The following is a 288,358-nucleotide window of genomic DNA, read 5'->3' on the forward strand; positions in this document are numbered from 1 at the left end:
TACAACTGTATATCATTAGGAAACACGGGGTGATGTATAACCACAGCACATCTGTTTCCTCTTCATCCCAGTCCCCTTCCCTGACAAGATCCTCCTGGATATGCTTTTAGCTTTAATTCCCTTCAAAGTATCTGAGAGTTGAAATAACAAGGCATAAACTTTTCTAATTGCATTACATTATAAGAAATGTTATAAGTAACCAAGCATGGGCAATAAAAATGTAGCCTTATTTTGAAAGCGTTAAAGAGGATTCTTTTCCTGTAATATCCATCAAATGCATCTGGCTTTATCTAAGCAGTTTTAAGCAGAATTGCCTCCAAATGTGCCATAAGAGTACATGAGCAGTAACAACAGAATAAATTTTCTGTACCTCAGAGAATTGTGTGCATACAGCTAAACTATCACAGCAGGGGAGAGGGCAACAAAACAACCTTACTGCCCCCAGATATTGCTGCTAACTCTGCTGAGCAGGTGCCTCTCTTCCCATCTCCTGTACACCCAGCTTTGACAAGACCTGCCTCTGGGCTGTGCTCTGCCCCTGAGAGCCAAACCATAAGCTCAGTACAAGGGAAGAGGGAAAATCTGTCTTTGGAAGAAAGGAATCTCAGTTCCTTTAGAAAAGATGTAAGGCTGCATTGTGTTATTTTAATTGTGATGACTGTTAAGGGAAGAGTGGGTGTGTGTAACCAGGAGAATGATGGAGATGGGTCCTCTAAGGAGCCCAGAGCCAGCAGATTAATTATATTGTGCACCCTCCGGGAATCAGCTTTCTATTGCAGTTTATCCATTGTTTAATCTATTTCCCTGTGTCCCAGCAGAGTCATGGCTGTGGCACATAACTCCCTCTATACACAGCTAGAGAATATTTCTTATGACCTCTGCAATTCCAGGATTAGTATTTTGGGGTGAGCATTATGGAGATTTGGCAATAAGAGTACACCAGATTTTTTTTTTCAAGTGCCACCTTACATTCTGATGCTTAGACCTAATCAAGCTTTTCCAGTGACTACAGCATCAAAATGCCAGGTTTCCAACAGGAATTTGGAAGCTCAATTAGTGCCTCAATTCCCAGTACCACTGTGCTTTACACTATTTGCTTCAAGTTGCTGCATTTCCTGTCTGAAAAAATCAGTGCATTTTTAAGAATGATTTCTCATTCTGCTGTATTGATGTTCTACCAAGAGCTAGCCCAAGCAAAAACAGGCTTTCAAGAAATGGAAACTATTTATCCAATGACATTTCAGGCAGTCCATAGAAGCACTAAACACTGTAGAATTAACAGTGCAAATGGCAGTTGAGCATTTCTAAAATAATCCCCTCATCTGTAGTACATGCTCTTTGCCAACATTTTAGGAACAGGCTTCTTGATGCCATCTCTAGGTACTAAAGGTCTTCAACCTCTCCTTTTCCTCCAATTAATTCTACATCTTTTAAGGAAGAATTGTAATGAGTATATCCCTTGCAGCACAATCCTAAATGGAGCAGGGAGTCACACAAAAACCCCTTGCAGGTATTTGTCCCTAGTCTTTGATGAGATGACTTGCCATTGACATACTGTGTTTTTTCATGGATTTTGCACATTGTCAGGTTGCATCACACTGTCGCTGCCCGTGACAAAATAAAGCCTGGAAAGTGTGTGACAGGGGTTGAAAATACATTAATATTTGATCTGGTTTTTAAAGCAAAATTCACTTGGCTTTTCATGATTTTCTTTAACAGCTAGCCAGGTTACATCTGTGACTTGACAATTCTCTATCCAGTCTGTTGGTCCTTTATGTCTGTGGTTTGTTCTGTATATCTCATTAATTCTGCAATAATGACGTTACCTTGGTTCAATTCCTCTCATGAGCTTTTTATTTTTCTAGCAGAGAAAAAAAATCCTGTCTTATCTGGATCAGTTCTCGTATATTTAAAATGAATTAATGTTCTGACACCAAATAGCTCTTAAAGAGAAGTCTGATGTAATCCACATCATGGTATTAATTCAGCAGAAATTAAATGCACTATGTCCTGTCTAACGATGGGAAAAGATATTGAAAAGGGAGCTCAGCTCCTGCCTTAAGAAACTGTTGCTTGCATATAAAAAATCTTTCTGTCTTTCAGCTAGAGTAGATCATAAATCATCTAGCATAACAACCTGTCTCCTTTATAGGATAAAATGAAGTTATTTATAACTTTTCTGGGGTATTTTGATCTCAGAGTGATGATTTTCACCTGCCTGGTGGCAGAATCCAAGGTCCTGTCTCTGGGGATGCCAATCCCATATTGCAGATGCATATGCATCTACATCCATGCTTGACAGTGCTTAAAAATGTAATAAATGCAATGGTAATCTTTTCCATTTTACATATGTGACTTGAGTCTATTCTCAAATAGTTACTGCTAATTCTCCCTCTTGGGTATAATCCTCAGATTCCACAGAAACTGGTAAACATCTTCAGATGTTTGAAGTTGTCCAGCTAGTGAACAAAAATAATTATCTTTTTTGACATCCCATGTCCTTACTGCTGCATCCTGACATATTGAACAGTCTGTTTACAGTGTCAGCAAAATAAGGGCTTTAAAGAACTTCAGTTTCTAACTTGTAGGCCTTGCGTTTGGGTTTTATTTTCATACAGGATAGTTTAATAGGCTGTTGCTCTCAATGCAGGTATTAATTAATATCTGTTCCTTTTTCTGTCTGAAAGTAATCTTTCCCCCATTTCTCTCACAAAAAGCTGTATTGCTGATATTCTTCTGAATTGAAATATTTTCCAACTGTCACACAAAGTGTGATGATATTTGATGAGTTTATTTTAACAAGATTCTTTGTTTCCCTGAGAAAGTTCACCATTCACAAATTTTAAATAATAATTGTTTTCCAGAGCAACTTTATACTCATTTCTATATAGCTGCCTATCCCTGTAAGAATGCATAATCTTGACTGAGAATTCTTACAATGCATGAAAGTAATGAAACAAGAAGAACTATGTCAAGAACAGAAATAAGCCCATCTAACAGATACAAGTTTATATTTGAATACTGCACATTTCTGGTTAAAAGGTGAGTAAATTGCACTTCTCCTACATAAAAGGCCCATTCCAAGGCCCCTTACTACTATTTAAAATGCTCAGGTTCTTCCTTTTTTTCCTACATGAGTACTGGAAAAGAATCAGGCAGAAATCCAGTTCTGACTTGTACTAGTAGATTTGTATGTTGACTCATTGGAAGGAACTCTGATCTAGATAAAAGTTGCTATTGATGCTTTCTTTTATCCACAAGGTTTTATAAAACAAAGATAACAGACATTTTGGGGGAAAAAACTCCCCACTTCTAAGAGCATATTTTGAATAGTCAATTCAAATTATTTTAAAATTATTCTTAATAGTCTCTGTACAAGGGAACTGGAAAATAAGGGTGAACATATTTGAGATGCTCATGCAGGAGTGTACAGAAATACATTTAAAGTACTTTATTTCTATTTTCATTTCCAGAGGAGCACAAGGTATGGAAGAATGTGTTCATCCCCCAGATCTTTTATACAAGCAGAGGTAAAATTATCTTCCATAAATCTTGAAAAACATATTCTGCTGAAAGGAAGAAATCTTGGGTTGGAGTCCCTGTGGTAGCCAGACTTCAGAAGAAATGTGAGAAAGGTTATGGGCACATTTGTGTGCAATGATTGTGTCACAGAGCAGTGTAAGGTTTTTCTGTGTTAGCACTGGCAGTGCATGACAAGAACTGTCTCTGCTTACTTTTGTAGCTAAATTCACTCTCAGCAACTGGTTGCACAGTCTGTCCAGCTGGATTCTGTTAAAAATAATAATAATCTCTACCTCAGCCTAGGCTGATTCATCTGCTGCTGAGAAAAGGCTGGGCAGTAAAAGGGAACAGTGGCTGCTTATGAGTTAGTGGTTCAGGTTACCCACTGAATTCTCAGTTTTTAACCAAGTGATGAGTCTAATTCTGAAAAGTGATTCAGGCTCAGGTTTTTTACCTTTTCTTGGGGAACCACTGTGCCAGAGTTCAAACCTGGCATTTGCTTGCATTTATTGCTTTTGCTGAGCTAAATTCTTGTTGTCTTGTGTGCCTTTATCACACCAGGATGCACTTTAGATTCGATCAGGAACTGTGGCTATAGCCTGCTTATGACTCATTCAGCACCTAAGTAACCACTTAATGTCTAAATTGAGACAATAAGCACAGACCTCTGAATCAAAATCATTCCAATGTTAAAAACCTGCCCTCCTGAGAAGACACAAAGTACCTAAAATAGGTGGTAAATAGGTAATAAAAGCTGGGTGGTTTTGTGTGCTCTATGATTATGAGTTCCTCTGAGGAGCACTCAAGATTGCTGTCAACTGTGATCCAAGCAGCTGGAATAATGTGTTCCTAACAGAGCTTCTCATCACAGTGAGTTTCAGTGTGAGGGTTATGGTTACACCTAGGGCTTTGCTTCAGAAAACCTCAAAGAGATCCAGAGACTGTGAAGTTACAAAAGGCATGGCAAAGGGAACACAGGACTGCCACAATATGGCTCACAACTTTCCAGCTTCACCCCAAGAGGCTTTTACTGCCCCATCTAGGATAAGGATTATGCCTGCAGTTAGGGTTCAGAAATCCACAAAGCCCAAAGTTCCAGGGACTCTGGAGCTACCAAAGGCATGCCAAGGGGAGTACAGGACTGCCACAACATGGCTCACTCCACATCTTTCTGCTTGGCATCAGCCTGGGTACAAGGCTGCTTTTAACTGCTCTGCCTAGAGTTAGGATTACACCTAGGGCTAGGGTTCAGAAATCCACAAAGTCCAGAGCTCCAAGCACACTGCAGCTACAAAAGGCATGCCAAGGGGAACAAATGACTGCCACAACATGGCTCCCTCCACAACTTTCTGTTTGCACCAGCCTGACCCAAAGCTGCTTTTACTGTATCATCTAGGGTTAGGGCTCTGCCTAGGGTTAAAAAACCATAAAGTGCAGAGCTCCAAGCACTCAGCAGTTTTAAAGGGCATGCCAAGGGGAATACAGCACTGCCACAACGTGGCTCCCACCACACCTTTCCTCTCTGAACCTGCTTTTAATCCCCATGAGGCTTCTAGTGCTCCGCCTAGGGTCGGGTTACTCCTAGATTTAGGGTTATGCATAGGCTTAGGGTTCAGAAATCCACAAAGCCCAGAGCTCCAAGAACACTGCAGCTGCAAAATACTTGCCAAGGGGAGCACAGGACTGCCACAACATGGCTCACTCCACACCTTTCTGCTCTGAACCCGCCTCATCCCCATGAGGCTTTTAGTTCTCTGCCTAGAGTTAGTGTTACGCCTAGGGTTAGGGATCAGAAAAGCACAAACCCAGTGCTACAAGCACAGTGGAACTGCAAATGTCATGCCACAATATGGCACTCACCACATCTTTCTGCCTGGCACCACCCATGAGGCTTTTAATCCTACAACTAGTGTCAGGGTTACCTTTAGGGTTAGGGTTACCTAGTGTTAGGGTTACCTTTAGGGTTAGGGTTACACCTAGTGTTAGGGTTACACCTTGGTTTAGGGTTCAGAAAACCACAAAGCCCAGAGGTCCAGAGACTGCCATGTTTCATTTTCAGTTTTAAACAAAGGTACCTAGACAGCAGAAACCAGCAGTGTATCAGCACACTTTGGGTGCTGTGAACTCTTGCCTTTGTTCCTCCAAGATGATGTACTGAGGTATCCTGAATACTGTGTTTAAAAGCAAACTAAAAGGAAATTGCTTTCAAAAATGTCAGCCCTTTAGATCAGGCTGAACTGAGCACTGTGGAACCTCCTCACTATGAATGCACTAAACACTGTCCATAATTATGATATTACCATTTACCATAATAAATTTTTAAGATTTTGTTCACAATACAAGGGACTCAAAATGATTTTGCATGAGTGACATTTATTTTGTCGTGAGCTTCCATGAAGATATTTGCCATAACAATCATGTTCTCAGAAAACAATCAGTGTATTTTACCTCTTTCTACTGAGTTTTTCTACTCACCTGTGGCAACAGCACAGTTTTGAGCCTTCAGATTGACATCAGGGACTTTGGCCATTGGAACATAGAGAGGCTGCATTTAAATTGTGGATTTTGGAACTCTTCCAAATGCCTGGATCCAGTTACCCAGCTAAGATGTAGCCTCCTGTTGGATGTGGCTTTGTGTCTGTTTTGTGAATACAGCCAAGGCACAAATGGACACAAATGTGATGCCACTGACCCTCCTGGGGTCCTTAAGCTTTTTAAATGTAGAAGCCATCTCCATAGTCCATTCTAAGTTATAGTTTTAGAGAACACTCCTATGGAGTTGTATCCCTGCAGTCCTTTGTTGGAAGTTGTAAAAAGACCTGCAAAGACATCTCCAGAGTGCTGCCTTCTGGACAGGCAAAGGTGGGGGTTTAAACAATTATTTCCTAGGTAGGGCTTTCTCTTTTAAGAGTAATAGAGCTCTAAGAACTTGCCAAATTAAATACTGTAAAAATCTCTCTGAATGAGACACAGAAGTGTGGATTATGAATTTAATAGTTCAAACCAGGATGCTAATTTGATAAAAATCATAGCAAGATTCCCAGTTTGCAGCATTTTGCAAACCAAGGTCTGAAATTTGTGTCAATCACAGAGGATGAAAGAGAAATAGGAATTAAAGATTGTATAAGTGTTTTGCAAGTGCATGGGAATTAATTTAAAATGAGCTCAGCACAAAAGACTTATCAAATGTCTTACTGTACAACTGCAAAGAACTTTTGAAGACTTAAAAGGTCTCTTTAAAACCTGCAAAAAACACCATGGCTCCCTCAGCCACTCCACCTAAGACTTGTGCTCCAGACCCTTCCCCAGCTCCACTGCCCTTCTCTGAGCACACTCCAGCCCCTCAGTGTCTTTCTTGTCATGAGAACACAGGATCTGAGGAGTGGCCTCACCAGTGCCGAGCACAGGGGGACAATCCCTGCCCTGCTTCTGCTGGCCACATTATTGCTGACACAGGTCAGGATGCCCTAGGCACTCTTGGCCACCTGGGCACACATCTGGGCTGTGTTCAACCACTGTCTCCTCTCTGATGGCACAGGACAGAAAGGGTTGGTCAGGCAACATACTCTGTATGAATGTATAATGAAGAATTCTGTCTCAGAAGAAGCTGTGCTTCACAATGCTCACTATGTTTCCTTTCATGAGGGTGTCCTACCATATGTGGGTAAGAGAACATTTTTAGCCATTGAAGTTTAAAATGTTGGCTAACATTCAGATTATATTTAATTTTCATTGACAGAATTTCCAAAACAAATTCTAAATTTCATTTAAGACTAATTGTGAGCGTGTGGCAAGGCACCCTTTGAAAACATTTTGTACTGTCAAAACAAAACTCTGACATTGTGGGATTACACATATCTGTAGCAGATCTGGCACAGGCAGTGGCAATAAAGTGCTTGCTTTTCCTTGCTGCCATTCTGGAGGGTGACAGCCATGAAAAGTCAGTCTACATTTATTTCTTAGTCCTTCACAGAAAATGCCATTAAAACATCAGCTTTGGAGGAGGGAGGTGATGCAGACCTTGTGCAAAGCACTGTTAGGAAGACTCTTACATGAATTACAGAAGTGGCAACTTCTAACTGCTGTTGGCAAGCTATTGATGTTAATTGGTACAAGATAATACATTGAGCCAGTGCCACAAAGCATAACTGAAGTGTGCTGGGAACCACAGCTTAGGAGATAGAACACATTAACTGTACCAGCAATACTTTTCACCAGTGAGGGGTGAAAGGGTGGATTGTGCTTGATAATAAAATATTGTAAGAAAAGATCAGTCTCAAGTTGGACTCTTGCAGTTGGATGGACTCTTGCCAACTTTGGCCACTCTCTGCCTCTAGCTCATTTCCCCCACTTTAAATAAGGAATAATTAGACAAGAAAAAATATCACTGAAACAAGGTTAAGACTTAGGTCATTTTCAGTCACTCTCAGTGACAACGGTGGGAACAGGTTCATCAAGTACAATTTTCTGTGCTCAGTTTGGGTGAAATGTGTTTATCTAGGTCCCTCTGAATGACAGAAAGAGAAACACTGAGTATCCAGCTACTGCCCAACACAAGGTTCAGTGCAGAACAGTGTGTGAGCATGTAATTAAAGATTTATAGCAGCTCATATGTAGAAGGGGCCATAAGGACACTTTAGAAACTTCTGAAGTGTTCAGATTTGCAACTTGCACATTTTTAATAGAGCTTCTTTTTTTCAAGTCATCTTGAATTTCAGCACAGTAGCAGAGAAAGCAAATGAGCAAATGCTGCTCCTGACAAGATTGTCCATCTGTCATGGTTTTTCCATGTAATAGTGTCAGGAAATGTCAGCTGTCACTTGCAAGTGAACGTGTGCATGTTCAGCTGCCTAAATTTATCACAGCGGGTGACAGACCTAGAGAAACTCATCCAGGGCTTTGTTTCTAACAGCTGCCACAGCTTTGGATGCAGCATCTATCCCCTGTGTGACTGGCCCACAGCACCATAAATTACACAGCGTGACTGGGCAGCAGCTAAACTCCAGCCAGCTCCACTGCATGATGCAGCTCTCCTCAGCCAGCTGGGCACAGCTTGCACCAGGCAGTTTCTCAGCACACTTTGCTGATCTTGGCAGGATTTCCTGTCAGGTATTTTCTTAGACTTCCCCATAAAAGCTTTCCTCAGATGAGGTGTGTCACCTTATCTGTGTGTTCTCATGTAGATTATCATGCTAACCCTAAATTTCCAAGTTAAAGGGATGATTTTGAAGTGCTGCTAGCAGTGTAGCCAGAGAAGGGAACACTGCAGGACAAGCTGAGCATAAATAGCCAGTATACTTATGTTCAGTCTGAGCGCCCTGTGGTCCCAGATACACTACCTGGAGGAGAAGCAAAGGATAGAATTAGCTTTTAGAACGTGCTCTTCATGCCAGGATTTATATTTGAGTTAGCATCTGTTTTTTCTTATTTCAGCTGAACATAGGTCCTTTAGGGCATATGCATCCAGATGAAATGCAAAGTATGACATTTTGATGCTTGACAAAGAATATCCTGCAAATTTAGGAGCATTTGATAAGCTTTTACATTCTATTTTACATTTCTGGAATTTTCTCTCTATTTTTTGACTTGCACTCTTTATTTTATCCACTCCTCTTAATTTAGAAAGGAAGATCTTGAAGGAAGTTCTTTGTAACAGGTGGCAGCAATGACTGACCTTATCTTTCATAAGATTTCATATACTGACTTTGCTCTAACAGAAGACAAAATACAAATATTCACTAGCTTTTACTGCCTTAATGAACCTTCCAATAAGCCCATTCTGTGCAGAGAGAATTTGAGAGAAAACAAGAGCAAAATAGTAAAAAAAAATTTAGGGAAAAGGAAAGAAGACAAGAAATTATTAAAATTGGTAAAAGATTTTTAAATTATCCCTGAACTTGTTATGAAATATTTATTTAAAATATTTTATATATAATATATATATAACAAAATATAATTTTAAAATATTATTTCCTGAAAGTGTCTGTTCTCTCTTTTTTGTCATTTCCCATTTTGTGGCTTCCTGCATGTTTGTACAAGGTTCTGCAAAGATAATCTCATGAGACTGAGCTCCAAGCAGGTTCCCAAATTTATTTCCATAACAAAACTACCCAAAGCCCCACCCTGACACATTTCTCTCTGAACTGGGGTTACGTCCTTAATGTAAGATCCTGAATAATGACTGATGCATGTTTGTGTCAAACTCTGCAATCTTTCTCAGCTGAGGTCCTGGCTTTCTTTTCCACTGTCCAAAACCACACCAATATGCATCTTACCTCTGTTGGATAACAAGAGATGAACTATGACCTTCTCTCTTTCCTGGCTCCAGGTTATTAAAATTCTCTTAAATTAATTTCAAGCAATCTCTTCTCCAGCCACCATTTCCTATATGCTCAAGAGTATATTGTCCCACTACAGCCCATAAACTGCAGTTTAATGCATCCTTATGCCTTTTTACCAAGGACACACAGCTGTTTCTCTGTTCCTTTCCCTCCTTCCCCAAGGAAACAAAAGCCTGAATATTTCAGTTTCTCATTTCATGTAAGGTCATACCTACAGACTCTCTTCTAGAACGCTTACTGTTGGGGAAAATATAAAAACTGAAAACTCTGACCACAAACGGTGCAAGCACAAAGTCATTACAGTTTTTCTGTATTTATTACTTTTTCTCACTTTCCTACACTGTTCTCACACTGTTGATATGATTGTTTCATATTGTTGGCATGTTTATTGCAGCTGAATCTCTCTATGTTGCATTTGCAACACCAATTTGCATTAATTGTCTTGAAGAAAGATGTCCAATACTCTAAACAGAGACAGCTAACTGGAAAAGATACATTCAATTTCATGTGTATATATTCATCTGAGAGAATTCACCATCCTTCAAGCGATGGTACAGAAAACTATGGGTTTTTTTGTAAAAACATCTGGCAATCAGAAGGGCACTTGCTGTGAATTTCAGGCAGCAAACCCCTTCTGTTGGTCTGTGCATGGATGGATTGACTTCAAGAGCCACCACATACCTCAGTACAAAGCCAGAAACTTTGCAACAGTGCTGAGAGCCCAAGCCTGCTCTCTGAGATGGCATTTCTCCAACTTACATCAGTAACAAGGCAATTAGGAACCAGACAAATTTATTTATATGGGTTAGTAAAGACTTGTTATGTGTGATAACTTTCCCACAGGAACAGCTTTTGAGATAGCTGCCAAATGAAAATTGAATGCTATGATATTGTGTTTATTTATGCATCTGTTATCACTGCTCTTATTTACATGATCCTGGTAATTTTTTCTGTGTTTTGCAGTGCAGACACATTTTTATTGCATGTTTGAAGCATTAAGTTCATATTGACAGAGATAAATATTAAAAAAGCCATCTGTTCAGTCCCTTTGAACAGAATATGTGTGTTCACACGTTTCTCACAGGAGATTAGAGTTCACAGAACTTCAGAAGCTCTGCATGTTCTTCTGGTCTCATTTCAGATACCAGTTTCATGTCATTCCATTCTGATTACTGTCCATGTCTGCATCCATATTCCACCTCCAGGTGGTGCCAGGAAGGTGAATGGAAGTGAGATATCAAAGCCACCCTGTCAATACTGCAAGTTGCTCATGATGAAAACTTCAAAACTCTTGGATAGGTGTTATGTCAAAAGAACACAGCAGAAATTAATCTGACAAGGGTGATAGTGGCAGCTGAGAGACATTCTAAGTCAGACACATGGATGCATCCATGCTGCTCTTTGGTTCCACTGTTCAGAATAAACTCCACTGAAGGGATAGAGATCCACAGTTTATACAGTGTAGTAAGAAAAGGCTGAGGAAGGATACAATTCCTCTGTTAAACTGCTTCAGTGGGGCAGATATTATGGGAAGATGAAACATTTATGCAAAAATAGGAAAGCTGGCATAAGACCAAATGCACAGATGCCCAGTTCTAAAGTCTATTCAGCCTTTAGAAAGGGTCAAAACAAACAGTTTGGAGATCGAGTTATACCACATTATGAGAGAAGCTGAAATAATAGGTTTTCTAAGGAAAGCAGAAAATGGAAACTATTAGGCTGTTGAGTCATTACAGAATGATATTTTCAGATGGTTCTGGCACTGGTAATTGATTTTCTTTGTCTCTACAGCACTATCTGTCATTTTATGTTCTAAATGGTTTCCCACAGTTTAGTGGGAAAATTTTATGACTCAATTAAGGATGGCTTGTTTTAGACAGAATAAATTATCAGTAGTATTGCATTGCACTGGTTAAAAAAAATCTGAAACAACACATTCTTTTGGCTCCAACATAGAAGAGAAAAAATGTTGCAGTCTATCCAATTTTCAAATATGTATGGTTTTTTTACTGGTTTTGAGCAAAAAGACATATAATTTAAACATACATTATTTCAACAAGTAGCTATAAGATTTGCTGTTTAGATTAAGATAAACTGGAAATGCAAAGACTGAAAAGGTTTCATAAAGTTTGCCTCCTCTGTTTCATTATGAAAAATCCCAAAACTTAATTCATGGACAAAACTTTGGTTGCTAAAGTGCAGTGTGCATCAGATTACTGATTCTTACAAAGATTTTTTTCCCATACACAACATCCTTTTGATTTGGGAATTTTCCAATTTTTCAGCATGAAGGCATTTGTGACATTTATTTTATTTCATTTTAAAGTTGTAAATGCTCCTTGTGCAGGGTTAGCTCCAGCAGAATTCAGGTGTGAAGCCACTGTCCAGTACCTTTTTCACACACAGAAAGGGACAGAGCTGCATGGTGGGAAAATTCTGGTGTGGCTGAAGACACTTCAGGTGCCCAGTCAGGGCTGGGAGCAGTCAGCTTTGGATTTGTTAGTGAGGGCAATGAGAAGATTCCTGTAGAATGAAACAGGTGGATTTGAGCTGGATTTACACAGCATTTGCATTTTGGGGGGCTATTGAGAACAAGGCATGCTAGATATGCTAGTCATCTGCAAGAGAGATCCCTCTAAAATGCAAACTGAATTACAGTTAAGCAGTGATAAGTGGGATAATTCCTCCAAAAGCACACCCCTGATGTGCAATAGAACACACATGCAGACCTGCATGCAGTCACCTATTGCTGTCATTTGTAGGAACTGGAAAATGTCTAGTTTTCTTTTCAAATTTAGAAAAGAGTTGGTATTCCTTTTCTCTTTGTCACATATTCTGCAAGTTACCCATATTCTGGATGTCCATATGGTGCCAGAGGTGTGGAGGTTTGTGAGCAGCAGCACATGTTTCTGTGCCTTGGGGTGAGCACCAAGCATACAGCAGAGCACCTGGCATGACCTGCTCTTTCACAGTGGCAGGATGCTGCCAAAGAGGTGACATTGCCAGCCAGGCATGAAGTGACAGGAAAAGAGGCCAGTGTGTGCCTCTGGCAGACACAGTAGCTACATCTCATGGAAGAAAAAGGAGAAATACAGACCTAGGAACATTTTTTACTTGCTTCTGGCATGACCTCATTCAAGGGTATTTATTAATTTAATGGTATTTATTTATCAGAAAAGGAATCACAGGGGAAGTGTGAAAAGCTCCAGTTCAACACTGAAGTTGAACCCTGTGCTGCCAAGGAAGGTGACAACTACCACAGCAAGTGTGAAGAGAAGGTGCTTGAAGAGTGCACTTTTCATGGAGGAGTGGTTTGAGATTCTGCTTTTGTTTTAAACATTGCTCCATGCGATGTAAATGGAAACAAATCATTCGAGGATGAATCCAGGAATGCAAGGACAGCCCCAGCTTGGATGAAGGCTCCTCCAGGTGAATTTGTTCAGGTGAGAACAGCTATCATGTCCTGTTAGGGACAAGGGACTCCCCTGTGAGTGTGTCCACTGCAGTGAGCAGTGATGAGGGCTGACTGGCTCAGTGATGCTAACCAGCCTGTGACAGTGCAGCTGCTGCAAAAAGTACCTCAGGGTCTGTACCCTCTGCTCATGCAATCTGTGCAGGGACTGCAATCTTCTGGGACACCAGCCAGTGTGAGCCACTCACTGCTAGACAGGCACCACCCTGGATGGGTGCAGAAACACAGCTTGAGAAACATCCTATCAAACACAAGTTTGGAAACCTCCTGGTTTTGGTGGACATGGACCAAAAGCCTCAGATTCATGCATCAGGCTATTGCAGTCTAAGCCCTACCAAGCCTTTCTTTGGATGGAAATTTTCTTAAAGCATATTCAGATGTGGTAGCAGTGACTTCAACACAGGCTTGGAGGGACAAAGTGCTTCTGGAGGAGAATATGGTTACAGGAGACATGATCTCACCCAGCTCTGCTGGCCACCACCACTTTTAATTAGCAGCTGGAGTCACACCAAATCATCAAGAGTACATCTGACTAATTTATAGAAAGCTTAATAGAAATGTATGACTGAAACCATGTAATTTGGTTAAGTGCCCATTTTAGCTGTACTGCCAATGCAAATACTGTGAGGAAAGCTAAATGCAGAGTGACAGGAAAAGAAAATGTAATCTCTTGCTAATCAGATGGAATTTAGCAATCTATGGTAGTTTTTTTACAAGCTTTTATTTCTCAACTACTTAACTGGAGCAGTACTCTTTCACTTTTTATTAGAAACTGGAGACATTCTTCTGACAGTCCTCTTGAGAAGACCAAGAGAAAGCAGCTATTATTCATGATAAATAGAAATCTTGGAAATCTTATCCTTGATGGATATTCAGGCTGCTAATGAAGTCAGTAGAACTTTGAGGTGGAATTGTAACACCTCTTTCCTTGGTAGTCCAATATAATCAGGGGTGAAGTAATGGAGAAATCAGAACCAACAGTGAAATTTTGTAATGCTTATGGCACCCTGTACTCAGATTTCACACAAATAAAAGGTGGCTTGCTTTCTGATCCAGTGGGGAAAACACTCTGGGTGCAATAGGCTACAAATGAGGAACAAACAATGTAAGCATTGGAAGTCTGTATTAAATCTACTGACTTTCATGAATGTTCAGAGCTGTCTGCCAGTTTTCTCCATTAGTTCTGAGGCTGTATATACAGGTATTTATAAAATTGAAGTGCATGTCACAAAATAACCCATAGAAACATATACTGTGAAACTTTGGGAATGAGAAAAAATGCATCAACCTAGTTTATTTTTCCACATGGAAAAAAAATCTGATTCTTAAATCAACACCCGAGTGACATGAAAACTGGGAAAGGCAAAGTTAGTTCCTTCATTTTTCTGTGCAGTTGCTTTAGTTGCTTTCGGCTTGGAATTGCACCTAAACATACCAAGGTTTCTTTGATAAGTGACATTTTTTAGGACTTTGTGTCCAAATCAAAATGATAAAACTCAGTATACATATATACACATACACACACACACACAAACACACACACACATAAAAGCACAAGATTGTGAAATAGAAAAATGTAGAATAATTTTATTTTCCATTTTTTACCTTCTCAGGTTGCTGCCATGCCAGTGGATTCCAGGGGAAGACTCATAATAATTATGTGTGCAGAAATCCTGAATCAAATTGCATCAAGTGTGTGTATGCTCTCCATCAGCTCTGGTGTGATTCATACTCAGGAAAGGGTAGAATTAGGTTACAAATAGAAGAAAAATGGCACTGGAGAAGAACAGTCCTCCAGTTTTCAGAAAGAATAATGTGTTTCTTTCACTTTGCAGAAAGAGGTGGATCCAGAGCTTTGCTTTCTTTCTGACCTCTTGTGGCTCAAGATCTGATGACCCTAATATTCAACTTCACTTCCACCCCACTGGAGACTCTGGATGGCCAAATGGACAGGCTCTTTATGCTCACTGCCCATAAATAAATCTCTAGACAATATTTTCTGTGTTGAGAGTTATGTTCAAGTGGGTTAACTCGTTCTATGTGCCAAAATTTTATTTCCACTGAGACTGTTATTTCAGTGTCACTAACAGACACAGCTACTCTGACTGCCTTTGATGCTTAAAAATAACCAAATTAAAAACAACTCTTGGCTTGAGTTTGATTAATTAACCCTTTGGAAATTCATAACCTTGCTTGTTTTCCCTGGCATCCCCTCAGCAGCACAGAGTTTGACTGCGTAACCTCACAGGGCCAAAGCTCTGTGTACAAGTGATATTATTCTCCTTAGACTCAAATAAACAGTGGGGTTACAGTCAGACCCCTCAAGGAGAAAAAAAACCAGATCATTATGTTCTGTCATCTTGACTAGGTCACAGGTCAGGGATGAGGACTTACAGGACTCTTTAATTTCTTCTGCTGCTCAGGACAATGATTGTTCACATCATTGCTCTCCTCTGCCTTGATTATTTTGTTTCTCTATAGCAAAGATGTAATGATCATGCAAACTTGAGCAAGTTTTACAGATAATAGGGGTTGAGGAGCCTCTTAATAATTTTTAATAAAAATCTGGCATCAATAAAGTATGAAGAGCCTTTTTGGTAGAGGGACCTATTTTCCTAGCATCCTATTAAATGACTTCCTGAAAAGCTTGAAATTCGCTGCTTGTTAGCACAAGTAACTTTGGCTGGTCCCTCACACTCTGTCTGGATCAGCAAAAAAATCTTTAAATTCTCCTGCAATAATTTTGTTCTCCAGTGCAAAACAGCCTGCCATTTGTTTTAAGCTGAAAGCATTTTTCCATCTAGTATTAAAAGATTATGAAAATCAGCAAACAAAAATATTTACTGCATGGCGACAACCTCTTACCCACAGTCCCTGTGGGAATCACAGATAGTGATGGTAATGGATAATCTGTGAGTTCCAGGCTGCTTGAAGAGTTTTCATCTGAGTGCCATTGCTGCAAGAGCAAACCTCTACCAGGCATCACAGGTGAAGTATTCAACACCAGGGCTGCATTTACAAATGGAAATTTCAGCCCTCTTAATTAGCCTGATAGGCCTCAAAATGCCAATCAGTACCCAGGAGGCTTTTCAAGCCTCAAGGCAAAGAGATGACAGACCTGAGAAGAATGTTTTCTTTGTCGAGTTAGCCAAAGGACTCTGAAAGGTTTTTTAGACAAAGTGTCAGCAGTGTTACAGCTATTGCACACTAATACCCTTCAGTCCAGGTACACTAATGAAGTGCATGTATTCCAGGCATTGATTAACTCATTTACTTACTAGAGGTTTCAAGATATCATCTGGAAAATAACTGCAAGGGCTTTAGCAAAACCATTACTGTTGATAACTTGGGGGAGAAAAAAAACAAAACCAAACAAAAAACCAAAAAAACTAAAAAAAAAAAAAAAAAACTAAAAAAAACCAAAAAACCCCCCCAAAAAAAAACTTGAGAAAAAAAGATTTCGGGGTTTTGTTTTTTTTTTTTGTTTTTTGTTTTTTTTTGCTAATTAGGATATAAACAACCTGATGTGCTTTATAGTGTCAGCTAAGTTATCTATCTTGTAAAACTAGTTGCAAGGGTTTGAGCTCCCTTTATAACATAGTCCAGAATCAAAGGTAATTATGTGCACAAAGTTCTAGAATTATGTACATAAAGTTCTAGTATATCATAAGTTACTTCAGGGGTTTCAAACATGTTTCATACCTGCAGGACTGCTTTGTGGCATTTGGAAATGTGTATGGAAATATCCAAGTAAAGAGTACCAAGAGGGCACCAGTTATGAAGCTGGGTAACTCTACTGGCCTCATTTTCTACATTTTTGTGTCTGAAATAATGTTGATCTGCATTTCAAGGGAATGGAAAGTCTGCTGGAAGTGATTATTAAACAAACAACAAAAAATCTATATAGGTTTCACTGCAGAGAAAACTCCTATGGAGCTATGAAAATTTTCCACATCTCTCCTTAGACATGTCCAAAATTAACAGATCAAATTTCAGGATTGACTACAGCTATAAGCTGATGGCAGACACAAAAGTATGTGGAAAATAAAACTGATTCCAATCTCTCCAAATGATAGTTAAACAGCTTTATGTTAAATTACTCGAAAAATACAACAGCAATTATTCTTACAGTATAAGCACATTTAGGTATGGTTAATATTCAGCAAGGATTATAATGAAATTCTGTCTACTCCATTAGGAGTTGCACTTTTTTTGCTTGCTCTCAGAAAGGGTGTTGAGTTGCAGCCTGTGATTAGTCCCAAGGCTACACCCCGATGCTGAATAAAATGCTGCCATCTTTTGGCTGCACTCGACAGGGACAGGTAGAAAAATTGCTACAAGATTTTACCTTCAGAAAGCAAAAAAACATTGCTACTTCTGCAGTAGCTGCTCCCAAGAGGATTTTTATTGCCCATACTCCATTATCCTTGCCCTCTGTCATGGACTGTAGCTCCATGGGTGCTGAACAAAAAGTGGCTCTTTTTCCAGACAATGAAAAAACCCAAACAAACAACCAAAAAGAAAATCCATCAACAAAAACAACTAACAAGTGTTGGGGGAATAGATTCACAGGAGAACTTACCAAATGGCAGAAAACCTTAGGATACAAGGAAAAATGCAAGGCCATGCTTCCTCTCCTTACATTCTAGGATTTAACATTTATTTATTTTATGTTAAGTAAGCTTTCTACTGTACATTACATCACTTCTGTCTCTCAGATATCTGCAGCATGATACAGAAAAAATATGCTTGCAGAACACAATAATCCATAAATCCAGGGGACGTTTAAGCAGTACCATTCAAATATTTATTATGCTAGAGAGTGAACAGAAAAAGAAATGTAACTGTTCACATTTTGTTAAAATGTAATTGCCAGTTGTACAGCAAGCAGAAGTGTACACCTGCCCAGCACATAAATATTTCTCAATCCTCCTAATACTGCCAAGGGACTCCCTCTGTCAGAAAAACTTAAGCCTATGCTTTGCAAGGATCATTGATCATTAGTTTAAGGATTATTCCTGCATGCATATACCTGTATTTGAGGCTTTTGTAGTATTTGGTTTGCTGGTGGTTGGGTTGAATGCATGAGGCTTTGGAAAATTGTCACTCTTGTGCCTCCTGCAAGTATTTAGGGATCTTATAAGATAAGCTGATATATTTTGAGACAAGCTCAAAATAACACTTAGCTAGAAAATCTACTCATTTTAAATATACATAGCTGAGATTTATAAAAGTATTATTCCACAGGTATATATCTGCCTTATTCATATTTTTATCAAATATAGCCTAATCTTGATGATAAAGGCTAAAGTCTACCTTTCCTAGCACTGGATCTGTAAGAAACCTGGCTGAGAGATTTTCTTCTTTCAAGCCCCAGACCCCATTCCCACTTTTCTCCCCTACCACAGCTCAGTTTCTAAGATAACCACAAATAGGAGATAAACTCCATTCTGGGAGAATGAATCTAAATCAAACCCCACAGAAATCCATTCTCTTACATGCTCAAAGTCCAAACACACCAACATTTTACTGCTCTGCTGCACTCAAGTCACATAATTGAAATGAATGGCAGAAGCTGTGGTGGTTGGCACAGCAGTAATACCTGCCTCTGGCGCAGTCCTATTCTCTCAAGTCTCAATGGCCTGGCAGGAGTTGAGTGCCATCACTGGCAGAAATCAAGACAGTGATATAAGCAGAGCTGACTTTCAGAAACCTCAGAGTACCAGACCAGGTGCTTGAGTACCCATTAATATTTGCAGTCTGGGTCATTACTCTGGATTAGGAGAGTGTAAAGATTTTGAAATCAAAACCAGTGAAAGACTTCAAGTCAGAATTACAATTTATTAGGAAAAAAGAGAGAAAAAAAATACCTGCAATAGTACAAAAGAAAAACCACTGACAGAGTCAGAATACAACCTGACACTACCGCTAGTTAAGGTGGTGGTAGCAGTCTGGATGAAACAGTCTTCTCAAAGCAGTGATCCTGGTAGCTCTTGTCCTCTGGAAACCAGTGGGCAAGGACTACTTCAGTATTCCAAATCTCTGTTTTTATTTAAGTAGGAAAGGCTAAGCTCCTCCCCCTGGGTGGAGCATCTCCCAATGGATGATGTAATTTTATCAGTCACACAGTGGGACTCAATGGCCCATTAACAAAAGATATCTACCTGGAGGAAGGGTGGGTCATTGGAAAGATAAAGAACATTGCCCCACTTGGTTTAACAGATGGCCCATTAGCAGAGGATATCTCCCACAGAGATAAGAATCACTGCCACACATGGTTTCAGCAGATGATGATAGAATACATTCCTTTGGGCATATCTTTACATTGTAACCTACTGACAGAGAAGAATTTTTTCTGAGGACACATCCTGGAACATCAGAGCAATCCTGAAATCCTTGTAGCAGATCCCAGTGCAAGGGATATGCGTCCTGGCCTTCCTCTGGGCCCCTGAGGAGACAAGGAAGGAAACATTGGGCAGTGCACACAGTGTTTGCCACACAGGTATTCCTTAACCAGCTACTTCTATTGTGGACTTGCTGGTTATTGTTAAAGTTATGACACAGACTTGGCAGACATTTGACAGAGATGTCTTTTCTTGTTTTCAGAAAGTAGCAATGCTAACTATGGAACTTGACAAGTATTCAGCAAATTGGTTTTTGCAGAATGTGAATGTTGATTTCATTCAATTATGTTTTTGGCCAGGATTGTCATAAAGCTTCCAAAGTATTCTCTTAGGGATTTGTAATCACTAATGCCAAGAAAAACCAGCTGTCATCTTGCTAAAAAATCTACTGATTTTCGTAAGAAACCTTGGTTTTACGTAACATGGCTGCTCCTGTTGGCAGCGTGTACTACATCTGCTGCAAAACCTTGTTTTACAACAATTTCTAGAGGGAAATAAAAAGCAAATAAACACTTTACTAATCATGCCTGCTTAAAACATGTTTCTGAGTGTGTAACACTGAAATACCTGTAACATGGTTATAAGTTTTTTTCTGTAAATTAAGCACAAATTCTGTCTTGAATACATCTGAGACATAGACGTGAACTGTGTGGGCAAATGCTGATAGACAATTTATGTCAAAAGATTAACTTGATGCAAAAATATATTTTTAGTGAAGAATGAAAGCTAGTATTAATTTTATAGGTATTTAATGAAGATGAAGGGGACTGTAGATTTCTAATTTTGGAATCAGAGAAACAGCAGCTCTCTAAATTTCTCACAGGACAAAATGCATACTTAGCATTGACCAATTAAAAGTGACTTAATATAATAAAAATAAGGAGGCCATTAGTTTCACTGCTCATCATGTCTTCACAGATCAGCTGCAAAGCTACCACCTACAACAACTGCACAAACAAGTGATTCAGAAATATGACAAACATTGCTTTTTCTGAGTGGTTGAAAATGTCACAGAATTGATAATTTTGTAGGTTATAATCTGATACTTTTTTTCTGGGAGAAACACTCTGAGAATGAAATCATCTTTGTTCACCATTTGCACCAGCTTTATATCTTTACCACTAAACCTTCAAAGAAAAAAAACCTCTCATTTTATTAAGCTAAACTTAAATTTTATCCTGCAAATTGAAAGTCAAGATTTAGTCCCACTCCATCATGATCGGCTTATAAAATTTGAAATTTTACCTGAAAAGTAAAGAAAAGAAAGGTGGTGTTAAAGCAATCAAAAGATATATGAGAGTTGCATTTTCAAATTCCACTTATAATTTTGACAAGAATGAAATCTGGGTCCAGCTAGATCAAATTTTTCTAGCAGAGAAACATTTTGCTGCAGGGAATTGTAAGCAAGGGAGGAAGATTTCCATAAGGAGTTCCTTTTTTTTTTTTTCCCCATAATGATAGATTGGAGTGCTAAGTGCATGAAATGGAAGTGATCAGAATAATGACAATTGTGGAGCTGAACATATATTTTTTTTTAATTCTCTGAGATATCAGGTCATAAGAAGTTCAGTTTGTGTTGCACTGGAAATCTTGTTACTATGCTCTGACAGACTGTGCTTTGCTTTAAAGAGCATGGAAATAATTTTCATCCTCCAGAAAACAGAATGTGATGATGGAAAAACTACTTCTCCAGGACCAATTGCTAAGAAAGAGACAAGAATGGGACAGTACTTCAGAAAAATTGATTCTGCTCCTGACTTATGTAGAAAAATTTACTAGCTTTTTGAGTCCCTAGCTAGATTTCTAAATAATAATGAAATTCTCAGAATGATGCAAAATGTGTCTTTTTATGTGTGTATAAATCAAATGAGTATATTCACTGTTGGGCTTGTTGCACATTGCTCCATTTTTAAAATTAAATTAATTTGACATCTGAGGCTTCCAGGTTTACATAATTTGGTGTTGTCTTTACTTAGCTTAAAAAAAATAAAAAAGGCATAGTATACACAATCAGTAATTTTGAAGCTCTTTTCCTGAACTTTTCATGTCAATTTTAACTGGTGTCATGCTTGAAGCATCTTTAAACAAAAGCTTTTATAAATGAACTTTTTGAATGTCAGAGAAATAAATTAAGCTGGACAGTAGAGATTTAGGTAACAAAAAAATAAAAAAGCCCAACAATAAGCATCTCCTCTTACTAAGGAAATAATGCTAAAATAATATGGTAGTCATCAAGAACACAAGGATCAAAAGGGCAAAAGTTGTACCTCTCTCTACACCAAAAGAAAAATAAAAGTCCTGAACATGGACATGACCCTTTATATCACCCAGAACACAAGCAATAACAGCTGTTGATAAATTCTAAGGGACAGATCCCAAACTCTTTGTGCCCTTTATCCCACCATCTCCATTACCACTCAGTCACTGACACACCTCAGCCCATTTCTCAGCCAATCTTTGCTTGCCCTGTGGCTCCTGGGTATCCAGATACCCAGGGAGGTGTGGATGGTGCAATTCAGGACAAGCAGCTGACTTTTATGCTCAGTTCTCCTCCCAAACCAAGGTTCAGGAGAAGTCAGAAATTGTGAGCAGAGATCTTGTGTAAGAGTTTGTTGTTCTGTAGCTTAGACAAAGCCAGAGCATTCTACACATGTGAGAAAACCTACTGAAATGGAAGGGGGCAGCTGTCTGCTATAATATGTACCTTATTAGAGTTGAGAAATAACAGAAAATACTTTAAATGCCTAGCACAGGTACCTTCAGCAGTGAAAACATGGCATCAGGTATTTCAGGGTTGTATAGAACCAGCTTGGCCCAGATGGTTAGTGCCCAAATTTTTTGCTCTCACAAAAAGCTGATACCAAGAATGCCCAGGAACTAGAGCAAGTACCCACAGGGTACAACTGAGTTTCCCACTCTAATATAAAAATCATTTTCCAGTTACCAGATAACCTCCATACTGTGAAACAAATTGAAGTCTCTTGCCAGTCTTTCAATACATGTAATTTCATCCTCCTCTGTGACGACTGCATCCTTTTCTGCACTCTAGTCTATTCTTCTGTGAATCTAATTCTGATCTTGGTGGGATCTACACATGCTTCCTTCCTTTTACTGAAAACAGTCTGTTAGTTGAAGGAAGCAAGTCTCACATCCAGTATGAAATGTATCTACTGTTAAAAATTCATCTTTGATTCAACAGCTAAGCAGTTGCTAAGAAAACTGAGACTGTGGCAAGAGCATGTTCAGAAATACAAAACAGCTCAGAGCCGTACCTTCTCCCTGTGGCAGATCTGATATTTGTGTGCATTGCTAACTTGGACTGACAAATTACTCAGTATTTTCCTTTACCATTCCTGGTCTTATAAGTAGGGAGATAACAGATTTCAGCTGAACTGGAGATAATGCTAGAAATCAAACTGCCTCAGCCACCTACCAAATTATTGACAAGCTCTGACTTGTCAATTGTCTCAAGCACTGGTGGAGGGCAGGATGGCCAGACAGAGCAAAGCTGGAGAAAAGTAGCACTTTGTCTTCCCCATCTCAAACAGTGGTTTCTGAATAAGAATCAGGAAACTCACAAGTTTTGCTCCCTTTCTATTGTTCAGGAGAAAGCCTTTCCTCAAAGAAAAATCAGATCAGAAAATGGTTTGGGGTGAAGAGCTCTGGATTGGTGTCTTAGGCTTCTGCAGCCCCTTGGGCTTTGGTGAGATGCATGCAAAATTTCTCAAGGTGCAAGAGGGGCTGACAAAAGAATTTGGGAAGCAGACATGGTTGATGAAAAGAGCTGTTAGGTTCTGTTAGTATGACTGTAAAGAAGCAGATGTAGCAGAGGCTGTTAAGGAGGCTGTACACTGTTCAGCATTAATTCCTGAGTACACAGTGAACAGATGTGCTTGCAAGAGTTAAATATGCAACAGCAAGTATCACAAATATTCCTCTCTGTTTCTGTCCTTGCATGCTCACTCAGACACACACCTGGAGGTGTGGTGTCCCAGCAGGGCAGTGCAAAGGGGAAGGCTTAAATAATCAGGCCTTTAAAAAGTCTATTTTGTCAGAGGGAGTCTTGATGGTTTTCATTCTTTATTATTTGGCATACTGCAAAATAACATCCTTCTTGTCTCTGAGCCACCTTTACTGTGACCAGGCAACAAAGGAAACAGAAGGTGCCTCTGGGCCAGGCTGTGGCCCACCTGTTTTCCAGTGTGAGTACTGGGAATAATGGAGCTGACAGGATGAGGAAGAGAGAGAAGTGCCTGTAATCTGTTTTTGAGGGGTATGTGCTGGCAATAAGGCAGGATGGAGAACACCTGTGGGGGACTTCTGCTAGAGAAAGGCTCTCCCAGCCAAAAGCAAACGTGCAGAGTGCAAACATGTACAGTGCCAGACCTGTCTTCTATAGTCCTTTAATCTTTATTCCTCTCCTCTTTTATTTTCAATCAGCATCTGCACTGAATATCCGTCTTCTGAGGACCAATGTCAGCAATGTATGCTGTGCCCTCTCTTGGCTTCCATGGGGAAGCACAAGAGCCAGCAGTGGTTTGGAGGACCAAGCTTGTGCTACACACCAGGCTGTGAAGCTTTCCCATCCCTGGTCTGGCTCTGTCAGCCCTGTTCTTTCTGGGTGAGAGCAGGTCAGAGGAACACATGATCTCCAGAGGGAACATCAATGTAAGCTTGCTTCCATCTTCCATAAAAGTAAGCTACTTTGGATAAAGCCCTAATAGCAAACAGAAGCTTCTCCATAGCTCCCATTCCGTCTTTCTGAACAAGTTCCTTTGCTGCCTCAGTTTCCCCTTTATTGCAGCAAAGGAAGATGTTCCTCATACACCCCCATTACACTCATGATGAAGTGAGGCACACATCTGGTACCTGGAGTCTCTTGCCTTCTGGGGTGTTCTAACTGTGTCTGGATTTCTGAGAGCTTTCCTGTGGCCTTTTGCTGATGGAAGAAGACTCTGGGCATGAGTCATGAATGGAAAGGCACAGAATCTTCTTTGGCAACTTCAAAATAATCTCTACTAAGCATTTATTCATAGAGTCAGAGAATTGTTAAGATTGGAAAAGACCTCTAAGTTCATCAAATCCAACTGCCAATGCAGTACTGCTACATCCACCACCAAATTATGTTCCCAGGTGCCACATCCACACATCTTTTGAACGCTCCCAGGGATGGTAATCCCATCAGTTCCCTGAGCAGCCTATTCCAATGCCTTTCACCTTTTCAGAGAAGGAATTTTTCCTAACATCCAATCCCCAGGCACAACTTGAGACCGTTTTCTCTTGTCCTGTTGTTAGTTACCTGGGAGAAGAGGCCAACCCTCCTTTGGTTATAGAGTGATCAGGTCACCCCTGAGCCTCCTCTCCAGGCTGAACACCCCCAGCTCCCTCAGCCACTCCTCATGGGACCTGTGCTCCAGACCCTTCTCCAGTTTTGTTGCACTTCTCTGGATGCACTCCAGCACCTCAATATCCTTCCTGTAGTGAGGGTCCCAAAACTGAACACAGAACTCGGGGTGTGGCCTCGCCAGTGCTGAGTACAGGGGGACAATCCCTGCCCTGCTCCTGCTGGCCACACTAATTCTGGTCCCAGACAGGATGTCACTGGATTTCTTGGCTGGGAACACTGCCAACTCATGTTCATCTGCTGTTGACCAGGAAGTTGACAAAACAAAGTTACAGAAAGAATGGTCTACATTTACTATAGCCCTCAGTTAGAAAGCTACCATAAATAACCATTCAATAATGGTAAATAGATAGATTGTAAATTAGATAATGGTAATTAGATAATGGCAAATTAGATAATAGTAAATAACCAAAGCTACCATAAAGATAAAGATAAACATTCTAGTCCTACCCAGGTATGGTGTGGTACCTGGACTTTGGGAGAACTTTCAGCCACACAAAGAGTGAGAGCAATGGAATTGGTTAGAGAAAAAAGAGGGAACATGAGCACAACTATTGCTCACACTGTGGAGTCAGGGAGCAGCTGGGATCTGTTGTCTGGATCCAAATGCAAAATGCTTCTCTGACTCACAAATTAGATGCCTCTTTAGAATCTTTAGGTATATAAAATACAAACTCATTTGGATTTAGAAGTTCAGATGAAGTCTTAACATGAGAAAGCAGCTTACGTAAGCATTTCAGAGTCTCACAGAAGCCTAGGAAAAATTATCCCCCAGAAAAGGACATGAACTGAAAGAACTGGTTCACTGAATGGTCACATTGCTCTTGCTGGGATAGTCAAAAGGCAGGTAAGGCAAATTTTCTAAACAGAATTTCTAGCACCTTTTATTAGGCCAGATAATATATTTGGAAAAATAAATAAGCCTTATGCATACAACTTCTAGCCTCTATTACAAATAATATAATTTATTAGAATACTTTTGGGAGACCCACACTACTCTGGCTTATGTCTTAGAAAAGAGTTGGACGGATTTTCAAGGATATCTCAAAATACATTAGATACCAGGTAACTGGTAAAAGTTGTTTTTATGTGAAGAAATTTGGCTTTGACTCACAAATTCTCTCTTAGTTTATACAAAATTAAAATTATCTTCTTCCACACTGTTCTGAATGCATTTCAAAATCTTTTAATAGTGGTTTTAATATGATGTAACATGTTCTTATCTTAATTCCAAAACAGGAATGACTGCATTTTTATACATAATCCTAAATTTTAGTAGCTGCTTTCAGTCTTGCCTCCTGTGATTTCTGCAAAATAAGGAGATTATGAGCAATTTCAATCTTGGACTCACATCTAGTGTCCTCTCTCCAAATTCACAAATTGTGGAGTCTGTGCCATCCAAAACATCTAAATATGCAATCCAGACCAATGCATTTGTCATCTGCCATTCTTTATATGCAATCAATGAGTTGGTTTCCTAGGAGTAGGTTGTGGAGTACTGTGATAAATCTCAGGATACTTTGATTTTGTTTTATTGTTAAAGGCGACCACAGTAAAGATTTTCAATATTATTAGTGCTTGCAGCTGTGGACAGGCAGAAAATAAATTTCCCTCCTTTTCCCTATTTTTCTCCTTATTTTGTTACTGTCATGCAAAACAAAATTATTCCAATGTTATCACAGCAGCCACTTGGCAAGACCATGGAACGGATCCCCACTCTTTAGTACCTTGGGTATGCACAGCATGTCACTGAGCCCAGGAACTGCCCTACATCACATATTGAGACAGTGGAACTTTGATGGCTGATGTCTTTTTAGTAAAAGTAAGAGAAGAGTCAGGAAATTTCATTTTTTCTTTTTGGAACACCAGAACAGAGATTATTCCTACTGACAAACTGGACTAGCTGGGTCTTTCTCAAAGAGCTAAATTAGAGAGATTATAATTGAGGATGCTAAAAGCAATTCTCACAGGAACATAAGAAAGCAACTTAAAGAACTCTTACACTCTTTCAAATAACTAATATTTGGACACAATCTCAACTTCCTACATGTCATATGGATGTGGGTGAACACAACAGCAGGTTGTGTTCAAGCTCCCCACTTGATTCATTTGCTGTCCCTTCTTCTGCATGATATCTGAAAGCAAGAGATAAGCAGGAAATTCATGCAAAATGCTGCAATTTTCTATATTTTTTTTTAATTAAACCAAAGCAGGAATTAAAATCCAATGTTCCTACTTAATTTCAGAGTTACAACCCAGAGCATGGCAGTTCTTCACTGACACATCCTGGCATTTAGTAATGCTGCCAAACTGCTCTGAACTTGTTAAATAAAAGGAGATTCAATGGGTGTAAACTGCCTGGTGATTGTTTTGTACTGACAAGGTTGGGCATTTTTTGCTGTTGCAACCCACTTTTTGAATTCTTCCAAGTTCATAGCAGGTAAGTGAATTTCAAATCACTTTTAAAAAGTAGGTTTAGTAAGCAGTTTCATCCAACTTTGCACCAGGTAATGAAGTTCAATTTAACACTATATATTTTCACACTGTTGAAATTATTGAAGTATGTGCAACTAGTGACTGTGGTTGGTTTTGTAACTAGATGCCATAATGGAGAATTTCAGAGGTAAATAATTTACAAGTGACATTTTCAAAGATGAACAGGCTTAATTTAAATTTCAGTTAGGCGTCTCTAAAGGAGGTACACTCCTCCTCTCTCTGTGAATGTGACACAATATTTTGAGTTTGGGTTTTTTTTGTTTTGTTTGTTTGTTTGTTTGTTTTATTCTGGAAGTTCTTAGTTTACACTAGAATTCTAATTAGCTAAATTGTGATACAGTGTGTTTTCTGGAAATGATGATATTAAATATTTTCCTGATTTATTTCTTCAGAAAATTCTTATTTTATTTGATGAAATAGTTTTACTTAGACTGAATTTTGGAACAAAATATTAATATACCATATGAGATCCGCTTAGGCTTCCACTGGGGAAAAAATTATGAATAAACTTCACAGCATCTTTATTTTGCTGGACTGTTTTTCTATAGAAACAGCTTGGTCTGTCTTGAAGCCAGAGATGGTGAAAAAGCTGCAAGTATGATCAGATAAGAGGTTAAATCCAGGTGAGCTAATGACGGTGATGGTCATTTTACAGCTTTAACTGTGATCTACAAATTTAAGAGACTCATTAGAAATTCAGAAAGAACTAGAGCTCAGAGATGTTCAACAAAGCATACACTAGGATGTTTTTTTCTCAGTGGTTTTTTCCAGCAATTCATTCCCCATGGGCGCTTTTCTTCCTCTGTAAAAAGACCAGAACAGTAAGTCTCAAAGACCAGTACAGTACTAGGCAGTAGTAGTGACAGAAAGACACAGTAGTAGATAGTTTTCTGAGCCATATGCTATTTCTGCAAAACACAGACATATTTCTGAAACATTGGTTCCAGCACACAGCAACCACAGCGCTTGTTGAGTCTGTAAATGTTTAAAACGGAAAGATTTCTGGGGAACACCGACAAAGCAGATGACTGATAAATTACACACGAGCCATGTCCGGTTTTGGTTCTGTCAAGTCAAACCCGCCACATTTTGACACTGCACTCCTGACCGCTGCCGAGCAGCTGTTTGTACCCGCTGGCTTAACAAAACCCGAAAAAGTGTTTCCCATCAGAAAGTGCGGAAAGAGCGCCCAGCCCGACGTGCGGCACCACCAGGGATGGTCTGGGGGAGCACCCGGGGGCAGGAGGGGCAGCCGGGCTGGGTGGGGATGGAGGGGAAACGGGTGGGAATCGCGGGCTGTTGGGTGCGGATGGAGGAGAGCTGAGTGGGGATGGAGGGGAGCTGGGCGGGGATGGAGGGGCTCTGGACGGGGATGGAGGGGCGCTGGGTGGGGATGGAGGGGAGCTGAGGTGGAGATGGAGGGGAGCTGAGGTGGAGGGGAGCTGGATGGGGATGGAGGGGAGCTAAGTGGGGGTGGAGAGGCTCTGGACGGGGATGGAGGGGAACTGGGTGGGGATGGAGGGGCGCTGAGGTGGAAGGGAGTTGGGTGAGGATGGATGGGGAGCTGGGTGGGGATCGCTGAGCGCTGGGTGCGGATCGCGGGGCTCCGGGTGGGGATTACGGGGTGCTGGGTGCGGATCGCTGGGTGCGGATCGCGGGGCTCCGGATGCCGCCGTGCCGGGATAGCGGGGATAGCGGGGATAGCGGGGATAGAGGGGATAGAGGGGATAGCGGGGATAGCGGGGATAGCGGGGATAGCGGGGATAGAGGGGATAGAGGGGATAGCGGGGATAGCGGGGATAGCGGGGTGCTGGGTGCTGGGTGCGGGGTGCTGGGTGCGGATCGCGGGGCTCCGGGTGCCGCCGTGCAGAGTCCCCGGCCGCGGCCCCGCCCCGGCGCGGGCGGAGCTTGCAGGGCTGCGGGACGAGACGCGCCTCGTTCCTCTTCTTTAATTCATTAGAAACATCTGTTCGCTATCCCCCGCCCTCTGGAGGCTGGGTGTCCTCGCAGCCCACCGGAGAAGGGAAGGAGAGGATGCGGGCGGGCAGGGTGAGCCCGGTTCCATCCCGTGCGGTGTGAGCGCCCCAAGCGCGATCAGCTCCCGGCCACCGCCCGGGTTTGACGGAGACCTGGGTGCTGTTTTCCCTTTGGGTCCCTGTGGATGAAAGATACAGGTGGGTTTTCCCTCCAGCGTTCTGCGGCACCTTCCCGTCCCAAAGATGTGTAAAAAAGTTTGTGGAAGAAGAATCCTGAGCGGAGTTTGGCTGGAGAGGCTTTTGCTCGGCGGGCGCTCAGGAGGTGATTTCGGTCCCCGCTGCCGCCGCCGTCCCGGCTCGGGCTCTGAGATGCTGCTGATGGCTTCAACCAGGCTCAGGAATGGTCTGTCTCATCTGCTCTTAGCACAGACATTTCTGTGCATAAACTTCCCTTTTGCACGTAAGAGAGGTTGCCTTAAATTTAAATATACTAAATGAAAGTAGCTTTTTTTTTTTTTTTCTTTTTTTTTTTTTTTTTCAGAAGTAGGGGTTTGCCACATTTAGATTTTCCCCTTGAGTAAACAGCCCGGCGTTCAAACGTGTGAACTTCAGTGAACTTCATCACATGTGTTCTGTGCTTGTACATTGTTCTCGTTTCCATGTCTGTCTGTCATGAACTGCTGAAATAGTCTGTGATGTGTACACAAGTGATTCTTCCACAGACTGGAGGTTTTGGGAGGTGGGAGATACCCCAATTTCTGAGCCGTAGAATCTCCTCTCAGTCTTCTAGTGGTTCTAAAAACTTCTCTCTGGATCTCTTGAAATTTTGCAGTGTGGCTTGGAGCATGGGAAAAATAGTCCAGAACAGATGGGAATTCTGACTTCAGTGTTGTGAAGTCCCATGAAGATCCCCATCTTTCAGCTGTGTTTTAAAAGAATTATTTTAGCTGATACCTCTGGTTTTGGATGTTTTCTGTTAAAAACAATTCAGTTTCTCATGTGGAAGATTAGGTTAAATGTATGTCAACTTAAAAACACACTATTCTTGTCATAATTCTGTCAGCAGGTCAAAAAAGTGACTCTTCCTTCATAAAATTTAATCTGGGATTGTCTTTGAAATGTTACGTAAGAGGGTTGGTTTTCATGGTTTGTTTGTTGTTTTTTAATTTAACTTTTCATTAGAAATACAAGTTCTTAAATGAAGGAGAACCACTATTTTGAAATTGATTTTTATATGAACTGAACGAGAAGTTGACTTAGGTTGTGTGGATATGTAAATATAAGAGGATTTTTTATAACTCCTTTATATCCCAAATGAATAAAGTAGATATGATGGAAAAGGGTAAGTTTTTTTAGTAATATGAAGTTTGATCTTTTTATTTTATACATTTTCTTCAGATTTGAAATATTTCAAGTGAATTAAGCATCATCTTTGGCATGTTGCACAATGTTGCAAGAGAAGATGGTAAAGAATCTCCCAGCTGGAAATGTGTTCAATAAATTATTTGGGAGCAAAGTGAGAAAGGAAATAAACCAGCTTCACTGATCAAACTAATGTATGGTGTCAAGTGTGAAAAGAAGCCTCTCACTATTAAAGCCTCTGCTCCCAGAAGCTGATCTAACATCTTCTGAAACCTTATTTTTTTCCAACTACTTCAGAGAACATACAAACAGTGATGGGTGTCTGTTTTGCTGTATCTTTAGACTTTTACTGTCAGAACCAGTTAACAGATGCAGTATTTAATAGCTGGTGACGTTAAACAAACTTTTGGCCCCTTTCACCTGGCCATATGTTTTGTATCACTTTGGTTATGTTTTCCATTCCTTGTCAACTCTGACTAATTCAAGGGGACAAACTGGATGCTCATTTATTTCTCTTGGATGGAATCATAGGTGTTATTGTTTTGTTTCTTTTTAACATTTTTTGAGAAGCAGAATTGGCAATCCTGCAACATCCTGAGTTTGCTAGAAGTTGGGAGGGTTCTTCTAGCTCATGGAGCCCTGGGGAATGTCACCTCTAAGACAGGGTTAATAGAGTTTCAGAGTAACCTCTGTAAAACCAAGCTATCTCTCTGGAGGAAAAAGAATGGAAAACCAAGTGAACCTTTTGAGCACAAAAGCTCATTTACATTTTTTTTCCAACAATAATATGTATTATTCAGTTAAATGCTAACATTAGGTAAACTTGGACCCATTCTTCAAGAGATTTGTATGAGATTTGAGAAGCTTTTTTGAGATCTGAATTTAGCTTTTACCTCATCCATTAGTTAAAAAAACTTAGTACTTTGTACATGAGCTCCTAAAAAGAGATTTACTTCTACATAGCCCAGGTCATCAGATATCTTCCTCTGCAGACCTCTGTCTCTTAATTTCACCCAAAACATTTTGAAGCTCATCTTTGTGTATCATGTTTGTCATCTTTTGATATTGAGTAGCTGCATGGCTTGACCTTCACAGTGTGGGTACTAATGTTTTAAACTGTGCCTTACACTGAGCTTTCAGGACCTGCTTGTCTTGCCCATGCATTAAGGTATCAACACACCAGGGCAGAACTTGCCCAGCTAAAACTGTGTGAGTGGTGGCCCCTGGAGAAATAACCTGGGCACTGGGCACTGTGCACACCTGCTGCCACACTGCTGAATTTTAATCAGCTGAGTCCCATCCAGGGAGTAAATGTCCTTTTATAAGCACTATAAATATGAACTCTTGATATGTTGTTAAGAATGCAGGATATCAGTATAATAGACCTATGGTATATTATTTATATTTTTAATCATAAGATAATTTGTGTTGGAACAGACATTTAGAGGTCATCTAGTCCAACCCCCCTGCAATAAGCAAGGATATCTTCAATTCAGTCTTGTTGTTCAGAGCCCTGTCCAGCCTCACCTTGAACACTTACAGGGATGAGCATCAAACACCTCTCTGGGCAACCTGTTCCAGTGTTTCACCACCCTTGTTGTAAAAAACTTCATTTTTGATCCTAAATTAGCCCTCCTTTAGTTTAAAACCTACAGGCTCTGCAAAGAAATTTCTCCCCATTTTTAAGTCCCCTCTAAGTACTGAAAGATTGCAACAAGGTCTCTCCAGAGCTTTCTCTTCTCCAGGCTGAACAACCCCAACTGTCTCAGCATGTTCTCATAGAAGAAATGCTCAGAAGAATATTTTTAAGGTTTGGTTTTTGTTCCACTAAATTTTAACACTGTTGTTTCAAAACTATTACAAGTAAATGTAGAATATATTGATGGTTAGAACCAGCTAGTTTCCTTCTACAACCTGCAACCAGAATTGAGTAGGAGATTTTTTTTTTTTTTAATTGTAGGAAGAGGACTTAAAGTTCTTTCTCTTAGATATGCTACCTGGGATCCTTTGCAACATAAATTGCCATGTACCTCCTAAAGGAGGAAGAAAAAAATCAGAAAGCATCAGTGTTTCAGATTCTCCATGACTAAAAGTAGAAGGTCTGTGAAGTGTACATAATTTATCCACCAGAAAAAAAAAACCTTTAGACAGTCTGTATATGTTAAACTTTAAAAACACTTCAACATTTAGCACATTGAGTTTGTGAATGCAGATAAATAGAAAGACAAAATACTTATTCTAAATGCTTACCATGACACAAAGATATAAAAGAAAAAAGCAACTCTGAATCTTCAGTAAACTGAACTCTCAATTTTCCAGTTGTTAAATACATATTTTTCTACAAGACAATTTCCAGAAAACAACAGTTAGGAGTAATATAGAAGAAGCACTACTTTGACATGTGCAATCATTGTCAAGAATACGTGACACATAAAAGAGAAGCTTTCATATTTTTTTTAGTCCAGCAAGCTATGGGTATCATGCATTTTGCACTGAAGAGTGGAAGTTCATATATATATATATATAATCTCCATTTTAATGGAAAATTCTGAGCAGAATTTGCCTGAAATCACAGAGAAGGTAGTCTACATAGTTATGAATCCACATTAAACACTATTGTTTCACAAAGTACACAAACAGTGTATTCACTGCAAATGGGTAAAATTTATGCCTGTGATAGGAGAGATGTGAGGCTTTGGGTGTCTGGCTGCTTTATAAATAATAAAGGAAGACATCTGTTCACTGGTAAATGTGGGAGGAGAGATATTGTTACCACAGATCTGCAAACCTTTGGGTGCACATGAGAGCTGAAGGGATTTCTTTCTGGGTAAAGAAATACCTTCTCCTATATTGGTCACCATTTTTATTAAGGTCAAGCCAAGAATGAAACTTCACTTGGTATAGATTGACTTAATGTGGAGGAAGACAGAGTTCTTCCTCTGGGAAGCTGATGGAAAAGATGTTTAGCCATGCATGTTCTCATGAGAGGAACTTTGCTAGGAAAGTGCAAATGATCTTGTCCATGCTAAACTGTGAGCTAGGGAAAAATTGCTTAAAACATACAAGGAAATGTAAACAAATGCATGTTTCTGTTAAAAATCAGAGTGAAAACTGAGAAGAATGGGAGATACTGGTTACAGTTCAGAACAGGAGGAATTGTTTGTAAATTATGTCCCTATTTTTTGGTCTTTGTGTGGAAAGAGTTGTTTGGTTTTAACCATTTGTTTTATCTGTATTTTCAGAAAGACACCCATTGTCAGAGGAAAGGAGGGTAGCTGCCATTGATAGGGCTGACTATTTGCTCTGAAAGAGGAGACCATGCTGAAGCATCTTTTTAAGATACCTTCCATCCTGGGCATTAAAAAAGATCATCTAATGTTATCCTAGGTTTAAACAAGAAAGATGAATTTGAGGTGATTGTTCATTTGGTTCTGCTGCCCTGGAGTTACTGCAGAGCAGAACCCTGGAAGGACACAGTGCAGAAAAATAGTCTTGTGCTGCAATAGTGTTTCACACCTGCATAACCATCTGAGAGATGTCCATCTGAGCAAAGATCACAAGGCTCCTGATATGTTTAATCTGTGATGGAATGACATCTGGGAATCTGCTGGCAACTACTTCAGCAAAGGGCACCCAGCATCTCTGCCCTCACTGATCCATGACAAAGTCCAAAATGAACCACACTTGGACGTACAACCTGAGCCTTGGTGCACCTGCAGACCTTATGGAGCCAAGGGCTGGACTCTCACGAAGTGGGCACACCATAGTGGCTGTTTTCCTTGGATTAATCTTGTTTTTTGGTTTCTTGAATAACTTGATTGTCCTCATCCTCTTCTGCAAGTTCAAAACCCTCCGTAACCCAGTCAACATGCTTCTCCTGAACATCAGCATCAGTGACATGCTAGTGTGCATCTCGGGCACCACCCTCAGCTTTGCATCCAACATCCGTGGAAAATGGATTGGAGGGGACCATGCTTGCAGCTGGTATGGCTTTGTCAATTCCTGCTTTGGTAAGAGCTCAGAGATGATTCTTAGCTGTTCTTTGTAACACTGGTGCATGAAGCAATGTGATTTGGGAGCTAAATGCTCTTCTGTGGTGAACAGGAGGATACTTTTATTGCCTTGTTATGGTCAAGCACAAGTGAACTACATAGTTTAAAACATTTTGAAAAAAGACTTTAATAAAAAGAGTAGCATTGATCTAATAAATATTTCCTAACATATCTCATTCTTAAAAATTACTTATTTCTTAAGAGCTAAAAATGGATTCTAAAAAAAGGCAAGCCATTGGAGAGAGTTTGATTAACTGTATGAACATATATAATACTTCCCTCTTTTTCAACAAAATATATGCCATTGCTGAACTACAGGTCCCTCAGTGCAGTTCCTGTCATGAACAAAGCCTCCTGAGAGGCTTTAAAATTTTAAATTATGTCTCAATCTATAATATGAATTCCTTATGTCCCAGGTAGTGAGTTCTTATCATTAGATGATTTTGCTTCTGCAAAGCTAAATCTTTATTTTAGAATTGCATGCTTGCAGCTTCAGTAGAAAATTAAGTTGCAAGAATAGATTTATCAGAAGTGATGGTAAAAGCATTCAGTTTTCTTCTCCTCTCCAGACAAAATTTTTTTGCGACCATCATTTGCACTACTAGATATAAGTGTTGTAACTGTTTTGGTTTTTTTTAATTATTAAAAGAAGATTAAGGACAGTGAACTGTCAGAGGGCATCCTTCATCCCTCCAAGGATGAGGCCTGTTGCATTACCAAGGAGAGACCCTTTCTTCATGCATTCCTACATTCATAAAGAGATCCATGAAGCATGAACTGGCCTGTGAGTGCATGTCTAAATGTGATCTTTATCTGACCCAGAGCAGGGGACTTGGCACAGCTCCCTCTTCTCTTCATCCTTGCTTTGGTGCCTCCAGGCCATGAGGACAGGACAAACACATTCCTGGCTCTTCTTCCACCCTGGGCTGCAGCACATCTTGTGCAGCTCCTTTGACCCAAGAAGTGCTCCCACAGCACATTTTGATGTAAAATCAGGTGGTGGATTCAAACACATGTTCTCTGAATTATAAACTCTTTGCTACTTCCAGTGGTGTGGTACCTGTCCCTTCCTCAAATGTGTGCTCCAGTCAAGACCATTAACTCAGCAGCTTCCTCTGGGAAACTGCTGCTTTGCAGTGAAGTGAAGTCTCAGGAATTAGTAATGCTGTGTAATATAAGAGCACTTACTTTGGCCACCCAAAAATTGACTCTATGGTCAACAGTACCTTGGTTTATTTTGGTAGGTTGTTTTCACAGACTGTGGCTTTAAACCTGCAAATGAGTAAGTTTCTCCCAGGGTGTTCTGTTTGTGGAACAATTCTTCAAAGTCAGATCTTTATGAATTGGATGCATGGCAGGAGTGGAGATTTCTGTGCTATTGTGATACTTGTTTTCATGTGATAATTTCTGCTATAATTCTTAAAATAGATTAGATCAAGGAACACACAAGCAAACAAAGCAGTAAAACCCAGAATGCCAAAGGTGACCTCAGCTCCTCTGAGTGATGTTGGTGCTGTCAGTGGGGTGTCCTGGGAAGCTGAGGCAGCCTAAATGCAGGTAGTTACTAAACTGTGCATAGTTCACATTAAAGTCTTGCAGCATTCACATTTTTCTTTCATTAGTGTGTGAAAAGGACATAATGAAGAAGTTTGTTTGCAGAGTTCTAATTTAAAAATGTCTAATTTATGTATTTTTGCAAACAAATTTTATCTGCTGATAAATATCATTATTCGTCCTTTAGCTGTTCCTAAAGAAATCTTCTACATTTATTAACTAAAAAATCAGCTTTCCCTCCAAAATCATGTCTGATTTTGGCCCATCCAAGGTAAGAGAAAGGGCCCTAATCATCAATATCCAGAAGAGAGATGTGTAATAGAAAAAGTAATTAAGATGATCTGAAGTTCATCAGCATGGTTGGCAAGAATAAATGCTTCAATATTCTTATCTGTTTGGGTTGTTGGTTTTTTTTTGTTTGTTTTTTTTGTCATGGGATAGATGATCCTACTGGGATAAACAACAGTATAGGAATATATTGTTAATGATGTCAAGTGTTTATGATGTTAAGTGTTTAGGGATGTTTTTGGGGTAATTACGGTGGTGCTGGGCTGCTGGTTGGACTAGATGATCTGGAAGATCTCTTACACCCTTGATGATTCTGTGATGCTCTAAGTCCACTGGCCCCACTAGAACTGCACTTTCTTGTACTGAATGAAGGTATGTACCTCTTTTTTATTTTTTCCTAATTGCAATATTTTTCAAAATCATGAAGAAACTTTAAGTGGGAAATTAATCTTCATGATTTGGCGATTATTTCATGATGTGTAAGACACACCTAAACCAAATCCAAACTGTTAAAATATTTATAAATACAGTTCATTCTTACAAATCTTCAAAAAGACTGTGTTTTAAAGTTCATTTTTCCCCTTCCCACTTGTTTTATGACACAGTGAAAGCCTCCTTTGTGTTTTAAACCAAATGGAGAGTGAAGGTGTTATCCTTCAAGTCTGTGTCTTGGATGAATCTTGAGGGAATGAAAGTAGGAAGTTGAGATTTTGATTTCTTTTCATATGTAAATGCAAGGTGAGAGATGACTCTTTTTTGTTTTCTTTTTTTTTTTCCCTGTAAACCATCTTACTTTGTTAAAATCTCATGCCTGGGATGTGATCTGGAAAGCAAATCTGATTCCCCAGCCAGCAGTATTGACAGTGCAATGTATGTTGATGTCACTTAGTGGGAAATCAAGTAAGCTATTTACCAAACAATCCATTGCCTACCCCAGGCACTGAAAAACCACCAAAGAATGAGCACCAGGGGACTGCCATGGGCACAGTGGAGAAAAATCATGGGCAAAGTGTCATTTTTTGGTTTAATGACTTGCTGCTATCCCTGTATCTGCTTTGTGACTTCAAACTATACATGGAAAGCACAAAGCTTGGAAGCTAATGGGAAATGCAGATGTTGATCAATAAGCATGTAATGGGGATTTTAAGGAGAAAAATTAATTATTGTGAGATCTGCTATGGAAGCTGTTAATGAGCTGTTGGGTCTTGATCTGGGGAAGCACCAGGAATAGAGCTAGAGTAGAAACAGCATGACCTGTTCCCAGAGCAAATGATTTTACCCTGGTGCTTGTCCTTGATTGCAGCCCTGTTAAGTAGGTCACTGCAGTGGAAACTGCACACGTCACTGAGTTGGAGAAATGGATGGATTTTTAAAATTTGCTGCCATTACCCACCATTCATCATGGTTTGACAGGCTCGTGGTTATACATTTAAGCAAACATGGAAAATGACAGGGACAGGATCTATTTTCACAGCTGAACTCTCAGTAAACTTTGATAATAATCATGAAATTATTAAGCATTAGATTTTAATTTAGGAAAAATATTTTTAAGGCACTCCCATAGAGACCACATACACAGGAAGTGATATGCCGTCCAAATATTAAGTTTGTCTTACAGTTTTGACCATGTCACATGTAATCTCTGCACAGTGCCTTATTAAACATTTCAAATCTCTGGACAGATGAAAACTTTCAGAAAAAAATTTGTCTTTTCCCGAGATACTTGCACTAATGTAAACTTCCCAAACATGTAGAACAGGCAGAATTTGAGCTGAGATGATTTCTGGAGTTCATTCTTAGAATCACTACTCTGTGCCATGTCATATCAGGATAAAATAGTAAATAAATTGATACATATGAGAAAGACAAAGCTGTCTCTGGTTCCAGAAATCCAACACTAGATTCTAATGCTGGAAAAGTTCCAAGGCACATTAATAGCAGAGACATTTTTGTGCTTGTTGAACTTTTAGCTCTTGTTTTCTGGTGTCTGCTGGTTGCTTTCTCTTTCTTAATCTTCATGGTGGTTAAAATATTTGGCAGCTTGCCTGAGTTGTTTCTAATATTTCATTGTAAAAAATGAATTCTGAATAGTGTTGTGTATAAAAACCTCACTATTCTAGAGGAGCCAGAGATGCCTATGCCATATGAAAGCTGTGTGATTCCATGTCTGTCTTCCCACACAGCCTCCTGTCAGCCCAGGGTGCAGAGGGCTTCAGTCCCATTTGAACTGAAGTAAGGCATGTAGATGTGTCCTGATGTCCATTGATAACTCAAGGTCATACCTAAAGAGGACTTTAATCTTTATAGAAACCCTGTTCTCAACTCTCTGGGTAGACAATCTCAGTCATATGAAGCAGTTATTGATTTATTCCCTTGCAAACTGCCAAGGAACGCAATGAATGAGAAATGGAGCTGCTCATGATTTTGCTTTAAAGTTCAGCTGCCTTGTGACCTTAAACAAATTATGTTCTTCTTAGTATTTTACCTTGACTTTATATGCTGTGTCTTAGACTCACTAAGCATTAAACTAAGGTACTCACATTTAGAGTATAGACTTCCAACATACTCTCTGTTTATGGGATGCAGTTGAGATCTCAGATGTAATAAATGACTCTTCTGTGAAAAGGTGTTTTTTCCACAGAAAAGAATCTCACTTGGCTTGATCCTGCAAGAACTCATCTGATGTTTTATGAGCTTTGATGCAGCAACTACTCATCTCCCAGTGCAAAACCACCCTTAGCAGCTGTTAATGCAAAAATCTGTTTTGTCTGTTCACAAGGTCTGTTTCTGTGGATGTGCAAGTGACTACAGATTTCTGCCAATGTTTGATGCTTTCCAATGGGGCAGCAATGCCTGCAGCACAGTCTCATACTTTTGATTCTGTGTTATGGCCACACATTGCAGAATGTTGGAGACCATGCAAAGAAATAACAAAAAACATCAGTTCACACAGACACCTCAAATAGGAGTTTAAAGGCAAAGACCATATTGGATTTCCTGCAGAATTATCCTGATGCTGAATTGAGTCTGAAAGGTCTTGGCTATAAACCCTGCTGGAGATGATGAAACAGCATCTCTGTCAGAGTTCAAGTTTAATCATTGACATTTCCAGGCCCTTTTCCCTAATCCTGGGCCATGGCATTAACCCAGACAATGCTATGCCTGATGTTGGCTTTCTTTTAATTTAGGAAAAGGCAAAAGCCAGCTCTGTTGATAGTCAGGTCACATATGTGTGAAAAAATATGTCATTAAAATGGAGCCGGCTTTTTGGTCCCTCAGTGTATATAATGAAATAAAATAGAGCCCAGAAAATAAGCAATATTCAATAAAAAACTCCCACATTACAGAGCAATGGACTTTGCTTGTGAACGGCTATTAAATAATATTATTTTTAATTATATGTTCAATCATCTCTAGGAATTGTTAAGACCATCCACATGCTGACACATCTAAACAGAATTTGGTATTTTTTGGGAAACTTAGGTTTCCTTTAGCCCCCAGAGAGAGGATATGATCTTTGTCTGTTCAGATCTAAGTTACCATGTGACAGTTTCTTAACTCATAAGATTAATTTTCTACGTTTTTTTCTTATTAGGAAGCATTTAAGCAGTCTTCCAGTACAGTAAGCAAATGAAACTTACAGACTTTCCAGTGATAAAAAGGATACAGAACTATTGGCATAGTTCCATATAATGACAATAATAGGTGATAACTATAAAGTCTTTTTTCCCCCTCAGCTGTGACAAATACTGAATACTTAAAAGTTATCATTAGGGTTTGTATTCTCTTTCCTTTTGCTTGGGGCTTTTTATGTTAGTGTTTCTGCTATGTTTCTAATTTTAAAAGTGTATTAAGTGAGAAAATAATTTTGTTAAATTAGTCTGCTGACACTAAAAAAGAAAAATAAGTTTCTTTGAAAGCTGAAACTGTTCTGCTTACATCTGTGATTTTCTACATATCAACACTAGCTGAGAAATTGCCTCTGAAACTATAGATTCAGAAATGTCAATGAACTACAGCCCTTACTGATTTGCAGACCACTTAATTGCTTCTGCTGATTTCTCAGCTAACATGATTCACTTCTTAAATAATCCAAATGCCTCCTAATACTGGAAGAATTGTGAATTTGGTTTTATTATGGATTGTTTGGGTTTTTTTAAAACTAACTCAAAATTGCCTCTGTCTGCTGTAGACTTGATACAGGCAGGAGGAACATTTGGAATCTGCAGACAGCAAATGCAAGGGAGCACCACTGTGAGCAGGCATTGTGACATCCCCCATCCCATTTCTGTGGGATGTCCCTGAGCTCTCCCTCCTGAGCAGCATGGCACCTGGCTGTCCCTCCCCCTCCCTGCTGTGCTGGCCCAGGCAGGATCAGGGGTGCAATCAGGGGATCTCCCCATGCAAGGGGGAAACCTCAGGTGCCTGCTGCTTGACTCCCCAGGCATCTTTGACATCCCCAGGCATGGTCTGGATGGTAATGCCTCTAATCCAGGTCACCTGGGTGCCATCTCTTCTACCAGTGTGCCAGACTTCACCTGCTTCAGCTGAAGGTTTCTTGTGCCAGCTATCAGCACCAAGCTCTGGGCTGCTTCAGCCAACAAGTCTAACCATCATGTTGTAAAATTATGTTACTTATCCTGTTTGTAGTTTCTTAAGCCTGTTTCACAGACAATGCCAATATAAATACAGTCCCATCCTATGGCCAGATACAAACTTCTGCTGTTCCTTAAGAAATTATAGCAGCCACAAAGCAGAAGGCTAATGACTGACTGGGCTAAGCTGGCAATCTTTACATCTATTTCACAGTGTTTTATTAGAGACAGACATTTGCTACCTGCTAATTTTCTAGTGTTGTTTTTCAGTTATATCTTCTATTGTTTCTTTCCTCCACTCCTATTGTTTCTATTGGTTTCACTAATGCTATTAAGAGCAGAAATAGTAGATAACTATAGCAAGAAGGAATCAAAGTCAACAGGCTTCAGATAAATCAAAAGAAGGAAGTTTCTTTCTGTTGAATTATTTTTGTAGAGATTTGTAACAGTAGAAATTTGTTCAAGACCAAGTGACTATCAGAAAACAAGGTATCCAAAAGAAGACTTGATTGTAAAAAATTTTCATGATGAATAGATCATCTTTACAAATCAACAGCAATGTAAAACTTTTCTTGGATTAGGACTTTGGTAATTTCTAAAATTCAAAACCACAAATTAATTTACATATATGACATTTTACTGCTTAATATCTAAGTGTTGTCTGAGTCTAGTGCAGACCTCTGAGTACTGGAAGAGCACATTAACATCTGGCAAGATTTGCTTTCAGCTGAGAAATGGTATGAATTTTACAAAACCATAGATAATCCTGTTTAAAATGACTTTAGGACATGCAGGGGTTAGATTTAATCCTTTTGTGCATGTGCACACTGAAGCATTATTGTTTGCCAGATTTACAGTTTGGGGGTTAGTTGTGTTCTGTGTTTGGGCTGTTAGAGAAGTTAGAGGGAACCTCTTTAGACTGTTTGATCACCCTAATGAAATGAGGCAAGCTGTTTGGGTGCTGCAGCCCAAGGCAGAGCAGGGTGAGCTCTGCTCTTCCCTTCACTGCTGGGAGCAGAGCCAGCATGGGAGGCATGGGAGGCTGATGGCCATCCCTGTGGCTAATCTGTCTGCCTCTGTGTGAGTTCAGCACTCTTAGAAACAGTTCTAGGGTAGGAGTTCATATGGTAGTGATGACAAGTTCCAAATTCTTCCTCTCAGCAAAAGACTGGTGTATGTACATGGCATTTGTGTGTATATTATCTGTATGTTCTGTACACTTGAATATGGTGGACCAAGGAACTCTTCTCCATACAATTCTTTGTAACAAATCAAAGCAGTTTGCTCCAATTTATCCAAAATTCTGAATTTTGCTCTGTTTTTAAATGGCTCAATTTTCAGAGAAAAAATGTATGGCAGTGCAAGAGGGCCAAGGTCCAGAAGTGGCTGCATGGGTATGTTGAGGATTGCTTTTTAAATTGAAAATGTATTTCTATTTAATATCCTTGAGAGAGGCAAAGATCACATCATAGGAGTAGGATGAAGTGCTGCCAGATAAATATGCCAGTCAGGATTTAAATAGACTTTTTCTAATGGGTAGAAAGCAGGTTATGAGGCAAGACAAAGCCTGAAGCTTAATATACTTTGAGATAAGAGCAGGAGACATATCCCCATCTGGTTTGCTTCTTGGAAGTTTTTCCCTATTTTTCAGTGTACCAAGGCATGCTTAACAAGGATTTTGAGAATGAGTAGGAGTTTTACAAGTAAATATCTTTTCTAGGGTTATGGGCACTCAGACCTTTGGAAAAGAAATACTGGTATCAGATACAAGCAAGTGTTAGTCTCTTACTGTGATGTTTTTTCTTATTTCAAAAAGTTATGCCTTGCAAAATGTTGTTTGTATAGATATCAAATATATACCATTTAAAATATTTTGCCTAGCTGTTCTTCTAGAATACTAAACTTAAAGCTGGGATAATTTTCAGCATCCAATTATGTTTTTCCACTACACAGCCTGTGATTTGTAGCATAGGGACATCTATCTTCCCTGAAGCAGTACTTTTGAATCTAATGGGTCTTCCTGTATTTATCTCTCATCACACTTGCTCTCAGGAAACCTGCCAAATTTTGGTATGCACAGTATAATATATCAACCAATTCCATTTATTAACTATGTACTATGCAAAGAGAATGACTTTCTTCAGTAGTCTGAGTCTGCAACCTGATGATTCAGTTTGAAAATTTACTTACTGTAAAAAATACTAAATAATCTTTCCCTGTCCACCTTTTCTCTTTCTTTTCTCTGTTTGCCTTTTCCAAGAAGTCTTGATGTTTGCTTTTCTAAATGTTACTGAGCATTGCTGCTTAGTGGAAGTGGTTTGTGTAAAGTTCTCTATCATAACTCTCTTTGCAGAGCAGTAAGTCAGAAACAGTTGCTGTGTATTTAAAGCCATGTCTGTTTTCCTACACATATGGCAGTTTACATCAGTGTTGCACCTCATCTGCTCAATGGCTCTGCTTCATGTGGTTGTGCTGCAGTTTTTGTTGATTTTGAGTTATTCTGTGTACTATGATCAGAAAAATTGTCATTTTCCCCCCATCTTTTCCAGATCATTTATTAATGTCATGAATAGCCCAGGGCCTAGCACAAATCCAAGGGGAAATTTGCTGTCTGCAGTTTCCACTAAGAAAACTAATTTCCCCCCTATTTTTTATTACTTACCTCTATTTAATTATTTATTCACATCAAGATTTCTGTTATTGCATGGATGCTTACTATCCTTAAAAGCCCTAGGGCTAGTCAAAGTTGTCTGAAAATCCAAGTAGGTTTTATCCAAGCAGGCATCACCCCTGTCTGCATGGTGATGTCAAGGACCTCTGATGGATTAAGTAAGGTATGGCTTCCCTCCAGGATAGCCCCAGTATACCATATTTTCTACTACTATATTTTCACTACTATATTTTCTAGTGCAATTTCCAGCCATCTATCCAGTGTTGCAGATTAGACATATTGATTGGATGAAAATGTACTGTAAAGGATTTCTGTCTGCACTGGTTATATTTAATTTTTTAATGGATGTAGCAAAAGATCTCCTCTTTGAGGTCACAGTGATCTTGGATAGAGACAGGAGCAGCCTTCTCTGCTTCATCTTATCTCCACACCATGAGAGATTGTGGGATTCTAAAACTGCACAAGAAGCTCCTGGTTCAAAGGCAGTGTAAAGCCTGGTCATCATATTTTGAGACTGCATTCATAGTATCAGATATGACTATTTATTGACCAATTAATATCTAATTAGAATAAAAACCAGTTTGACTACTAGACATTATGAAAAACTTCATGCAGAAGAGTTAGCATTTGTAGTGTGTTCCACCCCTAGGAATGGCAACTGCCAAAGAAACCCCTCAGATTATAGAAAATCTCTAGAAATATACTTTTATTATTAAAAATGAGGAGCTGGATTCGGTGAAAAAGGAGGAGCTCACTGGAAGGACGTTGGCTGTGTGCTCTGGTGGATGATTGGCTCATTGGTAGCAGATGCCAACACTGTCATTTCACCTCTCAGCTTCTTTGGTGCCATGCCCCACACATAGAAACAACCTGAGACTGCATCCTCAGCATGAAGGAGGGTGCTGGGGATGCCCCCACGATTCAAAAGGAGCAGTCCTGAAGGAGATGGGGAGCCTGCAGGATGGTGTGGGCATGGGGATACAGCAGTGAACCTGCCTGCCCTGAGAGCATCCTCCTGCAGAGCCAGCACTGCACATCCATCTCTGCTTTGCTCACACGAGCCCCTAAGATTTCTCCCGAGATGTTGCTGTACAGGAGCTCCATCTAGTGCTGACATTTCTTATTTTGACTCCCTAAGGCAGCAGAATAAATGTACTGATATGGAGGCAGCCAAGGCAGGAAGCTGAATTTGCCAGGGCCAGCCTGCTTTGCAGAATGCAAGGGGGTCCTGCATAACATAGGAAAAGTGAGACAGGATGTTCAGGAATGTTCTTGCAGTATGCTGATATATTGAGATGCAAAAGGGAATTCTTTGTGCTGTTTATGCCACTGGGAGTTTGCTGTTTGGATGAATAGGCATATTAATAGCACTGGAGAAAAATATAGCAGCACTCAGTGATGCACACTGTCATCAGATACAGCTAGGAATTAAGACCACCTTTAAAGCACAAAATAAACTCCTTTAAAAATTCAGCCAAGGAGGGAGAAAGAAAGAAAAATTACCTGATATATTTCTTTCCTACTAAAAGCAATACATGCTGTCTGTATTGAAGATATCACCAAACACAAGGGAAAGGGTTTGTTGTACAAAAGATAAAACACAGAAATGACCCTTGAGAAAAGAGCTAGAAAGATTTATTGAACAGGACCAGTAATGCTTGTTGTCATATTTCTCCCAGCAGGGTTGGATCCAACAGTGATTTCTCAGTGATTTCTTTCAAGTGCAAAGTTAAACTGTTACTCCCATTAGAGTTAAGCAGGAAGATAATTCTTTGGAGAAGGGAATGATTGCCTGTTCTAATGGACTCATGATTCCAAGTCATCTTAACAAAAGAGAACAGATAATTACAGGCATTAGATTAATGGCAATTGGTGGATTTATTTCTATTCAAAGTGAGTGGTTGATATCTGAGGTAGCCTGTATTTGGAAAATGGTTATAACTGCTAATGTTCAACAAATGATTGTGGGAAATATTTTCTCAATTTCAAGTAAGTAGAAATGCTTTTAATGCATTAAAAATCAAAAGGAAATTGTGCTCTGAGCACTAATATGTGGGAGCAACTAGAATAAAACTCACCAAATTTGATTTTTTGACCATTTATTCTATGTTTATAATATAAATATTTAATAGATATATCCAAATAAAGCCGGTAGTGTTTTGGAAGCACACCCCATTCTCAGCCACTTCTGTCAGTTTTTGAAGCATCCACCACTCCTCTCCAGTTCATATCCTTTATATTAGCCCTGAACTAATCAGTTGTTATATTCACATTGTGGTTTTGCTATCTCAGAAAAAGCTCTGTGATTTCTTTACTCTCTGAACTTCAGACAAGTCAGGTTAGTACTGACAGTCCACCAAGACTAGGCCTTACTTTGAGCCCATTCATCTTCACTCTTCTAGGTTCAGCTTTCTTTTTAACTCTGGAAAGGTTTGGGTTCTTCTGCCAAAATCTGCTGGCAGTTGGATGTGGGCTCATAAATTTTTTTTTTTTTTTTTTTTTTTTTTTTTTTTTTTGAGGACAGAAAAAGAAAAGGTGGACAAAATTCTGGAGGTTTAGTGAAGAAGGAACAGTAACCATATATGGCTGCCACTCTCCAGACCCTTTGAATCCCTTCTGAATATTAATTTGTATTTCTCATCTCAAAAAATGAAAAAAAAAACCAACCAAATGCCAACCCCCCAAAACAAAAACCGAAACCTTTGATAATAATATTTTGTGAAATCCCATATTCACAATCTCTCATGTTTCGTTCTCAGATTTGCTCATTTTATGGTACCTTCCCACTACCCCCATGGGCAATGAAAGTTGCTATTTTTCTTAACTGTGTTCTATCAATTTAACTGAATGTGCTGCATTCCAGGCTGCCTATCCCAGATTTCACAGACCAATTAACATTCTCACTGCCACTTTTCAGCAATTCAAGTATCATGAAAAAAGAGATGTAACTTGCAGAACCTCACTGGAGACTGTATATGACATAAATTTTTCCCTAGCAATGAAATGTCTATTATGACACTCAGAGCTAGAAGGTAAAATGGAGTTTTAATTTCTATTTAAACAATTAACAAGTTTTGTTCTTTTTTCCCTCTGTGATGCTGTGATTTAGGAGTTTTTAATATTTTACTAAAGTGCATATGTGTCCTGGTTTAGGGCAAATATCGGAGGAGACTTCCAAAGGGGTCCCTCCATAAAGCAAATTCATGCTCCCCCCAACCAGTTCGGGAGACATAAATCTCCTTTGAGAAAAGTGGAAAAGACTGTTTAATTAACATGCAAAGTATTCACAAGCATGAGAAAATGAATAATATTGGATAATACATGATGGAACTTCTCATTGTTCTGAAGAGATGGCAAATTCAGAGTTCTTTTGTAGTTCAGAGTTCTTTTTGTGGGTGTGCTCGGCTCTCTCTCAGTCTCTCCAGGGGTGCCCCCAGACCATAATCCTGGTGCTTCCAGACCAAACAATGGCTGAGCAGTTCCAAAAAAACCTTCTGGCCTCAGCTAAGGAGAGAAAGCACAGCAGAAACAGCAAAGGAAAACTCCCTGTCCATCTGCAGAGTGGAGAATTCTGAGAGCACTGCTTATCTCTATGTTTTGAATGCAGCCGTGAAAAAAATCCCACCACTCACTTTTCCTTCTCTCCCCACTTCATTCTCAGATCTAGTTTTAAAGGTGCAGAACTTACTACTGATCTAAACAGATGAATAGGAATACAATTCTGCATCCTAAAGTCACCCCTAGACAATATGCAATGAGAAAACCAGGTCAAATCAGTGAGTCAACTTTTGAAAGTTTCTGCTTTTATCATTTATCATCACTCCTCACCTGTAAAGAAATTTCTGATGGCAGCAACTACTGGAGTGAGTACCACTGTATTCTTGTGGAAGAAATACATTGGTTTTAATGGAAGTAGTGCCCAATAGTTTTACTTATCAGTATTAATAAATGTTATGTATTAACAGGTAAATTTAAAAAAATTAAAACAAAGGTGATGATAGAATGCATTGCTCTTAGAAAGTCTCTAATGCTGTGGCAGTTGTTAGGTAAGATACTTTGGCCCAGAGCAGCACAATTGCTCCTGAAGAATAAGCAACCATTAGACAAAGGCTGTTTCTCTTTTTTTTTTTTTTTTTTTTTTTTTTTTTTAACTCTTGCTGCTTCTAAACCTCTCTTGCAAATACTAGAACTGCAAATTGTAGTTCAGCCATGGTTTCTGGCAGATATGTTTGCAAAAATACTCCTAAGGAGATACAGACGTACAAATATGTTGGAAATGTCATAACTTTCAAGTTGCTTAATTTGTTTATGTTTCATTTTCATGTGTGGAGTGTTTTATTTCTGTAGAGAACTATCAGGAATGCTCTCATTTATATTCAGGAAAGTTATTCCCCTTGAAAACAGTATTAAGTCACTGATGAAACTAGTTTTCTGCAACTCAATAGCATATTTATGTAATGCCATTCAGTAGCATAAGTTTTACATAAATCCAAAACTTAAAATCTGAGGTATTAGGAGGCTTCATTTGAAGAGAGCTGTTTCTTACTGCTGTTCTTCTATGTTTATTGGGCAAGCACAATGAAAGGCACTGCATCCAGAAGAAACAGCAGAAGAGCACCTCAGCACAGGGTTCTCAAAGATTCCCAACTTGGGGTGTACCTCCACCTTACCTCCTCCATCTTATTGTGCCACAGAGCTTTTTAGGTGCATTAACATGCAAAGTGTTCACAAACATAAGAAAATGAATAATACTAAACAATGGAATCTCTCGTTGTTGTGAGGAGATGGCAAATTCAGAGAGAGTCCTTTTGTAGGTGCAGCTTTTGGTGGATCCCCGCCTGCCAGCAGCTGGATCACATTCCTCCTGCACTTCCAGCTGCATGATGTTCTTCCCAGGTGTCCTGGCTGTGGAGGGAGGGTGAAGCTCAGCACTGTTTGGATGTGCTTGTTATTCCATAACACGCACATCATTGCTGTAGGCATGGTTTTGAGGGAAAGAAAAGGTGAGTGTGCCCCTGGAAGGGTGTCATTTTGCCTCACTCTTCACTGGGGGGGATTGCTGGTATCAGCCCTGTGGACCCTGTCCTCTGTCACCACTGCCTGTTCTTTCCATTTCCTCCAAGATATGGCTTGGAGACACATTCTGAAAAAGTGGCAGCCTTGCCTCCAAGACATTGGGCTGGAAAGCAGCACTGGTGCAGGAAGCATCTGTGGGGAACAGAGGGATGGAGGAGAGCCTGGCCCCAGCTAAGGAGCAGGGTGGAACCAGGTGGATTAGGATGGAACAGTTCAAAGTGGTCATGCCACGTGGAATTGAACCAGTGGAGCATGGAGATCTGGAAAAAAACAGACATCAAGCACAGACTATCCAGCTTTTGGAGGATTTGTCCATCATGATTTTCATCATCTCAGGCTTGGGAATAGGAGTGCTGACTGCAGGAAGTGCCCACATCTTTTCTTCATCTGGAGAAACCATGTGGTGCTGGCATTGGAATAGTCACCACCCTGACTTTGTCCTGGAGGCCACACAGAACTAAGCTGAGGTGATGAACAACTCCTAGTGTGTAAAGCACCTTTTCTTTTTGTATGCTTTTTTATTAATATTGCTGCTATTTCTGTGCTTTCTTATCCCATTGCTGTTTGCTTTCAGTAAATTATTATCTTAATCTATAGTCTCTGCCTTTGTTCCTTTCTTGCCAGAAGGGTGGGGGAAGAGGATTGGTTTATTTAGAGATTGATTTTTGGCTGCTGTTAAATCACCACACCAGGATATTATGTGGGAGCTGACCCAGGAGTGGGTATTACATGCACATGGATATATGAGTGGAGTCTTGTGAATGCTTGAAGCATCATTGTTTTCTCTTAATTCAGCAGCACATTTAAACAGCAGTGGTGGGATTTGCTGTTGGTTAATCTCTACCACTGGCAGGCCTCTCTGGAGTAATCAGAGGGGTCCTGTAGGTGCCATGTGGGAACTTGGTATCACTTCCTATCCCCTTGACTTCCCATCTGTGATTTTGTACATGGCTGGCTGATGGGTGCTCAGCTTGCACCACCCTGCCATGGGGCTCAGCAGCACAGCAGCCACCCTGGTTCCATGCCTTGCACCAGGCTCCCAGCTGCATTCTGCCCTGTCTCTGTCTCAGCAGCTGGGTTTGGGCTGGATGTGGGCTGCAGTGGTACTGGGACCTGTGTGGACTTGCTGTGGGGCTACTTATCTCAGTACAGATGATGCAGAAAGGAAAGGTGGTGTAAAGGCCTGAAGACAGCACAGCAGAAGAGTGAGAACAGCTTGTGCAGGTAACAGAGAATTCCGTTTCCAGCAGTAAAAGGTATTGACTCAGCCAAGCCCGAAGGATTGTGTGCTAGCAATAACAGTGTGAAAACTCATGGGTGGAGGATCCTGCACCCACTGAGAGGAGCATGACCTCAAGGAAATGCCAACAGGGAGCAGCAATCTCACCTCAGACATCCACAGTTTGTACTGGCAGGATTTGTAAGCAATGAAGGATTTAATGGCAGGGGACCCCTGAAGTGTATAAAAGCTCTATCCAAAACCCAATTTGTTGTCAGGGAGATACATGTAAGCAGTGGTTTTATGAACTGATAGCTGGAGTCTCCTGTTCTCTTTGTTGCATAAAAGGAATTCTAGACAAGATCTCTTAAGCACAGACCCTGTGAGGGAATGAAAACTATGAGACAATGCCTGTGAGTGGGTAAAATCAATCTTCATGGAGGTTGGGTGTGAGAAATCTATCGGATTTTTGCAAGCCCTTGGATTTCCTTTTTCTCCTAATTTCTTGCTGAAGAAGATGCTATTGCACCCCTCCATTCTCAGTCTGCCTAAGGTTACCTGTGCTTTCATTGCCCCTGATCCTTGATAACTTTAACACAGTGCAGGATATCCCTTTCAACATGCAGTCAGGACTGCTCCAGGAAGCCCAGGTCTCTAACCATGATGTAGTGTAATGACCTTCAGATTCAGAATTTGCTCAGATGGAGCAAATCTCCATTTAAGAGGGCAAATATGTCTAAGTTAGTAGTCAAAATGTTGATCCAGTGTAGGCTGGGTTCCTGGGATTCTCAGTTTTTCATAGCCTCCAGACCATGGGTGAGCTGCATCCCCTTTCCAATTACTACATCAGTGAGCAGCATAACCCATCAAAAACTAATAAGAAAATGTAATGCTTTTACCTAGAACCCATGGGAACAAAGTGTAATGATTTGCTGTGCCTTTCACAGCATACTCTGTGCTGTGCTGCCAGGGAAAAATGTACAGATCCTTAAATAAAAGTAAATAATAGATAATGTCTCAGATGATAGCCCTATAAATAGATGTCTGCCCTGGTTTATGACTTGAAATTTAATTTCTTGCACTGTACTCACTGCACCTAATTGCTGTGTAGCAAGGCTTATGCTCCACACCCAGCTAGTCTCAAAGTCACTTATTTCCATGGTTAACTTTTGAATAATTATCTATTCCTGTAATGCAATATGCAGTGGAATTTTTGACATTTTTCAGTACTGTTCAGTGAGAATCTCATTTTTGTTCCTATATGTGCATAAAATGTTGGGGGAGCAAATTACATTTCTCACTGTGATTGACTCCTGTGGAGTTATTTGCCTAGGTACCAGCTTGAGGCTCTAAATATTTGTTGGAAGCAAATTCCATTTAGATTTGCAATTTGTGAACCTAATTTCGTTGCAGTTTTAGAAAAAATTACTCATTTGAAATTAATATACACAGTATATACAGCCATAAATGTCACTACTCACTACAAATGAAACATTGGCATAAAGAATTATAATTATTTTCTTCTTTTTATAGCTTACATTAATTTTTTTAATTTGTTTTTTTGCTTATTAAGCCCATGGAGATTGCGCTCAAGTCTTTCTTCAGAGACAATCTGAAAGTATTTAATTGCTTTTTGTTTTTAAGCCGAGATTCTCACTAATTCCTCTGACTGCAACAGTTAGTGCATGAAATAGAATACCAGATAACAGCAGGATTTCTAACAAAGGTCACAACAGTTAAATGCACCTGGCTTTAAGAGAACTCTGCATGCAAAGCTAGGGAGCATAAGGAAAATGAGGAGGCTTTATTCTACTTTAGCCAAAACAGATTACAAGAAGGGTCTGAGGAAGGGCTGAGGAGACTACAAGCCTGTTATTCTAAAATTAGTCCCTGGAAAAATTATGGAGAGGATCACACTAGGTGCTATAGAAAAGCATGTAAAGGACAAGGCAATCATCAGTTTTTTGCTGGCAGCTCATTCACTGCAAGCTGACAGATCATGTACATCTGATCCTCATATTTTATTTCCAGCTGTGTCAAATTAAATACTGAACATAAAACCTGGTTTTGCTTTTTTTATGAAATTATGTTGTTTCAGTCCAACAAATTATTATCCGTTATAATTGATGAAAGGACAGTGGTGTATTTCTAGGATTCAATTATTTAACTAATAAAAGACTGAGAATAAAAAACCTGTTTGGGGTTTTTTGTTAGTTAAAATGCTGAGGATATTCTAAGCAATCAGGGACATTGGAACCTCTCTGCCCTAACATTGGACCAAGGTTACTCTTGGTGTGGTTTGTTTTTGACCAGTCTTGGCTTCTGTGTTAAGGTGAAAGCCATTCATCAGCAAGGTTGGATGGAGCTGCAGTGTTAGGGCACATCTTGTGACTTTATGTTCACTGCCCAGTACCACACAAAGTGGGTTACAGTGCCTTCTGTTGCTCCTGTTTCTTCCTCACCTGGGTAATAGGTGTTTTAATTACAGCCAATTCAATCAAATGTATCTCACTGTTGCAAAAAGCTACTTATTAATTTTTTATTTTGATTTTGGCTTTAAATTTATATTTTTGTCTTTCAAAGCATCAGTACTCTTTCAAAGTAAGTGTAATTTTTCTGAAAAGGGAGCTGGGCTTACTAAGTTTGAACCATATAAAGAATGTTGAATTCTTTAATCTCTTATAAACTACCCCTTTGGTGTACTCCTCATTTCCCCTTGTCTTGAAAGTATTAGAAGCCAATGCATAGTGTTATTAATTGTAGTGCTATTAAAAAGTTCAAACCTTGAAGTCTTACTGTGCCAAATTAAAAAAAAAAAAAAAAAAAAAGGCATGTTTTTCTGAACTTTTGTGGTCTGGCATTCCATAAATTACAATTCTTGTCCTCCAGAGAAAAGTGTAGTTTGTGTCATGTCCGAGGAGCTAAATAATAATAAGGTGAGTAAAGATGAATTGGCTCCTGCCAAGATGTGCAATTAAGCATTGTGAATTTTCTTCTGTATAGAGAAGAAAATTATTTTTTATAATTTAAAGGCAACTTTTATGCTTTTGTTTGATTGCTAGTATTTGATTTATTATTGACTGGTATCACCATGGTCCTAATTTAGTATCTGAACATTAATTCTATGCTGGTGTCAGACAGAACTTTTCTGTGTCTGAAAACAAGTAATCCTGCATTCATGGTCAGTTGTCTTCAGAGCCATGCCATGAAGCATCCATCATAAATACCAGTGTGAGAAAAGCCAAGCATCTTCCTTAGGCAATAGGTGAAGAGGAAGTGTGAATGTGTGCCAGAAATCATGACAATACAAGCCAGAAGAAGCTGCTGGGCAGTAGCACAGCCTCAGGGATGAGCAGGCAGAGCTGGCAGCCAGGCTGGACCTGAGAGCCCAGCAGTGAAAGCAGCAATCCAGGAAGCAGGGTCCTGAGCTAGGGAAATCTGAACATCCAATCTGGGTTTTCTAGGCAGCCCCACACAAGCAGGAATGTAGGATATCCTCAACAAAAGTACAGCTCATTTGCCATCTCATTGAAGCAGGGAAAATACATTCTCAATTGCCATCAGAGGTACAGCCAGAACAACAGATCCTTGCCATAGAGCACCCAGCTGGGAAGGGAGGGGTTTCTTGTTCCAGAGACAGTTTTCTGTTAGTCCATGATTGTTTGATCTACAGTACGGAAATATATCTGCAACACCTGACAGAGGTCTAAGTTTCAAATATAAAATCTGGATTTTTGCCTTAGGTACCTACATGAACTAAATGTTTTTGATGGAGAGGAGCTCTTTAGTGAAGCAGATAAAATCATGGAAAGTGGCAATGCTAAGAAAGTGAAGATAATTAAGTGTGGGCTGGGAGCATGAAGAGAGCAGTAGATTCTTTGCTCTTGAGTCCAAGGGCCTTCAAGAGCCATGCTATGTAGGAAATTAGATTAGGTGAGAGATGATGAGAATGTGTCCCCTGTCTCTAAAATAGCCTAGCCTTAAAGCAAGTTTGTAAGTCAGCTGAATTTAGTGGAGCTATTACAGCTGTAAATGTATCTCCTCTTTAGGGCTGACTTCCCATTATTTATGGAAATTAATTTATGAAAATAATTTAGTAGACCCTCATGACAAGAAAGACATTTTCTTTTTCAAAAGGTGCCTTCTCCTCACTTATCTTTCTTTTCCTCTGAGAAATAAGGCATCCTATTGCAGCAAGCAGTGCTTGCATTTCCTAGGGGTCCTTTGCTGTACCCAGCCCTGCACAAAGTAACTGCAAATTCCTGTCAGGATGACAGAAATAGCTGTGCCTGCATCCAGTTAACTCAGAAATGAGTCACTGAACTGTAAGAAAAAGTGGAGCAAAATGCTGTGCCTGAGGAGAATATCCCACTGTGCCCTGTGTGGGTCTGTGTGTGGGTTGTTGTGCCCAGATAAAGGATAGAGTAAGGCTATTCCCAAGGGAAATCTCTGACTCACCTCTATTCTGTGCTTGGGAAGGAGCTACAGGAGCAGCTGACAGGTAAATGGGGAAAATGGATTACAGCTATGGATTCCCCTGAAGAACAGCTTCTGGGAGTAGGTACCATCAAAATCAGAGAATTTTGGCAGGCTATATATCTCAGCGCTACTGTATAGCTGATCTTCGTTAATAGCAAAGATCAAGAAAAAACTCGAGGAAAGAGCTGGACTGACATTGATCTATTCAGGTTTTTCATCCTAAGGAGCAAAAGAAGGGGACTGGAAAACATTGGAAAACATGGTTTTAAATCTCTTCAAACAAGTTCCTTCTGTCATAAATCCTGGAAGTGGTATCCAGTGTTGTGCCACCAAGAATTGCAAGGAGAACAAAACCATAGGAAATAACAAAAATCTCCATCAAGTTGTGACTAAGAGCCTGCCATGGAAAACTGTAAAGTTTTGTTGAGGGGGTTGAGCCCCAAACCATGAAAAAGAGAATGGAAATACTCTACAATCTAAATTTTTAAGCCTTCCTCTGCAAGATATAATGGGTTTATGACATCTAGGGCTTAATACTAACCTAAATTACTTTTATAAACCTGATTGTGTAATATATGTGTGAATAAAGCTGCAAGTTGCCATATCCCAGTCGTGTTGTGGTTGTTTGTTTTTTCTGTATGAGTGATCAGACCTCAAGGTTCATCTAGCTGATGGAGAGAGCAAATCAAGCAAAAGCTTCTTTAACTTTGGGGTCCCGAGTCTTAAATATATGGGTTTTGGGTTTTTTAGGTTTTTTAAATTTTTTTTTTCTCCCTGTAAAAGTCAATGCACTATTTGAAAATGCTTATGGATTAAAAAAATTGGATAGTTCTTACCAAGGTAATCTTTCAGCCTTTTATTCATTTTATTCATTTATTCAGATAGAAAATTGACTTTACCCAAGTAATACTAAAACAGATAAATCTGAAAGCCTGACTAGAAGATGAGTATCTGTCAAGTATAAAACTCTTCCCATGTAAGGTAAATCTGAGTTAAACAAAATTCTACATGATGGACAGAGCAAGCAAGACCGGTGAGGATTAACACACAGAGAACAATAGAAATCATTTTCATGACTGCTTCAAATATATAATAACCAAAAATACCATCTGCTTTCTTGGGATTTGGAATGGATACATGCAAAGGAATGGAAATAAGCATTTCTACTGCTTGGTTCATTGCAGGCATCGTGTCCCTGATCTCTCTGGCTGTGCTGTCCTACGAGCGCTACAGCACTCTCACCCTGTGCCACAAGCGCAGCGATGATTTCCGCAAGGCTCTGCTGGCAGTCACTGGCTCTTGGATTTATTCCCTACTCTGGACTGTGCCACCTCTGCTCGGATGGAGCAGTTATGGGGTAGAAGGTGCAGGCACAAGCTGCTCAGTGCGCTGGTCCTCGGAGTCGGCTGAGTCCACATCCTACATCATCTGTCTCTTCATCTTCTGCTTGGTTGTGCCCGTGACGGTCATGATGTACTGCTACGGGCGCCTGCTGTACGCCGTCAAACGGGTAAGCAGCTCCCGCTCTCCCAGAGCACATGGCACTACAGGGACAGAGCATGGGTGGGTACAAACAACTGACCAATGAAGGGTCCTTGGGGGAGGAGTGGAGGGCAGGGTCTTATGGGGTTACAGCCAACGAGGGGAGCAGGGGGAGGAGAAAGGGTCACATGGACCAATGGGACATCAAGTAACAGGGGATTTCCAAAGGGGTGGAACAACTAGGGATTGGCCCAGGGTAAGACTGACAAGGAAAGTGCTGGAAAAAGGGGTGGGGTTACAATGGTGGACAAGGAAGGTGCTGGAAGAAGGGGCAGGGTTACAGTGATGGACAAGGAAGATGCTGGAAGAAGGGGCAGGGTTACAATGATGGACAAGGGGCAAGGAATGCCACATAAGGTAGTTTCAGGGGTGGGTACAACTTGGGGACAGACCAACTAGGGAAAGCATAGCAGAACGTAGGAACAAACCATTATAACAATAAACTGAATAAAATAAAATAAAATAAAATAAAATAAAATAAAATAAAATAAAATAAAATAAAATAAAATAAGCATGTTCTGCAACATGCACACTACTCTGAGGTGTGTTCTGTATTTCTCTTTTATCAAATTTGGAAGTACTGATGGTAGAGAAAGCCAAAATGAAATTGAAAAGACTGCAGAAATCCTCAAGGAAGGAGCATGAGGTCTTCACCAATCTTTTTAATTCTCTTGAAGCTCCAGTCAAAACAAAGGTATAACATTGTACAGATACTGATTTTGTGGTTGGTTATACTGTGGAAAACAGTATATGGGAAGACCAGCATATCTGAGTGAAGTTTGCATTTGTGATGAAGTAAAAATACGTGTTTACCTGTTTATGAATTAGACTTCCATGCAAATACTTCTTCCTGCTTTTGGAGTATAACATTTAGTAATTTCTGCTTCTTAATCCCTGGAATCTTTACTGTAATGTAAAATTCTACAGTGGTTTATTGAGTTATCCCAAGGATCAGCTTCTTTTTGTAATTCTAGGCCATATTTAAATTTTCCTTCTAACTACAACCACCATTACCATTACTACTACTCCTCCTCCTCCTACTACAGCGATATTTTCTCTCAGTGGTTTAAGGTGCATTGCAGATATTCCAAAATGGAACAAAAGATCCTGAAGAGGGTGTGGTATTGTGAAGTTTGAATACTCTTGGGACAGTAAAATTTAATGATGAATAATGACAGAGGAATTAATGTATAGGTGTTCTCTAAAAAGCGATTTTCTAAAATGTTCAGATGAATTAATTGTGTTAAAAGGGGAAAAGAGCAATAAATCCCTGAATTGAGGCTCCTCTACAGAATTGAAGTGAATATAGTTTGCTTTGATTAGTCATAAGGAATTAAGTTTGATTGTTTTACCCAATTTGTCAAAACTTTGAGATCACTTACAGCCCAAAGGAGAAATCTTCTCCTCTTTGAGTATTGAGTGGGCCAGTAAAATCCCTTTGATGAATCACACATTAGTACCTTCTTACAAGTTGAGCAATATCAATATGGAAAAAAAATTCCTGTGATTATAAACATTCAAAGTATCAATCCATATCTGATCTCTGGACAGCAATTTCTTTTGCCATCACCTCAAAGTAAGAAGCAAGATCTTGGAATAAGTGGTACAAAAACATGCAGAAGAAACGTGTCTTGAAATTTTGGCTTCTCTTTCCTTCAACCCTCACTGGCCTTGCTGACAACAGTCATCATCTACAATATATAAATATCTGTATGGATGAAGCTTCTGTAGCACATACTTTAGTGCTAAATGTAGACTCGTGTTATTCTATCCACCTTTTTTTAAAAATTGAGTTATATCAAAGGCATTCATAATCTCACTGATCTGTCTGATGGATCTCAAGAAGTTGTGGCAAACATACTGAGAGAACACAGTGTTGTAGAAATGATATGTGCATTCTGTAGCCATTTTGTATTTGGTCATGAAGACTAGGTAGACTGTATTGAAGATTAGGTTGATTGATTTAAACTGTCTAGACAAAACAAACAAACAAAAAAAAAAAGGATATAAGGAAGAGCGTTTTCCACAATCCACTCTCTTCCATTCTTCTCATGCCTTCCAGAGTGATCCACAAGCCTGTGGGGTGCTGAGGTTAGAGGTTCCTAAGAAATTTTGTAAATGGTGAAAGTGAAAGAAAATTGAACCCAATGTTGTGTAGCCTGTTGGAGGGACAGGCCTTAGGGAATTAATACTTGTTAAATGCAAAGGAACTTCAGTGAGGATTAGATAGTTGTTATGACTAGGGTTCCTAAAAGCTGCCTGGGTATTTGTGAAGTTTTGAATAGCTAAACCCTAAATTTCTACACAAAATGTCTAATGCTTTTCTGGTATTTGTGAAAAATTTTCTTGTTAATTTATATTCACCAAAGAGAATCTCAACCAGAAAACTCACCAGTCTTCAGCTTTCTGTGATGTACCAGGAACTATTTTCACCACCATAATCCTAAAACCTTGCATTTCATAAATTTTTGTGACATATAGATACATTTCTAATGAACGTATTGTGACAGTCAATGAAGTGCAGGCTTCTTTGCCTTTGGTCTGAGGTCCTTTGACTGCTCTGTAATAAATGGGATAGTTAATGAAATGCTAAAGTTTAAAGTCCTTCTGTGACCCTCTGTGTATGTATTTGAAGTAATACGGGAGCATGGCAAACATAGTAAGTGCATTATCCCAAATTCAGCTCCTGGCTACATCTTCTGACTTCATTTTGTAATTTTGCCATAATAAAATAATTTTTTTTAATGTTAGAACATTATTGCAATAATGGTATTGCACCCTGAAATCAAGAGTGCAGAGTTTTGCCATTATTAATAATGCGGTGTAAACTCATTGAGGTGGAAGAAATATCTTAAGATATTTGGGATGGCTAATGCAAGAATTGGCACAGTGCCTTCATTTTTTCTTTGTGCAGACAGTGATTATAGGTCTGCCTTTCTCTTTTTCTTCTCTAAATTTAGTCAGATGCTGTGGCATTCTGTCACTTGAAGCATTAATAGATCCCACAAAGTCATCTGCAATCTTTGTAATGGTGGAAAAGATTTCATTAATACAGGTTTTATGAAGGACCATCTTTTCAAGGAATTAGAAGTCAATAACATCCTTATATAAATGATGTTAATAGCAAATGCCATTAAACAGCATTAAAACACAACTCCATCCCTATCTCAGAGCTCTTGCCATTTATCACACTTGAAGACCCTTAGGAATTACATTTTCCTATAAAGTTAAGGAGTTTTTTCCAGGATAACTTTATCTGGATGGTTGAGTCTGATCAAAGGAGCAAAGTTTTCTCCCTCACAAAAGTTATTCACATGTATTTTATTCAAGCACATTCTACAGCACAAGGGAAGGAAATTGAGGATGGTTTATTTTTTCTTGTACAATCACTTTTTTCCCCCTAGTTTTTGGCTTATGATGCTTCTCTGTGACTCTACTCTTTCATTCCCTCTGGAAAAAATGTTCTTTGTGAAGTCAGTGTCAGTTGTTTATACTTTGAAAAGTGGGCTCCCAAATGTGGAATTACAGAGATTAGCATTGTGATCACTGTAGCACAAAAGACACAACGTGATTAAAATGCTCCACTGGGGGACCCAGAGAACTCATGTGAACCAGCCTAATGAAAATGAGCAAAACTTTTAAAAAGAGATCTCTTCAGCCTGCATTATCTCCTAGTTACATGTAAAAATTCTTCCCAAGGACAAGAAGAGTCCCAGAAGGATTTTTCAAGAAAAGTTTTCAGTTTGTTTTTATAAAAGACTCTCATCTCCTCTTCAGTCTTCTTTCACTAAAAGCAGAGCACAAAGACTTAAACATGCAATTCTTATTCTGTGTGTTGAAGTGGGCAAAGGGCCAAGGTTTTATGGGGTTCTGGAGTAGATGGACTTTCAATGTGACCTGATAATCCTATAATGTGATGGCTTTTGTTTTGTTGTTGGGTTTTTTTGTTTTGTTTTGGTTTATTTTTTCTGTCATTATTCCAGTTCTACTTTGATATTGTCTTTGAAAAACAAAAAAGAAAGAAGGAAAAAAATATTTAGGGAAAATTTAAAGACTATATGAAGCAGAAGTTGGCCTTGCCAGTATGTCTTGTCTTCCATCCTGATGATTGTTTAATTCCTCAAAAACTTATAGTTTTTAACTAGTGACGAAAATGTCAGTCCAGGTAGTGGAATTACCCAACTACTTTCTTTTACAGTAATTTTTTTTTTATTCTTTTGAAAAGTACCACGTGGTTTCTGACTTCCAAATATCATAGAAGAACCTGATAACCTTTTTTTATCCCCTCTCCTGACTTTTGTGAGTCTTATCATCCTGTTGGGGAACTGGAAAAGTCAAATTTACACAGTAGGGAGCTGTCTGTTCCTCTTTTTTACTCCTCTTCCAAAGTACCTGATTTAGTGGAGGAAAAGTGCTTCCATCTCTTATGTAAGAAGTAATGTCATGGAGGGAAATAAATTATCACTTGTTTATAAACCCAAAGAAATTGGTTTTTAAATGTGTATGATGAGATTTTGGCTTAAGGTTATTTTTGAAAGATTTGGATATAAACAACAGTGGTGGTTTTGAAATCTCCTGTGCCCACACAGGAAGTCTGAGAGAAAGGAAAGAAGAGAGGTAAATTTTTATAATTTCTGATTCCTTAATCTTGTTTTATGTCTTTACTATTTGGAACACTTAAACAATATGTGTAAAAGCATTTATTATATCATTATTCATTGAAATAGTCAGGAAAGGAAACAAAGTAGAAGGACCATGCTTGTGAATGTGTCCAGTTTTCTATCTCTTTTGGAAATGATCACTTGGAGGAAGACAACATATTAGGGCAGAATGCTTGGTGAATTAAACTGAAAAAATCTTCACATAATACAAAGAGTAGGATGAGAAAGTAATTATTGTTCCATCATTCTGTCATGTGCTTCATGTGCCTATTTATAAACTTGATTTTCTGAAACTTCATCTTTGATGGCATTGAAGTTATGATTTATGTTGAGAAAACTGATAAAGCAATTATGCACTGCTAAATCTTAACTTCTTAGAACCCTGAATAAAACCAGATTTGCAGCCATAGAAGCAAAATTCAAATTTTTTTTCTGATTGTTTAATTAAAAAAATAATTCAGGTGAAGATGATGTAGGCCTGGTTGTATAGTTTCTGTAGATCATCCCTTTCAAATGTCATTAAGTGCACTCAGGATTTTACTTAATTTCAAGTATGTTTGACCCTTGCTGGGGTCAAAGCCTAAGCCTAAACAGCCAGCTATACTCATTAGACAGCCATATCTTGTTATTTTTTACCATATATTTATAAATTTTATTTCTTTCCTTTGGATCTTCATATGCCCTTTCCCTCCTAGTTGCTGGTGGCATAGAAGAAAAATGATAAATATTTTTGCCTTTAATTTTTAAACCTTGCCATAAACATGCAATAATTACATCTCATTCAAATAAAAAAAAAAGAGATTTAGTTTGCACATGAATTAATATATGTTTCCCTTCACATCATCATGGGGAAAATGGAACTTATTAAAATAGAATTCTCAGGTTGAGAGCATTGTAATAAATTTACAAAATGTAATGAAAAATGTCAGCTGTTTTATCAACTGCTGTAAAGTAATACAGCCTATCATTAAAAAAAAATTTAAATTGTATTTCCAAATTTTCTGTACAGCATTTAACAAGCACCTAACAGTAAATATTCAACATCTGATTACAGGGCAGTTGTTTGACCTTTGCCAAATTATTCATTCTTCAAGCCAGTCTACAGCCGGAACTCAAAGCTGGCAGCAGACCATTTTTTGGATTCTGTGATAACAGGAATATTTTGTGATAACAGATACATTTAAAAAATTGTTTGATTCTATGGTATTTGCCATAAGAATGGGCTTTAGAGAGCTATTTGCATTCCTGTGTAACACTGTATTTTTTTCAGAATTTCTAGATTATATCTCCAGTAGAAATCTGGCTACTTTTTGTTGTTTCAAAGTAGAGGAGCACTGAAAGACATTAGACTGCATATACTATGTATCTGTGATCACTGATCAGTTCTTTGAAGTTCCGATTATTTTCAAGTCTTGGCTTCTAAAAATGATCAAAATTATTAGAATTCTGTAGATGAGGTGATATCTGGGATTAAAAAGCCATGTAATACTTGGGGGAAAAAAGACAAAAAGTTTTATCTCCCTATTTCCTAGTAAGTTATTAAATTCTGTTGAATGTGTAATGTATTTAGATTCAAGATTGCAATCTGTAAATGGTATTACATGCACAAGAAATCCTTTCCTATCAACTGTTTCTGTTTAAAAATTTTCTGATAATTTCTGTAGCCACTCTCATATTCACTGCCCATGAGTCCCATTGCTTCTTTTCTCCATTATCCTCACACCATTCTTTACAGAGATAGATCTCCTTCTTCCTTTCTTCAGTGATTTCCACACATTTTTCCTTTGATGGTTTGAGGATACTGTAAATACACACTGATTTTTCAAGGCTTTGCAAAGCTGATAGTACTACTCCTATTGTACTGAAGGAAAGCACACGGTTTTGAGAAATTATCTGTGAGAATTTGAGGCACTTTAAGAATCTATCTAGCCTATTTTTTTTTCTCTATGTTCCCTCTGTATTCAGTAGAGAAAGAAAATCACATCAAGGAGATTATTCTCAAAACCAGCAACTTTTTTTCAGCTGCTGAAACATAATCTGTGTAGCATTAAAAGAACCAAATTATATTGCAAAAACCAAGGAAATAGTTTTTGACCTTGAAAAGAGGATATGATGTATCAATAAATTTTTTTAACGATACCTGTTTTCAATTATTTTCAGGAAAATGCTATAATAGTTAAATTATTATGCCATTATGTCATTGTTATTTAATGAGAGGTCATAATATAAAGTACATACATAACATAATTTTTCAAGCAAAATCTATAGCATTCTGACACTAATTTCTGACATTCATATTTTTATAAACAGCAATTTTCAGATGTCAGTATTTCAGACACTTCTATCCTTACATTTTTGTTCAAGAATATCTCAGTGAAGCAAGTACTGATTATTCCTGTTAGCTGATTTTTTTTCATTTAATTTTAATGGAAAACCTGTTTGAATAAAAAATTGCTTTTATTAGCTAGGAGGGAGATTTACTAGCATGCTTAGTTTTTAAAGGGGTTACTTAGTCTTGTACTCTTTCAGAACTGTTAGGGTTTTTCCAGGAGTTGAAGTGATTATTAGGTAGCTATCATGAAAACACTGTAAGTATAGTATTGATTTGGGGGGCTTTCTGCTTTCAACTGCAAAAATATTTCAGATTTGTGCACTACATTTATACCAGTTTTTATTAAGGGATTCTGTCTCAAGGGAATAAATACCGTGTTTTCTGTAACAGTGGAGAAAAATGTCAAATCCTGAGAAATAAAGGAGAAAGCTCACATTTTTTGATTCATGTATAGCTGCAAGGCTTATAAGTTCACTATCTCAGCTTTTAGGAGAGTAAAGGTATGGTGAATCAATGCTACATAAAATACCTTTAAAATCTTTTAAGGGCATCAGCAGCTGTGCTTGCACAGACACATCTAGCTCATGAGTGGCAGCTATACTCACTCAGGGTTGTTCTCAGTATTTCTGATTAAAAAATGTCAACCAAATATTAATGCACGTCATCAGATTCATCTTTGAGGTCTGATCATGCTGGAAGGGAAACAGACATGAGAAAAGATTATGATCTTCTTTCCTCTGTGCTTGCAGAAGTATAAATCATTAGTTAATTGTCTGTGTTTTGCAGAGAAGCAGTGATAAAACTTTAGTGTAAATCAGGCACTGTACAAATTCATTGTAAATCAAATTAATGGCTGGTCAGAAAATAGGAATTCATTTGGTTTACCATTTTTCATACTTTAGATAAGCTAGGGAGAAAATAAGTCTGTCATAATCCTTAATAACAAGCTAATAGAAATTTAAGACCTGATCCATTAATCTCTGGATGCATTATGTCCATAACAAATAGCCTGTGGTTTCATGTGGCTTTCAGTTTACAGCAAATGGTGTACATCAATACCAAGCCCTCATAACACCTCAGTTCAGGCTATGATTAAAGGTTTTTCCTGATAGGAAAAAGCATGAGATTTATATTAATTTTTTTTTTCTCACTACTTAAACCGGAAAAGTTGAATATACAGAAGGGTGTTTCATATTGTAAAACATGCAGAGTTTCGTACTTTCATTTCAGCATGCAAGAAGTTAGCTACACTTACTTACTCTTCTGTAGTTTAACTCCACTTCAGAGACTAACTTGTGACTCAGGCAAACTCCCTGGCTGAAGACTTGGAGGAAAATTAATTGTCCTTCATGTAGCAGCAATGTGGCATTGTCCCCAGAGAAACACATCTGAAGGTCTGTCTGCAAAGGGATGCTGCTGTGCAATGAAGAGGAGAAATGTGCAATGCCCAAAGGTTTCCTCCCCTGGAATGGCCAAAGGCTTCCTCCCCCATGACCACCATGAATTTGATTGCACATTAAGTGTGCCATTGTGTGAGGCCAGTCCCCAGCATGGCAGCCCAGGAGGGAAGTCAAAGCAGAGGGCCTTGGTTCACAGCATTTCAACCCTAATGTATATAGCAAAGCCTTCAGTCACAGTCACAGAATGATGGAAGAGTTTGGGTTGGAAGAGACACTAAACATCACATAGTTCCAACACCCTTGCCATGGGCAGGAGCAGGCTGCTCAATGCCCCATCCAGTGTGTCCTTGAATGGTTCCAGGACACAGCTTCTCTGGACAACCTGTTCCAATGTCTCTCCACTATCACAGTAGAGATTTTTTTCCTAATATCCAATCTAAACCTTCCCTCTTTCAGTTTGGAGTCATTACCCTTGTTCTATCACTACATGCCCATGTAAAAAGTCCCTCTCAAGCTTTCTTGAAGGTAGGTCACCCTTAGTTACTGGAAGATGCTATAAGATCTCCTGCAAGCCAAAATGTACTTCTGCTCTTTCCTAGTGGAGCAGAGTGAGTTAACTAGGATGTTTGCTTTGAATTTTCATCCTTATTTCATCTCACCATTAGTCCCCTGTTGCAGCTCCAAGGTTTGGCCAGGGGCATTTGTAATAGCTATTACTGTTCATTGGTTCTGTGATTTAGCCCCCTTTCCACTGCTGAAAATCCCAAAGCTGCCTGAGGCAGTGTATGTCGGCAGTAACTGAAGGAAATAATTTTACCTGAGAACTTGATCATACAGTGGAGAACAATGGTGAAATATCCACATGCTACAGAGGTATGAAAGGGATGCAAAATGATAATGTGCTTATGGCAATCAAAAGCATATAAATCAAAAGCATATAAAAAATTAAAGATGTAAATTCTAGAATAAACTTTGTTTCAAAGTTTCTAATCCAGTGTCTCATTAGTTCATAATGCTACCCACTAGGTAGAATTTTTTTGCCATCTCAGTTGAATCTTGCACATCTGCATGAGTACCTCTGTATGAACACAGATTGAAGGTTTATGGCCAGAGGAATGCAACTGAGTTGTCAAGCTTGTATTATCCTAATAATATAAATGTATTAAACTGTGTAAATTAATGATAATAATCTTTCATTATCAATACTTTTTCACCACAGATTAAATAAGTCAAAACTTAGATTCCCTGGATAGTTGTCACTAAAGCTATTTCATCCAAAAGCTAAAGGCGAGAAAACTCTATAAGGTTTGCCTTACCATCTCCAGTGTTTTCTGATCCTATATCTTGAGTTTAACCTGACTAAAAGTAAGGTGGTCTAACCTATCTGTAATGGATATTACTTTTTCTCAATGATACTTGTTTGGCAATATTTTTATCACTTAACTTTATCCTATATTTTTATGATGAGTCTTATACCCTACTAAAGAGCTAGACTGAAGCATGTATGCTTTCTTTATGAAACCAGCATTTATTTTCAGTGGAGCTAAACCCAGATGTGATATGAATATAACATTAAATGAGAGTCAGTACAACATTTTGCAAGTGATGCAAGTTTATATTGTCTTTAGCCTTGTACCATCTTGAAACTTAACATTTATCTGGAGTGTGCAGGTCAGTCTTTTAAATCACACACACTGTAGAACAAATTTTTTTTGCATGTGTTTGTGTGGACTCTGCATGCAGAAGTATGCATGCAGATAAGTCTGCATATGCAATATTAACATGTTTCTACATGGTCAGGAACCTTCCTTGACCTTGAAACAAATCTACAAGCTGCCTATGTTCATACTACACAGAGTTTGGCTTTGAGCATCACCTGAGCCTTACATGTCCCTTGAAGATGCTAGTTCATATATTCTTTATTTTCCAAAACCAAAGTGCCTAAAACGAGATAAGGGCTGAGTTCCTGCTCAGCAGAGCTGTGTGTTCCTCTGGTGTGGAGCTGAAAACTGATATGCTACAGCCTGATCTGCAGAGCAGAGGTGTGTGTGAGTGCAAGCCTGTGGCACAAGCTGAGGTCAGTGTAGAAAGGATGGGGCCAAACCTGATGCAGCCTTTTCCACGCCATCCACTGGAAGTTGTCACTGATATTTTTGGGCACCTTTTCAGAGAGTTATGAGTCAAAACTGTGGGGGATCCAAGCATGCTGACAGTTGAGCAGGATGGATGATCAGGGACAAGAGCTTTATCTCACTTTGTGAAGTAGTTTTATGCAGTAGGATGGACATAGTAATTAATGCTTTTAAAAATCTGCACCTATTCCATGTCGTCCTTTTCCAAGGAGGTTTAGTGTTAATTCGTGTGTATATGCAGGTGTTATGAAAACTGGAATTTTTTTTTTTTTAAAGGCAGCTTGTTGTGTGAAAAAGTGCTTTGTGTGCCTATGAATGCCTAAGATTTTTGCTTTCTTTCTTGACTTCAGACAAATGTGGGTACTACTTTAAATAGATCTGGCTGAGATATAGACTTTCTGGGTTTTTTCCAATTAGAGATTTTTGATGGAGATTTTTTTTTAAATAAAGGGGACACACACAACACAAATCTTGACCTCACTATTTTTCACAGATCAGCAATGCATCAGTATTTTATTTTTACATAATCCTCCTCTGAAACATTTAGATGTTAAAAATAAAACAATATTCTCTTGACCCTGAAACCACTCAGGGCCTTGTACAGCAGTGCTTAGCCAAAGTGCAATGGAACCAAAGATCCTGGAAATCCTTGCAGCCTAAAATGGCTTAAAATGCCTGTGAGACTCAATGTCCTGAATAAAATAGCTCTGTGAGGTAACAAGGCACTAAAGGCTGGGTATTTTTTGGTTTCTGTCAGGCATATTGTCAAGAAGTCCAGGGACACCTGGATACCACCAGAAATGTCTCAAATTTGCATGTTCCTACAGGATGTTTCCATTTTTGTGATAAAGTTTCCCGGTGCAAAAATGTTGTGCTAGGAATTATTTTGACTTTAGCTGATCTGTAAATTGCCAAGGAAACACTTCTGTTGCAGTGCAGCTGTCTTATAGAATGTCAAGAGTATTTCTGTGTTTAAAGCTTTTCCCACCTTCTCCATCTTCTCCACCTTGCTCAGTATGCATATGTGGTATGATAATAAACATGCAGCTCTTGCATGCACATAATAGTTCATTTCCCCTGGGGTTTAACAGGGGTAAAGGTGCAAATACTGGTGTTCAGCTCACTTTGCCTCATCATTACAGCAAAGAAGTATCGAGAAGTCACATTAATTTTGATGTTCTAAGAATGTGTTCTCTCATGTTCATGCAGTATCTGAATTATCACAGGTTTTGTTGTGAGGTTTATAGGACTATATTTGCCTTTTCCCCCCCCCCCCCCATTTGTTATTAAAATAAACAGCCAGGATATTTTATAGAATTATTCCCCTTGGTTAAATTGTTGCTGCTTTGCAGACTACTTGTCTCCATCTTGTGGAAATTAGCTTGTGTTGTCTGTAGTAGATTGAAGTAGGGGTCATACTTCAATTGACAATTATCTTTTGTCTTACTATACATACTCATTCCATTGGGTCTGACAGCAAAGTGAGGGCCACTGTCACAAGTGATAAATTATAGCAGAAATAGGGCCAATAATATTTTAAACACAAATTTATATTTCAGGCAGCATTGGATTAATTTAAGTCAATAATAATTGATGGCCAATGCTCTAAGTTCCTTTAGTTACTAGCCTTAGTAACTAGATAGAATAGTAGAATATAACCTTAGAGCACAGCAACTTGGGGCAGTCAGCTGTGTGACTAATAATTGTTTGTTTGTAATGTGTGACGGGAATAATTGGGAAAATCAGGTTGGAGCAGAAGGAAGGGAGCAGTCTGTGGTAAAGGCCACTGCCTTGGCCACAGCAGGGAGATTGTGCAGTTTGTTGGGACCAAGTGGCTGCTCCTGTGCAGGTCTGGGAAAACAGCCTGCACCCTGATGGAGAACAGCTACCAGTAGAGTGAAACCCATCCCTGTGAACTGTGTAGAGCAGAGGTTTCTGAGGCTTTTAAAAATTAAATACTTACATATAGCTTTTCAAAACTTCTGCTCCTGCTGGAAGAAAAGAGGTACAGTTCAGGCACTTTCCAGTTTGCCCTGACACTTGCTTTTTGGGAACTTTCTTCATTGAAGGAGCTCTTGTCCAAAACTTCCTAGAAGAAATGATACCCATATAACATTATGTAGGCAGTTTTGCATTTCTTCTTATTAGCAGAAGTTGCATTTGAATTTCACTTTATTAGTAATGTAGTAGTTAGATGAGCCCTTCAGCTTCTTAATTATAAAGATCTTCATACTAAAAAGCTCAGGAATCCTTATGCAGTAAATCAATGTCCCTGTGCACAGGTAAAGGATAGGAAAGAAAAAGATAAGATCTTAATTAGCCAATGTTTCTTTCAGAGAAATATGCATAAGGTGTTTTACTCTAATTCTCAAGTTATTTTAAATCTGTTGATTCTCAAACTTTTCTATTTTATACAGTTTTCATTGTAAGTTAACTACCGTCCCCTTTTGTGGTCTTAATTTGTTCTTCCCTTGTTATTTCAAGGTATAAAACTAACAAGAGTGAACATTCACTCTTAATTTATAATGTTTAGGGTCCTGAGACTTCTCTTCCCTGTTCATTAAACATTTTTTCCCTATGATTCTTCTTTTAAAATGTCTACACCATATGCATCTTAAAACAACAAACAATGGTCTTTGGCTTGAGGTGGAGTCACCTGGGCTTACAATGAATGGGTGATTATTTGACTTTTAGTACAACTGACATCTGCTAAGCAGCCAAATTAATCACAGATGATCGTGTGCTGGAGCTGCCTTAGGTTATATTCCAGACCTTCTCCTGTACTTGAGAGTGGCAATCTGAATTTAAATGGCAGATCTATCGACTAAACAGCTTCTAATAAAAAGCTTCTAATAAAAAACATGTAAGATGTTTTCTAAGGTGATCTCAGCAATATTTGTTTTGTTTCTGGTCACTTACATGGCAGAAGAGGCACAACATTTCAGAAGACTGCAATGTTAATTTTATCTGGTAATATAACACTTCACTTGAAATTGCCCCAAATACGGCAAGATAGATTTCCATTTACCTGAGATCTTGCTACTTATATCTGGCCTATTAAAGATTAAATATAAACAAAGTTTGAATAAAACTGACCTACACAGAAATTAAAAAGGAAGAAATTAATAAATCAACCAGACAAACAAAAATCGAGCGAACACTCCCTAAAGAATGGAACTTTCCCTGCCTGGAGCACATGGAAGTATACATCTTTTTTTTAATTCCCATTGGCAGTCCCATTAAGATTACTTAAAAATTTGGTTATATGTCTGTAAAATATTGCATACAAGCTACTGCCTTGCACAGAAAATAGAATGAATATTGCCACTAGTTCCTGATTGCATCTATGCCTGCTTAAATGCTAGTAGTACTCTGTTCTGCTCTGATGCCCTCAACATGGAGCTGGGCATTTAAAAATACCTGTCTCTGGGAAAGTTCATTTAACAAGTTCACCTTGAATATTGCTTTCTTCTTTCTCTATTGTTATGGCTTGCAAGAGCTCAATAAAATTCCTTAAAGGCCTTACCTGATACTTTTTTTTCTCTCACTCCCTGAGCAGCTTCAGGATATGAGGTCAGTTTAAATGTCAAGTTGAAAGAACTGACTTTCACATTGCTCCAACCTGGCCTTTCTGCATCAGTCTTTAATCTTTCTGAAGAAAATTTGTAACTGTGGTTGGTAGCCTGGCCTTGGCCTTTTGTTAATTGTGTGGTACTCCTGGGAGAATTTTCTTTCTATATGTTTTCTTTCAGTGTTCAGCAGTGTAAATGCTCTTCTGCCCTGCTTATGCTTCTGTGCTCCACGATGGTCAAGGCTCAGTAGGTGCTTAGTCATGTCAGCCTGGAACACTTTGAATTTTCTCAATATATAATTAAATGGATTTGCTTTTGTCTCCATTGCTTGACAAGTAAGTTCAGAATGTTAATTCAGTCTAAATGTCAAGTTAAAAGAAATACAATTCCAGCCTGCTGAATCGTCTTGTTAACTCATTCTTCTTTTTTACTTTGACCTTTCCTTAGGGAGGTACAGGTACTACTCCATTAGTTTCAGCCTTTCCAGAAGAATGGTGGAATTTTATATGACTACACCATCTCTGAGGTCATTAAATTCACGCTGGACATGTTTTATACTGGCTCTAACTATATCTATCCATACTTACTGATTGCTCTGTGAAGAATTCTTCTGCCCCAAAACTCAAAAGTGTTGCTCACAAGTGAGCTGAACTTGCAAAATATCTATATTTAATAAATACTGACTTGAAGAGGGTTGGACTTGTTAGTGAACCATTGCTAGAATAGTTTATATCTGGACCCTAATTATCCTAGATGTATTGACCCTACTGAAATTCGAATTAGAAGGAATTCTAGAGCTAGAGAATTGTTAAAAATATCTGTGTTGATTTTTCCTGGCTGTAATTGTAAAAAAAAAAAAAAAAAAAAAAAAAAAAAAAAAAAAAAATCCAGAACAAAATTAGGTCTTAAAAAACTGGTTTTTCCTTGCAAATTAAAGGATATGTTATACAATTTGAAGTAGTATTAATTTGCAGATTGAGGGAGTGAAATACAGATTTGACTGCTTGCCAAGTGCAAAATGTCCATCCTTAGTGTGTGACATCCTCAGTAGTTACATCCCCCTTTAGCAGACTGACAGTAAATATCCATGGAGATCATTGACTGGGAAGTGAGTGCAGTTCATTGGGAAAGCCAGGAGCAATGGCCAACAACAATTGTCTGAAGCAGGAAAGCTGAGTAACTTTGTCTGCAATGTCACAGATCAAGGGTGAGGTGGGCAATACCAGGTGATAACAGCACCTGAGGTGCAGCTATATGTGCAAAGTAACTATCACACATCATATATATTCATACATGTATGATAAAGGGATTTTGGTTATCACCCTTCAAACACATGGCAGAGTTAGTTTGAATAATTTCATGAAAAATTCCATTTTCTATTCAGAAAAATCAAACAAGGTGTTAGAAATTGTAGGAAAGGAATTGAAAGAAATATCCCCAATATTGTTATACCACTGTGTAAACTTAAATATTGTAAGGAGTACTGGTCATCCATTTGAATAGAATACAAGAAAAACAGAAAAGGTGCAAAAAAGGATAACAAGTGCTATCAGAGCTATAGAAGTACTGTTCAAGGAGAGATTAAAAGTGGTAGAAATATCCTTAGAAACCAACATTCAAATATTAAAATCTTTCAAGTATGTACTACATTTCAGACACTCAAGGTGAAATCTCAGATTCCAAGATTAATATAATATGAACAATATAATATGATCCCAGCTGGAAAGCATCCTGGCCCATCCTAGAGTACCACAGAGAGCCCTGTGTGTGTAGATAGTGTTTCAGAAGCAGAACATGAATTCTGAATTTCCAACTCCATAAGCAAGAGTTGACCTTATCACACAAATTCCTTCCTTCCACTTCTCTTCCTCTTTTCCTTTCCTTTGCTGATCCTTCCCAGCTCCCCCTTCCCATCCTCTCCTGACCTTTTCTCTCCTTCTCATTCCTGTTAGTCTCATTCAACAAGAAGCTTGCTAATAATAATTATTTTCATCTAAATTAAAGCACATGTTAAGGTAATGATGTTTGCTTACTGAACCAATCTAATGGAACCTCTATATTAGATTACTCTTAGATTGCTCCTGAAAAAGACCTGCAGCTGTATGAACTGATGTCTTCTAGGACACAGTCAGTAGTCTCATTGGCAGACCAGTTTGCCATCTGTTCAACTGCCACTTTTTCAGGATTCTAATCACCACCAAAAAAAAAAAAAAAAAAAAAAAAAAAAGGAAAAACAAAATATACTAAAGAATAGCCATCATAACATTCTTTTATTGCACCTTTGTCAGTCCCCCTGGAATATGTGAGAATGCATGGCAAGTAGCTCAAACGAACCATTACAGAGTGATAATGATTTTTCTGCTAGGATACAAAATTTGGAATCTATATTGAATGTTTTCAGTTGTCATCAGTACTGTATTACTGATTGTGCTCCCCTAAACCCAGAAATCTGTGCTACCCGAAGAAATTATTTATAAAAACACTATCTTTTGTACAGCAGCAGAGTTACAACAATTGTGTTTGCTATACTTCTCCCCTTCAACAAATGAGAAACTAATTTCAGGGAAAACCAATATTATTTAGAAGTAAAGTTCCAAACCCAGCTATCTTGTATCCCAGTCATCTTCTAAGAGGTTATTTTGGTCTTTTTCTTACTGAGATTGTGGCTTTACTACAGTAACACCCTTTCACAGGCTCAGAACTGTCAGGATTCAAAAGAATTAGTAGCAAAGCCAGTATAACCTGATGGACTCTTGGTGTTTTTCACTGTTTTCTCCAAAGTATGCCTATCAGGAAGATGTGTCTTACTTTATGCATGATTACAGTTCACATATAAAAATGAAATGGAGCTTGCCAACTAACCAAGTTTTGCAAAGTTGCACATTTTATTTTTAATGTGTAATCTATTTCTCTTCGCTATCAAGTATAATTCAGCATCAGTATACTTCACAATTGTGTGTCAGCACTATCTTTATTGTGCTCTTTCAGCAGAGAAATGACAAGGATTTATCTGAGTCTGGTGAAGTTAACACAGCTCATCACTTTCACAAATGCCTGGCTTTCTCCTAGAATTGCCAGTAGGATGCCAGCTGGACTCTGAGTGCTGTAAACCTGCCACTTCTTCCCTGAGTGATGATGGTGACTGTAAAAATCACTGACCTGCCTTTAAGCAAGCTTGGTGAACTCATTTCAGTGGAGACCATTGGTAGCCTGTTGCAAAGTCAGCAGGAAATACTCAGTAGATCCCCACTTCACAGAATGCTCTGTGCTGTGGGCAATTTTAACACTTACTCAGCATTAATAGGTTTAGTGGTGGCCTACTAATCCTTAGTAGAATTCTTGAGAGAAAAATCTTCTTTTCTATCCATCAGTCTGTCCATTTACTGCAGAAATGTCAGACAAGGAGTTTTGCTTCCCAATGATCCTCTACCAAACAGCAGGTAGAAAAGTTTCTTTTTTTTTCCTCCCACTACTCTAAATAGGCTTTTAAGTCTTTGTAGTTGAATATTCTGTATCAGAACTGCACAATGAGAAATCACACAAGATGAATAAACACAGGCTAGGAATCTGCACAGTCTAAAGGATCTAATTTGAATAGTGAATCCCACACAGTGTGTGGGTTTGGGAACATTATATCTTTGCAAACAGAGTAGATATTATTGTGGGATAGGTGAGCAGAGGTGTGGAACGCCTGAACTTGGTTGTGCTCCGTCTGCTTGGCTTTGCTAAACCAAGATATGCACATTTTGAGAACAGACATGTGAACAGTTTTCAAATGTTAAAACACTGCTAGCAAAGAGAAGCAGTTGTGCCTCATTGTGCTTGGGTACCCTTACACTGATGGAAAGACACAAAAAACATTTTCTAGAAATAAAGGTCTAGATCAGAGGCTACGGAAAGGTTTGTAAGGATATAAGTGTTGAAATCATGGAGAAGGTTGTTCAGGGGTATGAAATATCTTTCTATTAGACAGTGACTCTCAAGCTGACTGAGGAGAATTTGTCCTGCATTTAGTGCATACAGGGGAAGGGGGAATGAAGGACAACACCAAATCCCTTGAGAATCCTTCCAACCCTCTGGCTGTAAGATTTTAAATGCATTAAAATTCATGGAATTCCTAATATTTATTTGCAAAGATAGTAAAACCACTTCATCACAGTAAGAGGGAATGTACAGTACTGGAGTAGTTTATGGCAACATGAAAATGAAATGGTAGGAAAGGAGAGAAATTCAGTCCTTTGTCTCCACCAGCTGCTATTTATTTTAATGTGTATCTGACAAAATAATATAAACTTTCAGAATGCCAAATTTGTGAATATGTAACAACAGCTATAACCCGAAACTTTGCTGACACTGTCACATTTGGCAATTGTTTTCACTTAGAGAATGTTTTATGGCATATTTATTATACTGTGGGGTGCATATATCTGTTTCTGTTGCATTAGAAAACACATACATCCTTTTATTTTCAAATATTATGTCCAACTTCAGAAGATAGACCAGTGAAATAAATTGGCTTAATCTGGAGTCGAACAGTCATGTATGCTGGTAAAAGTATAATTCAAAGGTATTTTACTAAAAAAGCCCCATACGTACATCTGGTTTTTTATACTCCTTTGCTCTATGTTCTGATGATGATGACTATGCAGAGAAGACATCTAGATGGCTCCACTTTAGGCCATAATTTGGTGTAAAGCTGAAATAAAGAAAAAAAAATGGCATTTATATCCTTCCCTCAGCCATATGTGTCTAGAACTTGCAAGTTTTCAAGCATCGTTGCTTCCACAGACCCACAGTCTTTCATCAGAAAGGATACAGGGGGTAGAAATTGGAAGACTCTCAACAAGCTCATCCATTTGAGTTGTAAGCATTTGGAAAATTTGAATGTTTTGAGCTACACAAGAAAGCATCTTATTTTTGTTAGTTCTGTTCAAAATGCTGACAAGGAATAGTATTTAAAACACAGTTGTCCATCTTATCTGTATTATGTAGGAGTCATAGTGTGTTTTTATATGTCATACTGCATATCACAAAACTATGGTCAGAACATATAAATGTTGGATCTTGCATGTCTCAGAGATCTGTGCATGGATAATTTCTGATCAATTCTTGTAGACTGTGACTTGTTTCTCTAGTCCATTCCTTTCCATGTTGTATTTCTGCCCACCAGCTGCCTTATGCTATATCTAACACCATCAAAGCCTTTCCCATCATTTACACATTTTTTTCTTCTATCACTTTTGGGTATGACATGCCTTAAATATCCTGTAAAAGGTTCCTAAAATGGAGTTTATGGATCTCTGCAAATCATTTCATATCGCATTTTTGAAGACATGATGATTCTGAGTGCTGCAGGCTTGGAGGAGGCACTCCCACACACAATTTCCTACATCTTGTTTCCATGTGAAGCATGGAAATCCATGTGAAAGTCTGGCTGCCCACAGTGAACAGGATGCCCCCCTCTTTAGAGAACATTTCTGGCAGAGTGTGTTCATTCTGACAGAGAGGCTGAACCAGCCCAGTGCCTTCCCTTTCTTGGTGGAGCCTGATGCAAGGAGGAATGAGGCTTTGAGGGGATCCTCAAGGAACCATTGGAGGGGTAGACAGAGTAGATGACCCCACACTGAAGCTGTGATGGTTCTCCCAAAAGTGCCAGTGGGAAAGGCAGCATCACAAAAGGCACAGCCTGTAGCACCAGGCTAAAAAAGCTCTGTGGACAAATCACTAGGAAGGACCACATATACACTAGAAAATGGATGTACTTACTCCATATATAATTATTTATTCTTTCCTTACCTATTCCCTGATCATTTTCTTACATTCATTTATGTTGTCTTCACCTTGTAATGTGAAATTTTGGTCTAATGCTATGAATACAACAACTCCAATAGAACTTTCTTAAAAATTTGTTTTGTGGGGGCAGGAATGAAACTTCTAGGAAAAAAAAGTATTTTTGGTGGTTTTGGCTTGGCTTCTATTAACTCTACTTATTCTAGGTAGATATAGAAATCACCCAAAGTACCTCATGCTCTGGTTATTTCCAGTAGCCACTGATTTTATATAATTTGTAAAGGACTGTCTGTAATCCCCAAGCTACAAAAAAGGACCTTCCTTTTCTGTGTGAGAAGAGAAATAAATGTTTATTTATTTATTTAATGCCAGGCTAGGTACAACTTCCTTTGCTTACCCTAACTTCTTCAGGTGCAACACACTCCTGAGTTCACCTCTCCCAAGGGAAGAAGGTGTGTACACCTGAGCTTCAGTCTTATTGATTAAATTCAATTTGCCTAACTTAGCTGTTTCTATGTCCTGTTTGTCATTCTGTGTTGAAAAAAATGGTAATATGTTGTAGAGTGGGATTTAAAATCAGGAGGGTATCAAGGGTCCTGCTGAGAGGAGAATTAGAGACTTACAGACTTCCCAGGGTTGAAATGGTTTTGTGTTGTTTTTTTCTGAATGCACCTGTGCAATGGCAAGTGCATAAGAATTTGAGGGAAAGCATCTGGAGGAGAACATTTTCAGGCTATTTTTGGCATAATTCCTGTATTTTTAAAGATGCCAATTAGATGAGAGCTTTGAAAACACTTTGTATTTATATTTTTTGTTGGGTCCATAGGATTTGACAAGCAGATCCAAATGCATCCATTAGACTTATTTAAATATAAATATCTACATGTCAAAGGCATACCCATATGTTCTTAATGATCCCTTGCTTTATGTCAGAGAAATTTTCAGGAAAGTGGGAGGGGATCCCTCAGTAAAGTGTGAAAAATCAGCCCTCTCCCCAGGAGAAAGGGTAATTGTGATTAGGTACTGAAAGACTGCTGATGTCTGAGAGATTTTATCATCTGATTTCACTGTGAGGAGTGCAGCTAACAATCCAGAGGAAAGCAAAGCTTGAGTTCTCACCCACATGTGCTAGCCTGGTGAAGAGTAGCATTAAATGTGAGTGGGAGCTTACATACCTGCAAAAATGGACCTAGGGGAATAGCCAAGCTCCATTTTCACAGAAAACATTACCCTGACACTTTATTTTTTTTAATTCACGCCCCAGATTCAGAGAAAGTATTGATATTTAGAGTAGAAAAGATTGTGGTTCATGTATTCATGAGGTAAGGAGGGTGGTGAGTAATACTTGCATCATAACTTGCATTTTCCTGACTTTCTTCTCCAAACTTTGATGGCTCTGGTGTAAAAATTTTTACATAATTATGGAAATACATAAGTGTGTGTGTATAAAATGTGTGTATATATATTTGTATGACATATAATGTGTGGTATGTATAAGTTCTTGCATAAATATAAATATATGTATATACATATTTCAAAATGTTATTTTTTGTCATTGATTGAAAACACTTTTCCTTTAGGAACAGGAAAGTATGCAGTCCATTTTCTATGTAGATGGTAGCTATTGTTGTTTAGCATAAAGTATTTTAGAAAGAAACCTGGAAAGAAATTTTACACCTGTCAGCTCATCTGTTGTTGAAGAGTTCAACTTTATTAGTGATATTGCATATACACATTCTACATTTTGATGGAATGTCTGGAAGAAAAAATACAGAAACCAAGAAGGAATTAAGGTCTGACATTTTGCCTTCCTGCTTCAGAAATTCTTCAATGCAAAGTACATCAAAGTCAGCTTTAATTTTTTTTTATTTTTCCTTTCCTTTATTGTCAGCTGGTCTGTTCAGTCATTCAAAGCCATCACAGAAGTTTTTAAAACAACAACAAAAATCCTAACCCAAACCAGAAGCTGTTTATTAAATTATTGGTTGAAAATATAATTTGTTGGCAAGTTTTTAAGGAAGAGGAATGTTAAACTGAATTAGTGCCTTGATTTTCTTAAAGCAATCTCAACACCTTCCACCCTTGTAGTAGTGAGTTGTGTTCAGAGCAGCAACACATGTAGTAATATTATAATACAGGTTCACATCTTCCTTGTGTTAAAGACTCCCAAGGCTGAATGCAGCACTCCAGGTGGGTTCTCCAGAGGGCAGAGTAGAGGAAAATCACCTCCCTCATCCTGCTGTCCAGTTGTCCTTGATGCAGCCCAGATGCATTTGGGCCATCTGGGCAGAGAGTGCACATTGCTGGTTCACCTTCAGCATTTCATCACTGGGAACTCTGACTTCCTTTCCTGCAGGAATGGCCTCAATGACTTTTCCAAGTCTGCAGTAATTTTTGGGATTTCCTCAGCCCACGTGCAGCACCTGGCACTTGGATTTGTTGAATTTCTAAAACTTAGTGTTTGGACAATGCTGTCAGTCACATGGTGCAATTATTGGAGCTGCCCTGTGCAAGGACAGGAGTTGGACTTTGATGGTCCTTGTAAGAGCATCTAATGGACTTCTCTATCTAAAACCAAACAACTGTGAATGCAACCCAAATTATAGCAGGAATATACACCTTAAATCTTCTCATGCACACTGGTTCTAGAAAATACACAGCAATTAAAGAAGGTCAGGATAAAACATGAATTATCAATTACAAGAGTGACACCATGAGCTCCTTGTTTAATTTATGGGAATATGTTCACTGTGTTAGTCAAATTGCTGCTAAAAGCCCTTTAGCAGTGGGAAAAAAAAAATTTAAAAAACCCTGCATCTAAGAGGATTATAGTGCTCCTTAAGTCCACAATAGAACTTGGCAGATTTTAGCATCAATAGCAGTTATGCTTTAAGGGCAATGTACAAAGCCATGAATTTTGTATTTAAAGCATCTCTTCACCTTGAGGCATTAGGGCAGCTAATTCCCATTTCAATAACAAAAATTTACAATAAAACCAGTCTTCAGATAAAATATCCTTCCTGTGGACTTAAAATCCTACATTTCACAGTGACATAAAATAATTAGCTATATGGCCCCTTGTGTGGTTTTATGGCTTCTGCCTTCTGTATTTGTTGCTATTAACTCATTATGTGGCCCCAGCTGAGCAAAATGCTCACGTGCATGCTTGAATTTCAGTTTGCTCACTGAGTATGTAAGTGTAAATGCTTTGTAGAGTCAAGGCCCATTGAATTCTAAGATGACCCAAAACAGATGTTTCTGTTCACTCTCCATTTCCACAGGACAATACATCTCTTCAGTGTTCACTCATTTTGAACTTAGCCACCCAACTGCTAACAAAGGAAGCATTTATTTTTAAGCCAGTGAATCCTCTTTTCCCAGGATTGCCTATTTTAAACAACAAAGTATTTAATCCCCCTTATTATTAATCTGTACAGTACTGGTTCTGGGGTAGCGCACACTGAGAAATAGATTACTTGTAGAGTATATTTCCTACAGCTATTTAGAGCTTTACATGCTTTGGAGGTGTGGTTGTTTGTTTTTTCTCCTTTTTTCCTTGTTTTGCCTGAGGACAGAATCCACAGAGAAGGGAGAAGAGAAAGCTCATCACAACTGACATTTCAGTAACTGCTTAGTTTGCAAGGTTTAGTAGAGGTTTATTCATACCAATAAATGGGGGCCATATCTGATTTTCTTTCTTTTAGAAATGTGACAGAGAGGACTGTCTTACTTGGCTGGCTCATGATGGAAGAATGATCTTTTTCCAGCTTTTTCATCTACTGCAGCTTTTGCATAGAAAGTCTAGATGCCTTCTGTTCATTTCAAGAAGAGGTAGTAGACTAAATGTTCAAAGACTGGCAGACTTCCCTCAGATAATTATGAATATTTTACTTGTGTCTGGTTTTGGTAGTACTGTCAAACGCTTGATCATGTCAAAACAAGCAGTTATAGCTGATACTCAAAAATGCTGGTGGCAACAAACACTGCTGCTCATAAATAGCCATGTCTTCACTGTGCAGTTCTGAAGTAGTGAAGTAAACATGGTTGTGTGAGTGTTAGACACAAATACAGATCCAGGAATAAAGCATTAACTGTGACAAAAAAAGCACTTTGTGCCCTGTTTCTATATTGCTTGTTTAGAGCAAGCTACATAAAGGATGTTTACAGCATCCCCTATTTAGGTGCACAGGGTATAATGATACTATTTTCCATCTTAATAAATAGCTGGAGAAGCTTTTGTAACAAAACTCACAAACAGGACCCCTGATTTCTAAGGTTCTATGATGTACATGTCCCTTGCTTGAAGTGGCTCTGGATGGTGCATAGTCTTTCCATCTAGTGGTTAGATGGATGGGATACCATGTATTCTTCATAACTTTTCAAGATGTTCACAGCTTAAAATGGGGACAGGTAAAATATGAAGGAAGTACTTTATGAGAAAAAGCACATGGGGTAATTAAGTAAGGAGGAGAGAGTAGGGTAAATGTGAAAAATAAAACACAAGGAAATTCAAAGCTGTCAGGTTAGATCTTCATTATTGAAGCTTCTCCTTCTTAATAGCTAACTTAGGCCCAGCTCCCTTTCCTTACATATATAACAAAACCCAGTTTGTCCATGGTGATGGAATATGATAGACTGAGTGCACATGTGCCTCTGATACTGTGGGCCTTACAGTTGCCTTACAATTCCTGTGCACAAACACCCTTCAGGTGTTTCCTGGCACTTCTGCCTTCTTATCAGTAGATGAAGTGCCTCCAGTATTCCCTTGGTCCTATAAGTCATGCCCAGATAAATCCAGAGAGATCTGAGCCAGGGGCTGCAGTAGGTCAAACTTTTGGCTCCGGAGCACAGGAAGGGGCAGGCTGTCCCCTTGGGCAAGGTGCTGCTCAGGGTTCTTCTCCAAATGAAGCTGTTTGATGGCTAAAAAAACATATTTAAAGCAGTAAATCCCTGCCCAGAGGCAGGTAACTGCTGTCTTCTTTTGTCTGGGCTGGAAAGCTCCAGTGCTCGGCCTGACAGAATCCCATGCACTCAGCTGTGGTTGCCATCTGGCTGCTCCCTCCAGGAACAGGCTGACTGAACCAGGTGACTTGGACAGGGATGAGGTCTGGATTGACAACCACAAGGCCTAAATTGGGTAACCAGAACCCTGTTACCTTAAAATCATTTTCTATGACCAACTGTCCTATCATTATCTCCCCTACCATTGTACAACAGTGTTCATGTGTTTGGAAGATTTACCTGTCTGCTGCAAGGACAGACCCACTCTCTTTCCTCTTTAGGGAAAGGACAGACTTGTTCTCCTTAGAGGAAGTCAAGCTTCCTCTAGGTCATACCTTTTCTCTGGGTCCTTGTGCCCACACATTGGCCTGCATCCAGTTTAAAGGCTTTTTTCTCTCCTTGCAGAGTACCTGTCACAGCAGATATTTTGAATCCTTTTCTTGAATCTCCAACCTAACAATCTCCACAGTTACAGCAAAAGCTATCTGTATGTCTTTTTACTAATCCCTCCATACCCATATTGTAAGGTCCCCCCTTGTCTTTGGTTTACAACCTCTCCAGATTCTCACCAGTGCTGTTGAAATTTTCTATGCTCTGCTAAGAGCTCCCCAGTTTCATCTTTTCCAAACAATGGAATAGCAATGCACCCATCACTTGGTGAGTGATGTATCTGCTGTCTTGTCAGCTGTGGCTGCAGATTTTGAGGCAAACTGTTCAATGTGTCACTTGGGCTCCTTCTGAGGACACTTGTACCATGCCAGCCTCCTCACTGAGCACCACCCTGGCTTCTCCCACACTCTGGCCTGTCACATCTAAGGTACATGCTCAGCATGCTGCCCTACTGATCCAAGCAATGGCATTTTTGTGTCAGATTGACTGGAAATAAGTGTTGGGTATATGTGAGATGCACATGGCTGCAGTGCAAATCCAGACCAGAGCTAATTGTGCCACTGTTATGCTCAGTGCTGGAGATTAGACAAGCTTGCCTGTCACTGTCTCCAGCTGAGCTCCGAAAAACCAAAACATTTCTGCTACTTCCCAAGATGAAAGTAGGGGAGAAACACAGTTTCCTCATTAAAAACCCCTCAACAACCAATTCTCTAGCCTTCTTTTCATTAAATATAGTGGCTTCTCAACCTCTATATTGCTAAATTTGGCAGGAGATGATCATTGTTCCAGAGAAAACAGTTGAGTTTATAGCAAAGTTTTTTTTAGTCATCCTACATGAATACAATCTCATCTCAATGGGCCAGTATTTCTTGTGCCATTTTAAAATGTGGTTTAGATCTTCTAAGTGCTTTAAATTTATATTATATATAGCCTGTATGTTCACATTTAGACAGAGATTTACAAGCTCAGCTATTCTACAATATTATTTGAATCTAATTTTTCTCATCACTATCTGATGCTCTTCTGCCAGCTGGATATCCAGGGAAGCATTTCCATCTGACTACTGAAAATACAGTGTAGCAATTGCATTAAATTCTCCAGTAGTTTTAAAATAACAAATAGAATTATTTTAATGTTAAAATGTCTACTGCTTTTTCACCTGCAGAAGTGTAATCCTTCTGTAGGTTACATGAACCTGACTTATATTTTGCTGGAGGCCTTCCAGTACCTATAAACAGACAATTTTTAAAGGTAGGCTGCAAAACTGCAAAAGGCAATGAAACCAAGAGTGTAAGGACAAATGTGGTACATGATTTCAAAACTTCCCTTCCTATGGAAATGACCTAAAGATGTGAAAGTGGAAGGATACATGCCAAAATCACATCCACAGCCACTCTACTGTTAGACATATTTCCTTTCTTCATTTATGGTCTCTGTTGTGTCTGTGCAGATTATTGCAAATTCTTCAAGACTGGTATCTGAACACAGAACAAAAATGTGTTGCCTGATCCTTCTGTATTTGCTGAAGATCTTCAGCTGTGGATGCCATGGCTAACAAAGCTTTGCATTCCTTGGTTAATATTTAATTTGTAGCACAGCTGCAGCTCACATTGGATCCTGGATTCATCAGTCAGACAAATTTCTCATTAATCATGAAAAATTTAGTACAAATAAGCAATATTTGGATTTGACAATTATCTATTATTAATCCTTTTTTCAAGCTAAAGTAATTATAAAATAAACAGGTTGCAACCTTAGTAAAAAAATAGTCCCAAGTCTTCTCAGAAAGGATAGACTTTATTTTGTTATTGCCTTTTTGCAGAAAATCATTAAAAACAGTCAGGAAAAATATTTACTAGTTTTGAGCAGACAAAGTTATTGTGTATTTCATTGGCAGGAACGTTTCCACTAAAACTCCAGATAGAACCAAGCACTTTAGAAGCCTAGATTTATAATGAACTAAAAGAAACTGAAGCCTAGATTTATAATGAACTAAAAGAAACTGTAACCATATTACTTTGCCTTCACATGTACCTTATGCAGTCACTATATATGTGTCTGTGTGTTTAACTCACAATCCAATGCATAAACACAGACATTGTGCAGGAAGACCCACACTACAAAGAAGTAGAAAAAGCTCTATTTCCTTGGCATGTGCAAGGTATGTGTCAGGCAACAGCAAATGACATTTGGCTGGGGTGGTTGGTGACTTGCACCTTTAACTGTGTTCTATTCATTTACCTGCATCAGTTTAAACCTACTGATTTAAAACTTTTTTATTATTATTATTATTTGATTAAGTAAAGTTTGGATTTGTTCCATTACACAGGGCTGATTTTTTGCTTATTTATGTTTGTAGTTTTACATGGGCTTAATTCCCCTAGGTGCATTCAAGAGGCAAAAAGACCTTGAAGTGGACATAAATTAGATTTGGCTGGGTACAAGGCTCAATCAATATGGTTTAAACATTTGAATAGTTCCTGAAGTCCTGCTGGCACATCTGGGTTTGCTAAACACATGCTGGGGTAAAGCTGAGGAATCAAGTATAACCTCAGGAGACCAGTGTCTCCATCCAGTCAGTGGAGACAGTCTCCAAAATTAACCTCCTTTCAGTCTTTGTTTTTAATTTTTAGGAAATGAGCTTGTTCCTCACTGTTACCACCAATGCACTTAGCAGCCCAAACACAGGAAGAGCATTCTGTAGCTGTCTACAGAAAAATGTATTCACACCAAGGCTTAAAAATAAAAGTTGGCTGTTATTTTAATGTTAAAGCTTTATTTTAGAGCTCTAGACTCCCTAAGGGCATGATGCTTCAATCCAGTACAGGTTAAAGGTGAATAAATTTTGAAGCACAGATTATAAATACTTCCACAGCAGATTTGCCCACACACTGTAACTACTGGCAAATTCATGGTAACAAGACAGACTCTTGTACCATGACTTTGAAACTGCTCATTTACATCTGCTTTTCCTGTATAGCCAATTCTACTCCATTTCCCCAAAAGCCAATGAACCACAATGAATCAGTGTTCAGCACATTTCTTTAAGAGTACAAAAACCTATTTCTTATCATTATCAGAAGTGAAGCCTTTTTACCAAAATGGTTAAGTACCTGGAAGAAATAGTCTAGGAGGAGTGAATCCTACCACTTAAAACTTCACCAAGTGATTCTGCAAGGCTTCTCTGGTGTCCCACTCCAAGTATGACCATGGCCAACACTATGCCAGGCCAGCTGAGACTTTATCTAGTGTTGAAAAGATCCAAGGACAGAGATACTAAGCACAGTCCCAGTGTTGGTCTGCTATTTCCACTCCCTTAACAGAAAATACTCCTGGTTGTTCAGACATGCTATGTATAAAGCTTCTTCATCTCAAGCAAGTTCTGTGTACCAGCATAATTTGAATAAAAACATGTATATTTACACAAGATTCTATACCTTAAAAGCAACTCCACATGACCCAACAGCTGTTAAGGACTAGATGCTTTGTCACCTTTTTACCTTTGCTCCAGCCTCCACTGGGGCTCTGGTTTATGCTGGCATGTAGTGTGGTCTCTGCAGAGCTTCCCCTAGTGCCTAATGGAGATAGTGAAAGTCTTTTCATTGCATTCAGTCACTTTTGGGTTTGCATTTGCTTTGCTTCTGGAACTACAATGTTGACTGTTACTGCTGATCCCAGGTTGTTCATGCAGTCAACCCAACAGTTCCACTTGTTAAATTTTATTTCTTTTTAAACCTTTCCCTAGGTTGGAAAAATCCACAAGAATGCTGCCCGCAAAAGGGAGTACCACGTCCTGTTCATGGTGATCACCACAGTTATCTGTTACCTGCTGTGCTGGATCCCATATGGGATTATAGCACTACTTGCAACTTTTGGCAAGCCAGGTGTTGTGACTCCAGTCACAAGCATCATACCTTCCATCCTAGCAAAAAGCAGCACTGTTTGCAATCCCATTATCTACATACTTATGAACAAGCAGGTAAGACATACATTGTTTTTGAATTTTATTTTCTTCAGGGCCCATCAGACATTCTTGACCATTGTGACTACCAGTCTTACAGATGTATCTTTAAGGAAAACTTGGAGTCTTGGAGCTATTGGAGTCTTGGGATGGAAGTGGTTACAAAGAAAAGAATACTGCTAGATAAGAATGGAAAAATGTTTGCTTACTGAAATTGCTTGTGTTCTTCTGGGGGCATACTGGGTATTGACTTGTATCCTTCAGAGTTGTTGCCAAAGGTGTTTACAAGAAAAATACTCAAACATCTGGTGAGGTTGAGGAGTTTGGGAGGGAAATGGACAAGGAGACAAAGGAATTTCATGACCTTGAAAACAAAATACAACCATTTATAAATACCACTTTCATGATAGACCCCCTTGAAACCAAATATCATTGCAGTTGTTGTTTTTGTGGATATCTACATTCTTACTGTTAAATTCACAGTTCAGCTACATGCCAAAATAGATAATTAATTTTGTCTCATGAGCACCAAAGTGTATTCTAAAAATACTTATATCAGTTCAGGTCCCTCATTCCTGAAAATGCCATTTTCAGTACTCACAAGTGGGCCTCCTAATGTTTCTGTGTTGACAATTCTTACTCTGAAGTTTGATAATGGCAGGTCTGGAAGTTTTAAAAGTGTTTTGCAGTAGGCAATCTGAAAAATATGCATAGTTTATGAAAACATTATTTTATTAGATTATGTGTTAGAGGTTGTTCTCAGTTTTCTTTCTTCATTGTGTCCATTACATTATTACTAAGCAAAGAAACGCCCTTTATCCTTTCTTGCTCAGTGTATTCTGGAGCCCACTCTCAGTATTTATCAACAGCAGCATTATATTATTATGGAGCTGAGACAAGGGAAGAGTTCAATGTAACAGCCAAATATATTCAAGATTTGCCACAGCCTGAGATCATTCTTGACCTGCTTCATCTAACCTAAATTTCTTAAGCAACAAAATAATCTGCTCTTGGAATTTGAGGGAAAAGTCTCAAGCAAGCTGTGAAACCTTCCTGAAATCAGAAGGAAAAGGTTCTATTGCCTTCCCCAAGACCAGGGTTTCATTGCCAAAGTATATTTTGAGCTGACATTGAAGCAAACACAACATCCCATTTGAAAAGTATTAATCCTGAAGAAAAACAGTAACTTTTCTCCCTTACCTTTTATGATTCTTATGAACACTTCTCAACAGCAGCATCTGTCTTACTTCTTTATTCTCTGAACACTTTGACTGAGGTCCTTGACTGAGAGATAATCTGATTGTGCTGTGATAAATGAACCAGGTAATATAATATTGATAGCAGATACATTTTGGCATTGTCTTTACACGTGGAGATGTGATGAGCCACCCTGAAGGGGAGGAGTTTGGTCAGATTTGAGATAAATACTTTTTGTTGATCAAACCAAAATGATAGCTAATGTGCAGCATTAACCTGCAGCTCTCCTCTGCTGTGCCACTGTGTATTGACAGTGAAAATAATTTGGCTTAACTGACTCTGAGAAATGTGCTTCACTCAAAAAGGTGAAACCCATCCCTTTGTTCCTCCTCCTTTCAGAGCAGAAACAATAGTAACACCCCCATTCAATGCCTCACTGGTGTTCTTGGCACCTCTGTAGCTGTTCTCACACTTTCTTGTAAATTTAACACCTCACAGAAAAGAAGTTGTTAATCTTCCTGGCACTCAGTTTTCCTGGTCTTCATGCCTAGCTGGGCATTGTCACGGAAGGCTGGTGCCTCCCAACACAGAAGTTATCACAGTTCTCTGCAGATGTGAGGTACCACAGCAGGGTATTTACTCCTGCACTTTATAAATACACAGAACATGCAGGATAATTTTTAGCTCTCTATATATGAGTCTTTGATCTGGGAAATGCCCTGAAGATTGGAAAACGGTGCTGGTTGACTGCAGCTGTGGTATTAGCTTCCAGCTGTCATAAATCTGTGCAGAGTATTGTGGAACCATCAGCCTCTGAGTCAGCTTTAAAACTCATCCTACAGAGCACATCCTTAAATTAACTCTCAAGCAGTCTCTGAGTCACTTTCATGGTTCTGGAAATCTAGAGAAAGAGATTTGTCTTTGGCACTGCCCACTGCACTTACCTGAGGTGGTAAATCACTGAGGAAAATAGTGAATTTCTTTCCAGCTGCAGGAAGTCCCTCTGATGGGATGGAATGAGGTGTGCTGCTGTCCTTCCTCCTGTGCTGTCCTCCAGGAGGAGAGAGATGGACTGTTTAAGCTGGACTGTTACTGGACTCATAACACACCAGGCAGACATCAAGATTCGCTGACAAAGCTAAAGCACTAAACTGCCTGAGACCAAGTGATGCTGAGGAGACAGTAGAGGAGATTCCATTTTCCCTGTTCTGTCTTTATGGAAGGCTCTTGGCAATATGACTTTGTGCCATACATGACTGGTGTGTGCCAGGGGCAGCTTCCCCAAAGGTCAGGTCCCAAAAAGGCAGCACACAGCCAAGTAGCTGGGCAAGGTCAGTGTGCTTACCCTTTTAGTGCATCGATCCTTTATAATTATATAGCTATAGTTGTTGTGTAGATTCTGGTTCATCTTCTCCAGCCTCTCTCAGTGTCTTTTATTCCCATCACAACCAGAACCAATTGTTTGAAAGCTACTGATCAGATTACAAGTCACAATCTTTGCTGAAGCAAAATAGCCCTGCTCCCCTGCAGCTCATGAGCTTTACACTAATTTCTTCCACACTTTTTGTTGCTCAGGTAGTGCACCTAAGTCTCCCTGGGCTACTGAAACTCAGGCTAGCACATCTAATACTCTATTGCATATTACAATTGGAGAAAATTCCACCCAAACCATGTGATCAGTAATGTGCTATTTCTGGTGTCAGAAAGTGCCTCTGAGCAAAATAAAGAGAGAGAGTGTGAGGAAAAGGATGTATTAAATGTGAATATAAGTCCTTGATTAGTGATTCGATTTCTAGTGTCTGTCTTCTTATATTAAAATCATAGCAGTTTTAAAAAATAGGTGACCCTATTCCCTATTCCCCAAGGATCTTGAGAAGTGATGCTCAAAAGAATATACACACTTACTTGAAAGTCACTGCTACTATGACCTTTCCAAATTTATCATGTAATGGAGCATGATGGGAAAGAGAAAAATTAAGGAGAAAGAATGATAAAACTAGTACAAAGTACAAAGAGTTTTTTTTTTCCTGAAGAGATTTGAAAAATAATGATAATGATGTGCTTAGAGAGTGTTCCTCAATGGGACCTGGGCTCAGCATCACACATCAGACACCTCCCAGGCTTTCTCTCAGCTGTGGCTCTGACAGTCCCCAGGAAGCAATTCCACCTCCTCTTACCTGGTGAGTGGCTTGCTGCTCAGGCCAGCCCCCTCTTCCTTTGTGGAACTTCTCAGCTGCCAGATGAATAACAAAGAGTCTTTCTGCCCATAATAATAATCTATTTGTTTTCTGTATACACAGTCTTCTAGCAACCCTTTCCCATCCTTCTTGATCTTACATTTTTCACTGATCAGGGAGAAATGCATATGAGTTTTGGGAAAGAGAGATACACATGATAGTGATAATAAAAAACCAAAAGAAACATTTCTCCACTGGCTGTTATCACAGCTGTATTTTCAGTCATTTTTCATGAGGTATTTTGCAGTTTTCAGTATTTCCAACAAAAGATAATGGTTCATTTTTAAAGATGGAGGAATATGTGCAGAAGTTAAAAGTCTTTTATAAGTTGTTCATTTACACATTTGGAAAGCTAAGATATTTTAGCTGTGTGAAAACACAAAACTACAGATCCATAAAGACAGTATGCAATACAGGGACAATTGTGCCAAACCTCATTTTATACATAAATTGGGACACATCTATTAAGTCCTGAAAATAGTTGTTGTTGGCTTAGTTCAAAACTTTGAGAGGTCTATGGACTTACCATAAGATTTATTATCTTGTTTTATAATTTTTCATTAAAATTCACATAGATTCCAATACTTGTGATCTGCTTTGTTTTTTCTTCGCTGGTAGCTAAGCTGTCTTTAAGTAATTAATAGTCCAAAGAGAATGACACACCCAAGCTTTTCAGTTGAAAATAGGTCAAGTCAAAATGATCTCTTACTGCAGAATACTCTACTGTAGTACAGCTCAGAAATGTTATGACTTTATTTCTTTGCCAACATGTAGTGTTATGACTTTTTAAAGCAGAGGGGCAAAGAGAAGAAAGGTCTCAAGGGCACCTTTGCTGCTGTCATAAGGTATAATTGCATTTCACACAGTAAGTTTAAAATTACTTTAGGAATTTATCTTGCAGCTCATGTCAAAAGACCAGGTAAATAACTTGATCATTTAACTAGGGTCCCAAGCAACCCCAGCCAGACTTCATGCTGTCCCATTCTATATCCTTTGATACATCTTGTCTATGTTGACATTTCTGCCTGTCCTGGATTGGCTTCAATATCACAGAAGGGTTTAGAACTTTCTTGTTTTAAACCCAGGGCAAAACTAGGGAGCAGGAAGCTAGACCACCTCTCATGCAAGCAAAATACTGAATAAAATTGAAAACTAATGCACATGAATGAAGAGAAATACAGGATAGGCACATGTTTTAAACTATATAATGATTTTCGATTATAGCTAGGGAATGCATTAATGGAAATGAAATCCAGTTAAAAGATCCTTTTTTTTTCCCAAAGGTTTAACTGCTCAGTGTAATTAATCACCCTTAGGCATGATGCAAGTTAGCATTTTGTTATATTTGGAGCAGCCAAATTTCAAAACAGAAGTATAGCTGTGCCTCAGTTTAAGAGGTCATGTCCACTCTAGTGCATCTTCATTGTGATAATCTTAGAGAAGAGGGAACATTGCCTCACCTGCTTCCTGACAACCTTGTGGACCATGCTGGTCAATAGAATGGGTCAGAGTCACACTTTCCCTAGTGGACACAGGGAAATAAATCAGCATAAACTGCAGTGATTGAATGACAGGAGACTCACATTTCTGCCTGTTTGAGGAAAGCAAGGAAATAGCTGCAGGGGAAGACTTGACCTCTACAATTATTGTCACTGCCCAAAAGGCAATAAAACAACAAACTGTTTAAGGATTCAGATACACTGTAGGGTTACAAATCTCAAATTTTCTCCAGTGTGGGAGCTTCAGTCACATAGTTTGCCCATGCCTATCACACTCAGCCTAAAGTTGTCCTGGTAGTTTAAGAACTTAATTTACAATCAGCTGTTTTTCATACACTTCCACCTGTAACATTAAACCTGCAGGATAGATTGATAAATAAATGGAAATTTTCAGTATTCAGAGCTACTGTAGAGCAAGAAATGTGGTATGTTCACAGCTAAAAAAAAAAAAAAAAAGTGTTAAGATTTTTGTAAACAAGGTCCCTTGGTAGCCTTGTTGCTCTTGCAAGTAGATGTCATAGGAAGCTCAGCCAAAGTGGTGTTTCTTTGCTGGCATCACAGGTACATCTGTCCTCAAGGGAGGGTCTGCATGGACAAGAACTCAGCCAGTCCTTAGAGAAATTCAGGGTGAAAAGGATGAAGTGTTAGCAATTGTACTGTTTCTCACTTTCCATTACTTCAGTGTGATCTAGAAGTTGGGTGAAAGCTCTTGGCAGTTTTTTTGGTTTTTTTTCTGAAATTTCTAAATTTGGTGTGGACAGTTAAAATCCTACAAAGGCATATGTGATCCACAGATAGCTAAACTTAAGCTACTCTTCAAAATGGATGAGTGGATGTCACAGGATCTTCTGTTGCAGTGGTCTAAGCTGCAGTGGCAGGTCAGGGATCAGACTTGATTTTAGCCCACACCTTAGTTTGGTTAAGGGCAAGCATTTATTTAGCCTCTGAATTCCTCATTTCAATTCTGATGTTTGTTTTTCTGTAATATATCCAAGTTTTATAAGTAGGACTCCAGTCAAGCATTTGGTACTACTTACCATGCCAAAGCTGAATACAAGCATAGGTCAGCTAAGAAAACAGAATGCAACATTCTGTAATGCAGTGCAATACAACATATTAGATAAACAAAGAATTGTTGTTTTATGGGAACAATCAAATTCAAGAGATGAAAAAGTAAGTGTAACCCTGGCAGTGACAGAGCGTCTAATTTCCCTCTCCTGCTCAATAGATGAATAATCTTTTGTCATATGGTAGTGGCATAATACTAAAATTGTATTCAGAGCAAGGCATTTTTTCTACATATTGTGTCAGTTGAGATTACTTCTCAGAGTTTTACTGTGTGTACCAGGCATATCTATGCAGTCATGTATTTTACTATGAATTGAAGCAACAATTGTTTCAGATTAGATGAATGGAGACTAAACAAAATGAATTTTCCTAGACAGAGAATATTTTTAAGCATTTATGTAACCTCCACTAAATAAATATTTTTAATTGAGTTAATCATTGGTATCCTTGTAAAGCATATGATTGTCTTCATCCTAGTCTTGCAGCAGGAGAAACTTGAGGATTAAAGGTTAGATTAGTGTTCAACCCCTCACAGACTGGCTTGGCAATTCTAATTCAAATGTGTAGAACTTTATTTTATGATTTTATCCTGATGTCCTTCTTCCTCCAGGGCAAAAAATCTGCTGTACTCAAAGAAATAATCATTGCCATAGTGTGGAAAATACAATATAAAACTGTACTGGGCCTGTAATTCATTAGAATAATCCTTTTCATTATAAATTGCATCATTGAATGCAATTCAGAACTATGTGTCCAAACGAAAATAAATTTGAGGTTTATTGTCTTTTGAAGTAAAAGCTGTTACAGAGCTTTGTTCCCCTGATGTTTAGCATAATAACTGCTCCCAAACTAAATTTATTTGTACCCAGTTTATAAACCTTTATTCCTCAAAAAGCCCTTCTTCTTTGGTAGCTGTCTTTTCCTCATACTAGGACACCATAAACAGTTCACTTTCTACCCCACATTGCTAGTGTGAGCTAATTTATTTTCATAATCTCATGTTCAAAACAAATATTCAAAGTATAATTTTGGTACTCATGCTTGGAATTGGGTGTTTTATTCGGGAAACTTTTTTAGCATTCACTGGATGTCAGTAGAGAACCAATGTAGTAGAAGTTACTTCTTGTTTCTGTCTTGTGGGCAGTGTCTAACTCTCTGGATTATTATTATCTTCAGAATCTGAACTGAAAGCAAGAACATCAGCTCTATGGTGACTTCTTAAATCCCTTAATCTTAATTAGAATCAGATTTTCAGAAGTGGGTGTGTAGAAGTATACACCAGGGGTATGCTGCATAAGGAACAGCTATTGTGTGCTGAGCACTTCATGGATGACCTTGCTTCAGATGTGATGTTCAAACCCAAGACTTTACAGTTCACCCAAGGCTTTACAGGACTTGTGTTTGCTGGCTTTAGGCCAATTGGAATTCACTACAAGTCAAAGGTCAAATGAAAACATATCACTTGTCTTCCTTTTGACCTTCAAAACTCTTCACCTCTCTCACAGCAATCTCCAGCTTCAAAATAAAGGAATGCCTATGCGAGCTGGAAAACAAAAACCAGGCATTTTTGTCACTTTAGTCAATTTCCCAGTAAAGCATCTTCTCAGTGTGAAATGTGGCTGCTTCAATATTAGAGAAGCTGTTAATTTTGCCAATTTTTTTTTTTCAGCAAGGAAAAAAGGACCGTGATCTGGGTCCATTATGGACCCAGGTGTCCATGCTTAAGCTTCTACACCTTGGTTCTTGTCAAAAGTATCTTCAATGAAAAACACTGTCCTGCACCCAGCAGATCAAGCTCTCCTACCAGACTGCATCCCCTGTGTCCAGGAACAGCAGTGGCTCAGTGAGGGGGAGGAAATGCAGTGAAGTGATGCTCAGCCCAGTGATTTAATTTATAGGGGCACAGTTAGAATGAAGTAGAACTATAGATCCATAAAGATATCCCCATGTAACTGGATATTTTGATAGTATGGGTTTTTTTCCAGGATTTTTTTATAATTTGTTTTGGTTTTGTTCAATATGAGAAAGAAGTTATAGAAGAATTAAAAATTCTGTTAGAACAGAAATTCTGATTTCTTAGCCCAATGGGTTCTCTTATTGCATTACTCACACATACAACCAAATGACTGCTACTAAAAGAATCACAAATCAACCCCCTCTTGGTAACTGCTAATTCTGCCTTGGGTAAAATCAATATGTAATTGCCTGCAAACCAAGATAAAAGTAAAACCTGGAAAAGACCTAGTCCTCATCTTTTATATCCACCACTTACTGCAGCTCTCATTTATTGACAAAGGAACAAGAGCCCTTGTCCAGCAGTAGAATGAATATCTGGCAATTAAATGTTCTTCCAGCATTCATGTATCAGAACTTCCTTTATCTCATTCATAGGAGTTGATGGAAATATAATTTTTGGCAACAAAAGCAACAGGGCAGGTGGTTGACAAATCTGGGGGAGGAGGAGGCTTGTAAGAACCTATGTTTTAGCCAGAGGTAGAATTAGTTAGTGCCAAGAAGAAGCATCAGTTGGTAGAATGCCCAAGAGCTTCTGAAGTTTCTGTGTGTGTGTGAGTTTTAGCGGAATGCAAGAGTGATCAACTCTAAAGCTAAAGGACCCTGAGAAATTCACAAGGGAAGACAGCCATTGGTATTTTACTACAAAAATAATCTCATGGAAAGAACACTTTTTGAATTTCCCCAAGCAGTGTTCTGGGTCTCAGCCTTAATGAAATTCTGTAAGGAACATCTGGAAGATCTGTTTTCCCTAAAGGTGTTACATACATAGCCAAAGATAGGCAGTTCATAACCTACCCCTCAAAAACACCCCACCCAATCACAAACAAAACCCCCCAACACACTATGATCACATTTCTACAAATATTTAATAATGTGCTATATTCATAGCAAGACTGGGGCAAGAATATGCCAGCCTAAACCCATCACAGTCAGCTGGAGTCTTTATTTTATTCCATTGGGCTGATGTAGAGTCCATAGCTAAAGAACTGAAAATACAAGAAAAAAGTGGATCAGCAGAACAGCATATCGACTGTAACTATATAAATACATTGATTTTTCAGGTGTCAAAATACTTCTTGTTGCTATGCTTTGAACTTCCAGCAAAATTCAAGTTATCTTAAAATGATCTGGAATCATTCATCCCATATTATGGTGGTAATAGACCCTTCATTTCTCCTCATGAAGTAGAATGTTATTGTAGAGACTGGTAAATTTTCTGGTGCCTCTGTTAGTCAGAATCTATCAATCACACTGCAAAACCCTAAACAATTCTAACTTATAAAATGGGAAGAGGAAACGGAGGATCCATTTTGCTGATATTCACTGAAGTTCCTCATGTTGCTTTTTAAGTTTCTTTTAGGTAGGAGGCATTCACTTTACATGCTGCATGTATTTTATGCTGTATGGGGTTTAGTAGCTCTGTTTAAGGCCAGGGAAGAGCATTTGTGAGATAAATATGACAACTGGTGTGTTTTTTCTGTATTGATAAACCCATTGAAAGCAACCATGTGCTGTCTTAAACCAGTGTGCATTAAGACATGGTAGCATTGTTAATATTTGCTTTCATGTACATAATCAATGCCTTTGAAGTCCAGCAGCCATGCTGATTACACTGAAGTATGGGCAAAGAAAAGTTTATCCTGACAAAATAATCATCCCCACTTTATGATCCCTTCAGCTTTGATCTCTCACTTTGTTAACTTTATATGAGAGCACATTTCATGGGGACTTAGCTAAAAGGAATAGTTTAAAACAATTACCTGAATAGCATGCTATAACCATGAAGATAAAGCAATATTTCTCAGGCATGGTATATGCTCTGTTGTTTCTGCCTTTCTTCCTCTTCTACCATATTGTTTTGGTAACAGCTTACATGTTTTCGTCTTATCTCTACTTCTTGGGAGCTACAAATGCCTAATGTCCTGACAGCTACATTCAGCCCTATGCATTTGTAAAGTCTAAATTAGGTCCATCAGATAGCTTAAAATTTCATTTGTGTAGACAATAAAAAGCATTGAAAATAATTGAGAAACAACTTTCTAAAAGGAATATTGCTTGACCCAGCTGGAAACATCAGCTACCCCTTTTACTGAAAAAAGCAGGCTCAGAAAGAGATCCAGAACCAAACCTTCCCCACTGTTCCTTTCTGGTCATCTGCCTTCTTCCTACGCAGGATACGGCACTTTATATAAACCTCCTGGCTCATGTGCCCCATGGGCAGTTAGGCTGGGCCTAGAGGTAGCCCTCTGGCACTTTTAGCTTGCCCAAGACATGTGTTTCATGTTTCTTGCCTTAATTTGCCAAAAAGTTTTCATGCCTTAATCCAAAGTGTAGATGCTTTAAATCAAGAATGCTGCCTGGTTTACAAAACATCAGACAACTCACAAGTCATGAACTCTAACTACTTGAGGTACATTCATGTTATGTTTCCTACAACTGCTATCACTAAACAAGGCTTAAAAGATAAAGCCTTCTAGATTTACACAAACCAAAATAATCCATAATCCCTCAAACCTCTTCCCTTAGTAACACTCCCACCCTGAGTGCCTCACCTGCACAGGAGACACACCTGCTGCACATAGCAGAGCAGTGCAGGATGAGCCAGCACTGCCTATCCATCAGAGCTCCAGAACCGAGGGGGAAAACAACTCCTGCTTAGAAGGTGGGGCAGTAAAATATTTTAATCAGGCAGTTCAGCTGCAGACAACTCTGGAGCAAGGTAATTAACAGCAGCTGACACAGCCTGGAGTCAGCACTGGCAGCAGTTTTCTCGTCTGGCTGCTTTCATAAAATCAAGGCACCTGTGATGCCTATTGCCTGCCCTCTGTAACCCTCAGGGTTTCTGGAGTCCTCTCACAAGCATATAAGGAATTGTTGCTACACTAATTATCCCCTACCTGTCAGCATCTTGGTGCCAACAGGAAATCTGATTTGTATTTGTCTGTGTGCAGAAACAGATCACCAGAGAAAATTGGTTGTCTTATTTCAGTTATCATACAAGTGACTATAAGCATAGGGAGGAGGTTGTTCAGAGTAGCAGTGTAACCCCATTAGTCTTTTCTCAGTTAAATTTGTGGGATTCATTTGTTTGCAAAGAAGCTGAACTCCAGCAGAAGTCTGTTCTTAGCTCTACTATAGTTTAAGATCACATCCCAGCACACTAAACCTGACAGCAGCAATACAAGCACCAAGAGATTAGTTGGGTTTCTTTCAAATGTGTGGGGAAAAAAAAAAATCAAGAAAACAAAATGCCAAACCCAAGTAGGTGACTATTAGGAAAAAGCAACAGATTTGCCCACCTGATGTAGTACATCTTCTGTCTGTTTCTTTCTGTTTTCTTGGTGTCTTTCATAATTCCTGGTCTCTTCCCCCTTCCTTTCACTGGACCTTGTTCTTTCATTTTATAATTTCTAAGAATCCAGCAATGATACCCCTGTTATCTGTCACAACCTACTTGTGCTTCCAGTCTTCTGATGGCTATTCTGCCTCCAGTTTAGAAAATCCCCACTATATTACTGCATTAGAGTTACCTCTCATCCTAATATAATCAGTTAATATTTTCATCAAAATAAATAAGCATTTGCTTAGCTTACTTTTAGGAAAAAGAAACAACAGGGCATGCTGTTATAGAAGAAGGGCAACTTCTTACTTGCCTTGGTTATCAAGGTATGAAACTTTGGGGTCAGACTATACTGCCATTTTTGTGAAGTGCATTCTCTGGAGTATCTTACTGTGTAAGAAAGTAGAATCTAAAAAAAAAAATGAGGAAGGCTACCTAAATGGAGTAGACATTGCTAAGTTTTGGGATGCAGCAGATAAATCCATGCTATTCTGATGGAACTATCAAATTTGTCATCCTGGAAAGATCATGATACCAGGAAATCTAGAACAGAAGTCCAAACACACCACAAGTGTTAGTTCACACTAATTGATGCAGTCCCACAATAAGATGCTGTTTAGTCACTGCTGCAGGTGCAGTTACCTGCAGAAGGTGGTGGATGTGATTCTAGTAAAAGACTTGACTCTAGCTGTTCTTATCACAGTATCACAGAATAGTTTGGGTTGGAAGGTCACTTTTGAAGCTCATCTAGTCCTAATCCCCTGCAATGATCAGGACCTTCTTCAACTCAGCCAGGTTGTTCAAAGTCCCATCCAATCTGACCCTGGGTATTTCCAGGGATGGGGCACTCACCACCTCTCTGGACAACCTGTTCCAGTGGTCCATGCTCATCATAAAAAATTTCTTTCTTGTATCTACAAAAAGAAGAAAAAAAAAATCTATACTATTTCAGATTAAAACCTTTACTCCTTGTTCTATTACTACAGGCCCTACTAAAAAGCCTGTCCCATCTCTCTTGTAAGTACATTTTAAATACTGAAATGACACAATAATGTCTCCCCAGAGCCTTCTCCAGGCTGAACAATTCTCTCAGCCTTTCCTCAAAAGAGAGGTGCTTAAGCCCTCTGACCTTTGTGAGCCTCCTCTGGATTTGCTCCAGCAGGTCCATGTCCTTCTTATGCTGGAGGTCCCAGGTCTGGATGCAGTACTCTAGTTGATTTAAGTAGTCCTCTGTACCCCACACAATATAGTTCATAGACTTCCACCTCCTACTGAGGTACAGACTGAATGCAGTGAGACAAGAATAACCTCTCTGATGTCACAGAGTGAAGTTGAGTTTAATAGACAGAACACAGTGATATTTTCTTGTTAGTTTTTTAACAAATTAAGTAAAATCTCTGGATTTAAGAAGTACCAATTAGTGGCTTCTTTTGTAGGTTCCAGCATTCATTTTATCCTCTAGAGTATCTCACTGATGGGAGTTTTCTGAGAGGTGTTACTTGCATGCCATGGCAGTAACTAGCCCCAACACTGCCTGTCAGGAGCTGGTGTAGCACCCAGGGTGAGCTGCCAGGAGTGCACACGATGGCAATCCAGCTTTTATCATTCCACTAATGTGTAACCAACCTTCTCGTTGGCATGGACTCAAGATGAGTCCCTGGCATGAAAACACAGAATATCACCACCACTGCCCCAACTCAGATCCCTGTGTAGTTCAAGAACTTCCCAAAAGCAGCAGCATGTCCCACATTTAATGGATGTGGTTAAATTATGCATCACATTATTCATCACAGACTGAATGGCAATTTACATTTTCCCTTTGGTAAGCTGTTTCTCATTTTAATTAATAATTTATCAAAAACCCTGTTCTTCTCCCTTAAACAACACTGGATTCCTTGAATGGGTAGCACAGCCATGAAGCTGAATTCTGTCAGTATTTCAAGTACAATACCAAGTCATAGGAGCATGACCTCCATGCTTGACAATTGACAAACTCCTTGCTTGGCAATCACAAGAAATTTATGGTGAATATATTCTTCCAGGGATTCCTAGCACATCTGCTCAGGTCCACATGTTCACTTTAGAATAAAACTGGCTTGGCAATATTTTCCTCTTTTCTGTAGTTTACTGTGACACCTCCTTGTCAGATTAGCTGTCCATTTCCATTTGAAATTTTACTGAAATTGTGGGCAGAACTGACAGGCACGTTCCCTCTTTTGTTCCACCTGCAATTCAGTGTCATTCATTTAGGGCAATATGAAAAGACCAGCACTCCTAAACAAATGAAAACAAATGTTTTATTTACAGGAAAAAATCTGTACACTGTGTATACATAAAAATATACAAAATCATAATAGAAAATATAAAAAGTGTTAAAATGTATACAAACACTGCTTAAAAATGTGACTCCTGTAAAATCTTAATGTTTGTTATTAGAGTACACATTCATTTAAAAAAATCATCATACAAAATAATTCTCAAAGCTATTAAAAAAGTACACAGTTTATATTTGAATAGTTCAATGAATACATATTTTAAGAGTGATGAGATGATATGAAAAAAAGTAAGGCTTTTACACACAACTCTTATTTCAAGAACAAAATTCTGAATCTGATTGGTAAGCCAGAGAGAAGACATCAGCACTGTCAAAATTCATTAAGTGATTCATGTACCCTCAATGTGGGCTACTTTAAATTTCAAACAGTTAAATCAGGTATCCTCCTTGTGTGTGAGGATAGATGTTGGCAAAGTTTCAAATCATTTTAACAGCAGGCTTCTGGATTACCTACTTCAAAGCAGGATTTCATTTAAATATGCATCAACTTTAGAAAGCATAAAGGAAAAATTAGTAACAATTTATTGTTGCAGTCAATGCATTTAATACTCCTTTCATAGTACATCTGTGTCACTGTCCAAATAGCATTTTCCACCCTTAAAAACTTCTGAAGAAAAAAGAAATTGAAAACCCCACTAGGGATTGCTCCACATGTGTTTTGAACTCCTGTTTAATTCAGACTCTAAAATGACTGTGCTCAGTCTGTGCAACCAGTGAGTGTAGACACTTCATTTAAAAAACAAAACAAACAGCTCTTTTGGTTTTTATGACTTTGGCAAGAGATCTACAGCAACAAGTTCAGAATTCATATTTCTTCACCAAAGAAAGTGTCTTGACCAAAGACAAGCAAAGCTTAAATTAAATTTGTACAGTGAGAGTGTCCATAGAGTGTTTATATCACCCTTCTCTCTTACATAATGGTAATTTCACTGAATTTACCAGAGTTTCTACAGCATAAAACTGCAATACAAGGTAAAAAAAGATGTAGTAGTTTATTCTAAGGAAGGACTGAGCTGTGAGTTTATGCTGAGGTAACCTTTAGAACTTTAGAGGAGTGGAACAAAATGTGTTTTTTTCTAGCAAAAAGATTTTGGTTCAAAATGAGGCAAAATATTCTGTAATTGGTTTTTTTTTGTTTTGGTTTTTTTTTTTTTTTTTTTTTTTTTTTTTTTTTTTTTTTTTTGATTGAACAAAAGTATACCTCGATTTTACCATCCAAACTAAATTAATAAAATGATAGAGCACCTCAAGTCAGAAAAGTTACAGAATTCACAGTTGGGAAAGAAGAGCATAATTAAATTCAGCATAAACTCAGCACATTTCCTTAAGCTGCTGCTGTGTTTCTGGTTTGTTTCAGCTAACTTGAACTGTTGTCCACAGCACCAGGGCACAGAAATGAGGCTTGATAGTGTTTGAAGGCAACTTGTTCCTACTTGTCAGTAAATTCCATAAATTTAAAGCCTACAAGTGCAAAGGGAGCTCAGGGGCCCAATAGCAGAGGCAATTGCTTGGCTGATGAGGCACCTCAAGGTGCACCAGGTTTGTGCAAACCTCTCTTGCCTAGGTACTGTCCCACTCTGTTATGAAGCCATGCCTCTGTCTTTTCCCCAAAAAGTCCCATGATCTTGGTGAAAAAATACACTTCCTTTCACACTGCTGCATTTAACATGCATCTAAAAGCAGCACTCTCACCCTTTATTTTTAGAAGAGCCGTGGTTCAGTGTTATTACACATTGACTGTTTTAAATTTACTGAATGTGGTTCTTTGCAAGTATTCCTCTGCCCTCACAAGGGATGGGGAAATGCCCATTAATTCAAAAACACTTGGAAGGCTTTTATAAATGTCAGCAGAAGTGGTGAGAGGAGCAGCTTCTGTACCTTGTAAGCAGAGAGGAGCCCTCAATTAACAGATCAAACACACTTGCACTTGTGCCAAAAGCTGAATTAGGACAAGACAAGGTAGGAGAGAAAATGCTCTTTAAACAAGCACAATGTGTTTGAGCAGGCAGACCAGTAAAACATCACAGTGAAAACCAGTGTTAGAAAGCCATTCCAGGCTCATTTTTTAAAGGTGGCATCACAGGTTGGTCTTCCTCCTCTGTGAGCAAACTGCTGCAGCATCTTCTGAGGTGATGGTGCTACAATCTCATTTGCACTGGTGGAAGGAGGACTGACTGCCATATAAAGAAGGATATGGCAAAGAGAAAATTTTGGCTGCAAAGGCTTGAGTGTGCAGTCCAGTAAATTAAAAATATACAGTTCATTATATAACATCTCAGATCTGGGTCTGCATTGGTACATAAATGATGTGCTAAGTAGGTATGCTTAGCACTTGTTACATGAAACTTTATAAATTTGCCTTGTTCTGTATAACCAACAGCTCTGATAATTATTGTGACAAATCATTGAGAGAATAAATAATACTACATAATCCTTCTGTGGGTGGTTGAGCAATGCAATTAGTATTTTCCTTCTTTATAAAAATCAAAGCTAAAAGTTAGTGGTTGCAGGCCAAAGTGATTTTTTTTTTTTCCTTTTTGGAACTCTAGAAGTTCCTGCTTATTAAAAGGAGAATATTCTCTAGTCTTAGAAAGCAAAACTCTCTTCCTTTACAGTTATGTCATAGCTAACCCAGGGTACAGCAGAGAGAGACATATTTGATTGCACTGTTCAGACTGCTTATGTTTGGCAAACAGAGTACCAAACATATGGAAAAATAGATTAGTTCTGTGTAGGCTATCTGTCCTCCATGCATTTAAATAACAATGTTATTAACTTCAAGAATAAAAGTTGCCACCACACATAACATTAAAAAGAATTTGGCATGTACTATATCCAGAGTCCAAGGCTAGTATGAGTAAAATCTATTAATTTTGATGTGTACCACAATGCCTTATGGACATAACTATCCATACAACACAGAAGTACAGTAAATGATCATCATTTCTGTCAACAAGAAGAAACTTAAGATCATAATAAAGCCCCAAAAGAAGGCTAAGTCCCTATGTAAGACATATAGTCTTCATTTTGAGGAAGGAAAATGATCCTTCCAACAGATCCTTCCTAGTGCTTCCCAAAGAACTGAGTGATAGAAAAAGGATTTTGTGATTATACTTACATTACAATTGAAGGTGAAATAGTAATTGTTGTTTGGCTTGGTTTTTTTCTGGCAGAAGGCTTTTTGCTTAAGTCAAAAAGAAAACAAACAAAAAAAAATTTCCCACCACAACCAGTCAGCCATTTTTTTCAATGCCCCTTTGAGCTGTCTGCTTTTTTTGCTGGATAGACATGAGTAGGATATAGCTGTGCTTTTGCATACACATATTCCTGCTGAACTTACTCTAAAAGGAAATCTACAGTCAGGTGGGAAAAAACCAAAACAAAAAACTGAGAAAACTACTCCAGACAATTATTTTTTAGAATTGCCTCAAAGAATATTGTTCTTATGTGTTATGAATGAAAATATCAAACCATCTCCTTATGCAATCCATAGTCAGATTTTTGCAGGCATTACTGCTTTTCTGGGTTATAGTCTTTCAAGCATTAAGTAAAAAATATTGATAATATCTTCTTTTGTCAGAAAACTTCTCCTTTCTGAACAGCAAGAACTTGTGAACAAGTGACTTTGATTCAGATACCAATGAAATACCTAACAAATAATGTCTGTATTATGTAATGTCTGTATGTCTGTAATGTCTGTAATTCCTGAATGCTATTTTGTTGACAAGAGATGAGTTCCCTTTATGCTTGCCTTCAGTGTGATGGGTGAATGCTGCACAGCCTCCCTTGGCTTTCTCTGGATCTTTTGTTTCTGTGCTGGGGGAAGGCAGCATTTCCATCTCTCACCTTCCTGAAAGTCCTTCCAGGGAGAGTTTTTCTTCCTAATTGGGTTACAAATATGCTCTTTTTTTCTCTCAAGAAATGAGACATTTCTCTCTTCCCTCTTCAGTCAGAGTGAGCATGGGAGACTAGCACCCAAAATTACATCCAGTAGTTTAACTGGTTTAGCTATGTACAGCCATCTCCAGCTGCACGCACTTCAGGACCACCCTTAGCCCCAGTTCAGCTGAAGGGCTGGAACTGAGCCTGCAGAGAGCCAGGCACTAAATTCTGCTCTAGTGAATGACTGCACAGCTTGGAGCAGCAATTATTTCATTCTGGGAGAGTGTGAAAATCCCACGGAGCCATGGGAAATGCTGCATTGTTCAACTGGCTGCTCACTACATACATGAACAATAGATGCTGTTTCACAATGCCAGGTTTGACAATTAAATAAATTCATTAAAAAAAAAAATACAGTCTAGCGTACGTGGCATGAGACCACCGACAAATTCTGACAGTCACACCAACAACAATACATTATATTTCTGCCTAACTATGTCCTTTGCACCTTCATTAGCTAAGCCTTTGCTTTCTTTCAGTAACTATTTGCAAAGCAGTAATAAATACTCAGGCTCAGAAAAGAAGTATTTCTCATGCCTGCTACTTAATTACAATTTATAGACTCAAGACTAGATTGGTCTAAGATATATTTTTTCAAGTATTCTCTTCTTGTTTATAGTACGACAGTAGTACCTTATTGCACATGGTGTCCGAAAGACTTCCTTCTACAAGTGTGAGAAATCATTTCGTTTGGGGCACTTGACAGCCTTGAACCCAGGCAGAATGACCTTGCCCTTGCGATAGAGATCATCCTGCAGCCCTTTGTTCATCCTCTGCACCAGCAGCTTCTCGTAGAGCAGGGGGTGGTAAGCCCCCAGGGTGCAGGCTGCGTCGTAGTACAGCTCGTGGTAGTGGCACAGCTCCGTCTGCCGCACCGAGGGGATGTACTCGTACACGTGCACCTCGTTGCACATGGACATCATGATGAGGATACCTGCAACAAGAGGTGAAAAAAAAAACAAAAGTGAGCACCAGCTTTGGCTTTTCTCACAGGAGTTTCCCTGCAGTCATCCAATCCATTTTTTCTTTCCCTCTTTTCTTTCCTGTTGCACACCTTGAGTATTCTGTAAAATCATTAAGTGAAGCAGTTGTTCCTTTTATTTGAACAGCTTCCACTTGTCCTTGATACATAAAGATTGTGATCCCTGTAGAGCCAACAGGGTAGGATAAAAGTCATGAAGAAAGCCTGTAAAGAACTTGCATATCACCATCAGCACTTTGAGTGAGAACACTGCTCTTTCCCACCTCCCCACATTTACTCTATGGACTGTTCACAAAACATCTCCCTCAAGAATCTTTGAAACATCATCTTGTTACAGAGTTGGACTTTCTTAGTCTGAATTTGAACCAATTACACTTTTCCCACCCACTTGCTTCTCTCTAAGCAGCAAGACTTGGCCAAACACATGTAGAAGGGTATGTTTTCTTTACAGAAACATCACCCATGTGTGGTGGCACAGAAATCCACAGCTTTTCTGTGAAGAGTCTCTTGGAGAGACACCTGAGATGAATTCCTACTTAAAGCAGTGCTGTCATAAGAAAAAGCCCCTCACCACTTCCTTGCTCAGCAAAGAGAAGTCCACAAAATGCCAACCCATTTTTTTCTGCCATGTGCCAATGGCCCACTATCACCAGCACCATCAACTGTGGTCTTTATAGCCTTGAAACAAGAGAAATATTGCTGTTGCAGCTGCACATTTTCAGATAGACTAATACCAGATAATGATCAACAATATTGCCCAAACCACAATACTTTCACATCAATCACAGCTCCTGGAAACCTTTTATGTTTCCCAAAGCTGTTCAAAGGGAAAGTGACATAAAGTAAGTTTTGGATGCCTTTTTTATTTATTTATTTATTTATTTATTTATTAAGATTTCCCTGAAAAAATAAGTTTTTGTAGAAGATGTATTGAGGCATTTGTAGCACTACTGGTATCCCTGTCTGCTGAATAGGACTGGCAGCTGTCAAAGGAGGTATCTGTATAACTCTGCTCACTTGGCACTTAGAGATGAGAACTGATGGAACTGTTTGGGGTTTTTTTCTGCACAAGAGCCTTGGAATCATCAATGGTGTTTTGGGTAGATCTCAGAAGTGAAATGAATTAACATTAAAAATTATTTTGGTTTCTTAATTAAGCAAAGCCATTTTCTAAGTTTAGTTTACAGATTGGGAATGCAGGGATTCCAATGGCTTGCTAATGAAAAGAACCCCATGTTCTCCCTGCTGTGTATCATTAGATTATCAAAATGACTTTTTGATGCCTGATGTGTGAAGCAACTGAAAACCAATTACTTCTGTGATTAAATCTTTTATCATAAATTAAAGGTTATGAAAATATTTTATAATAGTTCTACAGCTGTACAGAATCTGTAGTGTTAGAAAAGCGTTCTCAAATTGGAGTGAACTTCAGTCTTAAGCAGCAAGAAACACAACTTCATGGTGAAAAAATATTTAATCCCTACTTGAACACAAAACACAATCTTAATAAACCATGTTACCTTGCCTTGAAGATGTTGCAGAGATGCTCTGAATTGTAACCTGCCAAGCAGCTATATACAGAATTTTGTTTTTTTGTTGTTTTAGTTTTACAAATGCTTTCGTCAGCTTTTCCACTGCCAACCTCCTTCCTCCACCAACGGAGAGCCCACCTACCATTCCAAGGTAACTGTTATCCAGCTGGATCAGAGGGTGCACGGTGGAAACCTGTGCAATAATGAACCACATCCAGAAACAGACAGTAAAATGGCTTCTCTCCTGCACTCAGAGCCAATTTCAAAAGCTGTACCACCATCATCTTAGGAAAACTGTCTCTGATGGAAAGTACAAGCCTTAATCAAATCATGCTTTATTTCACTGCCACGTTACCAAGTGAAATCTAAAAGTAATAGAGGAAGTTGCCATTTGTGGGATTGGAAAACTGTCAAGAACAAGAATTGTGACTCCTTAATAACAGAAAAATAGCCACATAACTCCAGGTATGGTTCGACCATGATAAAATTTTAAACAGTGTCATTGACTTTCCTGTAAATTAGTTAATGGAGGACTTAGAAGTGGTACAGTTTTATCTTCTAGTCATCAGTGGTTCAGTGTCCTCCAGAGCCAATCTAAAAGGCACATTGGACTATCTAGTTTAGCTCCTTAGCTTTCCTGCCTGGTTCCATCCAGACCCTGTATTGGGATTTCAGTCTAGGTTGCTCATAAATAATCTAATTTCTACTTTTCTTACATTTTTGCTCATGCTGGACAGTGAAGTTTGGCAGGAGGAAAGACATGGCAGGAGTGACTTGGCAGACTATTTTTTGAGTGGTAACAGCTAAGTTATAGCTCATTCTTCTGTTGAAGTCTGAAAGATGAGCTACAACAAGTAGAGATTACCATATACAGAAATGTCCCTGTGCTAGAGGCTTATCTGTCCTGGCAGAATCAGGAGCAACACTGATACTTCCAGGCCTTGTGAACATGTCAAATGTTCAAACTCCAGTCTGGCAAAAATGGTGGTCAGTGCCAGACTGTTCCTCCTTTAGCACCTCTGACATTACAGACCTCCAGTCCATGGGATCTACAGTGTGGTACAACCAGGACTCCCATTCAAACCATCTGTGGGTGAGATGCAGGATTACACATGAACCTGGAGAGGCAGGTCCCTCCACTTAGCTGGCACAGCCCCCAGATTCTCCTCCAAAATAATCTGCTCCTGCTGTTCTGTACTGCATTAAGAAAGAACAAAACAAGAAAACAAGGGGATGGGAAAGGAAGAATTAAAAGAAAAGGTTCTTTTTGGAAAGAAAGCCATCTCTTTTTTGTACAAATACAGTCCTCTCTAAAACAGAGAAGAAATGGTTTCATTTCTGTCTCATGCCTTGGAGCATGTGAAACCCCTCTACAGGGGACAGCCCTAGTGTTGTAGTGCCATTACTGCAAACTCAGTTTACAAAAAATGTTAATTGAGCATCTTTAAAAGAACAGCAGCAGTTTAGACCACTAGGACATTCACATCAGTCCACGTACTAGGATATATTCAGGTTTTATTCTATTTTTTACTAATGCCATATGTCTAGGTTGTTTTTCCTAAGTCCCTAAAACAGAGCTGCCAACAGAGGTCCCTGGACTACTGGTCTCACATTCCATCCCCTGTTTTTTCATACCACTCTAACTCAGTTTCTCTCTTTGCTTTAACAATGTTGCAGGGAGTTACTGACATCTGTATCCAGCAGATGTAAGTGTGCCAAGCTGTCTGCATTTTCATCTACCCTCCCACCTTCCCTTCACTCCTCCATTTAGCTTCAGTGATATTATAAACCTTTTAAATCACCAATTGGTTTTTGCCACTGACATGACCCCCAAAATATTTTTAATATTATGTTTGAACTTCTTTGTTTATGAACATTGCCATTCAACTATAAAATATTCACAAACTGGACACTTAAAAAAAAGAATTGTGAGCATAGAATACTATAAAATAAATTATTCCAAAGTCATGTGATGTGGTTGTCAGAGAAACAGTCAAATGCAACTTTGTTGTAACAGAACAATTATAGATGCTAAAATAGTATTACATACTTTGAAATCTATATTAGTATTTAAAAATGCTTAGAAAAGTGTGCTTTCTTGGCATTTTGGTTAAAATCAAGTGTAGTGTAGTATTTTTTTTTTTCCTATTTGGCAGATATATATATACCAAATGTTTGGTATAGTTTAAACTCAGTCCAACTGGCACAAATAAATCTAGCTTTTACAATCTGCACTGAGAACATTTAAACCTGAATTATATGAAGATTAAATTCCTTGCATGGTTGGTTTTTACAAATGAATATGTACTATGGATCTAATCAAAAGGAGAAAATGTTTTTTCGATTTGTTCTTGGCAATTTGAATAACTCCAAAGGTTTTGATTTTCCACCACAAATACTGTATAGTACAATTAAGCTTTGTGGTTAGCACTCTAATTTAAAAAAGAATGTTCTCTAGTTTACAAATAAATAAAAGATAGTTTAATATATCTGAATCAACAGATGCTGTACAAAAGCATCTAGAATTATAAGTGTAACTCAAACATTCATCAAGAACACAGAATCATTATAACATAATGTAAGAGATGCTGAAAAGATTTAAATGAACATAATCTGATTTTACTCATAATGTCTCATTTCACACTATCATAAATTCAGTTACAGAAAATAATTTAGCTAGATATGCTAGTAGATTTGTGTGTGATAATCTGTGTATTTTAAAGCATTACAAATAAGCATAAAGCATTTAGAATGTATAGTTTTCCATATGATCATCTACTACTATATATAGTCTCTCTTGTCTGGATTGCAGATACCACAGGAAACTCCTTGAAACTGGGCCAAATGTGCCCAGTTATTCTTTGGCATATGGAGTAAAAGTAGCTCTGGCTTTTTAAAGCACTTAGTTTGTAAAAGTGTTCTTTTATCTCTGTTTAGATCACGAAGTATGTGAAAAATATTAACCACAAGAAAACCAAATTATTTATCAAAGAATTGTCACCAAATGGCCCTGTGCCTAAGCTTAATAATTTGTGCAATACTTGTCATCTTTGATGTATAGACACTAGCATTACATAGTAGACTTAGAAAATTACATATTTATAACTTGGTGAATGCAAAAAGCTCTACATTAATCACAATAATACATTCTGTAATATGAGCATAGACTGGAAAATACTGGCCAGTAATATAATGTAATTCTAGATGTATTATTTAATTTTGGGTGATACACTAGAATAATAAATTTTTTAATGTGATTTAAGAGAAGAATTTGCTCTTTTATGTCTCCATTTTGGGAAGTGGGAGATACTCAAATTTCAGTGTGCTTTTTATTAGAGCAAGAATAATTTGAAGCTTATGTATTGGAGGTATTATTTATTTGTGTGCTAATACTTGAACAACACTGAGCTGGAAGGAGTGAGCACTATTCTGTTCCTGCTCCAACTGCTGTTAGAAGAACTGAATAGCAACAACAAAGGCAACTCTAAATATGTCTAATTTTTTCTTTCAGTTTATGAAAGTGCATTTTTTTTCTAAGCAGAGCTGGAGATCAGCTGTCTACTTCTATGCAACATGTGAAGTAATTTTCAATTTAAGTTCTTAGTTATACAACGACCTGCTAATGTTGCAGTGTAATGGTAGCCTTGCTTATACTATTGTCTTGATGCATGCAAATGAAGATTAAAACAATGTTATCAACTGTTAATGATGCATAACTGTTAAAACTGTAACATCAACTGTAAAGCCTCAAACAACATTTCCCTTCTCCCAACAATAAAGTAACCTGTGCTTAGTTATTTTGTGTTTTGTGGATTGCATGTTATGCCAAAATTTCTAGCACATAGCAAAACTACCACCTACACAGACAACCTAAAATGTAAGAATCTACACAGGTCATGTTTTGATTGAAAACTAAACAAATACTGCAGTCTCAGCTTTCACCTAGCTTTTAAAAAGATAAAAATCACTGCCCTATATGAGTATATAAATGTGAATTTCAATTAATGTCACCTCTGAAGAGCTAAATCAGCAAAGCGTACTATAGACTATGGTAAGTAGGAATTTATAGAAAATCCACTAAATTAACAATGGACAGGAGCAAAATCTCCACAGAAAAGCCTTTATATAATCTTGACATTATTAAAAGCCCTCAAACTTCCTGAATGCTGATGTACCATCCCATCTGATGAACACAGAATGCTGCTCCTGAGAAATTCTGCAGTTTTACTCTTGGTCTTCAGATGACAAAAATTTAAGGTCAGAATAGGCTGTTTACATTGGCAACAGGAACACTCAGTTCTTACAGTAGAATGGTGACAGTACAGACTGACACTTTACAAACTACCAGGTTCAATTAAAAACTGAACTTTAATATGTACAGAAAGACAGGAGGAAGACTGAGTTCACATTTCAGAAAGGCTGATTAGCAGGAATTGAGAAGTGACTTACCTGTGTTGCCAAAAGGTAGGGCAAATCCTTCCCTAGTAACAGCTGATTTAGGATTTGCCAGTGGAATCTAAATCTGAGGTTTGGTGGTTGGATGCTTATATATCTTGCAAGTAAAATGGCATAGATCCAAGTCCAAGACAAGACGTAAACATATCAATACTCATTTAACAAACTTATTTTCAACCAAATGTGAACCAACAACTTCAACTGAGAAAAGCCACCATGGCAATTGCCTCATGCTAATGCAAGATGATGAGAACACAGTGCAGAAATTTGTTTAGAAGCACAAAGGCAACAGCTGCAAAAGTGATGCAAAAATATGAAGTACTGGCTTCTTGAAGCTCTTACAATGACTAGACTAGGAAGACAAAGAGTCAATGATTCATAATGAGGTGGAACACTAGCTAAGCTATGACAAGCCACATAAAGCAAAGTCACAAGCCAGCTAAAGTCCATGCTGGTGTCTCAGGAAACAAACCAAAAGAGACTCTCAGATTAAAATTAAAATGTTGGTTTACCCTGTTGGACCTTTGCCCACAAACCACCCTCCCCTCAACCAATCCTGCTCTTCCCATCCTCTGCTCTCCCCTCCACAGCTGGGACAAGCACTGTGCTTCCCCCACCCCAGCCAGCAGCTGTCAAATGCTGCTGCCTCTCCTCAGCAGCACTGACCTGGTGCAGAGCTGACCTGGCAGGGTTTGAAGGAGGCAGGGGGTCCAGGCAGAATTTATGCAGATATAGAGCAGCCCATACCCCAAAGGAAGTGCAAAACCCACTATTTTCCCTAGCTTCCATGCAGTAAAAAAACAGGGGAGAAGTTCTCTCTCTTCTCTCTCATTCCTCTAAAGTCAAAGGATGTGAGAGACTACCTCTTCCCCACTGGCCTCCTTTCTGAGATATTTAATAATATTGTGACTTAAGTACTGTAATACAGCTATTAACGATGTTAAATGATTCCCCTGACATCAGTCACTGAGGAAGGATGCTGACTCATTGCTGCAGAAGAACACCTTGAGGACACATTCCACCAACATCCTCCCTTTGGCAAGATTCAGTTTCTTATAAACACTGCTAAGCAGCAGGAATAGATACAATTGTCAGGAGAAAAATGCAATTACTGAAGAAACAGTGTAAGACCATGCTATAACATTCTTGACATTCGTGAAAAGAAATATTCTGATGTTTCCATGTTTGAATTTATACATTTGTCCAATTTTGTAAACTGGGCCTAATGGAAGCTTGAAACAAAAGTGCCTCACTTGACTCAGAACCATTTTTGTAACCTTTTCTATATGATTAGAATCATCATGGTCCATGCTAGAAATTGTTTAGATTCAGGAATGTCTGTCTCTGTAAAAATTCATACTCTCTATTTAACAGCAGCATGTTTTATTTCATGTAGGAGTTTTAAGGAGAGTGGTATTTAGTAGTGTGGCCATTTAATAAATTATTTTCTCTTCTTGAAATTAAGACACTTGTATTTTATGATGGTCATCACTCAGTCTTTCTACTAATTCTATAGATAATAATTTTATAGATTTTATAAGAATCAGGTAGAAGCTTAATATTCAGGATACCCTTCTGTACAGGTGCACTAGTTCTGTCTGTCAGCTTCAGTTCCAACAGGATTATTTGCTGCATGAGTGATTGAGAGATACCTGACCTGAGGACCAACATGACTTTTCAACTTTCTGCCAAGCTGCATTATATTTTGTGCTTTATCTTGTCCCTTATGTCCCTGACAATATGCATTTGCTGTTTCTGTGCTACCTCTGTATTTAGATTATGTTACATGTGCAATGCATAGATATTAATTCAATAAAGTCACCAAAACAGGAAGACTCTCCCTAATAAAAAAATTAAAATACATCTATGAGAACAGTAGCTAGTTATGAAATGGGGTGAATATGACATTCAATAAACTACCTTGTTTTTTTTAAAGTTAGTAACAGCCTACCAAAAAGCACTGCTCCTTGGAAAAGAACAATATGAATAAAATTCCCACTAGAGAAGGCAGCAAATTTGCATCTGTACACAGAGTCTATTTATCTGTACAGCTTCTGTTGTTAAAATTTTGCTTGTTTAATGGTTTATATTTTCAAAGCTTTGTCTGCTTGAAGGATATTTTTTGTCACTAGCATTTAGATTTGGGATTGAAGATTGCTGTTCTATTCTCATAGTGAAATTCATTCCATTTCTTCAAAGAAGTGTTCTATTTCTTCTTTTGAAAGGTTTTTTATCTATGGTGGAAGTACAGATTGACAGCACAATGATCCTCTTCACTATTCTTACAATCAGCAGCTGTTAACCTATTTTTATCAACAACTTCATTGCTACAAGAAACACTTTTGCAAAATGTGAATGCAGCTGTGAGATCATTCCACATGAGCTGTCTTCTCCCTGTGAATTTTTACAAGCAGGTTCCAAAAAAACCTCACTTCAGGAATTAACCAACAGCCAAGTTCCCCTCTAACAAGACACCAGGTCTCCTTTACTTTCCACTCATGTTCCAGATATGCACAACCACTCAATGCATAGATGGGCATCTCCCAGACACCTTTATCTCATCCCTCTGGGAGTTTCTGTACCCTCTCTAAGGCCTTTAGTGTGCTCCAAGGTATCCTAGGATGCCACTACTGCATATAGAACCCAAGATAAATGCTCACAACTGGTTCTCCCATGTCTGATGGTATCTCAGGTGTCTTTGTTTTCAGATTCAGATACAAAGAAAAACCAAACCATTTTCTGACTGCAGCAAATACCTATCACAATGTGAGTGAGGAAAGGATGGAGTTTCCAAAGTGGAAGATGGTATTTGAAGCTCTGAGACTAGAAGCACAGGCAAGGACTGACTCAACCTTGCCACTCTAACTACTTGATCCTTTAGACCTGTCCACAGTCAGGGCCTGGTGTGCATCAGATAAATTGTTCTGCTGTATGAATGGGAGCACAGAACAAAATTATGCCCCCAGAAATACTAAGGAAGGACCAAAAAATACAGTGAAACACTATTGCTTCCAGTGGAGAAATGCTCAGACTGAGCACTAGAAGTCCTTGACTTATGTAGGGAATACAGCTCAGCCTGACATTGATTTCATTCTATCTACATGATCTGCCCTCTGCTCTCATTTGTTGTCTGAGTATTCTCTGCTCCATGATCCCAACCAGGAACTTCAGAATTGAGTAGGTCCTCAACAGAAAAATTAATATGGAATAATATAAATTCTTCATTGATATATGCATGTTTTATAGATATGATAGACAGTATGGGTGTGAAGGGCAAGAAATCAGAACATCAAATTCACTCAACTATTTTCTAGTTCTCAGACTGTTTTTGCTAGAGCACCAAGAACAAACAGTACACAAATATGGGCTTGATCCTAATGCAATGCATACATTTTAAATTATTTTTTTAATCTAACATGTCTACTGGGACCATCTTTGATACACCTACCAATAAACCCTGAAGAAGGAGGGTTGGGCTGTATCTTCTCTTTAGTGTTCTCCTGAATGATGTCCCAGAGCTGCCATATAAACTTTGGATGGAGGATGTAGAATGGCTGAGTTGGATTCTTCCTGCGATGCTGTACGTAGGGAGTGAACAGATTGTAGTCTGGCTTCTTATACCACTGGGAGGAAAAAAGTCAGATGTTTTTAACTGTATTAAACATGTTTTGAACACTACATGTACAACAGCATAAGGTGCCTTCATTTGGGTCCTGCAGAACAGAAGCAAAGGTAGCAAAGCAGTCTGCATTGGTGGATGCTTCTGCTAGAAAGGCATTCCTCACTCTGGGCTATTCTGCTCCCTTTCTTCATACAGAGACTCCCAGCAAGCAATTGACTGCTGTGGGATGAGCCAAGACCATTTTTTCCTCACAGATCCACATTAAAGAAGAGGTTCAAAGAGCTGTGGCATGATCTCTGGGCCTGGGGGTGAATCTTGCTCTGAAAGCAGCCCTGTCCCTGTTGGAGGCAGCCTGACGTGGGCTGATGGCAGCCTGCGTGGGAAGCAGGCAGCCTCTGGCATCTGTTGCTAGGGGAGTTCAGCAGATGAAGCCTCACTTTCTGCTCTGCAGCCTGCTCAGCTCCCAGCTCCCTGTGCCAAAAGCCATCAGATCAACCTGTCTACTGGAGCTGCAGCAAGAGCCAAAGTAGAGACTCCCCCAGCGACAACCAGATGGACGTCTGCTGCTCTCAGTGAGGGGGTGGACAGCAGGGCACAGATGGCTGTGGGACAGGGGACATAAAGGGAAAACTGGCGGGGAGGAGGCCTCAGATATGGAGAAGGCACCCAATGAGATTTCCAAAGTTGTATTTTGTCTGGGGAGGCAGAGGGGAAGGTGAGGAAAAATTGATGCGGTTTTTCACCTTTCCTGATAAAACCTACTTGTGAAATCTAGCAATGTTACCACCTTGGCAAGCACACAGAAACTTGCTGTTATATGAAAATAACAATGTTTTATCCAAAAAATGTCACCATTAATCTATCCTAGCATCTCAGAACAGTCCCATCCAGTATAACTGCAGGCTACTAAAATGTTTTTGACCAACAAACAATTCTGACCAATTCCTACAGACATAGCATTCCACACTCAGAAAAAGACAGAACCTGTGGTTCATGGTGAAAAGGGAGAACCAGGAAACTAAAGCAGTAAATTAATTTTCTCCAGTACTTTCAAATAATTGGGAAGAAAGGTCTAACTGGATATCTTACCACATTCAGATTTGCAGAGTAGGGAGCAGGATCCCAGGCCACTAAGATAACATCTTTATACAAGGAGCTGTCAACAAAGTGATGGTTTGGATTGGTGAGAATCTGCAAACACAGATGCAAAGAATTGCACAGCATTAAAAGCAAGTGGCATCCAGAAAAAATGGCAAAATCCTTCTCTCAAGTGAACAGTCCTACCCACACTGCTGTTTGTTATGCTTCAGTTCTGGTTGATTTTAAGCATCTTGTTTTGTTAAAAAGATATAAAAAAAAAAAAAAAAAAAAGCTTATCCATAAACAGCACTCATTACAGTTTGAAGTAGCAGTATGCTGAATTACTCTCCATCTGTGGGGGATGTGATGGGACTGCTTGAGATGCTCTGTTATTGTGTATCAACATTAGCAGGTATTCTGGAACTTGAAAACGAAAGCTAAACTATTTCAGATCACCTGTGGGATCTTCTTGGACATAGAGCAGCTTGCTTTGAAATGCTACAGCCCAAAGGGTAATGTCTTTCTCTACCACCCATCCCCAACCACCTTTTTCATGGCTTTCTCATTCTAACAGCAAGTCAGTGTCATTTCAAAAAAAAAAAAAAAAAAAAAAAAAGCAAATTAGAGCAAGACTTCACAAATTGGAATACCTAGAAAAACAATTCCAACAACAGGCATGTTACAGGGCTATTTTTGAAGGAACTGTAATTTTGCTCTAATCTACTGCTCTCACATAACTCCTTCCTGCATCTCCCAGTACTTTGCCTGATCATCCCAGCACACTGGAAGTCCACTCTTCACTCCTGCTGGCTCACCCCTTTCAGAACCCTCCATGTCTAACTAGATCTCTTTAATTCCTGGTGCATTCAATGCCAGGCAGTTCAACATTGCTCAACAGCATGAATTTTGTTCCTGCTGTTAAAATAATCAACATTCCAGACAAATAAATTCATAATAATTTTCATTTCCCTTTAGGATCCAATGAGCCATATTTAATTATGCATATTTTTCTTCAGAAAAATAATATTGTTGCCATAGTAATATTCTTCCTACCATAAACTTTGAGTTTAATGATTTCCATCAGCCTTCTACAGTAAGAACAGAATTAGTCATGCTGCTATCAGCATCCCCAACTTAATTTCTCAGAGCAATTTTCACCTCAGAATGTAAACTCCTTTTTTGAGTATACAGAGCAAATTGACCAAAAGGCCAAGATTTTAAAAGCTTGGTTCAACACTTACCACACAAAGGAGCTCTTACTTGCCTTTCAGTAAGCAAGGAGGTGTTGTCCACACAAATTTCACTTTCAGTAAGTCTGCATTGACATTTATGAGGTTTTTTTTCTGCAATAACAGTATCTGTTGCCGCTGCACAGGCTCCCTTCACATCCTTTGGGCTTTCACAGTGGAGAATATGAAGGAAGAAGGGGCCACAGCAGCCTTTTCACTAAGTAAATGCAGGAGTTTCCAGCAGTGAGGAGAGTCAGTAAACCTGTGTAGGTAACCAGCTACAGAACAGGTGGGGAAAGCAATTTCCACCAAGTGCCTATGCAGATTTGACTCTCAGAGAGGACAAGGCTAACTTCTCAGCAGGTGGACAGAATCATGGATAGTCTGACCTCTCTGAGGGAGCACAAAGCTGGTGGGAATATAAACACCTGTGAGGAAGCTATGTGAGCTGAGCTGGCCAGAACTTTGCCATGCCCTCTGTTTTCTTGACAGCTTTTATGGGCAGCAAGCCTTACACAGTGCTGAAGAGAAGACCAAGGGACCCTCCATTACCATCCCAGTGGGAATGTACTGCAGCAGCTCTGGGAGGCATGCCCTGCATGGAAAGCAGCTAATTCAGCCATTTAATCTCTGAATTTGCTGGGGAGCTAAAAAATCTCAGATCACTCCCTGAGAACATTTTTCTACAGGGATCCTACTGAGTCTAGTAAGCCGTAAAGAGTTTCTAAACCTTTCTCCATGCCCAGTTCAGGTATGGTCTATGTCAGGACATTTTGGGTAATATTAAAATGGAGAATCATCAAAGAAAAGATAAAAAACCCCCAACAAAACCAGAAAAAGTAAAATAAAAGACATGAAAATCCATGTTCCCTGATACACTGATTACAGCACTTAAGGCAAAATAAGATATTTCTGCTTTCTTCTTGTGAACAAAAGAATGGGGACACATTTAACCCAAATCACTTCAAAGATCTAGTCTGTTCTGCAGGCTCACAAAGACCTACAAAATGAGTGTGAAGAGAGTGACAGTGAACAGTCCTCTTTTTGATGGCAAAGAACTTGAGCTTATACACATAAAAAACACAGTCACCAAGAATAGACTTAGCATGGGCAGTCACTCAAAGAAGAATAAAAATTACACTAACTGAAAATTTTGCTCTCCTTCAACAAGAATCAATGTGTCCAGAGTATGCTATGGCCAACCATACACCTGGCATTGACTAAGTAAACTCATTTCAGTATGCCATAAAATTTCACAAAAATTCTGTTTCTGATTTTTTGTCTGCATTACATAAAGAGGAAAGAGGTTTGGTTTGCCCAAGACATGAATAACATTTTTGAAATTGAAAAACTAATCTCAGCCATAAGGTGTCACTGTAGCTCAAGTCATAATTATTTATTTACACCCATACCCAGAAAATCCCATTTTCTCTTGTTTCCATTCAGATGAACAACTCACCTGATGTATAATACCCAGTACACACTAAAGTCTTTTACTAGTTCTTTCCAAATTTTTAAACAATGATGGCTAGCTCAGTTCCCATTTCTTTTGCCTTCCAGCAAGGAAATAATTGGGGAACTGGAAAATATGAAAAAGCAGCTTTGGAATCACCACAGCCTGAACTTCATGAAAATCCTGGAGGCAATGGCTTGTCCAGGAAGTCAGGTCTTCTGTACTGACAGCTCTCTGGCATCCTGCAGAGCCCTTACAGAGTAGTTCACATGAGAAACTTAACAAACTGGTTCTCTGAAACAAGGCTGTTGAGTTACTCTACACAGACAGCAGTGCAAACACCCCTGTAAGGGAAAACTTTCACCTTCTCTGCATCACAACTGTTGAATCCAGTCACCTGCTTCCCATATTACCCAACACTTTTTCAGAGGTTATTAACTTGTTGTCATATTGTTCAGAAGAGACATTGACTTGAACTCTGAAAAGGAAGATCTTACCTGAGAATTAATGATCCTCATGGTTGTTTTATTTCCAACATCTTTTTCATAGCCACGTGTTGGAGCAGAATTAAATCTTAAAACGGCATCATGAGAATCTAGGAGAATAAATGAGGGGATAACTCTTTTTTTCTTAGTATACAGAACAGTAAATTAAAATCAGTTATCTAAAGTAATACAAATTTTACACATTTGTCCTAATCTGGATATTCTAAGGATGATGAATGCTTTGCTACGCACAAACAAAAATCCACTTGCATCTGCCATATGTTGTTAATACAAAAGCCCACTGAGAAAAAGTTCAGAATCATCTATTAATTTAGCATGCAATACTTAAATGTTTCTCTTAATTGGATAGACTTAGTGTGGGAAGACTATTAGTACACCCAGTACACACAATTGCTCACTACTTCTAACCCAAAATTTACAGAGAATTACTCCGTGCAAAAGCATGTAAAATGCATGGATATCTAATTGCACATTTGAATGAACAACAATGCTTAACTACAAGCTTGTGTTTCACTGTATTTTATAATACCTGAAAATCTCAGGCTACCCCAAATCTATTAATCATACTGTGTACTTATTCTCTAACTCAGTACAAATCTTACAGAGCCTCTGTATGGAAGCCAGCCCACACCTCTGCTCACACAAAGAAACTTCAGGATCCATTGGTAGCAAAGGACTAACAGAGATGAACTGTCAAAGTTACTCCACAAGCTGTTGACCTTGGAGAAGATAGAACAGCTCTAGGTCAAGTATGGGTCAAGGGTAGACACCACATGCAAGCCTCCACTGGATAAGAGATAATCACCCTCCCAGTGCTACTTTTAAGGGTATCTCAAAGCCTAAAATGTGCAAAGGAGAGCAAGACATTTTATCCACTGCCAGAAACACACAGCCCCTATAGGTAGCCTTGTATTTGGTCTGTTTTTATCCATTCTAGCAATGGGAGCTGAGAATATGGTTCAGACCAAAATGGGCATGAAATGCCTTAACCCACAGTTACTTTGTACAGCTGTTCACCTCTGGTCTCTTCAAATGTGTTGTCTGTAGCTCAAAAACTGGAGGACACAAAAGTCTCCAAAGATAGCCAACATGCTTCAGTGGAATCTGGGCTTGATCCCATCAAATTGGGATGTTTCATCTTTTCCTTTACTCTGCACTTCTTGTACTCCTTACAGGGAAACACTGTGTGCCAGCAGCCTGATCTCAGACATACATGTTAGCATTAATATGCCATGTCTGAAAAGAGGAATTTTGCCAGATGCCCACCAAACCCAACTCCTCAGAACCTAAGGAGTGGAAATGTTTTCTGTATCCCCATGCAGGGACAACCCTAGCCTCAACACCTAGACTTCATCCACCAAGCATCTTGATTCTGCAGGAACTACAGGAAATGAAGCTGCAGGTACTTCACATATTTGGAGAAGGAAAAGAAAATCACAATTTTGTTGTGATGAATTCAAGAACATAAATTTTGGACGTGTGATTGACAATTTTTAGACAATCTGTTGACTGAAGACTGGATTATGAAATGGAAATTGTATGTTTTGCAGCTTGAGAGGCAGTGTGATGCATTTCCAACATCATGCTGGTTCTCTGTATACAGATGAAAAACTTCTCCTTCGCCAAAAATGTATGACCAGGACACAGTTTAACATTGATAATAGCTGTTTTTAAGGAAACTGTTTTTAACCTTAGTATGTGTATGTTGATAAGCATTTTAAAGATCAAAAACGTTTGGGGTTTGATCACAGAACACTTACTTCTTGTGATGCCAAAATAATTGGTTCTCTCAATTAATAGCACAATCACGATGGAAGTGTTTGCTATACTTGCACAATATTTCCATGCCTGTTTTCATTTAAAAACAGTTAGAGGGGGAGAGGAGGGCAAAAGGTAGAACACAAATTACCATTTTTGCCTGTGTTTCTAATAGGAACACAGAAGGGGGAGCTAAAGGCCTGTGAAGGGAAATGCCCTTCACTTCTTTCATAGGTATTTTTTTCTTTTTTTCTCTTGGGAGAATAAACCATAGAATCACAGAATGGTTTGGGTGGGGAGGGACCTTAAAGACCACCTAGTTTCAACCACCCTGCCATAGGCAGGGACACTTCCACCAGACCAGGTTGCTCAAAGCTCCATCCAACCTGGCCTTGAACATTTCCAGGGGTGGGGCATCCACAATTTCTCTGGACAATCTGTTCCAGTGCCTCACCACCCTCACTGTAAAAACTTCTTCCTAACATCTATGTCTCCTCTCTTTAAGCTCAAAATCACTCTCCCTTGTCTACCATTGCTGTGAGCAGTCACTTGGGCCCCCACAGTCTGGGCCAAATCCTCTTCTCAGTCACAAGTATCTGTCCATGGCCTGAGAGACTCTTAGAAAAACCCTTCTGTGATTCCTGGTGCCCCAACACTTTCTTGCATAACATGTATGAGATCTGAAAATTCTATGTAGGCATTTTCAAACCCAATCTTCCTCCCTTCAGGTAGCATCAGATGGCAATTTAAATGACATTTAAATCCAAAGCTCTTCAGTAGAAAACAACATAAGCTTCTGTGCCCAGAAACTTCCTAAGGAAATGGGTAACACAGGAGCAAGCAGGCTCCAGGCACCATGTCAAGCACCCAATTCCATACCTAGGCTGCCCCTGAGTGTGCAAAAGATTCTGCAGTGGAGCACTAACACTGGTGTAAACTGGGTGTTCTGGGGAACACTGACAGAAGATTCTGTTTCAGTCAAAGATAACACATTGGAAAAGGTCCTGTAGAATTGGGGGTTACCCTGATGTGATTTTAGCTGTAGGATTGCTGGGTACCTCTGCTGTGCTGGAAGCTTACTGCAGTAGTTTGATAATCCTAGCAGCTCCAGCATATCCCAGAGATTTAAAGGAAACCTATCTGTGTCAAAGAGGTGATACAGAGTGATGAAGCAAGTACTGGGATGTGAAGTCCTGGAAGATGGGGAGGATTAATGAGTGAAGATCAAAAGGTTTTTTATAGAGAGCTGAAGGAAATAACTCTTCTTGTTTCAGAAACAAGTTTGAGACATACCTTTCGTCCTTCTTTCAACACTTTTAGCATACTGCACATTGGCTATTAAAATGAAGAACTACTGAGACATTAACAGAAGTAGTAGCAATTTTTGAAAAGAAAAAATAAAAGTGACCTGGATTAGATTTATGGTGGTCCCACCACCCTTTTCTGAATAGCTGCTAAGAAACTCCCACCTTGAGGTGGGGGATTCTGTGTGACACTGACATTTCAGCACACCTGTAACCTCACTGACTCAGAGTAGCAAGGGGAAAACAATGGGTGAACACACTTGAACTTATTTAAATTCAGTCTTAGAAAAGAGGTCAGGGGACTTGATCTCAGTATGTGAAGCTACTCAAGGGTCTGAATTCTTTATGTTTGTGAACTCTAAGTCAGCAAGAGATGAAGAGGACACTCTACTGCTTCTTGACATGGAGACAAATGCTTGAGACAGGCATACAACAGCAGTTTCTCATGAGCTACTGCAAAATAAAGATCAGTTATAACACAGCTTTGCAGAATAAAACCTGAACATGGCTCTTATCTGCTGAAGAAATAAATGCATGTTGCACACAAATGTTGAATATGGTAGATCTGACAAAACCAGTGCCACCTCCCTACTACAAGTTGCATTATGATAAGAAGGCATCATTGTTTTCTTTAAATTAGATTATAATTTCAGGCTTGATTTTCCTTTCAGTTATATTGTTCTGAAAGGGAATGAACAGCCTCACTGAAGTCCTTTAGTTTACATTCATGCAACTCTGGTGAGAGAGAACAAGCAGACTTTACAGATCTGTGCTTGAGAAGCATGAAACTTTTGAAATGTAAACATGAACACACACATATACAAATATATACACACATGAACAGATGCATTTCACCCACCTATTTCATCCCCTAGAGAGGAGTTCAGTATTGCACCAGCAGACATAACTACTGCACAGCTCCCAAAGCCATGTGCATATAATTTGCCCAGTGGAATTTGGGGAACGTGCTTTTCCCATCCAAGAGTGGAGAAGGGAGCCTCCTTGCCATCTATTGTTTTCACATTCACTCTTTCTTTTAGCTCACAGAATAGCTGGTCTCCTGTCAGCTTGGAGTTTCGTTTCCCCTTGAACCGCACCCCGTGCTTATTGGTACTCAAATAATCTTTCATCGCCTTCTGCAGTCGAGGGTTTAGCATCTTGGAAGAGACATCCCCTTTCCAAAGCTTGTAAAGAAAGGATTTCGACATTGTGGAATACAGCCCATCCCAGTCATCAGATTCATCAAGCATCTGGCCTCTCCTATGCTTTGTGCTCCTTCTCCTCATTCTTCTCTGATGGCTCCAGTTGTTCTGTAAAATATTTCCTTTTGGATTATTCATGTCAGCTGAAATGAATTTTTCTGTCTCTTGAAGGTGGTGGTGTGATGGCTGACCAGCAGCAAATAAATAATCATCATTCACTTGGTAGAAAGCACTTTTTGATTTTCTTCCTAACTGGGGTGGAAAAAACTCATCTTCATTTCTAAAGGCCTCTTCCAATACAGTCCATTTCTTAGAATTTCCAGTCCCTGATTTAAAAGTACCTAGGAGATCTTCATTAAGGAGAACCTCATTCCCATCAATGGTTTCAGAGAATGATGGGTCATGAATGGCTCCCATGATGACTCTCTGCTTGCCCTGAAGTGGCAGAAGTCTCTTAGTTTCAATGTAAGAAAAGGAACTTGGAACTGGTTCAGCAGTGTTGCCATCTGTAAAATAGATGAATATCACCAAGAAAAGCAGGCCCCATGCAAAGATACCAAAGAGCATGAGTTGTTTCCATTGCTTCAAGTTCGGTTTCATGGCAATGCCTTTACCAGCTCCTTTGTGCCTTGAAGTATTGGTGAAGGAAAATGAAACCTGTAAAGAACATCAAATGCTATTAAAAACCATTCTAAAAATGAATACAACTCAGAAATATCTTAACACATATTGACAGACGGTGCAGAATTAATCTCCAAGCAGCGGCACAAAGGATTCAGTAGCAGAAACAGAACTCCAGAGCCCACAGACACGGTAGGAGTGACACGCTTTGGCTGTAACCACACCGTGACAGCTGCTAGCTACAAAAGAAGCTGGTGGCCAGTTTCTACAGTAACACTGGATCCTGCCTTCAGGGAGATCATGTGCCTGCCTGCTTCTGCTATACCGAGCGTAGCACTAGGAGAGCAAAAGCTAAACTCAGGCAGGGAGCACAAGCTCTAAGCTGCAGCCCTCCTCTGCCCACAGCCCAGAAAGAAGCTTCACACAGGGGGTGAAGGAGAGAGCATCACACAAATGGCTCAGAGGGGAACCTCTTCCTCAGCTGGTATGAGCTGGCACAGCCCCAGAGGCTACATCATTTGTTGCCTAGTACCAGACCCCTGAACAACTCCTGTACCTCTGCTACGGGTGCTGCATGCACACTGAAGTGGAATGAAGGAGTTGTGCACGTCAAAGTGCCAGGGGTTTTGTGTTTTCTAAAAAGGAGAATGGGTGGCACAACTATCTAATTACATTCCTTTAGGATAAGATAGAGATTTACATAAAGGGAGTGGGTAGAGAATGTCAGACCTAGTCCTGGAAATATGTGCCCTACTAATACCTGGGGGGTTTGGACAGCTTGTGCATTAGTGGAGGGATGCATGGTCCAAATGAAACAAAGTTGACTGAGGGGGCTGTGTTCCAAGGAAAATACATAACACATTGCTAGACCATCGAGCACACTATGCCCTTACACGAACTCACTTGCTTAATCAAGTGGTGTTACTATCAGTTACAAGCCTGACTGGAGCAAATCTCCACCAGAAGCCTTACCATTCCATATCCTGCACCACAGTCATCATCATCAGCCTCAGTTGCTACACTGCAGTGCAACTCAGTGTACTAATCAGTGACAGATCACTCACCTGATCTGCATTAAAAATAAGCCAAGCCCCTTCTTCTCAAGTTTTCTTTCTAACCCAGTTGTTTCAACGACCACTTAATGGTGGGAGTTTAGAGTCACAAAGGGGAATGGGAGCAGGGGCAGGCTTGGATTTCATTACCAGCTTGGATTTCATTACTCAGGAGCCACCACCTCATCACATCACATCCGAACAGCACACACGCCTGTGATAACACACTGCCTGCTCACACTGGCCATCAGGAGGGACCCAAACCACAGTCACCACATGCTATCACCTTTCTGCAAGCTGCTAAAGTACATCAAAGCTGAGTGCAAAGTTTAAACCAAAGCTGTAACTAAGACTGTGTTTTCACATGAAGCCAGCAGTAACACTGGTGTAAGATGTTCTCTGTCCTTCATTCCTGCACTATGCCTCTGCTGCTGCCAACACCCCCACATATGCAACTGATACGGCAGAGGAAATACATGTTAGAGGGTTGGTGGGGGGTTTTTGTTGTTTTTTTTTTTTTTTTTTTTTAACTGGGTCAGCCCCTTTATTCACTTCAGTGTGGTCACACATCCAGTTGTTTCAGCACAAATGGGGAAATCGCCTACCACAATGCAGAGGCGAGAACAGACCGCAGGTGGTAATACAGAGATACCTCAGGCTGCATTTCTGCTGACCTCCTGAGAATGTGAGACACACCATTACATTTCCAAACACAGCCTATTTTAATGATCTAGACAAAGCCTCAAACATTAGACAGAGACAGCTGACTTTGGGGCTCAAGGCAGTGTCCAAACAGAGGGAGGATTCATAAAGTTATGCTTGGATGACCAAATTTCATTGCAATTTCTATTACACAGAAAAAAATAATTCATGACTGTGATAACCCAGTGCTCCACATACATTTGGCTTGCCTCACACAAACCACATGGAAGAAAATGATTACTCCAACTGACCCATTTCCTACTCGCACTCTGCTACTGCAAGATTGCTCTCTGCAGTACCTCGATACTCCCACACCTTCCAATTTTAAATCACTGCAGGTGATGTCCTGTGGGAGTTGCCTTACAGTATATGGCTGTTGTGCAGCTTAGGTCTGCCCTGAAGTTATTGCAACCTGCCCACTCATCAGTGTTCAGATGGTTCGCATTTTAAAATCAGCATTCTTCACCCATCTGAACTGCTTTCATCCCTTTTTATCATTTTCCCTGTGTGTTTCCCCAGCACTTTTCAACATGTGGCTTCCAAACCACTGTGTAAGTTAGTCTTTGCTTGGTCAGATGTTTCTCCTGCTGAATATACATTTCTTACAGGATCTGCAATGGAAGCATTCGCATGATCTTTTTAACAGATAAGCTTGCAGGAAGTCAAAATCATAAAGGAAGAGGTCACTAATATTTTCCACTGAGTCACGTAGAAAGTCCAGACACAATTTAATCTATAACACAACCTCACAATTTTCTCATTCTTCCCCCACCCGAGTTTTGTTGTGTCTTATAACCAGAAATTGCTAAGAAATGGAAAAGTTTAGCCTTAATTCAGGTGCAAGACTACAATTTTCTAATTGTCTGTGATCATATGTGTTTGGCACAGCATACTGCCTCAGCATAAAAAGTCAAGACTCTCTTCAGGTTACAATCTGAAAAAGGACTGAGATGCATCATTAATTATTTTTAAATTAAAGCAAACAAAAATCTGCCCCCCAAGCCCTCCACAACACTTATGTCATGAAAGCACACTCATCTTTGTCAGCCTGCACATATAAGCATGCATATGATTAGTTTCTTTGTGCAGCAAAAAAATACCCACATAAAAGAAAAAAAACAGCTTCAACAGTATATTTGTCAACACTACAAGTAAAAGGAGACTCACAAGGGAGAATAAATCCAAAAAACTTTACGTGTTAACTACTGCAGAAGCTTATCTGCAATTCCTCCTTGCAAGTGGGGCCTCAGAAAGGATACCCAAATCTCTTGAAGACTGGAGCTATGCAGGCAAATCTCTGTGCTGCTTTAATGTTTTTTTGCACACAAGAAATGCCTTGTCCTCCAGCAGTACAGCTGAGCTGGAAGCAAATTCAAGGTCATTACTGTATTAGTTGCAAGAGGACCTTTACAACCTCACAGGATCTTGAAGGCTGTGTGTCGAAAGCTGCACTAAGTTCAGAGAAATATCAGTTTATCTTATCTCCCTCTACACTAAACACCCAGTCCTCTCCCCCTCAGCCCTTGCAGCTTGCCAGTCCCTGGCTTTGAAAATGTTTGGGAGGAGAGGGCAGCCCTTCCACATGCTCCTCACCACTCTCCTGCTGGCAGCAGACCCCTCTGCTGCTCAAGGGGGTCTCTTCCTCAGCACCATCTGGGGATACTCTTGGATTCCTGCCCTGTGCTGCCTTCAGCAGCACATCTCAATTGCAAAGAGAAAAGCATTTGTGTATGAAACCAGAAATGATGATTGCAACAAATTACACTGGCTAAATAAATAAGAAGAGGTGATTTCATGCATGCAATTACTGAAGTCCACTGTATGCTTCAGGAATAAGCTTCCATCTCTTTTATCTATGCTCAACATACAGCTTTTAAACTGTTAAAGCAATTCTACACAAGTTGTAAAATTATCATTAACACTTCCTATTGTCTCCAACTTAACCCCCCTACTGTAATAATCCTGCCTACTTACAGACTGCTGGAATCAAAGCTGCTGCAGAGGAGGAGCAGAGGAATAAGTCTACCCTGGGGGAAACAACTGAGACTTAACCCAACCCAGCTTCCTCTTCAGCAGAAGTGATAAGTCTGTTTTGCCCCAGAGGCTGAAGATCTCATTTTCCTATGTATCTCCCTTCTGATGGGCTCCTTCAATCATTAACTGATTTAAGTTCCAACTACCATATAGAGAATGGCTTTTCTCCTTTCCCAGTCTGGACATTCACACAAAAGCCCTGGAAAACATGAGGCAAGGTACAAACCAGGGAAGTGGGTAGAAAGAGAAGACTTACTTATTTGCTTAATAGAAGTATTAGCAGCAGCTATGAAAAAGGCAAATCCCAATGGTATCTTTGAGGCATCCCAGGAAATAAAGGCAATTCCCCAGTGGAAATTAAAGGCTGATTTTCCAGAAGCAGCACCCACTTGTGGGAAATTTCATCTTGTGATGCTAAGATGCAAGAAACCAAAGAGTTCCCCCTCCATTTATAAAGCCCATTGTTTTGCAACAAGGAGCACTTTTCATTTTTCTAAAGCAGGCCTCCTGACTATTTCTTAAATGAGAAGAGATGGATAAGGGAGATTTTTTTAATTCCTTTGAAACATTCCTTCCTTTCAACACTGACTATTGTTAAAATTAATTTGTACAGACCCTGGCAGCTCAGAGGTCAGGATGGTTCAAGTTGATGTGCTAAGATGTGCACTGTTATGTTAAACAGGGTTTTTCTTGGCTGCAGCTTTGCAGGAAAGGTCACCAGGGGGTTATTTGGGGTAGCAAATGTTAGCTGTGGGCAACCATTCCCAAAGGGCTGAGAATCAGACCAAGGTTTATTTGATGGAAAGCTTAGGCAGCCTGAACAGATAGCAAATGCTCCTTTAGTTTGCTTCATCTCTTAGTCAGCTAATTCCAGAGTATTAAGAAACCTCTGGCATAGGGCAAGACAGCTGGAGGCTGCATTTCCAGGGTGGGGAATGCACTCGTCCTCTCATGTGGAAAGTGCCAAATTGGTTTTAGTGTTATCACATCATTTCTGTGGTGGAAGCCATACAGTAGGCAGCAACAGACAGCAAGCCTGTGGGGAGTGGTGACTGCCAAAAGATGTATATTACTCCGTGGATGGCCAGCACATTTGTCTTATTGGCTCTGATTAGGCCTCCTAATTAATGAATCTCTTTTGAGCAACTTCCTTGTTAGTCCCAATAAATCTGGCTCTTTGCTTCACAGGAGTCAAGCTGCATTCAGTACTTTTTGTGGCAATCTAAGAAACTATCTTCTGAAATAAAGAAAAAACACCCAAAGAAATTTGAAGTAGGGTTTTTTTTTTCACAATATTGCCTTTTAAACCTATATTTAATTATCTACTTTGAGAAAATACCTTGGGAGATATTCAAATAATTGTATTGCTGACCTGAATCACCTACTAAACATGAGCCAAGTGTCCCAGGTCAGAGCATTTGGAAAAAGCAGTCTCAGGTTCTTGCTTTTGGGGATGCAGGCAGGCAGAGTGCCTGTTCTTAGGTCCTCTGATAAAACCTCGGATTTCAAAGGGGTGGGAGTGAAGCAACTTTTTAAAAATTTATTTATTTTTACTAATGACCCATTTCCAGGAGCTTAGGCTGTAAGCAAATTGCCAAATATAGTGAAACTTGCAGTAAAACTCACTCAAGCTGGCAACCCAGCAGCTGGAGAAATGCTCAGTGGGGTTTCTGCCAAGGAACACATCCTAGATTATTACATAGGAGCAAGGAGGCTTAGATGTATCAATCTCTAGGGCTTAGTGGAAGGTCAGAGTTATCTTCCATGCATCTGATATCAGGTCTCCATGCTCCATCCACAAGTTCAAGCTTCCTGGCACTGAAGCCAGCTATCACTTTCCCACAGACCACATACAGGTTGTCCGAGTGTGGGCTGACAGGAGGGAAGTAAAAATAGCTGTACCAGCTCTGATCCTTCACATGCAGACTTTCCCACCACCAGTGGAAGCGTTTAACACAGCAAATGGTCAGGGAGAGCCTGGCTCCCCTGTGACTGACTGCACCTTGCAGCTCAGCCTCCACCTGCCCAACCTGCTGCAGCTTTTCTCAGGAGCCATGGGAGCAGCTCTCGCTCTGACATGCCCTGAGATTCACCACTCCAGCCAGAATTTCCTCACAAATTTTAGGTCAGGGGAGACAACTGAACCTCTCTGGCTTTTCCAGACTGGTTATGAGCTGACCACAGTCTTGTTATTCTAACTGAGGGCTTCTACAGAAATGTACTGCTACTCATGTGAAATTCAGTACAACTTCAGTGTAAATCACTTCCAGGCACTTTAATCAAAACTGCAAAGGGGCAGAAGTGTCACACAGTTGTGTGAAGACAAGCAGCTTTCACAACATAACTCAAATCACCCCCAGCCTCCCAAAGAGTGCCTCACAGAGCCGCGTCCTACCTGCACTCAGCCTTATCTGCTTCTGACCCCTTTCTTTGCCATTTGCTCTTGCCACACCTTTGCTGTGTCCTGGCCCTGTTCACAGCAAGATGCAGAGGTTCAAGGCTGCTTCAAGTTTTGTGAATGTCAGCAGATTTGGCTCCACCACAGGACATGGGCCACAGTCCCTATCTTGCCCTCACACACATAAAGAAGCAGATGAAGTATCTTCACTGCCTTTGCAGATCTACCAGCTGGATGTTTTGGATGGATTTTGGTCACATTTCAGCTACCACAGCACTGTCTCTTGATGCAAACAGCAGGGGGAAAAAAATCCACCCATATCTACATCGATATAAAACCACTGCAGATATCCAAAAACAGTGCAAGTCACTTTTCCAAAGTGAAATTCAATATGCCCCTGCACAGTCATGGAGGGATCTAGTTTTGCACAAGCACCATCTCAGCAGGCTCTCTTACACCTCAGGAGCAACTCTGCAGATCAAACCACAGAGCTGCATGTGGTTTTTCTGTGCTCCCTTTGTGCAGCTCTCCTGCCTCTCACAAACTGCAGGTTGCAGAGGAACTGCAGTTATTCCCAGGGGATCTGATCACCATGAAGGTGCTAGGAAGCTGAATGCTGCGTACAGAAATATCAAGCTGGCTGGGAGATAAAAGTGTGGAAGCAAGGTGACCAGACTGATGGCTGTCTTGTGCATCCTCCACTCATACATAAAAACTTTATTAAGGTGTTTAGTTTTATTGCTGCAATGAGGTCAATGAGGAGGAAATGAGTTGAACACCAACACAGGGAGGAAGAAGCAGGGGCTGGGGGAGGCTGTGGCATTGGGCCAGGAGAGAAGGAAGCCTGGCTGCAGGAAGGCAGAGAGACTGAAAATAAACTACACCCATAGTGCTAGTGGAGGAGCAAAACAACACCTGCCAGAGAGGCAGCAACACCTTAGCACCACAGGAATGAGAGCTGGAAGCAAAAACTTCCTCCCACCAGAATGATCACATCCTTCCCTTTGGGGAATCACCATGAGAGCCTTGCTCCTGCTGAGGGAGTTAAGCGTCCCACCCTGTTCCTCCCAGGATGGGAAAGAGGCTGCCATCCTTCAGCAGATGGGAAGCTGGTGAGTGGCAGGACCCACAGCTGTGCCTTTCCCCCAGGTCAATGTGCTGCTTCCTGCCCCCTGTGACTGGGACAGGGACCCTGGACCACTGACTCTGGTCCTTGCAGGTGGAGCAGAGCCCTTCCACCAGGGCACTTCCAGACTGAGCTTTACAATGGATCAGCACCCAAAAGTGTTGCACATATTTTCCCCTCTGGATGTTATTTTACACCCCATGCAAGGATGCTCCAAAATACAGGCACAGATGGTGCCTGAAGACACACGGCCCAAGCAGGAGTTTATGCCCATCTTCAGCACAGCCTGGCTTCCTGTGGGGCTTATTCCCCACTCACAGGACAAGGTTTTAATCCCATTCCTCCCTGCAAAAGCAGAGTTCAGGAGCAGCCTGTGCTTATGTTCTGTTTTCACATGTAACTGAACAGGATGGCAGGAACCTCTTAATGCACCCAAACAAGACAGAGAGGCACAGAGAAATGGATAATACTACTCAGTGTCTAATAAAACAGAAGAAAAAAAATCCAGCCAACATACATAACTGTATTGGGCTCCCCTCCCTCTTTTCAAGGGACAGCTTTTGATACTGTACTTGCAAAAACACATAATTCAAAAAAGGAAGGAAGTGCTTTGAGGGTTTTTATTTAAAGCTTGACAGGATAAACGAATCACAGTCTCATTAAATCACACAAATCTCTGGCTGCACACAAGACTAAACCACGAGAAATAGGACATTACAAATCCTCATGCAGTTCTACACTCCCAGCACAACAGCTCATTTTATTTCTGCTCTTGGCAAGGTTGGAATAAAAGGCTTCTTTTCTTTGCTCCATAAATGTTTTTAGATGCTATATTACTTGAACTTAACACAGCAGTAATTGCCCTGAAAAAGGGCAATCTGAATTGCTTCCTTAAAGAAGGAAACATTTATAGTAGCACACACATGAAGAGAGAGTACAGTAACAAAAGACCTGTTTCAATCCCATCACAAAAAACTTGACCAAATTCATTAACTCCTCTAGGCAGAAGTGATTGGAGAATTTTGATTTTCCACTCTAAAGCAACATTTCTGAGATGTATTGATTATCCAAATCTCTATGTAGCAGCATATTTTACATCTGCCAAGTATGTTCTTATTGTATGCTTCTAACACTGTAGGCACTGTTTTGCTTTCCTTTTAATTACCAACCTATTTATTAGACTTCATTAGTTTGTCTTTTTACATTTTTTTCCAGAAAGCAAGTAATTCGGCCCTTGTTTAAAAACTCTAATGTAGAATAATGTTAAACAAACTGTTCCCTGTTTCTCAGCTCTATCTCAGAGCCAGTTCCCATTTGTTTATTTTAATGTTTTTTAAAGTAATTGTAGGAGGATATTTAGAAAATTATCATTGTTAACATCTCATTTCTGTATATTCACATATATATACATATAAACAACATGCATTCTATGTGCTTATTTGCCTTAGTCTAAAAGCTTGAATTAAAAATTTCACCCTGGAAGAAGGCTTGCCAAACTGAAGGATGAAGTCAGTTTAGCCCTTTGTTATGTTACAATCTAAAATTGAAATTTCCTGGACTGAAACAGTTTTCCCCTCTTTTTTGTATATTTTAATACTTAACATGACTATGGTGATAATAAGCCAACCCACACTAGCTGGGATATTTTGGTTGGCTTCCTAAAACAAAATGAAGTGGTGTTCACATTTTTTATTCCCCCTTCTTTCTTTCTTTCTCTCTCCATTCTGGCACTATTTTATGCATGGCCCTGGGAAAAATTAGTTTGAACTATGACTAGATCAACAGAAATCTCTTCTGTGGGGGATACAGCTGTTTCTAACCTGACATGAACCACTGGAACCTGAATCCTGTCTGTCTGGGAATTTTACAGAGAAACAGGATCTCCATCAACTACCAGCATGAGCAATAGTGACAAGCCAAGGTTCTTGGCTGGGTGCTTCATCCCTTCCCCCTTTGTCAATCACTGATGCCATGTGCAGCACACAAGAAGTCTTTTCCCCCAGCACTTGCCATTCACTCCCTACAAATAAAACTGACTTCTATAAGATGGAAGGTAGAACAAAAACGTCAGGTTCTCTGAAAGCTCTGCCACCATTAAAACAATGAGAAACTGAGGTTAGTGAGAAGCAGGACAGAGCTGGCTAGCTCCCAAGATTATTTTCATTAGTTGTTTTTGTTATTAAAAAAAAAGGATGGGATAAGATTCAGATCATCCTCACTGGACAGAACCGTGGAATTACCATTTGATGGTAATTTTCACCATCATAAGAGACAGAAAACCCTAAAACCTTGTATTTTGAGATCTATGGGTTACTACAGATGAATTTGTGAAAGAGTAAATACTTTGCTTTCCAGGATACTTGGTAGAGGTTTTTTTAATGCCTTTTATCTCTATTGTCAAGTCTCAATTAAAATACTGATTTTAAAACCTGAAGCTAACCAGTATATATGTAATATATTCCCTTCCTTCAGTTGTCCAACAGGTGGGATAATCAAAATTTTCATTAAAATATTTCTTAGTATTTCAAATGCTGGCTATGCATTTCTTGGTTTGCAGCCAACATGAGGCCTTTGAGATATCACTGATTTCATTAAAAAGCCCTCCTTCTAAGACTCCCTTTAAGCAGCCAAGACATGCAAACCCTACCAGTGTTTTGGACATTCTGTTTAGAAGATTTAGATGCATCTGCTGAGAAGGTGCCAATGAAGAGCATCCTCTTGCCCTGAATGGAACATAACCATCCTCTAAAGCTGCCAGAAACATCAGAAACTCCCCTCTCCCTCTCCCTCTCCCTCTCCCTCTCCCTCTCCCTCTCCCCTCCCTCTCCCCTCACCATGGACCCATTTGCCATTTAGGAAACCTATTTGGCAACATTCAAACCAAGCGCTGGGAGAATTAGGAAAAAATTTGCAAGGGTGGAGATGAAATATTTATGTGATTTTGACCCTTGCCTAGGATAATACAACCCCAACCCTTGCCTGCAGCTTTTTAAGTGCTAAAGGCATGAGACAAGTAATAAAATAAAGCCAGTTCACTGCCCTAAATCAATCAGAAGAAGGTTTTCTCTACTAACATGAAAAGAGACTGATCTGAAAAAGAAGTTCTTGTTTTAACATAGATTGATTCCTCAGCAACACATAGTCATGTCAAACATATTCTGATGATAGGGTTTAGTCTTCCTTCTATCCCATTCAGACAGTAAATAAATGGGGGAAAATGTTAAATGCCTGATCTAAAAATTAATGCTTAATGTTTCTATAATTTTCAGGATTTTTGCTTTAATTTCCTGATTTATATCTATACTTTTAGTCAGCGTGTTAGTAGAGATGTTTAAAACAGTTAAAACTTCTGTAGCAGATATAGACTATACTACACAGGATGACTGCAAGCAAAGCAAAATTTTCCTACTTTCATCAAGCTGGGTTGTTAGGTTTTTTCAATGTTGAAGAAAAATGCATTGAAGTTCATACTAAAGACAAGCATAAAAATGCAAATAGATATATCAGTAGCAATCAGAAATTATGTCAAGCAGTCACGAGACTCTTGTTCTGGTGTTCAGCTGCATTCAGTCTGCTCCAAACTCTTTCAAAATTTTCAGTATCTATGCAAAACAGTCTGTTGTGCTTGCTCTGCTCTAGGAAAAGAGCAGAATTCTTACAAATCAGTATCTGGACATGAGGCAGTACAGCAAGGTGCTAGCAATCATGCAGGACATCTGCCACCAGTAGTAAACCTATCAGTAAACCTGGTTTGGTGAATTGGTTAAACCAAATTGACTATTCCAATAAAGCAGAAAGAAATCTATATGGGGACAGTATATATGTTTTAATCCATTTTAATGCACTGTATAATTTCATAGTACTTCCAGTAACTGTAGTGACTTTTATTATATAAACCCTCCAAATCTAATGTTAGATCTAACAGACCTTGGAGGGTCATGAGAGACACCAGGTCACACTCAGGGAGCAATAGCAGAACTCTTTGTGCTCCCATTACCCCACCAGTGCATTGATGCAAAGCTACAGCAGAATTCTGTAGCACCTCACAATTCTGAAGTGACTTTTAGGTAGAGGTATATAAAGACTTTAATATTATTTTATGAGCAGCTCTTCGCCAGTCTACTTACAAATGACATTTATTCAAACATATCTTGTACCTCAAATCCTGCTTTTCCACTTAAAGAGCCCAAAGCTGTGAACAGTAACAGCCACATCTGGCCACAGCCACAATCTGGGCTTTTTGACTTCAGCACAAGAAAATGGACACCACTGAGCTTTTCTTAATCAAGAAGACAGAAAATATGTTATGCCCTACAAGAACCAAGAGAAATATTGCCTGAAGTTAGATGAGGAGGAAGGAGTACTCATACCCACAGATCTGAGGTTCAGCTCTGGACCCAGAGCCCCATTTACAGATTTGCACACAAGCAAAATCTCACTGCAATTTAGAATCTGGATACTGTCAAAATTTAGTTTAAAGATGCTGTGCTATTATAGATTTTCTTCTATTTTAACTACTTTTTCAGATGCCTAAACCTCTTCAGATTGCTCCAAAAGCAGCAGAAACTATTAACAGTGAATTAATTTATGATGAAATGGACTTATCATACTAACTAGAGATAATTTTTTAAAACTTTAATTGTTCAGATTTGATACAGCTCTTTAAGACTTCTATCCAATGTGCTTTCACAAATCTCAATGGATAATATTTATCTGACTTATTTACTAATTACTTCCCAATTACAAGTGTCCCTCAGGTCTAAATCTTTTCTGATGAAAGAATGAGCAGACTTTTGTACCACGAGGGAAGAGAAATTAAAGAAGAATTTGTATGGTTCAGATCAGGCTAATGGCAAGTTTGATTTCTTTAAAGTGTTTTCCAACTGTATCACCACATGCAGTTAACAATTTGTATTTGCTAAGTCTTCTATGCAATTGCCTTGCCTAGATCTCCTAGGGGTGTTTTAGTAAAAGGAGATAATCGTGGCAAAAGCAGTGTTCCTGACTGCAGATACTGTAAATGTCACAGTCTCCATAAACAAACTGAGCGTGGACAAGCACATGAGGAATAATCACATATTTTTCAAGGCACTTAAACAGAACATGCCCAAGGGCACACTGCAGAGCAGCCCATGTTTCCATCAGTGGGTAACATATATAGTCTCCTCTCCAGGAGCTGAAGAATCCAAGTTTATGTGGATTCTAATGCATCTACATTCTAATACTTTTCTGCCAAGCGCATTGTTGTAATACATACTTCAGTTTAAAATCAATTCACTTGGCTTGGGTATCAGAGAATCTGGGAAAAAACAGACTTTTAGTATACAATATTAGCTCTCTAAAAGTACTGTCTTTCTTGGAAAAATAATATTGTTAATACAATAAATATTTTATTATACTCTATGTACTTTCTCTACAGCTAGTATTTCTCCAGCATTTCACCCAGTGACTGATGACTCCAGATTACTGTGATGTGTCTCCTCTGGCATCACCATATCATTATAATCACCCCTTGATTTCCAAAATTGAGAAGCAGTACCTCTATTCTGAACACCTAGACCAGATGCACTGCTAGAAGTCTTGACCCAATTTCTCTTTCTTTCTCTTGATGACACTTTTATTTAGCATGCCTGTTTCCAAGTCACTTGACATTTTCCCTAAGTACTTTGCATACATAGGACTTGTAACTGTCTTCTTTTGTAACCTCACTTCAAATCCATAGAAAACAAATAAGAGGAATTTTTTGATTACAAAGATATTGCATTTCAAAGAACAAAAAAATAACTGTTTTGTTTAGGAACTCTGAATGAAAAAATCAGTTTCAGTTTATATCCCTAAAGCACGGTGGAACTGATGTGGCATTGAATTTTACTTTCTGAGAAACTTGGGCAACAGGGTAATGAGGAACTTTCTCATTGCTCTGCTGTTACTGACTACACTCCTGCCTTATAACCAATTCCAAATGATTGAGGAGAAATTCCTCATATAAAGAGGCTGACTTGAATTCAGTGGTAAGATAAGGAAGACTTCACACTCTATAACACATACTTACAGGGCAGATTCAGCACTTGTAGTAATAATTTTGAATCACAAAATCCCACTAGTGTCCTTTTAACATCTTTCTTGCCACAGTTGTATTATTGTCTGGCTGTTGGTATTCCTGCCTGATTTACTTAAAATGTTAAAAGCCAGTAAAAAAGAAACTAATATCAGGGACTTAAGAGAATATTTTAATTAAAGCATCATACTTTAAAAACTATTCTTAAGAAAATAAGTGAGAAAATTCAGAAACTGAGTTAAAGCATCTGAGTCAAAAAGCAAACTGCTGTGGGAAGATGCCTTTGCTTTCTTGAGCTGGATCAGATGTCTATCTCAGCCATGCTGAATTTCTCAGCAGTCAAGGCTATGAATTACTATTGGCTGCCTGACTGATTAACCACAGTGCTGGTATGCCCGAGACCTTCCAAACACAGCAGGGTTATTGCAGCACTAGACAATGCTATAATATTGCATTATTACAGGCTTTGCAGCTTTCTATTCCTTCCCTCAGCTTGTGCAATGGGTTTATGACACTCCTTGGAAACTTTCATCTGGGAGCACAGGATGGAGCAGCACCAATAGTAACTCAAAGCTTTGCAGCTCTGCAGACATACTATTGCTAGAAATACCAAGAAGATAAAAATTCTTTGAGGTGACCTCCTCCTTCAAGGCCCTGCTTACTGAAGAAATCACACAGAGAGTCACTATGCAGGCACTCCAATGCCATGCAGCAATATATATCTGAGCTAATTCAGGAATCAAAAGATGCATCCTCATATCTGCATATTTTGTTTTGCATTTCTGCTTTGATGGCTCTGGTTTTGGTGCTACCATCACCTGAATAATTCTCAGGGCACTTTCAACTGCAACTAATTATTGTTATACAAAAATAAAGAGCCTAATGTCACACCAGGACAGAAGCAAAGTTGTGTGCTCTACCTCGTGCTAGACTCCCTATTCATCTCATGAACTTACAAGAGCAATATGTATTTCAGAGACTGCATGGTCCAGGCCTTTTCAGTAGGGTTTCTCTCCTGCTTGAAGCTTTTGCAGACTGTAGTGGTGTATCTGATCACTGGTTTAAGTAGCTGTGATCACATTACCTGCACCCTGCACTCTTCTCAGTGGCTGCCTGTGTAGAGGCACATTGATTTTTAGCTGACTCTTGGTGTTTTCAGTGCTCCTAATAACAAAAGGCCTGAGCAAATAGAAAACCTACTGATCAGTATTTAACACAGAAACCCTTTTACAGGAATTAACCCACAGTACTGTAACAGTTGTATTTTTGGTGTGGGGTGTGTCAGGCAGGCAGCAGGAATGCCCCTCTGCTACAGCTCTAGCCTGTAGCAGTGCAGATGGCAAACAGGACAAAGACTGGCCTTGCACAGACACACAGAGGAGCTCCTGGCTTCATCCACTGCACAGTTGGGCAGGTGCTGAGTGATCCTGCCCAGAGACAGCCGTACCAAACAGTGATGCACAGCATCCTGTCTCTTCAGAAGCAGCACCTCCTAACTTCTGCCAAGTCTCTCCTGGGGCTTTATAACTTAAGCCCCAGAAAGAAAAATACAGACAAGCAGTGACTTCAAACACTCTCAGACCATGCCTCAGGGTGAGGGCTGGTTCCAGCCTGACATCTGTTGCAGCCCTGCTTGCTCTGTCTATACAGTGGCTCAGTCAAACTAATTCAATGTCTTGAAATACAGCATATTTAGAGACCTTTGCTCATTTGGCTCCATCCAACAATAGTATCTGCAATAGCATGCTGTGGTCTTCATATCATTCAGAAAACAGCAGAAAAGAGCAGAGGAAAGGGCTGGTGCAAACCAAGCCCCATCTCTGTACAGAAGTCACTGCTTAGGTGCCTCTAACCTGAAAACTAAAAGGCACTTGCAGGCCCACAAACATTTCCTCTCTGTTTCCTAATGCCTATCTGAAACCTTGCAATTTTGAAAGCTAGACATTTCAGCCTACAGCTTTTTAGACACAACCAAGAGCAGCTCAAAAGCACACATGAAGAACACTGATCCCCATCTTAGGCCACTGCCACCCTCATAGCTTTCCACAGCAGGAGTTGCCACTAGGGAAACCCTAAATGCCAAGCAGGCCATCAATCAAAAACATTTTTTGCCTGGAGGTAAGAGTATAACTAGGCCAACAGAGATACTCTCTTCCACTGAGCAGAGAGGGAAAAGCTGTACTAAGCAGAGATCTCACAAACCAGAAAAGCTCTCAGTGGCAGTACAGTGGGAGTAGGACTCCAAGTGCAAATCCTTCTCCAGCAGTTACTGGGCTAATGCTTCTGCATTACCACATGTGCCTATAGTCAGCTATGCACACTTTGGCTCCAGCCTACACTGCTCTGAATTTATCCTTAAAAAAAATAAATCTGCAATAAATAGCAAAAATACAATCAGTCTGAACAAGCAGTGAACAATGACAATGGAATGAATATAGACTATGCACAAATATTTCTAATGGAGAGATTAGCTTGCTTTAACAAACTCTGGGTTTAACCTTCATAACTTCAACAAAGTAAAACCCAGTCACATGAAATTTCAGAGTCGTGGTCTCATGCCAAGGAAAGCTCCTCTGGAAAGTTTGAGGTAGATCGGCCAAGGCATCTTGAAGATATGAGAGTTCCTGAAAAGTGAGGTGTTCTCCATTTCTTGGACTGTTCCCTAATTTTTTTTGGCTCACCATAACTTAAAAATGGTTGGCTTAGACATTCCAAATTTGCTTGGCTACTACTGGTGCCTTTGACTAGTTTCAGGCTATTTTATTACTGGATGTGGGTTTGTGTGAATTCTGAGCACTGCAGTTGTTAACACCACATGTTGGCTTGTGCAAGCCAGCCTGGCCCACTGCAGGCTCCTCCACCACCTCATCAGCTGGGCTCAGGAGGCAGCCCAGAGCCCAGGACCCTCCCCTCAGGTCCAGCTGGGTGTAAGAACTTGGCAGGACTTCACAGGTTCCATGAGGAGACATTCTGTCAAGCTGGAGAGAAATGGTCCTAGGGTGATTCCCATCCTTTCCAGTACCAAAGTGCCTCTCTTGGAAAGGTGAGCAAACACCAGACACAGATGTTTCCTCACCTGACTTAGAGTTGCCCTCCTCCTACTCCTTCAATCCATACTTAGCCTTACTCTCTGATGAACCCAAAAAATATCCACATACTCCCAACCCTTTCCTCCATGGATTACTGACCCATTTTTTTTCCATTTCCACGCTGACTGCAGTATCTGTGCTGGGATCTGGGTGCTTCCACTACAGCAGATTCCCCCTCTCTCCCCCACTCTCTAGAAGGCCTCTTCTAGTCTAGGAGCCTTGTACACATAGACACAGCATAGGGCATACAACTCCTGGACAGGAACACCCAGGGGGAAGAGTTCAGCCCTCAAGAAGCAAATTTGCTCCCCTGAGCAAACTTTTAATTTGTCTGATGAACCCTGGAGAGACCATGTGTGAGGAATTCACTCCTGATAAGAACTGTTCTGTTCACAATCTTGATTTTGATAACAGATACTATGGCAACCACATGTATCACTTGACACAGCTTTCACTATGGTCAACTACTTTAAACAATTCTCCTTAGTCTTTGATATTTCCTAATCATTTCCAATAGTTATCACCTGGTACCTTTCCTTTCCAGGAAAACAATCAGAGCACAGCTGACTAGTGGTCAGAAACATTCGGCTATTAAAACACTTCCCGGTGAAGTGTTTCTATAGGGAAACAGTGTTACAAGGAGACCTATTCTTGTTGAGATGCACACATGCATGACTCCCATTCACAGGAGCTATGCAAGTGAAGCCAAAGTAAAACAGGCTTGAAAGCGTTGACATTTACCAAACATTGATCCCACACAGAAAGTGCCTTTTAAAAATGACAAATGCTTTGGCCTTCTGCATCTTACTTTTGCTCTTCAAAAACAAAAGGCTTCACAATGACCACAAACCCTACATTAAGATCCAAAAGTGGTATTATAATCACAAAAAAAACCAACCCACATGCAATAAAAAATATCTGCCTAATTAACTGTAAGAACTTGGTTTTTTTCCACATTTTTATCCAACTGGAGATTTATCAGAGCTCTTTTATTTGCACCAACTTCAAATATCTGTTCTGTCCTTTAAAAAGTAGATAATCTAGCTCAGAGGTGTCCCTTCTCAGGAGAGACCACACGATGCTCAGTCAAGTTTTACAAAATACACAGCTCTATGCTGGGCTGGCACAAAACTGAGGAGCACCAAGTAAAAGCTACAGGAAGAGAACTTCCCTCAGTCTCTCAGAGTGCTATAGCCTCCCCAGCCCTTTGGGAAGGGTTCTTCCCAGCTCCAGCCCCCTGCTGCCCTGGGAACTAATGAAAAGAGCGTGAGGAGGATCTGCAGGCACTTTCCTCCCCCTCCCAATCCACAAAGGGCGAGGCACAGTCTGACCCTAACTTAACACTCAGGCTGTAAACTTACTTAGCACTTGCAGAAGAATTTATTTTTTTTCTAACATACTGATGGCAGCATATGGCCCATCGACAGGTTTATTATTATAAGACACTTTTTCCACCAGGTTATAGTCTTTTTTATAAACATATGTTTCAGCACATAATAAAACCCCTAAGAACTGTTTCTGAAATGTGCAGGCACAGAAACTACTTTTCAAGGTTTGTCAAGACAATGAAAGAAACAATGTTTAAAGAGACTTCTAAAGGTCTTTCTCTAAATGCCTTTTAAATCCAAGGGTGCTTGAGAGTTACGCATGTTTAAAAAAACAAAAGAAAGAAAAAGAAAAATGAGTTCTCTTTGTTAATGCCACATTCTTCTCTATTTTGTCAAAGCAATCATTTTTATACTTAGTAAAACTTCTCCTTCCACTAAATAGACCTTTTAACCATGCTCTATATCAGAACATATGGTTTATGGGTGAACAATAAGATTCCAAAAATTAGGTGGCATATTATAAAGAAAATGTCAACACCACGCTGCTACAGTCATGCAAAGCCACCCTTGATACTCTGTGCCCTTCAGCTGTGCTAATAAGGATCTGCCTGTGGATTCAAGGTGGTTTGATCACAAACTTTCATCCATCTGCAAGACTGTATCCAAGTTAAACGTCTAAGAACAAGTCACTGCTTGATTTTCCTATAGACCGCATTTGTGTTCTCATGAAAGGCTTCTTGACTCTGCAGCTGTAATGCAGTTTCTATGCTAGCACCACAATCTTTAGGGGAAAACAAAAGGGTACACAAAGTGTACACTGCTTTATTCAAAAAAATCCTACACTCCTCTTACTCTTAACTCTTTCTCCCTAACATCTCACAATATGCTTAGCCCAAGCAGGCATGATTTTAAAAGCACCTCCTCAATACATCAAAACTGATGTACCCAACTGAGGTATGTTTGCTAGCAGCTTTGTTTCCTTCCACCCAAGTTCAGAGAGTCCTGTTAAAATGAGCCTGCAGCTAGACCACAAATTCAGATTCACTGGGGTTTAAACCCTGAGCCCACTTAAAGGCAGTACAAAACCTTACACTAGTTTTATGGGACTAGATATTACACCTGTGGTTCACTTAAGACACCAGACGCCTTACAGAATGTATGATAAAATATAGTAAATACTCCTTAACACTAAAAAGGAATTTTGCAATTACTTTGGATGTTTCATTGGTATTTTGGGAAAGAAAGAACACTTTTTTTCTGTGTATGTTTGTTCCCTTCTCCCGATGATACTCCCCACAAAAGGCAGATGTTTTAAGACACTGGAAAAAATAATCATGCACAAGCAGATTTGAAGCTTAAAGAATAAAAATCTCTAATTTTATCATAAGCATACTGTTATAATTGTTATGCATGAGTTTGCATTCAAAGAAAACTCATTTGTTAAAATTAATCACTGACTTCTCAGCCAATTTGTCAGTTAACTACTACCACGTCTGGACATGATTAGTTAGCTTCACTGGGAGATACAGGCTGCCCTCTATAATCCTTAGACAGGATGAAATCCTAAACCCAGTGCAGCCTTTGAACATTTTGCAAGCAATTTATTCACATGGAGCCAGGATCTCATGGATGCTGCTGTAGGCTCTGCTTTTTTCTGCTCACACAGATTAAGCCTTTCTAGGAGAGAAAGGCCAACAGCTTCAACAATAAACATGCTCTTTCTCCACCAGCAGAGCAACCCCAGGTCCTTGGGCTGTGTTTGGGAACACTTAACTGGCAGGATGGGTTTGAGGGATGATGTACCAGCCTTCTGACAAGGGGGCTGGTTCTGCTCTTCTAATTGCAGTTGCTGCTCCTACAATGTGGAAACCTGTCTATTAGAGCCACATTTCACAGTGTCTGAAGAGCCATCAGATGGAACAGCTTCCATTTGTTAGGGTGAATGGCCCAATATTCCACTGTCAGTCCAGAGCAAAACGCCTCCTGCTTTGTATATACTGAATTATAAAGTATCTGCATTTTTCAGATTGTGCACTCTTCACTAGCATTTTCTCATCTAGGCATCAGCCTCAGAGAAATTCTCCACTTCTCAATTATGCAAAGTTTGAGGGCATTTTGGACTATGATTGTAGAGTACATCACTACATTTTTATACACAGAAGATATTTACTCAGAACATCAGGGCAGGTGTGACCTGGTATTTCACAGAGACAGGATCAAAATCCTTGCTGAGAAACTGATATGACAGTGACTAGACCAAAAGTAGTCCTTCCAGTGATGGACAGGAAGACAATTCCAATACCAAAATTAAATACAGAACTTAGCACAGTTACTTTAGACTGAGGATCCTATGAAGAGACCTCATCAAATTTTATACCCTCCAGACCTCTGGCTCCATCAATGACATAATGGATTCAGAAAATGACAGAACAAATCTCCCCATCTTGCTAAGCCCTCTGTATCTGGTTGGCCACATATCTTCCAGCCACACAGACATGTATCACATGTGAAGAAGAAAATTTCCTTTTCAAAATTAACAAAGACTTTGTGTTCATACCTCAGAGCGCTCAGTCATTTCACAACCCCAGCTACATAACACCCTACTCTGTGATAGCATTTGTACAGTTTAATACAGTAAACAGTCGACTGTACAAAGCCCTCAGCTCTGATGACAACCACAGAGCTATGCAATGAATAACATTTACTTTTAATTTACATTTAGATTTCTTAAGCACACCTTCCAGAAAGCACAGTGCACTAACACACACACAACATGACTGCTTCTCCAATGAAACCTAAAGCAATCCAGGCCACCACACCTCACAGCTAAGCTCTGCTCCACCTCCCCAGCTCCTCCAAGCCATCTTCAGCAGCATGGAAGGACGGGCCTTCCCAAAGTGACTGGTGTCAAAGAGGGCTTTGAAGGTCTGTGGACCAATAAGGTTTGCCAGAGCATCTGTCCCATGCAAGCTCCCAAGGTCAAAGACCCTCATCAGTAACAGCTCCCTGATATTTAACTCTTCAAGTGTTTATCCTTCTGGAAAGAGAATCTCTGAAAAATGCATACAGCAAACAGAATTATTTTGGCATGCTTTGCCCTTAAGGCCAACTATTGAAGCACTGATTCTAGTCTATGTAAAATTTTCAGATCAGATAAAAAAAAATCTGAATTTCTTTACAAAATTACTTTTTTAGAAGTGTTACAAATCAAGAAAATCAGTGTTCTATGATTGCACCTTAGAAAAAACTGGATCTAAAATACAAAATGTTCACAAACTCAAGTGACAAGTAACAAGTATCAGGGGTTTTTACAGGTGTAATACAGTAGCTGTACTCAGCTTCTCACACAATCTTGCATTCTAAATATGTCACCAAGAGTTCTACTAGAGAAAGATGACATTTATTGTGAAATTAATATATGCAATTAAGCACATGAGGAAGGGTTTTCTGAATCTGAACCCTTCATTGTAAATCCTTTGTGGTGCTGATTTCATCCCATGCCACTCCTTTCATGCTTTTAACATAATTTTCAATACATACAATGTCACTGGAAGAAATACTCTTAACTTCAGTAAGCATTTAAAAATTTTTGAAAAAGAAAATAATTATTACAACTTTCCCATTTGTGTCATGGATTGATTGGTACCTAAATATGAATTAGAGAATTTTAAGGAAGCTCAAAACACATTAACATATGAATGGCATGCAGAGCAATTGCTCTGAATTACTACCAGCAAAATCAAAACACAACTGCTTTTAGTTATGCAAATTGAAAATGTAGTGTCAGGACTGCAGAGAGCCTAAGAAGTGCAAAGTTCAGGGAAAAGCCATGTATGCAGCTGCTCCAAAAATAACCATAGTCAGATAAAAGTCTGAAAGCAATTATTTGGGGTGAATATTGTACACAGACCACTGCACTAAGCTTCTATAATTAAACAAGGCAAAAGTTCAGATGGCGCCTAATAAGCCATTTACCACATTAATTATATTCAAGTGTGGCAGTCTAATGCCTGGTAATAACTAACAACAAGGGAAATAATTTAAAGAAAGTATCTGATGTTGTAAATTTCTCTCTTTTTCATTCATCAGTACCAGTGTTGCCAGCCAGCCTTCCTAACACACTTCAAACACATGAAAGGGATATTGCTTAGTGTCAGGAAGAGCTATTTAAGGGTTGTAAACCTTTAGGCTGAGGAAGCCAGCAGCCTTACTCAACAAAAATGATCCCTTCACTACAAAAGTAGCAGTAAAGTCAGATTTTCCATTCCTTGAAGCGAGTCCCTATGTCTTTGTTCCAAAGTTACAATGCCACAGGAGTAGCTTTTTTTTTTTTTTTTTTTGTGGTAATAACTGCATCTTAGCAAAGCTTTGCAGATCAACAGATTTCCCACTGACCCTATTCCCTGGATTTGTCTTCACACTGATCACACAGCCTTTGTACACATCTGTGATTTTAATAGTATTTTCAGCAAATTCTTAACAAGATAATTAATATTAGAGAGGTATTTAGTGTATTTTGGCTTAGTTTATTGCCATTAGTAGCTAAATACATGGAAAATGAGCCTATACCATATGCCCAAATCCTTCTCTGCAGACTGCTAGCCAATTCCCTAGCAAGTACAGAGAACTTTCCAAATCACAGTCTGAAAATTACTGCAGAGAGATTTGCATACTATTTCTGATGGGCCAGTAGCATTCCAATAACTCATGTGAAAGTCAGCATGCCCCAATAGTTTATGCAGTAAGCAGCACACACAGCATCAATTCACAGTGTAATTGTTAGGATGCTACTACCAGGATGCTGTCCTACCTTATTTAACTAATCTGCAACTTAAAAAAGCCAAACAAATTCTGCACTATTACAGTTATTTTTAAATTTTGCTTTGTTGATTTTAAATCAGGAAACCAAATTTCCAGGTTTTATTTATGCACAAGTCTACATTCAACCTAAGAGGACATATAACAATCATTTTGCAGATTGAAAAGAGATCAGATGAACACACAACTTCATCCATGACTCTTTCCACTATGACATTTATATATGCAACCCTAACATCTCTTTAACCTCCCTTTAAAAGTTTTTGTAATACTGTCCCTATTGTTTGGCCTTTCTTTTCATGACCTTGGTAGAAAACACGTAACAAACCATAGATGTAGAATTCTGTAACCTTGTAACAAATCTCTTACATTTTGTATACATCCTCTAGCTCTGAATGCGCAGTGTGGACAATGCTGGGAAATCCTGTCCTCTGCCCAGATGAAGTGTAGAACAGAAAAAATCTGTCTGAGTACCACACTAAGAGTTCTATACATCCTAAACTCAATCAGAGAAGACTTCTGCCTACAAATAGTTCGAAGTCTTCACTTACAAGATCTAAAATCCAGCACTTGCACAGCAAATGGCAAGAGGAGCCTGCCTCCTACAACAGAGGTGTCCACGAAGTTGTCAGCTGCAGAAATCAGTGTTGAGTGTCCTTGGGTTTGAGTACACAGATAAGACCTCACCTCCAGACCCTTTATCACAGCTTCTCATTCAACAAATATAGCACGTATTTTCCCAATAGTGCAGCAGTTGGTCTTAGCAAGATACACACACAATTAGTAGGTCTCCATGGCAGATTTCCATTCAATCAGTATTTTAATCAGAAACTGTCCATGAAAGAATAATACCCCTAAACCATACTTCAGATTTACATAAATAATAAAATCCCCTTAAAAAAAAAACAACAAAAAAACCTGCAGGAGTTCCATCTTTAAATGAAAAAAGATGCTAACTCTTTCCCTAAATCCAGCAGCCCCACACTATCCAAATCAGCTGAATTATTGTCACCTAAGTTTTCCAAACAAACAGACAAAAAATATATATACATACATACAGATGTATTAAAATTACCTGGATGCAGACACCACGCCTGGAAAGTTTCATTGCAAAAGGGTTAAAGTTCAGAAAGTTTGCAAGACTGAAAAAGGAAAATCAAATTAAAAAATGTGCAAAAACCTAAACCTTGAGGTTTGCCGCTGCCTCCTGCCTTTCTCTTAGCATTTCCCTCCACATGTGAAATGAGATGACTAAACGTTCCTCCAAGTTATCAACTAAATTACTTGAATGAGTAACCCAACCAAATTTTTCTCTAGTACCAAAAGAAACACACTGCCATAGCAAAATAAAATAGAAATGGTAGTTGAGCATTAGAGACTATGAAATTCCCGATGAATTATAAAAAGAGACCACAGAAGCGATCCACACCGCTTAGCAGAGGTGAATTCGCCGAGACTTTCTCTTTTCCTTTGAGAATATTGATTTTTATAAGCTACCACAGCCGCCTAACTATTGATAAGAGCAATCTGCAAAAGCAAATATAGTACTAAGAGAACAGCCTTGAAAAGCAACCACAAAAAAAATAAAAAAGGGTCTCATTTAAATTCCTGGAAAGCGCTGCTTCTCTAAACGTATCTATTCAAGCTCTCTTGAGCAGCGGAGCCCTCCTAGAACACACCCTGCACACTGCCCGCCCGAAAACTGCTAAGCCAAGAAGCCACTGAGCCATGCCACTGAGAGCCCATATGGCTTCACCAACGCTGAGCAGAAGAAATCCTCCCCTTCACCATCACCACCCACCCCACAGAGGAAAAAAATAAATACAAATATCAGGGCAGAGAAGTGCTCTCCGCCCGGGTCGCCCCACGTACCGCGGGCGCTCAGGGCTCTCCGGGGGCCCGGCCCCCCGAGGTGCAGCAGCCGGGGCGCTCCGCCTCGCCGCGTCCCACGCGGAGCCGCTCCCCCCGCATGCTGCTGCTGCTGCCGCCGCTCGCACAAAGCGCAGGGCAGCACCGCGCCTCGCCTCGGCGCGCCCGGATCGCGGCAGCTCGGCTCGGCTCGGCTCGGCTCGGCTCGGCTCGGCTCGGCTCGGCTCGGCTCGGCTCGGCTCGGCTCGGCTCGGCACGGCCGGCTCGGCACCGGCGCCGCCCCCGGGAGCCGCCGCCCCCCGCAGGCGGCCGAGCGCCCCCCGCGCCGCCGCCCGCCCCTCCCGGGATGGGGCTGCCCCCGCCCCCGGTACCTCGCGGGCGGAGCCGGGCGCTACGGCGGCGGGAGGAGAGGCAGCGCTCGCTGGCGGGCGGAGGGGGCCGGGCGGACATGCCGGGGCTGCCCCGGGGCTCTGCCGCGCTGTCCCGGCTCATTGTTCGGAAGAGCAGCGGCGAGCGGGGCGGGGGCTGCGGCGGGAGGGGGTCACCCCGGCGGCGGGGGGAGTGCCGCGCTTTCCTCTGCACGGCCGGGGGGCTGGGGCCAGCGGGGCATCTTCCCGGCATGGGGGGAATGCGCGGGGCTGGGGACAGCGGGGCATCTTCCCGGCGTGGGGAGAGTGCGCTGGGCTGGCGGCACTGGGGCATCTTCCCGGCGTGGGGGGAATGCGTGGGCCTGGGGACAGCGGGGCATCTTCCCGGCGTGGGGGGAATGCGCGGGGCTGGCGGCACTGGGGCATCTTCCCGGCGTGGGGAGAGTGCGCTGGGCTGGGGACAGCGGGGCATCTTCCCGGCGTGGGGGGAATGCGTGGGGCTGGGGACAGCGGGGCATCTTCCCGGCGTGGGGGGAATGCGCGGGGCTGGCGGCACTGGGGCACTTCCCCCGCGCCGGCGGGCCCGGGGGATGCGCGGGGATGGGGCGCTGGTGCTGCCTTCTCCCGGCGTGCCGGGGCCGCGCTGCACCTTCAGGGGTCCGTGCTGGAGAAGTTCAAAGCGGCAGGGAAGCGTGGGAGGAGCGCTGACGGGGGGTCGGCAGCCTTCTCTCCCTGTCGCCGTGCCCCCCGCCCGCCGAACGGCAGAGCCGGAGCGTTCCGGTACCGACCCCCGCGGCGTCTGTCCGTGAGGGTCCGGCAAGCTGGAGGCATGGTCCTGCCCTCAGCCCTCCCCGTGAGAGGGGCTCCGGGACTCCCGCACTCACGCGGTGTGGAAGCGCCGCAGCCGGCTTTGGCTCTTTAAGATTAGGCTCCGTTAATTAAAGAAATATTTTAAGCTTAAAGGTCTCCTGAGAAGAAACACATTAACTCGCTAATAAAGCGGGTAGAAAACCAATGCGATGCAGGGCTATTGGATCAGCGATCACAAAAGAAAGGAGAGATCAAAGAGATGCTACCGGAGTGCGGTAAATGCGCCCTCCCGCCGCCGGACCCACACGGCACTGTTCGCTCCGGTGGGACTTCGGTGTCTGTCCAGCAGCACAGGAAAAGGGAAATGTTTTCCGTGCAGTCCTTGCTGTGCTTCCTCAGCTTGCTGAAAGGCTAGAAATACCTTAAAGCATATTTTACTCTTGGTTGAAATCTAATAGTAGTTTACTTTGCGAATAGTCTAAGAAAGTCGTCACTTAGAAATAATTAAGATAATGACAGATAACCTTTTTTTTTTGTCCTGAGTCTATGCTCCAAGATAAGCATCTGTGTAAATGCATCTGAGACTGAAGCTTCTTTGTGCCCATATTTGTAAGGTGTAAGCTGATCGGAGCAGCGTGCCTGCAAAAGGCACGCCTTCTAAGCTGCGAAACAAGTGTCGAAATAAAAGCCATTAGGAGTAAAGGAAAAAAAGGTGCCATTTCCTAAATTAAGAGGTAGCATCACAAGTATGTGAAAGACAAAGCACAATCAAGAATAGGTTAACAGGTTAAAAACTATGATTGTTTGAAATGATAACGCAATGCCAAGAGCAAATAATGTTTCTAAATTCTAGATGAGTTCATGCACTTATTCCATTTTGAGGAATTGCATGAATTCCAAAGCAATTAATGAATATAAAAAACATATTTTTCCTCAGTTTAGGACATTTTGAAAACAAATTTCAAACCTAGAGCTAATTACTTCGAAAATAAATTTTAAAAAATCCTCGTTTGCCAGTGTGATAGGAAAGTTGTCTTACATACATAAAAACCACAGAAATTCTATTCAGGGGCACTGTGATGTAGATATATCCAGGAACTGTTTTTTGGGGGGAACAACACAGTTTGAGGAATAGTCCTGTATAGCATTAATTCAAAAATATAAATTTATAAAGATAGTCAGCAGTTAAGGGATGGATATTTCCCTAGTAATATATATATATATATTTTTTTTTTTTTTTTTTCTGTCCAGACTTGCTGCATCTGTCTATGAAATGATATTATGGCTCAGAGAATAAAGTACAAGCACGTGTTTTAAGAAACAAAGTGAAAGGTGGATACTGCTTACTCAATTTTTTAAAATTATATAATTAAAGTAGGAATCTAAATCTGTACAACTCTACACACATATCCATCTGTTACTATTTTAAAATGCACTGTTCTTTAGTATGCTCATTTTAATATGCTAGTGAAATAGAGCTTCAATTTGGAATAGAATGTAAATGAATAGCATAAATTAGGTGAGTATTTCAGGGAAGCTGGTAAAGCTAAGAGGTTCTATGTGGGAATCTGAGATAGTTTAAACACAGTATCAGGAATGCACATTGCCTGAAGATTCCCTTTTTTTCAGCAAACACTTATAGAATGGGCAGTTGGATTGGTGACAAATAATATTGGATGAGCATAATTTTTATTGACTGCAGTGGGAGTCTCCCCTATGCATCTAAATGTAAAATTTATCTGCAGAAGGCAGGAGGAGTTATTCTGCAATCCAATAAGGTTTGCTTCATCCTTTGACATTCTGCTTTTGGCTTAGAGTCTGAACTCCAAAATGGAAGAACTCTGCATCCTGTGTATTTCCGATCATTGGCCTGATTCTGCCTCCAATTTCAGCAGATTAATAAAGAACAGCTTCTCTGGAAGCCAGAAGGGTGAATTGGGTAAGGTCTGTGAGATTAGCATCAGGTCTCCATGAGGTGGGAGCTGCCTGGGGAAGGATTTTAGATCAGAGGACAAAGTAATAGCTGGCAAGTCCAGAATGGTAAAGAATTTACTTTCACATGTTTGCAGCTTGAAGAATTTGTCTTTTATATAAATTGATAGCAATAGGGTAAAGTTACACACAGTTGCTGTTGCTTTGTTACTGAGTTTGACGACTGGTATAGATGCATCTATCACTTTGGTTTGTTACTGTGTTAGAGCAGTGCATATAAATAAAGGGGATAAATAACCTAATTTACTATGAGCAAGAGTCACAGTATATTAAAAACACTGGCACTGAGAAAGCTTTTGCCTCTCCTGGAAAAAGTTTTATAACTGATCTTTGTAGTCATCATTTAAACTGGCAGGTACAGTACACAAAGATCCTGAAAACCCAGGCACAAGCTTATTTAACCTTTTCAGAATATATTATTGGCTAATATGAGGTCACTGATGGAAAAGGAAATTTTTCTATTGACCCTACCAAAACTGAGTTTCACCCGAGTAATTGCAATTTTTATTTCAGAGTTATTTTGGTTTTCAACAAATAACTGCTATTACATGAATGAGTAATCTCTGGGTGTACATAGATTGTGCATCTCCCATTTCTCATGGCTCCTTGAGGTATTTTTCTGTTATTGCTTCCAAAGAGGACTTGTTAGGTGGGTTCCCACTGTCTGCAAACCCTTGAACAGCTTGGGGAAGTGTGCTTTCCCTCCTTGGGGTGGGAAGGAAGGAACATGCTTCAGACAGTGCCCTTTAGCACCTCATGAGATGCTGAATCTCCAGCAGTGCTGCCTCTGGGTGACGCTCTTTGGGCCTGGCATTCAAATCCTGCTGTACCCGGAGGGACCTGCAGTTATCACACACCATGATTTTTGTTTCTAGTCATCAAGCAGACTTTTAATAAGTTGAAGATACTGTTGTTGGCTTCTGCACACATCAGATGCATTTCAGCATTGCAGTTGTTCAGTTGCCTTTGTGGATTTAGGACTGGAACCTACAGACCTCAATTAACAGCTCTCCCTTAGGAGAGAGAGTGGCCTGGTTTCTTTTTCTCATATCATCTCACGGCAGATGATTGGCAGAATTGCCTCCTCTCCCAAGCAAGCTGTTTCTCTGCCCTTCAGAAACACCGTGACAAAATTCTCCCTGACTCAGAGGTGGTTTAGTTTCAGAAGTGTATGTGCATTTGGCTGCACTCACAAGGCTTGTTACATCCTTACTGATGAGTGTCTGCACAAAGTTACATCCTCGATGTGTGTGTGCACAAAGTTTTTCCAATGATTCTTTTTGCTTGCATGGACCTGGCAGGGAAAAAAGGAGGGAAGGAAGAGTATTTGCCAGCATGGCATAGATCATGTCAGGAATAATTCTGTGTGTATCCTGTTGCACATATATCTGAAGAGCCAGCAACTGAGCTGGCTAATGTTCACTATATCTGGGTAAGGTGCAGTAGGAAACAGAATGGATTACAAATCCAGACTCTGGCCACCAAGTGAGAGCTACACTGTGTCTGAAGCAACCTGGGGACTCAAAGATATAATGGACACAGTTTCATCTAGCTTTCCCTGGTTTTGAAGGGAAGTGCTAACTTACTACTGACCTGACCTGTATTAATAAGTAATTCTTATCCTTCAATACTGGCTCAGATGTGGAAGCCAATAAGCAGAGTCAGAGTCTATTCTTTACTTTCCTCTCCCTCATATTTGCCTTAGGAAGGAAACATGGACATCCAAGTCTATAGCATGAACTTTTAACATCACCAGGGTTCATCTGTCCATTTACTCCCTTGTATGTGCAAGTCACCTCTCTGACTTCTCCTCATCAAGAATTAAAGAGCTTTAATAAAAGACAAAGGTATCAGAGCTACCTTTAACCTGGGGGTTTTTTGGGTTTTTTTGGGTTTTTTTGCTAGTTGTCACATTATGGCAGAAATCATCCCCAAGCTGTGAAAAAGGGTGGACTTCAGTTGCATTTGTAAAACAAGTGAGTAACAGGATCGGGACTTCAAAGTGAGCAGGGCTGGGAGCCGCCTGCTGCTGGCTCTGGTGCTCTGTCCCACTCACCTCAGCAGTCATCCTCCAACCAGTGCTTTCATGGCACTGCACAAGCATTATAGGCAGAGTCATGCAGTTAAAATCACAAATGTCATAAATCTCGGTTCATCACATTAACAAGATCACAAATCCTACACAAGCAAAAGACAAGCAGCATCCTAAAGACATGGGCAGTAAAATATTCCTAAAACCTGACTGCTGTGATGATCTTGAATAATGTTCTCATCCAATTTTCTGCTGAAGCACTGGAACTCTCTGTCCATTTTTCCCTCTGTTATTTATTACTGCTGGCAGTGCTCATTGGGTACTATGTGCCTTGACTCCTTGTCAACTTCTAGTGAAGATAGTTGAAGATGCTAAAATAATTTGTAGTGTTTGGAGAATTTTTATTAAGTCAGTCAGTGCTGGAATTCAAACCCTGGATATTCTGTATAGTTAAATAAATATCTAGAGGCAGATGAGGTTTGGAGCAAATTTTATACACAAAATTACATTGAATTAATCTCTGCCTGCACTCTGAGTGATTGTGATATGTGGAGGCTTTACTGATGAGCTGCAGTGAGCTGACTCTGACTGAAAAGGTTAACTGGAATAAACATCAGTTTATGTAGCAGAATTTTGAAGAAAAAATAAAGTGTCTTATCTGCTGAATCACCAAGATGGGAGAATGGAGAAAAAAAACGTGTTTGGAAGCAGAGTTTTCTCAATGTACAGTGGAATACTTCCTTTTAAAGAAGAAATATATATTTGCCTGGATGGTGTTATCAGTAGGGAGACAGGTGCATGTTCACTGAAGCCTTTGCTGGCAGAGAGGCTGTTGTGCCCAGCCTGCCCAGGGCAGCACACAGTGGCTCAGGAGCAGCCCAGGCTGTGCAGGGTGAGGCAGGGCAGCAGGCAAGGCAGGAGTGATTCCTTCAGTCCAGGCAGCACAGCAAATCCTGCACCTGCATGGAGGAGAAGGCCTCTCCTGCTCTGCCATCTCTTCCCCTTCCCTGGCCTCATGCTGACCACTGTGCAGGTCTGATTTAGGCCATTTGTACCTGAAGGGATCTAGAAGATCCTTCCATCTGTCTTCATCACCATGACCAGTCTTCATCTCCTTAAATTAAACATTTATCAGACATAACCAAAAAGTCAAAAAAGAGTACCCTGGTACCATTTGGTTGGAAAGCAGTTAAGAATTCATCCTTAGTGCCTGCTCCCACTGCAAGTGTCCCTCCTAGTGTTGTTTGGTCAACAGCATTTGCAGTTCCAGGACAGGATGCAGTGTTCCTGCCGATGGATTCATAGACTCAAGTAGGATTGCAGCTTTGCAGAAGTCCCATACACTGGTTTTGCCTGGTTAGGCACTGCTGAAGAAAGTTAGTTTTCTTGCAGGAATGATTTTATGCTTTGAAAATAGGTCATCATTTATTTCCTGATTTAAAATGCAAGGGTTCTTTCCCAGGAGTAACTTGGTTGCTGGTTATTCATTGCTCCAGAGCTGGTTATTGCTAGAACACTGTTTCATGTAACTTTGTATCTGGCCTGGGAAATGCTGCCTTGCTTTCTGCTGTACACAGCCTAAAAAACCCCCCTGGCATCATCTGTGCTGCAAGGGAGTGTGGATAGATCAGTGTAGCAAAGCTGCTCTCATCGTGCATACTTTCCAAATGCTTTCAGACAAGTAAAGAAATGTGAAGAGTGCTGTGGTTTAATAGTGGTTTGCATACATACAGGCTATGTATCATACTTTAAATATGCAGATACTTTTTTAAAGACAGTTAAAACCACAATTGAAGTACGGGGAGGTTTAGCCAATTAGTGTCACAAAGTGAGTCAGCAACTTTTAGCCTCCACTGTTAATAGGAAGAATTGGCAAAACCTGTTCCTAGCTTGCTTTGGTACTTTCAGTTCAGAACTTTACAGTGCAAACATTATCTGATTTTTATAAATAACAATGGCAGGAGTTCTGATGTCAATATGTAAAAACAACTCTTAGGCTGATTGATCTTGGGTTGCCCACATTTTTGGATATACCAAATATACTAGAGAATTCTCTCCTATTTATAGGCTCTTGAATGTGCTGCAGTTACTTTTGCAAAGATCTTAAATATGTATTGGTTAAACAGAAGCTATTGTATGAAAAATGAGAAGGCAAATAGAAGCATATGAGAAAAGCTGTATTTTGAAATGGTGTCACTTTTCTTCAAGGAATAGGCATTGAAAAGACAACTTTATTTAAAGTCTTTATTTTCCAGCATGTTTCACAGTTTAAAGATACTAAACAGTAAGCACTATTTCCCATTTGGTGATCAAATTTAGTCTTCCCCTGAAAAAAAAATATTATGGCTGTTTAGCGCAGGTAACCTTCTCCTCCTGTATGTAGCACTGAGTATCTAGCACAGGGGGAAGATTGTCCTGTTGCCAGAAGCTAGGTGGCATTTGGGCACCTGTCACCATGACTGTAAGATCATGGCCCTTTTCCTGATTTTCTTGCCCATGTGACATCTCTTCAGTCCCTGTCTCACCCAGGTCTTTCTGCACAGAATTAAAATTTAATGTTTCTGTTTTCTATGTTCTTGTTGAAGGAAATGGAAGGCTTACTCTTTCTCTCCATCCTCCCTTCCAAACCTCCACCTTTTATGTAACAAAATTTTCTGCAACTTTCTTGCTGGGCTGATGCCCTTATCAAATTTGCAGTTTGCTCCAAGACCGAAATATCTCTGTTCCAAAACCAAGACCATTTATAGCAAGAGGTGGGTCAAGTTGCTAAAATCATACTGGAAAAGTTGCAGATCAATGTTTGACAAGCATTGTTTTATTTTTCCAGTTGTTTATAAGAAAATGGCTCAGATAGAGGCACTTATGGTTTCAGTGTATGGGCCCTCTTCCATCTCCCAAACATTTATTTTAGCCACACAGAAAAGGTGGGAAAGGAAAACTAATGTTACCCTTTGCTGGAATACAGAATCTTGGTTTGAAAAAAGAGAAGAAAATCAAAGGAAAATGTCAAGACTTTGTTCTTAATTGAAGTGAAACAGAAGCTTTTTGAATAGGTTCAAGGGAACACATGCTTCCAGAAGAGCATGTACTGGACTTTATTTCATCACTGTACTTTTCTGATCTGTGGAAGATTTCAGGTGTATATTCTTACTCTTCCACACAAGGAACAGACACTTGAAACCCATATCCCTTCCACCTGGACAACTTGTGGCTTCTGGCTTGCCCCCAGCAAATGCTTCTCTTTCCCTCTGGATTTTGAACAAGAATCTTGAACTGCAAATGGAAATTTCATTGAAACTGATGTGTTTCTATTTTCATTAAATTGTAATTTCCTGGCAAAAATATCAGTTTGGAAAATTCTGGCAAGATTGACTGACAGAGCACATACAACTCTCAAAACAGAGGGGATGCTGAAGACAATTATTTTAGGTCCAAACTCTGTAATTGGCTTCAGAGGCAAAATATGGGTGCAGCTGAGGGCACACACCCTTTGATTTGCCAGGGAAGTAAAGCATTTCTCCCAACAAGTGAATTGAATATTGTGTCCCTTTTAGTGCAGTGATGATTACACAACTCTGTTTATTCTCTGGGTGTTTTTCAGCTCGTCCATCATTCCCAGCTCAGATTTCTACAGTGATTTCACCAAGCTGGTTTGCTGTACGATGCGAAATGGAAGTCAAGTTAATTTCGCGCTCTACCCACCTCAGTCTGATTAACTCAAATTAAATTTTGTGCTAATAAGTCTGAGTGTGTGACCATAATTGGAAAGTCTTGAGCTCCTCTGACTGCAGGGAAAGTGCTGTTTTCCCCTGCATCACGAAAACACTTGAATCATAACATCTGGGAAATTTGCAACAAACAATGGTATCAATTTGAGTCCTCCATACAAAGTTTTTTCTGTTTCTCATCAGGGACCATGAGTACATATTTGTATCAAATTGCAGCTCTTGGAACATTTGGCCCATTTAGTTTTAGGGAAACTAAAGGAGCAGGGACATTCACCTATTAAGAAGAAACTGCAGAACATCTGTGTTTCTCCATTACACGGAAATCCTCTTGGACTAGTAAGTGGCTGCTATGCCTTAAATGACTGGACAATTACTTAAAGCTCTTACAAAAGTCTGAACCAGTCAAGTCGGTGGGAAGTCTAGCTAAGGTTGCAATCATTCGCTAGCAATTTGGAGAAAAAGGAAAAAAAAACACAGAAATGAGAACTGAAAGAGGGAAGGCAAGGCTTTGATCAAAGGATAAAAAAAAAACTTCAGCATGGTAAGGAAATATGGTGAATGTGGTTATTAGTTTATAGTCCTGTAAGATCTATATCCTTCTTGTATTTGCTAGGGCAAAGAACTACAGTTTTTCTTAATTCCAGAAAGATCTCATGCTCCAATTATCACCTGGTCCCAGAAGAATAATATCATACACCCAAAGTAAAAATACAGCAGGTGGAGTTTGGGAAAAGGTAACTCTGTGTTCTGAGAAATTCTGGTATCTGTGAAGAAGACCAAGAAAATGTGCCCAAGTACTTGGTGCCAGAGATGATGCAGGAGCACACTGAGATTTCAATAATGTAGAAGCATGTAAATCTGGTTGGATTACAAACAGTGAATGTCAAACAGGACTGAAGTAGTTGTAAATATACCTGCAGTATAATGGAACATCTACACTTCCTTGTGGGAATTCATGGGGGTGTATATCATCCATGGGCTATCTCCCATAGCAGCAGGAACACCATGATTGCACAGCAAGTTTATTAAGTATGAAACAAGCCAGCAAACACTATTGAAGGGTTTGAGAGTCAGAAATGTCAGCACTCACCAGAGAGCTGTTCAGCAGATGTTTTGAAGTCAAGCCCTGCTCTCTAACCTTGGGATCAATGGGGGTTTGCTATTATTTTCCACAGAGGTAGGATCAAAAGCAGGGACACAATGAAATACCTAACAGGAAGGACTGTGGCACCATTTCTGTGTCTCTATCATATCTGAATTTAGTTTTAGCAATATGGAATGGGCCTCTCCTATTTGTCCTCTGTCTCTTCAATATATAGCCTTATAAATGGAGCATTTTCAAAGCAGAAAGAACAGATTGCACATGGCTCTAACAACAACATGTTTTTGGTCTGACTGCCCCATAATATAGGAAAATCAGAGTACAAAATAACTGCAAATAAGACAAGCTAGCCTACTTTACATCATTTCTATTGCAAAATGAAGCAATGGAATCTGGGCTTGTGTAGCAAATAGTCCTAAATTTCTTCCCTCCCTACTACCATGGGAGCTTAATTTAGCCTGGGAGTATTGTCTGTATGTGACATCATCTTGAAACAACAACTTTAAAAGTGGAGACAGGTAATATTATCCATTAATTATATTCCACATCTGTAAAGCATATACAGTGCACTGTGGATAAATAGTGCAACCTTTGGCAGAGAATTTCCTGACTCTCTGTAGCCAGATTTCTCATTTACAGTTTTCTTATGGTTTTGTACAATGGGAGCAGATTGGTGTCTAGCAGTGGATGGGAAAGTGTAGGATTTTAGTGATGTAGGAGAATGAAGCAAGTGAAGGGGACTCCCTTCTCTCAGTATTGTGCACTGCCACCTACCATAGTGGAAGTCAGCTGTAAAACCTGTGCTTGAAAACATAACATACACACAGTGGTCCAACACTTGTGATGGCATCTTTTTTTCTTTTTCTTTTTCTTTTTTTTTTTTTTTTTTTACACTAGGTATGGGGAGCATTTTTATTTTAGCAAACAAAAAGCACGAACTGAGGTCCCAAGGATGGAGTTGCTACACCAGTAGTTGTGGATTGACATGTATGTGGTCAATCATGGGTTAATTTAGGTGCCTGCTGAGCCCTTGCTTAGAGTGTTATGTTTGGCTGCAACAGGACAAAGTCACAGAGAAACCTCTTCAAGAGCCAAGGATTTTACCTGAACGGTGGGAGACCCTCAAAGCATAGAGAGAGATTTCCTTCTGACACATGGGAGGAAAAAGGACCCCAAGCATGGTGAGATGTTATCTATGTTATTAAGGAGGCTGCTGCAAGCTGGTGGTGCTGTCTCAGAGCCTGCCAGGCTGTGCCAAGTGTGGGCTCTCTCCCACATCCAGACTGGCTAGAGAGGAGGTTCCAAGTCATGCTGCTCTGCTCTTTTCCAAGTGCTCCCACTCTCTTACTCCTCTTTTTCGTGCCAGAGGATGAGGCAAGGATAGACTTCAACCCACTTAGGCTGTGGCATGCTTTTGAGTGGTTTGTTTGGCCCCAATAGATAAGTCACAAATTTTCTTGTCATTGTGACTGTCTCTTGCTGTATTATCAGCTTGAATGTTGCTGAGGGGTTTTTTAACGGGGGATGTGACTGGGCTTTTAACAGTCTGTGGCATATGGGAATATACATTAAGCCACTGAGAATATTTCATCACAAAGGAGCTTTGGAAAGAACATGTCATATACACCTGCCAAGAGGCATCTCAAATAATTGAGTTGATGATAGTGGAAGGAGTAAACTGTTTATGAGAGAGTGACACTGCATTCAGCACACAGAGGACTAGCATTATAATTAATTAATGCTCATAGATGTTTCCTTAGCACAGATGCTGTGGTTTTCTGTACCTCATCTTTGACAGGGGAATGCAGGAGGAGTGAAAATGCTCTGTCATTTTTGTCATGTCTTCCCTCTTGTTAATGCCTGACACAATTCGTAGTTTCAAGGTCACTTTATTTACTGATGATTCTCTGTCACCAGGAATACCAATGTTGTGCTAAAATAAATCAAAATATGTTCGTTGTAACACCCTCAAGTTCCCTTACTTTATCTCCATTCCTAACAGTGGTAAATAGCAATAAAGTAAGTTCAATTAATATTACAATAAAATTTGCTTAGAGTATGTATTTTACAGCCCTGGTATTTAGTGAGGAACCACATTATTCAAATAGGAATAAAAATATTTATAGATTGTGTTTTTCAGATGGGTATGCAATAGAGCCAGCATGGGTAACATATGATGAGATTCCACAATCACATTTCTCCCACACACATATTGATGGAAAACCTCCCAGCCAAACACAATTGCACACATCTCTTTTTTCAATCTGTGCATACGTTATTACTGTAGAGGTGGAAGAGCTGCATACACAAACCACTCACTGCCCTACCTGCAGTAAGAGAGGCACAAGTCATCTCTTGGGTGCATCCATCTGCATTTTTATTATTTACATCATTTGATGAAGGTGGATTCCTGCCAGCATCTCATTGAAATGCAATCATTAACAGATCTGAGTGTTACCAAGACTTCTGAAAAATAAGGTAAAAACTTGGCAAGATGACTTACAACCTCTAATATATTTTTAAGTCAAATACTCAACAACAGTAGCACATCTTTCTACTAATTTTTTAGGGTTATCCTAATCTGAAAGAACAGGCTGAAAATGTTTTACTCTGATGATGCACCTGTTCATTTCTTAGGTGTCTGGAACAGGATGAGATTTGTGTCATGTTGTATCCTGGCAGACTGAAGTTCTCAGGATTTTAGTACAGAAATGGCAGTTTTACACACCCTGAATGTTAGATCCATATATGCTTGTGCACACACTTAGCAGTTCTGTCCTTTATAAAAAATCTCTGACTGACAATTTTGTAAGGTTTGAGAGCTGTGACTGCTTATGGATTTTACAAGCATTATTTTGACTGGGATATTGGAATTTTGCTTGGGCTTTGCAGTGGCATTTATCTTAGGAATAATCTCTGTCAGTGATACCCAGCCTCTTACCAGCAGGGTGACATTAGTTCTGATGTGGTCTTTACTTGTCTTAACTTTCTTCTTCATTAAGGCAGCATCTTTGGTTTATTTGTTACCTATGTATTCATTGCTCTCATTTTGAAGGGTGATTTTTCCTTTACTCTGGCAGCATAACTTCTTGTGACAGCCACCCACTGTGTTTGTGGGTTCTCATTCATTTGCCATAGACTTTTCCTTCATTTGCAGGTGTATAACCTCCACATAAGATGCAAACACTGACAGCTATGTTTTGATTGGAAATTAATTTTATCAGCACTTTCATCATCCCAATAGTTTTAGCAGTACTTTTTGCTTAGTTTCAGTCAACCTGAATTAATTCTTACTGAATTTTTCTCATATATTACTTACTATTGGATCAATTTCATCCCTATAAATAAACACAGAATCCTTCATTAGCAAACCTGTCATAAACCACTCTGTGGGTTCACTTTGGATCTTGTTCCAAGCCATTAAATTCATGGCTTGCCAATACAGGGTTAGCTTTTTGGAGAGAACAGTTTAGATATTCAGCTAAAATCTAGCCAAGCTCTATCCATATTGCTATCTCTTCTTCCTACTCAGGTTAAACAGAAAATGTGTAGTTCCTTCTGTATTGTGACCTGCAGTGAAATGCAAGCCAAGCTTTTTCTGTTGCTTGGAGTCCTACTGCTGATCAGAATATCTGCCTTTCTGTCCTTCAGCTACACTAGGCATGGACTCCAGAATATTCTGTCCTCTCAAAGAGTGTCCTGTCCTTTGCCTTGTGTTAAACCCTGTCATATGTTGCACTGTGCTGAGATTTGGAAATTAGGATTCTGTACAATGGGAATTATGGCAGTGTGAAGGGCTCCAAAATGTGTTGGAAACTGTGCATGTGAGACCAACATTAGAATTAGTTTCCTATTTGCTTTGCCATATGTAGGCATAGTAAAGAAGGGCAGTGAAGTCAAAACAGAGCAGTAACAGTTACAGTATAACAAGAGAATATCTAAAACCTTCTTTTCTATTTCCTGTAGGCATAAACTGTGCTTTAAAAAAAAAAGATCTAGTGAGAAGAACAGGACCTTTTCCTGCTGATCTGATCAGCTTCCCAGCATATCAAATGGAAATAAGCATATTAGAAAAAAGTAAACAGACCTCATGAAATGATTTACAATAGTGTTGTGGGGTGACTCAATAAATTGAGTGTATGGTAATGGTTCACATCTGACTGTAAGCTTTCAGATGTAAACTGAAAGGAAAGAAACAAACAAAAGTATGGTATTCTTCTGGCCAATAATTATAAATTCAGCAGCGTTCAGCAGAACATTTGCATATTAATTACATAGTAATCTTGTAACAACAGCCCAATCATAATATGCTGCTAGTTGCTATCTTTGGGAAGCATTTTGATAGCAGCCATCATGCTTTAGGAGACAATGCCAAGATAATGTGGGCGCCTACATCTCACCAAAGGTTACCTAAGGAATTTTGGGAATGCTGCCGAGAATACTTCCCTTGCCTTCAAAGCACCCTTGATCCTGACATTATCCTTTAATTTGTTATTACTGATCTTGTAGTTTTAAACAAGTTTATTAGTTGGTTTCTCATGAGCTTTTAAATGGTTCTGCAGATTGCAAAGCCCTACAGAAGTTCCCAGGCGTGGCAGTGTCCTGTTCCAGCTGCATATCTCCTGGGAGGCTCAGGTGATTCTGACATTAAGCCATTGGGTACAGTTTCACCACTAGATGGGAGCATCGGTTATTTAGCCTTTGCTTTGAAATGGTGCTCTCCCAGCCTCTGAAAGTCATTTTGCCTCTTGGCTCTTGTTTCAAACTTGCAGGAGGCCTGAACCTCCTCCCGTTGCTGTGCAGCACATTCCAGAAACACTGGCTAACACTGATCCCTAGAGAACATCTCTCTCAGCTGATGCCTTACATGACCAGCGTTCAAAGTGGTCCCTACTGTTTAGTATGGAAGCACTCAGTCACTGCCCAAGTCTTGAGGGACATGCTGAGAATTGCAAGAATGGTCTAGTAAAGCTGTTTTATGGCTTATTGTTTCATTGGGAAATGGAGCATCAGTAGTTTGCCAATTGTCTTAAAATCACCCTGATCACTAGAGAAAATGAAGGAAAAGGAAAGACAGACGACTTCCACAGTTCAAAAAACAATGGTGGAATTGCTGCATTTCTAGAAAGAGGTACAGAAAGAAAATGAAACTTTATAGTCTAACCCAGCTGCAGGACATCCTCTCCAATTCCTGCAGCTGCTGGGATGCTTCCACAACTCTTTAAGGTGAGCTCCAATGTTTAAACAGGGCCATGGTCCAGTGCATGTCCCTCACCAAAAGGATCTCCATCTAGGGGTCTCTCTGATTCTTAGAGGCTCTGTTCAGATAGAATATCCCCTTTCTCACCCAAGCCATGTTTGTAAAGCTTGAACTTGATACAGATACTCTTTAGCATCTTTTCCACACAACTATTGCCTGTCCTTGCCTTGCTGCTGCTTGAATAGGAAGAAGGCACACAGCAAACCAAGCTAAGGGATGTCCCTGGGCTCAGTTTAATTATAAACAAGATATTCATCCATTATGAGGGAAGTGCTGCCTAAAGAACTAAGATGGTGTACACACCTCAATGCACAACCTCTTTTTTTGAGTTGAGAACAGCATTGTCTTCACATGTGCGTGGCTGACAGCCACACTTAAACAACCAAGAGAAATAATGCATGTGGACCATTACTAACTCAGGACTGAGACTTGGCATGAGTGCAGCCCAAAAGCTACAGGGTGGTACAGGGTTCATTGTGTGCTTCCAGTCTTGGAGTGTGAGTGTTATGAAAAACAGGATCTGCAGCAGTCAGTCAGCCTTCTCCCAAGCAGCCAAGCAATTCTTTCCTGAGGAAAAAAAAAAATCTGGGAAAGGACATGTGGCCAAGATTTTACTAGGAAAGGCAAGGATTCAATTCAGCACTTATATGAGAGACAGTCTAGAGGTTTCAGAAAATAGAAGGAGATCACAAATCAAGGAGGCACAAGAGTGAAGAATCAGGCTCTGTCTGCCAGCCAAGTGAGAATGAGCAGTGGAGGAGATGCAACAAGTGGCTGTGGTGTGGACATGGACAACTGAAATCTGCAAATCAGAGAGGAGAGTGGGTTGCTGCAGGTGGCAGGCCACAGGGATAGTGAAGTGTCCCAGGGCAGTCTGGGGACTGTCTGTCAGCATTGAGCTTTGGCAGGAGAGATGTGCCAGCCAGGAAACAGATGTGTTATTGGGCTGCTGGAACATGAGGCATGGGATGCACTTAGGAAGCATGACATGTCACTGTATCAAGGGAGTTTTTCTTCTCTCCAAGCACCCCTCACTTCCAGCTTCACAAAAATGAGACTCTGCAGCTAGGAAGAACCTCTTGAAAAGAGGAAGGCTGCTATGCCTTCAAGACCCTGAAAACTGAAGGCGAATGGAAAACACAAAACCTGGGAAAAAATGTATTTTTAACACAGCCATGATTTTCTCTGAGCATGAAATTTTAGATAGTGGTTGAGAGGCTGGACATGAGCTGACAGTGCATGCTCACAGCTCAGAAAAGCAATCACATCCTTGGCTGCATCCAAAGCAGCGTGGCCAGCAGGGTGAGAGAGGTGATTCTGCCCCTCTGCTCTGCTCTGTTCTGCTATGCTCTGCTCTGGTGAGACCCTGCATGGATCACAGCATCCACCTCTGGGATCCCAGCATCAACTGTTGGAGCAAGTCCAAGCAGGGCCATGAAGATGATTAGAGGGATTAAACAACTCTTCCATGAGGAAAGGCCAAGAAAACTGGGATTGTTCCATCTGGAAAGGAGAAGGTTTTGGGGTGACCTAACTACAGCCTTCCAGTACCTGGAAGGAGTCTAAAAGAAAAATGGAGATTATTTGCAAAGACATCTAGTGACAGGACAAGGGGGGATGACTTTAAATTGAAAGGCTTGGATTAGATACTGGGAAGAAATTCTTGACTCAGAGGATGGTGAGGCACTGGAACAGGCTGCCCAGAGCACTTTTGGTTGCCCCATCCCTGAAAGCATTCAAGGCCAGTTTGCATGGACCCCTACACAACCTGGTCTTGTGGAAGGTATCCCTGCCCATGGCAGAGGAGCTGAAACTAGATGATGCTTAAGGTCCCTCCCAACCCAAGCCAACACATTCTATGATTTTTCATGTCTAAAGTTGATGTTACCATAAGTACCCTTCCGCTGTGCCAGAGGCTCTGGCTTGAAGTGCCTCATTATCTTTGAGTGTAATGCCTTGAGCCTCCTAGCTGTGTCCTGACAGCCTGCTTTTCCAAGGTGTGATGCAGAACCACGCTCCTCACCACTGCCAGCAGCAGAGATGAAGACACACTCTGAAGTCTGGGATGTGTGAGGAATTGTATTTCCTCCTCATTAGCACTCACAGGGCTTCAGTGTGCACACAGCACAGACTTGCCAGTCCTGCAGGAGCACACATCCCTGTCCGGGAGCACAGGAGCACACACCACACAAACAGCAAAATGGCATTGCTGTTTATTGCTGGATGGAGCCTACCTGGTTAAAATATGACAGGCTGTTGAGCCCCAAAACACAGATTTGCTGTAAAACACAAATACTATATTGAAACCAACTAGTTTTTCACAGAATCATTCAATTTATCTGCAACCTCAAAAGAGATTGTAGTTTATTGACCAAGTGAGTAGTGAAATGTCTGAGTATCACATTCCATCAAAATTATATAGGTTCAGCTAGGAGTAAAACCTGTCTTCGGCTTAGTTTCATACAAGGCTGTGATGTGACTCACATTGAGATCAGATTTCATGGGCAAATCAAGTAAGAAGCAAAGTGAGGTGCAGAGAACTCATTTAAAATCCCAGCTGAAATAATACCAAACATGCAAGTGAAAAAATTACTGACAAAGTTAATTGCTTTTCTTCCATATTAAAATAGTTTCAAGTTTGTTCCAGTGTGAAAGTCACTTGCAAAGACTCTAGGGCATTAAAATTAAGCTTGCTTCTTTTGATTTAGTCAAGGAATTAGCTGCATTAGAAACTCATGCAGGGACACCAGATAGAAGAAAATCAGAACCGTCAAAGATATGAGATCTGGCAAAGCTCTCAAAAGGCAGTACATTGACAATCAAGTTTCTCACTAATCCCCATGATACATGTGTGCTTATAAGCCTATGGAAATTGTATTTGATTCTATTTTTTAATCTAAATTAGTAGATTATTTCTCCAGTTTTTCATTAGACCTCTCCTCTCCTCTCCTCTCCTCTCCTCTCCTCTCCTCTCCTCTCCTCTCCTCTCCCCTCCTCCCTCTCCTCTCCTCTCCTCTCCTCTCCTCTCCTCTCCCTCCTCTCCTCTCCTCTCCTCTCCTCTCCTCTCCTCTCCTCCTCTCCTCTCCTCTCCTCTCCTCTCCCTCTCCTCTCCTCTCCTCTCCTCTCCTCTCCTCCTCCTCTCCCTCTCCTCTCTCCTCCTCTCCTCTCCTCTCCTCTCCTCTCCTCTCCTCTCCTCTCTCTCCTCTCCTCTCCTCTCCTCTCCTCGCCTCTCCTCTCCTCTCCTCTCCTCCCTCTCCTCTCCTCTCTCTCTCCTCTCCTCTCCTCTCCTCTCCTCTCCTCTCCTCTCCTCTCCTCTCCTCTCCTCTCCTCTCCTCTTCTCTCCTCTCTTTTCCATTTGAATAGTTAACTTGCTCTGTTTGAATATAGTTTCTCTATAAGGTAAGCAGCAGCTTAAGCAGCTGTTTAGGACTATGAAAATATTTGGGCATTCACTATTTGGTACTGTAACTTTTTTGTGCCAGGATTTGGCCTCAGCACCTAGATGACCTCTATGACCCTGACAAGACTAAAATTTAAAAGGTTGCACTTAATTTCACCTTATTTATATATATCTGCAAGTCCACTTTAATTAATAAAGTTGCATAGTTAATATATCTATATCTTTATAAGTAAGGCCTATTCTGGATCCCATTTATTCAGTAACTCACTAAAACATATTGGGTTGTTTTAAAACAGTCTAATCTCTAACTATTTAAAATGCAGCTCATGGGATTGATAAATATGCTTGGCTCAGGAGGAAAAATATCACATTTACAAAGATGCATATCAGCATTAAGTATGGAATTTAAAAGCCCATAGAAATGTTGGCTTGACAGAGGAAGATGGAGCATCCACTCTCTCCCTCTGAGGCTAGGTAACTTCATTAGTGTTCAGCTTAGAGTGGGTACTTTGCTCTTTCACCACTCACACTTCCATTCTTCCAAAGGGCACAGTCTTCCTTTATAAGCAAAGGCTCACATCTTGGATGCAGTGCTCCTGGCCAGCAAGGGCTCCAGAGGAGCATTTAAAGAAATAACTCTTGTATTCTGTGGATTTCTCTGCTCAGTACCCAAAGTTCAGTGCCTTGGAAATATTCCAGAAAAGCAGCTTGGTCCAGCATTGAAAAATAGCATTGTTTGATGCTTGAAAAGTTCACAGAAGAGGGTCAGCTTTGCCAGGCCTTCTGATTCACACCCAAGCAGTTGAAATCACTTATAGAAATTTGTTGCTTCAAAATAAAGTTTTTCAATCTTATGACAAAAGGTGAAGATATGCTTGAAAAAGATGTAATAAAGATAAAATGTGAAAACTGAAACCAAACATTACAAATAATTCTTAGCTGAAAGCTTTTTGGATAATTTTCTTTGGCTGTATTAAAAAAAAATTGTTGAAGTAACATTTTTTAAATAATTGATTTGGGATAGAAATATGTTCTTTATATTAAAATCTCTCTTAGGGCAAAATGCGCATGGAGCATGTCTGAGCAAATAAACTGGCCACAATGAACTCAAAGGAATGTGGCTTGAAGAAAACTTCACCTGTCCTGTGGAAAGGAACAAATGAACTAAGATATTTTCTCAGGTAACAGTAAAAAGAAGCTGATTAAGAAACTACATAAAAAGAAATGCAGGATATGCTTGTCTTTTCCAATGGAAGTGAGGGAGAATCATCTCTATGACAGAAATTTGTGTTTGTCATGTAAACTGAGTGAGCTTGGCAAGTCTCATCTGGAAGGGATGGGGGAGATTCTACCACTTCAGGACACCCTGAGTCAGTGTTTCAGTTGTTTTACAATGAAATTTTTTTCTTATATCCAGACAGAATTTCTCTTGATGAAACTCTCTGCATCACTGTAAGGACATCCATCAACTTTGTAGCTGAATTTCAGGTATTGAAAGACTGTGACTACATTCTCCTGCATTTAATTCTCCAGAACAAGCAAACCCATTTCTTTAAAATTCCCTTATGCTATATTCTGCAATCCTCTTATCAACTTCATGATCCCTCTCTGTGTCCTCTCCAATCTTTCAATGCTTCTCTCAAACAGGAGCACAGTGTTCTATGTGTGGCCTAAAAAGTGCCAAGTACTATGAGATAATCACTTTCCTTGATCTGCTGGCTGTACTCTTGCTGATACAGGCTTGTGGAAGGACAGATTCCTGGCTCATCTTTGGTCTGCTTCTCACTAGAACCCCCAGCTCCTTTTCAGCAGAGCTGAACCTCCCCAGCCTGTGTCCTCAAATGACAACTCAAGTTCTATTTATTGCAGCTTGGACTCCTTCACCACAACAAAGGGCGCTTTTCATTTTTGCATCTTTCTGCACCAGATCTGTTCACTACCATCCTCCTGCTGATCAGGGTTACTTCAGTAACCCTGATGAGGAAACCTCATGTAACCACACGAGGACAAAAAAGAAAGGCTCTGAGTGGGTGGTAGACAGGATGCAGTTCATCCTCCTACATAGCTCCTGTCTGAAATGTGAACCACTGGGACTGGCATTAAGTCCAGCACCAGGAATCTGCTTGGGTAAAGGAGCTTATTGGTATATAGCAATACCAGTCTGAAAGGTTTTGTCTCATGGCCATGCTAATGTGGATCAACCAGAGGGTAGTGAGCTCCTCCTTCTTTGCAGACGTGCCAAAGGGAGTTCTGTTGGGTGGCAGAAGAAGGAAAGATGACACAAGACAGATGCTGATGCCTCAGGAAGAGAAGTGTAAGGAGGAATGTACATTATCTGAGTCAAACTGCTCAGCTCCTGCTGCCATACACTGAGAGAGCCACTCAACTCTCCTTTGCACCTCTGCTGCACAGAGGCACCTTCCTACATCTTAAAAAAAAAGTATATATTTTCCCACATTATGTTATTTATCTTGTTCATTCCCAATTGGTACTGGTGACTTTGTCCAGTTTGTTTTTCAAATTATCAGAACAAGAGACTTTCCATTGGTTTCTAGAATGCAGTGATCCATCTCTTGGTTACAACAGTGTTACAAAAGGCTTCCAGGAGTTTTGTCTACATTTCCTTTAATCAATGCCACTCTTTTTACCAGCTATTCCTTAAATCATTTTAAACAAGGTTTCTCTATTTCTTTGCACCTGCAGAGGTTTTTATGGAGTTATCCTATTCCCTCTTAGTCAGTTAGTGATACTGAGCTAAACTTTTATTTCTTTAATCTTCTCTGGAAATGAATCCCTCAAGTCCTTTAAACAATTTTTGTTGCCCTTTTCTGAATTTCCTGCAGTTTTTTGGAGCCTGTCTGTCAGAGATGTGCTTAGACTGGGGAGCAATATTCTACCTGCAGCTTCCTTGTTTGCTCCTCTCTGCACCTTGTCTCTGGGTTCTCAACTCTCCAGCTGGGGAATCAGTGGTACAGCCCTCAGCAGCCCTTGAAAAACACAGCAGTAGCCAGAAATCAGCTTCAGCAGCACTAATGGTGTTGGAACTGAGCCCTCTGTGTGGTGTTTGGCAGAGACAGAGGAATACAGATGCTGCCAGTCCTGAGAAGTCTGCAGCTCTCCTGAGATGTGCTCCCGAAGCTTTGCATTTTTACATAAGATATAAATCAGAGTGCTTTGTAACTGAAAGCACATGCATGTGTAGTAGGCAGATGGAGGCAGTGATTGCATGCCAAAATGTAGTTTTGTGGAAAAAAAAAAAAAAGAAATTAAAGAAAACAGCATGATGTAGTGCATATTCTCAGCCAAAGTGGAATCCCTCTTAATACAGGAGCACAGGCTGGGAGTTAGGGGACATAGAGACTGCTTTGCAGTTTTCACTTCCTGAGAAAAAGTATATAGAAATTCAAATCCCAGCACGAGTTTTAACACACAGCTTCCAACAGATGTTGGATATCACATAAGGAATTGGCAAGTCTATGGCAGCAGCTGCGACTTGCCACATCCCTGACAGTACCACAGAGCTGTAAGAGATGGAGGTGATGCAGGTACTTTTGTGAGGCATTTTCCACTTGGGTTTTATTGAAACAGAACAGCTGTGGTGACAGAAGATATTCAAGACCTCCCACATTACTTTCTCCAGTAGAGTCAAAAGATCTTTTATTTTTTTTTGGTCTATAAAATATGTTTACCAATTTATGGTACTATGTACGCTAAGTCAAAATATGAGGGTTTGATCTTAGAGAAAATATGTTTTGAAGTCAGAAGCATCCTATTTCATGGACGGTCACATGGTTTTAGAGGCACAGCTATGAATTACACTTGCAGTGCCTTTCAGGTGTTTTATTTGCATTTGTCCCCAAAACAAGATGAACACATTAATCTGAAGAAAGGATGCCCATTCTGACATCTCTGAAAATGCACATGTTTTTTCCATCCCTGTTGGTGGGGAAAGAATGCAGTCACAATGCTGCAGTCCTCTAGGTGGTTCTTTATATGAAGCTGGATCAAGGAATTTGAGTTAACCATATCTGTCCCATGACCTTCATTTCTGTCACACTTCAGGGCATTTGAGCATTACTGTTCCTTTGTAATGGACAAGCAGCACACAGTAGACAGGGAAATAATATCTAGGCAGAAAATCAGCAGTGTCCTTATATAAAAGAATTTAATCCCTTGCAAACATCTTACCCTACCTCCTAGAACAGCTGGTGGGTTTTTTTCCTGTCTCTACCCAAAGGAACAACAAAGAGACAGTCTGTGTACATGTTGTAATTTTCACAACAGAAGCTAGCCTGGATTTTACAAATAGTGAAATATCTGAAGGGGTTAAGCCTGGATGTGAGCCATGAACAGGTTTCAGTTCTTAAGGGTCAGGTCAAAGAAGGGAATGAATTTTTTCCCTGCTTTTGGAGCACAAACTACTGAAAGGCAAGATTAAATATCAGACAGTAGGTATTTCTATGGAACTAGTCTGTGCTTGCAGCAAATCAGTGGCACCATGTGTGATCAATAGGGAACACATGCATATTGCTTAACATACACATTCCCTATGGAATAGGATTTCAGGGAGTGTTGTGTGCAGTCAGCTGGGAGTGAGTTCTCTCTACTCACTTCATCTAGTGCTTCTGATTACTTTCAGAGTCCTCAGAGATATAATCCTCTTCCATATAATAATGTCTCTGGACACATATGTGGATACATATATACAATACTCCATATCCTAATGTATTCAAAAGAGCTGGACCAGAAAATGAGTATGCATGTACAAATATATTTTCATACAGGATCTGAATATCCATTATAATGGAACAAAGCTTGTAGTAATGAATGAAATTAAGAAAAGCTAGACAAATTACCTCCTCTTACTCTGAAGAATCTATCCCGAGACTTCCAGAGTGTCATGCAAAGTACTTCAGATTTGGACTAGATCTCCAAATATTCCAGGCACAGCCCCTTCCCAAAAATTGTCAAAACTTTACTATTTATTTAAGCACTGGAGGACGCACAAATCAGTTGATCATTGATTATTTAGCTATGATTTAAATATGATTATTTAGATTATATAAAACAAAGAGGTTTTTTGCAGTGAGGATGCTAAAACACTGAAGCAGATTTCCCAGAGATATGGTAGGTGCTCCATCCCCAGAAACATTGAAGATCAGTTTGGATGGGGATCTGAGCAACCTGATAGAGTTGAAGATGTCCCTGCTTTGAAGATGTCCCTGCTTATTGCCAGGAGATGGAATTGGATGAGCTTTAAAGGTTCTTTCCAGCCCAAAATCTTCAGCTTCTCAGTCCTGGAGCTTCTTATCTTTTCTCAGATATCTTAAATATGTGCCCACATCAGATGTTGGTTTCCTGATCTTGCAGCAATTTTTAATCTCTTGCATCCACAAAACTATGGTAATCCTAGCTAATTAATGCTGTCTCTGATGATAGTCAATCAAATTGTCTATAGCTGCTGTGTCCAGTTTGATTTGACCATGTACTTTTCTCCTTCTCTATCTCTGTATACTCAGTGGATTCTGGAAGGGGTTCAGCTGACCAGCTAATAGCATTTATTTCATGAGAGGACCCAAATTTCTCCCATGTTCTATCACTGTATTGAGTAGTTCCTCACTGAGCAGGGAAGCTCCCAGAACCCAAAACTCAAACTCAAGCTCTGAGAAAGTGATGGATGTATCAATGTGGTTTAGGCTGGCCACATACATGTAGCACTTTGCTTGTCCCAAGCCAAACCCTCAGGCACCACACCCATATTTTAAAAAGAGGTAAAAATAAATCAAGAAAAAAGAACCCTGAAAGCAGAAAAAAGCCATGAGAAAGGCATCATTCTACACAAGAAAAGTTCTTTTATAATTAAGTTTGCTCAATTTAAAGTAAATCCTTTCTTGTCTGTTCTCTTTATACAGGAGCACTGTGCACTTGGTAAGGCTCTAGCTGAAACAGTTCTTTAGAATGTGGGCAGATGATTTTCCAGTGGTTATAAGGCAGCAAAAGAGTGTGTAGAGTGATCTGGGGGAGTGTGGAGGAGCTGTGTGCTGAAAGAGGGATGGCAAGCTCAGGCCATGCTTGCACAACAAGCTTATTTCCAGGCAGAACTCAAAGGCCTTATTCACACAAGCAGATCAATCAGGGTTCATCACTGTAATCAAGCTGGATAAAAAATAAACCATTGTTGCATACCATGCCCACTCCTCTAGTTCAGTACTCAGAAAAAAGCAGATGTGGTTTTCAATTCTACCTCCCTCACTGCACTCCATGTTGCAGTGAAGGACCTGAGAACTCTGGAAATGTTATGGATGGAAACAACCAGAGTGAGAAAAGTGCATCTAAAAACTTGTTCAGGCTAGCAAGTCTTGCAGCTCTAGCTGCAAGGGAAGAAGCCATTTTTACTTCCCTGAGACCCAATGTAATCATACCAGTTAAAGGTGCTTCTAGTGGCAGAGCTTTTTCTGCTTCCAGCTGCAAAATGAGCTTCTCTATTAAAAATGGTACTTTCAAAGTGATATAACTACACATAAACCGCAGCTTCCAGAAACAGATGTAAAACACACACCAAAAAGAGCCTGTATCATTTTGTGTTAGTGAAAATAGTGGGATAAAGCCTCTCTAACATGGGCCAGCCCTAAATGGCAAGCAAACACATGGTATTCTGAGTGGTATTCTCTCTGACACAGAGAGACTTGTGTAAAAATGCAAGGTCTAGTCAAGGTGCACAAAATCTCTCTGCCCCACATTCCTTCTATATTTAGCCATGCAAAATCTCCATCCCTATCATGTGCATCAGCAGGAGAAGGAACTGACTGGGTAATTTATGCTGAAACTCATTCACAGCATTCATTGAGATAGCTGTGTTAAACCTCTCTGTAGATTTTTCATAATTCATAATGCAGTGCTATTGATTTATTCCCTCTGGATTCTTTCAGTGCACCTCAGTACTGCTGCAGAGCATCCAAGCCTTTGAGTCCTGTGCAGCACAAGCTACCCACTTCTTCATTCAACATACATTAAAAATGCCCTACAGTGCAACTCTAGGGTTTTTTTGTTGTTCTTATGAGTTCAAGTGTTTCCTTGCATGGGGCTTCCCACGGGTCCTCAGTGCCTGCTGTTTGCTTAACCTGTACACCAGGGAAGAACTGACACTACCAACCAGATTTTGGAGCTGTGCAGGGCAGTCTTCCAGCTGCCTTCTTCTTCCTTAAGCTGCAGCAAAAATGAACCAGTGATAACATGGCACACCAGGATCTGAGGCAAGCAAAGATAAATATAGATAATTTCCCTGCTTCTACTATGCACAGTGTAGGTTGTTTTAGCATAGGACTCCACGAACCCAGCCTCAGGGAGTGTGGCCTGTCTTGTTTGTGTGCTACAGGTAACTCCGCAGTATCTAGAATTTTCACTCTAAGCCTCAAACTCCTCTGGACTCCTTCTGCCCCCCAAAGTGGTGTGAATTTTACATACAGCAGAGACAGTCTGGAGGTCCAGATGAAGCAACACAGAGGTCTAGCACTGTCACCTCTGAGTATGTCCCTTACAGGCAGCAAAAAAAGTTTGCTTACCTTTCAATCTATCATTGAGCTAAAAAACTATTTCTGCTAAAGACTTCTTTTCTTCCATTCCCCAAAAAAGGCTTGGAAAACACATGCCAGGTCTGGGGGGGTGTCATGACTTACCTTAATGACAGGGTAGAATATTAGGAGGAAAGACATGAAGATAGGGCCACAAGCCCTGGGACAGAGATGCTTGAGAGTATGACAACTGCAGTACAGAAATCTCTCTGACACAGTAGGTCAAAGTGAACAAGCATAACATTTACATTGATTTGCATGTGCTGTCTCTGTTTCACTAAAGTTGTACCTACTCTTGCTCAAAAGCCAAAAGCTAAAGACTCTGGTCCTGGCCTCCCAGAAGAAGGCAGCCCTTTCAGTATAGCCTGTAGAGATGTTCCATGGCAGCCAGGAAGGTCCTTCTAGCTCTAAAAATGTCCTTCAACAGGCCTGTACTACAGCTGAAGCCTACACTTAAGGCAGATCAAAATTTCACTGTGTGACATAGTAGCTGGGATATGATTCTAAAAGCACAAGCATACTCTTTAAAAAAGCAATGAAGTGAAACCAACTGGCACTATAATTTAAATAGAAATGGTGTTTAGTTGCCTTTTCCTGTAGATGCTGCATACGCTCTCAGTATTTGCATACATATATGCATGCATATAGTGACTGTCAATCACTTGGTAAAAAGTGCACAGTTTGAAATGGAGGTGTTTGCAACTTAGGAAATGAAGAAATAATATAACTCAAGCAATCTGAAGATGAGTCTGCCTCAAAGATCATGTGATCCTTAACTTTATAAGCAGGCATTTAATTTTCCTCTTAGAATATCTGCCCCTTTCAGGGCATTGAGCAGCCCTGGGTGGTGATGATCAGGACTGTGCAGTGGGAGAATCAGTTGACTGGAGGACACATCTCATACATAAACTTCAACCACAAATGAAAAATTCTAGCTGAGATGGTTCTGATTACTGGTATCTAACAACCAGATAGTCTTGAGTCTTACAGTGGAGAGTATTAAGAATTCTTTAGAAAAGCCATGGAGCTGCTGATCTTTCTGATAAAAAAGTAAATCTATTCTTTCAGGATTTGTGGTACTTACAATGCCTTCCCCTGCTGGACAGAGCTGAGTTGTTACTAACCAACTATGTTGGTTAGCTCTTCTTCCTGTTCTGCCACAGGTCTCATTTCAGACTTCTTCAAGTCTTTCAGACAGTGACCTTACAATCAGAACTAATGGTCCCAGACAGAAGCCATGACAAAGAGCAGTTAAAAATTCCAATATCAAATAACAAAAAGAGGAAAAGAAAGTACATTTGAGAACCATTCAAGATGCTTTACCATTCTTCCTTAGAACTCCTGCCCTGCTACATCTGTTGCTTAATTTTTCCCACAAGAAATAAACTGGAGCACAACCAGTAAATTATGAAGGAAGACATTTATAGCTCTGTCATATCTCCACTAGTCATTTTGAAGTCTGACATAAGAAGACCAGCTGCAAAGGATATGTTTACAAACATGATTTTTTTGAACGATTGATGACCACATGCCAAACCATAAATGCTGAGTAATTAATTATCCAGAGTGCCTTGTGAATCATAAAGGCAATTCATCTTTATGTTTAGTTAAGACCTGTTCCAGGACATTTTCAAAGTTGTATAAACCAAGTAAGCAAGAAAAAAAAAGTTACAAAGCAATCTTAAGAAATAAGACAACTGAAACCCACTCACCAAGCCCCCAAACAACAAAGGAAATGCATATAACTATTTAATCAAAGTCCAAGCCATTCCTTCAAGTATTAATCCATTTCTAAATTATATATCTGTTATGATATCTAGGCATGCATGTGATTTACTGCTTCTGACACTCTTCAGCACACGTAATTCCTCTTGCAATCAATGAGACTTTGTCATACAGATGTAGGAAAGCTTTTCTCTTTATTATCTAGAAATGTTTGATAGCAGAAGGACTGTGTGCACAAGCTCTAAGCTCTGAAATGAGGAAAATTTGGTTTCCAGCTCAGGGCTTTTCATTTAACATTTCATGCAAAGGTCTCCAAGTTAACAACTACCTTTACATCAAAGCTGCTGTTAAATCCTTCCTATGTCCCACATCTCTTGTGAGGATAAAGTCACTAGTATTAGCTAGGTTTCAAGTCTAAGGGTACTGAGGGTAATCTAAGTACACATCATATTTCATATACACAAACAGGTCAAAACTTCTGTCTTGGACATTTCAATGGGGATGAAATTGCCTTTACAAAAATCAGGTTAAGTTCAGTGGAAGATTTCACCAATATAATTGGCAGCAGCTTTCTAGGGAGAGGAACTGCTGGAGAGATTGGGTACTGGGGGCAAAGGGACATTAAACACACTCTGTCAACTGCAGACCACAGACTGTGCAGTAGCACTCCCACTGAGAGCTAATGGATGATGAAGAGACACAGCCAAAATGTCCCTGCAATGCTCACGAGCCCCGGCTGTGCTCAGGGAGAGATTTCTTCCTGGAAATCCAAAGTCCTGAACCCTTCTCCCTTGGAGCAGAGCAAGAAGGAAGAGAAGAGGAGGAAACTGCTTTGAATGAAAACCACATGCACAGTGTGTGAGAGGGGGAGATGACCAAGGACTGTTATGTTTTATACTTTATGGAAGTGGCCCCTGGGAAACTTCTCTTTGGATGGTTTATGAATGTAATATTTGCTCTGCCATGTGCTCAGCCACTTTAAGTCTCTGTGCTGCAAAATATAGCCCTGAACAGAGTGCTGTGCTCCTGCAAGGCTTCACTGACTCAATGGGATTCTCACCAGTGCACAGGCTGCATTCACCCTAAAATAAAACTCCAAAGGAGTTAGTGACTTGTGCACGCAAGACTTTGCATGCTGCGTATTAAATCTGTCTGTAGGTGGTGTTAAACTTAGAGTGTGGTCTGTCATTTGGAATGCCAGTGCACTAAAAAGAGATCATCAGGAGGATAGTGTCTAGGAATATAAATGCCATGTGTTAAGGGAAGTTTTTATTTGAAAGTTAGGGGGAAAAATTTATTTGGCTATTGTGCTGGTTTTTGTTTGCTTGCGCTATTTCAAAAATGTGGCATTTCATGTATTGCATTCCAGCAAGTTTGGAGCAATTTGGTAGGAATCCTGGAAGCTTTCTTATCACAGTAGACCACTGCACATTCAGAAAATCTGTCTATCATTTGAGTGTTACTATAGCAACAACCTAGTTCCAGCTGGAAAATACTGGTCCACTTCTGCCTGCATACTCTGCTCTACAGGCTAGCTTTCTCCTAGGGAGCAGCAGCAAATTTGAGACATAAAATAACACTTTGGAAAGGAAACTCCATGGAGAGGACACCACCCTACCATCCTGGCATGCACTAGTAGGCAACTTATCTACTTCCAGATGAATAAAGTAGTGTATCTCTAAAACAGATTCCTGATAATTATTTCCAATTTTGTTGCTGAACTCATTCTACATAAGAAGAGCAGTTTCACAGCTTTTTAACCAATTAAACACTTTTCTTAGTATTGCTATAAAGACACTATTTTCTTGGTATTTATCATCAGTTCTTCTCCAACTATTGGAAGGAGTGTACACTGACCCATTAGATATAGTGATTACAAATGATCTCCAGATGGTGCCATGGCAGGCCAAATCGATAGTGAGTTTAAATCCAAATGTTTATCTTCCCAGTCACAAGCAAGGAATTGTTTCAAAATGTGTCTGAGGTTTCCCAGGAGGGAAGAGGTGGGATCACCTATTTGGACTCAGGAAGAAGCTCTCCTGTACTATTGCCAAAGTCAGTACACTGACACTCTGTGTCACTGGTGTTGGTGTTGGTGACACAGAGTGCTTCAGCAGCATGGGATGTTTCTTTAGGAAAATGTGTTTTGCATGCCCCAGCTGTCACAATTGTTCCAGGCATGAGGACAGTGTGCTGGTAACATGCCTGCTTTCCAGCACAAAGTGGAGTTTAGCATAGGCCATCATCCTTTCCCAGCAGCAAAGTTTCTGCAGGCAAATGGTTCCCTAATGGACACACCACAGCTTGGAGGTTCTGTCAATACTGGCCCCAGAACAGCCCACTGCATCCTTAGTGCAGTTGTTGAGGTTCAAAAGGATAATAATGAGACCTTTGTTCACCTTTTTATTTCCCTGCCTTCTGATAAAACAGTTTCTAACTCCTTTCCTGCAGATCAAGCCCACAGGAAGCAGCAGGGTTTGTGTCCACCTTTCTGAGGGGAAAGAAAAAAGAAAATACTTTAAAGGCAACAGGTTGCTGTAAACACAGTTGATCAGCCCATTAATGTGTGATCTGGACTTCAATGAACAACTACATCAATGCAAAAACAACAAGGAGGGAAAAAATCTCACAAGTCAATCAAGTTAGATGCCAAGCTGTTTGCAGGGCTTAGCCTAAGAGTTTTTTAACCCATTTTGTTTTGATGTCCTCAGAGGATGATTTCAGTTGGATTCACTCTGAGTGAATTCCAATAGGATTTACTCTAAGCGGTCTTTCAATACCTTTGGCTTCCTTCCCCAAATTCTCTGGCATATTTATCTGTATGAGTGGGAAGAATGTGGTGAAATGTCTTTATTTTTGAAAGTAAGGTAGGTAGAATCTTTTTGAGGATCATCTCTGAATATCTCAGGGAGCATTGGCATTATGCACACCAAGGCAGAGAAATGATGCTCAACTCTTCTGTTACATATATTCTTTTAATCTTGTACCCTGAACCCAACAGACAGCACTTTTCTGTGATGTCTGTGTCTCTTCCAACTTCTTAAAAGTTTTAATCCTTTTTAATCCTAGCAGTGAACAGCACAAGTGCAATTTTAACAGTGAAGTTTTTATCCTACCTCCCTCAGTTCAGGCTGGTAGTGTGTTGAGGCTCTAACTATTGAACTGCCTCATCATGATAATGATGCAGAGATAGTTGCTTAACAAATTTCGTCTTTAAATGATGCACTAAGGAATAGAGGGAGTATTAATGCAATTGGTTTTGCAGCATCCATTAGAATGGAGGAGGTTTCACTTCTCCTTCCTTTGTGCCTTAATCCTCTTTGGAGATATCTCTCCTGCACACAGCCCAATGCAACTTTATTGGAGCAGGAGCATTGTGGCAGCAGCCAAAACGAGAAGCTACAACAGGGTGACCTTGCATGGAAGAGTTTGCCCAGAGAGGCTGAAACTGGTCAAAACATCTGGAGCAGAAAATGCGAGTGTGGAATCCTGGTCTCTTCACTTATAGCTCCTAATATTTAGGATTGAAAAACCCTGAAGTCTCAATGTTGTTCTCAGAACATCATTCTGTGTTCAGCTCAGGTGGTGCATGTATTTTATGCTTGGAATCCTTGAACTGTTATAGACTATAACATCTTTCATCTCTCCTAGTTCCCTCATGCTTTCACCCATAGCAAAATTATTAGTGTCATTTATGAAGTTAATACAATGTATAACAGGCTTAAATTCTTAGTAATTTTTCCTGTTTCCTATGTTATTTTCCTGCCTATGCATGTGGTCTTCACAGATGGGTAAGCTTCCTTGATAGGGAAGGCTGGGAAATGCACCTTCTAGTAATGACACAAGATAGTATTTAATTTGGTTTTTAATGTGATTTTCAAGGCAGCATGGCCAAGAACTTGTCTTTCTGGTTGAAAGAAACTGCCACTCTTTAACACCTGCTAGAAGCTTTTCTAAATTCATTTAAGCAATCACATTGTTATGAATATCTATTGAAGGCTTGTTGTCCCATCGTGGGTATGGGGTTTATTCTTCCAACATGCTGTTTTGCCATCCACTCATCCTTTTATGAGTCTGGCTGGACTGAGAATCCAACCTGTCTCTTGCATGTTAAATTGCAAAGCTCTAACCATAGCCCAAGGGAACAGTGTCGAACAACATGATTTTTTAATGAGCACACTCAGTGTGGGTTGCTCTTGTTTAACATAAAAGAAAAACATAATCTCTGCTCGAAGCCATCTGCAGTCTAAGGGCTGGATTGTGGCTCTAAGCAACATCCAGCAGTGGGGGGAAGGTGCAGAGGGAGCTACTCCTGAAGGCATTTTTACCAAGTCTGTGGGAGCTCAAAGAGTAGCAACTGCTGCTGCTCTCATGTATAAACATGGAGAACATGACTGACACAAATTGGTAGCTCAGCCCTCACTCAGGGGGAGGCATGAAGCTTTCCCTATATCTGAATAGTTAATCAGCAATGATGCAGAGAGAAGGGTCCTTGTCTCCACCCCATATTTTACTTGTGCAGAATCACAGAAGTGTATACAGGGATGTTATAGCAGGTTGCAGCAGAGCAGACACATGGTTCTCCACAGCTTTTTGCCACAAACACTGATAAGGCCACCAAAGCAATTTTCTTCCTGGATAAACATGTTTCAGTTGTCTAAACAGGAAGGCCAAATAGACTTCTATTCAGCAAGAAACTGAAAGTAGGCCAAGAAAGGTACTTTCAAGCCATGTCTGGTTACGCAGGTTGAGCAGAGATGGGATCATGGACCATGCCATGTGTTTCCCCAGCACATGACTCAGAGATGGCTTCCTCTTCATCACCTGCTTTTGGAGATAGTAACGCACAAAGGACCTTGATCTGAAACCCTTTACAGAAATGGACTTCTTGAATCAGTACTGTTTCAGTCCTTCAGAGGAAAAAGAACTTGCCCAACCAAGGAAGGAAAGCTCTTATTGCTACTCACAATGAGCATCTGCTCCTAAACAACCAGCTGTCTCTTAACAATTTTTTTCTTCAGGATATAAAACCAGGAAAAAATATATTGAGTCCTCAGACTGGTAAACAAAACCTTCCAGGTAAGAACTGATACTATATATTCAGAGATTTTATTTTCTTCTTGACATCAGAGAGGCATTTTGCCAAGAGAGAGGCAGTCAGAAGTAGGGTGCTAAGAAATTAGTTGGGGAAGGCATCTCAAAACATGAAAATCTGCCAGGTATCAAATGAATAGCCATCTAGGGAATGAGAAGAGAAAGAAAGAAATAGAGAATGGGAAAAGAGAAGAATCTGGATGATTTGGGACACTTCCTGCACTTCTACATCTGTGTACAGTAAAGACAAAATGTGGAAAGGAGATTCATGGAGACAACCGCATAAGAAATGAAGCTGCCTAAAAAATGGAACAACTTTAGACCAAAGGAAGAAACCAGTGGAAAACAGATGTCAACCAATGTCAGGATAACAAACTTGACCTTTTGAAAGCATGCATGACTTCAGAGCCCTATTCTAGCAACAGAAATGTGCACTTGTCCTTAAAAAATTCAACACCCTGCTATGCTGGTTAGCAACCCACTACACCTGCACATCAGACAGCCAGACAGAAAACCTGAGCAGTGGTAACTCAGAGGCATATAATAGATGTTAGGAATGAATTGTTTAAATAAGTCTGATATGAAGAGGTACAGTATCTCAGCATGAACAAAATTGCAAGTACCCCTTCTTTTGTACATAGAATCTACACAAATATTAAGAACTCTTTAGCCTGACATAATTGTGTACACAGTAAGAATTATACTGGTATTACTATCTAAAAAAAAATAAATAAATAAAGTAATTTAATTAATTGAAGCCAATGAAAAACCTATGCTCAAATTAAGCTTAATCAGGACTGACAGAGAGCTCAATATCCCTAATTTTCCAGCATACCCATACTTTGGGTAGGGAAAACTTTCCAGCATTCCTGCTTTGGGAAGAGAATCAAAGAACCTGCAATGGCACCTAAACGAAGACCTTATATAGCAGCACTGAAAATCATCCACAGAAGTCCCCAGTCTGGGATGAGCTTGAAAAAGCCACCAAAATCTAGCAGATGCCTAAATATGAATGTCAGTACATGTTTGGAAAAAAGACTAGTGCACTTGTCCATACCCAAGGGCAGAGCCTTCTCTTTAAGACCTCTGGTCAGATATGGCCAGCAGTCATATAGCTGGTTTGTGTTGTAAGGATCCTTAAATATATTCTAGCTCCTATGGGCAAGGACACTTTCCACTAGACCAAGGTGCTCAAAGCCCCACCCAAACTGGCCTCATACACTTCCAGGAATGCAGCATTTTCAGCATGTACCAAATGTGCAGGAACAGCAACAGGCCCAGGCTCATTTCAAAACACCTTTGAGAAAGACAAGGCCCTCTTTTCTGGTGCAGAGACTAAAACCTCCATGGGAGAGAAGAGGAAGTTGTTTCCATCATCCCATCAATCCCCAAAATGTTCAAATCCACATGTCTGTTTCCATAAGTGCTGCACAAAATAGACAAGATGAGTTTGAAAGGGGTGCTGCCCCACTGTCCTTTTGGAGAGACTGTGTAACAGGCACATAAGCAGAATAGGGCAAGGGGTGCCTGATCTAGCCGTGTGCTAGGGCAGAATTTCCTTTTCAGATGGGATTTTTCAGCATTAAATGCAACCAGGCTGAAGCCTGTATGGACAGTACAAGAGTAACCTTTTGATGACAAGCATATGCACCAGAGATAACCTTATCAGACCTCAGCACAGGCACACACAGGTTGAAAAACATTTGGCATGACAACACAGATTTTTCTTGCAGCCTTGCCAAACTTCTCTGAGCCAATTCAATCAAGCACAACAATGTATTGTTAAGTAATGAGTTTCCTAAAAAGGGCCAAACTCTGTGTTATGCCTCATAGGAACAGCTGTGTGAGTGGTCTTTTTGTGCACAAGGCTCTACAAGTTAATATGATCTGAAACCAACATCACTTTCATTTGACTGTAATTTCTTTCCAAAAAAAAAGCTGGTTATGATTTTGCAACAGTAAATGGGGAACTGTTCAGACTTTTAAGCTTGGTCATTTTTAATTACTGGTGCAGACATACAGACACATGAAATATCTGATGAGAGGTGGCAACCACACTTCCAAAAAACTGGTTCCAGCTCCCTGTTATTGAGGACAGTCATATCTCACACAACTTTAAAAGTATTTTTGTCCAAACACAATTATGACTATGTTAAGAATTATAATGGAATTACTCTGTATTAAAAAAAAAAAAAAAAACATAAAAAAAATTAAACCCTTGACCTACTTAAATAAATGAAGCTCAGTCTAACCTTCTCCCTGCTGGAGTACTGAGGTTCTCCTTGTTGGTCTGGCAGAGATACCATCAGTGACTCTGCACAATGGCCTATATACATGTGGTATGGAGGGTGCATTCTGTTATTTGCTTTCATGAATTGTGCTGCCAAGACAGCAAAATGTTTTCAACACCTTAGAGCTGTCACTGGCCCCTCCTGCATGACAGAGTTTAAGAGTCATTTGTCCATACTATCTCATCTGGAATTCTGTGATGGGCCTTTTCTTTAAACAGTGGCTGGAAGTTTGGTTCTTGTTTCTCCCTGCCTTTGATCACCATGAAGTTGACCTCAGAGACATCTCCTGCTGCCAGTCTTCCTGCCATTCTCAGCTGTTCTCTCCCCCAAGGACCAGCACACCTCCCCCATTTGTTCTGTTTCAGTGAGCCCAAGGCATAGTTATCACACAAATAAATTGGTAATTTCAAAACTTGGATATACAATGACAGCTACTATGTGAGGTTTAAATGCAAACCATGGGCTAGATGGAGTCTGCACAAATATGCCATTTTACACTGTTGGGGGAACTGGTCCCATCATTCATTTTTTTATTTAGAAATGGTTGCCATATTACTTTCTGTCTCCACACCTAGTGTTTGTTTTTTTTTTTCCTTGCAGGAATACAAAGAATGTAGGAGAATGGGTAGAAGTGATAGACAGAAACACTTCACAAGGCTTGAATAGTGGTTGCAACCAGTGTCAGGATGCAGATATAGAGATGTGCAAGAAGTTGGAGCCCACTAATGCTTATGAACAGTCAGGCTCTCAGGTCAGGTAAGCAGTTCACAGAATCACAGAATCAGCATGGGTCACGTTGGAAGGGACCATGGTGGATCACCTGGTCCAGCCTCCCTGCTCAAGCAGGGTCATCCCAGAGCACATTGCACAGAATTGCATCCAGCTGGTTCTTGAGTATCTCCACTGAGAGAGACTCTCCTGTCTCTCTTGGTAGTCTCTCTCTCCAGTGCACAGTTACCTGCACACCAAAGTTCTTCTTCATGTTCAGGTGGAACTTCTGTACATCAGTTTCTACCTGTTGCCTCCTGTCCTATTGCTTGGCACCACCAAGAAGAGCTTGACTGCAATTTCTAACACTCTCACTTCAGATAATTATATATGTTGAAGTCCCCTCTAAGTCGCCCCTTTTTGAGTCTGAACAGATCCAGTTGCCTCGGCCTATTTTCATAAGAGAGATGCTCCAGTCCTCTCATCATCTTTGTCACCTACCACTGGACCTGCTCCAGATGCTCCATGTCTGTCTTGCAGTGAAGACCCCAGACCTGGACACAGCACTCCAGATGTGCCTCACAGGGCTGAGTAGAGGGACAGAATCACTTCCCTGGACCTGCTGGCAGTGGTCTTTATCCAGGTAGTTGTTTCATCATGGAGGGCAATCAGGTTGGTCAAGCATGATTTGCCTTCAATGAATCCATGCTAATTACTCCTCATCACTTCCTTGTGGACAGAAATGGCCTCCAGAATGAGGCTTTTCATCACCTTTCTAGGGATTGGGATAGGGCTGACTGGCTAGTAGCTCCCTGGGTCCTCCTCCTTTCTCTTTTCAAAGACTAGGGTGATGTTTGATTTCTTCCACTCCTCATGCACCTTTCCATGCCACGACCTCTCAAAGATGATTGTGAGGTGCCTCATTGTGGTCTGCCAGTTCTCCTAACACTCATGGATCATCCCAGCATCAGCTTGTAGATTTCAAGTTTGCCTCTGTGTTATCTAACACAATCCTCCATGACCAGAGGAAGGTCTTTCTCTCAGCGGCCCATCCTGTCTTTAGAGTCTTCTCCAAGAGAGAATGGAGCCTCAGAAATTGTTTTGTCCATCATTCTTGAGGCTTTTGGACATGTCAGTGGTAGTTCATGGGCAATGGCATCAGTAAGCAGCTACAAAGACTCAGTGTTGACTCTTGATACTCATCTGAAGAGAAGACAACCTCTACTTTTGCAGTGTCTGAAACTTACTCAAGTACAGCCTAGAAAGTTGCAGGTCAGGACATGGTCATCAATGACACCACACCTAACCTCACCTTGTGCCAAAGTTTTCTGTTAAAAATGTTATTTTTCTTGTTATTACTAATCACTTGCTCATTTTAAGATAAAGCATACAAACAAAATGTGAGCAGAAGAATGGTATATTCACAGTTAATGGAAACTCACCATGTCAATTGCACTACATTCAACACAGCTGAGATGGTTCAGTGTAAAATCTGGTTCATAATGCTGTGGGATTCTGACACACATTTAATAGCTGTAATTCTAGCCTCTTCCATGCCTAAACCTGCCCCAAAACTTTTCATTTCTAGTTAAATAATACAGGAGCTGTTTTATGTGCAGCTGTGGGCTCAAAATCAGTATTTTCTACCATGAAAAAATTCTCTAAATGAGAAGATTATATTTAATAAAGAGGCAATTGCCAGACACATGGCCATTATGACTCTTAGATGCCTCACCTTTCATGCCACACAAAAAATATTGTGACACAGTTTCCTAGTGCTACCAGTTTTCTTTCACCTGGAAACACTGAGAGCTTCATCTCATTTTCAGGCACTAAGAAGGTGGGAATCTGAAAGCCACAGGAGCTGTGGCAAGCTAAGGCCCATACATGTAAATGCTGGCTATTCTTACTACTTAAAAAAAATTCTAAACCAAACCTAGATTGATCCAGCTATAATCCAGTGCCACATTCTGGCTATCTAGAGATATGTAATTATGATTAAGTAATTATGATTTTCCAGGACATATGCGACCAAGATATCAAGAATGCCTCTCCCAGTTAATACTTTAAAGATTAGATGCCTGGTAGCTCTGGACAGTAGGACATGGGAATCATTCCCTTTTTTCCTTGATCTTAAGCAACACTCTGTTCCTAATTCTAATGGCAAAATTAGAAATTATTGTTATTCAAATGAAATGCTTTTTCAACCAGCAAGAAAATATTTTATGAATGTTAGTCTTTTTATTATAGGCATAAAACAACTGCCTTTCACATGAAACAATTCTTAGACATTTATATTTGAAAACCAATCTTGTAAACAATAAGCCCGAATACCTTAGGGACTGAGGATATAAAAGCCATAGCTTCTAAAATTAAGTAATTTTTAAAGCTAAGCATGGTCACAACACCTTTCAGTAGGTGTGACGGCATCTTAAAAAAAAAGTTACTTTTTTTCACCTCTCTAGTTTTAAAGTGTGACTGATTGTATTTAAAAAAAAATTTGAAGATATTTTTTTTTCTATGCTGTGGTTATGAATAATAAGTTCCATTCTTGAAAGCTGTAAAATAACCGAGACATAAATCTTGCAAAAGAAATGTTTTGAGTAAGCATAATAATTCAGACCTAATTGCATGGTCATAAATAGAATTTTTTAATGTATAATAGGGTCCAAATTTTCATAACTCTTACAATAAATCTTGTTTCTGTCCGGGGAAAATGGCATGGTCATGCTCAAATGTGCTCATTTAGATTTATAATTTCTTTAGCTTGGTTCATAGACTATTGCCTCAATATCATTAGTGAGTTTTGTAGGCAATATAAATCTTGGATGGAATTTTTGCAGAAGGCTAATAATTTGTTCTAAAAACTCGTGGTTATATTGAATCATTTTCTCACATCATTAAATTAATTTTGTTTTCTCTCAAAGTCTATAAAATTATTTCTCTCAACATTCTAGACATTTCAACCCTGCATGGAAAAGAGCCATACAGAGGGATTTCACATTAAGTGACAGTAACATTAAAACCAAAACAGGAATAACTAAACATAGCAAATCAGAGGCTCCAGTCCCATATTTAGTATGTATCATCAGTAAAAATCAGATGTACTGATCAGTGAAGCAATTTTCAGGCAGGCATTAGGAGTGAGAAAGCCTGGGATTTCCTGCCAGCTGCATCACAGAGTTCCTGTCAGATGCTGGCCTCATCATTCAGCTCTTGCAATGCTGCCAAGCCCCAATATGCAAATTAATTAACCAAATCTTCACTTCAACAGCCACTGAGTTTAAAAAAAAAAAAAAGAAAAGAAAAAAATCTGAAAGTACCTCTTGTTTCTTTGCTTTCTAGGCTGCTGGGGGTCCTCTTTTTCAGGTTCTCACCACTGCCTTCCAGAATTGCACACATGCCCTATTTTATTCCTGAACAGAATTTCTATTCTCTGGCAATTTCTTGGCTCCAGGAGCTGGAGTGTTCACAAAACGTATCATGAGGTCTGCAGTGGAACCAAGAATTGGTAATACTGTCCTTGGTGGGTTCTGCATACAATGAGAATTCTCTGCCACAGATTGCATCTACTTCACATGGATTTACAAAGACTTCATTCATGTTTGCAGGTCTCTGAAAAGCTTAGGAGAAAGGTGCAATATCTGTGCTGTGCACAAAATGTGGTAACATCTAGCTTTGAATTCTGTTCAACTGTTGGCCAGACAGCTGATGAGACTTATCCAATTTCTAGAGCCCTTCATCTGCTCTATGAAATGGAAAATAGCTGTATTTATGTAAATAATACATGAAATGCCAGGAGGTGGCACTTGAAAATATTTACTACATTTCCTGTGTTTTATTTGGGCCAATAAAAACATGTTACTGTGTACTGCAAATGGTTTCCTCTATGCAGCTCTTCACAACAGCTTGTAATAAGAGGGGGTTCAGTTCCTGTGCTGTTATATTGGTGCTTGTCAGAGTAACCCCATCTCACTCTCTGCAGTGGTAGCAGAGCACAATAAGGCTCACATTTAGCCCTGCATCTGCCTCCTGCATGTGGCTGCTTCTGAACTCCAGCACACAAGGGGCAGACCCTCAACCTTCACACAGACCAAGCACCCAGCTTTGGGAATAGTGGCTTGCAGTGGAGACACAATTTTTATAACACTGGCTTTCTGGAATTGTATTCTTGCAAGATTTAACTGCATACAAAACAGCTTTTAATAAGGTCTTCTTTGATCTTTGCACACACTTCCATGCTTATTTGATTTTACTGCACTTTGAAGTAATTGCAGGCTATGCTGTGGAAATACAGAAGGAAATCTCTCTAGAGAAACTTGGTGAAATCACTGCAGTAGGAGAACCATAGAAAACTGAGCTACAAGGGACCATGAGAAGTTATACATTGAAAGCATTTAATTTAGCATGGATTTTGGAAGATTACTACAGTATAACAATGTCAAATCAATTTAAAATTTTTCTTTGCAGCACTATTGTGTTAAAAGAGAAGAATACTTGTTTCTGAATGCCTGGTGAAATGAACATTTCCTATTCCAAAATAGTTTTCAACACCTGGACTCTGCCTTTCTCCGTGCTCAAGACATTCCATGGCAGTGCAACTTCAAAAAGATATTGCATTTTCAGTTAGTGATCTCTTCTCAGAAATGCTAGAGAGAGTAGAATCAGATATGGCATACCACAAAATTTTATGTGGCGGTTTTGTAATGAGAGAAACAATAATTTTTGAAGTAGAAGGGGAAAATGGTTCTCTGGTGTGCTTTTTTTGCAGCAGCCAGGAAAAACTAGCAATATGGTAGAAAGTCATTTTATGTTTTGACCTCTCAAATTCCTTCCAAAGTGCTTTTTCATGTGCTACAAGAACTGAGCTGTCACCCCTACACCAATTACTTGAATTCTCTAATCTCTTTCCATTACTCTGCCAAATATGAGTTCCTTAATCCCTTCCCTTATTGGAGGGGAAAATCTGTCCTGCACCCATGGAGATTGAAGTGATATTAAAAGGCTGAGGAGAGAACCCGTGCACTCGTTTGCCTTTCAGCAAGGAATAAATCGTAAAAGTGGGAATCTGCCTCTGAGTGTTAAGGAAAAGCAAGAAGATGTGACACAGGAGTGAACCTGATTTTGTATGCCCTGCTGTAGTCCATCAGTAATTCTGCTGAAGCAGCAGTCACACGGGGTTCAGTGCCACGAGAGCAGAGTTAGGGCACTTCAGCATGTCTTGGGTCTATCACAATAGACACACACGAGGGCAATTTACATTTTATTGCATTGTAGATGCGCTGCTCTTCCTATACTACTCAGAGCCAGCCAGTTAAGATCTTACAAGGCAGCAGGAAAACAAGAGAAGCAAACAGGACCTAGCCACTAAAGCATATATCCATAAACATCTAAGCATTGTAAGATGATGCAAAGGTTTTAACCTTTTTCCTGCTTTTCTGAAATGTTCTTTGAGCACTCTGGAACTGCCATGATGACCTGTAGCACTCAGAACCTCTCATATTTTTGGGAGTCCAGGACAGTTTCCTGCTTTAGCAAAAAAATCAACCAGAAAAAGGCCTTTCATCTGGGGAAAGAGATCACTGCAAACCAAATCCTTTAGCTGGGAGGAATCCCTCTGTGGTCAGCAGGCCTTCTGACACTGGCAAGGTTAAGAAGACACCCACTTCCCCCAGACCACCCCCCACACACCTTTTTTGTAGGAAAAGACACAGGTAAGCATGAAGTAACCTGTGAGAACCAGCAGAGGCTATCAAGTCCTGAAAATGGGGAAGTTACTTATTACAGCCATAGCTGTACTTCAAACTGCACAGAAGTCTCAGAGCACAACTGCCTCCCATCCCTCCCATCCCACCCTTCCCCAAGGTCTTAGGCTAAATGAGGCACATTCCCTCTGGGGAACAAGGTGTTGGTTGCAACAACAACTGGCAAGTAGAAGGAAATAACGCCTGGATCTCCATAGTGGACAAAAGCCTCCAGGGAATAAAAAATGAGCTATTTCCTCTAGCAAAGGCTTCCAGACCACAGTACATCAGCCACTTCAAACTGGCCTCTGCCAAAACAAGGCTTGTCTCTGCTAGCAGTGGTTTGGTTGTCAGACTTGCTCTCAAAGTCCCACTGCCAAGGGCTTCTGACCAACCCAAAGCTGACCCTGAGTGCTGTATCCACCTGGCAGCTGGCTCTGCCAGGATGTCTTCCACTCTGAAGCTGCAAATGCAGATGCCTTCTCTCATTTTCACAGTATAGTTCTGTTTTCTGATACTGTAAGCACATGAGGCTGCTGCAGGACTGGAGATCTGGGCTAAGATGTGCACACTGGTCTGAGCTCACCCCAGGGTTTATGGTGAAGCTGTGAAGCACTGCAGAGCTTTTGGGGAAATGGGATTTGATGCTTTAATATGCACAATAAGAACATCAGAGTTACATTGGTACTTGCATTACGTTACATTACTCGCATTACGTTGTGATTCCTAATTTTTGTGATATTTAATTTTAATTGTCCTGCCTTAGTCATTTTATATAGTAACAGACAGACTCATTCAAATTGTAGAAAACAGACCATTTTGCCACATTTTTCAGCACAGGGAACAGAGAATATAATCCCACAGCTTTCACTGAATGATGTGCCAAATCCTCATTCATAAAGGCAAATTACCTTTAAAAGTTACTCATAGGTGAACAGTTGTAAGACCATGCCTACAGAAAGCACTTCTTGGTTTAATTTGCTCTTGTACTGTCTTTAGTCTGTCCTGGTATCACTACTGAAACTGCAGCCAGCCATCCTGTTTAAATCAAGTCCATGTATTTTTGTCTCTACAACTGTGAGAGGACAAGTCACAAACATTGTGCTCTCAATAAAGCAGAATCTTCACAGTGAGTAGTGTGCCAGTGGCAATACACCAACATTTTGAAATCAGGAGTACAGCAGGTATATAGATTTTGACCGAAAATTAAATTATAGTAGACAGTTCTAATTCCTTGCCCCCTCAATTACTTCTGTTAATGATATATTCAGATCAATAAAACTATGTTAACTAAAACAGAAAAAGAAAGTGCATCAGCTATGTTTGGAACCTATTCTTAAATCTTTCAAATTGCTTTCCATAAATGAAGAAATTATTTTCCCAGCTCTCATGGGAGTGAAATTTTTCTTTTTAAGATGAAAATGTAACTTGGATTCAAGGACAAAATAAAATGAATAGTGTGAGAGGGCGCTGCTTTTTTCGTGGACATTTTGCTCCACCTTTATGCATGTAAATACTGCTATGACAGGCATTCTTGCTTTAACCACTTTTTCCTTGTCAGCAAACTTCCCTTTTCCTCCATATCTATCAGTCACTTGTGACATGTCTTTACTCTTTATTGCCTGACAATACCAGGCCTGTGATAACTACCAATTTTCATGTTCATAATAATTACATCGCTGTTGCCATCCACTGCTTTGTTGCTTTCAGCTTGTGTTTCTGAGCTTATCATAAAAACAAAAAACTGCTCATCAATCTGAGAAGCCATCAAACAACACCTAGAACAACACACATTTATATTGGGAGAATGGCAAAGGGACATCCCACTGCACCAACACCACCACTGTGGAGGCTAATGTCAATGCAATGCTAACATTACTCATCTAAACTCTCATTTGAGTTTCTCTCAGATTTACTACCCAGATTGCTCCTGCAGAAGTACATCTCAGATCCCTAAATGACAAGCAGTACTGACTCTCTGAGAGATCCCTTCAGTGCAGGTTTGGGAGCTGTGTGAACAACAGCAGTTCCAGGGGTGGATTTCAGAAATCATGGGGCTGACTATATTTTAATTGACTGATGTCCTGTCTCTTATTAATGAACATGTGTTTCCATTTCTGTAAGATTTTTTCAATATGCCTGGCCATGTGTGTTATTTGCTTAGTAATCTTCAAGTGTGAATCTCAGGTGTGAATTTACTTATGTCATTTGCCAGTGGCAGGGGTGAGATGGCACAAAAGGAGGTGAAAGTTTAGGAGGGGTGTTTCTCCTCTATTAATGCCAGTTGTTTCAAGGCAGGAGATGTGGCCATGGGGTCACAAGACAGTGCTGTCCTTCCCTTCAGGTCAGGCTGGAGCTGAGTTTACTGCTGCTGAAAAGAAAGGTCGCACTGCTGTAATCCAAACTCAGCACTGGATGTGGTTTCTCCAAGAAGTATTGCAGTTCTGGAGAGCAGACTGATTGTGAAGGTTCTCACTCACTTTCATTGTAGTGCTTTTGCCCTGTAGCCACCAGGGCTGTGCTGCTACACTGATGGGCATTCAGTGACAGGGTCTTCAGTTTGTGCAGAAATTTTGAAAATTTGCTGGCAAAGCATTAGATAAAGTTTCAAAGAGACAGATAATATTGATCAGCACATTAATTAAGTAAAACAATGCTTTTATTCATTGTGGGCCATGGGGATTAGATGGCTGCTTATCTTCTGACACTTAGCAGTACAAAGCTACTTGTACTGCTAAGTGCTTTCAGACTCAAGTTGCTCTGAAGTTACCTATTTTTGTTATATCATCACCAATTTTCTTGACTAACTCAGTCTTCTAAGCACTGATTCAGAGCAACCTGATCTGACCTGACCTGCTTTACCTTTCTAAAAGAATTTGTTAGTTTTACAAATCTAAAACTTTGGTTTCCAATTCTTTGTTATCTCTGTGAGAAATTAGCTGCATGTCCTTCAATGTTTCCAAGCAGAGTAAAATTCTCTCCACTAAGATTCAGTGCTGAAATATTGCAATGAGTCAAAGACCCTGTCCAGACACTGCAAAAGCTTTGTACCTGACTCTTGTAAAAAGGGAACAGGAAGGAGATGCTAGACTATCTTCTCATCTGAATCCTTTTCCCATCGCAGCTACCAAAACTGCAGAGAGGAAAAAGTAGGGAATGGAGGAGCAAGGCAGAGCTCTGCTTATCCTGCTTTGCTGCTCCAGAGGGAGGTTTTCTGAGGAAGTCTGAGAAGATCAAAAAGAAATCAAGTCCTTAACATTCACAGTTTCAGCTATGTTGCCATAATAGTCTATTTTTTGTAACAGCATTAGAATGATGCAGGTCACTTCCCTTAGTGTCACTGCATAGGATTCATCTACCTACATAGATCTAATTTATGCAAATTACTTATCTATAAGCATCTGGTGAAAAAGTCCTCTGATGAAAGTGCTTCATTGAGCTGTCTCTTACAGGTGTAACAACTGCAGCTTTCAAATAGGATGAAATTAACTGAGCAGGTCTTTTCTCTCTCCTGCAATACCCAAGCCCATTTCACATTGCAGTTTAAGACAAGTTCTGTTGGGACAGAAAAAAAAAAAAGCAAAGCCAGACAAATACCTGCACTGAGGTCAGTACAGGATTAGGCCTCCATCAGTGGTGTCAGTCTATATTAATTTTAGGGTAAAACTTGCCCAAAATCTACAGGTGAGAAAGAGTCATTCCAAGTTTAGGTATTATGCTTATCTCCTGACAGGAAATGCCTTTGCATATCAATAATCATTTCTACAGAGGTCTGAAGTTTGGGGTTACAACCAATATTTAAAACAAAAAATATTACAAGTGCCAGTTGATAGCACACCTACAAAAGAATTTTTATTGCTACTGTACAGATTACATTAGTCTTACTTTACACAACTTAAAACAGCTCTTTGCAAAGCTCTGAGCACTGGCTAGAATAAAGTCTCAATATGTTAATTCCTCATCCATTTTATAACATACAATTGAATTTATTTGTAAATTATAGTTTTTGGATGCACTAGTTAGTGATATCTTTTTATTTTAAAAATGATTACAGAGTTTCTGAATTATATGTGCTGGCAACTGCTTAGTAGAGGTTTTTGACAAAAAAAAAAATCCTCTGCTTGTATTCAAGTGTGTGTAATGAGCAATGGATGTTGCCAGAAGAAAATAGCAAACTATTATAAAACAAAGATGTAAGAGTAATGTTGAAAAAAACAGGATAACAATCAGAAAACTGTTCTAGCAAACTGGCTTCACTGTTGGTGCAAATTGGAGTAGTCCTTTGGGCTTTATAGAGTTGTGATTAATTACTTCAGCTGGCAAATCCAACACATTAAATTTCCTTATTATTCTCTCCTATCATCTATGAAAAATAATAAAAGGAAGAAAGAAATAAGAAATAAAAAAAAACATTGTCTTGATAGATGAAAATGAACTCTCTTGCTCTGGTTAGTCTAAACACAGATTTTGTCTCTTTCACCTAGAAGCCAAGGAGCTGGACAACAGAAAATTGGAAAACCCTGTTTCTCTAATACCTTGTACACCTAGAGAAAGTACTCTAAGAATACTGATTTTAACACAGTGAAAGCAACAGGAAGAATCTTGTCCTTGGAGGGCAAGAATAAACTAAACTTCTTTTACAGGCAAAAGAGAAAAAATAGTAGCCAACAATACATGAGTACATTTGACTTATCTATCTGACCTAGCACAGTTGTAGCAGCCACATCTGCTTGGGACTGCAAGCTTGAAATCCTGAAGAAATTTCAGAGTAAAAGAGCCCAAACTAGCTGGCAGTCCTCTGTGATACCCTGGTTTGACAGACATTTAACAGAACTCTTCTCTCAACTATTCCATTTAGACATGAAAGCAGGACATGGACAATGTTGTTTTTCACAAAGAACAGGCAGCTGTATTTGTAAAAGGTTGGATGTTCAAGAACAGGTAGTTGAAGCACAAGTGGCAGCTTTGTCCCATGTTCCAGGTTTAATGCTGACAAATGGTGCACACACACTCAGAAATGAGAGGCAAAGAATGAAGTTCTGAACAAGCTCAAAGGGTCTTTGTGAACATAGAACAATCTCAGTTTGGAGTAATTTTATTTTTTTTAGTTGTGAGTCAGGTAGGTGTGGGTAAATAAAGTTAGATCACATAAGTCACCTATGTAAAAAATGCAAGCAAATTGTCTGGTATACTTGTTCACAAGTGTTCAATGACAATGGGATCACGCCCTTGATGGAACTCAAGGCCAGCTGATGGTGATTTCCTGGCCCCCACTAAAACCAAAGGGTCCCAAACCCAGAGGATCACCCACTGGTTAATTTTCCAACAAATAAGCCTGTGGATCATCAGAACAATGTCCACTGAGGGAACAGTAGCAGTAACAAAGAGCTGGAGGTTGTAGCTGTTCCAGCCAGGCCTGCACCAGCATTTCTGTCCCTGAGATAAAGACTTGCAACACCTGTGAATAGTCTGGGCTTAAGATGTCATTGCTCATCATATCCTTTCCTGAGCAAGGGATGACAGGAAAACAGAAAAAGATGCAGAGCAAATCAAGAACCACAGAATGAAACTCTACATACAGATCCCTAGGAAGGAGACAGTGTTAAAAAAAGAAAAAGGTTTGAATTTGGGCATCTGTTGGATTAAGGTATAGTGTATTCCATCCTACGTGGAGGAGATCTACTTTGTCTGGCTCTGAGAACTTTGTGAGCCAAAATAGCCAAGACTGGTCTGGTCCTGGGTCTATAGCTCAGCCAAATGTTTATTGATTTCACTGATTAATTTCACTTGAAGTTCCCTTCCCAAGCCCCTTAATTAATTTAAAGATATGTGAAGTGCTTCCAAAGTCATTCTGCAGGTTAGGCAGATGAAAGACTAGAGCAGTTTTGCAGCATTTTCCAGGGCATTTAGAGAATGTCAAGCCTTACTGGAATCCCAACAATTGCAGTGTCACAGACAGACATGAAATGTGCAATATCATCATGAACAGCCCTCAGGACATGACAACAAAGTTATTTTACCCTTGACAAGAAATTCGGTAGCCTTTTTGTCAGCTGTTTCCTCTCCTTTCCTAGGAATAAACAGGAGTAGGATGAAAGGATGTAGTTGAGCATTGAATAATTAATTTCTATTACTTAAAAGAGGTGGGGTTTTTCCTCCTTGCTTAAAATTTATCATTTTATTTTAAACAGTGTCTGCTTCATAGGTGTGTTTTCAGAGAAGGCTGTTCAAGTTGGGAGAAATTGTTTTCCTGGCTGTACCATGTATCTTCATAAAGCCAGCAATGTAGCTGCAATTCAAGAATCATTTTTCTTCCTCTTTTTGAAATATCTAGTTAAAGAGGAAATCACTCAGGCAGGAGTGCAACAAAAAAATTAATTATAGCAGAGAACTTATAATGCAATGGTAAGAATTGTGCTTGCCCTGTTGGATATAGATATGATTGGGAAGAAGGATGATCAGGGGGCCCATAGTGTTTCTCTGGGATCAGAGGCAGTGCTCATCAAAGAAAGATCTCATCTGTACAGAGATTCCCCATGTGCTTCATCACTTCACATTTTCTGTGAAGACCCCAAACCTCACTCAGTGAAATGATCTCATTATATTGGATACTGCTGATACTTCTAAGGGGGACTAGCACAAAGGCTTAGCTGGGTTGCACCAAACCACAAGGATTGGATCCATGAGGATGAGACAAAGGCACTGTAAAAAACATCATATTCCTGCGTACTTTACTCTGTAAATGTCAGCACAGGGTGACATCAATCCCTAGCTCCTAACAAGCTGTGTCTATGATGGGAGAGGAAAGGGACAGGAAAGTAGGACAGTGAGGAGAATGTGGTATAGTGGTCACTGAGGGTGTGAGTAAACTGGAGCTCTGCTCTAAATTATTATGTTGTGTTTAATATAAGATCAATAAAATATTCCGTAGAAGAAAAAGAAGTCATAAATTTTTATAGCTACCCGAAAATTGAGCAGAGAAACTGATAAAATGAGTAGCAAAAATGTACTCTTACCAGAGAAAAATGCATTGATAGGATACAAAAAGAAAATTCAATAGTTGGATTTTCCTGTTTCTTCTATCTATTTATTGGTTTATATTCTAGAGTGCCCTTTTTCTCAAAGCTAAACTATATTTCAGAATAAGATAATGTGCTTTTCACAGATCTGGACATTTGGGACAGCAGAGTAAAAAGAGTACCACTGAAATGCCAGCAAAAGTGCATAAACAATTGCACACTATGAAAGGAGATTAGGCAGTTTTTATCCACACCAATGAAATATCAAAACATCTCTTTCTGGTCTGCAGTACAGGTGTGACAACCAAAGAATCTGAATTATTCTATCTTCCAGTCTCTTCTGTCATGCTTTTCTTGGCACTTTGCACAAAGTAGATGGATTAGGGTTCACAATTGTGAAGAACTCTGTTGATATTACAGAAAAAAATAAAAGGTATTTGTTGAAATACAATTCCTCAAATAACTTTGTTGGTAGGTTGACCCTTGTGGAAAACAGGTGCCCACCAAAGCTGTTCTATCACTACCCTCTCCAGCTGCAGGAGGGAGAGAAAATACAAAAAAAATCTCATGGATTGAGACAAGAACAGGGAGAGATCACTCACCAGTTACCATCATGGGCAAAACAGTCTCAGTTTGGGGAAATTAGTTAAGCTTGCTACCAATCAAATCAGTATAGGATAATGAGACGCAAAACCAAATCTTAAAATATTTCCCTCACACCCCTCTCTTCCTCCTGGGCTCAACTTCACTCCCACATTTCTTTAGCTGCCTTAGTGAGCATCTGTAGGGCTGCTGCTCCCACTTGTTCTCACTCCTCTCTCTCTCTCTCTGAGGTTGCTGTTGCACTGTAACTTTCCCTCTTCTTACATTTGTTAGCCCAGAGGCAGCACCCCTGTTGGTACTGGGTCAGCCTTGGCCAGCTGTGGTGTCCTGGAGCTGGCTGGCTCCACTGGACATGGGGGAAGTGTCAAACAACCTCACAAATGCCACCACCCCCAGTCCCTCCCAGTAGTAAAACCTGACCAAGCAAACTCCATAAAAATATGTGGCACCTCTAATCTCAGAGGACATGTACCAGACAGATCATCCTGCAAGCACCTAGACATTGTCCTCAGCTGTTGAGATAATAATTTTATTTTGCTGATAGCAATTAAGTTGCTTGGATTGGCTCATTTCTCCTAAATGTCGACCATGGTGTTCAAATGGGGGAGGAAAGCTGATCATTAGAGATAATTTGTTTTATCTGTATGAAGATAAAATTGTAGTGGGAAGTATGTGAATGTTAACTGCTTTCTAGCTTCACCAAGGAAGACAATTATTGACTAATATTGATTAAGTGGGATGAAATCCTTTTTTCATTTTTTCTCTGAAGAGGAAAGTAAATTGATTCATTCATTAAATAACACATAGAGACCTGTTCACAAACCATATACTACTACTCATATATTGACACTCACTGATTTCTTTCTGTGTTTGTCTCCTTTTGGTGGAACCACTTTCCCAAATAAAAGCACTAATAGGGAGAATTTTAGAGACCCACTTGTGATATTTATAAAACAAGCAGGCTCTGTCGGGCTCTTCATCACAATTGGCTGTTCAGTTCCTTAATTAGACTTTGTAAACCCATTCTCCTGGCACAAGAAAAGTCACAGGGTTATTTGCACTGTGGTCCCAGGGAAAGACAATCAGCTAAGACACTGCCATGCTAATTAGCAACTGCTGTTTCAGGTTTTCTTATCAGTTTGAAAGGAAGAGTCATTAAAGACAGTTTAAACAAACCTTATCACCACATCATTTTCGGGTTTTTTGTTTCTAGGTAGTAAGCTGTTGTAATCCTCTGAGGTCTTTATCTCTATTACATTAAATTTCAGTCTTCCAAAACTGGTCTCTTAACTCTGAGCAAATCTGAGTGTGGTGCCCTTGTTGCCTTACTGATGATTCTGATGTGGGAGCCCATGAGAAGTAGATTGGGACAAATGAATTCAGAATAATATTTGTCTATTTTCCTAGTTTATTTGAGGATGTTTCAGCTCAAAACTACCTCATATGTATAGAGAAGCAACCTGTAGATATAATTTCTGAGAGAAGATTATTTTGCCCTTCCAAAATGGTGCTTCTGATTCAGCCACATTAACACTATCAGGATTAATCCCAAATTACTCTTCCTGCATCCCTGAATGTGACACTTTTTATTCTAGGATTTTTTTTTCAAGGAGGTATTTTAGAGTGGTCTGATCACTTCAAAATATCATCATTTATTTTGAAATAAAGTGTTCACTGGGAAGACAATGCTATGCAATTCCTGTGTATTAACAATCCTATTTTTTTTTTAATTTAACAATGAAATGCTGCATTAGGAGAGAACCTTTCCAAACCATCCCTATATTTAAAGTCAACTTTGACAGTTCAGCATGAAGAAGTTTCTGCAGCTGAAAGAAAATATGTGAACATTTATATTAGAAAACTGTTAACAGAAGGCTGGGGGGTCACAATTTGGGCTGAGAGTGTAAAGACATTTTTAGTGGGTAAAGTGCAGGAATGCTCAGGGATGTGAATGCACTGAAAATCCAAATTCCACTCGAGACTGTTACTAACTCATGATTAATTCCAGGAGGACTGAGCTTGCATGGCTGTACCTGGATTTGAGGTAAAACCTTCTGGATGCTGCCACTTATGTGTGCTTTGTTCAAAGGAAAGTGCTTTCTACAGGAGTTTAGTCACTCCTGCATGTAGATGGCTTTAAAACAAAACTACAAAAGAACAAAAGAACCAACTCCTTTTACTTATCGGTTAAATTAAGATATTGATAGACATACAGCTTTTATATTTTTTCCCCTATCAAATGCATCAGTTCTGAGTCTGTCATTGCAAGAAAGACATTGAGGGATTGGAGCAAGTCCAGAGAAAGGCAGCAGAGCAGGGAAGGGTCTGGAGAACAAGTCCTGTGAGGAGCAGCTGAGAGACCTGGGGTTGTTTAGCCTGGAGAAAAGGAGGATCAGGGGGACATTAGCTCTGTCTACAGCTACCTGAAAGGAAGTGATAGACAGATGAGGATCAGTCTCTTCTTCCAAGTAACAAGTGGTAAGACAAGAGGAAATGGCCCTAGGATGTGCCAGGAAAGGCTTAGATTGAAAATTGTGATAACATTCTTCACTGAAAGGGTTGTTAAGCATTAGAACAGGACTGCCCAGGGAGTGGTGGTTTAAATACCTGGTGGTATTTAAAAGATGTAGATTTAACATTTAGGGACATGCTTTAGTGGTGGGCTTGGCAAGGGTTAATAGTTGGGCTCTATGGTCAATTCTATGATTCTGAGTACCAGAGACTTGCAAGAATATGGAATTGTAGGAAGCATTTCTCATTCTGTTACATTATAGTATTTTTCCATATTTGCTTTTGTCAGTGTCATGGTAATATCCACAGAATTCTTGCTGTTATACAGATTCTTGGAAAGGCATATGATTCTCAGTAGGGGTAATGGAAGTAATGGTGACAGAACAAATTACAAAGGTAAAAGAAAACCCTGCACAGGAAGATTGTGTTACTGAATTAGGCATATTATATATTATCATTAAAATAACTATATTTTATCCAATTGTAATGTGACCAAACCAGGCTAACTTGAAAGAAAAGTACAAGGATACACAGAAAATGTGATTTTATAATGTCTTCTCTGTGACTTGAGTGAGTTTTGATAATTCCAGGTAATTCCTAATGGATGCTGAAATAACCCTAAAAGATGTAAAAACTGAGTTATTTTCTCACTGTATCCCCTCACAGTCTGTGTTTCTGTAAGTGATCAGTGAGTTTTAGTATCCACCAAGAGACAGTTGATTTTTTTTTTCTTTTGGGGAGTGAATGTTAAATGTATGCCCAATACCAGCAGAAAAATAGAGTAGGACAAAGAATGGCACCCAAAACCCCCTTTTGTTCCTCAAAACATGGGTCTGAATGAACAAAGATAGTTTGCAGTTTAGCCTGCACCCAAGTGCTTTTACTTAGTGATTTCTCCCATCTTGCATGCAAGATCATAATTAATTCCTTTAAATTTCTCCTCAAAACACATTTCCTCAATGAAATCGCCCTTCAGGACTTTCAGCATGTGTTTTGCTTTAAATTTTGATTTTAAATTTCCTTTTCAATCCTTCTTCCTACTTCACCAAAGGATCTTTTTTCTGCTCACCTCTTGCATGCATCTTCACAATTCTGGGACATGCTCTGTCTCCCATCAAACCTGCAGAGCAGTAACCAGCACAAACCATCAACCCAGGACACCTTCATACCCTAAATGGGCTTCAGAGCATTACAAAACTGAGTTACTGTTATAACTGGCTGCTAGACCCTTCTCTGAAGGTTGGGAATTAGCTTTTTGCATTGGAAGTGCATAGGCTCTGTGTGCCTTGCTGTCCATCTCCGTGCTTGTGAGTTGGCATTTGTCTCATATGTCTTTTAACTGATTACTCATTTCAGAATTTCTTAGAATCTTTTCATTTAAGTTCCTTCCTTCCTTCCTTCCTTCCTTCCTTCCTTCCTTCCTTCCTTCCTTCCTTCCTTCCTTCCTTCCTTCCTTCCTTCCTTCCTTCCTTCCTCCCTCCCTCCCTCCCTCCCTCCCTCCCTCCCAGTAAGTCCTATCCCTCTCCCTGCTAGCCCCAACCACCAGAATTGTTCTTGGCATTCTACTTACTCTGCTCTGCAGGTGTGGTAATGCAGGCAGAGCCAGGCAGGAGCAAACCTGATAAAAGAGATGGGCACCCAAGAAGTGTGGGTGGAATTAAGGCAGCTAACCCAGAACACTGACCCACAACCTCTCTGATCTTCACTACTCAAGCCTGTACCTCCTGCATGTATCAAACATATGGGTCTCCTCTTGTTTCCACATTCACCATTCAACCAGTTTCTGTGCAAACTCTGGTTATGGCTGTTATTTCCCTCTAAACACACCAGGACAATTAGAAGCCTCCACCTCTTCCCTCTTGTATAATGTCCCACTGGGTCAGAATGTTTGTCCAGAAGTGACAGAATCAGGCCAATTATCTTCTCCACCTGAGACCATCCATACACTCTTACATACAGAAGACAATTTCTGCCATTCTGTAGTTAGGTCTGCAGACGACCATTCTGACCCCCTTTCACACTGATACCTGATGATCTGAACCACCAGAAGATAATTCTTGCTATTGGGGGAAGTCATCACAAATTAATTGGCCAAATTGAGCCAACCAACTTCTAGATTTGACAGTAACATTACTGTGCTCTCTGCACCCTGGATGTCTTGTGGGACTATGGCATGGGTGGAACCATGCCTCTCCTCATTTCCCAGCTATTTTCCTTTTGGGAATATTATAATTTCTCTGCCTCCTTCACCACCCCTGCAATTTCTCAGCAATCATTTCTGGGACAAATTGATATTATTTTTCCTGGTTTAGTAAGTTTTTTTTTGTTTGTTTGTTTGGTTGGTTTTTTTTTCCTTTGGTTTCTGTGTTGTTTATCTTTACTTGAAAAGTTTTCTTCTTTCCGCTAGACCAGAGTGAGGACTTTTAGCCTTTCTTATTGAAAGGGAAATGGAGTGAAAAAAGTGAAGAGGTTTTCTCACACACCTTCAATAATAAAATATCAGTAAGGAACTCTGGATGCAAAAAAACATTAAATAAAAGGATCACTTTCAAAGGCACAAAACATAGCCTATTGAAGGCTTTAGTTAAGTACTTATCCATAAAAAAGAAGTAATCTTCTTTGCTCTGGAGATCACAGCCTCCCTCTGTAAAGGAAGGGCCTGGCCCAAGGTGTGTTGCTGTGACAAGCAATAAAGGTGGAAATGAGTGATTATTTTAACAGCCTCTCCCAATACAATCTACATCTACCTCTGGCTTTCTACTTGCATTTCATGAGAGAAATATTTCAATGCTGTGTCTGTGAGTGAAAGGCTTATGTTTCAGAAAGTACATCTAGTCACTGCTGCCAGCAGAAATAATAAAGGTGACAGGCTTTCCCATATGAAGACACACTCCTGTCATGTTTTTATAATCATTGCTTTATTTAAAATGGAAAAATCCTCCTCCTCCCACTCAGCATGTCTGCAGGACCAGATGCTTGTATTAAAAGCTGCATTACTCATTTAGGCTTTTTCCTCATCTCTTCTAACACAAAACCTACAGGACTCTGAATTTAGAAAAACAAAATAGTGTAGTAAATTTAAAAAAAAATCCCTTTTTCTTTTTTTTGCTTCTCCTTAAAAACCACATTGGACCCCTGCATTCACAGACTATTCTGAGCCCAGGAATAGGGGGACTCCTGCATGGGGACCCACAGCTGTGGGGAAGCAGCTTCTTAGGCTGAGGCTGGGATGAGGAGTCAGTTCATGATGGACCCCTAATGTCACTGTGCCTAATTTTTCCATGACAGTTTTCCTGTCCAGATACACACAGGAGAGGTTCCTCTAGGCAGAAGTACTGCAATCTGCCCTTTCCTGATCATCAGAGGCAATCTCTGCTCTTTTTACTCTCCTGTTTCTTCTAGAGCAGACTCAAAGCCAGCTGTACTGGTGGAGTCATTGCCATGGCTTTGGGAAACTTAGGTCTGGCTCTGCACAGCTGGAAGTAGAAGAATTCCCTGCCATGACATTTATTACTATTGTTGTTATGTTATTTATTACTATTGTTGTTATTTGGTTCATTTTTTGGGCAGAGCTCTGCTCAAGTGGCAAATGTCTTCCATTCAGTCCTAATTTCTGTGGTCAGCAGAAGCCCTTGCTGCATGACCTAGTAGTTTTTAGTCTTTCTGCCATTACTGCTTTATTTTCTTGTTATGCCCAGGGTGGAGGTATAATAAAATATTCTCTTGTGATGGAAGCTGTTTCTGCAGGAAGGTGAACTTCTTTCTTAGAAGAAGAAGGAAGGTTTTGTTGGCCATTGAAAAATAGATTGGAAGGTGGATTTGTAATGAGAGCAAGGTGCTCCCCATCTCCTTTCCATGAATCTTTATATGTGTGTGTATGAAAGATGCTAAGACCAGCTCCCTCCTCTGTGCAGGTGCAACTGAGAGCAGCAGGAGGTCAGCCCAGATTTTCCTGGCTGAAATGGGCTGTGCCATAACCTTAGCAAGGTGGAACAAGTTTTGACCTCTCACCTGTCTCCTTTAGCATCACCCACTGCTCTCAGACTGCAGAGAAGCCAGAAAAAAAGCCAGAGCCATAGAGAGGCAAGGATGCAAGAGCAGGGCCTTCCTGCAAGTTTCTGTTCCTACCAACCCTTGGATTAAAATGATTCACAGGGAGATGCATGATTTTATGCATTTACCTATTCATGAAGCATTTTCCAGAAATCAGTTCTGATTAAAAAATACAAATAACTTCTCGTATTAAGTGCTACAGAAATACTTTATTACTGCTGACATAGAGATAATTGAAGCCATTTGGAATGCACAACATGTATTTGATAAAAGCACCACTGGTTACAGCAATACCTCCTGTTCCCACACACACACTCCCCCATCCATGGTGGTTTCAAAAGCATGTCTCTGTCTTTTCCTATCGTGAGAATACCTGAAACCAGGAGTTTTTCTGTGTAATGAACAGGGTCAGATTGCTTCTTGGCTGCCTACATTTCCTACTAATACATAAATAGTCCCCAGTCCAGAAAGTTTATCTGCATTCAGAATCCTACATCTTGATCAATTCCATGATGTTTTAAAACTATAAACATTTTTACTTTGTTTTGTGCAAAATGGCCTAAGATTTTGCTCATCTGGCACCTGCTGGGGTACAGTTCTATTTCTGATGTTCAGACTGCTCTGTGATGTCACCTTCAAAGCAAATAGGGAAAAAAGTTTACTCCCTTGACCAGGAGGTACAAGCAGTATGAAATAAATAGGACCAGTTAATCAGGTGTTGATTTGTTAAGCTGTAAGGACAGAAAATCTCAGTATCTGTCTGTCTGTCTGCCCATCTATCCAGTCATCTCACTCTCACTGTTCTCACTCATTTGGATTTTACCTTGTAAAACCAAACCCAGATCAGTGTTACAAAATTAAATATTAGGAAATAAATATAAAGAACTTAAATAAAGGGAATGCTACACAGTTTGAGCTGAAAAAAAGGCAGATGAAAAACTGTGATGTTAAGTGCAAAAAAAGGTATCTAAAATAATTTCAAAGGAGATGTTTTAAAATTACCATGACAGCAGCCTTTCAACTGTGTGCTGAAGAAACAGGAAAGTTACTAATGATGCTCCTGATACTTCTGCTCCTGCAGTCTAGAGTTCTGGCTTCAACTTCAAAGGGAATGATGCTCACACCTTCTGTATGCAATATAAAGTTCTCCTCATGCTCAGTTTACAAAACAACAGGTAGCTATGCTCTTTCATGTATATCAGAATACATGCAAAGGAAAACTTCCCACTGAGATGAACTCAGCTCCAAGTCCTCTGCCCAGGCCAGGGAGGGCTCTTTTCTGTGTCTCTGCAGCTGCTGCTACAAAGCTGCTGGTTAGAGCACACTGGTGTGCTCTCAGCAATCTGGCTGCTCAGCTGGTACCAATGGCTGAATCTTCCTGACATCAGTGGAGATTGAAGCATTTATCCCAGCAAAGCAGATGAGCTAGTAAATTAATTCCTCTCCAAGGTGGGTCTAGGGTGTTTGCTCCAGTCAAATCTGAACCAACCTTAAGGTCCCTCATCACAGCAATCATAGGAGTGAAAACATTAATATGTTACTCAGCTATTTGGTACATAGTGTCTGAAGGCTGGGAACCAGCAAGAGCAGCAGTGTAATGTAGGTATCAGCATCAGGCCTAAACTCAAAGCTGCTCAGGGATGCTGAGTCTGTGCCTGCCTTCAACTTCTCTGTGACCCCTGGGCTGTGGTGGCCCCTATGAGAGCATCTGGCCAACAGGTAATGGTGCTGCATTCCTACTTCATATTTGAAAAACCATATTTATGTAATCAATGGAGATGAAGTAAGGAGAGAAATTTGTGAAAAACTTATTTTTTGCTGAATTTCTGTTATTCCGTGAGCAAAATTACTGTAAAATTGCAGTGTTTTTGTAAAATTGTCTCCCACTCAAAAAACCTCTGAATATTTTTTCTTTGCAGTTTTGTGTGAGATGTTTTCATGGAAAGTTTCGAAGAAGATAGTCATGTTTTCTGGCTGTATTTTTATTCCACTTTGGCAATTATTGATCACATGGTCTAGCTTACAATTCTCTGATTCTCTTGCATTAAGAACAGGAGGTGAAACCATGCTGACTTTATTTTCCACAGGAGTATCTTATATTGTGAATCTTTCTGCTAGATAACTAGGTGGTAATTAACTCATCCATCTTTAATAGCTGAAGCAAAAGTGGGACATGACTGCTGTGATTCACAATTAACTGTGTATTTCCTTGTCATTATCAAGGCACACTATGCTGGGTGAGGATTTGGTGTGTCAATTTTATAACATGTACCTTTCCTTGGTCTAGAGGTACCTACATTTTCCCATCTCTGTGTGTGTTCTGCCCATTCCAATACTTTTAGCACCCTCCTTGCCTTGATCTGACAAAGCTGCCTTTCCCTGGGAGTGCTTTCAGTACCCTCTTTCTTCTTTGTGTGCCATGTCCTTTGCATCAAGCTCCACTGAGTACCAAGGGTAGCTTATCACTGAGCATGAGTGAGCACCTCTCATGACACACAGAGGAGTAATGCTGCACCAGGATTTGTTGCACTGTCAGGAGAGGAGAGAAATCTTTCATTTTCAGACAGTTATAGACATCAAAGGATGCAAAGACAGGTGCAGAGGAAGCAGGTGTAATATCAGATGCCTACCTTTCTGTGAAAATGTCCCAGAAATGCCAAAAACTGTGGGGTGTAGGCACACATTGCAAAGAAACCCTTGGTTACATATGGCTGTGAATAACAAACTGCTTGGGACTATGGCTCCTGTTGAGTTCAGAGGCTGGAAAGTGCAGCTTCCTTGCTAAACTGCTACTAAAGAAAACCTTTCGTGTCTCCAGCACGGGTCCCATGCAAAACAAGAGGGATTTCAGATGGATTTTGTGTGACAACATGGCTGTGGGAACTGAGAGATGCAGGTATGAACTGCTTCCCTGGGATGCTCCAGTCTTTCATATCATTGCTAGAAGTAATGATCCATTGTATGCTTGTTTATGGCTCTGAGCATATTGAAGACAAGCCACTGTGCACACACACTAAAACACACTGGGATGAACCTGGACCCTTTGGCACATTATTGGTGCATGCTGACAGTGGGAAGTTTGGAAACCCTTTTCTCTTTTATTCAGATAGAACAAATATTGAATACAACCTCCATCAGTGGGGAACAAAGAAGGTCTACAATATCAGAACTAATTCACTCATGTGGAAGATATGAACCCTGTGTCCAAATCTGTGTCTAAATCAGGCAGAAGAGGATCCCACATATTCACTGATGGTTTAGACTATCAGGTTACTGTTGAGCATCTTCTGTTTCCAAACAGAACTTTTCCAGTTCCTTGTGGTAATGCCAGGGCACATGCACCCACTTAAGAAACCAATGTGAACATACACACAGACTTGATGGCATTAAAGATGACATAAAATGTGGAAGAAAAACATTCAGAACCTGTCAATCACTCAGCATCAGTCATTTGAATAGCAACCTCAGATTTCATAATAAAAAAGGCTGTTGACTATGTAGAATAGGGGCTACAGGATTTTCCTTGGCCCAAATCATAGCATGCCAGCAAGGAAGAGTTTGCTCACACTCACAGAACACTGAATACACTGGATGATGAAGTTAAAAGGTGGTAATTCTTCTTTTCATGCTCTTGGTCTTCAGACTCCAAATACATGGTTTACATACTAAAAATATGTTCACATTCAACTGATGTGACTAATTTCCTATAGTACTTAATATTTTATTGTACACTAGATTTTCTTGGAACAGGTGTATATTTAATCCCTTCTTTTGTAGAGCTTTAATTTTTACTTTCTTCCCCTTTTCATCCTTGCAAGAATATAGTTGGCTTCTCCCCATCCTACTTCACAGATAAAAGGACCAATTTTTGGAGATAGTGTGCTGCCTAGAAAATATTTTTTGTGTCAATAAATTACTTGTTCCTTCTCAAAGAACATTTCTATATCTCTTACTGACCTCTTGCTCCTGGTGTGCTTGAAACATTTATTGGTTTTTTCACTCTTCCCCCACTCTGTAATCTCCAGAATTTTCCACTTGATTTCTCATGTGCTTTCTTCATTTTATTCTTACCATCTTTGTAGTCTGTGGCCAGACATTGCTGCTGTTGTGGCCAGTAGATGAGGTCACCAGCTACATGTCTATATTTGTCAGAATTGATATCTATGTCTCTATTTTTGTTATAGTAATATCAGCCAGAGACCAGAGCTCCAAAGCATTGTCATAACTTCATCTCCAGTAAGGACAGGGAGGTGCTGAATAAGCAAAGAGTGGCACCATATGCACAAAATTTAACTTTGCTTTGCTTTTCTTTACTGGATTCTCAGCCTAAGCATGAAGGAAAGTCAGATAAATATTTATCAACTTGATTCTTATCTGAAACAAAACATATGCTTATGTATTCGTTATCAAGAGCACAGTAATATAAATAGCATGATGGCACACACATACTAGAAATCCAGCTCAGGAAGTGTTTGATTTCATGTATTTATGGGAAAGTACTATTGGATTTTGGCAAATATGGCATCTCTCAAATTCTAATTGTACTTTTATGTAAAGCTGCAAAACTAGAAACACTATGTTAGCGATTCTGAAGGACAGTAAGTACAAATATAAAAGGATAAACCTTCAGGTGGAAGAAAATGCACATAACTAAAACAGATATTTGAAATGAAAAGTCTGACATTTTCTTACTTGGCCTGCAGTAAAGAGAATCTAATAGTAATTTTGCAGAAGTGCTTCAAATCACAAAGTATTTCTGTTGCTAATGATTTCTGTGGTATTTTATTTGCTGTAAGCAATTCATTAGCCCTGCCTTCTCCTATCTTATAATAAACTTTCTGACAACAGAATAGCTGATTTTTACTCTTGCAAAAGGAAAAAAAGAAGAGATTTGATCAAAGATTATCACACTGTTAAAGCTAAAGAGATAAAAAAAAAGCTCTGGTTTAATACCAGGAAATGACACGCATTTTGCTTGTTTTAGTGTTCCTTTCTGGAATGCTTCAACAGGCATAGCAGCCAAACATTGCCAAAGCCAACAAGACTGGCAAAAACAATGTCCATATTTAGGGCACTTTGTGGAAAGTACAGGAAGGTTTGAAAATCCTGATAAAACTGACCCAGATAAATCCTGACAAAACAGCACCCAGTCCTTGGTTGTACTCCAGGATCCTGGGAGACTCCATTCATTCCAGTGATCTTTTTTAAGTCTGGAGGAGACAACAAAGCCAAGTTCACCCTCTAAGAGATTCAGCCTGTGTGTGCTGCTGCTGCAGTCTGGCAGAACACTTCCACCAGCAGGTTTTTCATATTGAAATATCCCACCATGTTTCTTATTCCCTGCACTGTGGTCTTAGTAAGAGAACAGCAGGGTTGCCAGCCACCCACTTACCCTGCTCCTCTGCGTCCTGGGAAGTCAAGATGCCCTCTACCATTTGAAAGGTAACTGGAACCTGACCTGGGAGAAAATGACAAAAAATTGAGTTTAACCACTATATAAAACCATGAAAAAAATATAAAAAGTATGACTTGTCTGCCTATAATTTTAATGAAACACAAAATGGTGGGTTTATGCAGCTATTTTCACATACTGGAAAAATGATTTTCATTGTTTTCGGGTGTTTCAAAAGGGAAAAATACTGTTATTTATGAATTGAGATATAGAAAAATATTCTGGGGGATTTTGATTGAGTGACATGCTTAAAAGCAGAGGTTTGATGAACAATGTTAGTAAACAACAATGTGCTTGGATAAAAAATTGCATGAAGAAAACAATAGGGTTTAAACTCTGAGAGGTCACATGAAGGGTCATAGCTGTGTGCAGCTTAGCGAGTTTGAGATTTAGAGAGAAAGGATATGGATAATAATTTGAAAACACTGTTTATCCTATAATCATCTCCAAAAAACCACAAAAGAACTGCCTGTCAAGCTTAATCTGGCCTTTTTTCTATAATATCTGAACAAGTCTGTCACTAAAAGTAGTGAGCATTTCACTGTGGTGCATGTAGAAGTGAATGTTCAAAGACCTGTAGCAAGAAGTTATCTGCTCTGTTTTGCAGCAAGGGGGATGTTTTGGGTTGCAATACAGGATGTGACCAGAAATGTGTATTCTATCACCATCTGTTAAAACCAGGTGGGGCAGTGATTCCTTATCTCCGTAGCACACATTATCTGTTAATGGGCCATCTTTAAAACCAGGTGGACAATCATCTTTATCTTTTCCACAACCCATCCTCCCTCCAGGAAGATATCATCTGCTAATGGGCCATTCAGTCCCACTGTATGACTGATAAAATTACATCATCCCACTGGGAGATGCTCCAGCCAGGGGGAGGAGCCAAGCCTTTCCTACCTAGGTAAAAACTGAGATTTGGAACACCAAGGTACCTTCTTTCCACTGGATTCCAGAGGAAAACTGGACCTTCCCACATCATCCCTGGACTTCTGGAACACGGCTGCACCTTTCTACAGGAGCACTGTTTCAGCTGAACCACATCTGCCACTGCAGGAAGATGCAGCCATCATTTAATGGGACTGCTACCAACTCTGTCAGGGTTGAGATTGTAATACTGTATTTCTTTTTTAATTTTCCTAGTAAAGAATAGTTATTTCTAATTCCCATATCTTTGCCTGAGAGCCCCTTAATTTCAAAATTATAATAATTTGGAGGGAGGAGTTTACATTCCCATTTCAAAGAGAAGCTTCTGCCTTTATTGGCAGACACCTGTCCTTCAAACCAGGATAGGGGAATAAGAGAAAGAAATTGAATTTGTATAAGAGAAAGTGGAATGGATAACTGAAAGAATTTTTACCCTGTTTTTCTAAACTAGAACTTATCCTGCTGTGCTGCCTGTGCTCTTTTGTGTCTGTGAGCCTGAAATACAGCTTTAGAATGTGTTGACTAATTGCAACTTAATGGGCAGAAAGAGAGAATTATCAAACATATTGAGTTCCTACTATTGCTAGAGACAGAGTATTTTAACTCCCACTGAGTTATTCCACCACTAGGCACCAGGAAGGCACAAGTATCAGGGACAGTTTAAAAGAAAGTTAGAGGCAACCACTTAGTACAAGCTCACAGTGTTTCTGTGGTGTGACAATTCTTTTCTTAATCCAAAGCAAAAAGATGGCTCTATCTCAAAATGGAATCTAAAATGGAAACAAGCTCACTGGTTAGTGAGCAAACCACAGAGAATGTTGGAGGCTTATAATTTCCATTTGCATTAGTTGGGTTGGTCTTTTAGGGCACTCAGTTTTGCTTCCAGGAAATTCTTGAGATGATGATGAAGAAATAGAGAAAGTGAATAGGTCTACATTCAGGCTGAAAGAGGAAAGTGAAAAACATGATCATAGAAAATAGTGGAAATAGCATGCAAGTGGCACATAGCTATTTCACAGAGACACACCTGAAGGGATTAAAACAAAATGATCATACCCAAAGGAGCACCAATCAGTAGAATAAAATGGACAGCAGTGAAATTTAGGATCTTCAGTTACTCTACCACACTATATTAAAAAGCTTTTATGCCTACTCTGTGTTTCCTTATGAAGAAAGTAGTAAAATTGATCCTGAAATGCAGCAGCAAAGATCTTTAAAAAGTAAACGTTTTAAATGAAAAATAGCACATCATTTGGGTTGTCCTAGTAGCTATCAGAAAGGGACCTTCCTGGGCAAAGTTTCTGTGTTCTTCCTCCTCCACACTGATGGGAATTATGTTTTGACAGGTTCTGAATTCAGGGAAATAAGATGAGGAGTACTTGACCAGACAACAGCCACCATCCAAAAGAAATAGCATGGAAGGAAAATTAACTGGTGCCCATTAGAAGAGGAGAAATAGCTCACACAGAATAGCTGCCACAAAAAGATCTCCCAACTACAGCTAAGTTTATAGGTGCCACTCCTCAGTGGCAGATCACTGAACTTTCAAAATTTGTGCCAGACAGAGGGTAAGAAGAAAAAATCCAGCAGGGAGGCTGGTGTACCTGGGTACCCACAGGTGTTCCAGACAGCAGCACTTCTCTGAAGGATAAGGTTAAATTTTCTATGACAACTGTAGGAGAAGCAAATGACAACACAGCTGAACTATAAATCTTACCAAAGTCAATATCAAAAAGTGGAAATGACTGATCCAGTTTTGTAAATAAAAATTGAACTTCACTGCTTTCTTACCCTCAAGAGCTCATTAGTTGCTATGGAGAGCTTCTACACAAATCTGACATTATACATGGAAATGAGCACCCATCTGACAAAAAAATCTGGGGAAACACAAATGTACATTTCACAGGAGGTCAGAAATAATTGTTAATTTAGGTGAATAATGACAGTTATAAATATGTAGCTCAGCTTTAAAAAACACAGGGAACAATTTATTAAAATGTGACAGTTGTAGATAATAGATTTGGTTTGCATGGTAAGGCTACCATTTATATATAACTTTATGTAACTTATTACAGCTGCAATAAAACAATGTATATCATAAATAGTGTTTTAAAAAATAATTGCATCAGCTTTAGTAAAAGTATTAATTGCTATTTTATGCCTAGCACTGGAACAATCTGATTATCTGTTTGTCAAGACTTGAAGACATGATTTTAATAAATCATCAAAAATCACACTCTTAGTTTAGAGAAATAACCCTCTAAGCAGGGAATTATCCAGTGTGTTTCTTCATTTTCCATTACCACAGTGCTCTTTCTGATTTCTATCATGATTAATGCGAGCCAAGATTATTGTTAGCATAAAACGTTTTCAGCTCTTCCTGGAAGGCAAGTGTGTGGAGTATTGTATTTCCATTACCTTATGGTAAAAACTGTGGTTATTTGGGTCTGGAACCTCAACAGGACAATTCTATTTGTAAACAAAGAATTTCATAAGGTTTTACAGATAAATTTAATAATAGCTGGATGAGAGTTCTCTGTGGAATGTTAATAATTTTCATAGTCATTAATATGATAGATTGATGAAGGGTAAAGGTTTCATACATAACTAACATTAGTTACTTATGAGTGAGGAACAGTTTAAAAAACTTAGAATACCTCTTTTTAACTAGTAGAATATAGCAATCCCCTTGATTTTCTGAAAATATCTGCAGATAGCACAGACAAAAGCAGAGACAAGATTGCATGGATAGCATTTAGTTCAGATGTAGTTTCTCCACTCAAAATCAAATAATCAAAATATTTATTGCCCTCTAATTTGTTTCCAGATATAACCAAAACAACACTGCAAAAAAATATATTTCTTTAACAGCCAGTCTGCTTGATAATAACCAAAATATTGCCTAAAGAAGGACTGTGTGAGACTGACTTTTTTTTTATGATGGGTGTATTCTGCCTATTTTCAAATATTCAAATATTTTAAGTATTTTTACATACTCATTTGCATATTCTCAGTTTTGCTTTGGAGTTCAAATTCAGTAAATATGATTTCCTGAGCATGGCCTAAGCTCATAATGAGTTTTGGTGAGTTGGTTCTGTGTTTTCTGTGTGTTTGCTCACACAAGCAGCTTCTGCTCCCATTTTCATTACCAAGCAGCCTTTTGCACACACTCTCAGGGTCTCACCTACTTTAGGAGGTGAAACAATTGATAACCAAAGATAGTGGTGAAAATGGGTGACTGTAAGAATAACTGCTCTTGTTGGACAGAAGTATTTTCAGCCTGATGTTTAAATATGGACAGGAGTGGATGCTTAGAAAGAACACATCAGTATAAGCTGATTCTTCTCCAAGCACCAGGACCCTGAGGTGATGACATTTGCAGAGAACACAAAGTATTTTTAAGTAATCAAGACTAGAAACAGATTTGAGGAATTTTAGAAGGACCTTGGGAAAAGGAGAGATGAGGAAATGACAAATGACATGCTGCTGTTCTCAAATGTCAGGTAAGGGGCACTGAAGGGGACCACTTGACACCTGAGCCACTGGGACTGGCTGCTAGGTTACACACCAGGTATAATTACATGAGTAAGAGACATGGACATCAATATGGAAAACCTAGCAAATATCAGGTTTATCCTATCAATAAGGAATGACAAATGCCAGGATGTGAATAAATGGGACAACGAAGCCAAGAATGTAGGGAAGTTTATTTCATTTAAGTGCATAATATGAATCAGATCTAATGCAAAGAAATTAATAAAGTCATCTGAGTTGTAAGTTTATTGAGATTTCTAAATCTATCCATTTCTCATATTTCTATATTTGTTGCAAGTATTTTTCATAACAGTAGTACAAACTTTGAACTTATTCTGTAATGAAATCCACTAAAGTTACAATGGTGGCAATGTGCTCAATGGGATCCTGGCAGCTCAATAGTAAAGGAGATGGTAACAATCAGAAAAAATGTAATGAAGTTATATAGCACCTTAAAATAGTTCAGATACCATATATTTTCAAAACTAAAAGAGAAGAGGTGACAAATTAATTTTAAATGAAATGGGTTTTTTTCCAATACACCTGTCAAAATAATGTAATGGTCTGAGTACTGTCAAATATTACCTTAAAATAAAATATATAAAATGAAACTGAAGGACCTGACTTGCTCTGTCCTCCATGACAGCTCTCTCCAAACCTAATTTGCATTTGGAATGTACTTTGCCCCATAAGAGCAGTTGCAGTGATATTCCAAAAGTTATTTTTAACAAACTCCTGTAATTTCCTAATAAACACTCATATATGTAGTAATGACAATAGAATTGCTATTTACATGTTTATTTATTTGAAAATTTTTTTTGTATGTTCCTTCTTTCTAGGATTGGGCTGAAGCAGAAGAGACATTTTGAGCTATTGAAACAGTAGGCTAAATATATCACATTCCAAAATCTTAGAATCAAACATAACCAGAATTGCATATTCAGCCTGCTCTGCACTCTAGATCCTTGTCAGATCTGTCTGCACAGCTGCTTAACTTTACCAGACCAATACATATCACTGCTAGAAAATGGTTATTTATGTAGCACTGAAAGCACTTCCAGTTACTTGAGCAGTGTTATCCATCATTGTGACTGCTGGCTTGAAACTTCTGACATTTACATGATTATCCTTGGGGGAGGGACTTTGTTGTTGTTTTTAGAAATATTTTCTCTGTCTCTAGCACCTCATTAACCTGATTAGGGATTCCTGTACTTCTACTCTTGCTGCAAAACAGAATTCACAAATGCTGTGCTGCCTCACACAGAAGTTGATTAGGGATTCTCTTTGAGTTTGCCCAACCTAAAATACCTAATATAACTAAAAAGGAGGATAAAAATAGGATTTTTAGTCCTCAAAATGAATTAAAAAGGATATGAATATTTGCAGCAGTGATCAGGGACTTGGTTAGTAACAGTGTGCATGTACCATCATAACAGAAATAGGGTTTTTTTTTCTAGAATAATCATAGGTACAATGATACAGAAGTTGCCTTGCACCAGAGCAAATATTTCCATGTCAAAAAATCAGAAAAAGAAAAAGAAACTGGCAAACAATATCCTTAATGCCAATGCAACAATGTTTTTACAAAAAAGGTTTATTATGTGACACTCTTGTAGCATGTGAGTGTTTGTCATTCATAGCCTTTATTCCCTCTGCCTGGCACAGGGCTTTTCTGACATGATTTTGGGTCTGCTTACCTTTAATTTATTTAACTCAAGAGCTAAAGGCAAAGATTTTTCCTTTTCCTGCTCACTTCTGAAACTGATTAGGTCATGAAAAAAAATATGTGAAGTGTGTTGTTAGATTCCATTACCATGGATTGAAGTATTCAAGATGCAAATTCTTTTTAATTCAGGCTGTGCCATCACGGGCTTGGGGCAATCAGGAATTATTAACATGGAGCTGCTGGCTCTCTGGCATGTTTTCCCTGAGTGTGCTATAGATTTCACCCTTTGGTACATTGTCTCCAGCATTACTGCTTGTGCCTGGTGTTATAGGCTTCTGCTCAGGCTCCTTTCTGTGCCCAGCAGCAGACAATGTGAGCTCTGCTCTGTTCAACATCCCATGTGGATTTTGTGCCACATTGCTGACCTTTTTTGATACTCTATTGTGAGAATCTTTTTTTCTAGTGAAAAATCCTATCACACAGAGCTATTTCATCTCCATAATCCCAATGCCTTTTGTATTACTGATGGTGCTCAGGCTATTTCTTGTTAGCCTCAGTCTAAGATAATTCTTTCAAGACACTGTGAAGTTGGGTCATTTTACATTTCTTGCTCAAACTTGTCAAATCTTATAAAAGTAATAAGTAGCACTTGAATCACATTTACTTCAAACCGTTCTTCCTGCAGCTTCTTCCTTTCAGTGTTTATCAGCACTCTCAAAAGCATGTCTGATATAAAAAGCTTTTTACTGGGACAGTATTTCAGTTTAATGAGGATTTTTGCAATTTTATTATCATTTTCTGAAGTCTAGGTAGTGCTTCTTTCCACAATGACTTCTGTAATAGGGCTTCTGAAGTTTTATAGGCTGTGTCTCCTCTGACCTATTTCTCTTTATAAACATATTTATGTAACTTCTCACAGACAAAAACATTTGCTGGTGTCTATTTTCCAGGCTGAGAATTTAATTTTTGTGTTATAGCTAGTGTTTCAGAAGAATACACAGCCACTTAGAAGGGCAGGATATGTTTGTACAGCCTGGATTCGTTTTTTTTTTTTTTGCTCAATAAGGGGGAAGAGGCAGCTGCTACAGCCTCCAGTGTGTTGTTTAACCTCATGGCTAGTTGCTAGACTTCTCCCACTCCCTACCTTGCCCATCATCCCTGTGGCAGAGTCTGGCCTTTGCAAGGTTTCAGTTTTTCAAGGTGGGAGTGTCGTGCTTAGTTTGACTCAGTATTGAGCTGCTGCACCTTGTAACTGCAAAAAAGGAAACTGTCATAGCTCTAATAAAAGCCTTTATTTTCAAGCCTCCATAATCATTCTTCTAGTCAATTTAATTCACTCCCCCTCGCCACATGCACTCAGTCCTGTCATCTGGCCTGTTCATGAGATTCCCTTTTGTTCACTCTGGGTGACAGGCAGAGCTTACTCCAGGAGAGGCACCTGCAGAAGCTAGACCTGACTGCTGAGTAGTCAAGACCTAACACAGCTGTTAATTACACCAGTTTGGTAATGGGGATTGCTGTGAACAGCAGAGATAGCCAGGCTCAGCCTCTGCCCTTGCACAGGCTGTGGGCACTCTGCTTTCCTGTGCCCTTGGAGCTCATGAGGGAGGAGTACATGGAGCCCAGACAGGTTTGGTGTGAGATCCTGCATGCTGCCTGGTCTGTGCTTTGCTTAAGGTAGGAGAAAATCAGAAGCTCCTGCAGGGCATCCCTCGTGTTCCCAAGAGCTCTGTGCAGCCCAGCCCACACTGCACAGGGCACTCGAGCCTGTCCATCAGCTGCCAGGACACAAAAGTTCTTTTACTAGTGCACCCTTTAACCAGTTTACAGGCCATGTCTCTATGTGCACCACATTCTACTCATGGTGTAACAAACCTATGATACAGAGAAGCTGATACTGCAACCAAGAAAAATTAATTCACAAGGGAAATAAAAAACCGAATGTTAATATATATTTTCTCACCTTCATACTTCTTGTACATCACATGATAGGGGCTTTAATTGGCTGGAACTGCAACTCCTGCAGTGCCATGAACAGCTGGATGTTGTGTGTGATTTGGGACAGAGTGGTCAATCAGAGAGCAGCAAACGCTGGTTGCAGAATGCACTGATTTGCAACTGGGAGATGGCACCAAGAAATGAGTGACATTTCAAAAGTCAGTAGTAAAGCTGATTTGGGTGCTCTCTGTTGGCATCTTTAAAGATTATATAACTTCAGAGCATGGATCTGGGGAGATACCTCTTCTTATGGTCAATTGATTTGCTTATAAAATTGCATCAAGCTGTATTTTTTATGTCTCTGCTTAATTAACTTGAACCATAAACTTGTTTTGCTTCTGGACGAGAATTTCAAAAAGCTTGTGCTGTATCACATTAGAAATAAGCATTATAGATAAAGTAGATGTTAAAAAGAGGTTTGCAAGTGGCCCTATATGGATAATAGGAAGCCAAGCTAGCAGCCTTAGCTATAAGAACAATATTATTCCTTCCTCCCTGAGTTCAATGACAGCAAAAAATCAAGCTTTCAGTAGAAGAAGGCTTGTTGTGCACACAACATTAGGCACATTCTGAGTAAATTTCATTTGCACAGCTACTCTCTGTTTGCACAAACCAGTGTGAAACCTGTCCATCACATAAATAATCAAAGGAAATGCAGATATGTTCAAAGCAATTTTGGCTTGGAAGTTTTTTCCAGCAGCAAAGTCTCTATGAGTCAGCCAGATGTTCCAGAATGAATTATTCAGAAAAGGATTTTCAAGTTAATTTTGTGAAATTAGTTCCTCATACTTTGTATGAAACAAAAAGGTGTTGAGCTTGTGAAGACAAAAAGAAACCATCCAAACTTTCTATTCTTGGTACATTTAGGAAATTAAGTCTGCCTCTTCAATTCAAAACTTACAGATGGGTAGGAAAATATTATGAGATATTAATATGCCTCCAGCATGTTAAAGCCACTGTAAAGACTTTAAAATGTTACTGATCCCAGAGAAATGTAAAAGAATCCCTGTGACTGGAATACCCAGGAAAAAGGAACTTAGTCTTTCAAGAACATCAGAAAATCATAGAATTGTTTAGGTTGGAAAAGACCTTCAAGATCATCAAATCCAACCATTAATCGAGCACTGCCAAGTCCAGCATTACCATGTCCCCAAGTGCCACATCCACATCTTTTAAATACCTTCTGGAGTGGTGAATGCACAACTTCTCTGGGTAGCCCATTCCAGTGATTGACAATCCTCTCTGTGAATAAATGCTTCCTAATATCCAATCTAGAGCTCCTCTAATGTAATTTGAGGCCATTTCCCCTTGTCTTAATGCCTGACATTTGTAAGAAGAGGCTGACCCCTGCTTGGCTGCAACCTCCCTTCAGGCAGCTGCAGAGAGCAATAATGTCCCTTCCTGAGCCTCCTTTTCTCCAGGCTGAACAATCCAGCTCCCTCAGCCACTCCTCACAGGACTTGTCTCCACACCCTGCCCCAGCTCTGTTGTCCTTCTCTGGACACTCTCCAGATGTCCAAATGTCTTTCTTGTAGTGAGGGCTCAGAACTGAGCACAGGATTTGAGGTGTGGCCTCATCAGTGTTGAGTACAGGGGGACAATCCCTGCCCTGCTCCTGCTGGCCACACTATTGCTGACACAGGTCAGGATACCCTTGGCTTCTTGGGCACCTGGGCACAGCTGGCTCATGTTCAGACACTGTCACCAGCACCCCCAGGTCCTTTTCCACCAGGCAGTTTCCAGCCACTCTGCTCCGTCCTGCAGCACTGCCTGGGGTTGTTGTGACCCACATAAAGGATCTGGCCATTGGCTTTGTTGAACCTTGGATGAGTTCACATTGTCATTACAGAAATCTGAACCTTCTGTGCTTCCCATACAGATTTAAGAGCAGACACTCTTTTCAATGTCAGGGGTTTTTTTTTGGTTTTGTTTTGGTTTTTTGTTGTTGTTTTTTGGTTTTTGGTTTTTTTTTATTTGTATTTGAGTAAAATTTATACACAATCTCTAACACAAAGTGGGATTAAAAATCCACAGTGATCAGTGGTAGGATTTACACTTTCACTAGGCTGATTTGCCTTGGGTTGACTGCTTAAGAGTCTTGTGTCCCTCATAAATGTGTTTCTGCTTCAAAATTCTGAATTAGTATCCTTGATGCAAGAAGTGCTATTTCCCCCCCCCCCCAGGAAAATTGCAGAAATTACCTGATGTAAATACATAGAAAATTACGTATGTTTGCAATCTTAAAGTGTTTAATTGTTCCCACCACATATTTTACAATAAATTCAGCACTAGGACTTCCTCAGAGCTGCTGACTATTAAAATGCCAACTAAAGAAATAATTGAAATTAAAGTATTTTGGAAAAAAACAACCAACCAAAACAAAACAGCTGTGGTTAATACACTCCCCTTAAAGCATAAACTCAAAATATGGTGCAGAGCAAAAGCATAGAAGAGTATGACTACTTCAGAAGACATCTGGAAGGATTTTTATTTTTTATTTTTTTAATAGAGAAGTGTGGATCAGGTCTCCTGAAAACCAGGAGGAGTGAGAACAAAAGGGCAGAAAACCTTCTGGGAAGCCTTAATTGTCAGAGTTGTTAAGACAACCAGGAGGATTGGGCAAAGAAGGAGAGACTTGCTCTGTGGAAGCTCAAGATCTGTAGTAACACTGCAATGATATTCAAGAGCAGCTTTCCCCTTCATGCAAGGATGCCAGGAAATAAAGGAAAGTAGTGGAGAGATTGACTGGACCAGCCAAGAGATGCTTGATCATGGTGCATAACAGGAGATCAGCCACTTCTGGAGGTGGGCCAGACTGAAACTTTGTGAGTTTGAGAGTTTCTGTTTTACAAGAGACAGAGGAATTTCACATTATTCATAGTCCAAGTATATAGTGTTTGTACAGTTGAAGCAGAGGATGCAATATCACTGCCATGTTTTCTTTCATGTCATTCTTGTCAGCACTACAAACTTTCTGAGTTTGTCTGCAAAGCTGCCATCATTCCTCATTTATAGCCTATTTGCAGCATTATTTAAAACCAAATCCACATTCTTTTCTTTTGGTTCCCCTTAATCTTTGACTGATCTTGGAATAGGGACATCTCAAGGCCATTTTATTTCCCATGAAAATCAAGACTAGGGAGAGCACTCCAATAATCCAGGAGCAGAACAGATAAAGGAGTTAGCTTGAAGTCTGCATGCCTGGAAGACACATCTGCCTCCACAGAAAAAAACTTCCAAGGCTGGGGTTCCTGCCACAGAAAAGAAAAAGCAGGAATGAAGCTGAACCTGACTAGAATTCCACCAACTCACAGTGAGTGTTTCTGAAGTTCAAATAGAATTGAAAATGTAATGTCAGTCAAAAGTGATTATGTCCAAAAAAAAAAGCTATTTATCTCAGAGCAAAAGGATTGAATAAGTGCAAGACTGCCTCAGCACCTGCTATTCCTACCTCTATTTCAACCTAGTTAGTGCTGTGCTTATGTGTTTTCAGCTAAAAACATGGGCTGTTTAAACTCTATTCTGAGCCAGTGCAAATCATTATTGATCAGTGAATGTAAGCTGATTTATTCTGGCTTACTCCTGTTGGTCTTGGGGCAAGGTACAGCAGAGTTTTGGTAGTACTTTTGTAATTAGATGAGATCAGGGCAGATGAATAGTCCTACTTTTAAAATGCCACCAAATGTCACTTCTCCCATTGTTTTATCTTCCAGCTCCATGATAAAGGTTTAAGACTCTAAGACTGATCCTGTGAAAACACAGCAGTTAGACAGTGCTGAGAGTAGCTGTACATTTGTTTCCTAGAAGACCTGATCTTTCACATGGACCAGGCATATGATGCTAAGGCACAACTGGGATTTGTCACTAGTCATTGCATGCCTGCAAACTGCACGTGCACAGCATCAAATGGCAAATAAAAAGAACATGAAAGAAAAGACATTTTCACCACCTTGGAGAGGAGGTTGATTCCCTAGGCCACACCTCTTTCCTCACAATCCTTTCAGGAATGACACCTAATCTGCTAATTGCTACAATTCCAGAAGGAGAAAATTTGTTCTTTCTGATTCTGTATCCCAAGATGGGTCACAGTACCAAAACATTAGTAACTGACTGTGCTATTATTATACTATCTCTTTAAAAATTTGTCAGTTAGAAACAATAAATTGAAATTAATACATCTATAGAAAGACCCATGTAAAAAAATAGTGCTTGTTTTCTCAACTGCAGGGCATTATTTTTTCAGGTATCCCTTAATTGGACCCTAAGCATTGACAGCTTATTGATTGGGTGGATGTCTCACTCTTTGTCTGTGCAATGCTCCTTTAATGGTATCTAAAGTGAAGTGTCTGGAGTCCAGCATCTAAACCTCTTAGACATTTCTGATAGCCTAACCTCAGCACTTTGTCAGTATTCTCTCAATAATTACCCCTCTCTCTGTCTTCTATCTGCCACAAAAGGCTGTCTCATAGCTATTAAAAAAAATCTGTTTTTCCATGGGAAAAGACACTGCCTCACTTGACCTTCCAGAAGGGAATTAGGAGCCTCTTGATTAACTTCAGTGGGATCAGAGTCAGACCCAGGATCCCACAATATCCATCCTTTTGCTTTGATAAGTTATAGTTTTTTTGCATTGTTTCACTATGTACAGACCATATTCATTAGTCATTTTCATTCGTGACACGGATGAATTCATTAGTTTCTGATGCTGATTTAGATTCATAACTATTACTTATAATTAATTGCTAATGAAGGCTATTAGTGACTAGCTGACATTTTCCCTTCCCTTCTAAATGCTAACAAGTTTGAGCACAGGAGAAAGGGCTTGTCTTAAACAGGAATTGATTCATTTTAACAAATAAACCTAAACAGTGCTATTAGCCTTCTAGAGCATGAGATCTTTTCTACCACGGGCACAGAGCACTGCCTTATAGAGTAAAATAGTAAAATATAGAAATATAAATGTAGAACATGAAATAGTAAAATCAAGGAAACAAAAAAAGCTATTTGTTTTTCATAGATGTTTGAAAATACAACCTCACTCATCCTTCACCTTAATCTTCCTTCCATACAGACATACATGAGCCACAGAGAAGTAATTCTAGTGATTCTAATTTATACATTGGTAAGCACAGACAATGGGGCATCAAGGGAAACTCGGGTTTCTACTGCTTGAAAAACAGTCTTCCAATGATGTCAGAAAAGCTATTCCAGATTAGATTTAGTGTATAAAACTACTGAATCCCTGCTTTCTCCATTTTAATTTCCCTCATAAACCAGGCCAGCTGCAAAGGAGCAATTAAAGATACACACCATGGGTCTGAAAGCAACAAGATGTGCAGACAAGAGGGAACTTTCTGGCCCATATCAACTTTTGAGAAGACAATTCTTCCCTGTATAATTTACTGGTTTAACAGATAAAACAGAAATATAATGGCATAAATTAATACATTTCAACTGGAACATTGTAGTTCCAGTTTTATCTCAACTTTACATTTGTCTTGCCATCCTCAACAGGAGAAACAGAAAAATTTTTATTATTACCCCTGAAACATAATGTCCTCTTCCTACCTCAGTGGAACACAAATTTATCTCTAGACCTTATGAGGTAGCTGCTTCATGAAACCTGCTCTTCCCTTGATTTTGGAAGACTACAGAACATACAGAGCTGTGGTCACACAGATATACCAAAAGAAAAAAAAAAAAAAAAAAAAGAGGAAAATAGCAGGTATCTGTTATCTGTTCTCTCAATTACCTGAGTAGAAGACAGAAACTGGTCACATGAAGGGGTACTCGTGGAACTTGCAGAAATGCTCACTGTGTGCTTTCAATCTTTTTAGGAGTCCTTGGCAGGATGAAACAGGAAGAGGGAAAGCCAAGATACCAGATATACTTCCCCAGAAAACATATCTCTTTTGGGTGATTTTTCCAGCTTTATTTTGTGGAACCACTCCCAAAAGGGATTTTTGAAGAAGCACATGCTAAGGAGTCCAGTGTGGATCTGGGAATAGAAAAGGCACAGAAGGTTGAAAGGCCAGTATAATTTGAGAGAGCCTTGGGCAGATGCTGTGAATTTGGCATTCCATGGTTTTGCTTTGTAGAGAAGCCCTTATTAATTGCTCTTGTAATTTAATATTAATCAGAAGAGCCTATTAACTCCAATCCTTATAAAAGCTATTTTCAATGGGTTTTATGTAAGAAATATTATATTCTGCTTAGCATTAAGTATTGACTAACATTTTAAACTGAGATAAGCCTAAAATTAGGCATTAAAGCATGTGTGATTTTTAGGCATTTAAACATGCCTAAAAACATTCAGGGAAATCTTAAAACAAGCAATGACTATAGCAAATCTGAAGGATGTTAATGTAAAGGTAAATGACCTGCAAAAGGCATCTTTCCAAACCATTGGGAAATCAGAATGTTTATTTATTATGGCAAATATGTACTTGGCATTTGAATTTTTATACTATGTCTTCTTAGATTTTCTAATCATTAGTGCCCCTGTGGGCTCAGATATTTCATTTCTGCTTAACTCAAGTGTGCACACAACTTCAACTAGTTTTCCTCTATGGTATTTGTTGATGCTTTCTCAAAATTGTTATTTATAAAATCTCACTGACACAGCCACTAATAATATCCAAACTCCAAGAGTGGTGTCCAACAGTTGCTATCCACTCTGCCTGCTCCAGCATTCCCAGATTTCATTCTCTTTGTCACCATGCCTGGACTATTCTGTAATGAATTAAAAGTTTAAAGTGGAAAGGCAGTGGGAGAATGAAAAGGGCCAAGGGGAAAATGAGAAGATCCAGGACTGGTAAGTTGTGTACTAGCCCAATAAACACAAAAGAGACTTGGCTGTAAATTGTACACTTTGATGATAAAGATCAGTTGGATAACATTGAGTAACATTCATCTTGGAGGTGTGGGTAGATCATGGAGATCATTATGTTGAGAGAATGTCTGGAACCTGATGCAAAGGGATTTTCTTTGTGGTATTCAAGGGGACATGTTTTATGAAAGCTGTTTTACTGTGTGAATAAATAAGACTCTCACATGGAGTGGAAACCATGCAAACAGAGATCTCAGAGAAGAACTCCATGCCCAAGACTCACTGTTTAGAGCTCTGCTTTGCTCTGTCTTTTTCCATTATTAGCTGTAGGAGGTCAGATGACAGGGCAGGAAGCCCTAAATTGTGGCTGTTCTTTATGTGTTCTGTAAGTCACATTCCCCATGAGTTCTGAAAGATCTGAGGTTAGATCTTTACTAGCAATGTAACCATGAATCAAAATTCAGTGGAAGTCAGTGTAAAAGTTTGCAGAGATTTCTATAAACCTTGGATCAAAAAAGCATACACATGTAATGTTCTCTATCCCCAGTTTTAGCCCCTAAACTGCACTACAATTTAATACACTAAGCTATTTCATTATTTAAATCAAAGCTGAAACTACAACATATTTCCCATCTTGTCTGCTGCATTATTGTAAGGGATTATTAACACACATTCATTGTCAAAATAAAAATAACAGAACTGTGTTTTGGCAACAATAGGAGTGACAAAACATAAATAAGAGAAGCAGAAAATGATCAAACAAATTAATTTTCCTTTATAGCAATTTTTTATGAAGAAACATCAGTATTGCTTACAATTCATGGATTATAATTAAACATAACATTAATATTCAGTGCAGTCAAAAAAAAAAAAATTATTGCATTGAGAAGCTGGTACATTAAGAAAAAGCACCAGACCTCATGACACATGTGAGGGTTCTGCAGTATTTCAAATACAGAAAATAAATATAAAAGCATCTTATTAATGGGGTGCAATCCATAAACCAAAATTGCCCCTGGATTTACAAATATGTATTTAACTACAGTTTTAATATAAATTCAATGTGATTCATGATTAAAGGCCAATCTTGTAAATGTGGCTTCTAGTTAACATTCTTCCCAGATGTTTCCTTGACAGATTCTACATTTAAAATGACTAGAAACTAAATTATTGATGTTCTTCCTCATTTCAATTATTATCAGCATTTGTGCACTTTTTCTTTTCTTAATATTTGAAGTCAGTTCTAAGGACAATTTCTCCCTGAAAAATTCAATGACAAAACCAGGTGAAATTGAACTTCTCTCACAGCAGAGCTACTCTCCTTCAATGCTGTAATTTCCAGTAGCTTATAACTTTCTCTTGTCTAAATTACCTTTGTGCTGACAGTTTTAGTACTTGTGAGTTTTGCTCATATATAATTTGGGGACATAAGTTTGAAGGAAATCTACTTAGCTACTTAGCTAATCTACTTAGCTACTTAGCTAGTTCAGTTATCCACGTATGATTGTAACATATTTTACCCTACTTACTTTTGGGATGCTGGCATGGACACACACACCTGTACACATCTATACAGCCTAATGGATGTCCACATGCCCAAACACAAAAATACAAACATAACTCACTCTTAGTGAAATGAAAATACTCAAATCCCCAGATGGATAGATCATGGTAATTGACTGCTGTTAATGCAATTTTGGTGCTCTCTCACTGATACAGGCCTGTGTTTGCTCCAGTGAGGAACATGTGACTTCCTGGAGTAGGAGAAAAAGAAAACAAACCCTGGGTCAACATGAAAATAGACCACTTTAAAAGTTTCAATCAGTGTTTCTCAGCATGACTTTAATATATTCTTTCAAATTTTGTTCTGTCTTCTATACTCTGACATAGAATACAATAGGCCCAAGATCTGCTTCCAGAGAGAGAGGCTTTACAGAACCCCTGGAGAGCTGAAGGAGTGATTGTGGCCTCTGACCCTGTTGCTCATCAGCTGCTGACAACACACCAGTTGGCTGTACAAGAGATGGAGTTGATCTGCAGATAATGGCATTCAATAAGAAATCATTACATCACACACACGTGCACCCATAGATTTCTCTGCTTTCAAAGAAAGAGACATACAGAATGGGGGAGGAAATTATTAATATTTAAAGTGTAATCAGCTTTAGTTTTTTTAGGAAGTTTGGAAGACTTTTGTTGATGATAGATTATGGAATACAGCTTAAGCATTAGTGGAGCAGACCAGAGCTCTGAGTCTGGGGACTTTAAAGAGAGTCTGGGTGATGGGTGGGGAGGGAGATGAAGAAAGAGATAAGAAATTTGCAGTCACTTTCCCAAACCTTTTCAGAAGAATATTCCTCTTTAGCATATATACTTGAAAAGTTAAAATCACTGCATGATTAAAGTGCTCCACTCTTGACTTTTGTGAGGGGCCTGATTGCCTCCATGACCTTCTTTTTTCCCCAAGAAATCCTAGACAGCCCAGAAAATTAATTTGTCATGGCTCAAAAGAACTGCTGCTTATTGAAGTAGAATAAATGTCCCCAGCTATGATGGGAAAATGTAACAGGATCTCTCTAATCACAGCAGAAGTGGAACCAGTACATTTAAGACAAAAAAAAAATTAGTAAAACACCTTTCAAAGAGTGAATACAGGCTTTGCTTCTGGGGATAGGGACTCTAGAAAAGATTTTGTTGGCAGTCAGATTGAGATTTTAGAACAACACAGGAAGCAAAGGTGATTTAGACTGAAGACCATGTAAACTGAGGGATGTGGAGTGGAAGCAGAGAGGCTTTTTTGAAGATAGTGGGAAAATGGCTTGTAGCACATTGCAGGTGGTTGCAAGGCTTGGAGTTCAAAGGCAGAAACAGTAGTTGTGAGAGAAGACAGCCAGCATGATCAAATAATTGGAAATTGTCCTGTGGAGTAAAGCATGACAGGAAAAAAATCTATTTCATTCCTCAAAAAGGAAGGTTTAAGAAGGCTTGATTGCAACCTAGCAGAAGGTGGAGTAACAGGAGCCAAAGACTGGAAGTTGAACAAACTTAGAACACAAGCAGGGTGCATGTTTCAAATTGTGATGATGAAAAGTCTTTGAGCCAATTGAGCAAATCGTTGACAAAGACCCAAGATTCTAAAATCAAGACAGATTTTTTCTTCCCTCTTCTCCCTACCCTCTCCCACAAATATAGGTTCAGGCTAAATCAGAAGATTCAGATAAACTCCTTGAACAATTATTTCTTCAAGATCAAGCCTGATGTTTGCAACAGTCTGGCAAATATTCTTTTCTGCACCACCAATGTTTCTGCCTAGGCTGTTGGTTATAAAACAAATCGGTGGCAGGTATGTTTATTCTGCAGAGATCTTAACATATCTCTGATTGCTAGTGCACTGCTGGGAAGGTCTCTTTCTCTCTCAGCTACATTGTCCATTTCTCCACATTTCACAATGTCTTTACTACTGCTGTGTGCTAGAAATTCCCTGTGTCTGGTGCATTAGTTTCTGTGCAGGTTTTATGCATGCACCACCAGCCTGGATCCTCTCTACACCTTAGGAAGCAATGTTTTTCCAGCAGGTCACCTTCAGTTCTCTTGACTCCACTGGAGAAGTTTTCTATTTCAGCAAGATTGCATTGCAATAAAAATTGACACAAAAAATCAAACCACTGCATTAACCTCTATTTCAAATCTACTTTTGAAAGGACAATAAATATCAAAGAAACATAATTATCAAAAGTATGGTTACACCTTACTAAACTCACACAGGGGAATCCTTAAGGCGAGGAAGAACTCTAAACAACCATGGTGTGGATGAATATAAACTATATGTGACCCACTGCTGTATTTTCAAAGTAGCTCCTTTCCTAAGGTGCTGAATGTCCTCTGCTTCAAAATTAAAAAGCAAAATGCTGCAGAGCATATGTTCTCCAACCTCAGAGTGATACACAGGAATCTGTATTAAACACGTTGGTCAGGTTCCTCCCACCTGTAACTTTAAGCACTAACTAACCCACACAGTCATGGGAGAGAAAGATCATCTCATTGATGTACTAGGCTAAAGTAGCTGTACACAGAATTGAGAGTAACTATGCTCTCAACTTTGGATATTGAAGGTTTTAAATGAGGAAAGGAGAAGAATTTGAATGTTAGTACTTAATAATAACACTCATTTAAGGAGATACAAAATATGATGCCAGAGTCATTTCTTAGCCTTTCTAATTTCTGTTCTGTCTTTCTCTTTTCTCCTTATTAGTTTCATTCTGTTCTTTTATTTATGCCGACTACTTGATCTACATCTGCCTTCTCTGTCATGTAAGAAATATCTTTCACTAGATAAACATGTACCAGAAATATTTTCATATTCTGTCAAAATCCCTTACTGTTATCTGCACTTTCCACAAAAGTTTCTACATACAGACAAATACTCTTATGTCAGTAATTAACTACCTGGGAAAAAATGTGACAACAATATTACAACAAATATATATCACTGTTGTATGTCCATTTTGGACAGTCTCATCACTGGACCAAACCCAGAGACATGCTGCTTCAAGTGAGGAGGAAACTCAGCTGTGAATGCAAATGAAAGAAAAGATGATGTAGAAATGAAGAGTGATATTTCTACTATGCTCTTTCAGTCGTAATGCTGGAGTAACAGGTTTTGCACTTAATGATCATTAATCATGTGTTGATTTCCATATAAAATATTGTAAGGGTTAATCTGATCTGTCCCTGAATACCTTATGAGCTCTACTGTATAAATCAACCCTAAAAGCACGTTCAGATTTGAGCTCCTGTAAGATTTTTTAAAAGAAAACCTACACTGCTAATATCTCTACATGCATTTGGGACTTCAGCAGTGTCTATGCTTGAATCAATTCTGCTCTGGTTTGAGATGTAAAAAAGACTGCTGCTTTGAAAAATTGCAGAGGTTCTGATAATGTCAGGGCAGCATTGCTATAAAAGTTTCCATCAAATATGATACAGCTGGTGGATTCTTCCCTACCATCATCAACAGCAGTTTTTCATTAAGGTTGCTGTGCTACAAACCTGAAGAGTAAAGCAAGGACACTTGTCAGAACTGATTGACAGCAGCAGTGGGATGCATATATCACCACTGGTTGAGTGCTGCATATGTGTGATAATGGGTATGCTAAAAATTGGTGTATATATTATTACATGTAGCTAAAAACTCAACAATGCAGTTTTAATATGTCCCTTCTGAAAAGAATAAGACTGCTCCATGATTAAACATTGCTGAAGGAGCAAATTTCACAGAAGTTGACTTAAAGTCTGAAAGATTGATGAATATGCAGGTAGTCTGAAGGCTATTTTTTTCCTTCCGGTGTTTTGGCTGTGAATCTAATTCTGTATCCCTGTCTGGGTGTTGTCTGTGGCTATCTCACACTTCTTTATTGTCAAATCAATCCAAAGAATTTCATTAATATTTTTCCTGAGTCATGAGGATAAGCTCAGATCAGGCCTTGAGGCTTCACTGGCCTTCCACACATCTCTTCTAGAGGGATTTAATCTATTTTTCCCCCCAGCTTTTCTGCTGCAAGATATGTTTGTTCTTTTCAAAATCAAATCCTCAGGAAGCAGACTTGGGAATGGAATCTATGACTACATTTGCATGAGCAAGGTAAAAAGAATGGAAGCAAAGTACTGTCTCTTGACTGTCCACACTGTTGGATGTTTGGGAAAGCCATAGGAACAGTTTTGGGCTGGGTCAGAAACTGTGGTTGGAAGCCAAAGACTGTCTGTTTGCATGTGTTTTCCCAGCTATGGAAGGGAAAGAGCAGTGATTACAATGCCCCCAAGATGTGCTACACCATTTAGTCTCAGTCTGAAATCCTTTCATCACAGTTTCCAGCTCATCTATTCATACCCAGTGTCATGCCACTGTAGGGAAGGGTTTAAGTGTGCTGGTAGATAAAAACTGAGTATGGCCCAGCAATGCACTCTTACAGCCCAGAAAGCCAACTGCATCCCAGGCTGCATCAAATGAAGCATGGTCAGAAGGTCAAGGGAATTGGTTTGACAACACAAAGCTGGGAGGAGTGGCTGGTCCACCAGAGTTGCCCTTCACAAGGACCTTAACAGGTTGGAGAGATGGGCAGAGAACTGCCTGGAATTCAACAAAGGCAAGGGGAGGGCTCTGCGCCTGTAGAGAATTAGCCCCATGTACAGGATGGGGACTGACCTGCTGGAAAACAGCTCTGAGGAGAAGGACCTGAGGCTTCTGGTAGGCAAAAAGCTGTCCATGAGCCAGCAGTGTGCCCTGGGGGGCAAGAAGGCCAATGGTGTCCTGGGCAGCATTAGGAAGAGCATTGCCAATAAGTTGAGGGAGGTGATGCAGCCCCTTGGCTCAGCCCTTTGAGGTCACATCTGAGTGCTGTGCCCAGCTCTGGGCTCCTTAATGCAAGAGGGAGCTGGAGCTCCTGGAGCAGGTCCAGCAGAGGATGACAAACATGATGAGGGGATGGGAGCATTTCCCTTAGGAGGAAAGGTTGAGGGAACTAAGACTGTCCTGACTCAAGAAGAGACAACTGCAAGGGGACTTGATCAATGTCTATAAGTGTCTGAAGGAAGGACATCAAGAGGATGGAACCATGCTCTTCTCAGTGGTGACAAGGAATGGGACAAGAGGCAACAGGTAGAAACTGATGTACAGAAGTTCTGCCTGAACAGGAAGAAGAACTTTGGTGTGCAGGTAACTGTGCACTGGAGAGAGAGACTACCCAGAGAGACAGGAGAGTCTCCCTCAGTGGAGATGCTCAAGAACCAGCTGGATGCAATTCTGTGCAATGTGCTCTGGGATGACCCTGCTTGAGCAGGGAGGCTGGACCAGGTGATCCACCATGGTGCCTTCCAAACTTACCATTCTGTGATTCTCTCTCCCTGCCTGGAACAGTGTCCAGCTCTGGGGCCCTCAGAACAGGAAAGACCTGCCCCAAAAGGGCCATGAAGCCATGAAGATGATGATAGAATGGAGCACCTGTCCCATGAAGACTGGCTGAATAAGTTGGGGTTGTTTTGTCTGGAGGAAAAAAGGTTCCAAGGAGACCTTACAGCACTTTCCAATACATAAAGGGGACCTAGTAGAAAAAAGGAAAGGGATATTTTTACAAGGATAACAATCTTAAATTGAAAGAGGGTAGATTTAGAATAAATAGTAGGAACAAATTCTGTATTGCACGGGTGGTGAGGCACTGGAACAGGTTGCTCAGGGAAGCTGTAGCTTCCCCATCTCAGGAATTGTTCAAGGACATGTTGGATCATCTTATGAGCAACCTGGTCTAGAGGGACATGTCTGGCTATGCAACAGAGCTGGAACTAGATGATTTTTAAGGTCCCTTCCAGGTCCCTTCCAACCCAAACCATCCCATGATTCTACAGTTCTATGGTAATATTAAAAATACAGTGGCATGGGTGGCAGTGTAAAGACAGAATTTCAGAAAGCATAGAGTACATAACTATGTATTTATGTGTCTACACTATTTATTTTGAATGTGTTGTATGTTTAGATTTTAATTTCAATGGCATTTATTTGTTAATGTTTTTGTTTACATTTGAAGTTTTCATGAAATAAGGAACTAAAACCTCTAAAAGTATTTAATTCAAATAAAAACTTCTGAATGCTACGAACTTAAATGTTTTGATTCCATAAGTATGCTTTCAGATTATTTTCATTTTAGAGCTGAAGTCATAGTTTTAGTGCCTTTTTTTATTATGAATCTCATTTTCCTCGTGGAATTGTCATCATTTGCAAGGAAACAGCAATTTCAGTTCCTGTCTAGCTGTGCACAATGAATTTATCAGTTCCTCTGGTTTGAGGAACTTGCTGTGTCATGAACTTGAATGAATGATAACTACTCCATTTCCACACATCTCCTATTCAGGATTTTTTTTCAGAACAGTAATGATCGTTAGTGTATTTAAACAGTGATACAAGATAAAAGGAAAATCCAGACTTTTAGAAGAAAAGAGACACTCTCAGGAACTCTTTGTCAAAACCCATTACCATGACCTTTCCCCTGCCAAGACAATCCTGCTGTGAGAGGCTTTGAAAGTTGCCCATTAGTGCAGAGATTTGCTATCCCTTGTGCTGTTTGGGATAATAGCTGAAATAAAGACATGTAAGTACATTTGTCGTGTGTACAGACACCATCTGGAATTTGCTTTAATCGTTCCATTGCAGGCCTTTTCTAGAATCTGTAGATTGAAAGCTTGGGTAAGACCAGAGAATGCCCAAGAAACATAGATGACCATTTTTCTTCTTGTTATAATAAAAAGAAAAAGAAAATCTTGTTGCAAATTAGTTATCCAGCCAGTTTGGGTTTTTTCCCAGCTGGAGGGGAAAAAGGCTTAAGGAATAAAATAAACCAAAACTGTCTTTTGTAAATAGCAGAGACTGGGAACTAATTATGAATTAATATTCATAAAGAAAATGACAGGCTTTGGATGCCAAGTTTCAAATCTTCAACATGCAGCAATCAAAAAAAAAAAATCCTCCCATAAGTCAGAGCAAACTTAAGTCCAAGAACTTGAAATTCTACTTCCAGAAAAGCATCCTGTAAATGTTCTGTGAAACAGGCTGTACAAATCAATGTAAAAATTGTTATAATTTAAAACTAGAAAAATAATATCATAATACTGAAAACCTTTCTTTAGAGGATTGCACCTTGAGTGAAAATGAGTGCACACCTTATTCATTGCAAGTGGTATCTCTAAGAACTCTGTGCCCAAAATTTATGGAGATTGATAAGGGATGGTCCAGTGCACATAATTTCAAAGCAGTATGCTGATACTTAGGGTAGAAACCTGGCCTTGGTGCAGTCAGGGAAGTTTTGACAAAATCAGGAAAGAATTCATCATCATGTTTTGTAAGTTTTCAGAAATATGTGTATTCTTACAACCTCGGTGTCCTGTTCTGTTAAAATATGTGTGAACTTCCACAATTTTCATTCTACATAGCAGGCAGCAACAGATCAGATAATTAAAACAATTGGTAATAATAATTCCTAAGACAATATATATTAATTTTTCTAGATCCTACTCTTCTCTGCCCTCACTTTCTGAGTGAGAGCTGCCTGATTCTCGTTGATATTGAGTTCTTTTTTGCCACATACCAGAACAAGGGGATGAAACAGAATGCTCTGAGGACCAAGAAGAAAAGAATGAACTTATGAACTATGGAGCAAAAATAGAAAGAGTAAAGAAGGAACAGATGCTGAAGAGAAACATGGCCAGGTAGAATACTGAATTGAGGAGAAAGAAAAGAGCTTACACATCTATGATCATCACAGTTCTCCTTTCCATACACAGCTTCATAAACCTTATCTGTTCATAGGGGATTCTTCAGACATTATTCTTTAAAACAGAGGTGTCCCTACCTTAGTACTGTGAATTAACTTTTATATTTATTTGTATGTCCTGTGAAGCAATGACTGAGCCTGAAATAAGTGAAAGGGCATGGAAATGTGATTTACAAGGAGTCTACAAGCCCTCTGGTTCCCATGTTGGTTCCACAAGAGGAAAAACCATGCAATAAGTGGGAAAAGAATATAACAAAACTCCTACACTTCACAGGGCCACCAACTCAGAGGCAGAAACAGATGAAATAAATTAGACAAGAAAGCCATAAAGAAAGTTACTGGCCACCTGCCAAAGTCAAAGCTCTCCCACCTGCACTGGAGTCATGTGTCACATTCACACCTGCCTGTCAGTGCTACAGGAGACAGAGACACTAAAGGAAGCACAGGAGGACAGGAGATCTCTTTCCCTTAGACTGCTGACACCACTTGTGTGCTGAGAGATGTAACACAAACTATTTTGTCATCTGGACAGCAAACACACTTCCCTAAAGGTGCTCCCAACCCAGCTGGTGAAAAAAACAGGAGGACATGCTGCTGAGGTGAAGGGGGAAAGTTTTGGGAAATCTAAACACCATTGAAGTCCAAGACATAATAGTTATGGACAAATGCCAAATGACAAGCTGAATGTGCTTCTTGTTACCAGGAGGTCACATCTTGCTATCCATCTCCTAGATTCCTTTATTTAATCACTCTTATAGTTGCTTGCATTAATGTGCTGCTGATTTGGACTAATATTGTGATTAAAAAGAAAATAAAATGGTAGCACTTCCAAATCCACAGCATGTTGTACTACTGCAGGAATGTTTGTATTTCAGAATTCCTCAGAGTTATGCCACTGCTGAAAACTTGACTATCTCTTGTGTATTTTATAAATTCAAAAGCATACACTGGATGGTATATTTGTGTTGCAAAACAAAATGAAAAGGGGCAGAAATTTGAGAGCAGTTTGTGTTTGGCCCTGGAGACTGAATGGCAAAAAAAAGCCCATGGAATCAATGATGAAGTCGAGTGTCTTAAACACTCATTTGCAGCCATTCATCTCTGGCAGAAATGTGAGCTATTATTATAGGTGTCAGGAGCAAACCAAAATGCTGGGTCTCCTTGCATCTTATGTGAGCAGAATATTTGTGCTGCTGATCCCCTCCTTGTATCTGCACAAACACAGTTCCTAAACCATGCTGCTCAGGATGGATAATGAATAAGATAAATCCTCTAATGGTATTTGTATTTTAGGTGAATCCAAGACACAGAGATTTTATGGAGGTTAGGTTTTTTTCCTTTACACTTTTTTGTTTAGTTTCTTGGGGGTTTTTTGGTAATTTTTTTTTTTTTTTTGCTAGTTTGTTTGTTGTGGGGTTTTGTTGATTTTTGGAGGTTTAACTCCAGACAGAGCGAGCTTTGGTGGACATATACTTAATATTTGTCTGATAGTTTATTTTAAAAGAATAATTTTTTTTTTTTTTGTTTCCATCAAAATCTCCAACACACTACACCTTTTATTTTGGGAGGTCTGTTTTTTTGTTTCTTTCTAACTGTAAACCTAAGTATCTTCCAATAAAGTTGTCATAATAATGATAAAAGTTTCTAACACCTCTAAGAGTTGCTTTTCCTACAAAACAAAACAAAAGAAAAAGCCAGTGGTCAGTTTTGGACAGTTTTTCTGGAATGAAGATCACTTATTATCACATGAGGTAGTATCACTTTAGCAGTGAAACTCCTTGGTTCTACTCTAGCCCTCTATCACCCAAACCAGTTCATTCTTTTCTGTTTTCATCAGGATAAAACTATTTTTTTGCTTAAAACAACTTTTTTTTTAATGGGCTTCAAATAAAGTGTTGATAAAAGTATGTAAATTATTATTATGGACTCAAAGTAAGCATTTAGACATTAAGTCCTTAAATACTGATATAGTTCACTCCTGCTCTAAAACTATTCTTTTTCTTTCAGACATATTATGAATGGTTACACTGGTTACTAAATTATTATTTGTATTATCTTACAAGTTGTTCATATATACATATACATGCATATATATTCACAAACAGATATACATACATATATATATAAATTTATAAAATAATCTATTGTTTTCCTGCTAGGAATATCAGGAATCACTAGAAATAGCAGCTCCAAATGTCTGTGATCCTGTTTCAGCACTGCTGACCCATGTGGTAAGTGAATGTCTTCAAAGGAAGTAGGAAGACAGAATTTTAAAAATCTCTGTCATGCTTCATGGAGATGCATAAAAATATTTCTGTTATGTTCATCATTTTACACAAGAAAATTCAACACTGATTAGGAGCTGGATAACAACTATGCTTGCTTGCTATCATCACCTCTAAGATCTTCATTGCATGAACAAAAATGTACCAGTGATCAATAAGAAAAATAATTCTGTCTGTAGAAGGCAAAGGCATTTATAGATCCATGACAATTGAAGCCAGGCCAGCCATTACACTGTTTTCACATTTAATTATAACCATTTTTTTAATGTTCGTTCTCACAAAACCATTTACATTTTCTCCACCTCAAAGCCAAATAATCTCCTTTCCAAAGGGAAACAGAACTATCTGACTTAAAAAGACACTCAGACATCTGACTGATGAGGTCGATTTAAGTAGTTAGAAAAAAAGGATTAATTCAGGAATGAGATTTCGATTATAAGGCTGAAAATTAAAAATCCACATTTATCCACATGGGACAACTTTTATCTTTCTGATATAGAAATCATCCTCTTATAGCTTCTCAAAGAGATCTTGGAATCAAAATTGCAGGATTTTTTTCCTCATGAAATTCAGTACAAGGAAAAATAACAGAAATATATGGGGGATAATTACACTTTTCATAGTCACCTTAAAGACATGTTATAACTCATGTTGAGATTTGCTTCCAGATAGGTTTATTCCTTGTCTGATGTAAATAGTTTAAGCTCTATAAACTTTGATAGCAGTGCAGCAGCCTACAGCAGCTGGTGGTGTGTGAGCATCCATGAGCTTACCTTTTCCTATGTGTACAGATATGAGGAGTTTTTTTTACCAGATTAATGTAAAATGATTTTCCTGTGGAGCAGAGGGTCAGTGATACATCAAGCAATGATAGGATACCCAGTATTTTAGACTTCTACAAGTTTTTATCAAATAAACAGATTAAACAGTATTTTAATGAAAAACTACTTGTGGTGCAAAATCAAGAGAAAATAACTTATGGTAGCTCTTGAGAAGTTATCCACTTTTTATTGAGGACTGTCTCTTTGTAGCTGTAGGTATAAAGCACTTATCATTTGTTATCTCAGTCACTCTGCCAGCAATCCTTGCTTTAGAAATGTATTTCATCACAGAACTGTCCAGCTAAATGGATGGCATTTCTCAATGCTAAATTTATGGCTCAATTAAAGTCAATCTTATCCTATCAGCTTCCTTGTGTGTATACAATTAATAAAAATAAAATGGAAACCTATCATTTCTCATGTCATGGTTTTCAAAACAGGAAAAATTTAAATCAATGCTCCCTTTACAGGTAATGGAATTTAGCATATGTCTGTAGGCTGTGCTACTTTCACCTGATCTGATAAAATGCAGGCATTGCTTTTCTTTCCTGCAGATGAGTAATTTCTTCATGTTTAGTAGGCTTAGGGCTGACATCCACACAAATAATTGCAAAAATTAAAGATTTAGGAGTGGTTTTATTGGGAGATTGTTTGTTTTACCCTCCAAAACATGCTCATGAAGGCTTTTCAAAACCTACAGAGCTCTGCTTGTTTTCACTGTGCTTCATATGAGGCAAAGAAATGATCAGGACAGGGACCTAGCAGAAAGCAGAGTCCCTGCTCTGTCTCAGTGCTGAAGCATGGAGGGGTCCAGCCATTGCCACATTACCAAAAGGACCACAGGCTGCACATTCTCAGAATGCAAGACTCAAAAAACACTTTTAAATTATTTTCTTTCTTGTGTGGAAAAAACATACCATTTCACTATGTTGGTTATCAGACATGGATTAGGTATAATTATATTTTGCAAGTGTTTTCATTAAGGTTTAGGGAAAAGCCATCACAAATTTTATTACCTCAGCACTCCAGTTAATGACTCAGTGGCCTTTAGCCCTTTTATTGTTATACAGATATCTGTCAGGGAAACAATGCAAAATTCTAAATAAATCACATCAACACATTTAGCTGCATTAAAACAAAATCTTTATATGCAAGGATTTTAAAGGAACTACAGGGGATATTGTTATGTCTGATCATTCTGTGGACCAGCAAATATCTGAGTTGCACAGCAAAACATTTTCTGTTTGCTTTGCTTTCTTTTTTTCCTTTTTTTTTTTTTTTTTTTTTAAGAACGATAGTGTGTCAGTTTATCTTGGCAGCATTCCATGTTATTCAGTAATAGATGTCACCTCAATACTTCACCACAATACCATCTCCTAATCTATACAGTTCTACAGAGCTGGCAACCGTAGGAGGAACTATTTATAATTACATTGATAAACCTTTTTACCATTCAGCCAACTGCTTCTGTGTTTGTGCCTGCTGCTTTGTTTAATGTGGTTTTCTCAATGAAATGTTAATATGCTTCAGTAAAACACTGACACTCATAAGCCATGGATGAGGTCATCCAGCACACAGTCCAACATGCAGCGTGTATGCCAGAGGAGAATAACTTAATTAAAGCCTGCCTCTGAGGATTAAGAGGGTTGTTCTGACAGGCTTTTACAAGCCTGGGTGTGCTTGCATGGCACACAAGAGAGTGGTGCAGGGACCAGGAGGCAGCAGAGCAGCTCAAGGCAGCACTGGAACAATGCAAAGCCTCCCACTGGGCTTGCTGGGAGACAGCCAGGATCTGCAGACTGCATCTCCCCAGGCTGTGCCCAAGGAGCAGGGTGACCCTCCAATCTGAGCACAATGGGGGCTGGGGGTGCCATTGTGGGACAAACCCCAGGACTCACAACACCAGGGCACGGACAGCAGCAAAGACACTGCAGCCATGGGTGACTGTGCTACAGCTGGGACACCCCAAAACAAAGAGCAGAGAGGAAAATCAGCAAGAAGCAGATATCAGCAGACAAAAGGCCCTGAAAGCACATGACAGACAGACAGAAATCATTATGCCTACAACCACAAACCTCCTGTGCCTCACAGGCAGAGCTGAGACAAAGTGAATACAACCTGTGGTGAAAATTGGGGAATTTGAAGAGGCGGAATGAGAAGTGCTCTAAGTGTCTGTGTTGTCTTTTTCTTATTGTCTCAGTACCTGAATGAATGATCAGAAGTTTGTGTTGTCAATATATCAAATTACTAAAACAAAAAGATTCAACCATAGCAGCTGATGGCTGCTCACTCTTCTCACTACTTGACTCAGATTGCATGATTGTATTGAGTTTACATGGCCACGTTTTGGCAGCAGAGGAACCATAGGGGTGGCTTCTGTGAAAAGCTGCCAGAAGTTTCTTTCATGTCCAGCAGAGCAAATGCCAGCTGGCTCACAGATGGATCCACCACTGGCCAAGGCCAAGCTCATCAGTGACAGCTCTGGCACCTCTGGGACAGTAAATTTAACAAGTGGGAAAGTTGCTGTGCAGCAGCAGCAGCTGCCAGAGAGAGGAGTGAGAATATGTGAAAGCAGCAGCCCTGCAGGCACCAAGGTCAGTGAGACACCTATTTTGGCTGTTGAGCCAGCCAAATTCTTCTCAGCTTCTCTCTCCAGGTTACTGACTCTCACTGTGGGCCTGAGCTCTCTCACCTACCAAGAGCATCCTTCGGCTTCAAACATCTTCCCAGTCATACATTAGTCTGGCAGCAGGAAAAACCTTGGCACAAGTAAAGGCATATGTAGGCAAACTGGTTGGTGAGTGGATTGAAGGCAGCCCCTCAAATGCAAACTTGATATGGGCCATGGTAAGAGTCTTAAAACAGATGAGTTCATTAATATGTGAGTGCAATGGCAGATGAGAATGGCTCTGAAGCAGCCAAGTGTAGGCTGATTCCAGTACAACTCATACCAAGAAACCTAGAAATAAACACAGAATCATTGCTGGGGAAAGTTTCTGCCCAACAAGAAGCTAGGAGATATTGAAAAATGAAAATGATTGGTCAAATTATTGGTAAATACTTTGATGTATTTCCAAGTAGTTATACATGCATATATATATATATATATATATATATATATATATATATATATATAAACAACTGTTCTGTTCTGAGAAGCAGAGGTGCCATAAAAACTTTTATATTATTTATATCTAATCAGAGGAATATGATTTTTTGATAGTTTGATGACCCTGAACACTTTGCTAAGCAAGTAGCTCATGTAAAACACATTAAACAGAGAAAGAAGAGAGCTGAAAGGATTAATGCTGCTCCTCCACGTGTAAACAGAAGAATATTAATCAGGTATGGAAAGGTCACATTGCCTCTCTAAGTACACTGAAGGGATTGCCTGTTCTGAAACTTAATGAATCTCTAAATATATAAATCTGAATGTTTTTCCTTCTCTTGTCATATTAAAGGAAATCTACATAGACTTCATATTGCTGTTCCTCTAGGTCCCATCAATCCTTGCTTTTCACTGCATCAGTTTTATCAGTCCTCATGCTTTCTCCTGGTAATGAGCATGCAGAGAGCATGCATGATCTCTGTGCATTGAAGTGAAGGAAAATCAGACTTAGATAGGCAGTTGAGACAGTCATTTATTTCTTGTGTGTGTTTATTTATTGGAAATTACTGAAATTATGTGATAATAGATTTTATGATGACAACAAAACCAATCTGATCTATATCACAGTAGAGATCAATGCTTATAATTTCCATTATTGGCAGTATTAAGACTTACAAGAGGACTAATTTGTTTAATTCAGGGCTGAGGATAATTTCTTTTCACTTCTTGTTATCAAGTTTTGCAGAATCATGTTGTTCATCAAGCTGTCTTCATAGGGATCGTTCTTTATTGTAGTGTCAAGGGATACTTGGAGACAAAATTTCAGATCTTGACAGCTGATTTGTGCATTAAGCAGCATGTTGTTAGTTCAAAAAGCAGTTCTTGGTTCAAAATCCCAAATGATGTCTTGGTACTTGCATGTTAGTGCAAACAAGGCCCTGTTCTCAATTCCACATGAACATATATGAGTGTGCAGGCTTATTATCTGTACTCATGTTGGTCCTCAGGTTCTGGGAACATACTTGACAAATGTATACACTTTCCCAGGAAAAAAGGTCTCTCTTCTCAGGGAATAAATACTTTTCTTAATGTTTGATCTCACCTTGGCTAAAATATGTTATTAAAATTAATTCCATTCAAGACATCCTGCATTGTAATTTTACCCATTTTTTGGGGGAAATTTAAAAACAAAAAAAGCTTCTCAGTGTCTCAAGTTTCTACTAAGATCACACTGATAGGCACCTGTGCCACTCAAGGGATATAAGAGGTCTGTATGTATCTTCCTTTAGAAGTGGAGTCCATTCATTTAACCATCCAAAAATATATGTAAGAAATGGAAAAGCCACTCTTCCAAATGAAAGCTAACATTATGCTTCAAGTCAGATATAAAGCATCTGAAATAATTCTCCATCTCCCACTTCTCTGAGTGTGGAGTTATCACTAGAATAGGATGTTGATCTTTATAATAGCAGTGCTTAGCATTCTAAGTGTTGGCATGGAATGGAGCCTAGAAGCATCTCAAGATAAAAAAAGAACTGCAGACTCTTACACTGACAGGAGAAGTGGGGATAAGCCAAAGGGAGAAGAGACAAAAACCCCTGCAGTTCCACAGGGAATTTAATCTCAGTGGGGATGACATAGATAACCATGGCAAGACCCTGAAGATTTAGAGCAGCACTTCAAAGACTGAGCTCCCTCTGTATCTTTGTGAAAACCCCCAAGTAAAAGTTTAGTCTTTGAAGGAGACCTGGGTTCTACCTTTGTGCTTCAACTGTCATCATCATTCCAAATCACAAAATGTTTTTAGCAAAGCTGCTGTGTGCAAATACACGTTTGTAAACAAGAACCAGATCCAGCAACTCTTGTCACCAGTCACGTATCAAGGAAATAATGGCAAGTTCCTTTTGAATTCTCGACATCTGACTAAGAGTGACATTGAGAAATGCTTTTTAAAATGTCACTTCCTAATTTTTCAGTCTCCTAAAACAGTGCTCCATAGCAATAGTTTAATGTATTTAGCATTTCATAAGTATTCCTGCTGTTTTAATAACAACACCAACACAAACAAAATTAAAACCCTGCCTCAGACTCTAACTGATTGCTGCAACAGATAAAACAATCCCCAAAAGACGAATCTTGTCATCATTGTCCTTGGGACAGGGAGATTGGTGGTTGAGGATTCAATATATCAAATCCAGTGCAAGAGTATCCTTATTTTTGTAGGTAAACAAAACCCATTAATGGTTTATTCTAGTGAAAACTAAGAATAGTTACCATGTTTTTCTAAGATTTATAGTGATGAAAACTGTCACACCTAATATGGAGATGAAAAAGTATGCTAAATTAGGAGAAAATAAATATTTAAGTGGGTTCTCACATCAGGAGTGTGCAATATTTATTCAGGTATGCTCTGCAATGTCTTCTCCCTCATATATTAACTACACAGGATACATTTGAGCTAATTACTGGAAATTCATTGTCTTCCTTTAATTGCTTAGTTGTTGCTGGCACACTAAATCAAATGCCTTCCTTCCTTCCTTCCTTCCTTCCTTCCTTCCTTCCTTCCTTCCTTCCTCCTTCCTTCCTTCCTTCCTTCCTCTTCCTTCCTTCCTTCCTTCTTCGTCTTCTCCTTCCTTCCTTCCTTCCTTCCTTCCTTCCTTCCTTCCTTCCTTCCTTCCTCCTTCCTTCCTTCCCCTCCTTCCTTCCTTCCTTCCTTCCTTACCTTCCTTCTTCCTTCTTCCGTTCCTTCCTTCTCCCTTCCTTCCTTCCTTCTCTTCCTTCCTTCCTGTTCCTTCCTTCCTTCCTTCCTTTCCTTCCTGTCTTCCTTCCTTCCTTCCTTCCTCCTGTCCTTCCTTCCTCCTTCCTTCCCTTTCCGTTCCTTCCGTCCTTCCTTCCTTCCTTCCTGCCTTCCTTCCTTCCTTCCTTCCTTCCTCCTTCCTTCCTTCCTTCCTTCCTTCCTTCCTTCCTTCCTCCTTCCTATCCTATCCTCTTCCTTCCTTCCTTCCTTCCTTCCTTCCTTCCTTCCTTCCTTCCTTCCTTCCTTCCTTCCTTCCTTCCCTTCCTTCCTTCCTCCGTCTTCCTTCCTTCCTTCCTTCCTTCCTTCCTTCCTTCCTTCCTTCCTTCCTTCCTTCCTTCCTTCCTTCCTTCCTTCCTTCCTTCCTTCCTTCCTTCCTTCCTTCCTTCCTTCCTTCCTTCCTTCCTTCCTTCCTTCCTTCCTTCCTTCCTTCCTTCCTTCCTTCCTTCCTTCCTTCCTTCCTTCCTTCCTTCCTCCTCCTTCCTTCCTTCCTTCCCCTTCCTTCCTTCCTTCCTTCCTTCCTTCCTTCCTTCCTCCTTCCTTCCTTCCTTCCTTCCTCCTTCCTTCCTTCCTTCCTTCCTTCCTTCCTTCCTTCCTTCCTTCCTTCCTTCCTCCTTCCTTCCTTCCTTCCTTCCTTCTTCCTTCCTTCCTCCTTCCTTCCTTCCTTCCTTCCTTCCTCCTTCCTTCCTTCCTTCCTTCCTTCCTTCCTTCCTTCCTTCCTTCCTTCCTTCCTTCCCTTCCTTCCTTCCTTCCTTCCTTCCTCCTTCCTTCCTTCCTTCCTTCCTTCCTTCCTTCCTTCCTTCCTTCTTCCTTCCTTCCTTCCTTCCTTCCTTCCTTCCTTCCTCCTTCTCCTTCCTTCCTTCCTCCTCCTTCCTTCCTTCCTTCCTTCCTTCCTTCCTTCCTTCCTTCCTTCCTTCCTTCCTTCCTTCCTTCCTTCCTTCCTTCCTTCCTTCCTTCCTTCCTTCCTTCCTTCCTTCCTTCCTCCTTCCTTCCTTCCTTCCTCCTTCCTTCCTTCCTTCCTTCCCTTCCTTCCTTCCTTCCTTCCTTCCTTCCTTCCTTCCTTCCTTCCTTCCTTCCTTCCTTCCTTCCCTTCCTTCCTTCCTTCCTTCCTTCCTTCCTTCCTTCCTTCCTTCCTTCCTTCCTTCCTTCCTTCCTTCCTTCCTTCCTTCCTTCCTTCCTTCCTTCCTTCCTTCCTTCCTTCCTTCCTTCCTTCCTTCCTTCCTTCCTTCCTTCCTTCCTTCCTTCCTTCCTTCCTCCTTCCTTCCGTCCTTCCTTCCTTCCTTCCTTCCTTCCTTCCTTCCTTCCTTCCTTTCCTTCCTTCCTTCCTTCCTTCCTTCCTTCCTTCCTTCCTTCCTTCCTTCCTTCCTTCCTTCCTTCTTCCTTTCCTTCCTTCCTTCCTTCCTTCCTTCCTTCCTTCCTTCCTTCCTTCCTTCCTTCCTTCCTTCCTTCCTTCCTTCCTTCCTTCCTTCCTTCCTTCCTTCCTTCCTTCCTTCCTTCCTTCCTTCTCTTCCTTCCTTCCTTCTTGCTTTTTTTCTCTTTATTCTGACTCTCAGAGGAGCTAATTAATCCATTGTCATCAAGCAGGCAGACACCTGAGTGTTCCAAAACTTAGTTATGGAAATGGCAAAAGTAACAGGTTTGAACAGTAATATGACAGCTCCAGCAAATATTTGCCAGTGAATTTATAAAGTTGATGCATGGTTGCATGATATATGTTTATGGGCTACTTCTATACTAACTGTAGTGGTGAATGTATCTGAGTTTTAATGAAGATAAACATTTTCACAGGCAGCTAATCTCACCTAGGTAAATAAAAGAAATTACCCACAAATATTACTGTGGAATATTGGATTGCTCTGTACTGCATCTCGGTCTGTGTAGTCTTGTGCTTGTATTTTTTTCTGACAGTTAAGGAAATACATGGTTTAATGGATAACATCCTGTACTTTCAAAAGAAAATTTTAAAAAAGGAGAGAAACAAAAAGGCATAATTTCTAACACAGGTTTCAACATCAAAGCATTTTTTATTTATACAAAGATGCAAAGTACCTGCCTTTTGAAGGTCTTGGTAATTGCATGTCTTCAGTCTCACAAGATTTCTATTGTTTATTAGCTCTTCTCAAGTAAACTTACTTTATATAAGAACTTCTCTTGTTACTTTTACTTTCCTACATGCTATTTTGAATCATTCTCTGTTCTGTTCTCTATGATTTTTTTCTCCCTGATCCACAATTTCTGGTTTCATCTGTTCTCCTTCTTTTCTGCTCATACCCCACGTGGCTTCATAGCTCTTTCTCTTCACCCTATCACTAAATACTTGCTATTTTCTTCTCTGAACTATTTTTATCCCCTTTTTTCACATTATTATAATCATGTATTTTTCTTTTTACATTCTTTCCTGGAAGTACTGATCTTCTCTGATTTTACTGGGCTCTGGGAATATACAATTTTTTTACAGGCAAAGCAACCAAAACCAAGACATATTTCTTCTCCAAGAACAGTCCCAGTGGCATCTCAAGGATGGTTTTCCATCACCTATGGAAATAGGGTTTATTCTACTGAACCCCTTTAGGCATCCTTATTAAGGCCTGAAAACACAACACATCCTTTTGGGTCAGTATGTTTGCCAGGAACACTTCTCCGTGAAAATTCTTATAATATAATTATGTCCTGGCTGAATGTCCTTAAATTCTGGCCAGCAAAAATCGTATCAGACAAGAGCTCTCCACAAGTTAAAACCTTGGGTGAGATTCTGAGGAGGGGTCAACAGCTTTCATTTGAAAAGCTTGAGTTTAGACAAAAATTGGCAGTCTCTCCTCTCTGGGTCTGGGACAAGGAAGGAAAAAAAAAAAAAAAAAAAGGAGACAGAGAGAATTATGTGTAAAATATTTAAATCTCCACCTCATAAGATTCAGCTAATCTTTTCTTGGGCATGAATGCACTTAGCATAGGTACACTCCCTGGTAGGCCCCTCATTCAGTAATTGTATTTTCTCCAACATTCTATGAGTACTTCATTTTTTCCAAAGTAGGTCAGAATCCAATAGAGAATGCAGGAAAGTTGTCTGTTAGAAGCTGAAGCATTTGTGCACAGTAGAATTAATTCGCCAACATCTTATTATTGATCTACTGGTGCTAGCTAAGGCTACTAAGGCCAAGTTCAGTTGAAACTGGCTTTTTGGAAATGAGGGTTTGATAGGGCTTAAACCTTCAGTTGGAATGATCTCTCAATATTGAGAACAATTGTATCAAGTCAAAAGATAACTCTTCTCTAGGAACTCTGCCACTCTCTAGGAAATGCAGATTTACATGGCCATACTGTCATCTGTCTACACAAGCTAATTACCTGAATGTCAAAAACCCCTGCAAACTTGTGTTAGAGTGCTGCCAAAGGTCTGGCTTGGTCTCCACACACAAGTAAACCTCTGTATGGTCCTGTGTTACCTTACCTGGCTAAATTAAGTATAAGGCAGTAGTTGCAAGTTAAGCTATGAATTTTGAAAGACTTCTAAAATTTTGAAGAGAAATAGGTTGACTTAAGAAAGGAAATGAAGATTTAATTCTGAATTTTCCCAGTTTATGTGTATATAAATAAAACCCTTTAATATTTTAATTCCTTGGGGTGTGTTATTTTCTTGGTCTTTCAGATCCCCCCCCCCCCCCCCTTTAGGTTTTCTATTGTACTTACAATCACATAAAAACTATTGTTATTGCATAGGATGATGGTTAACACTGGGATCTATTGATTATACAATATGTTATTGGTGAATTTATTTTGATACAACCATGATTTTCACATTGTTCTGTAGAATTCATCCAGAATCTATTGCTGAAATGGTCTTGTGAAAAAATCATTGGCATTATGGATCAGGCATCTCCACATGCTACCGTAAACCGAATTTTTCACACATGCAGAGTGCCCGTGCTCCAAAGAAGTCCATAGATGCTGCAAGACCTCACCAGCTTTGCAAACCATCAGTGTATTGAAAAGTACTAAATTCAAAATAAACTCCTACTTACTTGAAAACTAAAATCTGAGTTTCAGTCTCTGACAGCGTGAAACAAGTAAAGAAAGATTGTCACCTATTGCTTCCAACTCATTACACTATTGTATTAGGGACATTCAGTGAAGTCAGTGGGAACAAAGCTCAAAAGAAGCAAAAAGTTATTTAAATAGGGCTGGTTAATCTGGGACTCTTCTTGAAAGAGTTTTTTTCAGACTCCAAAGGTTTGCATGGTTTCAAGGGGAAAATGTACCTGGAACAGAAATGTATTGAGGGATGTGGTCAAACAGAAAGTGTGACTCTCTCCAGAAGTGCTGCAACCTCAAGGTCTGGGAGTCGAGGGAGTGCTTGTGCAAAGAATTCTCTGTGCTTGCCCTGCTCTTCTACTTCATATGCTGGGCTCTGGACCCACTCAGAGGCAGGACACTGAGGTGCAATTAACATAATCGTCTGTATTTATAAAATATTTTACAATAATTTTTGTCAGTTTGTTGGTAATTCTTTCCACTCCCTTCCCTTCCATTCCTCCCAACTATCTTCTCTTTTTACTTCAATAATGTCTATGCCTCTCTGTTTGTTACTTTCTTTTTTTAACAGGTGTCATTGCTTGTTTATTTGGTTTGGTTTTTAATTCTTACATTTACCTTAGAGCTACGAGCATGTGCTACAAATAAATTAGTGTTTTAAATTACAGAATAAATCCTGCTGGCACTTCTTTCCTGGAAGTGCCCATCTAATAAGGCCAAGGAAACCTGTGTGAATCCAAAATAATTTTCTCTTCAGCAGGAGTGATGTGTGGCTAGAGACCACTATACTCTGCTTTTCAGGATATTTCAAAACAAATCTCTCAACTGAAGTTCAGAATGAGTAATAAGCCCAAAAATCAGTATCTGAAAATCATTCCTTAATTTCTGACCAAGGAAGTCAAGGGTATAAAAGTCAGAGATAGCATTTCATTGAGGACAAAATTATTGAGCTCTTCAGTGGTGTCACAAGGATTTGGTCCATAGATTTTACACTGAAATGCTGACACACCCTTATGTTGCAGTGCACAACATGTTGCTATAATTATTCTTTGCTCATACTCAGGACTTGAGGTACTGCTTGGATGGCTGTTCTCACATAACAAAGCTGGCAAGGTTTCCACTTTGAACGTAACATGGTCACAATCATAAAGTTATATTTCTCATATGAGAAAGAAAGAAAATCTCATTAAGCCCAGAGACTCATTTGTCCCTTTTGCAGGAATGAAACACAAGGAAAAATACTTAATTGCATGGCAGCAAGTGGTTTGTGCTGCTATTCATGAGGTGCAGAAAAACTGGATGTTTTCTTCAATCCTAAACATGTTATTAGGTTACAGTGAATGTGGAGTCAAAATAATTTGGGGTATTGTCATTGTAAAAGTTTTTGTTCACTCTTGTTTACCATATCCAGAAAGTTCAAACAAAATCTCTGAAGTTTTGTTCCAAGAGCTTTCATAGTACATTAATAACATACATTCTTCTTGACAGTGTTGTTGGAGGTTCCAGAGTAAAATAAAAATAAACTCAGAAAAAATCAAAACCAAATTTGAGTTTTAAAAAAGTGTGCTGAGTTGAAGAATGGTTTCTCATTTACTTTTTCAACTATTAATGTATTCAACTTTACTTGAAACATCTCTTTTCAGTTGCAGTAATTTTAAAATATATGCACTTCACTTCCTCCTCTCAAAAAGAGTGAAGAGAAAGGGAAATTCAAATTGAAAATCTTGATTGAAAAATGGAATAATTTCATTTGGAAAATGTCACAACAGAACATACATTTTTTTTTACTTATTTCATTTCTATGGAAAAGAGGATTTCAATGAAAAGGAGATTAAGAGATTAAAACTTTCAGAAAAAGGCAACAAAAGGAGAACCAAGGACTATCTGCGTCTTGTTGGATGTGAGGGGAAATGTAATGACAAATTCATGTGGAATTCAGTGTGGAATACTTTAGTAGCTGCATCAGTAACTATTAGTGGCAATTTACAATACTGTACAATTGCATTCCAGCACAAAAAAAAATTTAAAAAAAAAAAAATATATATATTAAAAAAAACAACCAAAAGCTATATCAATATGATACAATTTGAAATTTTCCCCTAAAACCTTCCAATAACTTCAAGTTAGTAAATCTGTTTAAATTTATTTGCTTTATTTTGCTAATAGTATCAGAAAAAGGGGATGGCTGAGAATTAATTCTGGATTCAGGACAAGACTAAATAGTGGTGTCCCCTTTGGAAAGCATGTAAAGTGTGTCAGTGTCTTTTCTGAGCTTGCAAGGCTTGTGCTTTGAATATTGCATTATTGACCTCTGAAATCTGCAACAAAATCTGTCTAGATGCCTCCTTGGGGTCAGTGGCCTGGTGAAGGAAGAGCTGGTGCTATGGGGATTTTGGGCAACTTGTATTCCTGCAAGAAAGGAAGGGACATAAAGCAACCCAGGTCTAAAGCTGGCTGTCAGGGGAAGCCTTGGCTGATGGACCAGATCATCTGATCTAATATTGGGATACCAGGGTTGGAAGGGATCAGTTGTTAACCTAAATCAGAAACAGAAACAAAAAGACGACATTAAAGAAACTTTTTTAAAAAATTCAAAAATTTTTTGAAAATTTTGCGACAACACAGACACATAGAATGCAGATGAAAGTACTCAAATTGAACATGGAGCACACCATGGAGTTCTGCTTGCTGTAGGACAAGTGAGGATGGTGTGAACTCATTGCTGGCTCAGAGCACACTGGGGAGGCTGCCTTGAGCCTGTGCTGAACAGGAAGAGTCTTACAAAATACTGTACATCAAAAGAGCCAAGATGAATATCTACTCATATTAGACAGGTTTCCCAAACTCATCTCAGATTTGTACAATTCAGAAACACATCTTTGTCATTGATTTTGAGAGAAATTCTGTCCAGTTTCTTAATCAGGACTGCAGATAAAAAAATTATATATATATATATATATATATATATGATTATATACACAGGGACCAAGTTCATATCATTGCATCATTCTCTCTATTTTTCAGTGACTATCATGTTTTCTGGTATCATTTTAATTTTGTGTTTCAAATCTTTAGGCTCTTAAGCAATAAAATACTATTAGTGTTTATCCTCTTTAAACCACTAATATAAATTTAAAACTTTAAATCAAGAATTTTTCACGTTTGGGGAAGCAGAAAGCTCTGACAACACCATATTTGTCATGGCACAGACATGTAGACAGACATTACTACAGTAAGCTTAGTTCAGACTTTTCTTTCTTGTTTGAGAAGGAAAGAAGGATACTAACACTTGCAAAATTATACTTTTCTTATTTTCATTTTATGTATTATTGATAGTGATAAAGAAAATCTTAGCAGAATTTAAGTTTCTATCACTAAGAGTTTTCATATGGTTTGTGAGTAAAAAATACTCCTGTCTCATTTTCTCTTTGAGGTTTTGTATCTTTTCCAATAAATTATTCATTGTTTTGCATTATGATTCTTGAGCTTGCTCTCAGATCTATTAAATCCCCATATATGTAATTTTTGTGAACACTATTTGTAAAGATCATGTAGAGTCTAAGTGCATTAGTGACAGAGGTCATGAAATATTGAAAGATTTAACCACACAAGTGAGAGAAATAAGTATTTCTCCCAAAGGCCTAAGGGATGGCCTGTTCACATATAACACAAAGCCCAGTGCAATATTGACACATGATATCCTGCTATTTGGAATTAATCCATAAAATAACACCAGCTCCTCTATCAGAGTATTAGGTACTACAACCCTTGCAGAATTTCAGAGTGATCCAGGGAGATGTTTTATCATTACAGCAGTCATAGCAAGAGGGGAAGGAAATTAAAGTGAAGAATGAAATATTCTTAAATCCACAAAAAGGGGTTTTTTTTAGTTAAAGTTAATTGACTGGTAAAATCTCCTTTAGTGGTTTTTTTTTCCCCAATCAAGTTCAGAGCAGAATATCAATGAGGTTTGTTGAAATGGAAACTTTTCACTGTGCATAATTAGAGTAAATGAAACGTGCATCCATTCTCAATGTGTTTCTTTTATGTCTGTAAAATTTAATTTCTTTAAGAATAGAGGCAGGAAATAAAGGAGGTGAATGTCAACTTACATGAGAAGGGTTTCAAAATTTCAAGGCCAGCTCAAGAACAATGATTTGAATCAGAAATCTTCCTCTGTGATAGTGGCAAACATTTCTTCTCAGCCCAGTTTGTGTGCCTTGGGTTTGCCTGTGGAAAGGGGCAGTGCTAACAAGAACTAGGCATAGAGAAGCAGAGAGAATTTCCCCTCAGTATGCCACTGGAGTAGCCTGATCTGAAAACCTACTGCTGCTCTGGTGCCTTGGGTTTTCTGAGTGTCGAGTACCATTAGTACAGATGGAGCCAAACTGTGTGCTGTTGTGACTTTCCTGAGAGGAGATCCCATGAGGGATTGGGCTGAGCCTGCCAAAGCCACCTGGCTTGTAATGTGTCAGATCAGAAAGAGAGCTGCACTTGCTCCACATTAGGCTGTAGTGGAGATGGGAATAGGGTTTTGGTGATTCTGACCCCTGTAATTAGGGAACCAGTCAGGTTAAATCAGGTTAAAGGGCTGTAACAAACCATAATTCTCTCCTTTTCAGCAGTGAACCCCCCCTAATGCTGTACTGCACCATGACAGGAGGATGGACCACTGAGGCAGACAGAGAACAGATGCAGGAAGGGAAGAAAGAAAATTATGTCATCCTCATTTGCAGGTAGGGATATAGGGTGAACTTTATCTAAGGACACACAGGAATACTGGGCAGAGGCTAAGGCTGTACTCTGAGCATCACCCTGATGTCCTTGGAGTTTTCTCTCAAGCAGGAGTGCTCTGTCTGCTTCACCTCCCAGCTAAGCCTTTAGCACCCACTGCCTTGCCAGTGCTCCTCTCTCTCCCCAGCTGCTGAGTGGCATTGGCTGAATCCAGCACCATGGTGCTCCCTGCTTTCACTGCAGGTCCTTCTCTGCTCCTCTGACAAGCTGGGATGTGTGTGTGGTTAAAAGTGCAAGAGTACAGATGACATGTGGCAGCCTCCACTGACCACTGTCCCTCAGCTGATGTGCTGTGGGTTGGCCACACTCCTGGGAACACACCTCTTGTCTCAAACCAACTTTTCCTGGCTTGAATACCCACAAGGTTCAGCAGTAGGAGTAAAGTGCATGTGGGGAGCAGAAATGATTGAATGAAAAGACACGTTTCTGGTTAATTAAACCACTCCTGTGGGACTTTCCAGTGTGACTGAACAAACCATGAAAGCCCCCTGGATGTGCTCAGGCACATGGTGCACTTTCATGGATGCTGTGAGGATCACCAGAGAAACCAGCACAGCAGAGACCTGGAAAGCTTTACCTTGTCAGATTCATTACACTGAGCTTCCAACCATGAAATGCAAAAGAGACAGAGGGCAATGCATATTTCACTTGGTGAGGCCAGTTTTCTTAGTTTTATTATCACTGGATTTGTAAATGTCAGAAGCTGAGACACAAAACAACAGAGGATGAACTGCTAAAATGGCTGCTCACACTCTGCATTGAGATGCCTCCTGCTATGAAACTTGAATTTTACTAAACCTGAAGCAGCACTTTGCTGCTACTATTTACCTGTTTGTACAGCACTGCTGAGCAGTGTCCCAGCACATGCAGGGCACTGTCTGTGGCAGGCTGTGCTGGGAGCTGGCAGGCTGAGCAGCTCTCCCTGTGCTGGGCAGGACAGAGCGATGGACAGCTGACCCTGGAGCAGACAGCCAGAGGGGCTGGCCACACGCCAGGCTGCAGCTGCCAAATTGTCTGCTGGGCAGATCATCCTGGCTTCAGGAGCTTTCTCAGATCAGTGGAATTAATCACTTACTAGACATGCCCATATCTCTCCTTTTAAGTAGTTTAAGAGAAACTCTGTGAGGCTGAAGGCAGATGGGATGAGTCTCAAAGAGACATGTTCAGTACCACACAGGAAACCTGTCAAGGACTGGCTGGGGAGGATTTTGTCCCAGCTTATCACCTGTTTCACAAAAGCACCTTTCTTTTCCAGTTTATGAGAGGCTAGTGTTTGCCTAAAACCAGACACAAATGTTCACAACTCACTTTAGGAGAAAGAGAGCTGGTTCACAGCATCCTTCATTCTGTCCCCGTGCTCTTCCACTTCTTTGTATAAAGGACAAACTTATTTTTCTAGAAACACCATCCTCTTGTTTCATCCTCTGCAAAATGCTGCTCTTGCACTTTAAGTTTTTTTTTGTGTCCTATGAATAAAGGTATCAATTGATGGTATACACGTAGCAGAACTGAAAATATGAAACATATTGAGGTTAATTTGGGTCCACATAACTTTGTTTATCACAGAAAAAACAAATTGACTATTTTTAGAAAACAGTCATTCCTTTATTTCACTTGCCAAGAATTTCTAATCTGAATTTCAGAGAAAAAGCAATCTGTTACTTTCAGACATTCATGTGATGAGGGGGTCTATCAGGTGCGTGACAAACGAGTGTTTTCTGTACAACTTATTCAAATTCCTCCAGTACTACTTCACTTGTCTCCCCAAAGCACAAACAGCTCTGCCTTAAACATAGACAGAGCCTGACCTGACCTGTGCTTGAGGAGAGACTATGTTCATGTCTTTGTGCATTTGTTTTTATTTATGATTCCTTTCTCAGACTTTTTTATCCTGCTGACCCTGAGCAAATTTGTCATGGCAAGATGGACATCTGGTTTTAGAGGCTTGGGCAAAGCAACCAGCACATGACTAGGAATAGAGACACAGAATACTGGATTATACATGGCAAAGTCCCCGAAGCTGAACTCAAGGAGGGGCAGAAATTGAAACACTACACAATATGAATAGAGAAATACCATTTAAAACAATGTAAAGGAGCATTTTTCTAGCTCTCTTTTTCACTTTGTCTTAAAAGAGTTTTGTTTCTCTGAATACAAGGAAATTTAATGTTTTCTTGAGTAGAATTCCTTGATACAATGGTATTCCAGTTGCTACCCTGAAAGTAAAGTTTGTACTAAAGGGTAAGAGTAGAAACTGAAACAATCTGGGCCATATAGGATGGATATAGGAGCAATTTCCTCCAGAATAATAATATTTTTTTGTCCAAGGCGTGTTTCAGAGCTTGTGTCCACAGCAAAATAACAACACTGCAGATTTACTAGGTCTGATATCTAATCTCCAGCTGAAGTAACCATAAACAAAAATAAAATTATCCCTGACAACAAGCTGACACTACTGGCACATCAGTCAGCTCTGATATGCTGATCACAGGGCCCACTGATCAGTTTCAATATCCTGCCAGCAGCTGATGTATTTGTACTAAACCATTCAAATATGCTCCTTTCTCTCTGCACAAGCTGGATGCTGTTAGGCAGCAGCTTCTCTTCCCCAGTCCCCCTCCTCCTCAAGAAATATCTGGCATGCAGAGGTGCATAAGGCCTGGTCTGGTTGTCACTTCTTATATCCTGGTGCTAGGGCCATCAGGAGAGGAACTCATCTGGAAGAAATTACTCTTCAGGGGCTGCTGTGCTGTGCATTGTTTTGAATTGCTAAAGTAAAAATACTTGGACAATGCTGCTCCTCTGGTCTCTCTGAGCTCTGGGTATCTTATTTCAGGTACCATGAGCAGGGCTGGGTAAGTCAGCACGAAGTACAGCATCTGCTTGGTTCTCTGGAGAGGTGTAGCCTGAACAGGCTCCCTCTCCATGAAAATAAGTTAGGGAAAGCTTGGGGTTTCCAGAGCTAAGACTCCTCCTGGAGATGCCTTGGTGCAAGTGCTGCTCATGGTGGGGTTGTTGATAGCTGTCCATACAGAGCACATATCAGTCTAGAAAATTTCCTGCCCTGACAGCAGATACCAGAGTAAGTATGTAATATAAATTGTGCAAATTACAGATTTAAAATAAGAGCTTTAAAGGGCAATGAGAAACTTCAGCATAGTCATGTCAGTGTGTTTCAGATTAGTTTTAATAAGCAGAGAAAATATAAGGAAGGGACAGGGACAATTTTTTTAAAAATCCTTTGAGGATTAAGGAGTGAATCATAGAGTCTTTTAGGTTCAAAAAGACCTAGATTTGTTTAAAAAATCAAACTACAAGGAGGACCAAACCTAGAAACTTGGAAATCCTACAGTATGGACAAGGATCACATCAAACTATATCAAACAGTCTCATAAAAGGTAATTTGCTCTTCTGAATATTGTACAGGAACCAGGCGTGAAGACTTTGAGCTGGATCATCCCTTGAGCACAGCACCAAGTGTGGGAAACTAAATTATGATCTTCTGGGCTCTTTTTATATCCCAGTTTGTTCTTTTCATCACTCCCTCAATTATCTCCACCTATTTTTTTTTTTTTTTTGCACCTCAGTTCTCGCCCATCTTTCATGCTTCAAGTCTTCAAATAATCTCTTTTAAGAGGAGACCTCCTTGGTAGGCTGATTACATTGCAGGTTTTCAATAGACAGATTTCATGCACCATCCTCTGACACACCTAATCCTAGTTTCTAGCAGGAACAGGATGCTAGGTGTTCTAGGCAATGGCACAGATCAGGTCTGACAATTTTTATATTGACTGTGCTTTCTTTCTACTTTACCGTGCATTTCCTTGAATTCCTGTCTCCTCCCATTCAGTCTTCTGTAAAATGTGTCCTTCCTCAGTTCAGTTTAATTTCTCACTTCTATTTTCTTTTCATCTATTCCACCTTTCAAATGCACATAATGCTTGTATTTTTTGCTGCTATGAACAATAGCCTAATGCTGATTATCTTGGATTTAATTTTACATCATTGGATGTAATTTTCATCATGCTGTTGAGAGAAGTGAACACAGAGTCTCATAATCACTGTCCATGAGTAGAGAGAGCATTTGAAGAGTCAGTGATTGTCCCTGGCATGCATTCTCCACACATCCATTTCCTGACAGAACTCATATTTATTACCTTTCAGGGTATATCTTCAAGCCTTCATTTCTTGGCAAAACAGTGATGGTATATCTTCAAAGTTCAATTTTTTCTTTAGATCTGATGGCCTGCCTACAGCCTGTGTTACCTCTGTGTTTTACCTCAGTCTGAGGCAGTCTGCTCACAATGTCACTGAATGAGTTATTCTGGTCAAATTCACATCCTTAGAGCACAGCTGTTTATGTCTATGCAGGTCACTCAAGGTTCCTATGGCAAAAATTTTAGCCTATAAATCATCCCATCCCAATTTAGACATCTGAATACTCTGATTTGCAGCCTAAAAGTGTTCTGAACTGAGGTAGAAGCAAGATGAATCCCACCCACCCACTGAAATGGAATGGGATGAGGAAGCTGATGCCCTTGGCTTAAGCTAAGTATAAAACACAGGTACAGATTTTTATGAAGAAAGGTGACCTTCACTCCCTATACAGGCATTCAGCAACTACCCAAAATGAAGGGATGTGCAAGGTCCATGGTGTATGAGCTGATTTTGTGGTGACAGTTTTGCATGTTAATGGTAGGAGGCAATGAGAAGGTGGAAGGATGCACAAGACACAGCCAGGGCAGGCACTGAGAACACAGTCTGGGGGACAGACATGAGGAGAACTTTGGATGGAATGGTAGATGAGAAAATCTTGGTAATTTGGTTTTGTTTCTGTGTGTTCTACTCTGCTTTTCTGAAGGAAAATTTTGTGAGGGAAATACATCAAAGAACCAGCCTGATTCCAACTAATTTTTCTCACCAAATTGAATATCCTGCAGTAGAATTTTGAGCTATTAGGGTCACCACTGAGACAGTGTGGTAGCCTCCATCACTTCTCTTTCAGGTCCTGAATTATGAGTATGCCCTGCCATATGTCTGATAGGAGTGTATCATCCTTTGCAGGAAAGCTTATTAACATGTTTACTTTGACTTTCTGGGCATCAGTGTTTACTAACAGCATTCTGATATTTTGGATTACCAATATTTTTTGTACATCTACTATAAAGTTACTTACAAACTGAGTTCTCCTAATGATGAATATTCTGGGACACAAACACATTGTCTCCTAAGTATATTTTCTCAGCCTTTATCACTATCTGGGAAGTTGAAAATCACACTACTTTTAACAAATGAAACCTTTAACAATTTATTTTATGTTTTGATAAATGTGAAAGAGCCACAAGTTCTTATGCCTTCTGCTGTCCAAGCTACAGTGGAGCTCAGCCTGAGCATCCAGATTGTAGAAGGAAAATAACACATGACTGGAAGGAAAAGAGCACAAAAATAGCATCAGAAGAAAGCTTTTCAGTTTGCATTTTCTTAGGCTGTGTATGCCTTCAGTAAATAGAAGTGGCACAGTGGCAGGCAGCTCAGACTCTCCCTGGTCAGCCAAACAGAAATTAATAGGAACTTCTTTGTTGAGTAAGGATATTGGGAAAAATCATATTTGCATATAGGAACAGTAGAATCAGGAGAAAGGCAGGCCATAGGCACTGGATTCATGACAGGTAGGCTACATATGAACCATGGTCTGAGGAAATGAGCTGAACATGCTTTACTGGGACACCACAGCTGGGAGCAATGGGAATATCTGGGAAATGCTACCCACTACACAGGCCCCAAATGTCTAGCACTGTCATACAGAGCCCCAAACCAAGACAGATACAAGGATCAAAATGGTGTTCAAACAGCACTGGACCATTTAGGGGAGAAGTCTGCACATCACATAAGTAAAAGCTCCTATCTGAGGTGACTTTCCAGGCTCTACATGCAGTCAAATGAAAGCTTCTCCTGAAAAAAATAACAGTATAGCCTAAAAAGGATTCTGCATTTTTCCATGGGTTGTCTAGGAAGAACAGGAAAGCTTACATACCAATGTAGGCATCTATATAACTACAAGCAGTCTATTTGGTGCCATTTGGGGAAGATTAGGCACAACTGTCCTGCCACTGGCTGCCCTATTTAACTTGCTGCTTCATAAATCAGAAGATTTCATAATGCACCAGTGTCTTTTGGGGAAAGCCAGCACTACTCTGCTGCTTGTTGCACATTGCACCAGGCTGTTTGCCATTTTTACACAGAACTTGTTCTATCTTGTGACATTTTCTTTCCAGTAAAAAGGATTTTTTTTTTTTTTTGCCAATCAGTATCTGATGGTCTGCCTTCTACTAGCTTGTTTTATAGATTTATTTTAGAAACAAACAGAGAAAAAAGTATGTATATGTATAGTACAACAGAATGTATCAATGAATTTAGGAATTGTACTTTTCTTTTTTACAGAAGACTGCAGTCCCTCTATTCTTCTAATATATGTCTAAGTGGAAGAAGCTCCAGATGGCTGATGATGAGATTTGGTTGCTACAAGGTGTCTATCCTTTAACCTTTGCAAATTCATAATTTTCAGGCAGAGTCATACTCCTAATGATTGGCTTATTTGTGACAATACAGAAAATGAAAGAGGTGCATAGAAAATTTATGTGGTTGTACTATGAATTATTTCATGGTGTTCTTTGGATATTTCTATGCTTACAAAACATGAGGATTGTAGAGCAGGAAATTTTTTTGGCTGCAACTTTTCATTAAACCTATTACTGATACATACTTGGCAGTTTGCACTGTATGCTTAAAGAACATTGTATCCTAACATGTAAGAATGCACTTTGGATGGAAAAAAGAGTCACCTTATGAGCACCTTACTTACTAATAGTATTTTTGCTCTTCATATCACTTATCATATTCATATTATAATTAAAAATTGTGACCCTGAAGTGTGGCATCTGTTCCTCTATTTTACATGGAAATTCTTCTATCACAGTTCAAGGTCAAGAGAGACATTCCAGACAATGACTGAAAGAGAATCATATAAAAATGCACACCAACTTAGATTTTCAGAACTGATCAGCAGTTTAAGACTGTACTAGCAACTGATGTGGGGTTTCCAGTTTGCTAGAAGTTAAAATTTATTAGCACTTTTTGTAAAGTAACATGTTAATCAAGGTAAATTAACTGATGAAATTCCTTAATTGCTAGACAGTTTGCCATTTTACAGGTGCTTTAAATAGAACTAGTTTAGGAAACATTTTCTGACAGCAGACCAGCTAAAACTGTTACTTGCACTGGGAGAAGATAATTTTTTCTTTCACGCTTTTTCATATGTAAATTCTCAGATCTTTTCAGTAAATAACTAGTCCATATACCTCTATTGGATATTTATTTTCCTTTCTTGCACTTTTCACTTCAATACCTTGATTATATTCATCCTGACAAAAAAAATCTGTGTACTTCATCTTTTGCTCAGTTCTTCAAACCCAGAAAAAAGTTCTGCATAAATAAAAGTATGTAACAGAGAATTGCACAAACAGTCTGTGTGCCAGGATAGAGCTCTTTACATGACAACATAAATTCTCATCTGCAGCCCACGACACCTCCAAGAACAGAGACCACAGTTTCTGCCAAAGCCCTCCCAGCAATGCTGGCACCAGTGCTTTGTGCTGTTTAAACCAGATGCTTCTTATTTAAGAAAGTTATTGGAAACATATAACATAACTAAGAAACTAATGTTATCTGTGTTCATATCTGGCCAAGCTGTACAGAACTCAAGGCTGGTTTGCTTTAGGAGTGGGCTGGAATTTCTGATTTTCTGAAGGAGATAGTGAGTGAAGTTGGAGGATTAGAGTTTACTTAGGGGAGGAGATGTAGCTGTGAAATTGTTCATCAAGTGAAAACTTTTTCAGGGTGATGTGACACTAGAGTGAAAGTCTCCTGCTGGCAGGGAGGAGGCAGAACTGACAGGCAGAAGGAAGTAGGATACATATGGATAAGAAATTATTTTACATCCTGAAGTATTTATGTATTTCTATTTGCCCTTTGTATATTATCTGATCTGCTCTTGCACAGTGGTTCAGATATCACTAAACTTATGAAGATCTACACAAATCTGCAGACACCTGGCTTGTGTTCTGGTAATATTGCCAGTAATGCAGATAGTTTGGTTAGAAAAGTTTAAAACTAATAAAAATTGTTCTGTGTACCCATCATCCCTATATTTCTGCTTTCCTTTCTCTCATTTGTGAAAGGCCTTGCCTGCTTTTCTTCAGATCCTTTCCATTTCTAGTAAGGAGCTGTCTAAAGTGAGAATCCTACCTCTTCTTTTACATATCCTCCACAATATTTAATAGTGTGATATGGTTTTGGCAAAATATAATTTTTGTTTTATACCTTTTCAATCCTGTTTTCTCCATACTGTGCTTCTTTCCCTTGAGAAACCATCCAGCCTAAAAAGAAAAACGTAGTCCTTAAAAAACCAAAACACTAACAAAACAAGAAAACCTTGAGGTTTTGGGAAAGTAAAAAATATGTGCAGTGTGATAACTAAGCATGGGCAACTATGCTGTGTGGCAGAGATTGCAAGCTGGATGTTTTTCTTATGCTCACGCTGATTGTAGTTATCTCTCCAGTTTCTCACAGCTCATAAATTATACACGCCTGCAAACTCTGCCAGTTGGAATTTAGAATTTTGTCCCTTTACCACTGGGAGAAATTGAACAATTAATGAAGCAGTGGCAACTGGTGCTTCCACCCTTCCTGGGGAGACAGGGACAAAACACATCCAATGTGGATGCCATATTCAGTTGCCAATACCTCCCTGTGAAATTCCTTAGTCCTAAATCTGGAAGAAGAGAAACCTGTTTTAATATCCCATTTCAAAATATTTTTACCAAGAAAAAAAAAAAAAAAAAGTGCAGGAAAAATAGGATGATAAGGAAGTCATCCTGCTCTCCTGTTCCCCTGGGTGACACACATAACCAGAGCTTTTGCTGTTCTCTGTTTTTGTTACAGCCACACTCCAGAGACACATTCTCCGTGCTGCTGTAAATACACTGCTTCAAATGTCAGACCTGATTTACTCTGTTTTTTGGAAAGAGAACAAAGAAAGTCAGTTTTTGAACCCATTAATGACAATAAACAGCAGTTATTCAAAAATAGCCCAGCCAGGGGACTAAATAAAGAGGGTGCTGCTTCTGCAGTTAACTATTATCCATACTATTCCTACTGGCTGTTACTCACGGTGTAAGCACTTCCATGGGCATTAACAGTGTCACAGCTTGTCAAAAAATAGTCTTATGAGCCAAACCTTGAAGAACAAAACACTTGTGTGTCCTAAATTTCCACTGTAGTGACGATAAGTGTTGTGGTTTAACCCCAGCTGACAACAAAGCACCACATTGCTGCTCTCTCACACAACCTGAGAACTGCTCCAGAGAACTGGAACAGAAAGGTAAACCTCATGGGATGAGATAAAAATAACTCAATAATTGAAACAAGATGTAATTGTAATTATAAACATGTTAATAATATTAATAATTGTAATTATATGGAGAGGAAGAAAGAATAACAGGACCCAAGAGACAAAAGCAGTGTCACAATAGGATTGCTCACCATCCACTGACTAACACCCATCCCATCCCTGAGCAGAGATTGGCTCCTTCTGGGTAATTCCCCCAGTTTAGGTACTGGACATGATCTATGATATGAAATACTCCTTTGGCCAGTTTGGGTCAGCAGTACAAGCTGTGCTCTCTCCTGACTTTTTGTGCAGCTCCTCATTGACAGAGCAAGAGACACTGAAAAATCCTTGACTAAGAGTAAGCACTACTTAAGAACTGTCAAAACATCCGTGTGCTGTCAGCACTATCCTCATACTGAATCCAAAACACTGCACTGGACCAGCTACTACAGATTAAAATAACTCTGCCCCAGCCAAATTCAGGACAATAAGAAATGTCACTGTCCTGAAACACAAATGGTCAAACCAAACATGATCTGCTAACTCGGATGTCACATTTTCAAGCAGAGGTTTTTTGGATGCATTTGTGAGGTATGACACAGGGCTTTGTGAGGCAGTGTGGACCCTGGAAGCAGCATGGTGCTGTTCAGAAAGTCTCCATCAAGGTGGACATACCCTTCTAATGAAGCTGTGTTACTTTCAGCAACTCAACATTGCACTTTATTGTTAAACCTAGAAAGCCATATACAGAATTTCGTGCTTCTGCTTATACAGACCAATATAGATGTGCCTCAGAAACCTGTGTTTGGATTCCTATTTTTGAAAATCTTGCCTGCAAGGTTTTGCACCAAAAAATTAGTCAAACTATCCTATCTAAATATGTTAAAATATACTTACTCCTGTAAATATGCAAAGCATCATGTAACTCAGTGTTTTCAAACAGATTACATCCTATAGAAAAGGGGGGGTGTACTCTACAAAAACACAAGGCAACTGTAATAAGTTTAAGTAAAACTGAAATGTCTAAATTCTTATGCATTGAGCTGCCTCACACTTCTGCTTGCTGCATCTCATTCTTCTGTGCTAATTCAAAGCTTTTACCTTCCTAGGAATGAAAACCTCAGGCCCAAAACTGAAAATTTCATGGTAAAAACCTTAATGGTGACATATTCTGACTGCCCTCTTGCCACTAGCAGCATAATTTTTTTTTTTCACATGGTGTGTGCATAATTTTCTACAATGTCAAAACAATGCAGCACAGTCAACATCCTTGCTCTTGTTAATTGCCAGATCCTCATTTTCATAAATCTCAATAAAATACCACAGCTGATGCTGTCAGGTTAAGAATTTCACAGCATGATTTTGGGGCCAAGTCAAACAAATTACCCTGTCTTCACACTAGTAACTCCTTTTTGTTTGTTTGTTTGTTTGTTTGCTCTGGATCTGTGGAATAAGAGCTTTGAATTTGTTCTGATATGTTAATGTTTATTGTATGTACAGGGACACCAATTTCTGAACTACTTGGCTTGAGAAACTGTGCTGTGGGTAAAACCCCTCTTCTTGATTCTGACCCTGCCTTGCTGCTTGGACTCTGGGCACTGCACACCAAAATGTCACCAGGGACACCACAAGAAAAATGGTTTCTGTTTGGCAGCTATTTCTTTGTGAAACCACCGTAGTGCTAACTCCACCATGACACTTTTTCATATATAATGTTTTCATGCTTTCTCCAAGAATTCTATCTCTTTAGTTCAATTAGCCCTATTTGCCTGGCCCAAAGCACTGCATGTCTTGGTTTCTATTGCAGCCTGATGACTTGGGGCAGGCACAGAAAGCAAAATCACCTCCATCATCTTCATTTCACACCCCTCCAGTGCAAACTTGTGTGTGCTTCAGCAGGTCTGGTACTCTCACTGGTATCAAGCATCTTGGTATCAAGCATCTTTGGAGGCATGTCTGTCACATGAGCTGATGCCACAGCTCTCACCTTATACTTAATGCAAACCCCAGCCTATGAAAAGCAATGCCTTGTTTCACCCTCACTGCCAAGCCTGCTGGGGAAGGTGGGAGCAGAGAGATCACTGCCACTTGCTTTGCACTACAGGCTGCTCTTGGCCCCATGGAACTCCCAGACTCTGCTGCAAAAGGGAGCCTGAATATGGAGTGGGACCCCACCACCAGCTATGGGGAGCACATAGCACTCCAGATCCTCTCTAAGGCAATAAGAAAAATAGAAAAACTAAAATCAAGGAAAGAGATGCAGCTTGGTGCTGCCTTCAGCACACCCATGGCTAAGATAGGTGTCTCACTGTGCCACAGAACCAAGGTCTTTTGGCCTGAAGCAGCATGTGTTAGCCAGTTCTCTTCCCCTGTGAGCTCACTGCACCCCAGTGAGGCTCTGCCCCTTGCTCTTGGTGTGGGTGTGCAGTTCCACACACCCAGCCTTCACATTCTCTCTGCCTTCAGCAGCCTCCAGGTGCCTGATAGGCTTAAAACAGTGCCCAGGACATTAGGCTGATGGTTCAACTAAACAAAGCTCATCTCACCTCATTGTGAACCAATCTGCCAAACAAGCAATTAGAACCAAAAGTACCTCATTATTTTTATTTAGTTCTAATGCTCAAGCTTGTCTCCTTGATCCTTTGAATGATAAAGCAATTGTGGAGCTTTATTGAACTGTACCTACCATGGACCTTTAATGATCTCCTTCTAGGCACCCTTCATGATAATCTGTCTAGATTAACCCACACGAAGTTCCATCTTCAAGTAGCAGGTGTTCCTAGCCTCCCTATGAGGTCTATCAAGGTGCTTCAATGAGCCTTTCTGGGCTTCTGCTGCCAGAGAAATCTGTGAAGGGAAAAAATGAACTTAAAGAAGCTGCCACTCCTATTTATTGTTCTTTCCTTTGAGGATGGGGGACAGAAATGGTGTTTGTGGCACTTCTCTTTATCTCTGTGGAGCATCTATTCCCCAAGATTGTTTTGGCTAAGGATTTCTTGCAGTTGTTTTCCAAAATGAAAATTAAGAAATTAAACTTTTGTCCCTTCCCTCTAATAAATTTCACACGAGCATGGCTCAAATGCCTGAGATATATTTGCTCCTGGAGTTTGCAAATATATTTTTGAAGAACATTAGGGTTCTTTGGTTTGGTTTGGTTTGGGTTTGGGTTTTGGGTTTGGGTTATTTTTGGGTTATTTTCAGTTCCTCGTTTCATTTCATTTCATAATTGTTCAAACCTTGTTAGCTGCAGCCTTATCATAGGAAGTTTTTTCTCACCTCTACTGAGATAGGCAGATCTAATGTTTTCTTGGCTGATTGGTTGGTTAGACAGATTGGCCTCCATTGTGTGATGGATAGTGAGTGCCTGGAAATAGCCTCCATGCAGTAGTCAATGAATGGAATCACAGGATTTGAACTACTGGTACCATTAGTTTTGCAAGCAACAGGCATTATCTGTATTCTATATTTGAAAGAATGGTGCTGGCACTGCAGGATGATGAGTTGAAGGTAGTATTGTTTTTGCTCTTAAATTCCCCTAAAAACACTTCCCCTCTTCCCTCCTTTCCCCACCCCAAGAGCAGAAGGCTCAGATTTGCTTGCTAATGGATCTTTTCCATGATGTTGGGTGTGTTCCTGTGATGGTATTGTAGCTGGAACAATGGGAGGAGGCAAAGCTTGTGAGTGCTGGATACCAATGAGCCACTCTGGTTCTAATGGATCCTGCACTAAATATAGAGGGATTGTGGAAATCAATGTAAAAGAATCATTCTGACACTGAAAATCATTTGAGAATACATTGAAAATATAACCAGTTTTGCTTTCTGTCATATGCTCTTTTTCCAGTTGGACAGCTTTCACCCTTCTTTGTTAACTCTAAGATGTGCCATCTTCTCCAGCCTTCTTCAAACCACCAAGAAGCAACTCAAAGTTTGTCTGAAAATCCAGATGGAAGATTACAAAATCTACATATCCTAAATGAGATGGATGAGTAATGCAGCTTACTTGTCTAAATCACTCAGCAATCCAAATTACATGCCACATGTTACTCCTTAAGCTAGTCAAGAACAGTTTCCTTCTTTTTTTTTTTTTTAAATTAATTCAGTCTAAATGCCTTTAATAACTTCAGAGCTGAAAAGAAAGAGCAGTGCTGTAAACAGTATTTTGATTTCATCTGACCTTTGCATTATGAAATCAGCTCTTAAGATATTTTATCTGGAAATATGATGGTCCTTAATTTTTAACTCATACACTCCTGGCAGAGGGATATTGAACTAGAAAAATATTCTTAGGAAATTCAAAGAGGATCTTTGGTGAAAGTAAGGCAGTACATTGTATCTGCATTGCATCTTGTATATATATATATATATATATATATATATATATATATATATATAGCATCTATAGTGCCTTGGAAAGCATATTTCACCAGTGCTTCCCAATGAACATAGCAAAAGAAATGTTTGCCTGCTTTGTACACCATTCTCATAAGGAAATAAAATTGTCATTTTTAAATATAGCATTGCATCTACTTACAATTTCTAAAGCTATGTTCTTCAATTCGCTAGCACAAAAATACTGATCCTGTAAGCTTCAGCAACATCATGTAACATCTGTGGGGAGTTCAATCAATAAATAAACTGTCTTCTGTTGCTGAGCATTTTCACCATCAAATGACTTTGTTTAATGCTGTGAAAGCAGCCAGCTATACTGTGCCACTCAAGAGAAAAGGAGATTTGCTGTCTCAAAGCACAGGGAAAGGAGACTGATGGGTTATAATTATTTCCCTGGAGCTTCATCAGTGGGTTTGTGGATAACCTTAGAGGTAAGAGCTGCTGCCTCTGGGATCTGACCTCAGAAGCACTCAACAGGGACATTTGGACTCTGCAACAGGAGGCAACTTGACACCAGACATGCCCCCAAAAGAGGACTGAAGCAGCAGCTTCAACAAATGGGACTGCCAGGTTTCCTGTACATAGGGAAAAGACATGAGTGACTTTTAATGTGCCAGAATCAGGGTGCTTGATCTAATGGTAAGCTGTAGGGAGCTGTTTGAATCTCTAGCAAGAAGACAGCAGCTTGAAAAAAACCTCTTGGGAGTTTTGTTCTGTGCTGAGCCTTGGTTTGAGTCACCTTATTGACCTCTGATTGAAGGGATCTTAAAAACAGGAGTCATGAGATGGGGGGATTTGGATTTATCTTGAGGCATTTTACAACAATTCCATTAGAATTAACTGAAGGAGACCTTGTTGCATCTAACTATTTTTCTTGTTAAGACTGTCATCATAAATTAGGCTTTTAGTTGAGCTAGAGAGGTGGTCAGTTTTATTCTTTCTCAGCATAAAAAAAAAAAAATTCAGTAAAGTTTCTGTGTTGTTTTTTCAGACTAATATTTTGATTTTTCTCCCTATCCTGGACTATTGTAACTTGTATTCTCCCCTCCGTGTTCCCAGTGGAGAACAAGAGAAGCAAAGATGTAGAACAGCTGTTCTGTACAGGTTCCCTGTCCCCTGAAACAGCCTCTGTCTACGCTGTTCAGTCCCTACAACCAGGTTTAATACCCCTGGGGTGGATGAAATTAATCATAGGTCATTAAATGTTTTTACTTCAGCTGAGACACAGTTTCTGGCTCTTTAAAGGGGGCACAGTACACCCTTTAAATTTTGTAGGAATATAGTTTAATATAAAATATACTAAATAGGGAGATAAGAGCATGCAGTACACCAAAATATACTCATGTTTCACACAGCCTATTCCAGCCAAATGCACCAACTTTGGTTTGGGACCCAAACACAGCAGTATTGTGGACTGTTGTTTTGATCATTTTATGCTGAAGGTGCCAGCTGTCAGTGATGTGAGTGGGTTTCTGGACAGAAAGAAAATTCTGCAAGAATATATCTTGTTAGGGCACTTGTCAGCTCATCACAGATTCACCTTATTGAGTCAACTGTCAGAAACAAACACTTACTGAAGTCAGTTGTGTGCAGCTGATAGAACTGCCAAAGAAATTGGGATTTCTCAGTATTCTTGATACATTTGCCACATACATTCCCAGACATTGATTTCAGAAATGGTATGCTGGGCCTTTTGCTCAAACACTTGGGTGAAGAGGTTATAGTATTTATTAGAGGATGAATAGTAATGGGGAAACAGAAGTTTTCTGAGACCACTGCACCAGTCCTGGAAAGCATCCAGAGCCTGAAGGTGCTTCTGTGTTTGATATCCTGAGGGAAATGCTCCTCAGCACCACTGGCACCATCTAGTTGAGGCTGATAATAAGAATATCAGTTAGTGGTATGTGGGGAAAATTCTTTCACGGGAGCACCTAAAGGCTGCAGGCCAGAACTGTGTAGGAAATGTGCTTACAAGGCACAACCTCCCTCTTCAGAATGCTGCATAGGCACAGAAGATGCTTAAGCACAGAAGATGAAGGGTGCATAGGTGGAAGGGGAGGCAGAAATGTTTTCTCTTTTTTGGAGATGTGGAGACATCCAATCTGTAGGTCTGAACACTAGTAACTGAACATCAGGGTCAGATTCCCCAAAAAGGAATTGTTTACCAATGTTTTCCATTCTCCAGTAGCATCACTTAAGACATTCATGAAGAGAAAGGAGTAGTGTTGCATTTGAATGAAAATTCTTAGGTGCTGTGTGCTATGTATTAAAACACAGTGCATTTGAGTGCTTGTCAAGTACAAAATGCAAATGGCTAATGCTGCAGTCAAATGCATTTTTCCAAGGAATCAGCTGCTTTCTTATTGCATTTATAAAATATATCTCCATGGAATTATATTTTCTGAGACATGAATCAACACAACATATGTTATAGTGCTTCAGGTTTGCTTTCATAATGAAAAGAAGCTGCTTTAATAGCATATGCTGTAGTGCTAGGAATGTATCCTGACACATTCTCAGTGAAAAAATCCACCAATTGCAAGTCAAAGAACTCAGATCCAGGTTTAAAGGAATGGGATGTGATTATGCCTACTATTACCTAGTTATCTGTTCTGCTCCTCTTCCTTTCTTTAATTATTTAGCAGAGTTAACACAGAAATGCAGTAAAGGAAACACTCAAACTCAGTGTTATTTCTGGACACAGAGAGTCTTCTTTAAACCAGCAAGGAATTTTGACAGCAAAGTCCTATTTAAGTTGGGGTGGTTTGGGTTTTTTGGTTTTTTTGTTGTTTTTTTTTTTTCCTTTTAGGATGATAGCTTTCCTTTGTTGCAGTTGTCTTCTAAGATATACATTATAGATTATCCTCCTTTGAGAGGATAGTAAAAGGAAAACTTGCTGTACTGGGACTTGGTAAACTGCCTCTAATCTAATTTATATTACAGGGCAGCAGTTACTGGGGAATTCATATACTACTAAATGTCACTTCCACTCTTTTCCTAGCAATGACAAAAATAATTTGTAATTCATTCTAATCATGAGAATGCAACACTGAAAAATCTCCTTATTGTCCCTTCATAATTCCCCTCATAACTGCAAGATTATGGTTTTTTAAAGATCCTTTCACCCTTCCCACTGCCCTGCAGCAGAAGGAGATAGCAGTTGTTTGGATTTTGAGTTGCTTCTCTGGGCCCAGAAACTAAAAGGCAATGACAGAACTTTTGAATATTTTTCCCTCCTTTTGACACCACCAAATTGCAATGAGTTACACAAAAAGGAACAGTTATGATCAGGAGATTGTACTAGGCTTTTATGCATGCTAAATACTCTAGCTGTGCTTAATATTTCATATTTCCATGTAGCCTACAGACAGAAAGGTGTGCAAAGAGTAGAGATGGGATATCTGTTTCAAAGAGCTTTGATCTAAGTCATTACCAAGGAAATTTCCCAGGAAAATGGGAAAGAAGGAAGTTGTCTGAGTACGAGAGTGAGGGCTCTGAGGGTGATAAACCATGGATCACACCAGTCTCTGCCTTCTATGTTTGGTTTTGCAATTCTTATAAATGGAACTGTAGTCAAGTAATGCAAACAAAAGACACTGCTGGTTTATTCTTTGAAAATCCCTGTTTGTTCAGTTGCAAGGATATATAGATCTTTATGCTTTAGTGATGGGTATTGAAATGCCTGGATTGATACATTTTGATTTATATATATATATATATATATATATATATATATATATATATATATATATATAAATAGATAGGGGAAATAGAAAACTTTGACATATAAGAGGATGATAAACCAGAAATATAATTTAAAAGAACTCTGCCAGTGCTTGAGTGCCTGGCATTTTCTGCTTCATGAATTGTAATCTGTAATGGGGGCAGGGAGGAGAGCTCATTTCCAGTCAGAGAAGTAACAGAGAGAATTTCTGATGAAAACCCAGGTTGGCTTGAATGTGTGTTTAGAGCTCCTTGGCTCATACTATCAGGGTCTGAAGATTTATAATCAGCAAGATCTTAGGACCATGCTTGGTCATCCTCTAGGAACAGCTCCCTGAGGGCTGCTGGGGAGGATGGAGTAAGGCACTGCCTGGTGACACATGCTGACTGCAGGCTGACAGATCAGCACAAGCACAGCAACATCTCCTGCCTCCACTCACCAGAGCACCAACTCCTGTATGGATGTCTGTGCACACAGCCAAAAATAGGGCAGTCTTGTCTGTGAGACAGGTAGTCCCGTCTACAGGAAGACACAAACAGTTCCTGCCTTCCCACATTTCTGTGGGAAGACTTCTTGTGACATGGGTGAGGGTCTGCAGAGCATACACTGCCCATGATAAACACAGATTTTGCCTATCAGCAATGATGCTTTCCTAGTTTTCTATTTTTTTCTCTTGTGCTGAGTTGCATCATCCTCACAGAGCAAACTTTCAATAGGCAGAAAGGTCACAGCATCTGGCCCCTAGTGAAAAATTCCTGGCACTTGTCTACCATCCTGACCTGATATTAAGATGTTTTGAGAACATCCTGCCATGCTGATAGCAAGCAGATTACAGCAGAGCTCAATTACTAAAATGAATGTGGTCAGGGCTGAATTTGGTACAAGGATGTGGCACTGAGCTGGAGAGAGTTCCTGCTCCTCTTTAGATTGGAATTCTTCTCATTGAGCTGTTTCTCCTCTTTCATACATCCAAGCAGATGAAAGTAAAACAAACTTAGAAAAGACAACACTCTTTTATACTCAAGAGTATTCCAGCAAAGTCTTATGTAGTAAATGGAAACAATTAATACATTAATAATGTAATTAATACAAAAGAACCCCAACAACAGCCCCCAAACACCTTCTGTGCTTATCACTCCCCACCCAGAAATTATTATTCTCTATATTGCACTCCAATATTATATTTAATGTACTAAGTATCCCAGGAAATGATGAAATTTTGACAACATTTTAATTTATTGATTAACTAATGTTGACTCTGACGACCTGAAACATAAGGCATACTCCTACTTGCAATTTCCACTGCTACATGTTACATAAACTCACTTAGCAATCCCCTAGTCCTCAGCCCCCTTTACCATGATTCCCCTGTCACCATAACATAAAATGACTGAGTTTCAGGAAGCAATATCTATTCTGTGCTTGGCTACTCTCTGTTTTAATATTTGCTTGAAAGTTGTCCCTTAATACACACTGAAATCCTTTGAAAAGGGAAAAATATGTCAGTATCCCTCTTTTGACCGTAGAAGAGATGTAAATTTACTCACACAAACTGGAAAGGCACCACTGCAGACCTAAAATCTAATCCATTGAGCTATCATGTTTGCTCAGTAGCAAAGGAAATGATGTCTAGGGATACTGAGCAGCAGTTTCACATCACAGGTATCTGTTAAATACAAGGAGCAGGTAACCCCCATAGCTATAAATACAGCTGTGTCACTAAGTATGATCCCACAGACAGCTGTAGCCAACAGAGGTGTGGGCTGGACAGACAGCAACAAATGAGCCACTGGCCCCATGCCCAACTAGTCAGACTGCCATCTCTTCTAGATTGGATGTATCCATCAGGGGAATAGCTGTGGCTTCAGTTCGTTCTGTTAATGCTCTGTACTGCCAGACCAAAACCCTAGCCTGTCCCTGGTTAACTCATTCCTACTTTTCAAATCAAACCACAGCCAGGTCCAAGGTACTGTGGTCCTCAGATAACAGCATTATTTCAGCCTCTTGTTTCAAATGCCACTGTTCAACTGGGGCAAGGAAAGTACTGACCTGACCTCTCCAGTGGCCTCTGTAATTTTCTGTGGAGTTCAATGGGTTTGACTCATAGGATCAAGGCAAAGAAGAGTGTCTGGGAATGCTTTTTGCTGCATGTGCTGAAAGCACCTACCTGGAGAGTGCCACTTTTCATGTGGATGACTAATAAAACATGTGATTCAAGTGCAAACATCAGCATCTTGAGGAGTAAATGTGCATCTCCCATCTTTTTGAACTTTTTGTGAGCATAGCAAGTCTATGCAATCAACACTAGAAACATGCAAAAAAATATAAATGCAAATAAAAAGTGCACATTATCTCCTCTTTAGCTTCAGCTCTCATCCCTCTTCTGATAAAAGTTCTACATTTCAAATGCCATCAGTCTGCAGAAAGGTACAATTTCTTCTTTCTGAGCCTATTAACACTTTCAACACAATAAAGACGAGATGAAGGGGAAAGGACAACAAGAGAAAAACAAAACAAAAGCAACACACAGCCACTTTTCTTCTGAGAAGCATTTACTAATCTTATCTTCCGTAGAAAAAATCTGCTCTGTTTCGGGCTGGATGTACTTAGCACTGCTCCTGAGCACGCAAAACATTCCTCACGACTGCCTTCGCATCCCAACCATCCACAGAAGATTTTACACATTCATTACAGAAATTCCTTGGGATCTAAGGGATGTTAACCTGCACAGGGCTCTGAGTGTGCCCGGAGCTGCCTGGCACCCCGCTGCTGCTTCTGCTGAGTTAACCCGCGGCTCTGGGATGAGGGGACTTACCCGGGCTCTCGATGGGAGGATGCAGCCAGGAGCTCGAACGCTGGAGCAGCTGCTTCCAGAAATGCAGCAGGAACTGAGAGTCTCACTCTCTCAGTAGCTATTCAGGTAGTGCTGCCAGCTTTCTCCAGCTCTCTGCATACACACACACTCAGGGCAGGGGGTGGGGATGGGGGGAGTGGGAAGGGGGGAGAGACAGGGAGAGGCACAATAAACTCTGACTATAATTGTGAGAGCTCCTTTCTACAAATTGTAACAGCAAGAGATCCCTTCAGCAGCCTTTTCAGCATGATCTCTTCAAAAAGGAGTCCCTTGCAAAAAATTGCATCCTTCCTACTCTCTTTCACTGTAAGAAAAATTAAAGCCAACTCTCTCAGAGATTTAGTCATTGATGCATCATAGGGAGGTTATTGTTGATCAGAGTTTTATATTTTTCTTTTTTATGATGAAAGTTTTATTATGAAATCTAGCCTAGTTTGCAGTCAAAAAGAGACCTGACTTTGCTCTTTATAAGGAACAGTCTCCCAGGAAAGCAGTTTAGATCAATAATTTCATGCATTTAATGACTGTATTTATGAAAGAAAGCATCCAGGCTAAGGAATTCACTAAGTGAAAAGGTAACAGTTTAGTAAATACACATCATTGCCTTCTTGTACCAGCATACACCATCAAAGGAAAAATGCAATACTACATGTAAATTCATAGAAGGATTTATAATGGAATATTATTGCATTTGGCAAAGGGATCTGAAGGATTTAAAAAAGCTTAATCTCCAAGACAGATCCTTTCTTTACAATTCTTCAGAATCCTATTCTTTAGAATCCTTGTTCTTTGAAGACTTAAAATTATTTATCCTGTCATTACTTCTGATGGCACCTTTGATAAAAATGAGATAAAATATATTGTCTTCTTAACTAAAAGAAGGAAGTGTTCTGGAATATTTCCCACCATCACTCCAGCTCTTTTTCTCCCACATGATCACCCATACACTCACCTACACACATGTACAACACAATAGCAAATGTAATAACTGGGGAGGGGGAGCAAAATTATAAATCTCCTTCCATTTCCCAGCAGCCTCATGTCCCAGAAAGCTGTGACTTTGTCTAGATCTTGGTACAACTCCAATAATCACAGGATCATCTGTAAAGCAGATGAAAAAAAGGGTGGAAAAAAAGAGCAGGATGTACAAATTTGACTTTGTCCCCATGAGCAACACGGAGACCCCCAGGGAGCCAGCTTGGCAGAGCCCCAGTATGAAAATGATTTTAAGGACTGTTGGTTGGTATCACCATTCAGAGGAATGAGGAAACCTTGTAATAAGGATGGAAATGGGAAGAAAAGAAGAGAAAACAATCAAGAAAAGCCTATTAAAAAAAAATCAGTCTCAACTGAGAGTTGCCTTATTGATAGTTCTATCTAAAACATGTTAGTGTTCTGCAATGTTCCATGAAAACCTTGCTCAGTCTGCTAACATTTTGCAAGGGATGTTTTCAAACACAGCTGCCTGGTTGCTAAACTCCAAAATATGTACTTAATATTTAATTACTTTAAATCGAAGACAAATAATTTTAGGCCCTGGCAAGTTTATTAGGAAATCATAAAACATGAAGTGTACACAAAGAAGCTTCTTCCAAGGCTTTGACTAGTCTCAGTAGCAGAAGATGAAAAGATGGAAATTTCTGTCCCTTTTGCTCCTGCCTCCGTCCTGCTGAGAGTGGATTAGGTAGTGGGTGGTAAATAAAACCTTGTGTTTAAACTGCAGACCAACACTTTCTGCCACCTCTTGGTCTGAAAGGAGTCCCGGTGCAGATGGCTACAAAGGCATGTGGAGTCACTGGTGGCACAGAAGGAGGCAGCCAGGACTTTCAAGACCTTGTTTCTCTCAGTATAAAAAGCAGGGATGATTGATGGCCTATAGCCCATACATTGCAGCATCCCACTGGTTGCTCATTTGCTGTGGAAGCTCACCCTCACAAAATACATGATTCATCTCTCTATTCATCCTCTGGAGAGGTTAGTCAGGAGATTGGCAAGCTATGATGCTCAAAATGCCAGAGAACTCATGCCAAGGTCAGAGGTGATTTGCCAGCACTATTGGGGGTTCCTGTCAGTGCTCCTCTCCCATCACAAGCACCCTTTCTGCAGGACCCTGGGGGTCTGAGACCCCCTCACTGCACTCCCACAGCTGGCTTGTGTGTACTCTGGCAGCAGCATAGGGCATGGCTTGGGCAAGAGCTGCAGGTGTCTGCTGTAGGCAGAGCTCACAGAGCCTTGTGAGCTGTGCTGGCTGAAGGTTTTGAAAAGCTCCTTTCTAGAAACTACAAGTAAGCAGAGGCAATGTGTTTACTTGGTGAGGGCAAGCTGAATAGCTGACATCTGAGATCTTTCTGCATTGAAAACAAACTATCCAGCCCTTTAGCTATTTCTCCATCTGCACTTGCTGAAAAGAAGCTTCACAGGGAAGAATGGGAACAGAGTTCAAAGAACACCTCTTACCTTCAGACTGATAGGAGGGCTCTGTTCTTAAGGGATGATATTAATTCAGTCAGATCTCTGGGCTGTCACTAGTGAGTACATGCAACTCACACTTCAGTAAAAAAGATTCTTTTTTGTAGTTCAAGTAAAGAATCTAGGAGAATTGTTCCATAAACGACATCTCTACAACTTGTAAAGAACTAACAAATAATCTGTGACCTGTGAATCTAATTTTATTGTGCAAAAAACGTTTCCTCCGGGGCTCTTTCCCTGATACATGTATCTATTTGCCATTCTTCTTTGACATAAACCAATTTCTGTGGTTTACTTGTCAATAACTACCCTTAATTTTTAATGAGTAATAATAAAGCCATTGACCTCCAGTAGAAGCAGGTTCTTAAAGAAACATCTCTCATTTTATTTGAGATGTGCAACATTTTGCTTCAAATACACATCTGGAGTAAAATGGGCATTTAATATACTGAAGGATGAGGGTGATACAAGGGTTTGTTTTATATCTTGCATGGATTGTGCTCTCCATCAGTATCAATTACAAGTTTTATACACTGGTATCTTTCTTACTGTCTGGAAATAATAGACTAACCTAACACAGCATATGGTATCTTTGGTAGTCAATGTGGACTGGGCACTGACTGGTTTTAGCAGATCCTAATAACATTCTTTCCTCTGTCTCTTCTTCCAACTATTTCCATGGTTTATTGAGCAGAAGAGTTTAATGAGGAAAGAGGTATTAGTGCATGCTTTATAATGATGTCAGAATTATCCTCATGTCAGTATTACTAATGCAGGAGAATCAATATCACTTTCACAATGAAAAGAAATCTGGATGATCTGATATGTGGAGAAATATAAATCATGCATGCAACCTCTGCCTCATGAATGACACCACACTAGCTTAGATAAAACTGATTTTTGAAGACATAACTATCCCCTTTTACTCCTTTCTCACAAAACTCTAATCATTTTACTGTGCAAAGATGCAGACACAGCTGGTCTTTCAGACAGTGATTTTTATGTGAGCTAGATTGCCAGAATTAAGCATGTACATCTTAATGTCACAGGTGCAAGATTTTTCCCCATTGATTAAAGGAATCAATTCTTTGGTTCATGGAAAATTCATGAAAGAGATGAGTGAAATATCTGTCTATGATAAAGCTTATATTCTGTTCTCATTTACACCCAGGTAAACCTAATTTCAATGTTTTGCATCAATACTAACTGTGATCTGCAACACAATATTAATCAGGGTAGTGTTGTTAAATCTAGTGTAAAAATCTAATGTAAAAATCCTGCAAGTTCTATCTGAGATAGAGATTCTATATGACATGGAGATTTTGCACCTGTGACTATTGATGGGTGTCTTTTATAAAGTTACATGGAATCAGCAGGAACTTCTGCAATGTCATTACAGAACCCAAACCTCAAGGTCAAGATGTAAAACCCTCTAAAGTTTTTAGGCCACTGGAATTTTGAATTTATTATTCTGAGGAGGCTGTTTCTCCTTAAATGGAAGAAGTCGGCAGTGAGTGACAATTCTTTGAAATTGTGTATCAGCAATAATGCATCGCCTGTGTCAGCTGAAGAGAAAGGTAATTCACAGTAATGTTTATTAACTATTTAGGATTACATAAGTGTTTGTAATCCAGGATGACCTGGGGAGAAAACTCTTTATAAAACATTTGTGATTGTTTTTCTATTTTTAAAAGAAAGCAAAGAAATTAATTTTTATGTACTTTAATAAAACCTGAGCTATTAAGTTGAAATTATGTCCTATTGAGGGGGTTTTTTTTGGTTATTCATAGAAAGGAAGGTTTTAGGCAGATTCATGCAGAAGTTCAATCTCACTCACTCACTGTCTGTAGTGGTAGGCTTCTATCCCTACATTTTCTACCCTTGCAGATTGAAAGAGGTAAAATTCAACACTGAATATGCCCTCAGCATGTGCAAAACTGCTGGTGTCTGCTACAAAAACACAAAGCTGAGTTAGGGCAACCCAACTGGTAGCTGACCAGTAACTTAAAATCACCTTAAATGGCATTTCCATGCTTTTATTTACAATTGAGGAGTTTTAATGACCTTTGTCACTTATTGCAACTGAGGAAACAAAAAGCAGTTTGCATAGTAATGCCATTGTGTGGCATATTAAAACACCTAAGAGATAGAGAAGAAGGAATTTAGGAAATCAATAGCAATGGCAGATTTGTCCTGGGAAGGTGATAGCTAGCAGAACATCTCTGTGAAACATGGAGGAACAGCAGCACAAACAATTGAAATGGGTGTAAAATTGGTCACTGCTGAGTCCAGCAAGTGTTTTTCCAGCAAGTTTTTAACTCCCCGTGCTTTGATCTGGCAGGAGCATCACAGAGCATGGCTTTCTTTATCACCCTCTGCATTTTGAATGTACTGGACAATTTCAGTCCTGGCCATTAGAGCATTTGTACCAGCACTCAAGTTAACTGATCTGGCTGCAGCTCTGTTCAGGCTGCCTCTCCATCCCCATCAAGGTGCTCTTCCAGTAAACCCCAAGTGATGTAAAGGAGCTTGTTTACTTCTCCTGACTCTGGATTGCTGTGGTGGTGGCTAACAAGCACATGTGTGTGGTGTTGCTGTTCTTGCTGAAGAGGAATCACACAAGTGTGACAGGGAAAGAAGCCAGCAAAACAAGGATTGTACCAATTGCTTTGAAAGAGCTGAAATGTGTCATTGTGCTGATGTCTTCCAGCCCCAAGTGTCATAACTGCGGGGCAATCACTAAAGTGTCTGTGATGTGCCTAATAGTGCATGGTGTCATGGTACAACACCAGATTAATTATCAGCTTTCCTCTATCAAAAGGGACCGTCTTTATTATTCCCCCCCAGCTCCCCATCCCAGCTGTGATTTTTGTGGCATATCTTGAGCCAGAGCCTGCTCTCATCTGAGTGCACAACAGAGGTTCAACACATTTAAAAGGCAGAAAATTCACCCAGCATATAAAAGTAGCTGATAGGTCTCTGTGGTAGTGATGAGGATGGGTTTACTCCAAGTAAAACAGAGTGACAGGGTAAGGGAGGAGCAGAGGTGTCAGATTTCCTTTTCAGCAATAAGAGAGCACAGCCTATGATAAGATCACACAGGAGCATACCTCTGAGGTAGTGTACTGCATTGCAACTCTCTGCAGTCACAAATTCCTTCAAGACTGGTTTTACTTTAAACATTGTCCTATGCAGGTTTAATCAGAAAGCAACAATGCACTGCACCATCAGAAAATTAAGCATCTCTGCAAGAAACCAAATTTGAAACATCCCAGGTTTATTCCTTTGGATTATCAGAGAGAAAAGAAAAAAATCAACAGCCTCCTAATTGTTAATTTATTTTTTTTGTTTCCTATAAAAAGGAAAAACAGGATTCCACTGTCAATCCTTTTATGTGAAGGGCTATTGATTAAGCCCGGTCTTGTCAAAGATAATGGGGTTAACACCATGAAGAAGGGGAAAAGATAACATGAAAGGGAAAATGGGCAGAAGTCCTCATTTCAGTCTGAGCCTAAACTCACATGGAAATAACAAAGACCTGGATTATGCACAGAGCATTGCCACGGTTTCATCCAGGTGGGGAGATGATTAAACCTAGGAGAGAGGAGCATGTGTCATGTGGGGTTGGAAGGGTAGTTGGTGTGTTCATGCAGTGCTTGTGCTTGGTGGCAGAGGTAATCAGCCACTCAGGCCATGCTGCAGCTCCTGTCCAGATCCCCACCTTTGGGCAGAAAGTAGAGATGGAGGAAGACGAGACACAGAAGAATGTACATCAAACATGAATGCTATCTAGCTGAGGAAATGATGGTTGAAAACATGAGACAGCACAGGATCATATCAAACAGCAGCTATTATTTTTAAGGCAAAGCACAGATAAATTTCCGGTAATTAATCTGACATCCCAGACTGACTTTCTTGCAGGTCATAAGTCCAGGCTGCTGTCTGCTAATTTTCTGAGACTCTTCACTTCCTCCTCTGGCATAAAAAAAAAATTCTGGTCCATAACTGCTTAGCTGCACTGCCTCTGCACCCTGACACACTGCAAGGAGCCCAGGGGAGGGAACGTGAGGAGGAGGTGAGGGGTAACTGAGGGAGTCAGGCTCTGTCTGGGTACCACTGGAGTGGTACCTGCACCTTGCCATGCCTTGGTAAATAGCTGCCCCAACAGAAGAGAAGCCTTTGCCTTTGAACCAAGCCTTGTATTGTTAGTCAGGACATAACCAGTGGTGGCACAAGGCCGTCTGTGACAGCTATAGCAAGGGAGAAAGTATGATCAGCAGCCTCCAGAAAAAGAGGTAGCAGGAATCAAAATCCTACCCTGGCTACCACGGAAGCTGGATTGTCAGATAATAAGTCGAACAGGAGCAGTGGATGCAAAAACTGGGGAAGAAAATGAGCGTTAGCTATTTTTATTGTATCCCTGAGGGAGAGAGATGAGAACAAAGAATGCCAAAAGCATAAGAACAGCTGATAAAGGTTTACTCAGCTCAGAAAATCCTACTCTAACATTTCTTATTCTATGAAATATAAATTAAGCCATTAGTACTTGAGGGGGTTTTGATTTCTGAATATGTACAAATCCAAATACATTCTACTTGGTGTCTAAAAACCCTGAAAGCCTATGAAGACTTGAGATTATCCTAGCTATACGAATAGGGCATTGTAGGAAATGTCCCCTTTTATTTCTTACTCTGTCCTAGGGAAAATAGTGTGAAGTTGTTCCTTATATGAAGAGACCATACACTGCAGCCAAAATATTTGGAGCAGATTTTTATCTAAAAATAGTAAAAAATGGAATTCGTGTGGTTTACACCATTATAGTATATATGAACTTGAGACAAGTGTAACAACATACTGCTGAATCAGTTTGTTCCTTTGTTTTCAGTTAATTCCCCCAACACAGCCTGTGCATGCTCTAGGCATTTTTGCAAAGATTTGGTTTAAATTCACCACGTTGCTATGCACTTAACAAGAAGTTTATATTTTAGCTCAAAGAATTCACATGTAGGGTTGTTGTTTTTGCCAGGCATGAGTCCACAGAGGAACAAAAGGCATAGAAAGATTGAATAATAAGAACATTTAGAAAACAATGATAAATCTTCAGAAACATAATTGAATATCTTGTAATTTTTACATATCATTTATGCTTGAGACTTTCCTCCTTCTTTATATAAGCCCACAGTACCAAAGAAGTAATAATACCCTGTGCAACTGAGAGAGTATAAGAAAGAATATGGCTGGATGTCCTGAGTGCTCTTCCACCTACAGAGGTGCAACAAAACTTCAAGGATTTCAGAAAGCCCAATTCAAACTCGGGAGTCTAAATCTTCTGCTTAACATTTTTCACAGTGAACCCACTGAGAAAAGACAGGGCAGGATTTTGCTTCGGGATAAGCAACCACACAGGGAAGGAGAAGATGCCTACCTGCAGGAGCCTAAGGGGTCTGGATGTGTCTATACTGCCTTTAGTGCTGCACAAGGATGCTCTGGCCAAGATCTGTGGTACAGCACAGAATCTGCTGCAGCAGGCATGACAAGGAAGGTTTGTATCCATGGGAATGTCCCTTCAGAAAATCTGCCTAAAGGGGGGTGAAATATGATGATTGTGGTAATGCAACTACACGCTATTTTTGGTTTCTGGCTGACATGCAGAAGTTGCTTTGAGAAGGTTACTGCAGTGGGGGCTGGACTCCTCTGCTGGCTGTGTGACCAGCCAGAAAAGACAGGTAGCCTTCATAATTTGAGCCAGACAAGTCAACAGGCTCTGAAGCCTGGGAAGACTAGCTGGCTTTAAACAACATTACCAGCAAATTCATTTTTCCATGTTACTGGCTTGAGCATGCATGTGTGTTATTGACTCCAGATTTTAAGTTCCCCTAAAGATGTACTCAAAGGACTGAGCTTGCCCAGGAGTTGAAGGTAACACTGAACATGCAGATGGCAATGAAAAAGGGCTGTGCTGGCCTAGGGCAGGGAACTCGTGTGCTGCAGAATTTCGTTTAGCCAGTCTGTGCCCAAGAATGTGAAGGAGGGGACAAAAGTGCCGTAGGAAATGAAAAAGCAGTGAACAAGTTATGGGAAACCTAAGAAACTAAAAGCTTGGCAATGGAAAATGTCCATGTAGGAAGTCAGCCTCTTCTCTTAAACCTGTGGCATTTTCACGTTTTCCCTATAAGCATCTGCCAAAATGGATCTTGGGGCTGATGGAGAATTTTACATGGCACCCAAGCCAAACATGCATGCTGCTCTATTGCCAGCAGTGGGCAAAGTGTGGAGGCCTTGCTAAAATGAACTGTGTAGAATTGGATGACAGCCCAAGGGGAGGCAGCTCACAATCAACAATTGTATCAAGACACCTCCACATTGAGATGTATGGTTCTGCCATCACTGAGCAAACCTTTCATGTACTCACTCCAAGGAAAAGAGTAGTCTGCTATTTACAATGACCATGAGATTTTCCTGTGATTAACCTTTATACTTTGGAGTCAGAGAGGGGTTGTTTGCACAACTGCTGTCACCACTTTCTTACGGATCTTGGTGGGTCGAAACTTTAACTTGGTCATTAGATCAAGTATTATTTTTCAGATGGTACAACACATTACTCTCTAATTGCCTGTTAAAAAGATCAAAATCCAGTGTTATATAATTATTTTATCTTGAATTTAGTAAGTCATTACTAGATTCTGTATTTTTACAAAATTGCAAAAGTAATTTTCTTAACACAGAATGCATCTTGACTGTATTTCTCCAGTGTTTATTGCCCAATGGAGCAATTGAATGTTCTTCAAAAGAAAGCAGATAAAAAGATTCTGAAGAAAGGAAGAACAAAAAAGCAAGACCTAACAGCTATTAATTATTTCATCTTTATGTGTGTAGCACATCAGTTTTAGATGCACTTACATGTTAAGTTATTATACAGTTGTTATGGAAGCATCAAGCTGTTCACCAAGACAATCCAAGGCATTTCAAGCAGCACTAAGTGTAAATCCAAAAGAATGAATGTTTTTTTAATGAGGTTTTTTGTTGGTTTTGCTTGTATTTTTATCTCAGGAGAAAATCCAAATTAAAACCGGAGGCCTGTTCCTGCTAGCTTTTGCTCAGCTAAACAATCCCATTAATTTTAACAGAACAGTGGAAATGTTGGAGAATTATCCACGTGAGCAAAACTTTAAGAATATCAGCTGTTATGATTGATTGCAATGCTGTCTTCAGTGCACCGTGGATTATACAACAAAAATTGTTTGATTTCAAGACATATAGTCATTTTCAGTTTTATTACTATGTGTCTTTTACCTAAAGCAGACTGGACTAGATTCTTTGCTGCCTTGCACTCAATATAAGCATCAACACTCTGTTTAGCAATTTGCACCCAGCTTGAGCACCATGTCAATTTCCAAGTGAGAAAGCTGATCAAGGATACAGCTCTGGCTATTACATCAGGATGCATTAATAGGTAGTTTCACTTTTAGGGATCACCAATTTTTTAACCTTTTGTGGAATATCAAAATAGTACTTGGAAATATTTTACTATAATGGTCTGAGATGAGTTCTTTCGGAGGAAAAACCTGTTTTCCTGAACAGTGGGATTATTAGCTAGCTATGAGAGACATCCAGACCTTCTCAGAACCTGTGATGAAATAGAGGTAGGGCTCATGACATTCTGTTCTTTATTGTCCAGTTAACAAAGGCTGGCCCCCCAATAGCACATTCCAAATGTTTGGTCACAGAACAAGAGAATGAGCAAGGTCTGAATGGATCACAGTGGTCATCTGGCCCAGCCTCCCTACTCAAGCACATTGCACAGGAATTGCAATCTGACTGTTCTGGAATATCTCCAGTGAGGGAGAATTCACAGCCTCTCTGAGCAACCTCTCCCAGTGCTCAATCATACTATACTTGTATAGTAAAGAAGTTTTTCCTTGTGTTCAGATGGAACTTCCTGTACATCAGTTTCTGTCCATTACTGCTTGCCTTATTGTTTGGCACTGCCAAGAAGAGCTTGGCTCCATTGTCTTGACACCCTACTCAGATATTCAGTCTTGGAAATCAACATTGCAGTGCAGGACATGAGAAAAGTCAAGTCCTTACTTATAAAAATTCTAGTTGAATGTTAATGGTGACATTTCCCAATGAAGTCAATAGTTTGTCCTTTTTTGTTTATTCCTAAAAGCCTCAGAAGGAGGTTAGAGTAAGATCAGGAAAACCAAGGTGAGTTGTTGCCACCTTCAATAGCTCTACTGAAGTTACATAATAAAAATATTTTTCCTTTTTGAGAAATTTTAACTAATTCAGGTCACTGAGACATTACGTCTCAGCAGAGAGCCAGCACACAATTGATAGTAATTATCATCATAATCATGTTTACACAGTGACAGATTGCAGATTAATTAGATAACTTAGAGATGGAAGAGAGAACAAAAAACCCAGTAGCTAAACCAGTTTTAGTGTGGCTACAACAGTTTTTTCTTGGGCTTTTATAAATTTCACTTAGGTGTCAGTTGTACTATGTTTTTGAAAGAGGGCTTGGGGCCACACCAGTAGAGGACACTGCATGCAAAAAGGATGAAATGGGAGGAGAAAGTAAAGCATCTTAAGTAAGGCAAATACCTTTTTACAATTAAATCACTTCCCAGGTTAATGGCAGAGACATTTAGTGGTTACCCATCCTCAGCCTGATACCATCTAAGCACACGAGGTGGTACATCTCTGTTCAGAGATAGGATGGGTCTAGATGTCCTGTGAAACCTCCACATGGTTTGCAGTTGTTCACAAGAGGTGATAGCTGACCTAGCTATCCTCACCCTTCAGCACAACACCAGCTGAAAGGATCCATTTCATTCATTAACATCAGTGTCATGTATGTACCTGGGTTTCATCTAGGGTTAATCCTTTTAATGCAAAGCTTTTTTCCACCTTATGTGTTCCATTCCCATAGAAATATTTCCATTGATCTTGGATTTTGCCTTTAGCACATTAACTTCTGCATCTGTAATAATCTGACACACTTTTTTCAACTGTGAGAAAAATCTTTCTTTTTGACTACAGCAACGCTGATTGATTCTGTGCTTACAGATGGATTTTGTTTTATGGGCTTCTTTTTTGCTCATGTTTCAGAAACGTATTTGTTGGTTGTATTCCCATAACTGAAATATACCAGTGGCACAGGAGAAAACTGCCACATTTGCTGAAACGCCACAGACAAATTGCTATTCCTTTAGCTAACCTTATTTTTTTTTATTTCCCAAGAAATGGGCTACAGTTCTAAAGAGAACAATTTCAAGGAAACGAAACATCCTGCCTTTATAAAGAAAAATGAGATAAAATGGGAATGGGGAAGGAGTAGAGATATTTCTGGTTATTCTGAAAGTTTTTACTCTTTCCTAGTAAAACATTATTAAAAGAGTATGCAAAGTCCAGGGCTATTGGGTTTTTCTAAAAGACATACAGACTTTACTCATTATTCAGGTGAGTGGTTCAGAGAGGTCAGTAGGACCATTCCAATGAGTGATGGCATTCAGCAAACTCTTGCAAGATGTAAAGACAAAATGCCAATTCTCTAAGTTGCCTCATGCTGGCAGGTGCCCCTGTGTCTACTGAGTCTTTAAGAATGGACGCAGGGCTCCATTCAGGCACTGACATTTTGGGTAAATAGGCTATTTTTAAAATGCCATGGCATACTGACTGTGCTTTGAGATATGTTCATATGAATGAGGTAAAGAATGGGAAGGCTGAGTGTACACACAAGCCAGTGAAAGACAGTAGCTGTCTAACTTGAGCCCAGTTAGTCTGGAGAAAAGGTCCTTACACTTTTGCTCTTTTCACTTAAATTGCTTTGCCATTATCTGTATCTCTAATTTTCTTGCAGACTTTCCCTGGGAACAGAGAAAGGAATGGACATATTAGAGGGATCAGACAGCTGTGAGTACAGAATCTATTGTGAAGTTAGAGTCAAATTATTGCAGGTCTGGTCCTGAGGCATGCCCAGAATACACAGCCCTTACCAAAGTCAGGATAAGCAGCCCTTAGCATCCCACAGATACAGGCTGTGAAAAATAAGGAGTCATCCAGGCTGTTGCTAATATTGAGAGAATTTTTAGACCTAAATCCATAACAGATTTAACCTCCTAAATACATGATTCCCAAATCACTTTGACACCTGTATGTCCCAACAGATATTTATACTAATCCCTATGCCTACATGTCCACCACTACATATACAACTACTGGTGACCTGCTTGGCTCTTTCTACAATATCTTGGCTTTGGAGCAAGGCTTTCCCTTAATACAACCTCATCAAGCAAATTGATGTTTTCACAAACATAAAATGTACACAATAAGACTTGGAATAAAAAAGCTGGAATGCAGTTCCCAAACAAGCTTAAAACTTGCAATTAAATTGTTAGATAGCCTGTTTTTACCAGCATTCAGATGTGGTTCAGGGTCCACTTATGTGAGTGGTGAAGGGTCTTGTCACATTTCTAAAATATTTTATGTCCCCATTGGAGTGGAAATACCAATTATAACCCAAAAAATTTCTGACATTTGAGGATTACCTAGGTTTGGTTTCATGGTTGATGAGGTGTGAGGCAAAGAGCAGTGTTAATGCTATATTGCAATGACTGTGATACTAACATCATTGGTTATTTCTAATATAGGTAAATTGTTTCCTACTGCCTGTTTCTGGTGGTCAGTTTAAAATTAATGGACCAGTGTATCACACTGACAAATTTGCCAGGTGTCAAATACCCAGAATGATAATGGAATGATTAAGCAGATTGGAGGAAACAAGGACAGATACCAGTAACTGCAAAAACAGGTTTTCTGGAATTGCAAAGGAAAAAAAAAAAATAAAGCTCTTACCACTGAGAGGGTAAGAGCTCTAGTTCTGGTTGTACATACGTGTATGACAGACCCTACTTTTCATTTTCAGAGTTACTAACAGGAAAACTGCTCTGTGTTTGAGGCATAACTGTGTGTAGGCAGATTTATGTTTCAGCCAACCGTTTAAAAATGTTGACAGGTGTTGGAGATGCTACTGACATTGAAGGGACTCCATGCATAAGGTGTCAAGGCTTGTTTTATCAGCAGGTGGGCAACTGAACAGTGTTGAGCCTTGAAGGCAATGCTGTCTTCAGGTACTAAAGAGGAATTTGTCTTAGCTTGATTTATGAGGAGTAGTGATTTTAATGGTATGTGGTCAGTGTGGATCTCATCTGAAGCTAAAAGGAGCCTTTACTGCCTGTAGGAATCTCTCCTGCCTATTTCTAAACCAAGATACCAGTCCTGGAGATATTTTTCTTCCTCTTTCTTCCTCCCATCAGTTACTGTAATGTGAGGTGCTGTTCCTTTCCTTGCAGTCCCTCTGACTTTTACCCTTTAGTCTGATTTTGTAGTTGCCAGGCTAATAATTTTTCAAGATAAAATCAACAAAGTTTTTATTGTTTCAAATTACACCTCTCACACACATTTCTTACTGTTATTTTTAATCTATAAGTTCATTTTTTCCCCTCTCCTTTCCCATATTTTGATGTTCTCTTCCTCTTTGTTGCACATGCCCAAGTTCCCATACCCTGAACTCTGTTTTCATTCCTACACGTCTCTCTCTCCCTTCTGCTTTTTCCAATTTCATTTCCCCTTTAAATTCTCTTTTCACAACCTTTGTCTGGCCATTACTGTCACAGTGTGAGAGGAAACTGGTCTTGACCTCTTGCTCTTCAGGCTCTCACACACAAAAGAATGGATTCTCCAGGGTAACCACACTTATGTCTGATGGGAACATCAGAGAAACAGAGATACAACCTACCAGTGCAGCCCATCAATATTTATTGATACAGAAAAGTACTCTCTGGGAATGGACACCAGGGAGTTGTTCTTCCAGTGGTTGGCTACTAATTATGAATGATGATCACTTTTAGTTTTAGAGTGAAAGATGTTTTGAAGGACACATTTTCTTTCGCACCCTGTTTCTCATAGGGCCAACTTCACTGGGTCATAGTCATGACTGGTTTAATAAGCCCAAAATAAGGCTACTTAGGCTTGAAGGTTGTCCTCCTGTCGTTACCATTAAAGGAAAATATACCACATTAAGGTCTTTTATGATTGATTTTTTTCTAAATGTGTCAAATTACTTAATTAGGTTTTAAGATAGCATTGATTGGAGCAAGCAAACAGATGCAGAAATATTAGTGAAGGTGTAATTAGTGCACTCCCCCCTCCCCTCCTTTTCAAGATTGACTTAAGATAATCAAAGACCAACTTTAAAAGAGGTTTGGGGTTTTTTTTAATGCAATTAATTTCACAGCAAATATATTGTGACAGCTGAATACAGACATATCCAAAGTAGGACATTTCCTGGTCAATTTTGCAAATCTGTGACAAGAATTTCCCTGAGTCACCTAATTAGACTCTATCTGTAAAACATTTATAAATGCAATTGCCTTTTAACAATATATTCTCTTTTTCCACTCCTGCCTCTGACTGAATTTTGTGTATATTTGTGTAGATACAAAAAAGTAAGGTCTTCCCATCACTTGAAATGAAATAGGTCAATTTATCCTTCACTATTGTAATTATATCACAGTAATCACTGCCCCACTGGAAACCTCCACCTTCCCAGGATGAGCTGTAATTTGGTTTCTTTGCCTATTGAGATCCTCATTCATCTCATGAGGTTTCTCTAAGCATTGTATGCAGGAGGATTGTTGTTTTGCTTTTGTCTACAGGGTGGACTGAAGGAGCAGCTGTCAGTAGTATTTACCTAGGGCACTATTGAGGATGAAAATAAGAGTTCAAGGAAATGGGAAGACAAACCTCCCTTAAATTCACAGTTGCACAGTGAAGTATGTCATCTACAATGAGAGGAGTATTCATGGAGTGACAGTGAAATTTATCAGTAGTATGTGGAATTGACCATTAACCAGTGCAATTAATTTTTGATAACACACTTGCAAAAAAAACCGGATTTTAAATTGTTAAATGTTGATATTGACACAATTTATGTATACACATACATCTGAAGTGAAAGCCAATAAAAACCTTCTCCTTGCCCCAGTTGCCCATCTGGTAAAATCAAGAAATATTTAAATGTATGGTCCTTTCCATAAATGAGGATGCTTTGATCACATAAAGGTTTGCCTTGGATATGTAAAGACTCTGTATTTACTTTCAGTACTTCCCCTTGAGTTACTGCTTTTCCCTTTCTATAATTTCTGTAATGTTTTCATTTCTTACCAAACTACCTCAGTTTGTAATAGTTCCTTGTCAGTATCATTTCCACAGCATATACTATTTATTTAGATGTTGCTAATAGTACAATATTTCAACTGTCAAGAAACCTAATGTCTAGATTTTCTCACTTCTTTGGTTTGAATGACGAATAAATTATACCTTCTAGGCATATTTCTTAATGATAAATAGTAACTATCTCCCTGGCTTTGTAGACCTAACAAGAAGGACTAAGCTTTCTGAAGAAAAAAATTCTTTCTAAGTTGTACAAAGGGTGTCCTGTCAGTATGTTTCAGGTCTACAATTTAAGAATTTTTAGTTTCAAAGTAACAGGGGTATATGAATTACTCCTCAGAAGCAAATTTTGAAAGTTTCAAACTTGACAGGGAAGCACTTTTATCTCTATTTCCTCCTGTCCTTCAGAGCAATAATTTTCAGTCGTTATTGTCCAGTGAAGAACCCAGCAAAATCAAAATTAAAGTCCCACAAACTTTTGTAGAGTCAAGTCTTAGCTGAAATTGTAAATGAATCAAACAAATAAAAATATGGAAAGATCTGTTCCACTTTCATGGAAGAAATTTTTGAAGGTCTAATCTTTCCCTTGTAGTGTACCACTGCTGCAGAAGACCTTAACCTTTATAGTAACCAAAGCAATCATAGTGTTTAAGTTATTCATGTAAATAGTATCTGTTTTGTCTAAAAAACCTCAATTTTTAAATTCTGTAAACATAAGTAGCATCAAAGGCTTCTCATTGGTGACATATCTCCTGCCAATCTTTATCTACAGACCACTGTATTCTGGATTCCCATTCCAAATTAAGCACACAAGAACCCTGGGGAAAGAACAACATAGTCCCAAACAAGAGTTCTTGCTTCAATTATACTTCAAAATGCTCCAATTTGACTCTTGGAAAAACTGTTACAGGACAATCTGCAAACTCATCACATTGTTCCTTATTTGTGTCCAAAGCAGCTGACCTCTCCAGGGAGTAGTACAAGTGTCCTCTCTAGACTTGGGATCTAAAGGAACTCAAGTAATCAAGAGTTCATGAAAACCTCCAAACTGAATAAGCCTGAGAATCCACTCTCCAGTGGCTCTTAATTTATTGTGCAATAAAAGAAAGCATGAGAGTCCTGT

At 39.6% G+C, this 288,358-nt stretch overlaps 2 protein-coding genes across 5 annotated transcripts; one reads left to right on the forward strand and one right to left on the reverse strand.

Moving 5' to 3' along the window:
* The first annotated feature begins 32,719 nt into the window (after positions 1-32,719).
* LOC306799553 (pinopsin-like) lies at positions 32,720-107,126 on the forward strand. The gene is made up of 5 exons (XM_079300739.1): positions 32,720-32,787; positions 34,220-34,987; positions 56,096-56,421; positions 85,477-85,710; positions 105,914-107,126. The coding sequence occupies exons 2-5, from the start codon at positions 34,636-34,638 to the stop codon at positions 106,127-106,129; spliced, it is 1,128 nt and encodes a 375-aa protein (XP_079156865.1). The 5' UTR covers positions 32,720-32,787; positions 34,220-34,635; the 3' UTR covers positions 106,130-107,126.
* On the reverse strand, positions 102,574-208,964 carry ST6GAL2 (ST6 beta-galactoside alpha-2,6-sialyltransferase 2). Of its 4 annotated transcripts, XM_079300670.1 has the most exons (7): positions 147,548-147,661; positions 146,751-146,817; positions 122,107-123,106; positions 118,177-118,274; positions 115,007-115,108; positions 113,744-113,918; positions 102,575-104,260 (listed from the first exon to the last, which is right to left on the reverse strand). In XM_079300670.1, exons 2-7 carry the CDS (start codon positions 146,781-146,783, stop codon positions 103,992-103,994), a joined length of 1,677 nt encoding a protein of 558 aa, XP_079156796.1. In that variant the 5' UTR covers positions 146,784-146,817; positions 147,548-147,661; the 3' UTR covers positions 102,575-103,991. The 4 variants fall into 4 exon arrangements, with proteins under 4 accessions (XP_079156799.1, XP_079156798.1, XP_079156796.1 ...); XM_079300673.1 differs by lacking the exons at positions 146,751-146,817; positions 147,548-147,661 and adding an exon at positions 208,948-208,964 and having other exon boundaries at positions 102,574-104,260; XM_079300672.1 differs by lacking the exons at positions 146,751-146,817; positions 147,548-147,661 and adding an exon at positions 123,627-123,643 and having other exon boundaries at positions 102,574-104,260.
* Between the last annotated feature and the right edge of the window lie 79,394 nt (positions 208,965-288,358).

Source organism: Erithacus rubecula (genome assembly GCF_903797595.1).
Source record: "Erithacus rubecula genome assembly, chromosome: 1".
In the NCBI taxonomy this organism is placed as follows: Eukaryota; Metazoa; Chordata; class Aves; order Passeriformes; family Muscicapidae; genus Erithacus; species Erithacus rubecula.

Excerpts from the sequence above, each read along its gene's own strand:
- ST6GAL2 (XM_079300670.1), bottom strand. The coding sequence starts at position 146,783 with ATGAAACTTTCCAGGCGTGGTGTCTGCATCCAG. Across the intron at positions 123,107-146,750 it reads GGCGTGGTGTCTGCATCCAG|GTTTCATTTTCCTTCACCAA; the intron begins GTAATTTTAATA and ends TGTTCTTTACAG. Across the intron at positions 118,275-122,106 it reads CTCTCTAGGGGATGAAATAG|ATTCTCATGATGCCGTTTTA; the intron begins GTGGGTGAAATG and ends TTATTCTCCTAG.
- LOC306799553 (XM_079300739.1), top strand. The coding sequence starts at position 34,636 with ATGACAAAGTCCAAAATGAACCACACTTGGACGTACAACCTGAGCCTT. Across the intron at positions 34,988-56,095 it reads CTTTGTCAATTCCTGCTTTG|GCATCGTGTCCCTGATCTCT; the intron begins GTAAGAGCTCAG and ends GGTTCATTGCAG. Across the intron at positions 56,422-85,476 it reads TGCTGTACGCCGTCAAACGG|GTTGGAAAAATCCACAAGAA; the intron begins GTAAGCAGCTCC and ends ACCTTTCCCTAG.